Below are 288,358 nucleotides of genomic sequence, written 5' to 3'. Positions count from 1 at the left end.
AAAGCCACCAGTGAAGGAGCTTCTACAACCTCTCTAGACAGTCTGTTCCATTGTTTTACAGTTAGGAAGTTTTTCCTGAGATTTAATCTAAATCTGCTATGCTGAAGTTTGAACTCATTACCTCTTGTCCTTCCCTCTGTGACAAGAGAGAACAACTTTTCTCCATCTTTATGGCAGCTGTTTAAATATTTGAAGACCACTATCATGTTCCCCCTTAACCTCCTCTTTTCCAAATTAAAGAGACCATGTTCCTTCAGCCCTTGCTCATAATAGTTTGCATTTCATCCTTTTTATCATCTTTGTTGCTCACCTCTGGATCCTTTCCAGTTTCATTACATCCTCTCTGTACATTGGTGACCAAAACTGGACACAGTATTCCAGCTGAGGCCTAACTAGGGCCAAGTAGAGAAGCACTATCACCTTCCATGATTTAGATGCTATGCCTGTGTTAATGCAATTTAAAATTTCATTTCTTTTTTGCAGCTGCATCACATTGCTGGCTCATGTTGAGGTTGTGAGCCACCACAACTCTCAGATCCTTCTCAGCAGTACTTTGGCCAAGCCAGTTTCCCCCCATTCTGTATTTGTACATTTGGTTTTTCTTCCCTAAGTGTAGCATCTTACATTTGTCTTTGGTGAATTTCTTTTTGTTGTCTATAGCCCAGTTCTCCAATTTATCAAGATCCCTTTGAATTTGATCTCTCTCCTCCCAAGTGTTTGCAACCTTCCCCGGAGCTTTGTCTCATCTGCAAATTTGATCAGTATGCTCTCTCTTCTTACATCTGGGTCGTTAATAAAGCTGTTAAACACCAGACTGAAAAGAGATTCCTGTGAAACCCCACTTGAGACCTCCCTCCAATCTGACATCATTCCATAAATAGGTACTCTGTTTGTAGTTGTTTGCCCAATTATGTATCCACTTTATGGTAGTTCTACCAAGCCTGAATTTCTCCAGCTTACTTATGAAATAGGGGAAAGTGTTTTATGTTAAAAAAATAAATAACCAAAACTTAGTTTCAAAGAGTAATCCCATAGACTGTGATGCTGTTTCCTAGTAGGACACCTCTAAGCAGATTTTATTTTTGTGTTTGTTTATATTAAATATTTTATAAACATCAGTAATCAGAATCTGGAACACTAATAAAAAATGTAAAACAGATAGGCTAAGGTCCATCTATTTGGCCTAACAATTGGTAGGATGTTAGTCAACTGAATGCCTGATTAGAAAAGTACATTATAGTAATCTATGACCTTCAGAAAAGATACTGACCATGGCTGCTAAGTAAATATCTGCTAAAGACTTGTTTTGTAATTTAAGGTCAATATCTAGATTGCATAAAATGAACTTAAATATGATACAGGTGTGTGTCTCCCCCTCCCTCACAAATGTAGGAACAAACAGAATCATAACATTTAAAGAGATGAGGGAAAATTAGGGCCCTCTGTATGCTGCACTGGATAACGCTAATATCATTCCTTTGACTAAATACCTGGAAAGTTTAGTCACTTGGGCACATATTCACAAAGATATTTAAGCACATAGCTCCCACTGAAGTCAATGGAGGTTAGACGCCTAAGTACGATAGCGGTCTAGGCCTTGTTCAAATACACAAGTGAAATGGTCATTTGATCCAATGACCGAAAGTTCTGGTCCTTGGCCTAGACAACTAATTTGGCAGAATTATTGTAACATGTCCTTTGAAAAGGACCACTCTCTTTCATTAGATTTAAGTGAGATTATACATTCAAAATAATTCTTCTGTAGCATCAGAGATGGATTGGCTATGTCTGAACATTACTAACGCTTAATTTAAGAGGACACCTCCTAGCCTGGAATTTTCATTTTTAATGTGGGGCACTGTTATGAATTACATCTCATCTCAAAAGCAGCAGTTTTTATTTCTTAAACTGTAACTGGTGAATGTGTATTTAAATTGTGTCTTGCACACAGCTGAGGTGGGATACCTTGAGAAGATGCAAATGCCTCTGACTACAGATGAATAGAATCGTGACTCATGCTTTCCATTTTTGTCTCCTGCAGCCCTTCATGCAAGGATGTATAATAAGGTATTTAAGGTAATGTTTGCTGGCCATTCTGTCAGCACTGAGAAAGTGGAGATTATTGGAGTATTTTAAAGTATTTCTACCCTGACATCTTTTCAGAGTCTGATATCTGAGCAGGGCATTATGAAATACACAGGCAACACTGGCTTTTTTTTCCAAGGCAGTTATATTTAACACTGTAGGAAATCCAGCCTGGAGATATTTTGCTTCTTGTATCTTTCAATTTTTTTTCCACTTTCCATGTAAATATGATAGCTGCCATTTTGCCCATCACCAGAAACTGAAGCAAGGACCTACAGGGCAGAAAACAAGGTTCTATAGCTTGAGCTACAGCTAAGCTCTCTAGCTGGAATGTAACAGTCTCTCATCCTATTTGGGTCAGTCACAGAAAGGAGCACAATTGAGCTCATTGCTGATTATTTTCTAATTAAATTGAGTCATCCACTCCCTTCAAGCACAGTATGTGTATCGAAGCTTGTCCTGCGGCTGAATAAAGGATCTGGGATAGAGCATTAATTCTCTCCTACCTTCCCTTAAGAAGAATACTTTACACATTTTCAGGCTTTGATTGATTGTTTGTTTTTTTGCAAGTGGTAGAATTTCAGACAGGAAAGCCAAGATCTTCACTATCACTGACCTGTTCCAGGATAGGTTTGGTAGGGATCACAACTAGTCCCTTCCATGCTCTGGTTTTCTGTCCTGTGCCCTCAGGAAGTTATGAGAAGAGTACAGATGGGTTTGCTCTGGCATCTGTACACCTCTAGTTTTCACGTTCTTCTAGGCAGTCTTTCCTCTCTAGACTCCGGGTTAAATCTCCATTCCCTCCTGGAGTTTCACAGCATACACAGAGAAGTGAAATAAAAATATAAAATACTCTTGCTGAAGGTTGCCATGTAACATTTAATTTCTTTGAATTCAGAACGATACTACACAGGAACTCAAGAACAGGGAGGTACAACTCACCCCACCCAATTTGAGGATGTCTGCTGGCTGGCAGATGAAAGGAGATTCACCCCATTGTACACACCAGAGTTACCACACCATGGAAAAAAATTACAAGAATTTTTGTTTTTAATTTCAAACCAGACAGAATACCAAGAATTTAGCCGCTGTGTGCCATGCGTTCGGCATCACCAGACTGTTTAGATATAAGTCTGACCAATACTGTGGTTAATATTTAACTTCCTTTCCTCAAATAGAGGGACCAGGGTGACTGAGGTAGCACCTTTTATTGGACCAATTTCTGTTAGTGGGAGACAAGCTTTTGAGTCATGCAGAGCTCTTTCCCAGGTCCAATAAAAGCAATTACCTCACCTACCTTGTCTCTCTGAAGAGAGTGCAGTTGTAGCCATGTTGGTCCCAGGCTATCAAATAATCCTTCTGGGAGAAAAGAGACCTGGGAAGAGGAGAAAAGTAACAATCCTACCAAGTTATCAGTCTGGTAAAGTAATGGGAGGGCAGTTGTCACTGTCCCACCCTCCAACAATATTTCTTTTCATGACAGACAATTGATAAGCACAAAACTGGAATAATTCAAAGTCACGACACCAGTGAAGCAGGAAACATAACTATTCCAGTTGCTGTTGGAATCTGTAAGTGGAGCATCTAGACTCTTTTGATACCCAACATGCTAAGCTCTTTTGAAACTCTGACCCCAGTTATTGGTGCTGACCACTTCTGAAAATTCTGGCTATAGCACTTGTGCAAGTAGCTGCTCACCAATATGAATAAGGAGCTCCGTTTGGCCCTGAAATGATTTTATTGATATCAATGATGTGAATGCACTAGAGATTTTGGTGCTAATTGCTGATGGTGTACAGTTGCTGGTGCTAGTTTTCTTTACTATATACGTATAGTATTAGTAAATTCTCTTCATACCCTTTCTCCTTACTCCTGAATTCTGAGTTCTCCCCTCATCCCTTTTAAACAAACAGAAGTCATTCTCCATTGTTTGAGCAGAAGACACTCTGAAGAACTAAAACAACTAATTTATATCTTGGTGAACAGAGGCATTAAAGAGGAAGAAAGCTATTTAAGCATATGTCTAACTTTTAGCAGATGAGTCAATAAGCCTCTCACATGCTGAAACACAGACACTTGCTTATATACCTTGCTGAATCACGGCCAAGGAAAAGGTGATATTTTAATTTGGGGGTGTAACCGGGGCACAGACACAGCAGCAGCGCCTCCTGCTGGTCATCTCAGGGAATTAGCTCACTAGCCCCAAGAGCGCCCTCCTCAGGCTGGTGTCTTACCTTGCTGCTGGCTCCCATGTCCCTCCCAGGACCCCAGTGCCACTTTCCTCCAGGTGCTGCCCCCTGGCAGTACCCCACAGTTCTGGGTCTCCCCCTCCCAAGGGAACCCCCAACCCACTATCCCTACCTCACCTCAGTCATAGGCTCCTACCTGTCACCAGCTAGCCCCTGCACCCTGGGGCAGACTGCAGTATGAGCCACTCATCACAGGCAAGGTTGGGTTTGGACCTGCTACCTCTGTCTAACCTTGGGCTGTCCCCTGCAACCTCAGTACCTGTTGAGCCTAATGCTAGGCTGCAGCCTGGGACTTTCTTGGCTTCAGCTCCCCAGGCCCTTCCCCAGCCCTGCTCCAATCTAGGTACTCTGCTTAGGTCCCTGCAGCCAGGTCCTTCCCTCTCAGAAGCTTAAGAGAATCTCTCTCTAGATCGCTGGCTCACAGCCTTTAAAGAGCCGGGTGGGTCTGTTTGGGGCGTGGCCCCCAGCTGAGGCTGCTTCCCCAGTCAGCCCCGCTGCCTTCCTTCTACAGCAGCCCTCTCTCAGGGCTGTTCTAAACCCCTCTGGGCCCGAGCAGGTGTCTATCCTGCTACAGAGGGGTGGAAGAAATACAATAGGAAACAAATCCCAAGAGTCAGCAATCAGATAAAGGAACCAGGTATGGTGTGGTTTCCTTAAATGTGTACGTTTACAGTGGCAGGTGGAGTAGACACTGCACACCCGGCTACAGTGGATATAAAACCAGTGTAGATTGTAAGACACAGTTTAGGCGAGTAGAATGCCTACACACCTGAACCGCCAGGGTATTTACCCAACACAGCTCTTTACACACCCAAGCAGTACCTCCCATGTCTACACTGCTATTTTGAGCAGTGTAATGTCCCACTGATGGAGCCTTTTTTGGCTGTGGGGAAAGGCTCTGTTATCTCCCTGCTGCCTCCCCACTGTCAGAGCCTTTCACTCTGCTGAGTGGCTACACACCACAGTGACAAGTACGGACACAGTTTGCCTTTCGCTGTGGCATGTAATTACACATGCAGTGCTGTTATTCTAAATGTCAGAGAGCGAAATCTGTGAAAAGCAAGCCTGGTGGAAAGGACAACAGGTGTGTGACCCAAACCACTGGCCTGGAACTGAGAGGGTCTGTTTTGTGTAGACCTGTAATAACAGTGAGATACGAGTGATGGTAAAAACTTAATCTTTATATCCTGATCCCAATCACCTGTCTTTGGCCAGGGTTCCAAAATTTTATACGGCGGTGGTAGGTATCGGTTGACTCCAATTCTTACAAGAACCATCATGAGTCAAAAATGGGAGTGGCTAGATAAAATGCCTAGACATTTTTCCTCAGCACAGTGCTGACTGAGTTTATATGGTGAAAAAGAAAATCTCTTGTTGCTTTGCACTGAATACTGACAGGCAGGACATTTTATGTCTTTACATAAGACCCAAGTCACCAAAAATTAAGTCGCTTCTTGACAGAATCCACACCACTGAATGTAATTTCTGAAGGTACAACAAGTCTCCATAAACTTCATTTAAAAATGCTGAGACGTGATTGTGTGGACACTGCAGAGTGCTCAAGCTGCTGTAGATTAGACAAGTCACCTTCAGCATGTTTTGTATGCTGACCTCAGATGGAAGAAAGAGAGTAGATGATGAAGCACTGTAAATTTGCAAACACTTAGCCTGTATGCAATTAGCATATATAGTGCCTCTACCAGACCAACTGTGCCACTTTCCAATATTATGAAACGGCAGAACCATACTGGGGATCACCACAGGACTATCGTTTCCTTCAATGGGATTAAAATGTAGGATGCTGTGTAATTTTCCACCAACCCACTTAATCGTCTCTGTTGGAAAAGCCAGTGTTCCTCATTTCCTGAAGGAGCTAGGGGAGCACACAAGTAAAGAGAAGAAGCATTTCCTTTCCAGACAATATGTGCAAATATTCAGGGTTAGCAGGTGACACTGAATTGTCCTATGTTCTTCTATTTTTTTTTAACACAGACAGTATCAAAGGTCATTAAATGCAGAAGGAATATAGCTCCTATTGCTCACTAAGTTTACCAATAAATCAAGAACTAGAAAGGTTGAGAAAGCTGTAAAGATTAAACTTTTTATAAGTAAAAAGGGATTGTTTTAAGTAAGAACAAATGGATCAACTGAATGATATGAGTTCAGGGGTTTTAGACTGGGTTTAAGTTTAAAACACACCAGAAGAAATGGATGAAATAGCTTTTCCTAGTTTTACAGACAGTCTATGAGCTCCAAACTCCCAAATTTAAGCTACATGGGCATTTCGTCCCGTCCATCCCCCCGCTACAGACAGCCTGGCTTCTGTATAGCATTCTTCAGCATGTATACTAATGTGTACTGTGCACTTAATTATTTTATCAACTCAGGCTCTGCAAAATGTTCCTCATGAACCACAGAAGTATTGAAAATAAGCTTCTGTTTGAGTCTGATCTGTGTTTCTGAACCAGCACCACTTTTGTTAGAATTGTTTTTCCCATTTACTATCCTTTCAGTTTGCTACATACTTTTTTCTCTCTCCCTGAATATCTACGAACATTTTGAGATTACTAAAATAAGTACATTTTTTAGTTCATCTGAGAGAGATGTAACAAATTGCACTGTATTTCTTAATTGCCTCAGGCTACATCTTGTAAACAGGAAGAAGGGTCAGGTACCTCCATAGAAATATCTTCCTCTTCCCCACAGGCCCTGTGGAAGGCTCTGTGTTGGTTCAGAGATCTGCTACTAGAGCGGATGAAGGCAGTGAATAGGTCAGACAAGGATGGGGCTAGCAGGAGGTGGAGCTGAGAGGGCAAATAACATCCCAGTATAATACCCACTGGTCAATCCTGAGTAAAGCCACTTTGAGTGGTCTACAGACTTTATTTTTTCATATTTGCAGTTGTCAGTATTGTAACTTTCAGTAATATACAAGGCATGGCAAGAGACCATAACATTGTCATTTATGGCATGTGTGTTGTAACAATTCTCTAATAGAATTAACTCTGGGCTCAGGGGACTGTGGATAAACCACAATCTAATTATACTTTTTAGAGCCCTAACAATAATACTTGATAATTCCTAGCTTTTATATAGTGCTTTTCCTCACTAGATCTCCAAGAGCTTTTCAGAGTACTTTCAGAGAAAGTATTATTATTAGAGTATGTAGTGCTGCATGTTTCTTGATTATATTTTTTCTGAAGTTGAGTGGGGCAGAACTGTCAGAGTAAAAGCTTATCTGGCATCATCATTATTTCTGTTATGATTATTTAAGTGCCAAAAGATTCATTGCCTGCCTTAAGAAGCTTGCATTCTAAGGGCTATGGTAGGTCCACCCTGGCTGGTAAAGAAAGGTGTAAACAGTGAAGAAGGAGAATGGGGGAGGGCAAGGATAGGAGGACTACAATTGGTTGTTACTAGGAAGCAAATTAGGCAAATCAAACTGGCACCAATAAGTCAAGACCAAAGGCAAACTGTGAGTAGTGAATCAGAAACGGTTAATCTTGTTCTGCTTTCTCAAACCCTATTGCTAATAATAAAAACGTACCTAGAAGGTCTCCCTAAAATCATCTTTCCTCCAAGGAAGATAAGTGCAACCCCTTTAGTTTTTTCTCTTATCAAATAATCCTAACATTAAGAAAATCACCTTAGATGTTCTACTTTGTACCCAATACAGGAAAAAGTACTCTGAATGCTTATCTGTTCTAGGTAAGAGCTGGCTGTGCTTTGCAAAGTCATATCACTTCCTTCACTGCTATCCTCATCTTTTTGATGCAATCCAGTGTCTTTTTTGCTATTAGACATAAATATATACACACACGCACTATCTTTTCTGTACTCACTATGGGCTAGACTGTGGCTGGCCCCGGCATGGGACACAAAGGGGGAGAGGATTAAAGAATCTTTTCACTCTTGCCTGTTCATTCGATGGAGTGAGCTGTAGCTCACGAAAGCTTATGCTCAAATAAATTAGTTAGTCTCTAAGGTGCCACAAGTCCTCCTTTTCTTTTTGCGAATGCAGACTAACACGGCTGTTACCCTGAATCCTGTAGAGTTGATTGCCACAGCTGCTTGCACACTGTGATATAGGATAACGCCTAGGTAGCATTGCTAGTGTTAGCAGCAGCTCCAGAAAGAATGGTGAGGGAAGGAGGTGGCGCTGTAGTCCCTCCTCTACAACGGCTAGTAAAGCTTGCTAATTGAGGAAGGGAGTTTGACCCCTTAATTGGGGGCACTTCCCCTAAGCAGTGGTGTGCAGAAACAGGCATGGTGCCCGAAGGCACAATAGTTTATTTTAAAAAAACATTTCAGAATAATAATACTTAGAAAGCTTCTCCTCCACAAATTTCAAAGCACAGGTAAATGTCACTGTCCTCATTTTACAGATGTGGGGACTGAGGTTAGAGCCAAACCTTGCTGGTTACAGTTAGGCATTTTACTCCATATTTTGGCTCCTAAATAAATGGGGGGAGCTGAGCATCCACAACACAACATCCAGTATCTGTGTTAATAAAATACTTATTGTTCTCCTGCTGAATTTGACTCTCAGTGACTTGTCAAAAATTGATAGTGATTAAAATGACAAAGGACTAAGCCGATTTAGGGTATGGCTGTGTTCAGGAATCCTTCAATCTTATCTCCAGAATGAACTGGAGCAGGGGATATTCAGCCGCTCCTTTTAAAAAAAAAGCCATATAATTTGGTGCCCAAATATGGATTTAGCAGCCTAATTTTAGTAATTGTGACCATGCTCTGTGTGTGTGTGCACTGCTGTATATTTTACACACACACACACATTCATCTTTAACGTCTTAGCATTGATTTAATTGATGCAATGCCTGGCTTCATTAAGCAATCCTCTCTCAAGCAAGACACTAGGGCTCAGAAATGCTATTGTGGCCCTAGGGCATTCATGTTTCAGACAATTCCTTTTCATTATGGTGAAGCATTTTCTTGAGGTGTCCAGTGCAATTCTCAGAAGAGTAATGAGTAGATTTATTGACTGATGACTGCCGACATCATGAGTGGCCTCCTCTAAAGTTTGTAAAATCTGACACACATAACATGAATCTCCACTGCTCAGAAATGAAAACTAGTTGGTCTATGCACATGCACTTTGTATGTATGTACAGATTTTGGATATGCTCTTGTCATCTTTTCAAGCCAGAGAAAAGTAGATTACTATCAAGCTGGCAGTTCAGCATATATATATGTAGATTTTTGCATGTATATATTGTTTTTCTTTTGCAGTTTCCCATGAATATACTGGTTGATTGTAAAACTTCAGTAAATCACTAACAAACTTCTCTCAGAAGATGTTTGCCATTCTTACCAGAGCCATATATTTGCAAGTAAAATATGCCTCAAGGGAAAATTTCCATCTCACACTGCTTTAACAACATTGGTTCCACTGTCAGTGCTAATTAAACCAATGAAAAGAGATTGGGAGGTAAGACAATTTGGTTTTCAAGCATCGATTGGACACTATGTTGGCTGTAGAGTGATGAAAGAATGGGAGTACATAGCAAAATCTATAAGAAGTTTCTAATTTTGCATGATCCATGGATTTTAAGGCATCAGTGATTTTGATCACCTCTGCAGCAAGCTTTCAATTAAGTCTTTCAATTAAGATGGTGATTCTCAAACTGTTGCATTATGTGGTCACTTCTTAAAATACCACTTTTCATGGTCCATGAAAATCATCTTCCCATCTTCCCATCATCTGCCATCTTCCCAATCCCAATTCTGTGCCACACCCATTGCAATTATAGTGTTTGATTACATAAGCTGTCAATATTAGGACATTATTGAGGAGAGGAGATGAAAACAAAATTGTTTTCATGCAATGATTGCAGTTGATTGGTTACTTCCCTCCATTTTGTATGTGTGATGTTTATTTCCTCTCCCTGAGTGGAGGACTTTCTTTGAATAAAAGAAACAGGTCTGTTTATTGCTAAAGAGATTACAAAGGCAGTTATCCCTCTACCTCCTCCATCCAGGGTCTTTCTGGTGTTGCTGTTACTTTTCCTTCTCTTCAGAGGAAGGAGGCATAAACAGTCATAAAACTCCCCTCAGAAGTACTTCCAGAGCCATGAGTCCGTCCCATACGGAAAGAGCTACACCATTAGGGAACTGTGTATATGCATGCAATGGGACACTCACCCATCCAACTCAATAACTGTGTTAAACCTATTTCTCAAGCTGTGATGCTCTGAGGGCTGCATTTAGTATCTGGCCACTAACAATATTCTCCCTATTGCCTCTAGTTGCATGATCAAATGAACCCTTTGCACTCACAAATGGATTAAAATGTCAAATTGCTCCCATGGTAATTGGATGCACAGAGTAGGCAAGCAGGTAAACAGGCAGTAAACTCAGGCCTCAACTGTCTGAAAAACAGGTCCTACATTTCTAAATGACAGTTCTTGGAAGCAACCATTCCTTCCCCCGCCCTGAGCAATAGTATCACAAGGTTATTTTTTCAGTGGCATAAGAATAAAGCGGGTGCATACTTTCATGCTGGAGTGACTCATAATTGTGAGTGCCTGCCTCAGTGTAGACTATCAGAAAGAGGGCAGACACCCCAAACCGGTGCTATGTTCTATAATCACATTTGTTACTGGCTTCATGAAATTTAAACTCCTGGATCACTATGCTGGTCTTACCCCAGAGTCACAGACAGTCCCCTTAAACTCTCTACTGTATCTTGCTACCCCAACAAACTGGTCACTTAATAATGGTCACTTAAACAGAAAATCATATCACATCAGGTTTCTTCCAGTCCCAAAAGACCAGTCACTTGCCCCAGATCAATTGGTACCAGGGCTGGCTCTAGGTTTTTTGCCACCCCAAGCTCCGAGGACACAACTGCCCAAGAGAAAAAAAAAAAAAAAAAGGGAAGCCGGATGCCGCCCCAAGCATGTGCTTGCTTTGCTGGTGCCTAGAGCCGGTCCTGATTGGTACTCTGGATCTTACACCAAAGACAACACTGGCAACCAGTGCTATAGTTAACTAAAGGTTTATAGCTAAGAAAAGGAAATGAAAGTTACTGAGAGATTAAAGCAGGTAAAATACATACACAGGTGAGTCATAGTTGGTAACTCCAAATGGTGGCAGTGATGTAATAAACTGCCAGTTTCCCAAAAGTCTTTTCAGGGTTCCCAGATTGTCTCTGGGGATCTCTGCTTTGCATCTGGTACCTTTCCCTGTAAGAATTAAAACAGTTCAGAGCTGACAGATCTTTCGTTGAATCCATTCTAATATCTTCTTCTCACAGAAAACAAGCTGACCGTGTCTCTACTCACATGGTTTTTCCTTTGATAATGGAGAGTGAGGAATACATTTTGAGTCTGTGACCTTGGTCGTCACACACAGTGGCCATTTGCTTTGAAGTTAGCATCTTTTTTGATAAAGTCCTTCCACAGGCTTCTTTGATGTCTGAGGAGTTATTTAGTTACAGGGGTAGTAACAATGTTTGCTATTACATCGAGATAGGACATATATAAGTAAAAACAATACATGTACCATCCCATTAGTTTTATGAAGTTTTAATACCAACTATGCTCTAATACAGTTAACAATTACTTTGATCTTTACTAATACACAAGTGAATTGACCTGAAAACACTCTAGCATGACCTCGTCTACTAGCATCACACACAGTCTGCTTTTCCTTCTGTGGTTTAACTGACAAGATAATTATTTTCTTTTAAATAATCACTAGTTGATTTTCCTCTATATCCCATCTTTGTTGCACTCTCACATTGATAGCCCTTGGTGACAGAGAGCATCATTCTTTGTACTGAGTGCCTTCAGACAATTCCCAAATAGTAACACTCAGCACATCCCCAAAATCTGTCTAGTTCTAAAAGCCTTGGAGGTTGGGGAGGAGAGACATAGGTCAATATCAGATATAAAATGATTTCTGCAAGCATTAATCTAAAGCATGGTAGGAAAACTTTGAAACAGATAAATTAATAGCATCCAATTTCAATTTTCAAATGGAACCCAGTATTGATCTGTTTCTATTCCCATAGACTAGGAGTGGCCAAACTTACTGGCCCTCCAACCCGCATATGACAATATTCAGAAGTTCGAGAGCCGGGGCACACGTGCTGGGAGCCAGGGCTCGGGGCTTCAGCCCTGCTCGTTTTGAAGCCCTGAGATCCTCCTCCTTGCTGGACAGAAGCTGCTACCCCACGACCCCACTGCAAGGCAGAGGTCCCAAGCTCTCCCCCACCCCCCCACCGGCCCTGCAGTCTGGTAGGCAGAGAATGGGGAAATGTGGGGGGCTCACAAGCTGCACTTTAATGGTAAAAGAGCTGCATGTGGCTTACGAGCCAAAATTTGGCCAGCCCTGGCATAGATTGTGCATGCAAGGAAGAATACTTCATATAATTACACTGAATTACACCTGAAGCATTAAAGTAATATTTATTTATGTATGTAATGCAAATATAACAACTTGTACAATATGATTGATTAGAACTATAAAGCTGAGTGTGTGTGTGTGTTAAATGGGTGGCAGATATGCTAAACATGGAGGTGGGAACAATTATGTACATTTAACTTCTTTTTAAAGTGTCTTTAATGAATATTAGAGAAACTAAATCATGGAGGATTGTTAGGGTATGGTTGGTTGATATTCACTCAGCACAACATGTTCCCTATCACTGATCCTCAACTGGTTGTTGAGCTAATGAGCTGAACCATGGACAATCCAAAATGTGATAGCAAAGGTGATTATGAAATAAATTGATATTATTGTGTGTCAGGATCCTGACAAGGGCAGTCAGGACCAATGGTCAGAGCAGAGTCAAACCTGAGGCCCAGAGCAGCAGAGGCATTTGTAGTCAAGTTCCAGACTGGGGTGGATATCAAGGCTCAGCATCTGCGTCTGGTTTCAGAGACCAGGTCAGGAGGTGAGGTTCAAATCAAGCCAAAATCAAGAGTTCAAGTGCAGGAATAGTCATGGCACCTAAAGAAGATTCCCACTGTTGCCTGCACACTTCCTGGAATGCCCCTTGGGTTTATATAAGGCAAGGAGCCAATCACAAGCCATGGGGCTACTGCCTGTCAGACCACTTGAGGTGGGACTTCCCATGGTCTGTGTGCACAGCGGGTCATGGGTAGTGGAGCACAAATTGGCTACCACTACAGCTGGTTGGCCTGTGGAGGTGTTTGCTGCCTGGCAGCTCTCCAGGCCTCAGTTCAAGAACTGTTGGGCCTTACAGTGTGAGCTGACAACTTACTCTTTGGGAGCTATATATGAGTGATATGTCTGCACTAGTACTTTTTGTCTATTATGCATTAGATTGCCTACTTGACATACAATCACTGATAATAAATCATTCTCTCATGCTGCTGCAGTGTAACAAGGTGGTGGGACTGCAGATAACAAGTAAAAGGAATACTATAGGTAAAAATTCAAATAAAATTTAATTTAATTTAATTATTAAAATTCAGATTGAATAAGAGACAAGATATGGAGGAGAAGAAACTCTAAAGACTCAGGGCTGGTCTACACTGGGAATTTCATCGGCATAGCTATGAAATCACCCCTGAAAGATGTAGCTATGCCAACCTAGCCCCCGGTGTAGACAGTGCTATGTCAAGGGAAGAATTCTTCATTCGACCTAGCTACTGGCTCTTGGGGAGGTGGATTAGCTACACTGATAGGAGACCCCTTCCCATCAGCATAGGAAGTGTCTACACTGAAGCACAACAGCAGCACAGCTGCAGTGGTTTAAGTGTAGACATATCCTTAGGATTACAACTGTGCAAAACTTGTGATGAATGCAAAAGACTTTCCATTAAAAACCCCCAAATTGGGGCAAAGCTCACCAAACCCTGTGAAACTTTATGCAGGTGTGGGCTTGGTTTCAAACAAACTTGACCCTGATATACAGTTTCAGGTGTAAACCATCCAAAGCTGAGTGTGTGCATTTATTTCACAAATGCTACCTAATCACAATAGAACCTCCAAATAAGATCAGTTTGAGAATCTGTCCTTGCTTTATCTGAACTGGTTCAAGCCCATTTCCTGATAAAAACAAATGAGTCCAACCAACCAATGATGCACATGGGACATTTGCAAAAGGATTTTGGTAAACACGTCTGTTAATGTGTAATTGATTCATTATGTTTTTCTTGTTTGAGCTTTTGTCATGACAAATTTCCCTCTGCTTTGTCTCCGGTACCTCTGTTTTTTTCATTACATTTCTCATACTTGACATAAATCTTCCTCTGTACTGGTTTCTAGTGCTACACAGATAGCTCTTTTTTTTTTTAAATCACAGAAATTGTCTGCCTTTCTGGCTAAACAACCTTACAAAATCATTTGATTAAAAAGAAGAGTGCTTGTATTTTATGGCCTTCTTTTTCAGCACCCTATCGTTTGATTTTTATATTTCACTCTAGTTTTGTTTTCATTCTGCCTGTTTACTGCTTTGACAAAAAGCCTAATGAGTTACAATTGTAATTTGAGCTTCAAGGGCCATATTTTTCTCTCCATCTCACATGAATGAATTCACTAATTGACAGAGAGGGTGTAGAGCAGCAGGCTGTTACTTCACAAAAACATTGATATACTATGCTCAGACTTCTAAAAGGCATTTGACCTAGAATTACATGATTTGAAAAAATAGCAATATACAAAATTAATGTAGCCCATATTAAATCGATAAACTGGCTCAATGATAGATCTCAGAAAAAGTAACGGTAAATATGGAATTGTCCTCCAATAAGGGTGTTACTAGTCAGGTCCCACACGGATCCCCACTTGTCCCAGTACTATTAAATATCTTTATTCAATGATCTGGAAGAAAACATAAGTCACGGATGGTGAAGTTTGCAGATGACACAGAAATTGGTGGAGTGCTAGATAATGAAAAGGACCAGTCAGGTCTACAGAGTAACCTGGATCACTTGGTAAACTCTGCTTATTTGAACAACATTTGTTTTAATGCGACCAAATGCAAAGTCATACATGTAGGAACAAAGAGTATAGATCACCCTTACTGGATGGGGAGAGGGGCTGTATCTTGGAAGACGGGGACTCTGAAAAGGTTGTAGGGATTACCAACTGAACATGAGCTCTATTGTAATAATTGGGCCTACAAATTTACCCTAATTGGGAGCTCAGCTGTAAGACATAAGTGAAATTTCATAAAAAATATCACAATAGCTAATAACAGTTAAACAGAAATTAAAAGGTACAGTGCCAAAAGTGAAATCCCTGCAAGCTGCATGGAAATTTTTTAAAGACACAATAATAGAGGCTCAATTTAAATTTATACACCCAATTAAAAAACAGAGTAAGAGAACCAAAAACATGCCCACAAAAAGTAATAGCAAAAAAAAAATTTAAGTACATCAGAAGCAGGAAACCTGCTAAACAACCAATGGGGCTCGACCGATGGTTGAGATGCTAAAGGAGCACTCAAGGACAATAAGGCCATTGTAGAGAAACTAAAGCAATTCTTTGCATCTGTCTTCACAACTGAGGATGTGAAGGAGATTCCCAAACCTGAGCCATTTTTTTAGGTGACAAATCTGAAGAACTGTCCCAGATTGAAGTGTCATTAGAGGAGGTTTTGGAACAAATTGATAAATTAAACAGTAATAAGTCACCAGGACCAGAGGGTATTCACCCAAGAGTTATGAAGGAACTCAAATGTGAAATTGCAGAACTACTAACCGTGGTTTGTAACCTATTATTTAAACCAGCTTCTGTACCAAACGACTGGAGGATAGCTAATGTGGTGCCAATTTTTAAAAAGTGCTCCAGAACTGATCCTGGCAATTACAGGCCACTAAACCTGACTCTGGTACTGGGAAAACTGGTTGAAATTATAGTAAAGGACAGAATTGTCAGACACACAGATGAACATAATTTGTTGGGGAAGAGTCAACATGGTTTTTGTAAAGGAAAATCGTGCCTCACCAATCTGCTAGAATTGTTTGAGGGTGTCACGGTTCCTCCCCCACTCTGAACTCTAGGGTACAGATGTGGGGACCTGCATGAAAAACCTCTTAAGCTTATCTTTACCAGCTTAGGTCAAAACTTCCCCAAGGTACAAAATATTACACCTTGGACTGGCCGCTACCACCACCAAACTAATACTGGTTACTGGGGAAGAGCTGTTTGGACGCGTCCTTCCCCCCAAAATACTTCCCAAAACCTTGCACCCCACTTCCTGGACAAGGTTTGGTAAAAAGCCTCACCAATTTGCTTAGGTGACTACAGATCCAGACCCTTGGATCTTAAGAACACTGAACAATCCTCCCAACACTTGCACCCCCCTTTTCCTGGGAAATGTTGGATAAAAAGCCTCACCAATTTGCATAGGTGACCACAGACCCAAACCCTTGGATCTGAGAACAATGAAAAAGCATTCAGTGTTTTACAAGAAGACTTTTAATAAAAAATAGAAGTAAATAGAAATAAAGAAATCCCCCCTGTAAAATCAGGATGGTAGATATCTTACAGGGTAATTAGATTCAAAAACATAGAGAACCCCTCTAGGCAAAACCTTAAGTTACAAAAAAGATACACAGACAGAAATAGTTATTCTATTCAGCACAATTCTTTTCTCAGCCATTTAAAGAAATCATAATCTAACACATACCTAGCTAGATTACTTACTAAAAGTTCTAAGACTCCATTCCTGTTCTGTCCCTGGCCAAGACGACTACAGACAGACACAGACCCTTTGTTTCTCTCCCTCCTCCCAGCTTTTGAAAGTATCTTGTCTCCTCATTGGTCATTTTGGTCAGGTGCCAGCGAGGTTACCTTTAGCTTCTTAACCCTTTACAGGTGAGAGGAGCTTTCCCCTGGCCAGGAGGGATTTCAAAGGGGTTTACCCTTCCCTTTATATTTATGACACGCCCCCCAAATCTCAGCTAGGGTGAAACACTGGCTGGGATTTCTTCCTGGAGCTCTAGGAAAACAGAGTTAATAAGACACATGCATCTCTAAATATACTACCAAGTACATAAAGACTAACAATATTTTCCACATCTCAAGGACGATTTTAACCAGTTGATTCTGGGAAACTTTCACGGGAGAGTGCATCAGCCACTTTGTTAGAAGCTCCTGAGATGTGTTGGATGTCGAAATCAAAATCTTGGAGAGCTAAACTCCACCGAAGAAGTTTTTTGTTAGTTTCTTTGACGGTGTGAAGCCATTTTAGTGCAGCATGGTCGGTTTGCAGGTGGAAACGCCGTCCCCAAACATATGGGCGTAGCTTTTCCAGAGCGTAGACAATGGCATAACATTCTTTTTCAGTGACTGACCAGTTGCTTTCCCTCTCAGACAGTTTTTTGCTGAGAAACACTACAGGGTGGAATTCTTGATCAGGTCCTTTCTGCATTAAAACTGCTCCCACACCACGCTCGGATGCATCTGTGGTTACTAGGAACGGTTTGTCAAAGTCTGGGGCCCTTAGTACAGGGTCAGACATGAGTGTCGCTTTAAGCTTGTTAAAGGCCTTCTGACACTTTCCGGTCCACTGAACAGCATTTGGCTGTTTCTTTTTGGTTAGGTCTGTCAGTGGGGCAGCGATTTGGCTGTAGTGCGGTACAAATCGTCTGTAATAACCGGCCAAGCCTAAGAAGGATTGAACCTGTTTCTTTGACTTTGGGACAGGCCACTTTTGGATAGCATCCACTTTGGCCTGTAGGGGGCTGATAGTTCCTTGACCCACCTGGTGTCCAAGGTAAGTCACTCTGTTTAGGCCTATTTGACACTTCTTAGCCTTAACAGTTAGTCCTGCCTCCCTTATGCGCTCAAGGGCTTTGTGTAGATGTTCCAGGTGGTCTGCCCAGGAATCCGAAAATATGGCCACATCGTCAAGGTAGGCGACTGCATATTCTCCTAATCCCGCTAGGAGACCATCTACAAGTCTTTGGAAAGTGGCGGGTGCATTTCGCAGCCCGAAAGGGAGTACATTAAATTCATACAGCCCGAGATGTGTGATGAAGGCTGACCTTTCCTTGGCAGATTCATCTAGCGGTACCTGCCAGTACCCCTTGGTTAAGTCCAAGGTAGAGATGAACTGGGCCCGTCTCAGTTTCTCTAATAGTTCATCAGTGCGTGGCATGGGATAGTTGTCTGGGCGAGTTACAGCATTTAGCTTACGGTAGTCCACGCAAAAACGTATTTCCCCATCTGGTTTGGGAACTAGAACCACTGGAGATGCCCATGCACTTTCAGAGGGGCGGATTACACCCATCTGTAACATATCTTGGATCTCCCGTTCTATAGCAGTTTTAGCTTGAGGAGACACCCGGTAAGGGTGGACCCTAATTGGGTGAGCATTACCTGTGTCAATGGAGTGGTATGCCCGTTCAGTCAGTCCTGGGGTGGCTGAGAACGTTGGCGCGTAGCTAGTGCACAGCTCCTGGATCTGCTGTCGCTGCATACGCCCAAGGGTCATGGAGAGGTTCACCTCTTCCACACCACCAGCACATTTCCCTTCGTAATAGACACCTTCAGGCCACTCAGCGTCGTCTCCTCCCTGGGCTGTAAACTGACAAACCTTTAATTCTCTGGAATAAAAGGGCTTTAGAGAATTAATATGGTACACCTTAGGCTTTTGGTTGGAGGTGGGGAATGCTATGAGATAATTAACAGCTCCCAGGCGCTCCTGGACCACGAATGGCCCTTCCCACGATGCTCCCATTTTATGGGCCTGGAGCGCCTTTAAGACCATGACCTGGTCTCCTACTTTGAAGGAACGCTCTCTGGCATGTTTATCATACCAGGCTTTTTGCTCTTTTTGAGCATCCTGTAAGTTTTCTCTAGCAAGGGCTAAAGAGGTTCGGAGGGTGTTTTGTAGGTTGGTTACAAAGTCCAGAATGTTAGTTCCTGGAGAAGGTGTAAATCCCTCCCATTGCTGCTTCACCAACTGCAATGGCCCCTTAACCTCACGGCCATATACAAGTTCAAATGGGGAAAACCCTAAACTGGGATGTGGTACAGCTCTGTAGGCAAAGAGCAACTGCTGCAATACTAGGTCCCAATCATTGGAGTGCTCATTTACGAATTTACGTATCATGGCCCCCAAAGTTCCATTAAACTTCTCCACCATGCCATTTGTTTGATGATGGTAAGGAGTGGCAACCAAGTGATTTACCCCATGAGCTTCCCAAAGGTTTTTCATAGTTCCTGCCAGGAAATTAGTCCCTGCATCTGTGAGGATGTCAGAGGGCCAACCTACCCTGGCAAAAATGTCTGCTAGTGCCTGGCACACACTTTTAGCCCTGGTGTTGCTTAGAGCTACTGCTTCCGGCCATCGGGTGGCAAAATCATGAAAGTCAGTATGTACTGCTTTCCTCTGGGTGTCTTTTTCGGAAAAGGACCCAGAATATCCACAGCTACTCGCTGAAATGGAACTTCAATGATGGGGAGTGGCTGGAGAGGAGCTTTGACCTGGTCTTGGGGTTTTCCCACTCTTTGGCACACCTCACAAGACTGGACATAGGTAGAAACATCCTTGCCCATTCCCTCCCAGTGGAATGATCCCCCCAAACGGTCTTTGGTCCTGTTCACCCCAGCATGGCCACTAGGGTGATCATGGGCTAAGCTCAAGAGCTTGGCCCGGTATTTAGTTGGAACTACCAACTGTCTCTGAGGATGCCAGTCTTCCTGGTGTCCCCCAGAAAGAGTTTCCTTGTATAAAAGTCCTCTTTCTACAACAAACCTGGATCGATTAGAAGAGCTGAGAGGCGGTGGGTTGCTCCGTGCCGCCGTCCACGCTCTCTGGAGGCTTTCATTTGCTTCCTGTTCGGTCTGGAACTGTTCCCTTGATGCTGGAGACATCAGTTCCTCATTGGATTGGGGACATAGGCTTGGTCCCTCTGGAAGCGATATAGGGGATGGAGCTGTTTCTGTTGACTGTGAACCGCTCTCCGCTGGTGCACTATGTTGGGATTCAGGCTCCGGCTGAGCCTCTTGTGTAGGGTTATCGGCTGCTGCCAGTTCAGGTTCAGTGGGGCCCTCTGGTGTTGAGGTTGCAAGTACTGGATTCAGTGCTGGCACGGGGTCTGGTGTTGGTTGTTTGGCTGGTTCCGGTTCTGGGACTGGTTCTGTCTGGGTCTCTGGGACTGGATCCACTACTGCTGTTGCAGACATTGGCCTGGGGTCCGGGTCCATCACCTCTGACTGGGTCCTGATAGAAGTTTCCGGAACAGAGCTAGGCCTCACGGCTTGTTTAGCCTGGTTGCGGGTGACCATTCCCACCCTCTTGGCCTGCTTCACGTGATTGGCCAAGTCTTCCCCCAACAGCATGGGGATGGGATAATCATCATAGACTGCAAAAGTCCACATTCCTGACCAGCCCTTGTACTGGATAGGCAACTTGGCTGTAGGCAAATTGAAAGAGTTGGACTTGAAGGGTTGAATCGTCACTTGGATCTCTGGGTTGATTAAATTGGGGTCCACTAAGGAAGCATGGATAGCTGACACTTGTGCTCCGGTGTCCCTCCACGCGGTGACCTTCTTCCCGCCCACACTCACAGTTTCCCTCCGCTCCAAGGGTATCTGGGAGGTATCTGGGCCTGTGGACCTCTGGTGTGATTCCGGTGCAATGAACTGTAATCTGTTGGGGTTCTTGGGGCAGTTGGCCTTTACATGCCCCAGCTCGTTACATTTAAAACATCGTCCAGCTGACGGGTCACCGGGGCGAGGTGGGTTGCTGGAGAACGGGGTGGTGGGACGATAAGGGGTCTGGAGGGTTCTTTGGGAGGTAGGTGGGGCTTTGGGCGGCCCCCGGTAATAGGGTGTGGTCTGGGGTGGTCCCTTCTGGTCCCCGCTCCAACTGCGACCAGTTTTCTTCTTCTCTGCCACCTCCACCCATCTGGCTCCAATCTCTCCTGCCTCGATTACAGTTTTGGGTTTCCCATCTAGGATGTATCTTTCTATTTCCTCAGGAACACCCTCTAGGAATTGTTCCATTTGCATTAGGAAGGGCAAATTTACTGGAGATTCAACACTTGCTCCTGATATCCAGGCATCCCAATGTTTCACAATGTGGTAGGCATGTCGGGTAAATGACATGTCTGGTTTCCACCTTAGGGCTCGGAACCTCCGACGAGACTGCTCGGGTGTTATCCCCATTCTGACTCTCGCCTTGGATTTAAACAGTTCATACTTGTTCATATGTTCTTTAGGCATTTCAGCTGCCACCTCAGCTAAGGGTCCACTGAGCTGCGGCCTCAGCTCTACCATGTATTGGTCAGTAGAGATGTTGTACCCAAGGCAGGCCCTTTCGAAGTTTTCTAAGAAGGCCTCAGTATCATCACCTGCCTTGTAGGTGGGGAACTTTCTGGGATGGGAAGTGGTACCTGGAGAAGGATTGCTAGGGTTTGTTGGTATATTCTGCTGGGCCTTTATCCTCTCCATCTCCTCCACATGCTTCCTTGCCTCCATTTCCCTCTTGTGGGCAGCCTCCTGTACCTCCTCCTCCAGCCGCATGAGTTCTATTTGTCTTTCATGTTCCCTTTGTTTTTCCTCAGCCTGAAATTTGGCTAATTCCAGCTGTAGTCGAGCCGAGGATTTGGCCATTCTAACCTCTCTGTTTTTAACTAACTTTACACCCGAGGTTTAGAAATAAACAAACAAAACTTGGCTGTAAAATTTTGCTGTGCTGGAATAGAATACCTATTCTCTGATAGTGATTGTCAGCCTACAGAAAAAGACAATTCCCTTGTCTCTGCTCTGGGCCCAAATTAAAGCAAAAAACCTCCAACTACTTGGAAACCTGCTTACCCAGCCCAAAGAAAAAAAAATTTTTCTTTTCAAACCTGTGCTCCTTGTAAAACAAAAAAAAATCAAAATCCTAAAAAAAACCCTGCCACTTTTGTCTCCAGGCAAATGGGTAGAGCACACACCCCCTATTTACTTTTAGGAAGAAAAGGAAAAAAAAAAACTCTGGGTTGGAAGACTGTGAATTTCCCTGCAGGAGTTAAGTACCCTGCCTCCAGGCAAAGAAAACCTGCAATTCACAAGATAATCCCCTTTTGTCTCTGCTTGGCCACAAAGCAGAGAGAAACCAAGCTGCTTTCAGTTTCAAAGCTGCTTCCTGGACTTCCTAAAAATTCCTTTTTAAAATCTGTACTTCTAGTTCAAAAAATCTCAACTGGATCTCAAAATGATTTCAGGTTAATCCCACCACTGTGCCACCATGTCACGGTTCCTCCCCCACTCTGAACTCTAGGGTACAGATGTGGGGACCTGCATGAAAAACCTCTTAAGCTTATCTTTACCAGCTTAGGTCAAAACTTCCCCAAGGTACAAAATATTACACCTTGGACTGGCCACTACCACCACCAAACTAATACTGGTTACTGGGGAAGAGCTGTTTGGACGCGTCCTTCCCCCCAAAATACTTCCCAAAACCTTGCACCCCACTTCCTGGACAAGGTTTGGTAAAAAGCCTCACCAATTTGCTTAGGTGACTACAGATCCAGACCCTTGGATCTTAAGAACACTGAACAATCCTCCCAACACTTGCACCCCCCTTTTCCTGGGAAATGTTGGATAAAAAGCCTCACCAATTTGCATAGGTGACCACAGACCCAAACCCTTGGATCTGAGAACAATGAAAAAGCATTCAGTGTTTTACAAGAAGACTTTTAATAAAAAATAGAAGTAAATAGAAATAAAGAAATCCCCCCTGTAAAATCAGGATGGTAGATATCTTACAGGGTAATTAGATTCAAAAACATAGAGAACCCCTCTAGGCAAAACCTTAAGTTACAAAAAAGATACACAGACAGAAATAGTTATTCTATTCAGCACAATTCTTTTCTCAGCCATTTAAAGAAATCATAATCTAACACATACCTAGCTAGATTACTTACTAAAAGTTCTAAGACTCCATTCCTGTTCTGTCCCTGGCCAAGACGACTACAGACAGACACAGACCCTTTGTTTCTCTCCCTCCTCCCAGCTTTTGAAAGTATCTTGTCTCCTCATTGGTCATTTTGGTCAGGTGCCAGCGAGGTTACCTTTAGCTTCTTAACCCTTTACAGGTGAGAGGAGCTTTCCCCTGGCCAGGAGGGATTTCAAAGGGGTTTACCCTTCCCTTTATATTTATGACAGAGGGGTCCACAAGCATGTGGCCAAGGGGGAACCAGTGGATACAGTGTACTTAGATTTTCAGAAAGCCTTTGACAAGGTCGCTCACCAAAGGCTCTTAAGCAAACTAAGCTGTCATGGGAAAAGAGGGAAGTTTCTCTCATGGATCGGTAACTGGTTAAAAGATAGGAAAAAAGGGTAGGAATAAATGGTCAGTTTTCAGAATGGAGAGAGTGGTGTCCTCCAGGGTCTGTACTGGGACCAGTCCTATTCAACATATTCATAAATGATCTGGAAAAAGGAGTAAAATTTGCAGATGATACAAAACTGCACAAGATAGTTAAGTCCTAAGCAGACTGCGAAGAGCTCACAAAAAGGATCTCACAAAACTGGGTGACTGGGCAACAAAATGGAAGATGAAATTCAATGTTGATAAATGTAAAGTAATGCACATTGGAAAACATAATCCCAACTATACATATAAAATGATGGGGTCTAAATTAGCTATTACCACTCAAGAAAGAGCTGTTGGAGTCATTGTGGATAGTTCTCTGAAAACATCCATTCAATGTGAAGTGGCACTCAAAAAAGTGAACAGAATGTTGGAAACCATTAAGAAAGGCATAGACAATAAGACAGAAAATATCACATTGCCTCTTTATAAACCCATGGTACATCCACATCTTGAATACTGCATGGCAGATGTGGTTGCCTCATCTTAAAAAAGATGTATTGGAACTGGAAAAGGTTCAGAAAAGGGCAACAAAAATGATTAGGGGCATGGAACGGCATCCATATGAGGAGAGATTAATAAGACTGGGACTTTTCAGCTTGTAAAAGAGACAAATAAGGGGGAGGGATATGATAGAAGTCTATAAAGTCATGACTGGTGCGGAGAAAGTAAATAAGGAAGTGTTATTTACGCCTTCTCATAACACAAGAACTAGGGGCAACAAATGAACTTAATAGGCAACAGGTTTAAAACAAACAAAAGGAAGTATTTTTTCACACAGCACACAATCAACCTGTGGAACTCTTTGCCAGAGGATGTTGTGAAGGCCAAGACTATAACAAGGTTCAAAAAAGAACTAGATAAATTCATGGAGGATAGGTCCATCAATGGCTATTAGCCAGGATGAGCAGGGATGGTGTCCATAGCCTCTGTTTGCCAGAAGCTGGGTATGGGTGACAGGGAATGGATCACTTGATGATTACCTGTTCTGTTCATTCCATATGGAGCACCTGCCATTATTCGTAGAAATGTGTAACAGTGGAACTGTCCCCTTAAATGAAACCATGCCCAGTTCTCCTGCTCCAGTCCAGGTGCTTCCTAGTTTGGTGTAATGAGGAGGATAGGGCTTCCCTTGAGAGTTGTAAATGAGACAGCCTATAGGGAGAGAGAATTCAGAATTATGAGTCCACAGTCCTAAATGGGGAGAGACTGCTCAGAAGAAGCGCAGAGCTGGGCTGAGAGCTTCAGGGAGGGGATGACCCTGATGTGGGGAGCAGTGAGAGTGGAGCCAGACCAGGCTGCTGAAAGTGGAAGGCAGGTAATGGGAGGCCAGAGAGGACTGGAAAAGGCTGAAGGCTGAGAGTAACAGAGGCAGGTGCCTGCTGGCTCTCTGAGCCAGAGAGGGCTGAAGACTGGGATATGAAGGAGATGCAGGAACAGATTAATATAAAATAGCAAATAGGATCATCTGAAACACTTGCAATGTAGAGATTTAGAACAGATAGTTTGTGTTCAAAGTACACAAGATAAATAATTGATTAGCTGAAGCAATTCTGAAAACTAAGAAAAAGAATGTCATAGTTAGAAAAGAATTTTTCAGCTGGTCTGGATATACCATGGGTTGCCAAATTTCTACCAAGTTGTTTCCTGTTTCATTAGTTACGATTTTATTTTGTAGATCTGACTGTGGGAGTGCCTTGCAGAGGCATGCTTCCACCATTCAATCAACAGTTAATTTCACGCAATATCTGAGGCTAGCTCTTAGCATTGGGTTAATTTAAGATGCCACATTCTAGTTTTTATAAATAAATAAATACATAGTTCCTCATTGATTCCAAATCTGTTTTCAGTTACACTGGTGCAACCTCATTGATTTCATGACTGACCGAAGTTATTCACTGGCTTCAATGGGATGGATTTAGTATACAGTGAGAAGAGCATTAGACCCATACTGAAATCCTTAGAAATTTTCTTATCTGGTATTACAGCGAATATCTTACTATATGGGAATATCATTATTTGAAGTATGTTTATGTCTGACCTAAAGAAGGGAGTCTCACCAGTTTGTTCCTCATTGAAGTATCATGATGGCACAGGGCCATGGGAGAATGAGCCCTGGATAACATTTTCAAAAGCACCTATGTGACTTAGGAGTGTATATCACATTTTCAAAAGGCACTTAGGCATTTAGGAGCCTGTCTCATTGAAAGACAATGGGACTTAGGCTCCTGTGAGGGGGCTTACCAGCCCTGCACTGGACAAGAAGGGGATAACCCCATATTGTGGGCAGAGGAAGCTATGCTGGAGCTTCAGTATAAAAGGGAGCAGCCCAGCTCAGTTTGCCTTGACCTCCAAGGAAGGAGAACACACATTGAAGGCTCTCTCCCAGAAGCTGCCAGACCCCAGACCCCAAAAGCCATGTGCCAGAGCCCCAGATCCCAAAAGCCAGCTTTCCAGAGCCCCAGACCCCAAAGGCCAGAGGCCCAGGAGGCCTGTGGATGGCAGCACTGGAAAACAGGGTAGAAAATAGCCTAGGGGAACTAGACATTGATCCCTTTGTGGAACTGGGATCCCTTTGTGGATCCCTGCTGACCTAGTGGCAAATCCATTTGCCGCTATCAGGGCCTGGGATTGGGACCTGGTGGAGCAGTGAGGGTCTGGGTCCTCCTATCCCGGCTGCCACCCACCCCTGGGTGGAGGCCCACTTCCCCCTCTTGCCACTAGGTCCCACGGCCCCGCAAGGGATGGCCACCTTTTTGACTCCAGCCATTAGGCCATACTGCCCTGGCACTTAGGGTGGTCATTTGGACTTAGCCATTCGGCTATAACTCCCTTCCCCCCTCTCCTAAGAGTGATGGGGTCTACAAGCCCCACAACAGCTCCTAAGGGCCAGATTTTTAAAGATATTTAGGTGCCTATATATGTAGATAGGCACCTTGTGGGATCTTCCAATAGCATCTAGTTGCTAACTCTCATTGATTTGAATTATTTCAACTCCCATGGGAGTTAGACATTCAGTGGGATTTTCAGAAGCACCTAGGTGCCTATCTGCATCTTTAGATACCTAAATATTTTGAAAATCGTCCCTATATGCTCTAGCCTGGGTCTATACTAGGAACTTATATAGGTATAACTAACTTGCTCAGCAGCGTGGAAAATTCACACCCCGGAGCAAGGCAGTCTTACTCCCGGTCTAGACAATGCGTCAGATGATGTGAGACAGAGATAGGTTTCTCCCAGTGTGGTCACCTGTTGAGGAGATCAAACTATCTCAAAGGTTATGTAACCAGCCGAGTCTGTGGTAAAGACAAGACTCCAACGCAGCTGTGTACTAGCAACCTCTGGCCAAAGGGACACAGGGTGAGAGTCTGGCTATCAATTATTTGTATTAATATTTATATTAAAATGTTTTTAAAATAGCAAAGATGGATCATGATCAGTGGAACTGGAGTCCTAGAATATCAAGGTTGGAAGGGACCTCAGGAGGTCATCTAGTCCAACCCCCTGCTCAAAGTAGGACCAATCCCCAATTTCTGCCCCAGATCCCTAAATGGCCCCCTCAAGGATTGAACTCACAACCCTGGGTTTAGCAGGCCAATGCTCAAACCACTGAGCTATCCCTCCCCCCTAGTCAGATTGTCCATGTTCCCTGAAGGGACTGTTACACATGGATCACCAGTGGAACGGGCAACACAGCGAGTAAGGCTGGAAACAACTCAACCACATGGACAGAGCAGTGCCAAAGGTTTAATAAAGTTTGACCTGTTCAATTTAAACTTCATTAAGCTTCACACTTTATAAACAAAACACCCCTAAGGAACAGCAGGAGGGGCTGCCAGCAGGGAGAGTAGCGAGTCCAAAAATGCCCATAGAGTTGCAGTGACAGCAGCAGGAGGCCAGGAACCTCTCCTCACTGGCTTGCCCAAAGATATGGTGGTTGGGCAGTGAGGAGGCCGGCACACCCCACTCTGCCTGTAGAGAAGCAGACATGTGCCAAAGGTCTGAACCTTTTTTGCCCAGTCGGCCTAAAGGTCAGTAGCAGTGTGGTGAGGGAGAGGGTGTTTCACATCTCTCAGCTAAGTCAAATATGCAAAAGGTAACATTCAATCCTATCTTCTGGCTTTCTACCATTTCGTAAAGAGCTGAGAGATCCCAAGGAATGAATGACTCACAGTCAGTCATAGCTATACCATTTCATCTCTGTCAGACATTATCTTGCCCCAATACTTTTTTGTAATGTTTTTTTGCAGAAAAACTACGCATTTATTTTGGGCCAGCTCTCTGCAATTTCAAAAGACAATAACTATCCCTAACTGTGAATAATCTCAAACACTGCATGACATTTCATCTGGTACTATATTTTAAAACAGTCTTGCAAATGTACAAGTACTGGCACAAAATCTACTCATCTCCCCTTTATATTAATAACAATTATAATGAAGAAATTAAAAATATTCTGTTTGTCAATCAAAGGAAAAAAATAATTGCGAGGACAAGTGGGTGTGTAGAATTTTGAGAGACTGTTTCAAAGTGACATACCTCTGGCTGGATAGAATAGGTATCATTCTATTTTGTTTTAGAATAGTGGGGTTGGCCTCCAAATTGTTCTCCATCTTTCTGTTCTATGACGATCTCTGCAGGCTTTCTCTTGTGTTGTGTCTGCTGGTTCATAAGTGCTTCCTGTTTGTTTGGATCACTTGTCCCTCTTGCGTATTCTCTTTTTATGGCTATGCGTTCCTCCTGACTCCTGTAGACCTCTCCTTCTGGTGTCTGTCTAATGGCTGGATCCTCACAGGAGTGCTGTCTCCAGTGCTGGTAGGTCCTGGGCTGACCTGTTGTATTATAGTGCCTGTTATCTCTGATTGTTGGCTATTTTGTCAGCGGAGTCTCCAGCCTTCTGACTACAGCAGGTCTCCTCTCACTGTGTCCTTCATCCCATCCGTGGCTGTGCTGAACTGTTTTGGCACTCCTATGATGGGGTATTCCTGTGTGTCAAAAACACTAATAAGGGGTCTGAACCAGAAGAAGTAGCCATGTGTAACGGTCAGCAGGAGAGTGAGTTTGTGTGTGTATGGGGTGTGGGGGGGGGGGTGAGAAAACCTGGATTTGTGCTGGAAATGGCCCACTTTGATTATCATGCACATTGTAGGGAGAATGGTCACTTTGGATGAGCTATTACCAGCAGGATAGTGAGTTTGTGTGTGTGGTTTTTGGGAGGGGGGTGAGGGGGTGAGAGAACCTGGATTTGTGCAGGAAATGGCCCAACTTTATTATCATGCACATTGTGTAAAGAGTTGTCACTTTGGATGGGCTATCACCAGCAGGAGAGTGAATTTGTGTGGGGGGGTGGAGGGTGAGAAAACCTGGATTTCTGCTGGAAATGGCCCAACCTGATGATCACTTTAGATAAGCTATTACCAGCAGGACAGTGGGGTGGAGGAGGTATTGTTTCATATTCTCTCTGTGTGTATATAAAGTCTGCTGCAGTTTCCACAGTATGCATCCGATGAAGTGAGCTGTAGCTCACGAAAGCTCATGCTCAAATAAATTGGTTAGTCTCTAAGGTGCCACAAGTACTCCTTTTCTTTTTGCGAATACAGACTAACACGGCTGTTACTCTGAAACCGGTCTCTTACTGTTTTCACAGCTGATTCCACCTTACCGTTACTCTGTGGGTATGCTGGGGAGGAGGTGTGGTGGTCAAACTCCTGCTTGCGTGCAAATTCCTTCAATTCATCTGAGGCAAACTGGACTCTATTGTCAGTGAATAGTGTCTGGAATGCCGTACCTCACAAAGTGGACCTTCAATTTGCCAATCCATTACTTCCTTCTTGTATCAAGCAGGGCATTGATCTCCCACAAAATTGAATAGTAGTCCACATACTATTTTCCAGTCAAGTACTATTTCACTAAAGGTAAATAAGTCTGCTCCCCAACTTCTTCCCATGGATTGGTGTCCAGCTTATGCAGTAAGTCTCTTTCTGCTGGTGGTTAGCACATGCCTGTCAGATGTCTAATCCGTCTATCAAGGAAAGGAGCTATGTATTCATTCCCAGCTGACAAACATCCTCTCAAGCCTGTCTAAGACAGATGTCAATGCCCCAGTGTGAAACATATATTGTTTTTGCGTGACATCCTTATGTAATAAGGCAGGACAACAGCTCTCTGGTCTTGAAATCTGATTCCATCCTGCACATTCAGCTCATATTTAATTTGAAAATATGGTTCTGCTCCTATCGGTACTTGGCTTTTGTCTTCTGGCCACTCTGCTAGTATCACTCTCTTGACTGCCCCTACTTGGCTGTCATTTTTCATAGCCTATTTGGTTTCCGTCAGCTTTTCTGTTGAAACTCGGAGATCGAATCCATTAACATGCTGCACTATGTCCTGATCCCCTTCCCCCAACCTGTTGGTGTTGAGTATACAGCCCGGCACAGGGCGTCAACTAATTAGTACTTGTCCTGGACAATATCTGATCTTTGCTTAGTAGCACTGGAGGTGCATCAGCAAGCACTGCAATCTCTTTGAAGCCCTAAGAAGGGGCTTTGCTATCATTGTCTCTAAGTGTCTGTGGCCTGATTGCACTATACCAAGGTGGCCATATGTGTGCTGATGGAATTTGCTCCACTCCGAATACCAGATCCAGAAGCTCTTTTTTTCTATTTCGACATTCCCCTGTTCTGTCTCTGACAGGGCTCTGCTGGCATAAACAACAGGCTGCTCCTGAAAAAGAGCTACACCCAGTCCTTTCTACAATGCATCATACTGGAGTGTGAGCGTCTCTCTCGGCTGGTAGTGCTTCTGGACAGAGGCATCCGTTATCCTTTGTTTCAATATGTCAAATGCTTGTTGTTGGGGCCCTGCCCAGTCCCACTCAGCATCCTGCCATGTGAGCTGCAGTCTAGGTTCTGCTTTTCCAAGCAGGTATGGACAGAACTTGACAGAAAATTTATGATTCCTATGAAGTAATACACCCTTTTCACATCCACTGGAGCTGATGTGTCTCTGACTGCCTTGATCTTGTTGGGATCTGCTTTCAGTCCCTCTGCTGTGAGCAGATGTCCCAATGTACATCACCTATGCTGTTTGAGTCACATATTTTCTGGGTTGAGATTTGTGTTCCTGTCTGTCCATTGCTGTAGGAATCTTGTAGTTTTCTGTCATGGTCTCATTCGGCTTCGGTATCATGACTCCCTTCACCTACCATGAGGATATCATCTGCAATTATTTTAACCCCAGGCAGTCCTTCCAATGCTTGGGAGAATCTTCTCTAAACATCTTTGGTGCTGGGCTTATGCCCATTGGCATGTACAGCCATCTGTCGTGACCAAATAGTGTTGCAAAGGCCATCAGCATGCTGGACTCTTTATCCAGGCTTATGTTCCAAAACCCATTCCTCACATCAGAAATCATGAAGATTCTGGCCTTGGAAAGTGCTAGCAAGATGTCATAAATTATGGGTGGTGACTAGTGACATTTTTACAGTTGCTTTGGGTCTATGCAGATGTGTAATTTGCCTGATGGCTTCTTTACCACCACAGTGCTGCTTACCCAGGCTGTACTGGCCTCTACGGTTGATATCAAAGCCCTACTCTGCAGAATTTTGAGCTCCTTGCATTACATCATACCACTGGAATTTTCCTTTGTGGTAAGCACACAGATTCCACTGTCAGGTCTACTTCCAGTCACAGCTTTCCTTTGAGGCATCATTGCCTTTGAAACCAACCCCATACACCTTTAAAATTGTCTCCATTATCCATGGGACTCCCCCTTTTGCTTCTTGCATTACAGCTATGAAATTCTGAGGCTGCATCCTGACAAATCCATGGCTTGTATGGTTGTATTCCCCAACAGGGGTCTGTGGTGCTAACCATCCACTGCCACAAACTTCAGTTGGTACCATCTATTATTTTTTGGATTAGTTACTATGAGATCATATTTTGCTATGAACTGCATTATGCTCTCATTGTACATTATTAGATTGTGCCGGCTCTTTGTAATAGCTGTTTTCAAATTCAATTCACCCTAAGGAATCACATTACATGAGGCCCCATTATCTAGCTAAAATGACAGAGGGCATATTCCTGTTAACATTGTTGCATGCATGGAGGTTGATATTGTCCCTTGTTGCTTTCCTATCATAGAATCATAGAATATTAGGGTTGGAAGGGACCTCAGGAGGTCATCTAATCCAACCCCCTGCTCAAAACAGGACAAATCCCCAACTAAATTATCCCAGCCAGGGTTTTGTCAAGCCTGACCTTAAAAACCTCTAAGGAAGGAGATTCCACCATCTCCCTAAGTAACCCATTCCAGTGCTTCATCACCTTCCTAGTGGAAAAAGTTTTTCCTAATATCCAACCTAAACCTCCCCCACTGCAACTTGAGACCATTACTCCTTGTTCTGTCATCTGCTACCACTGAGAACAGCCTAGATCCATCCACTTTGGAACCCCCTTTCAGGTAGTTGAAAGCAGCTATCAAATCCCCCCTCATTCTTCTCTTCTGCAGACTAAATAATCCCAGTTCCCTCAGCCTCTCCTCATAAGTCATGTGCTCCAGCCCCCTAATCATTTTTGTTTCCCTCCGCTGGGCTCTTTCCAATTTTTCCACACCCTTCTTGTAGTGTGGGGTCCAAAACTGGACACAGTACTCCAGATGAGACCTCACCAGTCCTCCCGAATAGAGGGGAATGATCATGTCCCTCGATCTGCTGGCAATACTCCTACTTATACAGCCCAAAATGCCGTTAGTCTTCTTGGCAACAAGGGCACACTGTTGACTCATATCCAGCTTCTCATCCACTGTAACCCCTATTCTTTTTCTGCAGAACTGCTGCCTAGCCATTTGGTCCCTAGTCTGTAGCAGTGCAAGGGATTCTTCCGTCTCAAGTGCAGGACTCTGCACTTGTCGTTGTTGAACCTCATCAGATTTCTTTTGGCCCAATTCTCTAATTTGTCCAGGTCCCTCTGTATCCTATCCCTACCCTCCAACGTATCTACCATTCCTCCCAGTTTAGTGTCATCTGCAGACTTGCTGAGGGTGCAATCCACTCCATCTTCCAGATCATAATGAAGATTTTGAACAAAACCGGCCACAGGACCAACCCTTGGGGCACTCTGATACCGGCTGCCAACTAGACATGGAGCCATTGACCACTACCCGTTGAGCCCGACAATCTAGCCAGCTTTCTATCCACCTTATAGTCCATTCATCCAGCCCATACTTCTTTAACTTGCTGGCAAGAATACTTCAGGAGACCGTATCAGAAGCTTTGCTAAAGTCAAGAAATAACACATCCTGACTGCCTGAACATGACATGCTCTTGGAGAGAATCATCATGTCATCACTCTATTTGATGTGCTCTTCCTCTCTTGTATAAGTCTGACTGAATCTTTCTCGGACCTTCCTGTGCTCTTGCACACACTGCTAAAATGGTTCAACTTGCCACATTCCTTGCAATGTTGTCCTAGTGCAGGGCATTTCTCCTTTATCCATTCATGCTGTCTCCCACAGTAAATGCTTCTCATTACGGGTAGGGACTCCTGGTCACCTCTCTCCTTCGCTGTTGTCTCACCGCATATACTTCTGGGCATGCTGTGTATCGTAGTGCTTTCTTCCTTTCTCTTGAGGTTTCCATTGCACATCCCATGTCTGATGTGAGATTGCTTTCCACAAGCAGCTGCTCCGAATTGTTACAGCCTATCCCGCCATAATCAGGAAGTCCTGTCAAGTCCCCAAAATTGCCTGTAGCAGCCAGTGTCCATAAGGCAATAACACAGGAGGTTTATCCTCTCTAGTCAAAAATTTATCCTCTCTAGTCAAACGGCTCCACAGTTTTGTTCTGCTCTGGGGTGCAATAGGTCCCCAGGGCTCCTAGGACTGCTGTGAGGTTTGAAGTGCTGGTGAGCTTCAGAGTGCTGCAGGCCTCTCTGCCTTGTTTCCCAATAAGGTAAAGTAACAGTTTTACTTTCCTGCGGTTGTCGTCCTCCTGTATGGCCAGGTCTGTGTACAGCTCAAATGCCTTCTACCAGATCCATTGCTGAGCTGAGTTTGTGCTGCAAAATCCAGGGCACTGGAATGGCTTCAGACTGAGCTCCGTGGCTCACACTGCCAGCTACTGCATGGCAGAGAACTCACAGCTCAAAGTGTGAGGCCAAATGCAGGTTAAGTTGAACCAGTGAAACTTCATTAAACCCTGAGCTCATATGGCTGAGCTGCTTCCAGCCAGACTCCCCACATTCTCTGTTCCACTACTGTTCTGTTAATAATAGGCCCTCCAGGGAACATTGGCCCTCTGATTCCAGTTCCACCAATCATGGAGGAGGTACCCTCCATGCGTGCTCTCTTGAAGGCGACCTGACCCCAGAAAAGAGGGCTTTATGGGATTGTCAACCAAACTCAGTGGATGCCACTGCCCAACATCCTCCCCTGAAAGGGGCCCTGAGACATATTTGCCTAACAGCTGACTTTTGACATCAAATTGACTGCCCCATTTCTTTTTTGGACATTTCTCAAGCTCTCAGGGCTGCCACTAAAAATCTCAGGACTTTTAGTGGTACTTCAGCAACCAAGGAGGCCATAGGTTTCACACCCTTGGGTACTGCTGCTTTGATAGTGATAAAAAGAAGGACAGCAGGGAGTTCAGCCCAGGGAGGAGACCATTAATGTTGTCTTGAGCTTCACCATTGCCCATATTTTGTATTATTTCCTTACATTTTGTCTTGTAGATAATTTATTCCATCTTTTTCAGTGGAAGAATGAAGCTTAGAGTGAGGTAAGCTTATGAAGGGGTATATTCAGCCCAGAGGGAAGTTTCAGGCTTTTCTGTTTCTCGCTGTAGGTAGGTATACAACTGACGCTTCACCACGTCTATACATGTCTTCAGGAGGAGAGTGTCTTTTTAAAATAAATTCAGTGGAATGTAAATTAATTCCCCAGGCAGGCCATGAATCCTCCAGAAGGGTAGTAATACTTCTAAGTGATTCAGACAATTGAGCACAACAATTCACTAGAGTGTTCCATCGCACCGTGTCCCCTAGAGAGCTGCTTAGAGATGAAGAGCATGCAGCATGCAAATGAATTTTCCATCTCCTGTACCATTTCCATTTGCTTAGGTTAAAGGACAAAACTTAAGCCCTCAAGTATGATGGAAACAATTAATGAGACTTGGTGATAAGTAAATAGCATAGCACCATAAACAAACCGCCAAGTCCTCTGAATCCTCTGCTTGTTCCTAGTAGTGTTGCAAAGTGACTCTCAGCTCTGAGAATTACAGTATACTCAGTAGAGGGATCCAAATTGTAAAATGCCTATAAGCAGGATCCGGATTTCAAACTCGCCAAACTTTAGAGGTGCTTTGATCTGGATCTTTGGTTCAGCCATTCTCTGATCACAAATACTGCAAAGCTACTAATACTTCACAATAGCTGTGAGGAGGAAACAGAGAAATATTATCTTCCCTTTTAAATAGGGCTGTGTGTCTGACTGTAAACAGCCTTCACTCATTCGTATAAATCAGAACAGGTTATCACTGTGTTCATAAGTAAAGATGCAGAAGTATGCAGTTCAGGCAAAATACAAACCTCTTAATAACCCTCAATAAAGGGGATTTGACTTAGAATCTGTGCATCCTGTACCACAGAGAAGCAGCCCAATAGTTATTCAACACTAGCATTTCTGTGCACCAATAAGAAAAATGTAGATTCAAAGCATTCAGATTTACACTTGAAAACATGATGCCATTTAATGGCACAGTTATAAGCAGACAAAATCACGTCTGGGGACTGGCTGGCTCAGGAGCTTGGTAATGGACTACAAAGCCTCTAGGTCACTGGTTGGATCTGACTGGCACCCCTAATCATTTAGGCTTACATTTTCAGAAGTGACAAGGAATTTTGGGTGCCTAACTCAATATACCTTAAAGGGGCCTTGTTTTCAGAAAATGCTGTTTGCTTTCTGAAAATCAGGCCCCCTTTAAGGTGTCCCAAGCTGGGTACCCAAAAGTTGAGATGCACAAAATCAATATTAGTCACTTGTTGGCCCTAATAGCTGTTTGGTGAATGATGAGAAATACATTGGCAGTGTCAATCCATTTCCTTACAGAGAAGTGCCCATATCACAAAAAACACAGTCACAGTTGGTACCCCTTGTTAGTGGACTCAGAAAAGAAGTTAAGTATTGAATTAAAAGTCTAAGCTACCCTTGCGTGTTAGATCATCATTGGGGCACATTGGAAGGACAGGTTGGGGAGCATGCCTTGAGACAATCCATGTTTTATCTCTTCTGAAGAACAGTAGACTTCACTCTCCAGTAATCTCAGGCAAGGATCTGTTGCTAGTACTGAGCTAACATGGCATTATAACAGTTGTGTTTTGCCAAATGTATAAAATGGAAAAGTGTGTAAGCAGAAAAGGTTCATTTCACCACTCTGTCCTTCTCTTTTTTTAACTATTTTTAGAGTAAATAATGAAAAAGATTAAAAGACTATTCTGAATACATTGTTCAATGCAAAAGATGTAGATGATAATGCACAACCGATATGAATGTGTTTGTTTTTTTTTTAAAAAGAAGAAGCTAAAGTTGCTTTGCCTTTGGCCTTATGTCCTTCAACACAAGCAAGTTATACCCTAATCATGTCCTTTCAAGCCTGTTTGTTAAAGTGATACAGTATGTAGTTTCCTCATGAATAATTAAGTGCTTGACCACACTTTGGTTTGTTATGAAATATATTTAAGAGACCAAATAACCAATGTTAGTTAGGTTTTTACTACAACAAAAAGATTCCATATGCTACCAGTTTCCTGGAAGCCATCTTGTGCACTGTTCATACAGTTACTTCATGTGTGCTCCCAAAGTTATTTAGCCGTGTTGTTGTAGCTGTGTTGTCCCCAGGATATTAGCGAGACAAGGTGGGTGAGGTAATACCTTTTATTGGGCCAGCTTCTGCTGGTGTAAACAATAATGGAAGATGTATTAGTCAACACTCAGGACATCATTATGGGCAATTTGTGTTTTGTTGGGTTAATTTTCTTTAGTGTTCATTCATAGTTTTATCAGCCTTAAAGGACATGCCTGGTCCCCACCTTCACTATAGGGAAGGTTCCACCCACAATGGAACTGGTTCAATTCTGTTGTGCAGAAGCAATGAGTCGAACTTGGTGAGGCCACACACAAAGTGTTCAGTACAGAGCCCAGCCTCTGTGTAGGTGAGGGTGGGACTTGGGAAAAAGGGGGAAGAGGGGCGGGTTCTTTAATCTTTCTTCTCATATGTAGAGGGAGTGCGCTGAGGGCATTGCATCTGTCACACCTACTCTGAGGGGAAAAACAGCTGCAGAGAAGTTCCAGCAGATGGGGCAAGGAGGATAATTCTTCTGACTTGCTCATGCAGAGTTCCATCATATCTGGTCCAGTTGCTCAGACTGGGCACAAGGAAAGGATTTGGCCCTAAATCCTCTTTACCTGACTGCATGTTGATATAAATAATAACTCGTTTTGTCCATTATCCCTGTAACCTTTCATTTGTATGTTTCTGCTGACCAGGGCTACAGTATTAGCACAGCTATTGCAAATTACTGAATGCTGGATCAGAACATAAACTTATTTTCTTGTTGACCCCAAAATTATTCAAAACTGCTCTTTATTCCAATAGCTATAGTTTAAGGGTTTCCCCAGGCCAAGTTTATACACCTGTGAAATCACCCTCAGAATATTGTCCTTTCATCATCTTTTTCAGTGAGTTGGCTTTTGCCTCTCTTTACCTTAACTTGTTGAGGGTTGCTACTGCTCTGGTGATTTGGCATGGTCGCCATTTTGTTAACCTGGCTTTACAAAGGCTTTTGAAATCTGTAGGGCTCCTTTTTCTTTTCCCTAGCTTTTAGAATACTCCTGACTGGAAAAACCTAGCTGAATGGAGTGAAAGCAAGATGGGGTGAGACAAAGTAATGAAAGTAGGTACAACTTGTATTTGGCACATGGGGAAGGCTTCCATTAAGTTTTGTTGTGTTTTGTAAGCTTTTTCATTTTACAGCAGCTACTCAGAACTAACATAAGCAGCTGCCTAAGACATTACCTTTAAGGTTAGTAGTGTAATAGCAGAGTATGCTCTGTTCATCACGGGCCAGAAACCAGTATTTCTTCATCAAACTTTGGGACTGGGGATGCAGAGTGAAATCCTGGCCCTATTGAAGTTAATGAGAATTTTGCTTAAATGGGGCCGTAGTTTCACTCCTAAAGTGTAGGCCATTCTAAACTGGTAAAGAAAGTGGAGTCTCCAGAAGGAACTTTGCTGAGGGACCCCATTCATGTTGGGCATAAAATGACATTTTATACACAGATGTAAGATTCATTTATTGGTTTAGCTTACGTGTAAATGGCAAGTGTTATGATTTTATTTATGGGACCAAATCCAGCATCCTTCCTCAGTTTTCACTGATTCCTTACTCTGGCAAATCTCTAATTGGTTTAAGATCTTCAGGATTTCTCCCCATAATAATAACAAAGAAAAAAGCTATCAGGATTAACCTCCATTAGCCATATAATGAGATAGTTGTATTTATGACTTAGCCCTTCCCCAAAGACTACGAGGTAAAATGATATATTTTCCAAGAATTGCATTAACAAAAAGAAAACAATAAATGATCTTTTTCAGAACCATTCGTACAATGTTGTAGAACATTCTATAAAATATGAGTATTTATTATGTTTAAATCAAAGTAAATAAAACAATAATCCAGAAAAAAATGAGTTACTCACAACATCTATTTTTCAAGTATCTACTTACCCAGCAGTTAGTAAGATGCATTTTTTGTTGTCAGGCCTGACCACAATTCTTATTCATTCTTAGTCTAATTTCCTTGAGACACTGTCTGCAAACCAGACATGGAGCCGTTCTGTAAAAATGATAAATTAGCCTGTTAGAGTTTTGGAATATCTCTGTTCTTCATGTCTGTCTATAGCATTGCACTGCATGCTTTCCTGGAAGCATTAATAGTTGCATTTCATTTTACTATATAAATATTTAAGATTTGTAATTTCTTTGCTGTTCACACTGCCAGTACACATGCACATTCCATTATTTACTCCAGGTATAAACATGATCTTGTCAGACTTTGTTTCCAATAAATATAGCATGATATATTTTGAATATATGTATAGCTGAGCTCATTCATATTGCTTTCAGTCATGGCCTGGTTACAAATACATAGTGAAGAACTGCAGTTACATGGAACAATAACCTGCAAGCATTGTGCCAATATATTTTCATTAGTCAGTGACACCCAGCTGCAGAGAAGAATTAGGCTGCATCTTTTGGAAACAAACCATTTTTCTTCTAACAGCAGCACATCAGGACAAATTGCCTGTTGGAGCCACAACATTTTTCTGCAGTTTTACATGAATAATTCCAGTTTAGTATGCTCCCTTCAAACACTTCGTCAGTGATTTGTTAATTCTTCATTATCCTTAGTTTGAAAACTCCTTCTTTTAGCCTGAAGATCCATGAGACAAGAACAAACTATCCATTCATTCTGTTATTCTGGGAAATCTTGGAAAATGTGTTTATTAGGACTGGGAGACTCTTGATGTAAATTATTCTGGACCTTTCCAAATGTTTCCATGTGCTTCATGAAACACTGAGAATTTTGGGGGGAAAACATTTCATTTGATTAGACATTGCTGAGAAAGCAATTTTAATTATCATCAAAGGACATTTATGCCAGCAGAGACTTTAGCTCAAAATCTACTGAATTCAGGGGGGTTGCACTAGTTTATATCAGAAGGATATAAAGAAGAAGAAGGATAGTTCAGCAGTTAAGGGGACTTAAGTCCAATTCTCTGCTTTGCCACAAGTTTCCTGTGTGAGCTTGGGCAAGTTGCTTAGCTTCTTTGGGTATGTCTACACAGCAATATAAGCCTAGGGTTAGTAGGACTTGAATCACTGCATTGTAACAGTAGGTTAAGGATTTTCTCACCTGTGCTTGAACCTAATGTTCTGGTATCCACGCTGCAGTGCACAGACCCTAGTAACCCCAGCCCATCATGCGTAATGCCCCCCCACCCCACTCCAGTGTTGACACTCTAGCCCAACAAATGTTGTTGCACTGTGGGAAAACTCTATTGCCTTCCCTGTTTCCTAGTTCTGACCATGCTATTGATAGGTCTCAGGTGCCCCTAAGGAGCACATGAGCATATAAGCTGCATAGTTAGCTCCTGTCTGTCTCAGTAGAATGACTGCAGCTTGAGCAGGCTTTACACTGAACTACCATCTAATCTGATACTTGGGTTGTCCACCTCTAGGCTGAGTCACATTGGCAGGAAAATGCCTATGTGCACCTGTTCTGGGAATAATTAGCACATTAGTCTCCAGGGCTGTCAAACCATTAAAATGAAACTTTGCCATTCTTAATTTTTAAAACGGGATGTTCAGTGAAGGTGTTTTTGTTTGGCTGGGTTATTATTTATTTTTGTCTGTCTGTTGTGAAGTTTGACATGAAATATAGGTTTCAGAGGAAAAACACACACACACCCCAGCCCGGCTGCTGTTGGCTGTGGAGCAGTGAAGTGCATCCCCAGGGTTTGGGGGGCAGTGTGGTCCAGCACCCCACACAACCACCCTGGAGATCCCTCTCCCCTGCCCCTGCTACACCCTAGGAAGCAGGGATAAGGGATACCTGGGGAGTACTGGAGCACACTGCCCACTAAGCCCTGTGGGGGGGGCACTTCACTGAGAGGCAGGGATAAGGGATCCCCAGGAGGCTGTAAAGAAGTTTGGGGACTGGTTCCCACTCACCACCCTCACAGTGGACGTTGCCCAGGTGCTGCACATGCAACCCAGGGAGGGCCTGGGAGCAAGGGCCAGAGAGAAGAGCAGGGAACAAGCGGTTGTTCTGTAGGGAGGGAGAGTGGCAGGGCTCCCAGCTCAGCACAGTGGGGGGAAGGATGACCCCCAATAATCCAGCAGCCAGGAGCCTCCTCCCACCTTTCAGTTTTGCTCCCAGTTCTAGGCACAAGAGAGCAGGAGCAGGAACTGGGAGCATGCTTGCCCAGGCAGTAATGGTGCCTCTGGCCTCTGTGCTGGCTGGCTGAAGTGCTGCTCCTCTGAGAGCAGGAACTCTGGGATGGATACATCTGAAGGACTTCCAGGACCCAAGTCAAGGAGGGGCTGCTTGCACACAGGAAAGCAATAGAGCTCAGACCCTAGGTCCCAGCTTACCATGGGCTTGGACCCTGCAGGGTCCTGGGATAGTAGGTCCGAACCCTAGGTTAGCACAGTTGGTGTGTGGACACAAGGCTGGATAGGCTTGAGCTCAGGATCACATTGCTGTGTAGACATACCCTTTGTGACTAGTACTCCATGTGTAAAGAGGGATAATAGCATTTCCCTGCCTCACAGGGCTATTGTGAGGATACATTCTTATTTTAAACAAAATCTATTCATTTTTAGCCATGCTCAGAATTTTGAAGCCTGTCTCATGATTTATCAACATTTGGAATTTGGTTATACTGCTCATTGAACTAGACCCTCCTTCTTGAGACGGTCTTAGGCAGATGGGTTTTGTGGGGTCAAAAGGCTGTACCTACCTATGCCCATTTTTCACAGCCATGCCCAGCTTGGAGGGGTTGTCACAGGAGCTGTTAAGGATCCAAGAATCCCCTTATGCGGAGGTGAGCCTCTTATGACCAGCTAAACTCTCTTAATGCAGAGGAGAATCTGGGCCTATTTCCACAGAGTTTATGATGTTCAGAATCAGTCCATTATACAGAGAGCATATAGCTGCAAATTTGGGGCTGAACCTAGATTAGATCAAGAGCTTTGGTTTGGATCCATCTCTAATCTGCACAAGCCCCTGTGAATGGAAACCACTGAGTTTCACACAGCACTCATATAAATCTCTGTGTAAATCACCTGTTTTGCTATATCTTCAAATGTTATGGGTAGGCAGGCAAAAGGGTTCTGCTTTGATAATCACCTCAATAAAATATGAATTAACACCTTTGGTGAACGGTGTGTCCCAGAAAGTCCTTCTATCTAGAGTAAAATAACCTTGCTACCCATTAATAATGTATAGCTTGGAGCATCTGCAGCAGCTGCCTAGAACAAATCTGATCATCAGCGGAAACTGCTGGAGCAAGGACTAATAAATGTAATTAACATGGATATTTAAACTTTTTGTTTATAAAGTAATTGGCAGGGGGTGAAAAAAATGAGGGTCTGAGAAAATTAGCCAGCCATTCTATAACTCTTTTACTCTTGTCCCATTATTTGAAAGGTCCTTGTTGCCTTAGCTAAACACTGCACACGCACAGTGAAGCAAGCGTCCAGGAAGTATAGCCATGTGGGTTAGACTCTACCCAGTTTTTCATGGTAATGTTTTCTCCTTTTGAAAGTAAATGACTGAAATTACAAATGCTGCCTGAGAGAACGAACAAAATTACCCATTTATTCTCCCAGTTTTGAAACCAACATTTCCTCTTAAAACAACATGGTTTCTTCACTTAGCTTTTTAAGGCAGAATACAAAAATCCAGTTCAATTGCTTTAAAGTTCACGTCTGTTTTTTCTCAACAGTTCGAGAAACAAACTTACTTGATCTCAAATCTTTGTTTGAGAAATATAAAATTGAAAGAATTTTTCACAAAAAGTATTTAAACAGTGGTATCCTCATAATGTAATGGAAAGTAAGACAGTTTAATAGAAAATGGCTCATAATTAAACAACCCTCTGCAAGAATATAGAGACCATGAAAAGAATATAGAGTACCATGAAAAGCACTTTCAATATTATCATGGGTTTGTTGAAGAAGAAATGAGTGTGGGGGACCACTCTTTGCCACATTCATTGCAAGAACTTGAAAAAGTGCTGTCAGATGAAACCTAACGTTTAATGCTGAAGATTGCATTGTATTTTATCAGTGAAATGTGCAAGCCAATCATTGACCTAATGGCTACATTTGAAAGCCAGAGACAGTGCACTCTCTTTGCTTTTGAGAATATGGAAGACCTACTGTTTTTCCTTGAGACACATACTCAGTTTTCAGTGGAAACCACTCAAAGGTTTCTCAGGCAGAAGATGTCAATAATGTAACAACTGATCAAAATAGAAAGTTGGTGCACCTGTTTCATTCAGCTGTTGACAATTCAGCTGAAAAAGTACATCAATGATACTGAGAGTGGGCAGCCTGCAATTAAGTTCCTGAAATCCATAAGGATTTTTAACCCCAGAAGATTTCCTATGATGTCTTATGTCAAGAAGGATGACACTTCAATTCCTGTCTTCAGTGACATTTCAGCAGAGGAGTTTGCTTTGAATACCAGGAAGGTGGCACCCAACGTGATGCAAAGCATTCTACAGTCAGTTGAAATTGACTTTGCCATGTTTTGGTCATAAATAGCCGACCGTCTTCCAAATTTGAAAACGTCAGCTTTCATTACTCCTGGAGGAATTCTGCACCACTGCACAAGCACAGAATTAATATCCCTTGTGGATCCCCCCCCCACCCGACAAAATAATTGATTTTAATGCAGAAGGGAAGGGATGCTGCATTTACACCTTTCAGCCATGGGCCAGAGCAGCCAGCTGCAGAAAGGGAGGGGGCAGAGGCTGCCTTCCTCACAGCACCCTACCTGCAGGGCCAGGTGAGGAGGCACAGAATTGGGTTAGGGGAGAGACAGAGTGGGGCACAGGGCTGCTAGGGAGTCTCACAGATGGAAATTCAGAAAGACTAGTTGGGGGGGACAGACTAGGGCTAGGACACAGGAGCTAGTAGGGTGACAACATTCAGCCAGGGTTGAATGAGAGTGGGGGTGTAGGGCCACACGGGGACAGGGGAAGCTATGCCTGGCTGAATGGGGAGTTGGGGTGCAGGGCCACATGGAGATGGGGAGGGGATGCAGGGCCACATGGGGACAGGAGCAGTGTGGATGGCTGAGTGGGGCTGCAAGAACACATAAGAACAGGGCAGGTGTGCCTGACTCAGAAAGAGGCTAGGGGTTACCAACATCGGCATGGGGGAGGCTCTCTAACTCCCTAACAATCCCTTCCCTCCAAATAATCCTGTTCCATACTTCTCCCACCCACACCCTCCAGGTTCACTCCCAGGCCCCTTACCAGCAATTACTTCCCTCTCCCTCAGCTCCTCCATTACCCCTGACTCCCTCAAGCCTTTGCACTGCTTTTGAGGGGGGTCGGAAATACATTTCTGTATTGCAGTTTAAATGAATTATTACTCAAAGATCTGTATTAATATGCCTAGTAAGGAATCTTTGTCAAATAACATTTCCTGGGTCTTTTTTGACGTCTGTATTGTTGTAGACATACTTGCTGACAGGTATTTTGAAATAATTACCAAAATAACTGAAACTGATTATATTAGGGGTGATTATATTGTGTAATTTTGATAAATAAAAATGCAGAATTTTGAAATATTGTGGCAGAATTTTTAACGTTTTGGCACTGAATTCCCCCAGGACTAATAAATGATGTAACAAACACAGCTGATGCTGAGCACAGCAACTTGCCATATAATTTTGTTTTCTCCGGTCAGAGGCATTCTCTTTTGGAACACAAATTGAAAGAGCTGGTGTTCCTTTATTTCTATCTTGGAATTTAAAAAGACTTTATGTTAACAAAAAAAAAGTCCATTGGTTTAGGCTTATTGATGCTTTTCTTTTACTTACTGTGCTAGTATTTTGATAACCAGTATGAGAGAAGAACCCATTATAACTGCACAATAATTTTGGTACATTGCACAGTACTTGAGATATCACAAGGAGTCAGAGAATTCTTCATTGTCTTTGTTTTGCATTTGGACTTCTGCATCTAATTTACTGCAAAAACTAATCTCAATTTAACAAATCCTTATTTAACAACTTTATTTAGTTTTAAAAATCATACCTGCTAAGTCAGTTTTTGCTTGTTTGTTTTTATTTTTTGTTGGTTCAAGGAATGATAAACCACTACAGTAGATTTGGTGATAAAATGTGCTAAATAAATACAAAATACCTGCATTTCTAAAGAAGGTTCAAATACTGTTATATTTCATTTAATTTGTGGTTAAAAAATATTTTAATTTTGATTTTTCCTTGCAGAATTTTGATTTTTTTCTGTGCATAATTCCCTATGGTGTAAGATGTTAGCAAAGTCCAGCTTGAAAGAACTAATGTAGGGATGGCTTATCTAGCTATTGAGCAATACATTGTCATGTGGTTGTTATCCTATCTTAGCATTATCACAAAATATCTCAGCTGGTTCTTTTAACATTGCTAATCAAATACAATTCATGTACTTTTCATTATAGGCCTAGTCAGCACAAATAAAGTGTAGTAATTTCCTGAGCAACATTAATAGATCTTCTGTGTGATCTTTTCCAGCGTAGACGTTTTTAACTACTGGGCCAGATCCATAACCCACTGAAGTCAGTGGGAGTCTTTCCTTAACTTTGGTGAGATTTTGATCAGGCCCACTATGAATTATTGTTTAACATTCCTCATGAACAGGATTAGCATTACTAGTTAAAGCCCAGCTAAGGTGACCAGATGTCCCAATATTATTGGGATTGTCCTGAAATTAGGGGCTTTGTCTTATATCCCCCCTTCCACTCCCCCCCCCAAAAAGTGTCCTGATTTTTCGCCCTTGCTATCTGGTCACCCTAAGCCTAGCACTGTACAGAAAGGCACAGGACAACTTGTCCAGTATAAAATTCTTTATTTAATATATATAGCTTCCATACTTCCTCTCCAAACTACTTGTAATCTGACCAAATTCATGCCTCTCAAAATTATCTCGGTCCCATTTTCATGGCATTATAATAAGGATGAAGTGTACTAGAGAATGTCTGGGATTGATAGAGTTACAGTTTGCCCCCTATTTGTAGATCATCACAGTAATAACTTCTATTGAATACATTGATGTGAGTGGCTAAGACTATGCATAAAAACATGAAAACAGAATCTGTGTCCAAACCCCAGAAGATCTCATTAGGCAATAAGTTATGTCTGACCTAATTAATGGCTCGGTAAAAATGAGGCAGAAGGTTTCTAATGTTTGTTCCTCCGTAGAGTTAATAAAATTAATGTAAACAATATGACAGCTAAACCTTTCTAAAAGCTTATGACTGTGGGACTCTTATTGTCTACTAACTATCTCTCCAGAGGCATTAGAATCATATAGGAGGACTAAGAGTCCATAGCTCACAGTTGATGCTGTCAACAGTAAGAGTGACCACGTTTTGCTAAAAGGCTTTGGAAGACAAAACTAGGGCCAGCCTTTATATCTTCTCTTGGCAAAGTCTCATATCAGTATTTGAATAGGAGAAGGGTACAGAGTATGTGTGTTTTCCCATGTTATGGATCTCTGCATTGGCATGCCCCAATGTTGTCCACCAAACTAGTAATGGGATTTTCAGCAGCAGATTCATCACTTACAAAGAGTTGGTGCTTAAAGTGCTCTTATCCTCTGAAAAGTTGTGCAAATGGTAATCTGAGGGTTTGTGTGTATTGTGTCTCAGTAGTTATTCTACATCAAATTGGCTCAGTTTACATGTGAAAACATTTTGGTTTTCTAACTGCTGCCCTACAAGGTCGGCCTAAGATATGAAAGGCAAGCTGGGTTCTTTTCTTTTTTGTGCATCATCAATAATAATGGTTCTGCAGTGAACCTTAGTTAACAGATCCCTTGATGCTGCATGACTCAGCATGACCCACTAGCTCTGTTGGCTGTACAAGTCTTAAAGCAGTAAAAAATAGCAAACATTACTTTTGTTTATGAGCAGATGTAACTGAATACACACACAGCAGATTCAGTGAGCAAGAAGGGGCCACTTTTATAGCCCTTTGTAGTTACTTTTCTGACTAAAACTGGGGTCCTGTGCATATTACAGCACATATGGAATTTGCCACAAAATTCACTGCTAGCTGCAGGTTATGATCTGGTATCTAAGCTTTCACTAAAAAACAAAAAACCGTGGGCCTGATCCTCAACTGGCATAAAATGACTGAGCGCTATTGACACCAGCTAAAGATCTGGCCCTATATTTTTAGCTTTCTTGGTTGTGAATAAAACCTTGGGAAGCCCTCCAGGGACCCTGGGTATGCACTCTGGTAGCTAGCCTATGCTAAAGCCCATGCCACCATGCCTACCCTGTTATTGTTACCCATGGTAGCTAGATTAAAGCTAGCATAGGTGTGTCTACCCATGCTGCAATCACACCTTTCACTATGCCATGTAGACATGTCCTTAGAGTGTATTATCAAAATAAACAGCACAGGAGCTGTTATGATGATCGTATTAGCCTACTACCCATTTTTCAGTATAAACACCTCCACTTTTCAATGTAGACTAAGCTGGAGTAGAACTTCCAGTCTGTCCCACCAGAATGCTGCAGAAAAATGACCCTTGCTATGGAACTGAGATCCAGCTTGATGTGGAAACGTGGGACTTTGAGGCTGCTCACAGCGCATGAAGTTAAGCATGTTTCTACGCTTCTGCAGCACCAGCGTCTATACTGCAATTTAGCCTGGGGATTTACAGTAGTTTGTCACTTGCCTTTTTTTTTTTTCAAAGTGAATAACCATTCGCCGAAGAAGATTTTTATTTTAAAAGTGCAGTGGTACCTCCAGGGCTATATACTGACAGCTGTATCCAGAGAGAGGATCCACCACAGAGATGGAGACATCATCCCTTTTCAAATGATATCAGGTGTGGTCAGCACATCAGACTTTCCTTCATTATCTCTCAGAAACAAAGATTTATTCCAGACTTTGTCTTTTCATATGAAAATGAGCTGTCTACTGCTGTCAACATATTTATGGCAGGATTAAAGTTTTAAGCTTCTTTCCACTGCTCATTGGCTTGTGCTCTGTGCATTTGACTTCAACTAAGGATTTGGCCGAGTATCTTGAAACAAAATGTTTCATGTTTGCTAAAAATAAATTAGTTAAGTTGAAAGCTATAATAGTGCTTCCTTAATCAAAAATGGTACAAAGAGGTAAATCTTGGTCTGAATGAAATTTGTTTTATGCTTACACTGTAAGTTCTTTGGGGCAGGGATTGTCTTTTTGTCCTGTGTTTGTACAGCACCTAGCACAGGGATCGGCAACCTTTGGCATGCAGCCCCTCAGGGTAAGCCCTTGGTGGGCCGGGCTGGTTTGTTTACCAGCAGAATCCACAGGTTCGGCCTATCGCAGCTCCCACTGGCCACGGTTCGCTGCTCCAGGCCAATGGGGGCTGCGGGAAGCAGTGTGGGCCAAGAGATGTGCTGGCTGCCACTCCCGCAGCCCCCACTGGCCTGGAGCAGTGAACCCCAGCCAGTGGGAGCTGCGATTGGCCGGACTTTGTGGACTCTGCAGGTAAACAAACCGGCCAGGTCTGCCAGCGGTTTTCCTTGATGGGCCACGTGCCAAAGGTTGCCGATCTCTGACCTAGCACAATGGTCACTGACTGAGGGTGTCTACGTGCTACAGTGATACAAATAAGAAATAATAATGAAATATAACCTAACAAAGAAATGAAAGTATATAATGTATTTGATATTTTAATACAAAAATGTTGATACTAAACAGGGAAAATCAGTGTTTTCCTGAGTGCTCTCATTTAAAATTAATGGTGAAATCAATGTGTATGATCACTCATGGAATTTAATTATAGTATTTAGAAACCCATATTCTGGAATATTTCTGCAATGTCCTGGTGCTATGATAGAAATAGCTAGGTGTCCTGGAATTATGTGATGATGTGCCTGACTCATAAAAGGGTGATGTTTTTTATGTTTTGAGTTCCAGTAAATAAATGGCAACCCCATCTGTTAAAAGTCAACAGCAGAAAAACAGCAATTGACTTGAGTGCACCTGACTACAAATGAATGAATCACTTTGGAGGAAAGTACAAACTGACCCAGACTCTCATCCTAAACCAAACCAAGCCCTTTTCTGATTCACAAAAGTTCAAACAACAGCATCTTCGATCAGCTTTAGTTGTTGCAGGCCTCAGCACCTTTACGTCAGGAAGTACTGGGGATTTCGCAAGCAAACCTGTTCTTTTGAGCTGTCTGGCACTCTCAAGAAGTTTGGATAGTTCACATAACTTTTCCAATCTAAACTGAACCTCCAGCTTGTGTAAATCAGCAAGGGCCACTGACATTAAAAGAGCTCTGCCAGTTTACACTAGCTGAGGTGTGTGCTTCATACTTACCTGATGTCTAGCCTTCCCTGCTAATGAATGAATTTCAAATTAATAGAAAATCAGCACTGATAAATATCAAAATGTGCTCTGATCCACATAGACACAAGATTTCCTTTGTAATATTTAATTTGCTAAATACCTCAGACAAAAAAGCAGTAGTTCATATTTGGGGTATGAGAGTCACAGCTGGCATATGTTTATAGTGAGCAATGCTGACTTCAGTGGAGCTATGGTGACTTACACCAGCTGAGAATCTGGCCTACACACAAAAGTGCTAATTGGGGAAATCCTGCAGTTCTTAGCCCAAATGCAGAAAAACTGAAGTCTCATAATTCCAGACCACTACATTCATAGAATATCAGGGTTGGAAGGGACCTCAGGAGGTCATCTAGTCCACCCCCTGCTCAAAGCAGGACCAATCCCCAATTTTTGCCCCAGATCCCTAAATGGCCCCCTCAAGGACTGAGTTCACAACACTGGGTTTAGCAGGCCAATGCTCAAACCACTGAGCTATCGCTCCCCCCTACCCAGGTTCTTTCTGTAATAGTCTGAAGACAGGGTAGGAATTATAGGGACTGGCTCCTCAGGGTTTGTCTACACAGGGACACACCACAGTGGTGTGGCTGCAGCTGGCCCAAGTCAGCTGACTTGGGCTCCTAGGTTTCATGTTGTGAAGCTAAAAATTGCAGTGTAGACATTCAGGCTGTGACTGGACCCCGAGCTCTGGAGCCCTCCACCCTCGCAGGGTCCCAGAGCTCCAGCTCAGACCCAAGCCTGAACATCTGCACGGGAGTTTTTCAGCTCAGGAGCTGAAACCCCACAAGCCTGAGTCAGCTGACCCAGGCCAGTTGAGGGGTTTTTATTCACCTGTAGGCATACCCTTAATCGGTTACATTTCAGTAGTAAGGAATATGGCTCAATATGACTTTGCTGTTTGTAAGAATAGTCTAAACATGAGTAGTCCACTTTTTACATAAGCGATAATTCTTCATCCTTCAGGAAAGACACAACTGATAAATTTCAGAGTAACAGCCGTGTTAGTCTGTATTCGCAAAAAGAAAAGGAGTACTTGTGGCACCTTAGAGACTAACCAATTTATTTGAGCATGAGCTTTCGTGAGCTACAGCTCACTTCATCGGGTGCATACCGTGGAAACTGCAGAAGACATTATATACACACAGAGACCATGAAACAATACCTCCTCCCGCCCCACTGCCCTGCTGGTAATAGCTTATCTAAAGCTATCATCAAGTTGGGCCATTTCCAGCACAAATCCAGGTTTTCTCACCCTCCGCGTCCCCCCCCACCCTCCACACACACAAACTAACTCTTCTGCTGGTAATAGCCCATCCAAAGTGACCACTCTCTTCACAATGTGTATGATAATCAAGGTGGGCCATTTCCTGTACAAATCCAGGTTCTCTCACTTCCTCACCCCCCTCCAAAAACCACACACACAAACTACAACCGCATTTGCTCCAACCCCTCAGACAGAGACAAACACCTACAAGATCTCTGTCAAGCTTTCTTACAACTACAATACCCACCTGCAGAAGTGAAGAAACAGATTGATAGAGCCAGAAGAGTTCCCAGAAGTCACCTACTACAGGACAGGCCTAACAAAGAAAATAACAGAACGCCACTAGCCATCACCTTCAGCCCCCAACTAAAACCCCTCCAACGCATTATTAAGGATCTACAACCTATCCTGAAGGATGACCCAACACTCTCACAAATGTTGGGAGACAGGCCAGTCCTTGCCTACAGACAGCCCCCCAACCTGAAGCAAATACTCACCAGCAACCACATACCACACAACAGAACCACTAACCCAGGAACCTATCCTTGCAACAAAGTCCGTTGCCAGCTGTGCCCACATATCTATTCAGGGGACACCATCACAGGGCCTAATAACATCAGCCACGCTATCAGAGGCTCGTTCATCTGCACATCCACCAATGTGATATATGCCATCATGTGCCAGCAATGCCCCTCTGCCATTTACATTGGTCAAACTGGACAGTCTCTACGTAAAAGAATAAAAGGACACAAATCAGATGTCAAGAATTATAACATTCATAAACCAGTCGGAGAACATTTCAATCTCTCTGGTCACGCAATCACAGACATGAAGGTCGCTATCTTACAACAATAAAACTTCAAATCCAGACTCCAGCGAGAACTGCTGAATTGGAATTCATTTGCAAATTGAATACTATTAATTTAGGCTTAAATAGAGACTGGGAGTGGCTAAGTCATTATGCAAGGTAGCCTATTTCCCCTTGTTTTTTCCTACCCCCCCCCCGCAGACATTCTGATTAAACTTGGATTTAAACTTGGAGCGTGGTCAGTTTGGATGAGCTATTGCCAGCAGAAGAGTGAGTTTGTGTGTGTGTGTGTCCCCGGGGGCGGGGGGGTGAGAAAGCCTGGATTTGTGCTGGAAATGGCCCACCTTGATTACCATGCACGTTGTAGGGAGAGTGGTCAGTTTGGATGAGCTATTACCAGCAGGAGAGTGAGTTTGTGTGTGTATGGGGGTGGGGGTGGGGGGTGAGAAAACCTGGATTTGTGCTGGAATTGGCCCACCTTGATTATCATGCACATTGTAGGGAGAGTGGTCACTTTGGATAAGCTATTACCAGCAGGAGAGTGAGTTTGTGTGTGTGGTTTTTGGAGGGGGGTGAGGGAGTGAGAGAACCTGGATTTGTGCAGGAAATGGCCCACCTTGATTATCATACACATTGTGAAGAGAGTGGTCACTTTGGATGGGCTATTACCAGCAGAAGAGTTAGTTTGTGGGGGGGGGGCACGGAGGGTGAGAAAACCTGGATTTGTGCTGGAATTGGCCCACCTTGATTATCATGCACATTGTAGGGAGAGTGGTCACTTTGGATAAGCTATTACCAGCAGGAGAGTGAGTTTGTGTGTGTGGTTTTTGGAGGGGGGTGAGGGAGTGAGAGAACCTGGATTTGTGCAGGAAATGGCCCACCTTGATTATCATACACATTGTGAAGAGAGTGGTCACTTTGGATGGACTATTACCAGCAGGAGAGTGAGTTTGTGTGTGGGGGGGGTGGGAGCGGAGGGTGAGAAAACCTGGATTTGTGCTGGAAATGGCCCAACTTGATTATCATACACATTGTGAAGAGAGTGGTCACTTTGGATGGACTATTACCAGCAGGAGAGTGAGTTTGTGTGTGGGGGGGGTGGGAGCGGAGGGTGAGAAAACCTGGATTTGTGCTGGAAATGGCCCAACTTGATGATAGCTTTAGATAAGCTATTACCAGCAGGACAGTGGGGCGGGAGGAGGTATTGTTTCATGGTCTCTGTGTGTATATAATGTCTTCTGCAGTTTCCACGGTATGCATCCAATGAAGTGAGCTGTAGCTCACGAAAGCTCATGCTCAAATAAATTGGTTAGTCTCTAAGGTGCCACAAGTACTCCTTTTCTTTTTACAACTGATAAAGGGAATTTTTAATAATTGAGCACTTTGAACATCCTGGATGTGCTGTAGGAATTAGAACAACTTTTTTTAACAGTTATCTGTGTTTCATGTCAATAACCACACAAGTTGCACTTAAAAAGTTCATTCTGTTTTTGATATATTGCCCCTGTGTCAACTGTAGGAAGCATTGTTCAATCCAGAGGAATCTTTCAAAAAGAATGAACTTTTAAAGTGAGACAACTATTTGGCAACCAGCATTGGAGACAGAGATGTAAGATGAACAGAAGAGCCACAGCAATCCTTAGGCAGCCAGAGATGTTACAGGAAGATTAGATGACATGATAAAAGCTGGTATGCACTTGGATTTACAGCCTTTTGCTGGCAAATATTACTCTCATGTGGTCTGCTGTGCTGTCCCATCCGATATGTCACACAGGAAGACAAAAGAGTCACATCCTCAGCTGCTATAAACAAATGTGTCTCCATTTACTTCACTGGAGCTATTGTTTGCACTGTCTGAGGAGCGGCCCAGAACTGTCATCTAAAAGCCCTTTGAACTGCCCACTAGGGCTAATGTTGCAAAGACTGAGTGTGAAGGCGAAAGAATTAGTCACTGAGGCTATGCTTACAATGCGATGTAAGCCCAGACTCAGGCTTGAGCCCGGTGCCCCTTTCTGTGTACACACAAATCTCTCAGACTTGGGCTCGGACCTGGGGTACTAGGACCTAGCAGGGCTGGAGGGTCCGAGCCTGAGTCAAGCCATGAACAGGGCTTCAAGCCCTATTGCTTTGCGGTATAGACGCAGCCTCCACGACTTGTGTCCTGAGAGGCTGCGAAAAGTATTCCTCAATCCCACTGGCCAACTTCCTTTGTCCTCTCTATCCCAACAATCTCCAATTTACTCCAGAGAAAATGAAAATAACCTCCCCTCCCCTTTGGTTTACTGCAACAGCTCAGTGAGTCAGCATTCACCTCATTGTCTTCTGACCATCGAGCTGCAAACCCACCATCAGAGAGCCATCTGTGTCTGCAATGGAGTCTGAACAGAACAAGCCTTTTGCAAAGCACGCTGCTTCATAGTCGCAGGAGCCCAGCCAGATTTTGGTGAATCTCTGGTGCAAGGCCAGCAAAACTGTGGACTTTAGTAAGAGTGCCAGGAATGATCCTCTATATCAGCAAAGAAGCTGGCAGCTTTGCAAATGTATTGGACTGGTGACCAGTGCAGGGAGTGGATTAACCAGCTCTAGAGGCAAGTACCAGAAGTTCAGGGACCAGAACCACACTTCAGGCAACTCGCTGACATTATGCCCATTTTATGAGGAGTTTGTCCAGGTGCTGAGCACAGAGTCAACGGTGATGCATGGTACCCTGTTCAGCCAGAATGGTTCCCTGCTGGCCTCACAATCTAGCATGGGGACTGATGGGAGCCAGTGGCAGACACCCAGGGAGGACAATAAAGTCACTCTGTTGCTGAAGCCGGTTCCAGAGGAGGCTTTGGAGGAGAAGGAGCAGCAGCATGTTCTGGGCCAATACTCAGAGGAGCTGTTTGATTGTCTCCGTCCCATGAAGAACAGCCTGCTGTGGCAGACAGGGAAGGGACAGAAGCCGCCCCTGATCCCTGTACATTTCTGACTCTGTTTGAATGTTTATTAATACGGTAATGGTAGGGATTTCTGCTCCATGAACCAATGCAAAAGTTATGAGAAGCACCAGCTAGCAGCATGTATCTGCTAATGGCAGCCTGTATGCTACCAATGGCTTGACTTCCTCTCCACCACCACGTGCAGTTCCAAATGGCGACCAGGTAATATAAACAGCAAAGAACATCCTTACAGTGTATTTTTACTGGAAAGGCACAGATTTTTGCTCAGACCATTCCTGTTTCTTAAAAATAATAACTTTACATTGCCATGCCTGTAAGTATGCTGCATAACCACTCAATAGTCTGTCAGGCCATCTGGAAACAGCGGAGGGTCATGGAGGTGGAGATATGTTCCATTTACAAATCTAGTCCATTTCAGTTAAAGGTAATCCATGCAGTCCATCGATGACAAAATCATTTGCCCAAATACAACTGGGGTTTGAAATTTTATCCAAAAATGTGCCAGAGGGGAGAAAATGGGTGTGGAGTTCTGTGTGTTTGCATGCAGCCATAACAGGCTAAGCTGTGTGGACGCTAATGCAGCAGCCTGTTGATTCCCTCATGAATTCTGACCCAATCCTAGGTGCTTATAGGTGCAAACTTTTCCTGAAACAGGACCTCCCTATAGGTAGTCACATTTCGGGGAAGGGTGTATTTTTCCAGGCCCACCATGGGAGCTGACCAGCCTATTTCATTTACAGCTGTGCTGTTCAGTCACTATGAATTTGAATACTTCATATGCACCAGCAACTTGTAACCTCTACTGGCTGCCGTACTCCACAGCATGCCCACGATGCAGCAGAAGGCTGGGCCAGCGAACCTTCCCAGACCATTCCAAGAGGACGCATTTCTATGATGAACTTATGGTTGAAGTTGTGGACAGGGCCAACAAGCAGGTCCAGTACCAAAGTCAGAAGGACAGGGTTTCAGTGTAGGAGAAGGCACTTGCTTTGCGGTTCCTGGAACAGAAATGACAGCTAAGGGAGGAAGACCGAGCTCAGCAGAAAATTGTCTGAGTGGCTCATCTCATTAATGACTGCAAGAGTAGCAGCTCCTGCCGTATCAGCCCCCCCCCTCGTGCGCTCGCACGCATGTGCACACGCACACACCCCCACCCCGAGTCCCCTGTGCGGTACTCTGTGAAGCAGCTTGGAAGACTCCATAGCTGGGTGACACATGCAATTGGGTGCATGAGCAGGTGTCCAAGGCAACCTTGCCCAATGCAGCCCTCCATACTGACCCTTTCCCATGTGGATGCCTCCCCTCTCTTCCCACAGTGCCAAGTACATGGCAAATGGAGAAAGAAGGGAAAGGAGAATGGGGGGACCAGGTGACATGCCATCATAGGGGGTTTCGGTCTTGTACATGGTTTCACTGTTTCCACCTGTTCCTGCACTTTGTTGTTGTTTTTCTCTAAGTTCTAGTGTTACTTGTATGTTGGTGTGGTAATGGCAGCTGGCCTGGCTAGGAATGGGTGAATGTTGTATTTTCTAAAACATGTTTACGAATAAAGCTTTTCTATTTTATCAAGAAAATTTATTGCTATCACTGCTTCACATCATAGGGTGTGTATTCAAAATAATAAAGGTAAACACACAGTCAGGGACACTGTATTCCTCAATGCAATGATCTACAGCACTTTATACTTCAATCTCTCGAATACCTGCCCCCCAGTTCATAAGTGGTCATGTCATTCATAAGTACAGTGCCTGACTCCTCCTCCTAAACTCCTCCCCCCCAGCACTGAAACCCCCCACAATAACTGAGTCCCCTCACCACCCCCAGCCCCATAAGCACATTCCTAAAGGTACAATTCTCCCTGTTCCATTGGGCCATCCAAGTCCACAATGCTGGAGCACAAAGCATCCCTGACTTATGTTGCCCGGGTGCATCCAGCAACACTGGGGTGGATATACTTTCTGGCAGAGTGTGCCGATAGAGCGGCCCCTCTGTCTGGGGGAAATGGTTCACATCTGGCTTCACAAAAATTGTGAACAGCACCATGAGCCACAGTAGTGCTGGCAGCATTGATGACTCCCAACAGGTCTTTAGACATCACCAATGGGATTTGGCTATTAGCCAGGATGGGCAGGGATGGTGTCCCTAGCCTCTGTTTGCCAGAGGCTGGGAATGGGCAACAGGGGATGGCTCACTTGATGATTACCTGTTCTATCCCCTCTGGGGATTGGACACTATTGGCAGACAGGATACTGGGCTAGATGGGCCTTTGGTTTGACCCTGTATGGCCATTCTTATGTTCAATCTGCCAAAAGCATATTCAACAGCCATTGTATGCCTGCTGAGAGGGTAATTAAACCATCTTTTGCCAGGGCCTCTGAAATCAGAGTACAGTTTCATAAGCCAAGGCAAAAGGGGATATGCAGGGTCCCACAGAATAATGGTGGGGACAGGAACTCCATTTATGACAATGTCATTTGGTGGGAGCAGTGCCCCAGCTGGTCCATGAATATGATTGGCAAAACCCCCTGGTATCATGAACTTTCCCCATGCACCCCACATTGCCATTCATAAATTGCCCTCTGCGGTCCATGAGGGCCTGCATAACAATGGATTAGCACCATTATGTCCTCATGTACTCCTTGAGGAGGCCAAACTATAGGCACGTGAGTCCCATCAATGGCTCCAGCATACTTTGGAAACCCCATTCTCTCAAAGCCAGCAATTACCTCAGGAATGTCTTTTAAGGGCGGGAACTGGGAGTGCTTTGTTCCAGGTGATCCTTAAGTGGGCCTGACTGTATAAAAAGCCAGTCAGCTGTGAACCAGCTGAGCAGCTAACAGAAGGAGTTTGCCTGGGAGTTCACCTGGGCCCACTGAGGCTTACATCTTGCCGGATTCTCTGAGTAATTACTACAACTCCTGAGGAAGCTTGTAGAAGGAAGGTAATATGGATGGGGGGTGTTCAGCTGTTGTGACCTGCACTGGATGTGCTATGTTTGTCTTTCTTCCACAGGACAGAAGTGACTTTGTCTGTACAAAGTGCAAGCTAGTCTCCATATTGGAAGAGAAGGTTCAAGGTCTGTAGCAACAGGTATGACCCTGTGTTGCATAAGAGAAACTGAAGATTTCCTGGACAGACGTCAGGATATGCTTCTACGGGCACAAGGTTCTGAAGATTCAGAGCAGGCTGCACATTGGGGACAGGAGGATGGTGAAGAAATTTGGCATCATGTGACCTCCAGAAGAAAAAGGGGAATGTCCATGTACCAGCAACGCAGATACAGGTAAGTAATCATTTTCATGTTCTCTCCACAGGTACTAATGCGGAGAGTGGACCAGATGATACGTCTGAGGGAAGGGAGCAGAAGGAGACTCTGCTGATTGGAAGGCATGAGATGCACTGTGCTAGGGTTGGGGGTTCCACGACCACCGCTCCCAAGAGAAGGAGGTGGGTGGTGGTGGTCAGGGACTCTCTCCTCAGGGGGACTGAGTCATCTATCTGCCGCCCCAACCGGGAAAACCAAGAAGCCTGCTGCTTGCCAGGAGCTAAGATTCGCGATGTGACGTAGAGACTGCCGATACTCATCAAGCCCTCAGATCGCTACCCCTTCCTGCTTCTCCACGTGGGCACCAATGATACTGCCAAGAATTACCTTGAGCGGATCACTGCAGACTACGTGGCTCTGGGAAGAAGGATAAAGGAGTTTGAGGCGCAAGTGGTGTTCTCGTCCATCCTACCTGTGGAAGGAAAAGGCCCGGGTAGGGACCGTCGAATAGTGGAAGTCAACGAATGGCTACGCAGGTGGTGTCAGAGAGAAGGCTTTGGATTCTTTGACCATGGGATGGTGTTCCAAGAAGGAGGAGTGCTAGGCAGAGACGGGCTCCACCTAACAAAGAGAGGGAAGAGCATCTTCGCAAGCAGGCTGGCTAACCTAGTGAGGAAGGCTTTAAACTAGGGTCACTGGGGGAAGGAGACCAAAGCCCTGAGGTAAGTGGGGAAGTGGGATACCAGGAGGAAGCATGAGCAGGAGCGCATGAGAGGGGAGGGCTCCTGCCTGATACTGAGAAAGAGGGGCGATCAGCAGGTTATCTCAAGTGCCTATACACAAATGCACAAAGCCTGGGAAACAAGCAGGGAGAACTGGAAGTCCTGGCACAGTCAAGGAATTTTGATGTGATTGGAATAACAGAGACTTGGTGGGATAACTCACATGACTGGAGTACTGTCATGGATGGATATAAGCTGTTCAGGAAGGACAGGCAGGGCAGAAAAGGCAGGGGAGTTGCACTGTATGTAAGAGATCGGTATGACTGCTCAGAGCTCAAGTATGAAACTGCAGAAAAACCTGAGAGTCTCTGGATTAAGTTTAGAAGTGTGAGCAACAAGGGTGATGTCGTGGTGGGAGTCTACTATAGACCACCAGACCACGGGGATGAGGTGGACGAGGCTTTCTTCCAGCAACTCGCAGAAGTTACTAGATTGCATGCCCTGGTTCTCACGAGAGACTTCAATCACCCTGATATCTGCTGGGAGAGCAATACAGTGGTGCACAGACAATCCAGGAAGTTTTTGGAAAATGTAGGGGACAATTTCCTGGTGCAAGTGCTGGAGGAACCAACTAGGGGCAGAGCTCTTCTTGACCTGCTGCTCACAAACCAGGAAGAATTAGTAGGGGAAGCTAAAGTGGATGGGAACCTGGGAGGCAGTGACCATGAGATGGTCGAGTTCAGGATCCTGACACAAGGAAGAAAGGAAAGCAGCAGAATACGGACCCTGGACTTCAGAAAAGCAGACTTTGACTCCCTCAGGGAACTGATGGGCAAGATCCCCTGGGAGAATAACATGAGGGGGAAAGGAGTCCAGGAGAGCTGGCTGTATTTTAAAGAATCCTTATTGAGATTACAGGGACAAGCCATCCCGATGTGTAGAAAGAATAGTAAATATGGCAGGCGACCAGCTTGGCTTAACAGTGAAATCCTTGTTGATCTTAAATACAAAAAAGAAGCTTACAAGAAGTGGACGATTGGACAAATGACCAGGGATGAGTATAAAAATATTGCTCGGGCATGCAGGAGTGAAATCAGGAAGGCCAAATCACACCTGGAGTTGCAGCTAGCAAGAGATGTTAAGAGTAACAAGAAGGGTTTCTTCAGGTATGTTAGCAACAAGAAGAAAGTAAAGGAAAGTGTGGGCCCCTTACTGAATGAGGGAGGCAACCTAGTGACAGAGGATGTGGAAAAAGCTAATGTACTCAATGCTTTTTTTGCCTCTGTCTTCACGAACAAGGTCAGCTCCCAGACTACTGCCCTGGGCAGCACAGCATGGGGAGGAGGTGACCAGCCCTCTGTGGAGAAAGAAGTGGTTCAGGACTATTTAGAAAAGCTGGACGTGCACAAGTCCATGGAGCCGGATGCGTTGCATCCGAGAGTGCTAAAGGAGTTGGCGGATGTGATTGCAGAGCCATTGGCCATTATCTTTGAAAACTCATGGCGATTGGGGGAAGTCCCGGACGACTGGAAAAAGGCTAATGTAGTGCCCATCTTTAAAAAAGGGAAGAAGGAGGATCCTGGGAACTAGTGGCCTGTCAGCCTCACCTCAGTCCCTGGAAAAATCATGGAGCAGGTCCTCAAGGAATCAATTCTGAAGCACTTAGAGGAGAGGAAAGTGATCAGGAACAGTCAGCATGGATTCACCAAGGGCAAGTCATGCCTGACTAATCTAATTGCCTTCTATGACAAGATAACTGGTTCTGTGGATGAAGGAAAAGCTGTGGACATGTTGTTCCTTGACTTTAGCAAAGCTTTTGACACTGTCTTCCACAGTATTCTTGACAGCAAGTTAAAGTATGGGCTGGATGAATGGACTATAAGGTGGATAGAAAGCTGGCTAGATTGTTGGGCTCAACGGGTAGTGATCAATGGCTCCATGTCTAGTTGGCAGCTGGTATCAAGTGGAGTGCCCCAAGGGTCGGTCCTGGTGCCGGTTTTGTTCAATATCTTCATAAATGATCTGGAGAATGGTGTGGATTGCACGCTCAGCAAGTTTGCAGATGACACTAAACTGGGAGAAGAGGTAGATACGCTGGAGGGTAGGGATAGGATACAGAGGGACCTAGACAAATTGGAGGATTGGGCCAAAAGAAATCTGATGAGGTTCAACAAGGACAAGTGCAGAGTCCTGCACTTAGGACGGAAGAATCCAATGCACCGCTACAGACTAGGGACCGAATGGCTCGGCAGCAGTTCTGCAGAAAAGGACCTAGGGGTTACAGTGGATGAGAAGCTGGATATGAGTCAACAGTATGTCCTTGTTGTCAAGAAGGCCAATGGCATTTTGGGATGTATAAGTAGGGGCATTGCCAGCAGATCAACGGATGTGATTGTTCCCCTCTATTCGACATTGGTGAGGCCTCATCTGGAGTACTGTGTCCAGTTTTGGGCCCCACACTACAAGAAGGATGTGGATAAATTGGAAAGTGTCCAGCGGAGGGCAACAAAAATGATTAGGGGACTGGAACACATGACTTATGAGGAGAGGGTGAGGGAACTGGGGATGTTTAGTCTTCAGAAGAGAAGAATGAGGGGGGATTTGACAGCTGCTTTCAACTACCTGAAAGGGGGTTCCAAAGAAGATGGCTCTAGACTGTTCTCAAGGTAGCAGATGACAGAACAAGGAGTAATGGTCTCAAGTTGCAGTGGGGGAGATTTAGTTTGGATATTAGGAAAAACTTTTTCACTAGGAGGGTGGTGAAACACTAGAATGCATTACCTAGGGAGGTGCTGGAATCTCCTTCCTTAGAAGTTTTTAAGGTCAGGCTTGACAAAGCCCTGGCTGGGAAGATTTAATTGGGGATCGGTCCTGCTTTGAGCAGGGGGTTGGACTAGATGACCTCCTGAGGTCCTTCCAACCCTGATATTCTATTATTCTATGCCTGCCATCTTGGGGTAGACCACAAGCCTGATTGCTTCAGAAATCTCGGCCACCACTTTATCCACTGTTGACTTTCCAACACCAGACTGGTTGGCAATAGACCTGTAGCAGCCAGGGGTAGCCATCTTCCATCAGCCAGGATGCCCTCATTGGTGGGTCTTTATGCTGGTGGGTCAGGGCAAGCTGCTCAAGAGCAGCATAAATGGAGCTTTCTTTATGCAAAATTTCTGGACCTAATGCTGGTGATCCCAGAGCCACATGACATTGTGATTCCCACCAGTCTGTGCTTATAGCCCTGCACCAGAAGTGGCGGTCTATGTAGGGGGCATCAGTGTAATAAGCAGCATCAGCCAGTGAGGGTCTGCCATGTCTGTGTCCTGCTCCTCCATCATAAGCTCTGTCAGATGACTTTGGTGGGTTTGAAACCGCTGCCTAACTATCCACCAGCACCTCATGGAAGCCATGGCGCATTTCCTGACACAGGAGTTGAAGTGCAAGCAAGAGAATTTCTTGAAAAGGGGCCCACTCCACATCACTCAGCAGGATGTGTTGGGAGGCCATGCATACTGCCTGTAATGTTCAGCATGAGCAGTAAAATTTTCTTGTTTTGCACAATGGTCAATGGGTTAGCGTGGTCACATTTCAGGAGGGCACTAAAGGAGTCTGGTATATGGCTGGTTTGACTCGTGTCTGCATGCTACAGTGTGGACACCAGAGTCCCAGGTTCAAACTTGGGTTAGGAAATTCTTAACGGAAGGTTAAGACTCAGTGTAGATGCTTAAGCCCCAGGTTCTCCAACATGGGTCAGCTGTCTTGAGTCCCACTAACCCTGGGATTAGATTGCAATGTAGCCACACCCACATAGACTTTAAAGCCAGAGGGGACCATGGTGATCATCTAATCCAGTGGTTCTCAAATTTATTTGATTGCGCCCTCCCCCCTCCACCTTCTTTGTGTCTGTAGCAGTTTACACCTGCTCCTCCTCCCCTCACCCTGCCACGCAAGTACATACACCCATTAAAAAAAATCAACAGGCAACTCTGACTCAATATTAAAAACAGTAAGACATTGATTCAAACAGAGTCAACAATGCATTGTAATAAGAGCAAAAGCAAAACTGTGAGTGTGGTCGATGTTTACAATTAAATGTGCACATTGTAGCATAGCAAATGGATTAACATACAGATGGCAGTGACTTTGTACAATGCTATGCAAGTTTAACAGAAATCTGTCAAAAAGCACAGCGCCAGAGTCAAATGCACAGCACCATCCAAGGACCTGATATGTCTGGAGGCTCTTCTAGGTATTCATTGCTGTGGGTAAAATGTGCACAGTAAGGTTTTTCCCCCCTAAAGCTTCTCTCTCACACACACACACACACCCCAGAATATATTCTGCACTGCCTCTCGGGGGGTTGTTCCCCAGTTTGAGAACCTCTGCTCTAGTCTGACCTCCTGCACATCACAGGCCACAGAATCTCACTCACCCACTTCTGTACTACATCCATAACCTCTGGCTGAGTTACTGAAGTCCTCAAATCATGATTTAAAGACTGTGCAAGTTACAGAGAATCCACCATTTACTCCAGTTCAAGTCAGCAAGAGACTTGTGTCCCGTGCTACAGCGGAAGGCAAGAAACTGCCAGGGTCTCCACCAATCTGACCTGGGGGAAAATTCCTTCACGACTCCAAAGATGGTGACCAGTTAGACCCTGAGCATGTCAGCAAAACCCACTAGCCAAACACCTGGGAAAGAGTTTGCTGTAGTAACTGAGAGTCCTCCCCATCTAGTGTCGCTTCTCTGGCCATTGGAGATATTTGCTACTAGCAACTGCAGATGGACCACATGTAATGATAGGCAAACTCATCAAACCACACTCTCCATAAACTTATCTAGCTAAGTCCAGAGACCAGTTAGGGGTTGGGGTTTTTTCCCCCACTGTTCCCCTTGGGAGGCTGTTCCAGAGCATCACTCCTCCGATGGTTAGAAACCTATGTCTAATTTCAAGCCTAAACTTCTTAATGGCCAGTTTAGATCCATTTGTTCTTGTGCCAGCACTGGCATTTAATTTAAATAACTTCTATCCTTCCCTGGTATGTATTTCTCTGCTGCATTTATAGAGAGCAATTATATCTCCTCTCAGCCTTCATTTGGTTAGGCTAAACAAGACAAACTCCTTCAGTCTCCTCTTATAAGATAGGTTCTTCACTCCTCTGATCATCCTAATAGCCCTTCTCTGCACCTGTTGTAGTCTGAATTCATCTTTCTTCAACACAAGGGATCAGAACTGCACAAAGATGAAGTATTCCAGATGAAGTCTCATCAGTGTCTTTTATAGTGGTAATAACATTTGCCTGTCTCTACTGGAAATACCTTGCCTGATGCATCCTAGGACTGCATTAGCCTTTTTCATGGCCACATTATATCATAGTAATCTTGTGATTGAACAGTACACCCAGGTGTTTCTCCTCCTCTGTCGCTTCCAATTTATATGTCCCCATCTTATAGCAAATATTCTTTTTGTTAGTCCCTAAGTGTATAACCTTGCAATATTAAAATCCCATTTTTATTACACCAGTTTTCAAGGTCAATCTATTCCTGTCCTCCTCTGTTTTGGCAATACCTCCCATCTTTGTGTCATCCCTCAATTTTTATTAGCACACTCCCACTTTTTGTCCCAAGTTCATTAATAAAAATGTTAAATGAGATTAGTCCCCAAACCAGTCCCTGAGGAACTCCACTAGTGATCTCCCTCCAGCCTGACAGTTCACCTTTCAATATGACCCTTTGTAGTTTCCCCTTTAAACAGCTCCTTACCCACCTTTCAATTCTCATGTTAATCCCCATCTTCTCCAGTTTAAGTCATGATTTCTCATTTGAAACTTTATCAAATGCCTTACTGAAATCCAGGTTTGCTCTAAGGGCAGGCTAAGGGCTTGTCTACACCACGCAGCTTTTAGTGACAAGGCTGTGTCGACAGAGCCTTGTCGCTAAAAGTCAGCACGTGTAAACGCTCTTTGTCGGCACTTTTGCTGACAAAATACTTCCAGCCCCGCGAGCGGTGTTAGCTTTTTCCACAGCGCTCCTGAGTTGAGTCCCACTAACGCTGGCCTTACATTGTAATGTAGGCATATCCTGAGAGAGCTAGCTCTAACTTTGCACTTTTTAACCTCAACCTGGATGATGTGTTTGGTTTGCATCACTGTTTCTGGCACACTGCATTGTTAACACATTTTCCCCTCCAAATTATGCTGGGGTCAGGAAGACAAATTTGTTTATGATTTATTTTCACTCTCCATCTTGGAGCAACCTCACAACTGTTGCCAAATGGTGACAACTGGACATGTAATTTTACCTACAGAAAGAAATTATAATTGATCTTCAAAGAGCTGGGAAACTACGCAGACAATTTCAAATGCATTGCTTGGTCTTTTGCTGTATTTTAATGGACAATATAAAATTATTAGCATGGTTGTAGCCTGTTCCTGATATCCCAAAGGCTATCAAATTCCCAGACTGCATTGCCTGTGGATTTCCTTTTGTATCCTCTGTCATGAATGTGCAACACCTGTCTTATCTTCACGTCTGAAGATAAGGTAGGTCCAGAGATGACCAGAAAAGGATTAATATGAACAGAACCAGTAAATATATTACAAATAAAACATAGGGCTGAAGGGTATTCATTTGATTAGCATTTATGTTAGCCAAAAGGGCAGCAACATATGTTCCAAGCAGAGGGTATCACACATTTGACACTATTCAAGGCTGGGTGGATGCTTGGCTGTGTATCATGCTGAACTCAGACATGACTGATGCTAGTGGGCAGAAGGAAGAATTTTGAAAAACTCTTCTCTCCTTTAACAACCACGTCCATCACAGGTGTCTGACCTCACAGATTGTTAAATCAACCCATAGTTTTGGGGTCCTCTTGGACTCCCCACTGCACGGGAATACTCAAATAGCCATGGGAGGGGCGGGGGCGAGAACGGGGAGAGGGAAGCAAGCCTGTGTCCATCTGTGGCAGACCAGAAGATTGTACCTGATCCTATCAGACTCAGATCTGGCTGCAGTGAATCCACGTTTTTGTAACGTCAAATTCTAATATTGCATTTGTAATTCAGCATGGATAGTATGGCTTGACTGTTGCAGGCCCTATATTTAGAAAAGACATCAATGCCCTAATAAAGTTTCAGCTGACTCAGAACACGGTAACCCCACTCAGATGACTGGGAACATATTACCTCCATCTGCTGCTCCCTGCAAAAGCCTCACATTGAATACAGACTGTAGTTCAAGAGCTCTGTCCTGATATTCAAATTCCTTCATTGGATTGTCCCTAGCTACTTCAGACACCGTCTCCCTCTGTGGCCACTCACAATGACTGCATTCCAAATGAAACTGCCAAGCAATAGGGAAGGCTCATGTCTGCAAGAGACAGAACTTTCACAGGAGCTGGACCATGACTATGGAACTTCACTGCCATGACCACTAGCCTCACTGCATTGATAGCCAAATGCAAAATTTACCTCTCTGCCTGAACATCCCTAAATAGAACCTCAAGCTTTTATTTTCATTCACACACACACACACATCACCACCACTAAGAGAGAAACCCAGGCTACCTCTTACCATCAGCAAAGGAAGAGCAAGATACCACAGTTGTCTGTGAGCTCTTGGGAGGTGCTCAGATACTGTAATGATGGGACTCTGGAGGGAAAGATAGATAAATTTATTCCAAAATTATTTGAGTTGCTGTCACTTTCCTTCCAGTAAAGCAATATGGTGCCTGGTATCACATGCATGTGCACACGTACACGTCTTTTTTTTTTCCCCCCCTTTGAAATGCTGCAGTCAGTAATTAAATCTTTCCCGGGAGTTTTGTTTTTGTGGAAGACTTTTTTTCTAAAAGTTTTTTTTTTAATAATGAAAACAGTTTGGGTGTGGTTTTTTTTGTTTGTTTGTTTGTTTTTTGCCAGGTAGCATTTATCAAGTTCTCATTAAAGTACAAAAGGTAGTTTCTCTCTTCCTTGTAGACATGAGTTGGGAGCCTTCCAAACTGCTTTTCTTTGTGGGTGGGTTTTGGTTTTTTAATCATAGCTTTTGTAACTTTAGAATGATGTTTTTTCCAGTTGCTGTTCTGTTTCCTCTGAAGCTTTGCAATAGCTCCTCCAGTCCTCCTTCTCTGCCCCCCACCGCAGTAGCAGAGTGGTGCTGAAACCATTGGCCAAAACTGTAAACCCTGTGTATGATGCAAACCACTTCAAACGGGGAGGGGGGTGCACCAGCACCCTAGATCCAGGCCAGCACCCTTGTGACTCCAAAGTGACTTAATCGTTGAAAGGAATTTGATTGTGTCAAGAGGTTTTGTGGATAGGTGCCTGTGGATTGTGTCCCCAAATATTTTACACTGAAGCATTTTCTGAATGTTTTCTCAGAGACACAAACTAAAATGGCTTTACTAAATATGTGGCTATAACAGGTTAATGTTTCCTAGGCAACATAGCTGAGCAAAAGCAATCTGATGTCCATTCTCGCCTATGCTCAACTGAGCAATTATTATTATTATTATTATTTTATCTGTTTATTAAGCACCCAAGAGTGTGACAGCCACTTTGCAGCCATACACTAAGCCAAGTCACTGCCTTGCATTTAAAAGCAGCTAGTCACAGAATGCATTTTGCCTGACAACTCTGAAAAGCCAGAAGCAGTCAGAGTTTCAAAATACACTCCAGCCTCATTATCACACTATCCACAGGAAGCTAATGCCTGGGTATTCTAACAGTGAATGTTCAAATCAAGTAGCCTATAAATATCCCTCTCATTGGATTTCTTTTAAACCTGTAACTAAATCCATTTCACCATCCGTAAATGGCCACGATGAGAATCACCTATCTACCTCACACGGGTGTTGTGAAGATTAATGAGTTAATAGGAAAGCACTTTGAACATGTACTGTGCTATATAAATGCAAAAGTACTATTATTTAATAACTTCTCTATTGTACCATAGCCTTCCCCACGGTACTATGTAATCTTGTATTTGCTGAAACTAATTAAGGCTTACTTCATTGATGGGCATAGATTTAAACCTAAAATGGGCGAAATACTTCAGGAAGCGTCATGTTTCAGTGTAGTGAGGTATATTAAAAGACAGAGAAGCAAAAAAAAACTTTAACAGCAGTTGAACCTAAATGAATGGTAAAGAGACAGCTAGTCAATATGCTAGTCATGTGTCTACTGGGCTGTCTTTATCCTCTTAGATTCTTAACTTGATGGACTGTTGATTGCCTGCTCTTTCTCAAGAGACAATACTAAAACCTGTCACTGGAACTTGCAGCATCTATTCTTAGAGGCCACATCTATTGCAAAAGAGTAGAAGTAGGGTTCTTCTGTTATATGAAACAACGGATCCAGCTTCCTGCAGGCTGATAAAAGCACAGCCTTCAATTTCCATTTATTTCTGAGGTTCATATATAGAGCTGGGCTACTTCAGATCATTGTCACTTGGCAATTTTGCTTATGTCGGTGCAGCTGATTTCAGAAGTGCAGCGGGGAGGAAGTGGGTGGAGGGAAAGCCAGTGGTAATTTCTTTTTAGATCACTTCCAAAATAGGAAAAAAGACCTATCATCTCTGAATCACAGCAAGCTTGTGACAGAGCCACAAAGAGAAATATTGTCTTAGTCTCAGAGTGATTAGAAATACATAAGGGACTAAATTATGATTGCTTTTGTGTGTCTATGTAACAGTGGGGAGAGGTGGTAGGGAGCCCTTCTCTAGCGTGTGCTTACAGAGCACTGTTCAAATCTGAGCTGCAGAGTACTGGCTAGTGCTGCCAGCTGCTTTAGCGTCCCAAGTGTGTAGGGGGGAGCGGGGGGGGGGGGGGAGGGAGGAGGGGTGGATTTGGGGCTTGGTGCTCCTAGTCCTGTTCCCATAAGCTACAGGATGGCAGCACAAAATAAAGTGATTCCTCTGCCTGGGCAGTTGCAGCAAGGGGCACTCTGGCAGAATAGGCACATGTAAGCCAGAAGAATTGAGAAAGCAGCTCCATCCACTTGTATAAAAAGGGATCTTGTTAGGCCTAGTGGGGTATGAGTAATAAAAGGGCCTAACTGACTTGTGCTTTGTATGGGTTTGGCTTGCAGGTATCGGTCTTTCCAACCCAAAGCATTCAAAAATCATGAGTCAGATCCTGAAAAATCGCACTTGGCTTAAACATAATGAAACTTTAACAAAAATAATAAATGTAGAGGGGTCTTTTTATTTGGCATTTGAGGCTGTAGCATGCACATGGGTCCTATTTTTAAGCTTTTCTCCATCACAGGGAGGGCTAGAAATTTCTTTTGTTTTCAGTAATACCTGGGATTCTCATATGATCATAAGAAAAACACCATGAGTGCTAAAATTATGAGAGTTGGTAACACTTAGGTCACTTTAGGTGCTCACTGTAGAGTCATTCCCCAGAGAGGTAGTTGTTGCAGAGGTTTTGTCTTTAGATCTAGGCAGAGAAGGATTGGGGCTTTTATAAAATGCCTCTAAGTAGTTTTAAAGTCATTGGATACATTCTATTATTGGTTGGCTGGCTTCTTGGGGTTTTTTCCCCCCATGTATAAATGTTTCTGCATGGAATAATCTTGGGACCGCCTAATGTGCCCCCCACATCACAGGCACTGCCCTCCCCTAGTTCTTTCCCCCAGGTCTGATTCTCCTCTGAATGGTGTGTGGTCATCCCCCAGAATGGGGACATTGTAGATCCACTTTGCACAGGTGTGACTGACTACCCAAGATGCAAACTAGTGGCGATTCAAGTCCTTTTCAGAGGGATACATCCACTGGGCCCTTGAGCTTTAAATGCTATAATTGATTCCAAGAGGGTTTAGATCAAAGGAGAGAGGATGAGAATGATTCCTAATGGCTCTTGGTATGAATTATTACAAGTTGAGCTAGTTTGCCCAAAAAGCTCGCTAAGGACACTAAGTCATAAGGAGCTAGAATTCCTTCCAATCTCCCAGGAGCTGGGGACAGAGACAGAGGCAGTCCTTATTCCCCTTCAACATGCAGCAAACTAAGAAAAGGAGATATTGTGCTTGATCCAACCAAGCAAACTGGTGCTGGAAATTGTGAATTACATCTCATTGTGCCACATAATCCATGTGTACCCTTGGCAGGAGCCAGCGCAGTATCACCTTCTGGTGTATTTCTGCCAGCGTAGGAGTTTTAGGCCTGGATTCTGCATTGTGTAACGTGCTGGAGAACTGCTGCACCCCCACAGAGTTCCACTGACTTCAGGGAAGTGCTGCAAAGGTGCAGCAGTCCATCCATATGATTCACTGTGCAGGACTAGGGCTTCAGTTTTTGCCTGGGCTTTATAGGAGCCGAGCCAATGGAAGATGTACAGACATCTGATGAATCAGCAGATAATCCAAGGATCTGGGGAGCTCATCTCTCTGCTTTTTCCATTGAGGATCTTGGGACAAAAGAACATGGAGGAAGCACCACAGAGTTTCTCTCTCTCCTTGACGCCCTGCTATATGCTATGCATGGGAGCGAGCAACTGGGCCAAAGTCAGCATATTGCTTTAGAATTCCATTGTGACACCAACAAAGCAGACTTTTGCCTCTGCAAGGCTGTGTAGCATTGATCTGCACTGTAACGATATTATCTTGCTACTTTTCAAATTACGTTTAAATTTAGAACTGGAAGGGAGTCCAGTGCATTGAGTGAGTCCTGGACTATCAAAGCATCCCCCATATAATCCCATTCATAAATTTATCAATTTCCATCTTAAAACAAGTTAGGTTATTTGCCCCCACAATTCCTATTGGGAGGAAGTTCCAGGACCTCACTTCTGATGGTTAGAAACCTTCTCTTAGTTTCCAGCCTAAATTTATTAATGGCCATTTGTTCTTGTGCCAACATTATCTTTTAGCTTAAATAGTTCTTCACCCTCCCTGCTGTTTATTGCCCTGACATATTTATAGAGAGCAAGCGTGCAGCCTTCATTTTGCTAGACAAAACAAGCTGAGCTTTTTTAGTCTCCTGTCTTAAGGTAGGTTCTCCATTCCTCTGATCATTCTAGCCACTCTTCTCTGCACCTGTTCCAGTTTGAATTCATCATGCTTGAACATGGTTGACCAGAACTGTACACAGTGTTCCAAATGAGGCCTTACTAGTACCTTGTACAATGGTATTAATACTACCCTATCTCTTCTGGAATTACCTCACCTGATACCTCCTAGGATCACATTTGCCTTTTTCATGGCACCATCACATTGGTGGCTCATAGTCACCTTGTAATTGAAACATAGACCCACATCTTTCTGGTCCTCTGTTGTTTCTAACCAATGAATCCCCAGCACATGGCAGAAATTCTTGTTACTAGTCCTTATGTGCATGACCTTGCACATATGGAGACTTTGTACTATTTGCACTTTGGACTCCCTCCTGAGGGGAATGGAGGCCTCCATCTGCCAACCTGATGTGATGCGCAGCCTGCCTGGAGCCCACATCCATCCTTCTGATCACTCCCCATGCTGCTCATCCAGGTGGGCACTAATGATACTGCCGGTTATGATTGTGAACAGATCAGCAGTGACTATAGGGCTCTGGGATCTAGGGTGCAGGGGTCAGGGACACAGGTTGTGTTCTCGTCCATCCTCCTGATTGAGGGTAAGGGCCCAGAAAGGACATGTGCATCCCTGGAGATGAATACAAGTCTGGATGGAAGGGGTTTGACTTCCTTCACCATGGGATGCTGTTCCAGGAAGAAGGTCTGCTGGGATGTGATGGGGTCCACCTGACCAAGAAGGCGAAGAGCATCTAGCTGCACTGTCTCACCAACCTAGTAAGGAGGGCTTTATATTAGGTTCAAAGGGGGTAGATGACAAAAGACCACAGGTAAGTATAAAGACGGCAACCTTATCTGAGGGTTAAAAGTGTTGGAGTGGAAAATTACAACAGGGTCATATAAACAACATTAAGGAAATCAGGGAAACTGCTCAGCAGCTTATATGTCTATACACAAATGTATAAATAGGAAGAACTGGAAGTATTTGTACATAATCTAAATTATAACTTAACTGGCATCACAGAGAATTGGTGGGATAAATCTCATGACTGGAATATTGGTATAGAGGGGTAAATCTTGTTCAGGAAGGACAGGCGAGGTAAAAAGGGAGGACATGTGGCATTAGACATTCAGAATACATAGAATTATTCTGAGGTCCAGAAGGAGGTGGGAGGCAGACCAGTTCAGAGTCTCTGGGTAAAGAAAAAAAAGGGTAAAAAATAGGGAAGACATCATGATAAGGATCTACTTTAAACAATCAAATGAGACATTTCTAGAACAAATAACAGAAATACCCAAAGCACAAGACCCTGGTAGTAATGGGGGACTTTAACTACCCAGACACCTGTTACCTGTTGGTAAAGTAAAGGGAGGAATTGGAGTGAATGTGAAGGTGGATGGCAGTCTGGGTGAAAGTGAACATGAAATGATTGATTTCATGATTCTAAGGAAAGGAAGGAGAAAGAGCAGCAGAAAAAGGCCAATGGACTTCAAAAAAGCAGCCTTTAACAAACTCAGAGAACTCGTAGGTAAGATCACCTGGGAAGAAAATCTAAAGGGAAAAGAAGTTCAGGAGAGCTGGCAGTTTCTCAAGGAGATAATATTAAAGGCATAACTTCAAACTATTCTGATGCAAAGGAAAGATAGGAAGAATAGTAGGAGTCAATATGGCTTTATCAGGAGCTCTTTTATGACCTGAAAAATAAAAAAACGGAAACACAGACAAATTGCTAAGAGGAGTAGAAAAGAACAGCACAAGCATGTTGGAACAAAATCAGAAAAGCTAAGGCACAAAATGAATTACACCTAGCAAGGTGTAACTCAATAAAAGGCAATAAGAAGAGGTTCTTTAAATACATTAGAAGCAAAAGAAAGATGAAGGAAAGTGTAGGTCCTCTACTTAGCAGGGAAGGAGAGCTAATAACAGATGACATCAAGAAAGCTGAGGTGTTCATTTCCTATTTTGCTTCAGTCTTCACTGAAAAGATTAATGGTGACCAGCTACTCAACACAATTAATATTAATAACAAGAGGGAGGGAATGCAAGCCAGAATAGGGAAAGAGCAGGTTAAAGAATATTTAGATAAGATGCCTTTTCCAGTCCAGAGGAAAAGGGCAATATAGTACCTATCTGTAAAAAGGGTAATAAGAACAATCAGGGGAATTACAGACCAGTCAGCTTAACTTTGGTACTCAGAAAGATAATAGAGCAAATAATCAGAGAATCAATTTATAAGCTCCTAGAAGATAATAAGGTGATAGGTAACAGTCAACATGGATTTGTCAAGAAATAAACCATTTCAAACCAACTTAGTATCCTTCTTTGACGGATAACAAGCCTTGTGGATAGGGGGAAGTAGTAGATGTGATATATCTAGATTTTGGTAAGGTTTTTGATACTGTCTCACAGGTCATTCTCATAAACAAATTAGGGAAATATAGCCTAGACAAACCTACACCATAAGTGGCTGGAAAACCATACTCAGAGAGTACTTATCAATGGTTCACTGTCAAGCTAAAAGGGCATACTGAATGAGGTCCTCCAGGGATCTGTCTTGGGTCCAGTTATATTCAATATCTTCATAAATGATTTGGATAAAGGCATAGAGAGTACACTTATACAGTTTGTGGATGTTATCAGGCTTGGAGGGGTTGCAAGCTCTTTGGGGGACAAGATTAGAATTCACAACAACCTTTGCAAATTGGAGAATTGGTCTGAATTCAACAAGATAAAAATCAATAAAGACAAGTGCAAAGTACAGTAAAAGCGGAGCTCTCTGGCACTTTACCAACTAGAAAGCTCTATAAACTGGCATTTCTGATCTTTATTGAAAGTCCGGTTTATAGTCTGATTGGCACAGGGCTGGCAGGCTCCCTACCTGGCTCTGCGTGGCTCCCTGGAAGCAGCGACATGATGTCCCTGCTGCTCCTAGGTGGAGGAAAAGCCACAGGGGATCTGTGCGCTTCTGCCTATGAGCAGCAGGGACATCATGTTGCCACTTCTGGAGAGCTGCCCAAGGTGAACGCCCCCGGATCCGGCACCCAGAAACCCCTCCCATGCCCAAACCCCCTGCCCCAAGCCCACTCCCGCACCCAAACTCCCTCCCAGAGCCCGAACCCTGCATCCCCTCCTGCATTCCAAACCCCTGGGCCCCAGCCTGGATCCCCCTCCTGCAACCCAAACCCCCCCATCCCAGAGCCCATACCCCCTCCCACACCCCAACCCCCTGCCTCAGCCTGGAGCCCCCTCCCACCCCCCATCCCAGAGCCCCCTCCTGCAACCCAAACCCACATCCCTGGCCTCATCCCAGAGCCTGCATCCCCAGCCAAAGCCCTCACCCCTCCCACACCCCAATCCCTTGTCCCAGGCCAGTCAGTTTATCAAGAAAGATAACAACTTAATCTGGCATGGTGCATTTTAGTTCCATGTCTTTAATTATACATCCCTTCAAAATTTGTTCTAAAGCCTTGAATACTCTTGAGGCCAGACTAACAGTTCTGTAGTTGCCTGGATCGCTTTCCCCCTCCCCCATTTCTTAAGCAGGGGTATAATGTTCGCTATTCCCCAGTCATCTGGTACCACCCCTGATTTGACATATTTATTAAAAATCCCTGCTACTGGATTTTCAAGTCCTGTGCCAGTTCATTCAGTATTCTGGAATGGAGTTACCTGATTTTCTTATCTCCTGAGTACAAGGGTCACTGTTTTTGGATTAGTTCCTCAGTGAAAAAGGGGACCATAAATAAATACAAATGCCACCCAACCTGAAGGAAGCCAGTCTTCTTAGTGTATGGGCGATGTAAGAAGCATTTCTTTAGGGTGCTATTTTATTCTATTTTAACACCACCTCATAAAAGATGCAGTCAGAGGAAGCTTTGTTTCCATGCTCTGATATCACAGACATTGGCAATGACTACTTACGCGTAAAAAAACCCCAAAACCATGAGAAGAAAACAAAATGTGATAAGTGTGCATTTCCTCTTCAGTTTAAACAAGCAACCCACCAACTGGAAATCGTGAACATTTACTCTATGTAGCCTTAGTAGGAACAGAGTGGCTTTTCTCAGTTTTAAGGATTTTTCTGCATATCTGGTATGTTATATGCTTTCACATGCAGTGAAACCAAATTGCTTTAACTGAAAAGAAATACATCTGTTTAAAGGCCAGGTTTTATTTTCCTTGAAGTAATGCAAATCTTTTATGCACAGTGGGGTTCTGAAATAAAAATCCACTGACCACGGGTGGGGCAGGTGAAAGCTCTCAAATTAACTAAAAACTGTGTGCTATGTAGCATTAAAATATCAGATTAAACTCAGCCTCAAAATTTTTATAGTAATTAACATCTACTAATTACTCCCAATGTTCCTCCCAGATCAAGCACTTTTTGATACCTCAGTAAGAATGAGCAGTGGCTATTTTACTACTGCCATATCTTTTAAATGAGAATATTGTTTATGCATTTAAGGGAAATCTTGTAGAGCTGCAGTGAGATGATATTATGGGGAGAGAGAGAAAAAATGTTCAAGTCTGCCTTTGACAGTATAAGTAAACAAACTGATAAAGTGCATACAGTGCATCATTGAAATGAATTATGAGCAAGGCAGGCCGAATAAAATGAACAAAGGGGAATCTGAAAAGAAAGAGAACAATTAGTCGGGGAGGGTGAAATCCTGCCTCATTTAAGTCAATGGGAATTTTGCCTTTGACTTTACTGGGGCCAGGATTTCACTCAAAGTCTTACAATGCTTATTTTTATTGTGTCTTAATTAGTTAGTTATCATCATTCTGGGCAAATCTGACCTGGAGAGCAGGTCTTCCTCACACACACTCACTTCAATTGTACTTTGATCAGTAGAATTAAAGCATGTAGCAAAAACATTCTTAAGTGTCCAGATTCACAGAATACATGCTGAAGACACATCATGGCAATGAAAATTGCCAAACCAATTCAAGATGGTATCCATAGAATTGGATCACATATGGCTAAAATATGTTTGACACTGGTTAGAACTAGTGTGCTGTGACTACTGCTTATCACAGAACTCAAAACTCGTCACTAGTACTCGTGCTCCTCACCATCCCTGACCTCCTGGGGTTTGTTGCATCTACTTCTTATCTCTTGCCTCTAGATTCGCTCTTTGGAAGAGAGACTCTGTGTGTGTACAGCTACAGTGCCTTGCACTATAGGCCCCCGTCCTTAATTGGTGACCTCTAGGCACCACCACAATATAATAATAAGCAATTCTAATATGCAATAAAACACAACTCTGTGCAATAAAACAACACAAATAAAGACAATGCATATTACTGTGCAAAGTATTTTGCATATTGTTTTATAAATTTCAAAGTGCTTTTTAATCTCAGAACTGTACTTCATGATTTTAGAAGAGCTGTACTGAGGTCAGTTTTTTTTTTCTACTTTATAAGCATCCAGTTATTTTCCAATGTGGTGTATAGCTAGGTAACTGAAAGGAAGTGTCATTCTGTTTTCTGAGTACTGCTCCTTTAAATATAAAGAAATTCCCCCATCTCTGCCCCAGAGGCAATGGGCATTTTGTGTTTCATTGCACATGCAGAATATTGCATGTTTTCTCTCTCTCTCTCTCATGTAGACTTTACATTAGTACTTTCTAACTTGTGTTGTTTTTCTTAATCTAAAATAAGTAATCTAGACAAAAGATACATGCTTTTCTATTTGTGTATAGAAAAACATAATACTCAGGACAAATGTGTTTATGAACTTCTTGTGAATGGGGCTCAAGGATCAGATTTAGATTTTATAGAGAAACCAAAGAACTGTAGCCTGGTCTATTTCTTGTTTTGATCCACTCCATCTATCTTTTACATCTTTGGCTAGCAGCAGACGGTGCAGAAGGACTGCAAGCCATCCACATCTCATGGCTGCTTGGCAGAAGATGGTGCAGTAGGACTGCTAGCCATCCTCATCTCTTGCCTGCCTGGCAGAAGATGGTACAGTAGGACTGCTAGCAATCCGTATCGCCTGCCTGCTCACCATAAGACGGTTCAATAGGACTGACTGCAGGACTAAAGAGAATTACCTGGTTAAGTCACTCCAAATTTAGTCCCTGCGCCCATGTCTGCCCAGGTGCTCCTGGCCGATGTGGCCAGGAGCACCTCGGACATGACGATGACAGCTACCAGTCCTATTGTACCGTCTGCTGCCACAAGGCAAGGGGTTGCTGCTGTTGTGTAGCAATGCAGTACCATGTCTGCCAGCACCCAGGAGACATACGGTGACGGTTACCTGAGCGGGCTCCATGCTTGCCGTGGTATGGCGTCTGCACAGGTAACTCAAGAAAAAAGGCGCAAAACGATTGCTGCTGCTTTCACGGAGGGAGGGAGGGAACGGGGGCCTGACAATATGTACCCAGAATCACCCGAGACAATGTTTTAGCCCCATCAGGCATTGGGATCTCAACCCAGAAATCCAATGGGCAGCGGAGACTGCGGGAACTGTGGGATAGCTACCCACAGTGCAACGCTCCGGAAGTCGACGCTTGCCTCGGTACTGTGGAAGCACTCCGCCGAGTTAATTCACTTAATGCACTTAGAGCATTTTCTGTGGGGACACACACACTCGAATATATAAAACCGATTTCTAAAAAACTGACTTCTATAAATTCGACCTAATTTCGTAGTGTAGACATACCCTAAGGTAAGGGTGAAGAAGAGAGAAGCAGGAGAGCTGTGGGGAAGTGGCCCAGGGAAATGTAGCAACTCTGGCAGTGAAAGGTTGGCTGCTAACAGCTACTGCCATTAGGGTCCCTGAGCCAGAATCTGGGGTACAGGGTGGGCCTGGATTCCCCCCAACCTGCCACTACAGAAACACCTCCTGGGAGGGGAAGACAGGCCCCTGTCAGGACAGGAGGCAAAACTGTTCTGAAATAAGCCGTAGGGACAATAGAGACTGTGGGAGTTCTCTTACCAACCTCTTTGCTGGCTTATGATAAGGGCTCAGTAGACTATAACCCTGGCCCTAGAGAGAGAAGGGCTATGTGGAGGGTCGCAGTGAGCCACTGAGGCTAGCATAAACTGCCTAGAAGCTTGGGACCCACAAAGACAAGGTTGGAGCTCTTGCAGAAAATTGCACAAGATACTTGCAGAAAATTATCTGCACAAGATACTTGCAGAAAATTAAATATCACTAGACTAACAGAATCTGTAGGGTAGATAGTTTATATATTTCATTATATCACTTTTTTTAATAAACACTGACAAATTAACACACAAGGATCGCATATGCATTCTGAATGCATAGTTGGCCATTTGAATGTTAAAAGCATTGTCTAGACTCTCCTTTGTGTTTGTAGTGAGTGCCTCCGCATAAGAAGAGTGCTCTCTGGTTATCACATATTGACATTCAGCAGCTTTTCTGATGTTTAGATAATGTCATTGTTGACCAGTGGCAGGCAGCATCCGGGCCAGCCTTCCCTGTGGTGAGGAAAGATAAGCATCTTTAGCTGTCAAAAACCTTTTCTTCCCTCCTGTATGCAAAACTCACATTCTATATGGGGAGGCTGAGAATGCAAGATATGTCCTTGGTTTAACGTGCTTTGCAGTTAATCCTCTCCAAAGTGCATTCTAAAGCCAACTGCAGTAGCTCAGTGTATTAAGGGATTTGATCAGTGAACATGTTTTAATGGCCATCAGAATGATGGTGCAGATATTTTTACTGTTATCCCCTGACACTGTGCATTTTTTGCATATGCAAAGACAAGGGGATGCACTAATGAATCCAGAGGCTTTAGAAAAGTGCACCACTGGCCAGAAACGAAGTATTTTGGATTGTTAGCTCACTTTATAGCAAAGGTAAGATGCGGTAATCATGACTACCATTATTTTAATAACTTGTTACTTTAAATTGGAGATGATGCTCTAAGAGTTAATGGTTTTTAGTCTCTCTGAATGTTAATGCCCATGCCTGTCATAGTTTTGTACTTCAGTGAAATCTGTCTACATACTACACGGTAACTTAGGCCCCAGTTGCTGAGAGAGAGTGCAGATAAGGTGACCAGATTTTTCACACTTGCTGTCAGTGTCTGGTCACCCAAGTGCAGAAGAGAGAATTTCCCCTAGATCTGACCTCTCCCCCATTGTCATTTCCCATAGATCACACAGGAACCCATCCTAGATTTGGGAATGCATGTACACCTGGGAACAGGACTGGAGGGGGCTGTGCATTGACCCCCACCAATGCAGCATGGACTCCACATAAGAATTAAAACTAAGTTACTATTAACTTCTGGGTATACCACCTCCGACTCCGAGCTGGTCCGCTCAAAGCAGGCGGAGAGAGTCCCTAGAAGCATGACTCCACTACATCCAAACTTCCAGGAGGTTAGAAAGAGGGTTGGGAGGACCCCAGAGACAGTGTGGGAATACAGGGCTCAATTGTGCCACTTGCCAGAGCGCTCTCAGGTATAGGGGAAGGTAGGGGCTGTCTGAGATCTTATTTCAGCTCCCTGATCCTGTGACACCTGGCCCAAGTATTCGTTAAAGCAGCTGAGAAGCCACTATAACTTTCACCAGTGGTATAAGGCCCATAAAGGACTGGGTACCAAGGACCTGATTCTGTTCCTATTGAAGTCAGTAGCATCAGTCTGCAGGACCTCAACGGCTAATAATCTTCTTGAGCAGATGCGCTGCCAAAAGGGGATTTTACTTGAATTTCCTTCTGTCACAAAATACCACAACCAAATTGTCATGAGACTTACTAGAAACAAACCACAGCTCACCTTCTATCTCCAGTGCATTCATACACCCATTTATTTGCTCAGTCTAACAGCAAGTCGGATTTCTTCAGTTATTTTTCCACCAGCAGCAAAAATCAGTCTGAAAAAAGTAGGTGGAAAAGCACCAGAAGATGGGCCCTTCAGGAGCTAGGTGTTATTAATCTAGGTACAGGGCATTTGACTATAACTGTCCACCCACAGATTTGACAAAAATGTAGATCTTGTTTTGCGGGAGGTTGTTTTAACCATTCAAGAGATAGGATTCTTAGGCTGTTTTGTCTGAACACAAGTTTATTTCAAATGTGCTTATGCTGCAGATGGCATAAACATAAATAACAGCAGGTAAACAAAATTGCAAATGTCATTGGGTGTCCAGGGACTGCGAGGTGGAGGAGCACATGGAGAGAATCAATAATCCCACTTCTGTCAGCCTGTTAACGGATAAGATGACAGGACACGGCTCTCCAGATATAATGGAGATCTAAAAATAACTGCATCGTTCTATAACTCAGCAGCAGTCTCATTCTGTTTCTAAATATAGGCTGTGCAACAAAGGCCAGTCTGGTGATGGGTTGCCGGCTGATGCCAATTAATGGAATGACTCACACTGCTCAGCTAATAAAAATGAACTGTGTGTTTTGAAGGTACAAAACCGGACTGGCTATATTTATAGGAAACCTTTGAAAAAGACCCAAAATGAGACTGGCTGTTATAAGCAACGGGGGAGAAATTGAAATCCAGATTTCATAATGCAGGATAATATCACATTACATTCCTCTAGTCAGAAAAGTTAGAGATGCGAAGCTGCCATTTGTGAATGGTTAATGTCCTGTTCAAAGAGTTCTGTTGGAATTTGGTTATTGTACACGAGTAATTGAGCTAGAGTAGCAGCCGTGTTAGTCTGTATTCACAAGAAGAACAGGAGTACTTGTGGCACCTTAGAGACTAACCAATTTATTTGAGCATGAGCTTTCGTGAGCTACAGCTCACTTCTGTAGCTCACAAAAGCTTATGCTCAAATAAATTGGTTAGTCTCTAAGGTGCCACAAGTACTTCTTTTCTTTGAGCTAGAGTTGGTGGTTACTAATTATTTATTAGTAATAACAAAGATCAATCTTACATTTCAGAGAATATCCTGAAACACTTAACAAATTCTGGGGTCAAAGATGGGTTGAATTCTTCTGTTAGCTACATATGCAAAACTCACACTTACATCAATGGGAGTTGCATATATGCCAGATAAATGTATACAGTGTTTACATACACAAATGCATAAATAGTTGTGATATTGATGAAACTACATTTATCATTCACTATTCACTTCTCCATCTGCCCACTAATTCATGACTGCCAACATATGAAATGGGGAAACGAGTAGATATGAATTAACACATTTTTGCATGTGCATGAACATGCATCAAATTCCATGAATTTGCATGGATGCATTGTCTGTTCAATACTTCTGTTTCACAACCCATGAATGATTATACACCCACTTGCATTCCACTCCCAGTCTTTCCACACAGAAACATGCTCATTTTCCCCAAACTCAACTCACTCCACACCTATCCCAACCCGTTCTGTGCATACGTGTTCATTCTGTGCACACCCATTCATTCTGTGCACGTGTGTGTGCACACATTTTGAATACATAAAACCACTCATTCCGCAGACCCCTTCCCATATCCCAGGTCCATCCATTTCACAGACATCTACACCATCTCCTGATTTGCTGCCCGTATGAATTTCTGCCATAGAGTACAGTACCATTCCAAATGAGTAAAGGTCCCACTGTGATGAAAAATTGTTCCCCCAAATTCCAGGGGGAATTGAAGTAATTATTGTCAGGCTTTAACTTAGCTAAAATACAGGAATTAATGGCCTTTGTAAACTCCCATGAGATTGTCTAATGCCCACATGGCATGTTTTATCTCACCTGAATTACAGTGGGACATCATGTTTTACACAGTGATATGACATTGTTTCATTCACGGAGTGAAGATGATTGTGGGTTAAATGGAACAAATTGAACTTTAGTAAACCCTGTGCACCATTCTGTCAATGTGGCTGAGTTGCTTCCTGCCTAACTCCCCCGTTCCCTACTTTTCTGGTGTCCCTCAGTAAAAATGCCTCTAGGGAACCTGGGCCCTATGACTCCAGTTCCACTGATCATGATACATCTTCCCTATTTTACAAACATTTTAATATAAATCTTAAAACAAATAATTGATAGCCAGACCTCCACCCCATGTCCCTTCAGCCAGAGTTTGCTAGCATATAGCTAAGTTAGTATCTCATCTTTTCAACAGATTCAGCTGGTTACATGGTCTTTGAGTTAGCTGGTCTCCTCAACAGGTGAACACACCAGGAGAGTTCTATCTGTGTCTCCCTGTTACCTGTATCTGAGTCTAGCAAACTATATCTAAAGAAGTCTGTTCCCTCTCTGTGGGATTGGCCTCCAGATGGTTCTTTCTCCTTGTCCTTTAATGATCTCTGTGATAGTCTGCAGCCTTATATTCATCCTTTTTACAAGACTATGACAAATTTTGTATAAAGTATGCCTTGTGAGGTGGAATTTGAAAACTCATAATCTGCTAACCATCATTGTCCTGGTAAAATGTGTGGAAACATTGCATGTATCCGTAAGAGGACTGTTGTCCCCTTACTGACATTCAGTGGGGCTGTTTTGGTTGGCTAGCTCCCAGTACTAAAAGTAGGGTGACCAGATGAAATAGACAAAATATTGGGACACATGGGGGAAGCGAAAAAAAAAAAAGGCAGCTGGAGCGGCCAAAGCCTCAATATCAGGACAAATGGTGTCCCGACCATACATCGGTAGGGACGCGGGACAAAACTAAAAATTAGGAGAGTCCAGATTTTATCGGGATGTCTGGTCACCCTAACTAAAAGGGGAAGGGTCGATGGGGAATCAGGACCCTGAGACTGACAGCCCCTTAGAACAATGGGGAGAAGCCAACTCTCCAGGTCAGCCTGATTGACAGGTCGGGGAGGCTAATCAGACAGTCAGGAGGCCAGGGTGGGTCCCATCCTCCGTGTGAGCTGGAATTGCCTGGATCAGACAGAGTGGGGCCAAGCTAAGGAGAAAGTAGAGGCCCAAGCTGAGCTGGGGAGCAGAGCAGTGCCAGATCCAGAGGGTCCAGAAAAGCAAACCAGGGAGCAGATTCTGTGCTGGGAGCAGGGGCTGCAACCAGAGCCAGAGGAGCCAGAGAAGCAGTGCAGGGGGCTGGAGGCAGAGTGGAGCTGGAGCTGGGGCCAGGTGCGGTGAGCAACTGGGGCCAGCCAAAGGGGCACCCTGGGCAAAGGGCCCAGTGCATAAAGACACCCTCAGCCAAGGGTCCTTGCAGGCCAGACTGGGAGGGGGATTGTAACCCGACAGGGAGGTGATGCTGAGAAGAAGGGTCCCACCACCCAAAGCCTGGAGATGTGTGGGCACCACCAGAGCAAGTGTCCAACCCGCACCAGCTCTGCAGCACAGCCAGGGCCTGAGAAGGCGGCCTGGGACCTACAAGGAACAGACTGTGAACTGCCCTGACATTCCAAAGACACTGTTCGTAATGTTCCGTGCCACAGAACAGGGTGATGGGTTTTCCTTTAACCTTTCCCATTTTGCCTTATTCTTTTTTAAATTAATTGTTGATTAAATAACTTGTATTTGCTTTAAATTGTATGTAATGATCAGTGGGTCAGAGAAGTGCCCAGTGCAGAGAGAGTACCCTGGAGTGGGGACACCCTAGCCCCTGTCCTAGGTGACCACAGCAGGGTTGGGGGTCGAGCCCCCCAGGAATCCTGGGCCCAGCCTTGTCAGGGTTACGAGGACTTTGCCAGACAGGAGAGTGGAAGGGGAGCCCTCAAGGGCAGGGAGGCCTCTGGGTAAAGGAAGTGGGAGCGAGGATTCAGATCCTTTCACTAGCCCACTTCACCGGGATAGTGCAGAAGCCAGGAAAGTTCCCCGCTTACATAACGTTATAAAATTCTACTGTATAAGACATGTTCCAAGGCTATTGAAACAGCTTCAGACTAGTTCCCCGGAGACAAAAAGCTAGCCAGCACCTCCACCAGGTGTTAGCATAATCAAAGGGACTATCCACCTGTTTAAGCAACCATTCTTTGGCAGGAAGAAGGGTGTGATCAAGAAATTTACATCTTGGCAATGGAACAGCTGGAAGTTCCCATGAAACAGACTTGCTGTTGGGGGGAAAAAAAGATATAAAAACGAGGAACATGGCTCTCAAATCACTTCTCTCCTCATGACATCCACAATGCCTGAAAAGCAAGGAAAGGAGCATTGAACTCGGGGGAGAGGTCCTGGCTGAAAGACTGCTGTAAGCATGTGGTGAGAGAGCTTTTTTCTTTAAATTCACTAAGCTTGTTAAATTAGATATTAATCTGTGTTTTACCTTTTGTTTCTTTGTAACCAATTCTGACTTATGCCTTATTACTTGTAATCATTTAATCTATCTTTCCACAGTTAATAAACTTGTTTCATTGTTTAATTTAAACCAGTGTGTTTGGATTGAAGCATTTGGGAAACTCCATTTGGGATAACAGGATCTGTGCATATCATTTTCTATTAATAAAATGACAGACTTTCTATGAGCTTGCATTGTCCAGGAGGATGCTGGGTAGCACAAGATGCACATTTCTGGGGACAAGTCCGGGACTGGCAATTTGCTGGTGTTACTCTGCAATATAATTCAGGAGTGCCTGGCATGAAGCACACTCATAACTCAGCTGGGAGTAATCTACATATTAGAGGCTGTCTGAGCAGGCCAGGAGTGGTTGTTCTCACAGGGAAGCAGAATAAAAGGTATCCATGGTTGGAGAATTGAGGAGACACAACTGTTCAGTCCAGATTGTACCCTGGGGAATGTCACAATCTCAGTAGGCGCACACACTCTCTCTCGCTAGTGGATTGTAAGTGCTTCCTGTTCTTTTGGATCACTTGTGCCTCTTGCATAGTCAAACTGTAAGACCAGCAGACTACTAGACCCATCATTAGTTCACTCTTTCTGGTATCCTGTCAATAACAGTCCCTCCAGAGAACATGACTTCAGTTCCACTGATCATGCGGCAGAAATCACATCATTGAAACAAACTGAGTTAAAAGAGGGAGGAAAAAACCCTCAGTGAATATTTAATTTCCAAGGGAGGAAGAATTTGTGGTTCAGGCATGTAACTGGGACTCTGGATACCTAAATTCTATTCCCAACTCTACCTAACACTTCCTATGAGACCTTACGCAAGTCACTGTGACAGTTTCCTATCAGAGGAAATGAGATTGTACTTCCCTACCTCACAGGGATGGTCAAGAATAAGTTCATTAATGTTTGTGAGGTTCCCAGATACTGCAGCTATGGTGGCCATATAAACACCTAGATGGAAATGTAAAAGAATATAAAGACAAACTCTGAAACATAAGCATTGACTTATTTATTAGTGTATTTTTTAATTTATCCTTCTTTGTTTAAATAAAGATTGTTCAAATGTATTCTAAGCAGAGGAACTCAAAATGATATGTACCAGTAATTCAGGAATAAAAAATTAATCTCCTTTCCTATCAAAATACCATGGGAAAGTCTTAACAGGTTATCAAGCACCATGTAAGAGATGTTTTTGTTCTGACCCCTTTTGAACAACCTATCTTACTGCTTGCAATCTTTTCTGCTTGACACAGCCTGCAGTTCATTTTGCACCTCCAGCAGTCTGCAGGTTTAGTAAATCCTAATCTAAACAATTCAGATTTCCTGGCCAAAAAACCCACTTCTCTCTTTTTTCCCCTTGAGGAACAGAACTCTGATTCAGCTGTTTTCCTTTGCCAGATTTAAAGTTTTATAAAAAATTTATTTCTGCTTTTAAACACAAATCCTTTGCAACAGATTGGACGTGAAGGGATCACCTTCACAGCCAGGAGTAGCGTGTTTATCAGCAGAACTGCAAGGCAATATTCAGCCTGGGCAGAAAACCAGAAGTTTGATCTTTGTTGTATGGGTAAGCTTAAAACTTTTAAACCAAGGCAACTCAAGGAGAAGCTTGAAATATGCTCCAGTATGGAAACATGTCAAGATTATCTGATGATAATGGTTCAGTACCCATGCATCATGTATTGAGCCACCTACTACCACAGGCCTCTCATTGTCCTTGTTGCTTCTGTTCTGTCTGCAATGATCAGATTAGATCATGGAGCTGTTGCCTAATGATGCAGTTTATATGATAGCTACATCCAGCTTCCAGTCTGCTAAATGTCTTGCAAGATCATGGAAATCCCACAACTTTGATTCTCCAAGCTTCTAAAACTGTGTGAACAGCAGGAATCCAATGTCTATCTGGTATGTATAATACTACTCACTGCTTTGCTATAGCAGAGTGCATGTTTAAAGCTGGGCAAATGATCCATAATAGTAGTAATTGTGCAACCATTTGTTCCAATGAAAATGACACATTTTTCTCAAGTGCATGCATGGCACTTCTTGTTCATGTCCAACTGACAATTGGATGAGATTTTCTATTTTATTTGCAAAACTGTTCAGAACATAAATGTCTAATGGACTGCAAATGTGTTTGCATGAAACTTCATGCTCAGAGTGCTCACACAGTTATTTTGAAAACTCTTTGACTACTCAGCTTCCTGTTTATAAAAATTTTAAACACCCAATCAAGGAGTCATCCTGTTCCTTATGTAGCTCCCAATGGAATGCACTTTGCTCTACCAAAGCTTTAAATATATTACACAATCTAATCCAAAGCTGTGCAGGTTTGAATAATGAACAAATCAATAAAACAGTCTGTTTGTAGGTAATTTGCAAACAGAAAAAAGGATCAATACATTATTTGCTGAAAATAGTTTCCCCCGTTACTATAATGCCATCGTGTTGATTACTTAGATCAGCTTATGTAAAAGGCATCCAGTGTGAAACGTGACTCCCTATACCATATTGTGAATGTATCATAGCTATTACAGAAGAGCTGTTGGAGTAGAAGAAGAAAAAAGGCAATAACAGTGTCCTAAAATAACATACTCCTGCTTCTGTGGGTTCAGAAGGTTTTGTTTGATCGACTGAAAGGAAAGATAGTCTTGTGGTCTGCTAATGGGGGTTGTGGATTCTTAGGTGATGTGGTGCAGGTTTAAAAGGAGTGAATGGTGGGGGAACAGATATGATACAGATTCCTCTTGTTCTTGTATCATCAAACTTTGAATTTGCACTCCAGCTTTCTTCTTGGATGTTTTGATTTTGAAAACCAACTCTCTTCTCTCAGTTCTCCACCCAGCATACCCCCTAAAAAGTCACATTCTCTTTTTGTTTGTTTGCTACTGACATGACCTCCTTTGCTCATCCCTGATCTCAATATGACAGGGAGCATTGCTGAACTCATGGGTGAGATTCAGTTCACTACTCAGTGATGCAGTGAACTAGCTTTGAACTTTGCATCTTCCTCCTGGCTGTGACTCACTATTTTTGGTAAGGGGAGGGGAGAAGTAGATTGCATCATCACAAACTACAAATATGCTTTCTGTAACCAAAATGCATACAGTATAGATAGGCTTGGAAGGACAAGATTTTTACTGATAAATGTCAATTTCATGATGCACAGATACTGACCAAAAAAATCATCGAAAACAAAGGAAAAATGTTGCCTAAGAACTTTAGAATTTGCCTTGAGGATATTTACTCTGTATATTTTGACATGTGACGTTGACAATTTGTATTTTTACTGGTTCGAAAGCTTTAACTTTTTGAATTTCAATATCTACTGTCATTAAATAATTGTCTTATCAGCCCCCATAATTCCCCTCAACAGTGAAAATTTAAGTCAATAAATATAAAAAAGCTTAAAATAAACATCTATATTTGTTTTTTTTTAAATTAACTTCTGCTAAGTCTAAGTATAGACTGGATTTTAAAATACTTTAACCAGCCCATCAAACCATTTGAAAGGCAAAAAAGGATAATTTTGCTTTACACATGAAGTTGGTAACCCAGATCCTGGTAACGTGACCATTCTGAATGTTGGGAACATTGAGTACCATTGATGATGATCTGAAAATGTACCTGTCATTTTATATTTAAGAAGGTGGGGGTTTGACTAAAAGCCATATTCTGACCTCAGACCCATTTACATCTAAAATAAAATGATTGATTAATTATTATTTATTTGTAATAAGGTAGTGCCTCGAAGCACCAGTTGTGACTGAGATTCCAATGTGCTAGACACTGTACAAATGCATAGTAAGATGGTACCTGCCCTGAAGATGTTCCAAACTAAGTAGACAAGGGGTGAGATAAAATAATTATCTGTATTTTATGGAGGAGGAACAGAAGCACAAAGCGATTAACTGACTTGCCCAAAGTCACACAAGAAGTCTATGGCAGAACCAGGCATGTAATTTGGAGCTCCCAGTCTAGTGCCCTTACCACAATACATTAATCACTGAAGTTAATGGCTGATTTCAAAGTCAGATTTTGCTATCTTGACTTATGTCTTGACTTTAGTAAGGCTTTTGATACTCTCTCATATGATCTTCTCATAAACAAACTAGGGAAATGCAACCTAGATGGAACTACTATAAGGAGGGTGCATAACTGGTTGGAAAACCATTTCCAGAGAGTACTTATTAGTGGTTCATGGTCAAGCTGGAAGGGCATATCAAGTATGGTCCCACAGGGATTGGTCCTGGGTCCGGTTCTGTTCAATATCTTAATCAATGATTCAGATAATGGCACAAAGAGTACACTTTTAAAGTTTGCAGATGATACCAAGCTGGGAGGGGTGGCAAGTGCTTTGGAGGGTAGGGTTAAAATTCAAAATGATCCGGACAAACTGGGGAAATGGTCTGAAGTAGAAAGGATGAAATTGAATAAGGACAAATGCAAAGTACTCCACATAGGAATGAACGTTCAATTGCACACATACAAAATGGGAAACGACTGCCTAGGAAGGCGTATGCAGAAAGGGATCTGGAGGTCATAGTGGATCAAAACCTGAATGAGTCAACAGTGAAGAATTTGCCAAAAAAAAAAAAAAGCAAACATCATTCTGGAATATATTATGTTAAGGAAAAGTTAGCACATGTGACTCCATTTTGGTTTGGGGCCCACCATTGTTTAAATGCCAGCACATCATACTCCAGGAGGAGTAATCCTTACATATTGAATCCCTGTGAAAATCCTCCTCCTTGTCTCCAGCCTGCCTTGACTCCCAGTATCTGGTTTTTGTCAGTCTCTAACTCCCTGTCTCTTGGCCTTGATGTAAGGCCTCCCATCCTGATAATAAAAGTTACTGATGCATAGCTTTAGGACCATGCTGTGTAATTAACATACTGGTATAGCACGAGGAATGCACCAAGCAGGGATAGGTGGTAGATAAGACAAGGGTTTGTTTATTGGCTAAGGTTTCCGATGCACGAGGGCAACATGCTTTGCTAAAAGGTATATAACCTTTGTATAATCTGCATTCAGGGTCCCCTCCTGGCTAGCAGGGGGGCACCACGCTCGAGCGTAATAAACTTAGTGTCTTTTGAGAACTCTGCAGTTGTGGACTTTGTTTCTGTGCCTCAGCCTAGATTCGCAGCACTGGTGTGCGTGTCCTATCAGGTATAATTCGCAGCATTTGTGTGCGTGTCCTACCAGGTGTAATTCGTAGCACTTATGTGCGTGTCCTACCAGGTGTAATTCGTAGCACTTATGTGCGTGTCCTACCAGGTGTAATTCGTAGCACTTGTGTGCGTGTCCTACCAGGTGTAATTCGTAACAATTAGCAGGAGTACTGTAAGCAAGACATAAGTAATTCTTCTGCTCTACTCTGCGCTGATTAGGCCTCAACTGGAGTATTCTGTCCAGTTCTGGGCGCCACATTTCAGGAAAAATGTGGACAAATTGGAGAAAGTCCAAAGGAGAGCAACAAAAATTATAAAAGGTCTAGAAAACATGACCTATGAGGGAAGATTGGAAGAATTGGGTTTGTTTAGTCTGGAGCAGAGAAGACTGAAAGGGGACATAAAAGTTTTCAAGTACATAAAAAGCTATTAGAAGGAGGAGTGAGAAAAGTTGCTCTCGTTAACCTCTGAGGACAAGACAAGAAGCAATGAGCTTAAATTGCAGCAAGGAAGGTTTAGGTTGGACATTAAGAAAAACTTCCTAACTGTCAGGGGGCATTAAGCACTGGAATAAATTGCCTAGGGAGGTTGTGGAATCTCCATCTTTGGAGGTTTTTAAGAGCAGGTTAGACAAACACCTGTCAGGGATGGTCTAGATAATACTTAATTCTGCCATGAGTGCAAGGGACTGGATTAGAAGACTTTTCAAGATCCCTTCCAGTCCTATAATTATGTGACTCTATTGCCAGATTCAGTAACCAAATATCTGAATTCTGGTAGGCCGAGTAAAACACCATAAATAATCAGCTTTTATCTGCCACAGAAAAGTACTACAGGTAGCTGTGATTCAGACTCTTCTATCATTATAATACTGGAAACACATTGCTGCTATCATCTCTAAAAATTAATAAGGCTCCAGAGCCTGACATGAACATCGGAGAAAGTTGTTCTTATTGCCTGCATGTCCTGATGGCAGCAGGTATATGGATTAGTGTAATACATCAATTTCAAATACATCTTCATGAGTTATTGTATATATATTACATCCCAGGCTGCTCTGTCTCAAAATCCATATTAAGCTCAGGTGCCTATAATAAGTAATGGCAAGGAAATCGTTACATGCAGTGTTTGCTCTTGGTCACTTACCTTTTTAGAGAATTTTATTTTTCCTTCACAGTTGCGGCCAGAGCTCTGAGTGAGTGTTCAATGTCATTGAGCAAAAGCCCTGTCATATCAGACTTTGCAGCAATACGTTTCCCTCCGTACCATTTTCTTTGTTTACGCAGCCTTCTGTTTCAGCCGCTCTCTAACATTTTGTAACATACATGTTTATAAAATATACTCTGTCAGGAATTTAAACAGGTAACATAACACCTTAAACTATTATAAATAGGCAGCTAGCAACTTCAATTATAATTTTAATCTAATTTCCATCAAGAGTTCTTGATAATTAATCCAAGAGAGGAGGGAGGAAAATGTGAAACACTATGAGCAATATCCGAAGAGCACTGGTGCCAGCTAGTAGTGAGCCATAAGCACCCTTGAGGTGGAAGGCATGATGGCTGGCCTGGGGAATTCCCATTCTCGTATCTCTGAAAGTTGTAGACACCACATACCAGCCTGGGAGGGTCTCCTCCTCTCTCCCCGAAGATCATGCCCTCTTGGAGCCATTGTAGACAGGCCTATATGGTAGCTGAAGCCCCCTGCTATTGTTCTCTTGAGACTAGGGGCTAAAATGCTGGCTCCATTGAAGTTAATGTCAGAATTCCCACTGACTTTATTAGGGTGAGGCTTTTGCCCTACGTTTGGAATTCTGATGCCCTACAGGGTGAGGAAGTCACGCCCTGTAACAGCTTGGTACTAGTGCACCCACACTGCCAAAATAAGGGCTTTGTTCCCTGGGTCACTATGATACTGGAACGACCTCACCTGTGCACTTGACTCATTTTTACACAATCCCTAGTTACAAACATTTTCTGGCTAGAGATAAGTGTTTTATGCATTAAAAACACTGGCCCAGCAACAATCTAGTCTATTCAAGGTCTCATACTGTGTCTATTAGTGTGATGCCTTTGCACCTGAGATGGGACAAACACTTAATCAAGGCACTGGGCTTCACACAAAGCAGGGATTAGATACTTCTTGTGATCAGAAGCTGATTTATTGTTGCTTTGTTACTTGTATTACAGGAGTCGTAGAGACCTCTTGCAAATAGAAAGACAGTGCCTTACCCCCAGAGAGCTTACATTTATGGTTTCTGTGACAGTACACAAGAAGTGTATAAGTCTTTCCTCTGCTTCTTTTTGTATGCGGGAGTTCTGGAGTTGTGCTGTGAGTCAACTCAAAATTCTCAGGTATGTTGCAGGGCTCAAAAGTCCTGGACTCCAAGGAGCCAATGCTCTTGGTAGGCACATATTGGACCTGGGAGGGGAACGGCCTCTGGGACAAGTGCCACATGGCTAAGGTAGAGAGGAGTTGCTGCTGATCCCAGTAGCCAATATTGTCCATGGGCTGAAGGACATGGCTGGATCCTGTCTTACAGGATTGCAGGGCTTGCTCGCCCAGCAGGAGCACGTTTTGGAGGAAAGCATTATGCATCCATATAGTGTCCATGAGTTGCCTCTGCATCTCCTCCTCTTTCTCCATGCTCGCCATGGCCACGAGAAGGTTTTCCTTGAACATGGCAACGACTTCCTTGGCCACTGCCACAATCTCCTCAGAGAGCTGCATTTCTTCCTCCCTCTGGGCCATCATGTACTGCCTCCACGGCAGTCAGCGTGATCCTCTGCGGGGACTCTGCCACGATTTTTACAAACATCCCCCACCAAGCCTTTCTTTTTTGCCTCCTCAGGTTTGTTGGTCTCTCAGCAGTAGATAGGGGCCCCATTTTTGGCATGATGTCTGTGGGAATAGGGGGAGAAAAAAACAGTTGCTTGCTGTTCCAGACAGGCCATGATAGCGTGTTTTTTTTTTTAGTGCGGATGACTTTTCCTCCCTCAGACTCTTCCCCCCAGTCTTAGGGAAATCTCAGAAGTGGTAAGTGGCCTGCATGTGAGGAGTGCTGGCTGCACTGGGATTTCTGTCTGCTGTAGCGGCGACTTGCTGCTGAGCCTTAGTAGGTTGGGGGTGGGGCTGGAATTATGCTCCCGTTCTGGTTCTGCAGTTTTGCTTGTTTGCTGAAGGCACTTCTTCAGTGTAAGAGAAGTTAAAGGGAGCATTGGATGCAAGTTCGATTGTAATCCCCTTTGCAGCCTCTTTAGGCTGCCCTGCATTTTGACGATGATACACTGAGGCAGGTGACTCTGAGGCAGAGAATGATCTTTTTCAAAAAGGCAAAGGACAGACCAGCGAGATATTCCAAAGTTATTCACCAGGATGCCCTCCCCTCGCCCCAGGAATGCTGTAGGTGTTGAAAGAGCTTGCAAATTATACCAGGGGAAACAGGTGTGTGTCTGTTCCCTATATGTGAAAACAAAAATTGCTCAATTCCTGAGTCTTAAATTCTGCTTTATCTTCACTGCAGACATAAGGAAAGTGCATAGAAAAATAGAAATGGTGCTCCAATGACCCCACTTACTTGGTACTACACAACATTTTGATTTAAAGAAAAACAACAACAACCTAGAACAATATAAAATTAGTATGGCCACACATTAAATGGATTAAAAACTGGCTAATTGACGGGACTCAAAATGTAACTGTAAATTGGGAATTTATAAAGTGGGTGTGTTTCCAGCGGTGTCCGGCAGGGATTAGTTCTTGGCCTTACGCTATTTAACATCTTTATCAATGACGTGGAAGCCAATATAAAATTATCACTGAAAGTTTGCAGATGACAGACAAATTGAGGGAGTGGTAAATAATGTGGAGGACAGGTCACTGATTGAGAATGATCTGGATTGCTTAGTAAACTGGTTGCAGGCAAACAATAGTTTCCAGTGTGGGAAGCAGGTGGACCTTTAATAGTTAAGCACTGTGCCTAGGGAGGTTGTGGAATGTCTGTCATTTTCTAACCTGCTTTTAAATATCTCCAAACACCTGTCAGGGATGGTATACATAATACTTAGTCCTGCCATGAATGCAGGGCACTGGACTAGGAGACCTCTCCAGGTCTCTTCTAGTTCTAGGATTCAAGGATTATGCATTTTAATATGGCTAAATGGAATAGTTATACATCTAGGAACAAAGACTGTAAGCCATACTTACAGGATGGGGGATTCTATCCTGTGAAGCAGTAAGTCTGAAAAAGATTTCAGATTCATGATGGATAATCAGCTGAACATGAGCTCCCAGTGTGATACTGTGGCCAAAAGAGCTAATGCAATCCTGTGATGCATAAACTAGGGAATCTCAAGCAGAAATAGAGAGGTTATTCAACTTCTATATTTGGCACTGGTGCTACCACTGCTGGAATACTGTGTCCAATTTGGTGCCAATAATTCAAGAAGGATATTGATAAATTGGAGAGAGGTCAGAGAAGAGCCACGAGAATACGAACATAAAAACAGCCATACTGGGTCAGAACAAATTACCATCTAGCCCAGTATCCCTTCTTCTGACAGTGGCCAATGCCAGGTGCCCCGGAGGGAATGAACAGAACAGGTAATCATCAAGTGATCAATTCCCTGACACCCATTCCCAGCTTCTTGCAAACAGAGGCTAGGGACACCATCCCTGCCAATCTAATAGCCACTGATGGACCCATCCTCCATGAACTTACCTAGTTCTTCTTTGAACCCTGTTACAGTCTTGGCCTTCACAATATCCTCTGGCAAAGAGTTCCACAGGTTGACTGTGCATTGTGTAAAGAAATACTTCCTTTAGTTTGTTTTAAACCTGAATGATTAAAGGATTAGAAAATCTGCTTTGTAGTGATAGACTCAAGAAGCTCAATATATTTAGTTTAACAAAGAAGATTAAGGGGTGACTTGATTAGTCTATAAATTCTGACATGGGGAACAAATATTTAATAATGAGCTCTTCAATCTAGCAGAGAAAGATGTTACACAATTCAATGGCAGGAAGTTGAAGCTAGACAAATTAAACTGGAAATACGATGTAAAATTTTAACAGTGAGTGTAATTAACCATTGGAACAATTTCCCAAAGTCCATGGTGGATAATCCATTGCTGACAATATTAAACAAATATTGGATGTTTTTCTAAAAGACATGCTCTAGGAATAATTTTGGGGAAGTGCTATGGCTGTGTTGTACAGGAGGTCAGGCTAGGTGATCACAATGGTCCCTTCTGGCCTTGGAATCTAGGAATGAATCTGTGACTGACAGCTAGATTACATAGGGAATGTTCTCAGGGAACAGTACTGTTTGTGCCTTTACCAGGCATGTAGTGTCGAAGTCTACTTCATGTAGACTATGAACACTAACCAAACTTTTCTCTGTAACCACTGTCTTAATAAACAGTTGCATTTTGCACAAATGAATCTGTTCATTATTCAAATGTGCCGTGGAGGGGAGAGGGTGTGCCTTGCTATCAGCTACTATTTTGGTCTGTTGTAGGAGGGAGGGTTTGCCAGGCAGAATAGACAAGGGAAGGCAAAAGGGAAAATAGACAGATGGGCAAATGCCATCCATGCTGCTGTCCTGAAAACTGTCAATAGTTATGGCTTTACCGTGAGACAGGCCCATTGCCCAGAGGGAGCAGCTGCCATTTTGGAACCATGTATAGAGGGGCTGAAAGGGCATCATGGGCCAATGGAGGGTGGCGGATAGATGTGAGCTAGGAGCCCTTCTGGGTATCTATCTAAAATAGCTGTGGCTCTGGGGTACCTAGAAGAGAAGGCAGAAAGGCAGTGTGGCATAATAATAATACTTAAGTTAAGGATAGGTACTTACGTGCTGAAGTTCCTTCTGGGGGATCTGCCTCTTTGGTCCCATGTTGAGTTCTTGGCTGGGACTTGAGCTTGGCCAATATAGGGCAGGAATTGTGGTCTGTTGCAGTAGGGCAGGACTGGGGCTGGCTTTGCAGCTGGCCAGCATTAGGGACTTGAGTGCCACAAAGATCTTGGTTCTCATAGAAAATCTCCTTGCCAGCATCTGCCTGCTTAACCTCTGATGGGTGTTGCCAGTCATCCTCAGTGGGGATGGGAGGAAAGAGCGTGGCCAGCAGGCTGCACCCCATGTCTGGGAATGGTTGCACTATAATTGTATAGGAGTTCGTTTGGGTCATCATAAAAATGGACAGCTTACATATCCCCTGCTGGATTGCCTCCTTTTGCCCCTCAATTCAATATTCTTTCCCTAGATTTGCTTGTTACAGCACTGGCTGGCATCCCAACGGATATCTGCTTTGACATGTTCACAAAAAGGTCTTTATTCTGGTGGCTGGCCAAAAGAGCTTCCCGCACTGAATCTTCTCCCCAGATGGCAGTGAGATCCAGGGTCTCAGCATGGCTCCAGGCAGCTGCATGAGGCATTATGTGGGGCTTCTGAAGTGCTATCATGCTTGAATTGCAAGAATGCTTATACACTTGGATCCAGGAGCAAATGGGTAAATTCTGGCTCTCTGCCAGCTTTCAAAGGACAGCTGGAGGGATAACATCCTGGGAACTTGATTCCAGAGCAGGGGAGGGAACACAGGTGAATGAACAGGTCACTAAGATTGACCTGCAAAGTACTGTCATGGAAACCCAGCCAGAATGTTGTATAAACATTATCAGAGGAACTTGCTAGTGTAGCAAGACTGCTTACTTATAACTGAAAGTTCTGAGGAGCACTTTACATTGTGACTCAAAAGGGGAGGAGAAGAAAGAGGTCCGAGTTCTTGAACTTAATTGACGTAGTCCGAAGCTTGTGCTGTACGGTAGCTAGCTTTACAGTGCCCAAACATTCCCATCTTAAACTCCACGAGAACAGTGCAATGATTAACTTACTATACATACTGCTGTACAATAAATGACCGTCACGTTCCAAACGTCAGGAGGGCAACTAAGGCAACGTAAATAATGAGACATTTTCTATCCTGTCCATGTCAAGGCTGATAGTCTTCTTTTGTTTTTATTTTTTAACAAGGACAAAAATTTATTTTCAGTGTTTTGAAACCAAGACCACATTGATGCATTTTCTTTGTAGTAATAACAAACAGTCTGTTCCCAATGATCTGCGGACACTTTTCTACTGTTTTGAAGGGAAAATTGTTTGTTTATTTATACAATAAACAACATTTCTGAGGGCGATTGGGTAGGTTGAGGAAAATGTAAAATTGTAACATTTCTCCCAGTGGAGTAAAAGATGAGCAATTAGATTAAAAGACAAAATGTAAAGCCTTGGACAATTAAAATCATCTAGTCTGAGACCACAATCTCACTTCTTAGATGACAGTAAAGAAGAATGAGGAAGCATAAATAAAATAACCTAGAGTTGTTTTTAGATTCACCATAGCATCTGAATGCCACCTTTGCTATTCTGTCAGATGTTCTATGGCATTTGGACGAAGGGGGAGTTGTCTGGATCCATATCAGTTTTAGGTTGGGCTTCAAAACCAAGTTGGGGTTCCACAGTACCAAAATTTTTCATTCTGTTCTCACAAGATTTCTGCCACGTTAGGTATTCTCATGATATTCCAGTCTATGTACGCTTTTGACCACTGTGAAACTAGGTAACTGTCGGGTTGCAGTTTTGATCTGATGGGCACTGTAGGTGTGGGTTTGGATCTATGGATTCCAGTCAGTCTTTTCTGAAATATTAGAGTTCAGACTCAGGGTTCTGATTTTGATTGATCTCTTTTAAATCATTTCCTCTGCAGCAGACAAGGTTCTATAAAGTTCTTAAGTATTCCAGCTTTACAGAATAGCTTTGAAAAAAACAGGCCATGCATAAAAGAGAAACACATAATTAATAATTATTGCTGCCTGTTGTTGCATGGCAGCAAGTCCCAAAATATAGCGGTAGGGATATACTACCAACCACCTGACCAGGATGGTGATAGTGATGATGAAATGCTCAGGGCGATTAGAGAGGCTATAAAAATAAAACTCAATAAAATAATAATAATAATTAATAATAATAATGGGGGATTTCAACTATCCCCATATTGATTGGGTACATGTCACCTCAGGACGGGATGCAGAGATAAAGTTTCTTGTCACCTTAAATGACTGCTTCTTGGAGCAGCTAGTCCTGGATCCCACAAGATTTAGTCCTAAGTGGAGCACAGGATCTGGGCCAAGAGATGAACATAGATGAACTGCTTGGTAGTAGTGACCATAACATAATAAAATTTAACTTCCCTGTTGGGAGGACGACTTCTCAGGTTGGAAAAGAGATGACTAAGGCGGGATATGATAGAGGTCTATAAAATCATTATGGGTGTGGAGAAAGCAAATAAGGAAGTGTTATTTACTCCTTCTCATAACACAAGAACTAGAGGTCACCAAATGAAATTAATAGGTAGCAGGTTTAAAACAAACAAAAGGAAGCATTTCTTCACACAATGCACAGTCAACCTGTGGAATTCTTTGCCAGAGGATGTTGGTGAAGGCCCAGACTCTAACAGGTTTAAAAAAAAAAAAAGAACGAGGTAAGTTCATGGGGGATAAATCCGTCAATGGCTATTAGCCAGGATGGGCAGGGATGGTGTCCCTAGCCCCTGTTTTCCAGAAGCTGGGAATTGGCGACAGGGGATGGATCACTTGATTTTCTGTTCATTCCCTTTGAAGCACCTGGTATTGGCCACTGTTGGAAGACAGGATATTGGGCTAGATGGACCTTTGGTCGACCCAAAATGGCTGTTGTTATGTTCAGAAATTTAAAAAGCCAATGATGTCAAGCTTTGACAAGGGTAGTTAAAATATCCAGGGTTGTTTAAAATAATGCCTCTTTCCTACAAAATAAACACATTCCGCACAATCCTTTGTTGCATTGTGTTCCACAACAACACGTATGACGACTACCCAAATCACAGCATCTAGGTGTCCTCCTCCAGTTGTGCTTGTCTGGTATCCCTACCCCAAAACTCCTTCATCCTCCAACAAAATTATTAATTGCAACTGACTTATGACCGATGTATAGAGTGCTAGGCAAAAACTGCAAAAGGAAAGGGATTGTGATGAATAACCTCTGAGTTAGCAGGCCAATCAGATCCTAAGCATCTCAGGATTTATTGCATTGGAGTTTTCCTGATTCACCTAGGAAACCGAAAAAATTACTGGTGGAACAAAATAAATTTAGAGAATGTGGATTCGCACATTTCTAAACCACTTGGTTGAAATCACTGTTCCCTCTAAGCTGTATGCGTGTGCACACAGATCCTAAACCCCACGCACACAGCTATACACTATGTGCACAAATGGGAATGGGTGGAACAACAAGTTCTTAAAATAATAGTTCTTGGAAAGCTTCAGAGTTCATAGTATGGAGGGCAAAACTTCTGGGCTTTGTACTGTGCCCTCATCAGATGTCACGTTGGTCCTAACTGAATAGCTTCTTCCCCCGATAGCACGTTCTGTAGTTAGCCAACAGAACAAGGGCATCTAGTCCCTTCTCCTAGTGTAACAATAAGCTAATGATAGTTTCTTAAAGTTGTGGTTTTTATGTAAAGCTATTTTAAATTGAAATAGCTAACTTCCACTATTAAAAAATCAGATCTTAAGAGAAATTGTTCCATAAAGAAAATGTGAGACTGTGTCCTGCTATCTGTCACTAAACCAGAAGTTTATCCAAGAAGTCAAGTTTGTTTGTCTCCTCTCTGACTAGAATGCAGCTGTTTAAGTAGTTTCCAAAGCAATATCTCTATCAGTGGCAGACATCTGTGCTAGAAAAGCAGTGTGCAGACAATAGTCTGTTTACAGAAGATGATCATTTCCACCCCCAATACTATGCAGAGATTTCAAGAAAAACTGCTACAGCATTAAATTAGGTTGGAGTGATGTGCACCCATCAGTCTTGGTCAACAATAGGTAGGGAAAGCACCAATGTGATCGTTTCTTTTATGTAACAATTTTTTTTAAATGCCAACTTTAGATTTTCCCCCCTAAACTTGGAAATAAACAGATTATTTTAAAAATAGAAAGAGCAGAAAAATATTACGTAGTAGAAAGAGCCTAGTTTTTATGATAGCACCTGTGGGTAGCTCCTCGAAAGAACTTGTGAGCTGTAGATGACTCAGTAGTAGGCAGCATTTGTCTAAGCACAGCACCCTAGAGGACTGGGGCCATTTTGGGTCAGATTTCATATTTAGGTGCGTAAAGAATGCAGATAGGCATCTAGTGGGATTTTATGAGATGCCTATCTGCATTCTTTAGGCACCTAAATACATCTAGAAATCTGGCCTCAGTCCCTACAAAATTAATGCCCCAGCATGAGATTAGTGGTACAGCTTTTCCAGGAAGGACCATCTTCTGGTTATGATAGAAAGTCAAGACTTTGGCCTCTTGCGCTCATTAAGGGTCCCATAGCACCTTTTGAAAGTCTGAGGCTAGGACACAGCAGTTAATTTTAACTTGATGTGGATAAATTTTAGAGTTGGTAGAAATTTCAAACTAAAATTTTCAAAGCTAAATATGGCCTTTATTTAAAACACTTGTGGCAAAATTAATTTTTGGCCAAAAGGGAAGGGGAAGGAGGAGAAAAATAATCATTTCTTTCTAATCGACTCGTGAAAAATAGTAAATTTTTTGACCACCTCTACTAATTAGTTTGCTTAGCTAAATTTCTGCTACATTTTCACCTGAATGTAGTATGGTCCTTCCATTCCTGACTTAAGTTGCTGTGAGCTTTTCACACTGTTATTTTCCATCTCTGAAGTAGCTGGATTTCACTGTCAAGTGAACCCTGAGCATGGAAAAATTGTAAAGTGCTTTGGGAATCTGTGGGATGAAACACACACTCTATAATTATGCTAATATAAAGTTAAATAATTCTGAACGTATCTTTTTTAAAAGTTGAGGGATTGACATTCAGTACTGGTGATATAGTACATTTATTATTCACTTATGAAAAAAATGAAGTTACTTTATCGGCTAATGGAACAATCACGAATACATAAAGCTGTCTCATCTCATGTTCTTTCTATTTTTTTCCTTCATAGGAAAGTCAGCCCCAAATTTGGGAGTACTGTAGGTATTCATCTTCTGTTTAGAAATCAATGCACATTACTCTCTTATACATAGACAAGAACTAATGTAAAAACCTTCTAGTTCTGTACAATCTTAGAAATGTCACAGCTTAGAATCATAGAATATCAGGGTTGGAAGGGACCTCAGGAGGTCATCTAGTCCAACCCCCTGCTGAAAGCAGGACCAATCCCCGACTAAATCATCCCAGCCAGGGCTTTGTCAAGCCTGACCTTAAAAACTTCTAGGGAAGGAGATTCCACCACCTCCCTAGGTAACGCATTCCAGTGTTTCACCACCCTCCTAGTGAAAAAGTTTTTCCTAATATCCAACCTAAATCTCCCCCACTGCAACTTGAGACCATTACTCCTTGTTCTGTCATCTGCTACCACTGAGAACAGTCTAGAGCCATCTTCTTTGGAACCCCCTTTCAGGTAGTTGAAAGCAGCTGTCAAATCCCCCCTCATTCTTCTCTTCTGAAGACTAAACATCTCCAGTTCCCTCACCCTCTCCTCATAAGTCATGTGTTCCAGTCCCCTAATCATTTTTGTTGCACTCCGCTGGACTCTTTCCAATTTATCCACATCCTTCTTGTAGTGTGGGGCCCAAAACTGGACACAGTACTCCAGATGAAGCCTCACCAATGTTGAATAGAGGGGAATGATCACGTCCCTCAATCTGCTGGCAATGCCCCTACTTATACATCCCAAAATGCCATTGGCCTTCTTGGCAACAAGAGCACACTGTTAACTCATATCCAACTTCTCCTCCACTGTAACCCCTAGGTCTTTTTCTGCAGAACTGCTGCCTAGCCATTCGGTCCCTAGTCTGTAGCAGTGCATTGGATTCTTCCGTCCTAAGTGCAGGACTCTGCACTTGTCCTTGTTGAACCTCATCAGATTTTTTTTGGCCCAATCCTCCAATTTGTCTAGGTCCCTCTGTATTCTATCCCTACCGTCCAGCGTATCTACCTCTCCTCCCAGTTTAGTGTCATCTGCAAACTTGCTGAGCGTGCAATCCACACTATCCTCCAGATCATTTGTGAAGATATTGAACAAAACCGGCACCAGGACCGACCCTTGGGGCACTCCACTTGATACCGGCTGCCAGCTAGACATGGAGCCATTAATCACTACCCATTGAGCCCGACAATCTAGCCAGCTTTCTATCCACCTTATAGTCCATGCATCCAGCCCATACTTCTTTAACTTGCTGGCAAGAATACTGTGGGAGACCGTGTCAAAAGCTTTGCTAAAATCAAGGAACAACAAGTCCACTGCTTTCCCTTCATCCACAGAGCCAGTTATCTCATCATAGAAGGCAATTAGATTAGTCAGGCATGACTTGCCCTTGGTGAATCCATGCTGACTGTTCCTGATCACTTTCCTCTCCTCTAAGTGCTTCAGAATTGATTCCTTGAGGACCTGCTCCATGATTTTTCCAGGGACTGAGGTGAGGCTGATGGGCCTGTATTTCCCAGGATCCTCCTTCTTCCCTTTTTTAAAGATGGGCACTACATTAGCCTTTTTCCAGTCATCTGGGACCTCCCCCGATCGCCATGAGTTTTCAAAGATAATGGCCAATGGCTCTGCAATCACATCCGCCAACTCCTTTAGCACTCTCGGATGCAATGCATCCGGCCCTATGGACTTGTGCTCGTCCAGCTTTTCTAAATAGTCCCGAACCACTTCTTCCTCCACAGAGGGCTGGTCACCTCCTCACCATGCTGTGCTCCCCAGTGCAGTAGTCTGGGAGTCTTGTTCGTGAAGACAGAGGCAAAAAAAGCATTGAGTACATAAGCTTTTTCCACATCCTCTGTCACTAGGTTGCCTCCCTCATTCAGTAAGGGGCCCACACTTTCCTTGACTTTCTTCTTGTTGCTAATATACCTGAAGAAACCCTTCTTGTTACTCTTAACATCTCTTGCTAGCTGCAACTCTGGGTGTGATTTGGCCTTCCTGATTTCACTCCTGCAAGCCCGAGCAATATTTTTATACTCATCCCTGGTCATTTGTCTTAATATCAATGAGCTTACTGTGCATGCCACAGTGAAATAAAACTAATGTTACCACTGTGCATACTTTATCAGTACATTTACAAACCATTCTTATCAGATGTCTTGCTTTGTTTGAACTATTAATTCCCAATTGATGGCCCTCATCCCTTCACAGACATAGGTGAATATTTGGACCCTGGCAAAGCCCTACTGAAATCAGTGGGTTGCCACATAGGTGCAGATATCTCCTTGACTTCATGTATTCAATTGCAGGATTTGGGTCTATATTAGCAGCTACCTTCTAGCCAGAAAATTCATTCACGAATGTGTTACTGATGTCTGTCACATGCACATTTTGCGGTAATAGTGACAATCTCCAGTGGGCAAATTTCTAGAGGGAAAGGAAAAAATCTGTAAAACTCAAGAGCCAAACACATCCATTACTAATTGTCTCCTGTAAAAGTTCTCGCTTCAGCTTATCAGTATGAAAACATTGAGTATATTCATAATTTTAAAGGTGTACATAATTGTGACATAGGGCATCCCTGTATTCACACCCTACACACTCCTGCAATGTGTAGTATAACTGTACAAAATATGCCATGTGAGGTATCTTATGAGGGCTAATAACATACTGGTTATTAATATCATGGGAAAATGCATGTGTTAACATCACATGTGAAGTTATGAATTCCCTCTGTATGAGGTTTATAGAACATGTTTAAGACCAGACAGACTAGCCTACGTAAAGGTAATTAAAAATGGCTGTCCTAGATAAAGGAATATGGGTTTACCTCAATTTATGTATTAGAAATAAACAAAGCTATGGAGCTAAACCAAAGGGGGTTATCCTGATCCTGAACTCGAGAGACAGAGAATTAATATGGCTCCTGCAGCGCAGAGAGGCACAGGAGGCTGTAGCTGCAGGAGGCCTTTCTGACATGTAAGACAGACAATCCCTTTGGGTACATAAAGCACACAGAGTGCCTTCAAATTTATCCTTCACCTTAGGAGACAAAGGATCCAAGTGATTTGATCTCTGTGATGGGGCCTGGCCAGGCCAATCAATAAATTCTGGAAAGGAGACTTTGGGTGAGCGAAACCATCTTGAACAAAGATTATCTTCCTAGATTGTTTTAAACTTTTAGATGTGTGGGTTTTTTCACTTTTATTTGCTTGTAACCATCTCTACCTTGATCTTTTTTCACTTGGTATTGCTTAATCCATGCTCTTTCATTAGTAAACTCATTTTACTTTTACTAATAAACCAATTTAGTGCTGTGTTTGAAGGGAAAGCTGTATTTACCCCCAATTAAATTAATAAGCTGTGATGTACTGATTCTTTAACAGAGCGGTGAACTTAATATCTTCTATGACTGCTCAGTGGAAGGGCATGTGCAGTTCAGAGAAACATCTCTGAGGAACTTGTGGGATGACATTTGGTGAGGTTTGGGCTTTGAGAAGTTTGCAGGTGAGGATGACAGATTAGTGTAGCAGGTAGCCTACAGTCTAATCTCCAGCAAAACACTCTCTTGCTGAGGCAAAGAGGTAACACAGTGGCTCACAGGTCTAGGGACCGCCTGCAGTGTGTTACAATAATATAACCTACTAGCTGAAATAAGGATATATAACCCAGACTCAGCTGAAGAGCTTTCTGTATTGCTGAGCTAGGTATGCCATTGCGTTTTCCTTACCTTATGTAAAGCACATCAATACTTAGAAACAGCATTTCGGAGTCAGAGTGGTAGCCGTGTTGGTCTGTATCAGCAAAAGCAACGAGGCCATTTCAGAGGTTAAAGCTCAGGTGAAAGGTGGTGGATTTCATTATCTTTTCAATTATCTGTATTAAAAAAGTAGTGCTATAGCAAACTATCCGGACAGGTCTGCTTGTTCATGTTACATCTTTGTATTTCTCATGGGAACAATCAGCATTCCCTATCCACATCCCATTACTACTTTTCCCTGTTCAAGAAACAGCCTAACTACCTTTGTCTTTCTAATTCCACCTAGACCTTACTTAGACTGAAAAAAATTATTATTTTCTTCATCCTCAAAGGTCTTTCTTTTTCATAGTTAAAGAGTAATGGAGCTTGTGAGACCTCTTGGATTTTATGTAGGCTTAGTGATTGTCATGGTTTAAACACCACTTTTAAAAATCTAGATGGTCCTAAAAGTGACACTTTGATACCCGTAGAAGATGGATCTGACTGTGCACAATTTAATATTATTAGAAAGGGAAATATCAATTTTAACTATAGATACTCTGCCTTAAAAGCAGTAATTCCAACAATGACACCATTAAGTCATCTAGAACAAAATCTTGATCTCCCCTTGCCAAAATATTACACTTCCATTTCAAGACAAAATTTGTCATTCTTCCAGCTATCATGATATTCACACAATCATCAGATCACCGACACAAATTTAGAAATAGCCCAATGCATTAGAGGAAGCAAGGACTTGAGTCAGAAATATTTTTTGTCCAACTCCAAGCTTAATTCAGGTTAGCTCAGGAAGTACATAAAAAACACACTCTATATAGGACACTGACTTCTGATATTCTTCTTACACAATCACAGCATGCATAGGAAACTGGAGTTGCAGATAGCTTTCTTGTACATGGGCTGAACATCTTTCTATCTAAGGTACTCATGTGGCCCCCTGTCACCATAGTATCGGAGCACCGCACAATCTTTAATGTCATTATCCTCACAATAACCCTCTGAGGCAGGGAAGTGCAATTACCTGCCTCTCTGTATCTTGTTGTAGCTTTTTTCCAGGACTCAGGAAGGGGAGGGTTCCTGTGCCCATATGAGACCCAAGTCTGAAATTCCATGTCTTCATTCAACCGAAACTCTCACTGAGTAAGAACTTCAGGACTGGGCCCAACGATAGTACTGGGATGTGGAAAATACACCCACACATTTCCGAGACCTCTCAGTGTAAGCAGAGTCTACTGAAATCTTCCCTGACAGCTAGCTGGGAAGGGGAGAGCAATCTGCATTTACATGAACACACCTACTCTGCTTAGATATTCAACAGATAAAGCAGTGTGCTGCTCAAAGTGATCAACTTTGGCTAGTGTTTGGTTACAAATCACCTTAGTATTGAATGCAGTACCAGGGCAATGCTGTTACCAATGTTGGAATTATTGTGAATAATGGGGAGCAGAACTGTGCTTAACTGGTCCCAAATGAGGGGGGTCACTCTCAGCTGAAAAGACCTCATTAAGTCAGGGGCTCGAATGCCAGAGCCCTGTGAAAGGTAAGAGGGGTGGGGATAGATGTTACAGCCAGGAGGTTGTGACCCCTCCTCAAGGGTTCTCACTAGAGTGGTTTAACCTGTTCCTCCCCACTGCTCAAAGAAAGAGCTAAATAGGCTCCAACAGGAACTTATTTTGTTATTTTAAATGCTCAGTCACTGAGAACTGAAATCACTTGTGGTAGGGCCATGTTTCTGCCCAGCCTGCAAAAGCCTGAAAACCCCTAAGAGATTGATGTGCAGAGATCACAGCAGAGAGGCAGGTGACTGACAGTCAGCTGGTGAATGAGCGGCCAGCAGGACAGCTGGTGGAGAGGTGCAGCTAGCGGCCAGCAGGGTGGCAGGCGAGTGCCCAAGCAGCAGCATGCATAAGGTGCCTCCTTACCTCCACCCAGGATGGGAGGTGAACTCTGCAGATGCACCTCTGAACTCTGGGTCTGCACTGATCAAGGACAGCAACTGTGAGTGGGGAGCAGAGAAGGGACGGGCATGTTAAAGGGACTTTGGGGTTGCCGGACTTAAGAACCTGAGGGGAAAAGGACACTGCCCAACTTACTTGGGAGCGGGTCTTTTGCTTATAGTTTGTTTATGAGCCCTGTTTGTGATTTTTTCCCCAAATTAATGCTGAATTACTTCCCTCCTTTTATTAAAAGTTTCTTTTCTACACTCGGAAGAAGTGGGTAAGTATTGCCTCTCAGAGGTGCCCTTGGGGTGGTGTGTAATTTTCCCAGGTTACTGGGTGGGGGCTCAAGATGATTCTGTGTTGTGTTGATGGAAAGGAACCCCTAGATATTGAACCCGACCCTGGTTGCTGCTGGCTCCGCCTGGCAGGAGGATTACAGCAGCTCTTGCTGAACTCATTGGAACCCAGCACTTTGGTGCTCCCACACCATCTTGCAAAAGAAGCAAAGCTTACCGCCACCGCTTTATCCTCCCACTTATGATAGTTACTTTAGCTGCTACAGAATGTCTGTCTCTAACTCTTTGCATGACAAAAGGAGCTTATTCACTTATTTTTAAATGACTTACATGAAAATAAGATCCTTATTAAAGTTCATCCATTGCTGCTCCTATTACCCACCCAAAAGTCCACTTCCTATGTTTGTGCCATAACATCCACAGCGACTAATTGTGATATCACACACACAGGCTGTGATTTCAGATGGGAAATAATCCAGAGGAACAGGTTAACGCCTCAGAAACAACAATCCAGTTGTCATGCATGTGGATTGGTGTGTGTTTTGGGGTGGGGGGGGTGAAGCAAAAGAGGATGAGAGTGAAAAATCAGTTCAGAAAATGTTGAGTGGGATTTTTCTTAGGTAGACTGTTCATCAAATTTACCTTAAGGCACCAGTAGGTCTGTAGGTCTCACCCATTAGAATATTGGGCTATTTACCCAAATGACACAATGTGGCCTGTTTTATTTCTGTTTCAGAAAGGCAAATGACACAACCGCATTTGTGTTCGAATCAGAGCAAAGACTGATTGATGGAGCTTTGAGGATGATCCCTATTTTTAACTCAGGCCAAGGATACTCTTGCTTTTATGAGCACTGAATTCTCTCTCAATTGACCAAATACCCATCACACTAGAAAGTTGTTGTTGGTAAGGGTTTTTCAGTAATGCTACTCCCCTGATCTCCCTCCAGTGGTGTGGAAAACAGCTCGGCTGCTATTTTTGATTATCTGACACATATATTGTAATTGCCACTTAAGGTCAACCACATCAGGGTCCCATTGTGTGAGGTTCGGTACAAACATAGGAAATGACAGAGTGTGTGGGGGGGAGGATTCATCACTGTTACAGAAAGTGTGATAGAGGCAACAGCCCAATCGATAGAGCCTAAATGCTTTTGTGGATCTGGGCTGATGTTCCACCAGGTGCGTGCTATTCCTCGTTTAACCACATTGAAGACAGTTCTGTCCCATCAGCATTAGCAGTCATAATGCATTCAACAATCAACACCAATTGAGGAAGGTTCAGGAGGAATCTATTGCTAAGAATTGGCAAGTAATGGGTTGTCATACAAGTGTGAGAATTTAATGGTTATAAACATGAGCATATCGGTGACTAGAGATGGTAGTAATGCTCACTGCAGAGCTGGGCAATTCACTTTAGTTAGGATTTGAATACCTTTTACTTCTACTGCCTAAAACCTCAATTTCCACAGAGAGAAAAACCTATTTTCTAACCAGCTATTGTCTGGTTTTTGTAATATGGAAAAAAATATCCACTAGGGACAAGGATGAGACCAAACTCATTTTCATATCTCCCCCTCCACCCCCCTCCAAACTTCTAACTTTATTGAAACTGTTCAACCATCCTCAGTGCCAGTGTCTCTCATTATAAGATATACATGAAGAATGCAAGGCTATCAGGGTGGAGATCACTAGAAAACTGGGCAAGGGATGTTCTCTAAATTCATAGTCTCCCAAATAAGTAAATCTTGCTGTGGGGGAGTTCAAAGTTTAGAAAGAGGTTATGATTTTTTACGTTTGAGAGGTAGTAGTACCTTGCTGTGCCCTGCAGCAGTCAGTGACTCTGCCCTGAGTCTTTGTCACACTGAAAATAAAGAACGTTGTTTAAACGGAGTTGGTTGGCTGCCTGTGAACATCTTTTTGCTCTGCAGCAGGCTGGGAAAACACTGCACTACTTCTGAAGATTACCACACTTGGTCAAAATGAAGGACAAAAGGCTAGCTTATTCTCTTTCCTTGTGGGGCTACACTTCTTTCTTTTCTATTATTAGGCCCCGGGTGTAGTTGAAAACCTGACTAACGCTCAAAAGGCAAATAAACTACTTCTGTTGTCTTTTGTAAAGATGGTATCAGTATAATTATTTTATTCTGCCATTTAAATAACTGTTCAGCTGATCTTTGTTAGATACTGCACATTCCTTCTACCTATAAAAACACATCTGAAATCACAGTGGACTTCTTCAAATCATGTCATTATTATTTGTAACTGTTAAAGATTTAAAAATGGAATGGCTACATCACCTGACTAGGACAATGAAACAACATCTCTTAGATTGAAACAAATCTATTTACTCCAATAAGTAGCCAACAAAAATGATGCTTATAGAAAGCAGAGCTGAGAGAATATTCAGATACATTAGTGACTATTAAACAGAATGAACTTCAATTTGTGATTAAACAGAACGCACTGTGGGAGAAGCAGCTATGGTAACTAGATAATCAAACCAGGAAACATAAACAATGACATGTGACCCAGGTAACCATTCAGATTGGCCATCCCATTCTCAATATTTAATACTCAAAGATATAGGAAAAAATAGTCAATTGCTAACAGCAATCATATTTTTCAAAAGTCGGTTTGCGGACAGTTCTAGAGAACTAGTTTCACTGAATAAATTGTTCTTTAAAAGTTATTCACCTGCCTCTATTCAAGATGGGCAGTGCCTAGAATCACATGTGCATGACTGAAACTGTTACCTGGGGTTTCTTCTAGATATGGTCCCAGTTGCCATGTTTGGCCCTGGATCTGAACTTCTGCAAAGTTCACGGGTGATCAGATTCAGCCTACCATGGAGATATATACATAGCAGCCCTGAAGTTCAGATCTAAGAAAATATAATTTGTCTAATCACCCCTATCCCTATATGGAATTAGCAAAAGTTAAATGTTAAAGTATCCTGTGTACAAGTGCTAATACAGTTAGTCAGTATGTGTATAAACCATTCATGCCATTTTTTCCTCTTTCTTCCCCTACATCTCTCTTGTTTTGTTGATAGGCTGACCCCAATTTGTTGTCTATATTTACAGCTAAACTGTGGTCAGTACAGGTGCAACTAAACTGACTGACAACAAAGGGGTGCTGAAGAAGTTCTCGCCTCGGATGGACAAGGCCTCACTTTCACATGAGCAGACACACTATTCTGGTTATTCCATTTTATCTTATGTCCCAAAACATTAGTTAAATCAATCACATCATGAGTTTGTGGGATGAAGAGAGAGAACTGACTGGAGCAATTCACAGAGGAAAATCAGCCAACTGTGTAACTATTTCAGGACTTGGAAATGAAGTTAAGATGGAAAGGCTTAGGTTCCAGCTGTTGTCCCTCTGTGGACCATTTCAAATCCCAGAAGAAAACAGCTTTATGAAAATTCATCTTTTGGAAGAAGTTGTAGAGAGAGAAATACTATATTCTGTATAATAAATTATAAAAGGTGTGGAGATAACATAACATAAGACCCTGGGGTCACCCAATGATATTCATAGGTAGCAGATTTAAAACAAACGAAAGGAAGTACTACTTCACACAATGCACAGTCAACCTGTGAAATGGGACTTTGTGAAGGCCAAAAGTATAACTGGGTTCAAAAAGAATTAGAGAAATTCATGTAGGATAGTTCCATCGGTGGCTATTAGCCAAGATGGTCAGGAATGCAATCCCATATTCTGGGTGTCCCTACGTCTCTGACTGCCAGATGCTGGAACTGGGCAACAGAGGATGGATCATTTGATGGTTGCTCTATTCTGTTCATTCCCTTTGAAGCAGGGATGCCTAACCTATGGCCTGCGGACTATACACCCACCAGAGCATTTCATAAGGCCCGATGCCTCCTTCAACACAATAAACTAACAGCCCATTCATTTGTGTTTTGTCATCATGTTTATATCATTGTAGCTTACACTGTGTAAATAGACAATATTGTTCATAGTTTGTTTCTATCTAAATATATACAAAACAAGCTGAACTTAAAATATAAATCATTAGAGGTGACTTTAAATCATATTAAAATATGTAGAATCTGTTTCTCCCACACAAGTTTGTTCTTTGGTACATGTGGCCCTCCTATGTAATAAGGGTAAGCATCACTACTTTGAAGCATCTGGCACTGGCCACTGTCGGAAGACAGGATACTGGACTAGATGGACCATTGGTCTGACCCAGTATGGCCATTCTTATGTTCTGCTACTGTGCATCTAAAATTCTTTTTCAAACTCTGCCTATTGTTCTCTATTTTTCATCACATGATGCACATTAATTATCAGTAAATGAAATGAATGGCTACTGTACTTTAGCATTCCACCTGCGCACTATTTTCATTTGGATAACTTATTTTCTGGGTTATTAAGATAAGCACATCAAGGTTCCTTCCCCACTCTGAACTCTAGGGTACAGATGTGGGGACCTGCATGAAAACCCCCCTAAGCTTATTTTTACCAGCTTAGGTTAAAACTTCCCCAAGGTACAAACTATTTTACCTTTTGTCCCTGGACATTTTTGCTGCCACCACCAAGCATCTAACAAATATAACAGGGAAAGAGCCCACTTGGAAATGTCTTTCCCCACAAAATCACCCCCAAGCCCTACACCCCCTTTCCTGGGGAAGGCTTGATAAAAATCCTCACCAATTTGCATAGATGAACACAGACCCAAACCCTTGGATCTTAAGAACAATGAAAAAGCAATCAGGTTCTTAAAAGAAGAATTTTAATTAAAGAAAAAGTAAAAGAATCACCTCTGTAAAATCAGGGTGGTAAATACCTTACAGGGTAATCAGATTCAAAACATAGAGAATCCCTCTAGGCAAAACCTTAAGTTACAAATAGACACAAAAAACCGGAATATACATTCCATACAACTTATTTTATCAGCCATTTAAACAAAACAGAATCTAACACATATCTAACTAGATTGCTTACGGACTTTTTACAGGAGTTCTGACCTGCCTTCCTGCTCTGGTCCTGGCAAAAAAAACCACAGAGACAGAGAGAACCCTTTGTTTCCCCACCCTCCAGCTTTGAAAGTATCTTGTCTCCTCATTGGTCATTTTGGTCAGGTGCCAGCAAGGTTGTCTTAGCTTCTTAACCCTTTACAGGTGAAAGGGTTTTTCCTCTGGCCAGGAGGGATTTAAAGGTGTTTACCCTTCCCTTTATATTTATGACAGCACATAATTAATAAAGCTGCCCAGAATGGGCTGAGTTGAATTCAGATGATGGAAAGCACTGCCATTTCTATCAAGTATGAAGCATTCAAGCTTTGAAAGATGAAAGACAGTCTGAAAAATCCAAGTTTGAGTTCAAATCTAGGGGTTGGAGCACTGATGTTCTCCAGAAAACTACTCCCCAAGTCTACATAGAAGACTAGGTGCCAAGAGAAATTAGGGGGAAACAAGGCTTATACCTCTACCTGATTTCAGAACAATGAAAGATTAAGAACTTTCCAAACACATTTTTGAATAACAAAACTAGTACTATTATAAAGCAAAAAACTGCAGATATATATGATTTAGCTTTTTTAAAAAAAATCTAAACCACTTCCACATCTATTTATATTTTAGCTGTTAGAGGTCTTGACCACAAGTACTTAATGCTGGGCAAACACATAAGAGCCCCAAAGAGTTTTCAGTCTAAATACAAAAGGTGAAAGGAAATATTCTCCTCCTTATAGAGGGAGAAACCGAGGCACATATTCAAAGACTTGCCCGAAGTCATGTTGAAAGTCTGTGGCACAGTCAGGATCTGAACCCACCTAAATCCCATTAAGTGCCTTCATCATCCCTCCTCTCACATAGTAAGAAATACAGTAAAATATTTAATTAGGAAAAATAAAAATGTCACCTTTGATTGAAAGTCTCTTTTATTTGAAATGGTGTATTTTAAAATGAAAAGAATTTGGGAACTTTCATTCCCTCTTGCTAGACACATCACCTTCCCTCTTTGGCACTAGCTTCCATTCATAGCCTGTGAATCCTGAGTTTGAAGTTTACATCACATTGCAAAGCCTTTCCTCTTCATGCAGGTCAAACATTGTTTTGTTTCTGGTTCATTGGTAGTTGCCTTTTAATATAAGGTGGGACAGTTTGTGGGCTCTGTATGTTTAATAAATATGATCTATTGACTACAACAGTAAGTTGCCATTGGATAAGACAGTAAGTAAAGGTACAATGTATTAAACAAATCATGACAATCTGAATCAGTTCTCCTATCTTCTGAACAATGTAGCACTGAGTCTTAGACTGGGTGAAATTTAGTCTGCATGAGGCCTATTCACCTGTTAAATTCCACCTACCCAGAGGGCTTCACATGGCCTTAAGTAGGGTGTAGGCTTTGCCCATGTCCTCTGAACAGAAGTAAACTTCAGGCACTGCTGCAAGTAAATTCTGTGTGACCTTTTTTTAAAATTTATGTCACTCCATTTAAAATGGTATTGACAAGAAAGTAAAAAAGTGGAGGGAAGTGCCCAAATCTCATTGGCTTTAAAGGGGACTTAAACACCTAATTCATTCAGGTGATTTTGAAAAGTTTATCCTGTATACAAAGTAATGTGCTTTTTTTTCAGGTGCTTACAATTTTATAACTGAAATTATTCTACAGAAGGAACAAGAGAGAGAGCAATAGGAACTACTGTTATGATCTGAGCCTGAGTCCATTCTGGCCTTATCAAGCCTGTTCTCCTGGATAACACAGGCAAAAGAATTTCACACAGTAATTCCTGAATCAAGATGACATCTTGTAGTTGAACCAAAGAATAGTTTTTAGACAGACATCAAATTAGATCCGTTACCAGCACTGCTTCTTCCTGTCATCCCCTGGAGCCATTTTAAAAATAAAGCGAATGTGGTTTAAAATCTTTTAAGCATTTTCAGTTTCCCTTTGCACTTGGACCTTTTAGTGCAAAAGGAAGAGAGCGCAAGTGTTCACACTCAAAAAGTAGAAAAGAGTTTGTTACTACTGAACAGCAGAAGTGTTCATTTCCAGTTTAATTTGCAATAATGTAGAGGTGCTTGAGGTAAATAAAATAATTCTCAGGAGACTGACCACCCATGTGCTTAACAGAGTTCATCTTGTTGTAAGATGGAGCAAAATTTTACATGGTATCATAACTGGTAGGACTTTGCGACAATTCACACACAGCTATTTTCTGAATGAGAAAGAGTCCTCATTCTCCCTTGCTTTGCACCTTGTGTAGCAGCCACTTACCTCAACTCAGAACATCAGTGTAAAATGCTATAAGTGTGCAAGGCATGGAGAATAAGGCCCTGAAAGTTTAAGGACAAGTATCTGCAGCAGAGCTGCTAATCCCCCTTGAAAGGATAGGCTCATGTCCAATTACAGTTTTTTCAAGGCAGCTGGGAAAGCCATTATATCCAAGGGCAATCAGAATGGTGCAGCAGTGATAATCCTGAAAGCATTAGGAAATCTTTGTTTAAATGATATATTGGGCAAAGAATAAAATTGCTTCTCTATCTAGAAGGCTGCTTGGTTGGTTTTTAATTAAAATGAATTAATATGGTGTTCTCATTTGTAAAATCAAAATGAAAGGGGAAAAAAATAAAGCAAAGGCATTTAAGTCAGGAAAACACCCATTGATTTTTTTTCTCTTTTGCCTGATTGTTGCTGCTCTGTTATAAAATCCCTTTGTTTCCTAGTGTAATCGGGTTGATTAAAATCCTGTAAAGAATTAAACTGCTGCACAGACTTCCAAACCTACACTGGAATGTCTCTTCTCCAATGTGTGCACATCGTCTTTTCAACTGCTTTGTTTTAAATTATTCTTTTCCCTTCGTTGCCTCTGAAATCCCATTACTAGATTTATTAAACCAAAGCCGAATAAGTGCATGGATAAAGACACACCGATTGCCTCAACACATGTTGTTCTTGCAAAGATGACTGTGCTTGCATTTCTAAACTGCTGGCTGCTGCTGAACTGCAAACAAAACCAGTAATAAAATAAAGCCTTGCTGAACTAAAAGAAAATGCCATATTTTCCCTCTGTGAAACGCTGAATAGTTATTATGGTCCAGACCAGCTAGTCCAGACTAAGGGACAAAGTGTTACAGCATGACTCTAGAGCTACCCAGGAGGCTTCCCAGTGCTCCAGGGGGGGAACTGAACCGTGCTGAGTCTATACCTGTTGCCTTGTATATGCTGCCATGCACTGGAGAAAGAAGGTGGGTGGGGTAATATCTTTTATTGGCCCAACTTCTGTTGGTGAGAGAGACACGCCGCATGGTGCTCAAAAGCTGTTCTCTTGCCAGCAGAAGTTGGGCCAATAAAAGACATTGCCTCACTCACCTTGTCTGTCTAATATCCTGGGACCAACATGGCCGCAGCAATGCACTAGCACAGCTGAACCACTGCATGAGTTGGTGGGGGGGTGGACACAAGTCCACTTCCATAGATACTAAGGTCAGAAGGGACCATTATGATCGTCTAGTCCGACCTCCTGCACAACGCAGGCCACAGAATCTCACCCACCCACTCCTGCGATAAACCTCTCACCCATGTCTGAGCTATTGAAGTCCTCAAATCGTGGTTTAAAGACTTCAAGGAGCAGAGAATCCTCCAGCAAGTGACCCGTGCCCCATGCTACAGAGGAAGGCAAAAAACCTCCAGGGCCTCTTCCACTTCCCCTCCACTCTCTACTGCCCCTTGTCGTAATCTGTGTGGGGGAGGAGGTGGAGAGAACACAGCAGTTCTATGGATCCCGCTACACCTTGCCTGCTGGAAGTTATTGTACGGCGCACCTAACTCCCTTGCCAATGTACAGGAGAGGCTATAAATTAGGCTCTAAAATAGCATTAAAGCATTTTGACCATTTTCTTTATCCCTGAGCTTTAGGCAATCTTTCAGCTATGCTGGGCTCAAGCCATTGAGTTTCTCAAAGGTGAAGACCTTTAACTTGACTCAGTATTTTATGGGAAGCTAGTGCAGAGAGGGGAGGATAGGATGATGTTCTTGCAGTAGCCAGTGTTGCTGAGGAGACGTCCTGCATCATTCTGGATCAGTTGGAATATCCTAAAGTTGGAATATCCCTGATCGATTCATGCCCAAGCATTTGTAAGGGAATGCCTATGGTGGCTAACTTTGCTATCCTCAAAGAGTGATAACCTCCCACTTAATTCTGTGGGAGTAAAGCTAGGTCAGTGCTGAGCCCTTTTGAAAATCCCATCCATACTGTAGAGATAGGATAGGATTTTCACAAGCATCTAAGAGAGTGGGGTACCCTGAATCCAATTACAAGTAGAAGTTGAGCACCTAACTCCACTAACTACCTTTAAAATTTCCAGCCATAGTCTAAGCAACTCATTCTGATCTCAGTCATGTGTGCACCAGCTTGCGGTATGTAGCCATTGTTATGGTAGTAACGTCCAATGGTAATCAAGGGTGTAAGATTGTTTCTGTCACACATCAATGGGTATCTCTTGTATTCTAACTGAATATTGCCTACACGCTCTAGTAATGTATGACTCCATCATGTGCTAATTTTACTAAACTGTAGTTGTATCATGCTCCCATATTAATACCCATACCAAATTCTAAATGTTCAGATGGGAGTGCTTCTCAGCTTTGGAGGAATTCTTCACCCAGTAACTTTGTGCGCTCAAATATTCAGTTCCAAAAACCTAAAGTCAAGCAAAATAGACAATACTACAGTCATCAACAATACAAACCTTTTTCATAAGGAGCACGGGTTTCAATTATGTCATCATAAATAAGTTCTGCTAGGACATGCCTGAGAGAAGTGAAGGGATTAATTTAAATTATATAGTTTCCAATATTGCCTCTGATGCTATTTAGTTTAAATTTACCAGACTCCCTAGCAGCAGACTATGTACATTACAAGTCTTACTGAGTGCCCCAGTTGGGTTAATTTTTGTGCAGCAATCTGGAATGTGGGCAATAAACTGTCTATTACTCTTATGTCTTTGGTTTTGATGTGGGAAATTAATTACAGTATTTTTATGCGGGAATCTTTTAATGGCTATCATGAACAACAAACCTGGTTAAAGTTGATAGGTATTTTAAGCACCCTTCATTCAGGCAACATGGAAGGCACAATTAGTGCCCTTTTGCGGGATGATAGATGAAAAAATAGAAGCCACCATCCATAGCCTGGACAGCATGTCAGGGTCTGAGACGGTAAGCCATGTGGACAGAGGGACTTCCATGGGGACTGACTGCCAAGGCAAGGGGGATTGCTTGCTTGCATGCATGTCCCTGTATTTGTAAGAGAGCACAACCAGAGAACCAGCATACAGTGAGAGAAGTGGTGGAGAGCATGGCCATGTGGGGGAGCAGAGAAAGAAGACACTGGAGCACAGGATTTGCTGGAAATGCAGACTTGGAAATTGTAAACAAGGAACCTACTTCCTGTTTGTTCTTACTGTGTTCATGGAAACAAGACTTTGTGCATTCCTTGTAAACAAACAGGATTGCACCAAAGAAATACCTGACTTGGTTCTCCTCCTAACCTGACCAGGTGCCATTATTGGCTAACCACGTAGGCTAAAAAATGGCAACATTATAGTCTAACGAACATTTTTTTAAAAAATCTCTTGTATAAATTGATTTGTCTTCCACGGTTAAGAAAAAAATATTTTATTCAACACTTTGAGCACTTTTAGAGCTTCCAAGTGACAGGATATATTATATGCTTCTACATTTAAACCTCTGCTGCTTACTGGACAAACTAGCATCATAGACCACCCAATATTAACCATCACTGTCATTTCACATAGGACCTGGTTACTAATCTAAAATTTGGGGTAAAAAATTACTAAAATCTACTTTTGAAACTTTTCCTTTGTTATTTATACAAGGCTGGACTTTTTCCTCTCTGCCCGTCCAAAAGATCAGTTCAAAAAGCAGCTAGGGACCTGATGAATTTCCACATCACATTTTCTGAAGCCGGTCTTCATTCACCTCAAACCAATTGCTATATAAAAATATATATTCTAATAAAAAAAATCCAAATAATGGTCTTCCTGCTGGGACTGCTTATGGATGATTAATACCATACCATAACTGTTTCTGTGATCAGATTACTGTAACACATTGCCTAGATTCTTTTCAACTACTAGCTTTGATACAGTTAATAAAATATGGTGCTGTGTTGGCAGAATTGCTTGGGAATCTCTCATTTTCGTTTTTTAAAAAATAAATCTCAAATTTAAAACTTGATAAAATTATCGGCTTCCTGAGGCAGGCTCCTACCATGCCAGATAAGCGGTGGATTGCTCAAGGCATTTTTAATCATCATTTTGCATGGAGAGGGATGTTCCTGCCTCTTGGAAGCTCAGCAAATCAGGTAGTTTGTCAACTGTAAGGGCCCTAATCCTGTATCAATATCTGGTGGTGCGCATCCTGGTGTGCGTGCAAGGATCCATTGAAAGGTGTCTTGCTCACCAAAGGCTCACAGACTATCCCCAGCAATCTGTTTCCAAACATACGTTATATTTTTATTGTAATTTAACTATTCTCTTTTGACTGCAAAGTAGACTTATATGGGATCTAGATCAAACAATAGAAAAGGGAAAAATCTGAGTATGGGTCACAACTGATCATATTAAAAACATTTTGGAAACATGCTATCGAAGTGGGGAAGGACACAGTGAATTAGTCTAAGTCACTTTTTTTTAAATCCTGAGTTCATAGAATCATAGAATATTAGTGTTGGAAGGGACCTCAGGAGTTTTGCCCCAGATCCCTAAATGGACCCCTCAAGGATTGAACTCACAAGCCTGGGTTTAGCAGGCCAATGCTCAAACCACTGTTGTTGCACCTTGTTTTAAATTAGGCCCTGATCCTGTAAATATTCATGCTATGAACTTGGTAGCACGACACAGGCATAGAAAGCTGTATGGCAGTGCACGTGTGTGTCTGCAGGGACTGGAACCCTAGACTAAGATTCAGGCAGACTAAGATTCACACTACCATGTGAGTTAGCACCGAGCACAATGGGGGGCTGATCCTGATTGGAGCCTCTGGGCACTACCATAAAAAAACTAATAGTAGCCTTGAAATCCTGGTACCACATAGCCATGGAGCCACGCATGCTCCTTATTACATTTTGCAAATCTTAGATATTACAAATAGGACATTTTATCATTGAAAATAGTCAGATCCCAAACACCTTTGACTGTAAAGCACACAGGAAAATTCTTAATCAATATGGCTTTTTTATTCATTGATTGCACTTAAAACAGGGAATACAATAGACTGACCAGCAAAATGAAAAAACATAATCAGAAAAGGCTTTTTAAGTCAGAGGCTCTGCCTCTTGAGTCATCGGATTTCAATATTTCTTTTGAGATAATTATATATTTCACAGTAATTTAATATATAATATACCTTTGATATGCGTGACCAGTTGAACAATACTTCATGAAAAATTATACATAACTTTCTAAATATTTTATAAATCAGATATTTAGCAAATACATTTTATTCCTAATTTTAGAATGTAAAAGTTCACCCACGCAAGGTGAAAGATGGATTTTTTATATGTGTTGGGTTTAAACTAACCAACCATTCTCTACTCCAGCTCCAAGTGCAATCATTTATACACCAGAGTAACTTTACATGGGTGATTAGTACAATTGTGTCTTCACTGGGACTACTCATGTGTGATGCTACTCGTGCACATAACACCCTGCTCCTGCAAAGGCTAATGCACATGCATCACTTTGCACACTGAGTAATCCCAGAGAGATCAATAGAACTTCTCAGTGTATGTAAAATTTAAGGTGTGCACAAGTCTTTGCAAGATCAGGGACTAATTCTTTTCAAAGATCACAGCCCAAATGTGCACTTGCAAAAAAAGTTTGTTTTTGTTTTTCATGGAACAAAAGAAAATCTCTTCAAATTCACACATTACAAAACATTCTGCATGTGCATTGTACATGGCAATTTCTTCCACTTATCCTGACCTGGAGCCTAACGTTTGAACATTGGACGAACAAACATATTAAGAATGATATTCATTTAAAGTAAAAAGAACACTAATAGGACCTCTTCCATCCTTCCCAGCACTGGAAAGTATAGTAACATCTGTCGGTGAGAGAAATGCACCGATTTTTCAATATTCTGCAAAAACTTACCCAAAAGTGCAATTTAGAAGCTGCAGGAGCGAAATATGTTTGATAAAGTCATTTGGCAGGATAGACACAGTTGGTGGACTGACAATATTACACTTGTTATAGCAAGACACCGGTGATACACAGGCACAATAGGAAAGCAGATCAGAGCTATAAAAGGGACTACTGAGATAGTGGTAGTGAGAAGAGACTTCATGAGGCATTATTATGATTTGAATTATCTTTGGTTAACATATGTCTAAGAATGCATTTAATTATTTTGTTCTGCTTTCCTGAGAGCATTAGGCAAACAAAAGAAATTTACCAGACTCCCCAGCAGCAAAGAAAACCGACTGTTGCAAAACTGGTTTTGCATACTCGAGAGATAAGCCTCTGGGGTGAAATCCTGGCCCCATTTATGTAAGTGTCAAAACTCCTACTGACTTCAATGGGGCCAAGATTTCACCCCTGAACTTTAAGCTGCTTATTCAAAGTGAACCTGAATAATGTCAATATTCGTGTCCTGAGCATGAATGTGTTCGATAGTCAATTTACTAAAACCAGTAACTTAACAGCAACTCTATCATGCATGTAGTTCCATGTAATTCAATAGGACTTACTCAAACAAGGAGTTCTGCAATTAAAGGCCCTATAAGAAATACTGGCCATCTTAATGACATCTTTGGCAAATAACTTCAGGAAAAAAAATTACTACTGTGCACTTCAGTGGCATGGAACTCAGAGGTAGTTGGCAACTGGTTTTTTCTTCCTGAAGAAAATTGACTTTTTAGTGAAATATTTTGTCCCCAAAAATTATTTTGATTCAGAAATACTGTTGCAGTGCCGCATGGGAGATATAGTTCTGGTCCCTCATGCCCCCATTTTTCTCCACAGACTGGGCTTCATGGGCAGACTACATTTCCCCGGTGTATCACCTCCTTTCATAAGAGGCACAAGAAAACAAGACAACTGTAATGAAAAATTGTATTCAATAAAAAATTGGATTTTTGACTAAAGCCGTTTTTGCTGGAAAAATTTAAATGAACCTTACTCAGTAACCTCTACCCCCTGTTTTTAAACTGATAATATTCTTTTAAAAGCCAAACCATTTAAAGGGGAAGATTTTTTTAAAACTACTACAGTAAAACTTCTGTCAGTGTGAAATTATTCTTCTGTGTAAAAATCAGTTAAGCGCTGTACAGTATACCTAAAACCCACTTCTATATATTTCCTTGGGCAAGAGATTATTTTTGTTTGCTTTTCTTTCCTAACTACTACATAATAAAGCTTACCACAATAGAAAACATGCTTTTATGAACATTATCAATGGAAATCAGATGAAGGACTTAATTGCCTGATTACATACCACATCTGGAAAGTTGTCTGCATCTGAATATCTCTTGTGAGGCAAACAGGCCAAACATTGTAGATGCTAAGTTCTTGAGTCACTTCTCCCCCTTTCCTAATGGATACAGGTGGATTTCACCTCTGTGTACAGGGCCAGTACATGCAGAAGTGGTGATAGCCCATTCACAGAATATCACTGTCAGAAGGGACCTCAGGAGGTTATCTAGTCCAAGCCCCTGCTCAAAGCAGGACCAATCCCCAATTTTTGTCTCAGATCCCTAAATGTCCCCCTCAAGGATTGAATTCACAACCCTGGGTTTAGCAGGCCAGTGCTCAAACCACTGAGCTATCCCTCCCCCAAAACAACTGTCACACAGAATGGCCCCCTCAAGGATTGAACTCAAAACCCTGGGTTTAGCAGGCCAATGCTCAACCCACTAAGTTATCCCTCCCTCTGGTTGGGGACCCTAAGCAGGAACATTCCCTACCCCCGCCCCCCAACACACATACCGCATACTACTAAAGTGAATAAGGGGCCCTCTTGAGCTGCTCGAGGCCCTGATCAATTGGTTAGTCCGCTAATGCCTAGCGCTGGCACGGAGTACGACTTACATCTCATTAAACCCTAGCTCATAACGCTCAAGTGGGACTTAGGTAGTGTGTGGCGCTGTCATGAGGTGTGAATTGTGCCGCTTCCTTGTTCAGGCCCTGTATACAAGGGTGAAAGACACCCCGTGTGTGTAAATGTATGCCTGTTAGGAACAGGAATCAAGACTACACATAATAATGCAATTATTCTAGTGTTTCCCAGTGACAGGGATTCCCTGCTCTAGCCCCATTTCCACTAGTAGATTTTTGCCATATGCTGCTATTAAGGCACTCATGAAGAATACCCAGGATTTGACAAGTAATCTTTGCGTTTAGTCAGTGCAGGTGGAAACAATGAGGAGCTATTCCAATCTCAGGCATTGATCTGACTTCTTAAATTGAATTGATATAAAATCTAGTGTCTTAACATCATGCAAAATCATTTATGGCATGCTATGCAATAACACCGTATGTTATCAAAATGCTGTATTGCACAGGAGATCAGCGCTGGCTACGTAGCAGTTCTCGTGAACTAAACAAATCTGGAAGGACTGAATTTTGTATGGGAACATTTTGCTCAGCCCTCCTGCAAAGCAATAGATTACAATTGGATTCTACCATTTTCCTCTTGCTAAACTATAAATCAGGAAGTGGAATGAGTAACGGCAGCAATCCATCAACAGCAATCCAATCATGGAGTGTCAATTTTTTTCCTGAATCCTCTCCTTTCTCTTGTCCAATGTTTAAGGCTTCCAAACCATAAACAGACAATGATTAGATCTGTGCAGGTCACCCACCCAGATGATGAAGATGCATTAAAAATATAAAACCTCTCTATATTGCTTAATGTTGCTCTGAAGCTGTAGCAGTGGGTTAAAGTTCAGAAACAGCAGTTTATATATATATATATATATATAAAAAACCTCTTGGCACTGGATTTGAAAAGACCATCTACCATAACCGACAGGATTCTGAACCTCTATTCATGGTTGAATTTACTGGGCAATTGAAAGCTTTACGGAACTCCTCGAAGTTGCTCATTGCACCAATAACTCTAAAGAAAGAAACAAAACACAACATCTAAGTTATTTGAAATGAAACATCACAGATCCTGCAGAGTTCTGCTGAACTTTAAAGTTTCAGATTTTTTTCTATTTGTGGAAGTTACATTTTCTGTTCTCTTTATTCTCAGGCATTGGAAAAGTTTTGTATTTCAGGGAAAGTTTTCCTCTAAATTAACATCGGGCCAACATTGTTTTACCCAAAGTATTGAGAAGGACCTGCGAGAAACTCCAGTGAAGTCAGTGGGATTTTGTAGAATAAAATGCTATTTTACAGAGTAAGGGTGTCCAAATCTAGATCGTAGCATTCAGGAAAGGTGCCAGCTTAAAAGGCTAATGGAATGGAATTTGTCTTTTGTCACTCAACAAACAAGGGCAGCACAGAAAACAGGAGTATAGACTCCCTTACACTGTCCTGGCAATGTCTACATGCCAACCTGAAGAGACCACCTCCAGTTGGGACAATAGTTCCCTCTCTGTGCACATAGTTCTTGACTTCTCTTTCCTGCCCTCCCTTATTTCATGTCAGCTAGGATTATTTTACCATTGCTAAAATTACATTTTGTTGACTCCTAGTAGTTTTTAGTCTCTTAATACTTACTAATGTGAAGTTTGAAATGGTACTAAAATAAGTGAAAGTCTGGGCTAATGGCAGACATGTATCTACTAAGCAATTAATCATGTATCTCTTTCACCTTGGCTCTGCAGTGAAGTAGCACTTTTTCTCCGCTGCATACAATCAGCCTTTCAGTGTAGCTCAGCATGGTGGAAAAGAAATTCCCATCACACTGATTGGACTTTCTGCTAGTAGGGATACTTGCAGTGCAAAAAATGCCTAAAGGTCAGTTTTGTGGGGAGAACTACAATATACTATTAGGCTGCAAATAAAATATCAGGAAACATTAAGCTTTCAGATACATATTCAGGGCCTGCATTTAGAAACTTTGAAGTCAGTGCAAGTCCTGCTTGCCGTGTCAGCCACTTAATTGAGACACACCTATTGCAAATTAATAGCCACTACTAATTACTGAAAATATAGTTACAGTTAATAAATATCACTAATGGCAAAGAGTACATAGTGAGGAAAGACTATTCAAGGATGAAATCATGTATCCCTAGGGTTTTATATTGCCATCCCTCATCATAGTATCTGAGACCTTGCATGTAAAATTGATAGCAATAACAAAGTCCCTGGAATCTCTGGGACTTCTCCCTTCTTGAGGTAAAACCGCTGCTTGAGGTAGGGGGGTTGGTTTTGATTTGTCAGATGTTATTAATTTCACAGGAATATCACTGTTGAGTCCCAGTCTTATGGTAAAAAGATGCCTTTTGAAAGAGGAAGGTTTTTCAGCATTTGCTAAAGATGGTCAGATTCTGGATTCACCTAATCTTCTCTAGAAGTTTGTTCCATAACCTGATAACATCAGCTGAGAATGCTTTTGTCCAAAATCACTGTGGTCCTCAGGGACATGGAAACCTGAGATTCACAGAGACCAGAGGCAAACAAGCTGTTTTAGATTCTAGGCCTGGACTATGGAACACCCCCAGAGGAGATCAGAACAAGATCTAGTCTGACCATTTTCCAAGACTTGTGCAGAACCCACATTTTTGCAGAAGCCTATCCCCAATGATGGAAGTGGAGATAATAAAAATATTCAAGTACAAATAACTAAATGCTAGAACAATAAGAGCAGCACCCACTTTTGCATTGATTCCTTTACCTCTTTCAGTGTCCTATATTTCTGCAGTTAGACACTGTATTGTCTCTGTAGGTACCTTAGCAGAGCCGTAACTACGCATTTTAGCGCCAGGGCAAACAATCATATTTGCACCAGTGGTGCTGCCCTGGCTTGAAGTAGTAATAACAAACACCAAATACATGGTTTCCATACTTTCCATCAGCAGTATCCCCACTATAAAAATTGTTCCAGCACCCCTGATTTGCGCCCCCTAAAGGTGATGGGGGAGGAGGTTGCACACAGGCTTATGTGTCTCCCCAGATTTCTGCCTCCCATTTAGCACAGAGGTTTTCACACTGTGGGATGCACCTCCCTAGGGCAATGTGCCCTACAGTTTGAAAACCATTGCCTCCTGCCAGGAGCCGACATTGGCCTGCTTGGGCCCCTGGCTCTCCGTGCTGTGGTAGCAGGTGCTCTGGTCAGCTGCCTGGCAGCCCTCTCTGCCCTGCTCCCTGAGCCAGCTGCCTCTGGTGGCCAAGCTCACAGTCATACAGCCTGAGCTCTGAGCTCAACCATGCAAGCCCGGTGCCCACTCCAAGCACTGGGGGACAGCTGCTCCCGCCAGCTCCAGAAACCAAGCCTGTGAGAATGCAGCGACCCCTAGGGTTACCATATTTCAAGATCCCAAATAAAGGACACTGCCTGGGGGAGGAGGAGCTGGAGAGGGTATTTGGGGGGTGTTGGAGGGGGTACCTGTGGCAAGGGTACCCACTGGAGGTAGGCTGCCAATGCTGGGGAGAGATGGTCTGGCTTAACAGGGGAGCCCCAGCTGCTGCCAAGGGGATGTTGGGTTGGGTTCTCGCTTCCCACCCCACAGTCCCCTATCCCCTTCTCTTCCCCATCCCATCCCCCTCCCACCACTCCCACATCCCCCTCCGCCTGCCCCATTCCTCTCTCTTCCCCATCCCCACTGTCCCCTGCCCTATCCCATCCCCCTTCCTTCCCCACTGCATCTTTCCCTGACCTCATCCCCTTTCCCCAATATGCCCCCTGTGGGCATTTACCATTGTACAGAAAACAAGATGGTGACCATATAGGGCACCCACCAAACATAGAAGGGGAAGACAACTGGCACTAGGACCCAAGAGGCGGTGTCCAGCTGCGGAGGCACGAGAGCTTAGCAGGAGAAGCAGCTCCATACCACCTCCTCCCCGCTTCCAGCCTGGGCCTCTGTTTGGGGGAGCAATGCCCCTGGCGCCCGAAACTATGCCCACGGACTCCGGCCAACGCTGCTGGGCTCAATCCTGCGGGGTGGAGGGCTATCTCAGCTGGGCCTGATCTTGCGCTGCCCCATTTCTGCACCCTGGGCAGTTGCCCCTCTTGCCCCACCCTAGTTACAGCTGTGTACTTTAGACAGATATATTATTTACTGAAAGAAAAGGAGTACTTGCGGCACCTTAGAGACTAACACATTTATTTGAGCATAAGCTTTCGTGAGCTACAGCTCACTTCATCGGCTGCATACTGTGGAAAATACAGTAGGGGATTTTATATACACAGAGAACATGAAACAATGGGTGTTACCATACACTCTGTAAGGAGAGAGATTAGGTAAGGTGAGCTATTACCAGCAGGAGAGAAAAAAAACCTTTTGTAGTGATAATCAAAGTGGGCCATTTCCAACAGCTGACAAGAACGTGTGAGGAACAGTATGGGGGGAAAATAAACATGGGGAAATAGTTTTACTTTGTGTAATGACACATCTACTCCCAGTCTTTATTCAGGCCTAAGTTAATGGTGTCCAGTTTGCAAATTAATTCCAATTCAGCAATCTCTCTTTGGAGTCTGTTTTTGAAGTTTTTTTGTTGAAGAATTGTGACTTTTAGGTCTGTAATCAAGTGACCCAGAGAGATTGAAGTGTTCTCTGACTGGTTTTTGAATGTTATAATTCTTGACGTCTGATTTGTGTCCATTTATTCTTTTATGAAGAGCCTGTCCGGTTTGGCCAAACCTTGATTATCACTCCTGCTGGTAATAGCTCACCTTACCTGATCACGCTCATTACAGTGTGTATGGTAATGCCCGTTGTTTCATGTTCTCTGTGTATATAAAATCTCCCCACTGTATTTTCCACTGCATGCATCCGATGAAGTGAGCTGTAGCTCACGAAAGCTTATGCTCAAATAAATTTGTTAGTCTCTATGGTGCCACAAGTACTCCTTTTCTTTTTGCAGATACAGATTAACATGGCTGCTACTCTGAAACCTGTCATATTATTTACTCTACCTGAATTGAGGAGGGCTGTGAACTCCAGTATGGATTTGCTCTCTTGCAGACTCTGGTCTGAAGGAGTTGCATCTCACCTAACGAAGAAAAGACAAACATGTATATTATTTGGGGGACACAGTTTTCAAAATGTAGCTGATCCGTCTACATGTATTACTGTAATATATATGAGATGAGCAGGAACAATACCACACCCATTTTCCTTCACCTCCACTGGCTTCCTAGTCATCTCTGTATCTAATTTAAAGCAATTCTGATTTTCAAACACTCTCCAGGGATCCAAGTCTCTAACCACTGCTGTTCCCCATCTGCTCACTTAGCTCATCTAATGCTAGCTTCCTTGATTGTCTTTTCCCTTGAGAGTCATTGTAATTGAGGGTCGCCTCTTGTCTTGTGCTGCACCATCTGGAACTCTCTTTCCCCTCCCTTTTAACCACTACGAATCTTCCTGGTTTTAAACCTCTAAAGCAGGGGTCTCAAACACATGGCCCGCCGAGTTCTTTGCTGCGGCCCGCCAAGCTCCCTGAGCCCCACACCACCGAGCTATTTCCTATGGCTGCCAAGTTCCCCTTACCCACCGCCAACCCTCCCTCCCAGCACGCTGCATCCCCGCTCCTCTGCCTACCTCCAGGTGCTTCCTGCCACCAAACAACTGTTTGGTGGCACTTAGTGCTTTCCAGGAGGGGGAAGAGCGGGGAGCCATGCACTCAGAGGAGGAGGCTGAGAAGAGGTGGGGCAGGGATTTGTGGAATGGGTTGGAAGAGAAGCAGGGAGGGGGTGGAGTTGGGGTGGGGACTTTGGGGAAGGGGTTGGAATGGTGGTGGGGAAGGGGTGGGAAGACACAGGACAGGGGCAGGGCCTCATGGAAGGGGTGGAGTGGGGCAGGGCTGGGAGTAGGGGGGGGGTGTCAGTGATATGGCCCTCGGATCAATGTACTAGTCCTCATGTGGCCCTCGTGATCATTTGAGTTTGAGATCCCTGCTCTAAAGTGTATATTAAAGACATAATGATGTTTCTTGTCCCTGTCAACCATAGACATTACTTAACACATTACTTCATTATTTTCAATACTGATTCCTAATGTATTTTCCAAGTTTCCTTTAATGCCCCTTAATTTTCAGCTCCTAAGGTCATATCTGACCCAATTATGAGTGACCACAAAGGCGGCTATGGACAATATATGCAAATACTGAATTATCCTCTTGTCTGCTATACCCAGTACACCCTAACAGACCTTGTGAGTTGGTCAAGCACCTAATCCTTTGTATGAAATAAGATGAATTCAAGGATATTTAATGTCCATACCGGTGTCTCTTTTCTAAAAGTGTGCTGAATATACAAAGAGCACCAGAAGGCAATCTTAATGTACAGCAGACAAAGTGAACAAACTTTCCAAGATTACTCTCTCCTCCATTGCTTGGTTTCACTGAACAACATGCCCAATACATCAGACTTAAGACCCATTGCTCTCAAACCTCTGAAACCCTACAAAGGCCTATATAGGTGAGAAACCGAAGGGGAAGTGATTGAAAAATTGGCAGGGACAGGATGAAGGCTATTGAGATGAAGAGGTTTACAAGAGAGAGGGATATGGCTGTCATGACAACTATGTTCAAGAGCTGGAATAATTTCAGTGGGAGAAGTAGAGGAGCCAGTAAGTTGCAAAGAAAAAGGGGGTACAAAAGTTTGGGGATGAGACGAAAGATGAGTGAGGTCCTTGAGAGGACACAGAGGGAGAAGGAGAAGAAAAATTAGTAAGTTCAGAAAAAGGAGTCTTTATTAACCCTTTAAAATCTCTTCTTTTGGAGAAAAGGTTGGGGAGGAGGGGTTGTTTTTAAACCAAGATTGTAGAGCAACGTAGTGGATACATCAACCTGAAAATCCGTTTTCTAGTACTCACATGAGCGTAACTGAGAAAGAAGAGCTGATTGTGGGTGAATTCAATGCCTGGTAACAAAGCCTCCTCTGCTCCTTGTCTCTTTTCTTCAATCCATTTCCTATAGGCCTGATTGGAGAGGTACAGTGGGTATAGTTCAGTAGATACAGAGCTCAACAGCAGTTTTTACAATACTGTGTTTCAATTTTTTTCCCCTCAAGCACAAAGAAATAAAACAGCTGCCTACTGTGACATTGGCAGGCCAGGTGCCAGCTTCTGCCAAAGACCCCGTGTCTCAACTGGACACTTACAGATACATAGCTGGAATTTGTCTGGATCACTTGTGGATTAATATTGATAAAATAGGTGTTTGAATTATAAGAGTGTTTAGTCTCTCACAAATGCTTGTGAATTGCTGAACGCATTAATCTTACTTGTAATATCTGTGTTCCATATTGTAATGTAATATGTGAGTGGTTGCATTGTGAGCCTCTAGGATTGTATGAATTGCCATACACGAGAGGGACATTAGTTTGAAGACCTGCTCTTCTGCAGAAATGGTTATGCCCGTCCAGAAAGAGGAGGCCCACTGATACTAGATTGGGTGGATTTTACAACTGGAAACTCCCCACATCTGGATTGCCAACAAAAGGACTAAAGATTCTTATTCTTATTCTGCTTCTGCTCTCCTCCCTGAGAAGATGAGTCATGCAAATGGACTCCTCCCATCAGCTGAGTTTTTCAGCTCAGAGCACATGGCAGGAGGGGAATTTAAAAAAAAACAAACCAAAGGGACTATGTTGCTTGGACTTGTGGTTAGGGGGTGGAAGTATTTCTACGCATAAGCAAAAGATCCTCAGCTGCTTAACCAGGGTTACCCCTAAAGGTCAAATAGAGCTTGCTGATTATAGCAGCCTATATTACCTTTTGAAATCTAAGACTGTAATAATTCATGTGTCTATGTTGCTTGTTTTAACCATGTAAATAATTCCCTATTTTCCCTTTCCCTATTTAATTAATCTTCAGATAGTTTACTATAGGATTGGCTATAAGCATTGTCTTGGTGTGAAACCCAAAGTGCAATTGACCTGGGGTAAGTGACTGGCTCTTTGGGATTGGGATTAACCTGAATAGCGCTGTGATTCTTGGTGTAAGAGGCCATCTGTCACAGCGATATGCTTACCTGGCCAGTGAGACAGAGCAGAGTATCCAAGGGGACGGTCTGTGACTCCATGTTAAGGCTGTTAAAGTGCCTGAGAAGCTTGCACTTGGTGCAGTTGATTGGTGAGATCCAAGTTTATAACTCTCAAGCAATTAGGGGATTGTGCCCTGATTTTTAACAGTCTGCTCTCTGAGATTGGTGCGCATGCTCTTACATCACCACTGGGAATCTTACACCTACCCTGAAAGCCTCTCGCAAACCTCCATTGTCTGCAATGTTTTCTGCCAAAGTCCTCTTCCCTTTTACCTAGCAGAAAGGAAGAACATAATTCATTTGATCTGTTTCTAAACTGCATTTCAAGGACAACCTATATATACAGACAGGAAAAAAATCAAACAGAGGTTATAGGCCAGATCCTCAGCTACTGTAAATGAATAGCTCTGATGAAGAAAATTGCTTTCCAATGTGAAAAATCAAACCTATACTCATACCATTTCTGTATTCTCCTGTGGCCAGTTACTCTAGCTCTAGGGTTAGATCCCAAAGGCAAAGTGGCATGAAGCAGAAACAATGCATCTGAGAATCTGGTCTGTGAAATTTGAATGGGTATCAATATTTTTTTCCATCCATGTTTTAGCTCCTCTAGTTAGATCTGGGAATTTGCAAAGTTTTTTACTTATTTGACAAACTACATTTATTTCTCCACATAACTCTTTATCTACTACTGGAGTGACGGTAATTATCAAAGTATAACATAAAACAGTAGAATTAAAAGTAGATGTCATGGAGAGAATTGAAATGGGTAGTGTACAAAATGCTTTTTACAAATCTAGAAAGAAGGTTCAAGTTCTTTTTTCTAATATTGCTTCCAGCAACCATAAAAAAATCATGTTACAAAAATTGGTGTCATCTAAATGCTGATAAACCCAATATCCTGATATTACAATATTTAATATAATCTGAAAGAACCTCTCATTTTCTGTGGAGTAGAGCACTGTCTATTATCACCAGACCTATAAGGGTTCTTGAGTTATCAGATTGTATTGGTAATTCATTAGTTTTTTCCTCCAACATTTTATACAAAAAACAACCACAGGATCAAGTTTAGAATCAAATTAATTAAAATATGATTCCAATGCAACAGCTGATAAAATGGTATGAAGCAACAGTTTGAAATTTAGGACTGGACAAATTATCAGTGGCACAATGGTCTAGTCAAAGGCCTTTGGAGTGAATGGGAATCTTTCCATTGACTTCAATGGACTCTGGATCAGATCACTAAAACGGCTGTGGCTAAAAGGGATCATGATAGTGATGGGAGAACAAGAGAATTTCTTAACCCCACAGCTCTTTGGTATTGGCAAAATCTGAAACTATATCTATTTTCATATCTACTTTTTTCATTAAGCACCTTTTTGGAGACCTTTGCATTTCAAATTGAAAGAGGAGTTGAAAGAGGATGGTCCTGCTTGCATGCTTGGGGATTCTGTAGGGAAGTGTGTAATCTGGGAGCAGCAGTTAGTCAGGAAAAAGCCAGTCTAGAACAAAGTTAGCAAAGTTGTGCCTATGCCTTAGGGAGCAGCCTGCTTTGTCTCTCTCTGTGTGCGATTTTGTGTATCATTCTGAATTCTAAGAAATAAAGTAGTTTTACATTCCAGTGTTCCAAAAGGGGTATTTTATATTTTTATCTATGTGTGCGCATACCCTGAAACATAACAAAAATGACCCTATCATAAAGTGCAATATGATGCTTCACAGAAAAGAAGAACTAAATATCTTCACCTCAGTGAAGTCCTGTAGATGATATGACTGTGCACTAGCAGCAGTTCCTACAACTTCACAGATGAGGGAGGGTCCAAATCCTCCTAACCACAGTCAGGACCTCCAGAAAGCAAGAGACTAATGGATGGGCCAATAGCAACAGCATGGAACGAATGGGTGAGTTCCAGCAGCTCCTCCACAACATTTTCTGTGTCTTAAGTGATACCTCTTTTGTGGTGATGATGGTGGCAGCAGAGATGCTTAACAAACAGTGGGGGGTATTTTATTTGTAAATTGGCTGATATCCAGCACTGCAAACTTGAGTCATTGGATTGCTGATTGGTCAGCGGCACATCATCATTATCACTCAGCTGATGAACATACCTTTAACAACTTATTGTGCGGAGGTGCAAGAGCAGGTGAGTTAATTATGCTTTTAAAATGTCAAGACAGGAGGTAGAAATTGGGTTTAAAGGATATGGATTTAACTGTAAAAATGAGGTTAAAATCCTGGCCCCACAGAAGTCAATGGGAGTTCTGCAAATGATATCAGTGGGGCTAGAATTCCATACCCAGGGTCCCTATTTATGCTCCATTCAAGAAACGTACTGTTTAAACCTGCATATATTCAGGAGGAGCCCATGCTTCCGATAGCTAATACACAAATTTCATTTCTATTTCCTTTTTCAACTCTGCAGTTGCTGTGAATGATTGTTTAGTATTTGATTCATTTGATCAGCAACATGTCCACAAATAGCAAGAGTTGAATGGGAAATAAGCTGTAGCTTGTGTCTCCACACTATAATGTTAATTTATTTTCTGATGTATTGGGTGGGATTGCTAAACACACTATTAGTTCCCTCTTTTAAAGAAAATGGTAGCTGCCACTACACGGCTCCAATCACTGTTCTATGCTGACACTGCCATTAGAGGGCATTTAACACATACATCCCCATTGGACTACTCCTGCTGCTTGGCTTCACCCACTCACATAGCCTCCACTGTTGACCTCACTATGAGAAGCAGTTTAACCCTCTCAACAAAGAGTCTGTTCTTGTAATTTGTTTTGACTAATAATTTGACAAACAAGTTTAATTAAATAAATGTGCTCACTTCATGTATAGTACATGAACAGAAAAACAGCTACATTCATCTCAAAGCATTTGTTATGAATAGCCCATTCACTTGTAGCATTCCAACGTATTGGTAATCATGAAAAAATAAGTAAACTATCAGGGACTTCAGCCACTGGCATGTTACATACATTTAAGCCAGCTCTCTTCCAGTAATAGTTATTGTACTGGTTAATCATGCATTTTGTCTTCTCCTTGAATTTTTCTTCAGAGTCAGTGGACCACCAGGGATCTAAATTTCCATTTTTGTCATACTTACGACCTAAAAACCAGAAGACATTTTTGAGAAAAATATACTTTTTGCAGTATTTGTAGCATAGCATGGACACAAATACAAGAAGTTAGAGTAGTAAAACAGATGTATGACTTCACATCAGTTTGTCCACACTTGCTTATTCTGCTTAATTCACTTAGATTTTCTGATTTTTGTCCCTCAGCTAAAGGTAGTACTACAGAAACCCAACTCCTGTGGGTCATGCCATCCAGCGAATGCCACTCAGTCAGTGAATTCACAGTCAGATTCACAGTCAGTGAATCTCAAAAAGATGCAACATTAGGCATATCATTCACTTAATAGGGAAAAGGAAGATTCAACCCAAGAGGGTATGGAGTTATAGTCTTTGTAGTTTGCCTAACGGTGTGGCTGTGTACTTTGTTTTATTATTATATTATGGCATTATTTTACAGTGCTAACACCTGTACATCACTCCGCAGCAGCCATCTTAGCCAATGGGGTTGCACATATGTGACTGAGAATATAGTCTAGAGATTCTTTTTTGGATGTTGATGCACAAGCTGGAAATAACACAGCTTGACTCTCAGATCCCAGGATGAATTTATATAGCTGGAAATTGGAAAATAAGGGATTTCACAAGAGTAACTGAGGGCAGAATTTAACACTGCAGTTAGACCATAGTAGACAATTCATGTAATGACCTGTGAGCCAGAATGGAATCCAGCACGTACTCCCAAAACTATCTTGACTGTGCAGTGTGAATAAGAGTAAAATCAGAAAAACTTAAGTTTGTAACTAAAGTAATCAAATATGACTCTGAATATACACAAGGATATGACTTGCTGAGGAAGATTGTGTTATTTTACATAGCCATTTTTCAGAGAAAAATTACTTTCACACACATAAAATCATAATTGTTCTGAGTTATTCTTCATGAGGATTATTGAACTCAGAAGGATCAAAACAATTGACATTAAGATGTTTAGAGCCAAAAAGGGTGACATGATTAATCATCAGTTTTTGACTAATGGCTTTATTTATTTATTTATTTATTTTTGGCCACATCGATATTTTTATTTTATATTTTTGTTTAAAATGGACTTAGCCACTGGGTGAAATCCTGCCCCCACTGACATCAATGGCAAAGCTCCCATTTTTATCAGTAGGGCCTCTACTTCATCCAGTGTCTCCGTTCCCATTTTTATAACAACTTTTATCCCATGAGTGATGTCAACGACATAGCTCGGAGTTGTACAATATTACAGAAATAGGAACTTTCCGGTAAAATCTAATTGTGGTTATTTTTCATCCTCAGCCCATATAATTGTGATTCTGAAAACAGGCACATTGTTGCTATATTATAAAATTGATACTACACTTCTATGCTTCCTGCTTCCCAGTTTGCTTGTCTAAAGCCTCATGACATATGCTATGTCTACACTGCAATTAGACACCTGTGGCTGACCCGTGCCAGCTGACTTGGGCTCTGGCTAAGGGGCTGCTTAACCGTGGAGTGGATGTTCAGGTTTAGGTTGCAGCCTGAGCTCTGGGACCCTCCCACCTTGCAAAGTCCCAGAGCCTGGGCTCCAGCCTGTGCCCAAATGTCTACACAGCAATTAAACAGCTCCTTAGCCTGAGAGCCCTGTGAGCCACAGTCAGCTGGCACTGACCAGCCACTGTGTTTTAATTGCAGTGTAGACATGCCCAGAGAGAAATCAGCCAGTCGGCCACAGACCAGTCAGATCAATACCTTACAATACACTGCCATAAACTGTGTGTTATACGTTGCCATAATTTTCTACAGACTTCTACTTCTCATAATCAATATGACAATGAGAAGACAAAGACATAAGTCTATTAATTTTTATATCTATTGCAGCAGTGGAAGGAACTAGAGCTGGTCAGAAATTTTCTGATTGGCATTTTCTGATGGAAAATGGTTCTATTTCACAAAAGCAAAACACTGTGCAGAAGCATGTCAATTTAAAGGAAAATGCGTTCCAAAAGAAAAAATGGAAAGATGTTGATAAACATTCTGAATGGAACATTTTGATTTTCCATTTTGAAAATTATTTTTGCTTTTTAAGATTTTGTATTATGTAAATTAATTTTGTAAAGCAAAAATCAGAATGAAAAGGTTTTGATTTTGTCAAAATAAAACGTTTCCGTTAGCCCAAAATATCTTTTTTTCAGAATTTCATTTTATTGGATAGTTTCTATCATTTTTCTTTTTGTTCTGCTTCAGACCGGGGGAAAATACTCATTCATAAAAAATCCCTCTTGGCCCAACTTCAGAAGGAATCCATACAAAACTAAACCATTCTTTTTACAATCTTATGGTCCTCTTCACACATCTTATCATTGTTGAAAATATGTACACATAAAGCTGCTTCAACGCATCTTTTTTTTCTATTCAACAAATCCAAAAAGAAGAACAATATAAATGTGGACAATTACTCACCGTTATTATCAAATCCATGGGTAAACTCATGCCCAACAATTACTCCAATGGCACCATAACTTAAAGACCTATAACACAAAAGAGCAGTTTCACCTTACAATATATGCATGCATATGAACATCAAAGCAGATGAGATAGAAGATAGAACAGGTTTCCATTTCAGAAAAGATTTTTTGTGTCTAAAGCCTAAATCCACAAAGTTCCTCTCAAAGCTTCTGATAGTGAAAGGTGGAACATGAAAAACCTTGTTTATTAAAGAAGGGTGAAAATAAAACCTTAAAGGCATTGTTGTCATCTCTGAAGTGGCTAGATTTTCTATACAAATATCTTATGTCATCATCAGGACTCAAAATAAAAAGGGGGCTTCCAACTGATTGCAGCATTTATTTTCTAACTGGGAACTGGGTAGTGTTAAGAGTAAAATTATTCTGTTATTGTAGTTAAAGAAAAGCACAGATCAAAGATTAAAAGCACAGATCAAAGATTAAAAGATTAAAAATCTAATCACTCTGCTCTGAGTATGTGATAGACAAGCTTGCAAATGCATGGCATTTAATGTCTGAAACATTAAACAGATTCCCGTTGTTTTCAAAAGAGGTATTATCCTATTTCCCTTCACCTGTGCAGAAATAAGAGATTATCTACAATCAGATCTAATGCACTGAAGAGACAGAAAGGAGACAATCATTTCATGTTCCTGGCAGATAATAATTGACATCTGCCTGGTTTGTTTGTACAGTGTATTTTTGTTTTCAATTTTCGGATGTTCTTCTATGGTGAGAGGAAAAGACGTGTGTGAAATTTTCATTCAGAAGACGTATTCATGAAACACATCTTGTATTTGCTAAGTTATTCTTCTGGAACTTTACATACGTCACATGTTACAGAAATGCCATACAACAAAGTAGTGTATATTAGTGTATTAATAACACATTGTATAGTAACAGGAAAAGGCAAAGGGTTTGAAGTAACATTTTATTACTGGGCATAATGATCCATCACATACTAATTGTTCATTTCAGTCATGCCCAAAAAAGTGTTTATGATTTAATCCCCCCAAAATATGACAATTCTTTTTTTCTGATTCCAGCACTCATGTATGGTCTCTATTATATGGACCGACAAAAGATCCAGAATAAGCCAAGCTGTTTGATATAGAGCAGATTCATTTGTTTACTAAATGTCATTCTGATGAGTAAAGGAGTGAAAATGCCTTGTGTCATAAATATAGAAGGAAGGGTAAACACCTTTCAATCCCTCCTGGCCAGAGGAAAAACCCTTTCACCTGTAAAGGGTTAAGAAACTAAGACAACCTTGCTGGAACCTGACCAAAATGACCAATGAGGAGACAAGATTCATTCAAAGCTGGGGGGTAGGGAGAACAAAGGTTCTCTCTGTCTGTGTGATGCTTTTGCCGGGAACAGAAAAGGAATGGAGTCTTAGAACTTAGTAAGTAATCTAGCTAGATATGTTTAAATGGCTGTTTTGTTTAAATGGCTGATAAAATAAGCTGTGCTGAATGGAATGTATATTCCTGTTTTTGTGTCTTTTTGTAACTTAAAGTTTTGCTGAGAGGGATTCTCTATGTTTTGGATTTGATTACCCTGTAAGGTATTTACCATCCTGATTTTACAGAGGTGATTCTTTTACTTTTTCTTCAATTAAAGTTCTTCTTTTAAGAACCTGATTGCTATTTCATTGTTCTTAAGATCCAAGGGTTTGGGTCTGTGTTCACCTATGCAAATTGGTGAGGATTTTTATCAAGCCTTCCCCAGGAAAGGGGGTGTAGGGTTTGGGGAGGATTTGGGGGGGAAAGATGTTTCCAAGTGGGCTCTTTCCCTGTTATATATTTGTTAGACGTTTGGTGGTGGCAGCAGTAAAGTCCAAGGGCAAAAGGTAAAATAGTTTGTACCTTGGGGAAGTTTTAACCTAAGATGGTAAAAATAAGCTTAGGGGGTTTTCATGCAGATCCCCACATCTGTACCCTAGAGTTCAGAGTGTGGAAGAAACCTTGACAACTTGTATAAGTTAGAGTAACAAAGAAGAGAAATATGTGAGGCATAATTGTTTAAAAGAACCACAATTTCAGCTCTTTGACAGGAGATCAGGGTACCAAGAAATCAGCTCAGAGAACAAAACTGGAATTGACTACACTGAAATAAGCACTGTAGAAAAGGAGTTAACTGGACAGCACCTCCCTTTATTCCTACTTACTGCACCACAAGAAAGTCACTTGGCTCATAAGAAATAATCTTGAACATGAATTTATTTCTTCCTAAGTTGAATACATATCTCTATATTTACTGCCAAAATTTCTATTTAGAGGAGCACTTGTCCCAATTGAAATATAATAAATACAACATATGTTTAAAGGTAAACAATGGAATTTATTAAGGACACCTGTCAGTAGTAATTGGTCTCATTTGATAGCAAGATAGCTTTCTGAAACTGTGATCAGGGTCTTTTTATTCTCTTGTCCCTCCCCAAGTATGAAAACATTGAATTGCATGGAAGTAGGGACTTTTCACTAAGCATGATTAAAGGTGACCTGAAATCATTTCCCCCTATAACAGCACATGTTAACCATGGCCCCAGTGGAACTGGTCATCTGCTTAAAGGCAAGCATGTGCTAAAGTGCTTTGCTGGATTAAAGCTCATGATCCTGAGAGATATTTATTGCCTTGATGAGACCCTAAGAGGGACATCAAGCACTTTGGCCCAGGTCCACAAAAGTACTTAGGCGCCTAAGATGTCTGATTCCAGGAGAGGAGTTCCCAGCTATAGAGCAGAAGCAGAGCAAATCCTGCAGCCCAGACTTAGGCACCTAACTCCAGGACTCCTAACTCCCTTCTCACCAGCATCTCCTATTGGCTAGTTTATGGGGGCTCCCCACCTAACATGCTGGCTTTTGTGGATCCCATTCCTAGGCACCTATCTCTCCCCATTAATTGTATAGGGAGCCTAGGGGCCTAATTCAGACTCTGTGAATTGCAGTGTGTTCCTGTGATTTTCTAGGCACAAGTTAGGCCTTGAAGTACTGAGCCTCAAAACCCCTATGTTCCTTTTGTGGATCCAAGCCTTTTGGACCTAATCCAAAACCCACTGAAGTCAATGGAAATGCTGCCATTCACTTCAGGAGGCTTTGGAGCAGGTCCGATATTAGTTTAAAATTATAGTAAGAAAATAGTGAAATTTTAATGGAGGAATACACTAAATGCCCCTCTTAGCTGGGGTGGGCCAGCATTCAGTGCAGATGAAAGTTTTTGTTTCCATTATTTACAGTTCTTTTCTAATAGACTTCATGCACACGTTGCTCTCTTCTGCTCACTACAGAATCAAAACACCCAAATCAGACACAATTATTTACGAATTCCTCAAAGCAATCAATCCTCAGTTTAAAATAACACAGAGACATCCGGTTTCCCAAGGTAAAAACAGGTATATCACAAGGCAGCAGCTTTTCAGATCAACCTGGTTTTTCAATAGAAAAAGCAGCCTGCAGCAGAAGGACACATCCCAAAGGGCTCTCCTGTTGCCAGTTTCTTCATGCCATGATTATACATTTCTACTGTACACATTGTTTTGGGCTGCTGTATCAATACACTCTTTCACTTCATGCTCCCTTTCATTTCACACAAGAACGTACCTTTGCAACTCTTTTACTCCTCATTGCCTACTTACTATAGTTTTCCTTTCTTACTTACCTAGGATATTCTGTCCCCCAAAAGAAAGGCTTTTGGAGTTCTCCTGCTGGGAATCCTGTAATAGTTAAAATACAAAAGTTAGAAGCAAATTCAATCCAGCTGAATGATGAAGCCATGAGGGGGATTTTAAGAGGGTTCTGCAAAACAACTTCAAAACAGTGTGCTGATAATTAGCTTATGGGTCTTCAAACAGATCACAGATCCTCCTTGTTCCCAGTGCAGTGGCAACAGGATGTTGCACTTTGACCTGGGACAGTTAGACATGTTAGACATCTAGACAAGCAGAACTTTCCTTGTGCTTTCTCTCTGGGTTTTGGGCTACATACATTGCTGGCTGCACTGCTCTTCCCATGCAAAGGGACGGAGCCACTTCTCTGGCCTCCAAGCTCTTGACAATACATACAAAAGGGCAGGAGTAACAGACAAAATGGAAAAAAAATAAGAACTTGCTCCCCAGGCTCCTGGAGCCCTAATTCTGCAAGGTACTTAAGCATGTTCCTATTTTTAACCATATGAATAGTCCCATTAAAATCAGTGAGTTGTTTAAAGTAACCCATATGCTTAACCAACTTGTTGAATCAGGATCACAGTATGAATAGATTATCAAGGCTTGATAGGAACATCCAACCATATCCAATAAGTGCATCAGTTGGAAGTTACTGGTAAAATAATCTGCACTTGAAAGGTTATCAGTGCTGACACTCCAGTGAGTGATTTACCCAAGATCACATAGAGACAGCAATAGTAGCTAGAACTCACAAATCCCTGGTTCGTTTCTAACCACTAAACTACATTTCATTACACATACAGAAGTCAATTCCCTGCTCTGAAGTTCTGCCTTATCTGGGGTTAAATATAGCAACTGGTTAACAGCCACTACACAAGATTGAGACTCTCTGGCCATCTTTTTCAAAATGGGGTGAAAATCAAGCCACTTGGGTGCTTAGATATAGAGTTAGGTGTATAGCTTTAGGAGCCCCCTTTTGAAAAGTGTTGGCCTATATCTCCATTTCTCTTTTTTAGAGTATCTTAAGCATATATAAAGTGGCTACGACAATGATGTTTCTCAGACTGGTTCACTGCAATTTCTAACTTTTCCACCATACTCTGATTGCCAAAGAATGTTACTGTCTCAAAACATAAAAAAACACATGAACATTAAAATCAAAACAAAAAAGACACTTAATAAAATTTTAGGTCTTTTATTTATAAACAGAGCATGGAATTTTGCCCAGCTAAAGTAAATGTGAGGCAAGATTTCATTGTTATCCTCCCAGGGTCTTTTAAAAGAACATACTGAGTGTAATTCATGTCAAGTGATGCAGCAAGTGGTATGACCTCCTGGCCTGCCCATCTGCTGCCTGCCCGCTCTTTCTCCCTTGCTGCCATAGCCACCTGTTAGCAATTGATTTATGAAAAAATAACTTTTTGTAAAACTTATTATCTGGGTTTTTATAGTTCCCTGGATGCTCTTTTGTTGTTCAGACCATGTTTGGCCTCTTTATTTTTGTGCTGTAAAAATATAAATTACACTAGTTACCAAGGCTTTCCTGATCTTGCATCACAACTAGAAGAGTAAGCATTCATATTCACCATGTGTATTGTCAAACATCTCATATTAATGGCACTCTCAAGTATCCTGATGAGATCTTTACTCTTAGTGGACAGATCACTGGACTGGGACTCAAGAGATGTGGGCTGTATTCCTGGTTCTGCCACTAGCCTACTGGGTGGACTTCAGCAAGTCCCTTCACTTCCTGTGACTCACTTTTCCCATCTGTAAAATGATACTGACCTCTTTTGTAAGGCATTTTGAGATCTAAAGATGAAAAACCCTATGTAAGTGTTAAAAGAACAGGAGTACTTGTGGCACCTTGGAGACTAACAAATTTTGGTATCGTCATTAGAATAGGTCCCACTTACAAAGCTTCTTCATAAATGAGTTTAGGCAGTGACAAATCACACATTCTGTTAGGATCTGATTCAAACCTTTTGAAGTCAATAGAAAACTCTCTAGACTGGATTGTGGAATATTGCAATCTGGTCTCCTCCATGTTGTGGCATGCAGGTAGCCCACGCAGGGCTCCAAATCGTCCCTTTACTGTCTTGTATAGGTGCATTCATTGGCACATGAGCCCTCAGTGTCCAAGGGCCAAATTCTATAAATATTAATGTGGTGTGAGTAATGTTGCTCATATGAGTAGTTCCATTGATTTAATAAGTCTATTTGTGTGAGTAAAGTAACTCACCGTGACTAAGTAAGATATGCATGTATCAAACTGTGAACTTGATTTTGTTTGTGACTTCCATTTTTATATTCTGTGATCCATTTTAATGTGCTAACTGCCATTTTGTGTTGGAAAGCCAGCCTGACCCTATCACGGCCAGTCCAGACACTACCCCTCCAGGATAGGGTGTGGCACATCTCAGAGAGGACTACAGTGGGAGAGCCTTCAAGGGTCACCAACTCGGAATGATTCCCTGTGACAATACAGGGGACAATGCTTTTCTTCATGGGGACTTCCATGACTTGGGGTTAGAATTTCCCAGTCTGGTCACAAGGCAAAACAGAATCAGAGACTATATGTAAGGGGTGGGCTGCTTTCAGAAGAAGAGAGCTGTCCACCATCACATGCCAGAAAACCAGGCTGGAGAGAGAGTGGAAGAGGGTAGGAGAGATACTGCCTCATGTGAAATGCTGACCAGCCCTCAGACTCACAGGAAGGATGAGATCAGTCATGGAGAGGGTGTGTCTCAGGACTGTTAGTTCTTCTGTGAAGAACTGTAAATCTCTAGTACTTACTTAATTGTAAAAGTGGCTGTGGTTCATTCCTTTGATAAGCCTGTGTTCCTTGCTTGCCTGCTACGTTGTCCTTGAAAAGGTTAAGTGAGTTCAGAGCACCCACACAGTGAGGTGGAATTCTGAAGGAACACGTTGTGACAGGGTCACGCCAGATGGCTACAGGAAAGTGACCCTATAGAGATCCGCCCACTGCTAAAGGATCCCCCCCAGCCTAAGAGGGGGATCCACAGGACCTGGAAGGTAGATATATTAGCCCCAGATTAAGGAGGTCCCTTTTCCCTGAGTAAGATAATGGGCTGTTCCAGAACAATCAGGAAGTTGCTGGAACCAATGAAGGCAGGCTAATTAGGACACCTGGAGCCAATTAAGAAGCTACCAGAATCAATGAGGACAGGCAGGCTAATCAGGGCACCTGGTTTTTAAAAGGACCTCACTTCAGTTAGTGAGATACGTGCGAGGAACTGGGAGTGAGAAGGCGTACTACTGGAAGACTGAGAAGTACAAGCATTATCAGCCATCAGGAGGAAAGTCCTGTGGTGAGAATAAAGAAGGTGTTGGGAAGAGGCCATGGGGAAGTAGCCCAGGGAATTGTAGCTGTCATGCAGCTGTTACAGGAGCCACTGGAGACAGCTGCAATCCACAGGGCCCTGGGCTGGAACCTCATCCCATTCCCCACAACTCCCTATTTGTTACAAGAGGTGGTGACTTGGACAGTGGGTCCCACCAGACAGGAAGGTCCCTGACCTATCCCCCGACCCACTAGGTGGGTCAGCAGAGACTGCGGGGATTGTTCTCCTCCCTTTCCCCATGCTGGCCAGTGATGAGGTTAGCTGAGTGAACGGCAGGTTTGAGCCACTAGCAAAAGTGGCCAAACCGAAGGCTGCTGTGAATCTCTGAGCAAATCCGCCAATAAGCGCAGGACCCACCAAGGCAGAGGAGGAACTTTGTCACAATGTATAAGCAACAGAAGGGCTCGGGAGAGTTGAGGCACTGATTAGGTCTAAGGCAGCTTAGCTGCGAAGCCCCACATCTCAAAGATAGTGCGCAGAGACTGGGGCCTGTACCTGGGAATGTGCTTAGAGTCCCAGATCTACAAACAACAATGCAGCTCTGCCTGACCTATTTGGCTTAGGAGCACATGGCATCCAGAGGTTGGGTCCATTCACAACAGATGGATGTCTGTCCAGACAGGGAGACTGGGCCAGGCTTTGACACTCATATGCGTAAATGTTTACAGGATTGAGCCTGAATTTTGCAGTTTTTCCTCTCGTGTCATTGTCTTAATTTAGAAATAAAAATACCACTTATTTGGACAAGGTATTTTCCTTTTCCTGGTTGTGGAAAATGTGGTGGTGGTGGTGGTTGTGAAGGGGGGAGAAGGGGGTTTCTTTCAAAATGTTTGTGAGTGAAGGTGCCCTACAACTCCACCTTTAAAAATATTTGCTATTGCTGCTGCTACTGCCCTTCCATTATTTATCTGCTGAACCCTCCACTTGTTTAGAATATACTCCCAAAATGCAACATCTTTTTTTACAGTTTTGCAGGCAATTGATTGTACCTATCCTGCTTTTTAAATGTTTAGCTTTGAATTTATTCTGAGTTTAAAACTCTAATTGACATCCTTGACCTGCACAGGACTACTTTTAACTTCACTGAAGGAAACTTGACTCTCATATCAACGCTCAATCTGCATCCCTAACAAGGGGATGTGTAGTTTGTTGGTGTATATTTCAAGTTTTAAAATACAGCATTTTCCACCTTTACAGTGGAACTTCTCTCTCGGAGTGCTTTACATGTTTGTATAAACTAAGTTATCAGCATTATTAATTAACATATTTGTAAGGTTGGTAAGTATTATTCACATTTCACAGATAGACAAACTGAGGCACAGGGAGACAAAGTTATTTGCCCAAATAAGTACAAGTAATTAGATTTGCTCATTTTACACTAGAGGGCTGTGACAGGAAATAGCTTGACACCACCTGGCTTCATACAAACATTTTCTTCCAATTCTACCATGTTGGTTTACTCCATTGAATTTTGATTTGAACAAAGTCAAAATCCCAGTCACATACTTAAGAGGAAACACAAGGAAACAGAGTTTACCCACTTCCCATTTGGGGAATGTGGAATTTAGTTTAGATTAGTTTACCCACTTTTTTTTTTTAATCACTACACCACTGCAAAATCCCCACAATTAAAGCAACACTTCAATTTCCAGGTTTCCCCTGCTAGTGCACTGAAACTATGCAATAAACTACACATTTTACATTATTCTAACCGGTGATGAGTCTGAACCATAACACCAAATAAGACCCACAGAAGCATTCATTCCATGGGGAATTTTAGATTCAGCTCCAACTCTGGTTTCAAATGCCCTAAGATTTATCTTGTAAAATATTTGATTGGGTAGCACTGGGTCTTCTAAATTGTGTTAGCAAAACCACTTTCCAAATCACATCCGTGTATCCACACTTACCACTAACTGCACTGGCATGTTTAAAACAGATTCTGACTTGATAGTGATCCTAGCACACAGATACTAGTGATAGGTGATAAATAGCAAGATGATCCCTAAGATGTATACTTTGTTCAGAATTGTGTTCAGCAGGTCCCAGACATGTGTTTCGTTTACGTGTGTAAAGTCTGTAACATGGTTTTCAAATTTTCATAGGGTGGATCCAAATTATGAGGTTTAGAATTGGTAATAGATGAACAGAAGATTGAGTGATGGCCAAAAGTCAAAGGGTTTCAAACTAACACAAGGAGTTGAACAAGAAGAGTGGTCATTCACCCCATACACCCTGTGAATTCTCAGAACAAACAGAATCAGCTCTGGAAGGCAGACTAACTGGGCCATACTGTGCATAAGTGCAAACCTTAATTTAAAAAGTAGGTACATTGGATCAAATTCAGCTCACAGGTAAAGAGGAAAAAGGATATTATGGCAAAGGCATCGGACTCAATAGACTTTCAGTTCCCAGCTCTGACAAAGATTTCCCATTTGATTTTGAGAAAGAAGCTTAATCTCTCACCCCACCTATAAAACAGGAATACTGTTACTTCCCTCTCTCATAGAGGTGTTGTGAAAATGGGGATAATACTACTTTCCTCTCTCATGGGGGTTTTGTGAGGGTAAGTGCATTAATGTTTATGAGGGCTCAGATAGCACGGTGAGGTGGGCCACTTAAGGACCTAGAGAAAAGAATATTTTTACAAAAAATATTTACATATTTTTCTTAAGGAAAGGGAATATCTAGGATTCCCCAGAAACAAAAACTGTATGAGGAAAAATTTCTTCTATTTTGGGCATTTGTAGATAAGAACGTCAGGAAAGAGACGGGGGGGAAGAGACTTGCTCATTGTCTTGCCTGTGAATGTAGTTTAAAATGAAAGTGACCGCTGGGTCATTAGGAAAATGGGAACAACTTGAATCTCTTCATTAAGAACACTGCTCAGAAATGTTGATTCCAAAACTGCTCTGCCCATTAGCCTTCAGGAAGCCAATGGACTATTTTGAAACTGCTCCTTTGTCAGTAAACTTCTGATTAACCCAGACCTTCAGGAAAAGAAAAGAGCTCCTGAGGAAACTGCAGTTGCTTCTCTGAGACCATGAATACTGGAGACTGTATTTGTTGCATTTCCTTAGCCACCAGATACCAGAGAGCTTTCCTCAGCTGCACACCATCAAGCACGTACATCTTGCAAGATGCTTAGCAGGAGATATAAGGTCTCATCTGGCATTTTCCGTAATTTTTGAAAGGGTACTTTCTCTAAAATGTAATGAGGCAGCTCTCTGTAGACTAGAGGCATCTTGACTGACACCATACATCAGGGGAACTGACATATCACAATAAGTGAATAAAAAATACACTTGTATCTATAGATGTTCATACCTATCCAGTGGGGCTCAATATATGTTCTTATCTAATGAGCATATGATTCAGTTTATGCCTAAATTCAGTTCCATCCCATGCAAATCTACTGTCTATAATCATAATTAGCTGATCAAAAGTGCTAAAGTTTTCACACATAATAGAAAATGTTATATATTTATACACGTTAAGGAAATTAACCCTGCCAAATTTCAAGCTTCCTGTTCTCTTCTTTGTTGTAGCATTCCATTTTTTGTCTTTTAAAGGCCAGAGAGTTATACTGCATTTTGAGTGTTATAATGATGCTAAACTCTTTCCTCAATAGAAATACAGTAGTAGACACTTGCCATAAGTCTTTCAGTTATGACTTTTTTTTTTTTAACATTTATTGATTTACTTAGGTACCTAATTCAGTAAGAACCTGATTTAAAGCCTACTGAAGTCAACAGCAGTCTTTCCAGTAACTTCAATAGATTTTGGATCAGGCCCTAAAAGCCCATTATGGAAAAAGATAAGCCAGTCAATGCACTGTACCAAAGGTTGCAATTAAAACCACGGCATTTGCAGTATTCTACATACAGAGAGTACTCAGATACCATGATACATGGATCTGTTTATAAAGGCAATGGCTTACAACTGCTTCCTTGAGTAAAAACTGCCCAAAATCGGTGGGTTACATTGCTCAGTAAATACTCAAAAATATGAGGTGAAATGTTAAGAAATTAATGGGCTGCATTCAAAAATAAATGGGCTGCATTGGTTAATCTAATACACCTCAATTAAATTAACAAATGAATTATTTAAGGAAAGAGGAACCAAGCAGAATGAACAGATACAAAAATTCTTTGATGTAACTGTAATAACAGTATGTATACTGCCTATAACGGACAACCGGTATACCCTAACACTGTTGCATTCCTTTACCTGGTATATCTGATTACCTCTCTTTTGAGAAAACAACTTGCACTGTCAACAGGTCTGCTTTATCTAAAAGAAAGAATTAGAAACTAGAAAAATGGGTTCTGGATTCTATATACTGTATATTAGTGAAATATAGACAATGAGCAGGGCAATAGGAATCTGCTTTACATGAGCTCAACCAAGCCGATAGCATTTTCATCTTCATGCAAATTTTGCTGTATTCTCCCCAATCTATTCATTAACTTTTTTAATCTTCACGTTTCTGCTTTCTACTAAGAAAGATCTCGTGAGTCAGTACATGGCATTCTTCCTTATGAGTCAGTACTCAATACAGCAGGCATAATAGTCAAGATGAAATTAAAAACACTCAACTTGCCTTTTTGGAGCTTGCAGTGCTTCCTTGAACATACAGTGGTAGTTAATGAAAAGTGTTTATATCAGTGAAATATATTGCAGCCACAGAAGCCATGCAGGCACATGGGGCTGTAAGGGATAGACAATATGAGAAACGGACTTGCTAAAGGCCCTGGATGGGATAGCTGGCCACCAGTATTCCACTCACTAATGCAGAGCTGGGCATGAAGGATTGCTAGAGTGAGATGGGCATAAGAAAGGGGACATATTGCAGTAGTTGTCAGTAGTCACCAAAAGACTACGCTTACTTCTTTCTATGAATTTATGAATTGTCCATAAAACATTTAGGCTTATTTAGAATGTATTCACTATTCAAAATTCATTGTTCAAAACAAAATAGTCCTTTGTCTATATATTGTTTGCAAGCAGCTTGCTGTGAGTATTTGAAATTCAAGTTTTACTGGTTATTTTGATTAGTTCCCATTAGCTTTCAGAATTAGGTTTCTGCTGTAAATCCTATCACTTACTAATATAAAACTTGCTTTTCATAAACAATCCCCCTCATTCACTTAAAATTCACCATTTCTATGAATATTCCTGTCACACACTAAAAGAAAACACTAAACCTAGCAGAATCTAGTTTGCTTAAAGAGGTGACTCCATATCCACAGTCTGTGTAGTATTTTCCCCAGCTCTTAGGATATTCAACATGAATGGTTACTAAAAACGTGAGATGTAGCTCTCATGAGTGAAGTTTTCTGAGAGAATGAGTACAGCCCTCTTGAATTAATTTATTTTCTATACTTCTAGGAATTCCATCCCAGATAATGGTGGAGCTCTTTCCTGGAATTATCAGCTTTTAAAGGAGGTTTGATAGTGAGTGGCATTGAGAGCCAGCCTCCAGAGTTCAGCAAATCCCTCTGACTTTCAACAAGAGCTAGTTCATTTTCAATTTCCTATCTTAAAAAATGGTGAGCCACCAGTTATACTGTACCTCTTTGTATCCCTCTCTCTAGCTCACATAGTTTATAATGAAAGGTTCCACTTATGACCCTTCCCATGCAGAGGTAAATACCATACCAGGCTCTCTCTGAACCAGATCAGCTCAGACCATGTACATTCTTTTGCACCTAAGAACAGCCTTAAAGATAGTGAGCAGCACTATCTAAAACCCAAGGTCAAATGCAAGTAGTACAAGGTCAGCAGTCATGATATAAAATACAATTGCTTCTACACCCATGACTGACTGGTTACATTTGACAGCTCTCTGCTTCGTGATACCATTAGACACAGGGAGTGTGAAATTCAGCATCAGTAACTCCAGCCGCTCATTATAGCTTTCTTTAATGTGCTATGTCAGAGCAGCTGTGAGAGCTGAATGATGTGGTAAATTTGAAAGGATTCAATAATAAAGTATATGTAACAGTAGCAGATTTTATTCTGTGCTTGCTAACTTCAACCTTAGCTATACTCTAAATCTGAAAACCTGGGAAGTTTGTTCTTTCTTTAACAGGAAAAGGCAGTTATTTTTCATATGTACTTTAGATAACTATCTTAAATGATCACTCAAAAATCAGTTGCTTAATACAGGTGACCTTTCAGTAAAAGTGGAGCAGAATATACCTAGGGCTATTTTTAGGATAAGTGCCTAATTATCGCACCCATTTTACAAATGAGTACATTAAGCCACAGAGAAGTTAAGTGACTTGTGCAGGGGCACAAGTTAGTTACAGGAATAGCTGAGCATATAATCCAGGCGACATAAGTGCTAATTCCCTACTTTAATCACTAGGCAGGACTTCCTGTCTACCTTCAGTCTGGCATATTCATTCCATTAGTTTCAGGAATTACTTCATAGTGTGATAAAAAGAGATTTAAGAAAATGGTGGGGGAGCCAACCAAAGAACTCTGACAAGCCTGTGGTAAGGGACCTCCAAGCATAGAGGTTATGCCAGAGAGCTATGCAGAGCCTGAAACCACAGAAAAAGAAAGGATACTGCTGCCAGTAACTCTCTCAGCTGGGAGGTGGAAGAGAAGTATCAAGGTAAAGATAACACTACCATCCCTCCAGCCTTAGAAATATAGTCTGAGATTTTCAAACATCACTTAAGAAATTTGGATGCAAAATTCCCATTAAAACAAATTGGAATTGGGCATCCAGATCCTCTAAACAGCTTTGAAAATCTCAGCCATATTATTTCAGGAACCCTGGAACCAAAGTGTGATGAAGCTAAACTAGCTGGCCAGAATATTATTAAAAAAAGGGAACCAGTAATCCAAGATTAGGTTAAAAGGTGTTGTGCTGTAATTACAAGATAAATTCAGACAAACCAGACAAGAATTTAAGGCCAAATGCAGCATTCTATAATACCCATTCATGCCCATAGACTTCAATGGACTTGCACAAATATGACAGAGATCAGGATTGAGCCCTTACTATCTGGACCACTTACCTCTGTACACATTCACTGGTAAACAAATGCTGTATTATTGCATGATTGTGGAAGGAATTTAGGTTTGCATTTTCAGTGGTGTACACTAACTTAAAATGTTTAAATTTTGGGGTGGCTGATGTGACTCACCTCTGGGCCTGATTTTCAGGTCCCAAACACCTGTAGCTCCTCCTGGTATCAGGTGAAAAGGTATGCCTTCATACATATCCTTTTCCAAACAAATAATTAAAGAAGAAAAAAAAGTCAGGTACTCACTGATCTGGTTGGTCGATGCACTATAGAAAGCATTGACAGTGGTTGGACTAGTAAACCACCTGTAAAAATAGCAATAAACAGCAACAAAATATTGGTTGTCAGTGTGTTGGGCTTGTGAATGGAATAATCAAAGATAAAAGGCTAATTCAGTTAAATTAAACCAAGATATTAAAAGCCATTAGATACATTGCAAATGTAATTATTTCTGCAGTTTTGTCAACTGCAATCTGTGATTTTTGGATCATTTAAATCTATCTACTGACATTATTTTAAATGACTATAATCAAATAGTGCTTAACAGAGCAGTGACTGGAGGGTACAACTTGCTAACACTTATTTTATTTTTGTGTTCCTTTTAACGTGATTTTAGTGCTTATGAAAGATGCCAAATGGACAGCCTTGGACAATGAAGTCCTCTATTTAAAATGAACAGCTGCCACATAGACAGCAGCAATGCAAAGTCCTTTGCACTGTCTCAGCAATGTACTTCAACCCACTCAATGCAGAAACTACCTATAGAAATTAGAGGACTGAATTTAGAAATGAGTAGTCAAGGCTTTTCAGTCAGTGGCCTCTTTCCTGCAACCCCTGACAAAGTGACTACCCATGACTATTAGGATGATTTCAATTATATGGAGGTATCTCTAATAAGAACAAAGGAAAGAAAAATGATTTCCATAGGCCACTCAGCAACTACTGCTAATTATTTAATCATTAGTAAAGATTGCAATAGCTTTCAGCAACTATTAACCAATGGCCTAGAAGTGAAATATTCTGTACTGTAGGCTAGGTGACAATGCAAAGGACGAGGTTACAGGAACTCCTGAAATTCAAACCCAGCTTTTCCACTGATTCATTGAATGGTCTGGACTAGCAATTTAATCTTCCAGTTTCCCCACCTGTAAAATGAGTAATATATTTATTTACCTACTGTAGAGTCTGATCCAACCAACATGCACATGAGTAACATTACTCAAATAGTTAGTCCTATTGCTTCCAATGGGAATACTCACTTGAGTAAAGTTACTTGTGTGTCAGTGTGAGCAGGATTGGGCCTTTAAACAGGTAGGTTAGTTAATGCTGGAAGATGTAATATGCTAAGCATTATCTCCTACTGCCCCACCAACTCAGTGATCTTCTCACCCTCTAATGTCATTTATTAACAAAAGAGTTAGTTATTAACAAAAGTGAGGTTCATTGTGGTTACAAATATTGCACTGGTCTGCAAACAATGCACAAAAGAATTATCTTCAATTAGTCATGTGTTTTCCTTGCTGCTCTTTGTGTTCCAAGCCATAAATGCATAGCTTGCAATGGAGAAACCAGAATATTGGAGCTTTTCCACTAATATTGTAACAGAACCTGTGCCGGCAAGATTTGAAGGATTTAATATTAACCCTGCCTGAACTTGTACTGCAATAAGATATGGATTAACACTTCACCTATTGAAGTTAATAGCAAAAGTCACATAGACTTTACTGGGACTAGAGTCAGACCCTCCCTGCAGGTGAAATTCTGCTTCTACTGAGGCCAATGAGAATTTTGCCATTGACTTCAATGGGGCCAGGATTTCACCTTAGGTTTTTATAATGAAAAAATTAAAATAAAATTAAGCATAAAAATAATGAGAATGGGTAATTTGTGATAAATTAGGCCCAGGTGTAATAAATGTCTGTATGGAAAAATTCTTGAGTTATCACATGAGATGCTAGAATTTTTTCAGAATGTAAGATCAAAACTTTAGAAAGTTAAAGCAACAACTTCAGAAAGTCTCACTGAAAGTCAATAAGACTCAGGCTTCTTAAGTGCCTAATTCACTTTTGAAAATGAGGCTTTTCCATCTAAGTTACTTAAGCCTTGCAATTCTGAACAGAGTGATGCCTAAATACCTTTTAAAAATCTAGGCCTTACCATCTCTGTGCCTCACTGCCCCTATCTGTACAATGGCAATAATAGCACTTTCCAACTTCATGAGGATGTATGAGGGTAACACTATCTTTAATAGGGAGGTGCTTATATGGTAATGGAGACATAAAATGATGGAGAGATTAAAATCCCAGGTAACAGGATACATGCACAATAGAGATTAAAATATTAAAATGATTTTAAATGGGGGGACAAACTGGTATAGAAAACCAGTTAGTTCTGATTTTACTTACCTGCAAAAAGAAGAGTTCAGGGTTTCTCTTACTACAATTAATGACTTCACTATTATAGAAAACAGTATAAGGAATGTTATTTTCAAAGCATTAGTGATGCCATTCAAAGCAGCTATAAAAACGTTCAACTCTGAATTTAGGTTTTAGTAGGCAAAAACCTTCCCAAGTTAAAAACAACAAATATTGAAAGATAAATGTTGAGGAATCCCTTCTGAATTACTCTGCTTTAAAATATTTTCATTCCCCTTTAGAAAGGTGAAATCTGAAAGTGAAATTTAGGAAGATTGATCAGGGTGCAGCATGTACACGTGACCCTGAAGTCCTTACTTGGGTAAAACTCTCACTGAAGTTAGGATTTGCACCAATGTGACTACTGATGGAGGGTACCCTGACAAAAAGTTCAGAGGTTCCCTTTTGCTTGAATGCTCTTCCACACCTTAGCCATACAGTAAGTTCCTCGGTGCTTTTAAAACCAAGCTACGCAGCCTCAGAGACCACCTCCTTAATTTCCAACAGTCTGGTCCCTTCCCTGAGACCACCAAACACAACCCTTTCCCAGCACCCCACAGCCTTCCTAACCTATGTTTCATCACGAGCAAGTGAGACACTTGTGAGCTCACAAATACAATACATTCCAGCTAAAAGAGATGATCTAAAGCCGTGGTTTTCAACCTTTTCAGACTCAGGACCTATTTGTAAATGTTGATGGCCTAGTGTGATCCAATATATAGGCTGGGGGAAGGGTGTTGGGGCCTGTCCTTGAGTGGGTTATGGCCTGTCACAACCCAGTAAATAGCTGGGGTGGGGGAGGGATCAGGTCCTGCCCCAAGGGTGAGTAGGACGTCATGGGAGAGGGGTTCAGGTTCTGCCACCAAAGAGGAGTGGGAGGGGAAGGCCTGTGGCAGACCCCACCCCCCACTCACCACACAGCGGTTACTCCTGTGGCTCCTGAGCACTGGCTGGGCTTGGCTCCTCACTCCAGGCATTGCAAGCTCATAGCACTACTCAGGTGTGGCCCTGCTGTCCTGACAGGGTCCAGCTGGGCCAAATTTTTGCAAGTGGCATTGCCACCTGCTGCTAAGGTTACCACCGTTGAAATGCAAAATAAAAAAGCACCCACCGCCAAAGAAGGCAAGCCACACCCTCAACCCCAAGCCAACTCTGCAACTCCCCCTCCTTCAACAGCCATGTCATAAATATAAAGGGAAGGGTAAACCCCTTTAAAATCCCTCCTGGCCAGGGGAAGGCTCCTCTCACCTGTAAAGGGTTAAGAAGCTAAAGGTAACCTCGCTGGCACCTGACCAAAATGACCAATGAGGAGACAAGATACTTTCAAAAGCTGGGAGAAGGGAGAGAAACAAAGGGTCTGTGGCTCTGTCTATATGTTGTTTCTGCCGGGGATAGACCAGGAATGGAGTCTTAGAACTTTTAGTAAGTAATCTAGCTAGGTATATGTTAGATTATGATTTCTTTAAATGGCTGAGAAAAGAATTGTGCTGAATAGAATAACTATTTCTGTCTGTGTATCTTTTTTGTAACTTAAGGTTTTGCCTAGAGGGGTTCTCTATGTTTTGAATCTAATTATTCTATAAGGTATCTACCATCCTGATTTTACAGGGGAGATTTCTTTATTTCTATTTACTTCTATTTCTATTAAAAGTCTTCTTGTAAGAAAACTGAATGCTTTTTCATTGTTCTCAGATCCAAGGGTTTGGGTCTGTGATCACCTATGCAAATTGGTGAGGCTTTTTATCCAACATTTCCCTGGAAAGGGGGGCGTGCAAGTGTTGGGAGGATTGTTCATTGTTCTTAAGATCCAAGGGTCTGGGTCTGTAGTCACCTAGGCAAATTGGTGAGGCTTTTTACCAAACCTTGTCCAGAAAGTGGGGTGCAAGGTTTTGGGAAGTATTTTGGGGGGAAAGACGTGTCCAAACAGCTCTTCCCCAGTAACCAGTATTTGTTTGGTGGTGGTAGCGGCCAATCCAAGGACAAAGGGTGGAATATTTTGTACCTTGGGGAAGTTTTGACCTAAGCTGGTAAACATAAGCTTAGGAGGTTTTTCATGCAGGTCCCCACATCTGTACCCTAGCGTTCAGAGTGGGGAAGGAACCTTGACAAGCCACTTATAGGATGTAGAGAGAGAACACATATAGGTAAGATTAATAACTTTTTCTTACTTCCACTACTGAAGTGGGACCACTGCAACATCTTTAGCTGGACACAGAAACTTTTAACATTAGATATCAAAGTGTATTGTGATAATAATGCATATCTTTAGACCCATGTAAAAAAAACCCGGCAGATTAAATTAGTTTTTTGCCAACTGGCAAATCCATAAAAAACCCCAGCCAGGCTGGTCAAATACCAGGCAGAAACGCTCGTCTAAAGTACTGAGACACTGGAAGCAAGCAGCCACTTCTGGTCCAGCAGAGACTCTGGCAAAGCTACTTAGCTGCATACATTTTCAAATATAAGGGGATAGGGCAAGAAGAGGCTGCAGGACTGGGTTGGGATCAAAGAAACATCTGCACTGGAAGTGGAGTCAAGTGACTGGACTGAGTGGGAGCAACAGAACAAAGGCACGTGGGGAGGAAGTAGGATGGAAAGAAGAAGGTAGAAGGCGAGATAATCAGAGCCTGGAAAATGTATGCTTTCAGTGACATTACTGTAAAACAAGCAACGGAATTAGTTATCTGTGGAGTTATAGTCTTAATGTGCTTTTGTTGGCAATTGCAATTCTTAGTTAAATTGTGCAATAAAGAATAGAATCTTAAAATGGCAGTGTACATTCCTTAATCAATACATTAATCAGCCTCCCTCTCTCATTTTATTTTCAGCGTTGTGCTGCCTCTTTTACAATGCAGGAACCAGAGAATTAATCTATTGAAACATCAAAGACTGATGTCATAGGCATGTCTTAAATATCCATCATTTTATGGACTCTGATTACTAAGGGTAATCCTCCCTGCAGAGTTTTATTTAAGAGAAAGGCTTTTTCCAGAAAAAAAAAATCTCGGTAATAAAGTGATGAAATGGTGAAAATATTTCAGTAAAACAGTGAAAGTCAGAAGTCGACAGGTGCTTCGGGGCGGGAGGGAAGAGTCAAGAAATAAAAACATTTATTTATATGGTATTTGAATTTCACATCCATTCACATCAACAGTCAGAGCAACGATTTGTGAATGATGCAGACACTTGGAAAGTGGGGCTCACCCACAAGACAAACTGCATGACTTTGCAATGGTCTGCAGAACTAATCACCAATTTAGATTTCGTCAGTCTGAGGATGGAACCTCAAGGGCCATATCTGAAATACTGAACATTTATTTTTGAATTTCAAAGTATCTTGGAATATAGGCAAGTATCCATCAGAATTTCAGCCTCAACCCAGGTGTTTGTCCCCCTTCTCCCACAACGGCCTTTGCACTTCTTTCTACCCCACCACTTACACATGGAAAGTCCTCCCTGACCTTATCTAAAGGCCATTATGCTCTTCTTCTCCAAGTCCCTCTCAAGATTGACCCAAGGACTACATTGCCACCTAGTTCTAGGACCTTCTGAGGATAATTGATACTTAAAATATATATATATTGTATGTTTTATCCCTCTCCCCACACCCTTTTATTGTTGCATGGCTTCTTATCTTTAGGGCCAAATTGGACTCATCACTATTACAAGACACAAAGATAATATCAATGGCAAGAAATGCCTTTGGCTAGCCTGAGGAGTCTGCACCTACTCTTCTTGGATGAGGACCTAACCATTACAATAAATGTATTTGTCACTTCGAAGTTGGATTACTGTACTTCACTCTGCCTGGGTTGATGGTAAAGGTTGGTGGGAGTGTCAGTTTATACAACACTCAGCAGCCCATCATGAAAGGCCAAGAGAGTATATCATATCACTATTCTACCTGCCTCCATTGGCTGGATCCACTTCACAGTCCTTGAACTTATCTTTAAGACTTGGCACAGGGTCTGTCTTGTAGACCACTTCCCTCTCCGTAACCACCAAGACGGTTGTATTCAATGAGAACAAAGCATTCTTGATGGAGGACCCTCGGCTGTGAAACCCCATGACATCAGAATGAGACAAATATCATGCTTACACAGCATGATGCAAAACCCATTTTTTGTAAAAGCTCCCCTTAAATGAGGGCTGAAGAATGTCCCTGCATAATTTCTCAGGGATACATTTTTAAATAGACAGGAACAAAAGATTAAGGAAAACTGGTTGTATTAAGGAGACAGGGAGAATACAATATTTTACTGACAAAGTGCAATTCTTAATTTGGCACTGAGATACCATGGAGATAGGCACATTATAAATTAATAGACAGACGCAGTGAAATTCAGGAGTTCTGTGGTGCACCTTAAGCCATGCTCAAAATGCATCAGGCAGCATATTTCATGAGAGGCAGTAGAGTGAATCCACTGAAATTGCATCACTTCAGACTAAATACAACTTCAGTCAGAATCTGCCATGCCCCTTCAATGAGATAAAGCAAATTAAGATATCAAAATCTGTAAGTTAATGTTAGGTTACATTTGTGTGTTAAATTTAAAAATTAAGTAAATTCATAAATTGCTCTGCCTGTCCATCCTGAACTCAGGCTGTTTTGACTTATACTCTAGGTTCTGCAAAAAATTTAGAACTGTTTTTGATCTTCTATACCAGGGGTTCTCAAACTGTGGGTTGGGACCCCAAAGTGGGTCATGACCGTGTTTTAATGGGGTCACCAGTACTGGCATTAGACTTGCTGGGGCCCAGGGCCAAAGGTGAAGCCCAAGGGCTTTGTCCTGAGTGATAGGACTCAGGCTTCGGCTTCAGCCCTGGGTGGCAGGGTTCGGTTTACAGTCCCCCTCCCCCTGAGGCTGAAGCCCTTGGACTTCAGCTTTGGCCCCCTTGCCTGGGTCAGAGGTGGGCTCAGGCTTCGGTCCCCCCTTCTGAGGTTGTGTAGTAATTTTTTTTGTCAAAAGGGGGTCGCGGCACAATGAAGTTTGAGAACTGCTGTTCTATACTACCCATGCCACAAAACCTAGCCATAAGGGTAGATGAAAGAGCAGTGTCAAAATATCTAAGAGTTACCAGCTGCTCTGTTACCAGTTAAATTATAAATCTAAGCCTCTTTTCACCTATTATTGGCATGTCTGAGACAAAAAAAAGACATAGAAGAAAGAGTCTGCCTCTGCTTTGTGTCTGTGCATCCTAATATTCTCTCATCTCACCTGTTATTCTGGTTAAATGCACTTTCTTTTGCAAATAGGTGGCTAGGCACTAAGCACACACACAACAGGCTGCTTTCTCTCTCCCCAAGGCAGGGGCAGCAGTGATGCAGCAAGGGCATCCTGTGACAGCTGGCCATGCTGGGCCCATCTTTACTGCCATATCACCACTTTAAGTGATGCCCAAAGAGTGGGTAAAAGTCACAGGTGGCTCTTTTTAAGCCTTCTCTTCAGCAGAGCAGCCTCCCCCCCACCTCCACAGGTTTACTGATCCAATAGCTGAACGTGTCTCAAGCAGCCATCAACCTCTTCACCGCTTTTTTGTCTCCTGAGGTAGCTGAATTCAGCAGACCTGCCCATCCATATGAAGCACATGCTGGTGTGACCTTCCTTAACCACAGCCATCCAAGCAGCGCAGTTGGAGCCCTTTTTCCCCAGTAACCTCTCTGGGTAAGAGTATGGGGTAAAAGAATGTTCCAGAAACCGAATTAAAATTAGAAGAAGTTCAAGGAATTATACCAACCAATTTAAATTTCTGCTTAGTACTTAGTACTTTTTTTAACTTACACATTGTAGTCCCCACTCTCCCAACAATATTGCCATCAGCTGCATATGACTCCAGTCTCTACATCCTAGTGAGCCTGATGAAAGATTTTCCCAGACTGTAAAGTCTTAAGGGTAGTGTCTGGACTTTAAAGGAGGAGGATTAGTATTAGAGAAGTACCAAACACAGAGGTATACTCATATTCATCATAGTATCATGCTGCATCCTATGCAATAAAAAACAAAGTTCTCTGGGAGGCAGTGTTTATTCATTTGCTGATAGGGCTATGAAGGCTCTATACAGACACTGAGATTAGCCATGTGATTGTTCTCTGGATATTCAAAACAAGTCTAAAAGTGTGCACATATATGCCCATGGACAGACAACAAATACTGCTAAAACACTGGTCTCCAACCTCATTATCTTTTACCTGGACTGTCATAACCTTCTCTATACTTGTCTCCTTGCCTTTTGCCGCTCTCTGCTCTAATCCACTCAACATACTCCATTTAGCATCTTCCTTGTTTGTCTGGTGTTCCATTGAACCCCCTGCTTGAGTCTCTCCACTGATACCTGAACTTCACGCAAGGGATAAGTGTATCTCTACAGCTCTATTAATTTCTCCAATTAAAAGTAAGAGGGGAGTTGGTGGTTGTCAAAATTTTGATTTAAAATATTGTCAAAATGATAGATTTCCACTTTTCTTCTTATCAGTTCCAATTCCAACCAGCCCCTACCTCCATATACACAAAATCCAGGCATTTCCACTTGCCCTCCAAAATCCTTTGTCTCTTCCTACTTGTGACTCTCATCCATTCTCACAATTCTCCCTCTGGCCCTTTGATAATTAAAAGAACAATCACTGTGATTTTCCTTTTAGCTTGCTATGCTGAGGCAAATTAGCGCAATTTGTAATATAACTATCTAGAAACTTGTTGCATTTGGTAAATCAATACAGCATTGTTACTTTTCTGGTTATATTACCTATGTTGGTTTAATATCATTATTCTGACAGACCCATTACCATAGCCAGGAAAATCCATACTTAATAGTTATTGATCCCGCTCTGAGCCAGTTCATGATTAGAGCCCTGCACAGATACAATATTTGTAGCCGCATCCAATCCGCAAAAATAGTGCGCAGATATAGAGCGGATACCCTTGGATTTGCAGGGCTCTATTCATGATGTCCGTATAGGTTTGCATATCAAAACATTTTGTAAAAGGTTATTGTACATGGACAGAAGCCAAATAATGAGTGTGTTATAATTATTTTTATTATACATGCACAGTACCAAACCACAACAGTAATTAATGACCTGCACAATTCCATGAGAAACAGAAAAGCATTTAGTTCTACTGTAAAAACATCAGAGAAGTATAATCATGTCTCTTTGACTCTTTGCTTAAATGTGGCAAAACTGATCTTTTTTAAGACCACATCTCACATGTTAGCCTGGTGTGAATTATACTGTTGAATTATAACCACCTTAAGATAAAGTAGAAGTTTATAACGGAAGCACTAGTGGTTCTTAATGCTTTAGCTACCTGTGTGCATGGCAAGTATATATAGTTCAAACTGTGCTACCATCCATTATGTATCACTTCAAAGACTTACAGGCAGAATAATAACCAAACATACTGATTACCATGGGCAAATTGTGGGGTTGCTATGAGCTCTGAGGAAGGGGTAGCGCGTAGTTCTGCTGCCCAAGGAACAGACTGGTAATTAAAGTGTGACTCTCAGACTCAAAACTTGGTCCCTGGTTCCGCATTTTGCTTCATGGGGGAAGTAATTTGCATCAGCATTTCACCTGGCAGGTTTCACTTCCCACTTTTCATCAGTTCAGCTAGGTGGCCTGGAGCAACTGTTGTGGAGGTGAATGAAGTCAAGGCTCTGCACACTCCCCACCACTTTGCACAGGAGGTGGAATAGTGACCCTACAGACACTGCTCTCCCCCACCATTCTGTAATCCACAATATGGGTAGCACACTCAGGAGAGTAAGGGGACACTTTACACCTCCTTTCTCCACTTGACACAGGCATAGGGTGACCCACAGTCTCACCCTGTGTGGACATTAGATCTGTTAATCTTTTTTTTTAATTAGCTAAAGGGCAAAGAAAGACCAAATCTGATCTACCATGCTACGATGAGAGTAAAAATGCCTTCAAGTTCTCCTTCAAGGAAGAGAAACAGGATAAGAGGGAGCAGTTATATTCTACCTCTCGGTGACCAGGGGAGTAAATCCCTTATTTTTTAAGCATATCAGTGATGTAGAAATTCTCAGAGTACGGCCCTAAAGGTGTATATTTCAGGGATTACCTGCCAAATAATTTTCTGGAAGATGACATTTCCCTTCATACTAAGAACCTATTCAGTACACATTAATGTAGCTAAAAAATTCCTTTTGCGAGACTGAAGGATAGACAGTGTTTATCTCCTTTTCTATAAAGGAGAAAATGTTATTGCACTGCTCTCTGGAAACTCATGATGGGCTAAAGTGAATATATTATCATGATCTAACTGTGGCATACACGACTATAGGAGAGTGTTCAAAATCATGCATTCAGAATCAACCCTTCTGCTTTCAGAGTAATTTGTTCATGAGATGTTAGCAATGACACTCACTGTTGAAGTTAAGCTGCTAAAACCAAGGACTATGCCTCAAAATATAGGGCCAAATTCTGATACCCTTACTAACAGGGAATAGTACAGTACATCACCCTTTGAGTAGTCTCATTGAGTCAAGGGGACCACTCGTGGTGTAAGGTGAAACCCAACATGAGTAAGCATAACATAATCTGATTTATAAGGATTAATAATATACTGGAGACAACTATCATATTTAGTTGTAATGTGGAAACTGACCTTTAAACCTAAAGATGACAACACCTATATGAAATATGACCAGCGTAGCTGTGCATCAGTGCTGACTTTAAAGGTTTTATACAGAAAAGGTCATTTTTGAATACTGCAATTACACTAATTGACTTCTATATATGTTTTAATTAGAATTTTAAGGATTTGATTACCCATCAGTAAGAAAAAAGATTTGATTATTCATGTGTGCTAGACTATTGTATACAATACATCTTATTATTGTAATTTTAAAAGTAAATTTAAAATGTTAAAATTAAATTAATTATCTCTTATTCCACATCACTGCTATCAACAGCAGGTAACTAACAATGCTGGCTGCTATTAATAATAACAATATTATCTCTTAATATTCTATTAATGGAAAATGTATTGAATAAAATCCCTGCTGTGCCATTCTAAATTCTTACTGGGTTCAAGAGAAATAATCCAATTTTAACTGAGATTCAATTACTCTTTCTTTTCATTAAATTAAACATTTAAGCTCCATGAATATGAAAAGTGTGATGCTGGACTGGAACAGGACTGCCCAGAACTTTTAAGAAGTTTGTTAAGATACAAATATTTACAAGCATTTCTGAGTAACTATAGATTTTTTCTGTACTATTATTCCTTCACAATGAGGCACTGTGTGTAATTTTAATCAATGTACATGTTTGCCTACTCACTCTGTTTTTGGAACTTCTTTTCTAAGCCAGTAGAAGTCAGACTGGGCCAGGTATTTGCGGGTCTGCAGTACGTTGCCAAAATAGTCATTTTCTGAAAACTTCATCTGTGTAAATAAATCATACCCATTAAACATGACCAACAGACACAAAGATGACATGAAAAGAATCAGAACTTCGACAGTAACGAGATAATAATAATAATGACTAAAAATGATTTGGTTAAGTTAATGACATTATTCATATTACAACAGTTAGGATAAAATCCACCGCATTGCAGAAGGCTTCCCAAGGACCTCCACCCTGTGGAATTTCTAGGATCGCCCTACATAAATGAAGGGTCATGAGCAGAGTAGGTATACAGGAGGATCTCAACACTTTGTCCATCACCTTGGGTGGCGGGATGGTCATATGGTAAAGACAATGAAGTAGGTCTCACGATGTCTGGGTTCAAGTCCCTGTTCTAACACCAAATATTCTGGGTAAAATTATTTCATTAATAGTTTTGGTTCAAAATATTTTCTGTGCCATCAGCTAACTGGTTTTAGATCCCTTATTTATATAGGTGTCAGTAAGAAATCTTTTTCTAAATAAACCCAATACTCATACCATTTTTAAAACGAGGGGGTTTTAAACATTTTTATTATTTTCTTCTATCAGTTATTGCCATAATCAAATGTTATACCCAGATATCTACTATACCAGGAGAGGCTTAAGTGTTTTTCAGTATCTAGCCATACAAATTTGGGTATAAGATAATATTAAAAATTACAGGGACAAAGGTGAATTACATTTAATCCAGGTCTAGGGCACACACAAAGAGTTAATGAGCCTGACAACTGATGAGTACAAGCTAAGCCTGAGCATGCATTTAAACATGAGAAGTTTATGAGCAAAAATTGATCTTCCCTGGGAGTTTTAATAATTGACATCAACTATTTATTTTTTTCAAATGAAACCCTAAGGACTAATAAATGTTTTATCACAACAGTGGAGACAGGTATATCCATGATTGTTTACATTGGACAGCTCAGAGGACTGATAATTGGATACAACCACCTGTGGGTCGCTAGTTCAAATCCAGGCTGTGCTGTCAGTGACTGTAGGTCATTATGATCTGATTGCTATTTAGTGTCTTATGTGAAATCAATCAGTTGCTCAGAACACTTTCTAGAGCACAAATATCTACTTCCTATAAATCACCATAATAGGTCAATCAGTAAGGGGTCCTCTATATTAGTGCTTAAAATGAAAAACACCCATATTTTCTGTTTTATGTGAGTCATTTAATTCTGAATTAGAGAGGTGATAAGTCAGCACTAGAATCAAACTAGAGCTGTGTGAAATTAAATGTGTCAGAAGATTTCTAGGGAAATATTTGCCATATTGGTTAGTGCAATTTGCACTCCATAAAATTTCACTTTGAGAAAAAATGTTGATGATATGCAATGTACATGTTGAAAACATGTATTCCTACAGGTGGTATTATGTAAAGCCATTTTCACATGAAAACATTGCTTTAAAAAGTATGCCACAAAATTGTTCAAAGAGAAGTGCTGTTTGTGTAATTTTGCATTTCATTGCAAATATTTTGCACAACTCCCCCTCAAAGGAATCTAGCAGTGCTGCTCTACCGTCACTCATGTTAGCAGCATTTACAAATATGAGGGGTCACATTGCCAGAATCTATTACCAAATGTCTCAAATATGATTAGCCATGCAAGAAAAAAGGCTGTTAATATTACATAAAACCTGCTCATATTCCAATCATCCTTTCAAAAAATTCTCAAGCTTGGGACAAAGTTACACTTCAGTACCAATCTACTGTGTTGCATTTTCAGGGCCCAGACTTACAAACATACTGCTTATGTCAGCAAGTGAGTCCATCACCTGAATGGCTTCTCCTCTATCCCATTAACACAGATGATAAAGGTTCACAATATCTCCTCTCTACACGGTTTCCCTCGGCAGAGACCAGACTTGCTGAGTTTTTCCTTCTTAGAGTTCTGAGTGAACTATGCCATATTTAACAATGCCTTGTTTGGTTGGTTTTTGTCTGTGTTCTATGGCCAGTTATACTGGAGCAATTTTTTGCAACGGTACCATTGCAAAAGAGAGTCTGTGAATGTCAGGTTTCAGAGTAGCAGCCGGGTTAGTCTGTATTCACAAAAAGAAAAGGAGGACTTGTGGCACCTTAGAGACTATGCTCAAATAAATTTGTTTTATGAATGTTAGATCATTTTAAGCCTCAGAATGTTTATCTTTTTCATGCCAGTATGTCAAGTAGCTTGGTTTGTCCATGCAAACAACTTGGTGATAAAGTAAATATTTCTCCCTTGGCTGAGAAGCAATATCTTCTGTTATTTGATCTCAATGTAGATGTAAGTCCTGTTTGTGGCTATTCCAGGTTTTCCTATAGCTGGAAACAACATGTTCTCCAGGAAGGATGGTCTTGTAGTTAAAGCCTTAGACTGAGACTTAGAAGCTGTGGGTTTAATTTGTGGCTCTACTACAGCTTTCCTGTGTGACCTTGGCCAAGTCACTTCACTCACACTGTGGAACAGTTCCTCATCTGTAAAATGGGGATAAAAATACTTCCTTTCTCCCACCCTTTGTCAGTCTTGTCTACTGACGTCTGGTCTATACTGGGGGGTGGGGATGGGGGAATCGATCTAAGTTATACAACTTCAGCTATGTGAATAATGCAGCTGAAGTCGACATACCTAGATCTACTCACCGCAGTGTCTTCAACGCAGTGAGTTGACTGCTGCCGCTCCCCTGTCAACTCTGCCTGTGCCTCTCATTCTGGTGGACTACCGGAGTCGACAGGAGAGCACTCGGTGGTCAATTTATCATGTCTAGAATAGACGCTATAAATCAACCCCTGCTGGATCGATCGCTGCCCGTCGATCCAGCAGGTAATGTAGACAAGCCTTGAGATTTAGAAGTCTTTGGAGTAGGAATTATCTTTTACTATGTGTTTGAACAATGCCTAGCACAATGGGTCGGTAATGCTGTATCTTATCTGGAGCGTCTAGGCACAGTTATCAATATTCATAGTATTAGGGAAAACAGTCCAAGCTTGTAATAATAATTTGTAACATTTGGGTAGAAAACGTATTACTGTAGTTTGTTGCAGAAGTTTATTTTGAGCAGAATGTTCGGGGGTTATTTTGTTTTATTATTAAATACAAAATTTGTATTGGCATATTTTTATCTTGAAAAGAATACTCTGGGTGTATTAAAACTGCCCAGACATATTTTACAGTTAATAGGCCTGGTCCGTCCTCTCACAGACAGAGGTGGAAACAAGGAGTATCTCTGTTGAAAATCTGTAAAGCTACCCTGGCATAAATCTGGTGCAAGTTAGAGGAGAATCAAACCCAATATTCATGGTGTCATAAATTCAGATCTTGCAGTCCTCACGATGGCATGACTCCTATTTAAATCAATGTGGATTCTTCTTGTATGAAGACTGCTGCACTGGACACATATAAATTAGATTTGGAAAAGATCTATTAGATTACTTAGTCCATCCCCCTGCCACGGCAGGATTGTTTCCAAAGATGTATTTTCTATTGCTTTATCTTGTTTGCTTTTAAATCTCTTACCAAGAGGTTTAATAGCATCAGCTTGATACAATGTAAATACATTAATGAAAGAAGTGCCTTATTTTCATTTTTCAGCTATTTTAACTCCTCACAGGCAGGACAGTCCCTCAGTGATGACAAAGCCAGTATTTTACACGGGAACTTTATTTCAATGCAATGTTTGGCACTTAACTGCTACAAGCTCTAGCAACCATCAATGTATTCTAATGATAATTCTGGAAAAATGATTGATGATGGCTATGGTTGGCCACACCCAACATTAAATCACCCCCTTGTGTCTGTGCATAATGTAGCTAGTCTTCTGTTTCTACTGTATCAGGTTTCCCTCCCACAGGAACCGACTGTGCTCCCTGGGGGGTTCTCCCTGTAGGAGAATCCCGCCTCCTCTACAGTCTCTCTCTTTTCCAGGGCTAAATTCTTCCTCAGCCTGCCTAACCTAAGCCCTTCCTGCGTGGGGGAGGGAAACTTCCCTATCTCCTCTCTTCTGGGTCTTTGCTCTTTAACTGAGCTCTCTCAGCTCCTTGTAAGGGCAAGCTCTACCTCCTCTGGGCAGAAAGTAGTTAGTTAATCACCCTCTCTCCCTGGAGCATGACTTGTTAGGGTTCTTTCTCTTGCCTTGCAGATGATGGGGATTAAGCAGCATCACAATAATCAATCTGTTGTATTGGCCAAGTTATTCATAATACACAATGTTATTGTAAAACAAATATTCCAATGGGCATGTTGTAAAAAGAGTCTCCCTAGCTTGGTTGAGGCCCCCTGCGACACCCGGTTACCATCACAGGCTCAGCTGAATCCAGCCTCCAACCTTGTAGTCCTTGCAGTGGGCCTCACCACTGTGGGCCTGCTTACTTTGTTTAGGGCAATGGGAAAGGCAGAAGTTCAGACTCAGAGAACAAGCCCCACCTGGGGTCAGCAAAAAGGTCAGTGGTACTACTTTACTTCAGGAGTGCCTGGGTAGCAGCTTTACTGGAGTCATTACGGCCAGGCAGGCAGCCAAGTCAGTCTCTCCCTACTGGGCTTGCCACTGGGGTTCACGGGATCCTTGCAGAGCTGGGAGATTCCTCCTACTGCTTTAGCAGCCATTCCCTTCTCATGGCTTCCCCCGTGCTGACTGCAGCTTCCTCTTTTTATAGCCCTCCTCCCCTACCATGCATGAATGTCAGGGCCAGAGAAGCAGGGCTATCTTAGCGCGCGCAGCCTCCCCAGATCCTTCCCTGTCAGCATGGGGTTCATCTACCCCATCACAATGCTCAATTCTTTCTTTTGTGGTTAAGCTAAGTTAGCACCAGAGCTGTGCATTTAACTTTATTGTTCTTTTAAGATTTCGGTCTTGTGAGACGGGTGTGGTCAATTCAGAATCATAAGGGAATGGGGCAAGTCAAGCAGAAGGCCACAAGCAAAGTGTGTCATGCAAGGGAAAAAATGTGAGTGTTTTCTGGCACCACCATCTTTATTTAAAAATGATGTAACTGCTTTGATTTTGGATGGCTGAAAGGAAAAGACAAAAAAATAGTTGTGACATACCGTAAAGGAAGAAAACATTTTACACTTACTGTTTTGATGTCTTCATTAATATACGTGTCATTCATTATAAACTCAGGGTAACCCACTTTTGCCAAAACCGCTTTTGCCTTTGAAAGAAAAAAAACTGGATTGTTTAAGCATTTAAAAGTGCATTTCTTCCCTCATTGAAAGGACCGCACAGTACTATACCTCCCAAATGGCACCCGGGTTTCACCTCAAACAGCTTGCTTATGTGCAACAAATCTGTTTCAGTTTTTAACACTGAGGGGATAACATTGAGCTGCCAGTTTACACAGTATCTCCACCGGCTCCTGTAGAGTTACTACAGAATTACAGGTATGCTTGAGCACATAATCTGGTCCTAAGAGTTGAACCTCACCAAGGATTGCAAGCAAAATTAATCTAATGGTCGCAACTTGTATCTTTTTAGTGTTTTAACAACCTGTGACCTGTATAACTACCATAGGGCAGCTGAAACAAGCCCAGTTATTCAGATGTATGTCGGACATGGATATGAATAGGTCAGAACCTCAGCTGGGATAAACACAGCATAGTTCCACTGACGTCAAATAGATCTCACCAGACAAGGATGTGGCTACGGTTTTCTGACGGAGAATGTGGTTTCTACAGTTCATGCTGTTGAACTGTGTTTTGCTCATCTACCTGAGCCATCTAATTAAAGGCTTTCCACTCCACCTCTGTTTTAACAGACTCCATTTCTTAAAATACTTGTTCCCAATAATAGCACAGAATCCTCTGTATTCCTATGCTCAATATAAAGGCAATAGGAACATTAAAATAATTCAGTTTACATTTTTACATTAACTTGGATTTATTCTGTTTCACATTTGTGAGAATTTGCCGTAGTGTTTATATACAGTACATCATACATATTATATATATACACACACACACATAAAAAAAACATATTTATGTATGCACACTGTGACAAAGTTCCTGCTCTACCTTGGTGGGCCTTGAGCTTATTGGCAAATTTGCTCAGCTTGGAGCTTCTTAGCAGCCCTCAGCTTGGCCATTTTTCTGAACGCACTGTCCAGGTCGATGACTCCTGTGTCTGACTAGGAGTTGGGAGGATTTGGGGGGGAACCCGGGCCCGCCCTCTACTCCGGGTTCCAGCCCAGGGCCCTGTGGAATGCAGCTGTCTAGAGTGCCTCCTGGAACAGCTGTGCAACAGCTACACCTCCCTGGGCTACTTCCCCAGGGCCTCCTCCCAACACCTTCTTTTATCCTCACTATAGAACCTTGCTCCTGGTGTCTGATAATGCTTGTACTCCTCAGTCCTCCAACAGCCCGCGTTCTCACTCTCAGCTCCTAGTGCCTCTTGCTCCCAGCTCCTCACACACATACCACAAACTGAAGTGAGCTCCTTTTTAAAACCCAGGTGCCCTGATTAGCCTGCCTTAATTGATTCTAGCAGCTTCTTGATTGGCTGCAAGTGTTCTAATCAGCCTGTCTTAATTGTCTCCAGAAAGTTCCTGATTGTTCTGGAACCTTCCCTGTTACCTTACCCAGGGAAAAGGGACCTACTTAGCCTGGGGCTAATATATCTGCCTTCTATTACTCTCCTATAGCCATCTGGCCTGACCCTGTCAAAACACACACACACACGTGTGTATATATACACATACATACATACATGTATACCAGGGTAACTGTCATGCCTGCACTTACATTTCATAAAATCATGATACAAATTGGAAACAATTATGTAACCTAACTTTATAATACATTTGTGTATGGCACTAAACTTGTCCCACCCCAAGGGCATCCATCCATAGTTACTATGGAAACAATTTATTTCCAAGAGCAAAAGAGGGGAGAGAGAGAGAGAGAGAGAGTCTAAAAGATGGGGGTGGGGGGAAACCAAAAAAATAAGACACATGCATGATATAAGCTAAACATGTGACAGAGTGGGATGGTATAAAATGTATATTTCCATGTTGTTTAGGAAGACAGATATCAATTTACCTTTTAGGACTACGGGACTTTTCCTTAAAACTTTCCTCTAGTAATGTGATCCTTTCAACACAAAAATCTGAAACCATGTGAAGGCTGAAAGAGGAGAACCCTAATGAACAACATTGCCCTTTTAAAATAAACCAACTTCAGCATATAGGCTCCAATCCTGCATGCTGATCTGTGTGAGAGAACCCCTACCCCCATATGGAGCCCCTTGACTGTAGTGTTTGCCTAGATTGATTTATTTATTTTTCCTTCCTCTGCAGCATGGGTCATGGGTCACTTGCAGGTTTAAACTAGTGTAAACGGTGGGTTCTCTGTAACTTTAAATCTTTAAATCATGATTTGAGGACTTCAGTAACTCAGCCAGAGGTTAGGAGTCTATTAGGGGGGGTGGGGAGGTTCTGTGGCCTGCAATGTGCAGGAGGTCAGACTAGATTATCATGATGGTCTCTTATGGCCTTAAAATCTATGAGTCTATGAGCCTCTGAGAAGCAGCTTACAGGATCAGGGCCTTACATACCAAGGTGATAGGAAATTTAGAAATAATCTAGACAAAACTCATCTGATACCCTTGAGTCATTTCATATTAGTGGCCAGGGCATATAGTAATATTAAGAACAGGAGTACTTGTGGCACCCTAGAGACTAACAAATTTATTTGAGCATAAGCTTTGGTGGGCTACAGCCCGCTTCATTGGATGCATAGAATGGAACATATCATAAGAAGATAGATAGATAGATAGATAGATAGATAGATAGATAGATAGATAGATAGATAGATAGATAGATAGATAGATAGATAGATAGAACGAACATGAAAAAGTGGAGTACATGCTAATTACTCTTACTCCACTTTTTCATGTTCTCTGTATGTGTATATATATATCTTCTTAGTATATGTTCCATTCTAAGCATCTGATGAAGTGGGCTGTAGCCCACCAAAGCTTATGCTCAAATAAATTTGTTAGTCTCTAAGGTGCCACAAGTACTCCTGTACTTTTTGCAGATACAGACTAACACGGCTGCTACTCTGAAACCTATTAATATTAACTAAAGAACCTATGGCATCTCATGAAAATCCTTAGGAAAACATACACATTAGAAACAATTCAGATTCATCTCTGTGATCACAATCGGTCCAGCCCAAAGACCCAAAGGGATATGCTTACTTGTTTCTTGTGGCAATAAGAATTATTGCAAGGCCACAAAATGACCAGAAGTAAATAATATCTAGGCTGTTTCCCTTCCCACCCCAGCTACCACCAGGGCTTCCTACAAAGGCTGAGGAGACCACAGTCAGAACAGCCAGCTCTGCAATTTCTTGCCATCCCTTTGCACCAGCTATGCTAGTGTAATGGGGAGAAGCAATGCTACAACGTTTTCCCCCAAAATCCTTCTTTTACCTTCCCTCATTTTCAAGAAAACAGGATCTTTGCCTCTTGAGAGTTAATCTATTCCTAGGGCTTATTTCCCAGTTGAAGTTATTGTCCTCTACTAGTGACATCATAATTAATTGTTGCAGAGATAATTAAGATGTCACAATCAGAAGATTACGACTTCAGGTTAGAAATTAACAGCAGGAACAGATGAACTCTTCAGCAAGAAGGATCCCATTGTCATACAAATATCCCCAGTGATAGAAAAACAATAAAAGACAAATGCTCTACAGGAAATATGAAATGAGCCAAATTACCTCTAAAATAGAATGTTTTCTTAGTTTTTCATGAGGCACAGTAGGTACTGAAGATTTTTTTTAAAAAATGCTTGAGAAAACAGGAAAGAACTAGAATTCAGCTGTAGACAGCATCTATTTTTTGCCCTGCTTATGCTTTCTTGCCGAGTTGACTGAACTTTTGTGATGGTTTCAGTACATTACTTTAGGGTTTTCAATGCTATTTATTACTATATCAGTCTCAAGGAAGCAAGTAGGAAAACTCATCAGTTTTAATTTCCACTAAGTTGGCTGCTTAAATGAGTTAGGTTAGTCTCAAATGTCTTGCATGTATTCCAAAGTAATCATTTTAATCACTTAATTAAGCAGTCTTTGTGTTGCATCTGCATAATTGAGCCCTTAACATTTTTGATTAAACTAACAAAAGAAACAAAATCATTTATAATAGCTGATGCACAATTGCCCTTTTTAAAACAATTCAAAGAATCAGTGTGGATTAACTGCACCAATATTGCGTTGACATGGAGAGCTACAATCAGTACAAAATGTGGATCAAAAACACTGTTAAATATATTTAGGCAAATAACAAAAATCACTTTGAATTATATTATCCCTTAAAAACACTGGCATTTTCCAGACTGCCTTCCAGATCCTTAGCAGCTGTAAACCTCACAGAATTCTGACACCATCTTAGGCCCAGCAATCTCAGTGAGCAGGTCAATCAAGCATAGCTGTCACGCTGAGAGGAGCAAAGGTGGACTCTGGCTTCAAACCAGAGGTGTTAATGGTCTGATCTGAACGAGAGCATACTGCTCTTCTCCCTGTCCCACTCAGAGATTTTGATTTCACCTTGAAGAGTCCATCTGCATAGACATTAAAATCTTTCAGAACCATAAAACTTTTCTGACCTAGAACTCTGTCCGTTCAGCCAAGGAAGCTGAGGTACAGGATGACAACCTGTACAACCCTGTTATTCTCATTTTAAACCTATGCCATTACTCACACACAAGGTGGACTCTCAAACGCATCCATTTCTGGAGCGAGAAACATCCTACATTTAAGGGTAGATAGAACCAGTTCAGCCATGCCACCTCCCCATGGCTGAGGCTGAACAAAATGCCCTTCATGATACATCTTGACTATGGGTTTCAGAGTAGTAGCCATGTTAGTCTGTATGAGCAAAAACAATGAGGAGTCCTTGTGGCACCTTAGAGACTAACAAAAGGACTCCTCATTGTTTTATCTTGGCTACGGAGTCCTTTGCTCCAACGTCCTTTCCCAAAGAAACCACAAGCAGCTTGTGGCCCAATGGCCACTTTCAACTCATTCTCTTCCATGCCAGACCATTTGGGATTTGAGGCTGCTAGCTTAATTTATATGCTGGTCAAGTGTGGCTGGAAAAAACACCAACTAGTGCTGAATGGCAGCCTGGAACTTTGTGGGAGAAAAAAGGACAGTTTAGAGTTATCACTTTTTCCCTTTAAGCCTGACCCACTCCATCCCAAAGACGCCTTATTATCACCTCTTTATACTTCCCTCTTTTTATATGTGTTTCAATGGTGAGATGTCAGTTGTGCACCATTGATAGATATTTGGTTCATGTCTGTGATACTATCAAAATGGCCAATCCAGAATGAGGCTTTGGACAATCTGCTTCCTAATAGCAAGTTTAACAACTAATTTAAATATCACTGACAGCCAACTGTTATTTACCATTCATTTCATATTGCAGTATATGTATTGTGTACGTGCACGTGGGAGGGAGAGAGACAGAAGGACAGGGAAAGAGAAAAAAAAAATCCTGGCCCCATTGATATCAGTGTAAGTTTTGCTATTGACTTCACCCGTAATTTTTCCCCCCATTTCTATTCATTACAAGTGTATCGCAAACCAGATGGCTGCAAATGCAAAATGAAATTTAAAAAAAATTAACTTGCCATGGCTTGCCAGCCTAAGTCAAATGTTTGTGTTTCAGAGCTACAGAACATCATTCAGATTCTTCTACCATGCCTTGGTATCTGAGCATTACCAGAGACCCTCTCACTGATCATTTTAACTGCTGGGCCTGATTTTCATTTACACTAAGACCCCTTTAAGCCACCCTGGCAATGTAAAGGGTCGTTAAAGTGGAAGTAAGTTACAGTTACCTTAAATGTATAGTTTTACTAGAGTATATTCATAGCTTAAACAAACTCCAACGAAAAACTATCATGACTGTCAATGTGTTACATTATATCTTATTTTTATCATGATATAAAAGTACTTGGCTTTAAGCACTAACCTACCCCTGTACATTGAAATAACACTGTATCTACTGTAAAATATTTTTGAAATACCTGCAAAAATTAAAATTCATGAGTATGAAAAAGCTTTTTTGTACCGACTTTAAGAAGATTATTTTTATTTTGGAACGTCGAAAAAATTAAAAATTAATACAATTATAGTTCACTGAAAAATTAGCATGAAATCTAGTTTGAAAGCTAGAATCGTTCATGGCAAAGTAATGTTCCATTTAATTACAAAGATTAATTCAGCCTTTATGTACATGTCTGGTCTTTTCATTTTTCATTGAAAATATATAATTCGAGTGCCATCTGGTAAAATTGCTGCACGCATATCGCTGGCAGATATTTTAGTTGTACACACAGAAAAGAGGAAAAAAAATAGGGTGATGGAAATTTGTAAAACATAGTGAGGTACAATATGGGGCTTGAACCAACTCCCAGTGACATCAGTAGAAAGGCTCTTATTGACTTCACTGGAAGCTGGATTGGGCCCATCACGGTGATGTATTTTATTTCCTCAACTGGTGCAATGTGAAACAATTTGTGAATAGTAAACTTTGCAATCAAAAGTGAAGTGGACACTCTAACCCAAACCCTTTTATTGCTTGGTCTAAAGTGCTAAATGAAGTTATCAAGAGTGCTTGATCTGTGCAGAGCATACTACAGAACACAGCAAGTCATCAAACTGCTGTGTATGTGGCTGTTTTTAAACATTGGCTTTAACTGTTGGTCTTTTTATACTTGTAATGATTAAAAATGAGTACAATTAACTTAACTATGACACTTAATTTATCAAGATTCCAGGGAACTGGAGGGTTGTTTAATAACTAATTTGCACGCCACATCCAACTGGCCAACAGTAAGCTAAGCTATTATTTTCCTATTTCAGTAGTTGTTTTATATGTTCTAACTTAATGTGGTTATTAATGCTTCCTTCTTGCTACATCCTGAGTTCAACAACATAAAAATAGCAGGTGACATGTGACTAATCACAACTCAGCAACACAGCACAAATATAAAATATCTGGTGTATGATAGTCACACCGACCTGTTTTCAATCAACTCAGAGAGTAGAGAAAACTCTGTATTTGGTGTATTTGGCAAATGCCAGTCTGCTCATGGACATTCCAGGAGCAGGGGAAAAAAGACAGGAGGGGAATTTGCCAAATAAATTGTTTGTTGGCAATTATTCACTAAGTGCTAATACAATAGGGGTGATATTAACAATATTATTTCACCTTTATTATATTGCCACTTCAATCAGTTGAAACTTCAGTAGGACCTCACAGCATGGAGATGTCAGCACATCAGTTTGCATGACTGAGACACTTTTTTCTGTCATAAATCCCTGCTAATGCTTTCTGGTCTTGTATGCTTTGAAGACAAAAATCTTCACAGCTGGTTCAAGCAAACTAGGCCATTCCTCAAGTGCATGATTCACCTCTGGGGCTGCAAGGCCCAAGATTCAGGGCAAAATGCTGACCCCATTAAAGTCAAAGACAAAGTTCACATTGATTTCATAGAACCAGAATTTCACCCTCTTTTTGTGTGTAACATTAACCTAACCTCCCACCCACTTCTGTTCCAAACTCCTATGACATGCGAGAGAGGAGACCCAGGCCCTTCCTGGCTTGTGAAAGAGTCATGAACAACTGGTACCTGAAACACTCAACACTTCATTCAGAGAAGGAATCTTCACTTTCTCCTTTCCTACACACAGCAATCCAACAAACACTAAAGAAAACCACCCTGGACACTTCCATCCTAGCCAACCACCAATGAGCCGTGATGGGAAATGGCACCTCCATCACTAGACCCCTCACTTGTGGAGTTCCACAAAAATCAGTTCTCTCTTCAGTGCTTTTCAACATCTACATGCAACTACTAGGTGAACTGGGCAAACAACATGAACTTAAGTTCCAGCAGTATGCAGATGATACACAGTTCTACCTATCCTTCACCATAAACAATCACATCGCTATTACAAAGGTGGCCTACTGCTTGGATGGGTTCAGCTCTTGGATGAAGTCGAACCCAAGCAAGACAGAAGTGATGCTGCAGCCATGGTGCAGTCTCCATTGGTTGCAATACACACCCACAATTAGTGAATTCAGTCCGTAGTCTATGAGTACTCTTGGATTCCTCACTGATGCTGAGCTTTCACATAGAAAGCATTACCCAAGGATGCTGCTATCATCTCCACCTAGCTAGGAACCTCTGTTCTTTCCTGGCAGAAGGAGACCTGACCTCAGTTATTCAAGGTTGCATCACCTCTCAGCTGGGTTACAGATTCCTAAGCCATAGGAAACTCCAGCACATCTCTTCATCAACACAGGCTACTATGCACATATCAAATCTGTCATCCACTCTCTACACTGGTTTCCCATAGAATTTTGAATCAAGGTCAAGGTCTCAGTCCTTATCGTGAAAGCACTTCATGACCTGGGTCCAGGATATCTAAAAGATCATCTAAAGCTCCAGGACAAAGCCCATGATCAACAACGCTACTCCTCTGGCACAATGGAACTATCAACAATAAGACCAAAGCTCATCTGTGCTAGAGACAGAACTGTCTCTGGGCATGATCCAAGAGTGTAGAATGAACTCCCGCAAGAACTATGGACCACCACTAACCTCACCACCGTCCACACGAAGTGCAAGGTGCATTTCCTTGACCTTGCCTTCTCTTACATAAACACATAACAGGTAAATTAAAAAAAAAATACAGACAAAGATACCACACTGCACATGCTTCTCCCTCTGAGGAGAAGATGAGAAAGCAAATAAAACTTGGCAGATGTGTAGTCATGTTGCTTCATGCACTACTGGAAAGTGTTCAAATACTATGATGATGAGCCCAGTACAACAACAACGTGAATAGAATAGAATGTTCAGTTCTATAGATGTCAGGCAGCACTGCACCAGAACTATCATGTGAGTTTGTGAGCAATTAAACTGAAGGAGGAACCTGGGATATGTCCTAGCCACAACAGCAGTTAAGGAAGAGAAATTCCAGTTCTTAGGAAGTTTAAGCTATCACCATCACATAACTCTCAATCAGCAGCACTGCACACAGGGCCATCCCTAGGGGAGTGCAGGGTCTGGGGAGGAAGTGACAGATTAGTGTCTTCCGGGACCAAACATGTCAGCCATTTGTACCAGCCCGTAGGACCCTTTAAAGTGCGGGGATCCAGGGTGGAAGTGACAGATTCATCTCTTCCGGGATCAACCATGCCGGTCAATTGCACCGGCCTTCAGGGTCCCCCAAAGCCCGGGACCCGGAGTGGTCGCCCCAATTTGCCCTACCCAAGGGACGGCTCTGACTGCACAGCACTGAAGCACAACCAGCAAACACTACTGTGTATCTTCCTGGAGTGGGTCCCCCATAATCTGGGAGTCCCATGTAACTAAAGGTTTGACATTATTGGGTGAACTAGCCTGGAAAATACTGATCCCATTAAAGACATTGCGAGTTTTACCATTGTCTTGATTGGGAAAACGATTTTAAGTTTAAGACCACTGAGCACTACAAATTCCTTTTATTCTTAGAGGAGATTATTTTAGCATAAGCATTGGACACAACAGCATGAGTCATATTAACATAAAAGCCAAACCAATTTCTTAGCTCAGTGTATCAGTATAATTACTAGACCAGCTAATATTTGTTCTTATCAGAGATAATCCTGTTCTAAACTCATTCTTCTACCAGCTAAACCAGGGGAGGGCAAACTATGGCCTGTGGGCTGAATCCGGCCCATCAGGGCTTTCAATCCAGCCCACAGGCTTGCCAGCCCTGTGGCACAGCAGGGCTAAGGCAGGCTCCCTGCGTGCCCTGGCCCTGCGCTGCTCCCAGAAGCGGCTGGCACCACATTCCTGCGGCTCCTGGGGAGGGGGCAGAGGGCTCTGTGCGCTGCCCTCACCAGCAGGCACTGCCCCCTCAGCTCCCATTGCCCGAGAACGGGGAACCGCGGCCAATGGGAGCTTCGGGGTGGTACCCGCAGGCAAGGGCAGTACACAGCAGAGCCGTCTGCCCCACCCCACTCCTAGGAGCCACTGCCAGACATGCTGGTCACTTCCAGAAGCAGCGAGGGGCCAGGGCAGGCAGGAAGCCTGCCTTAGCCCTGCTGCGCACCACTGCTACCCCAGAGTTGCTGGAGGTAAGCGGTGCCAGGCCGGAGCCCACACCTCGACCCCCTGCCCTGAGCCCCCAACCCCCTGCCCTGAGCCTGCCCTAGCCCTGCTGCGCACCGCTGCTACCCCGGAGCTGCTCGAGGTAAGCGGTGCCAGGCCAGAGCCCACACCCCGAACCCCTCCTGCACCCCGAGAACCCCCTCCTACATCCCGAGCACCCTCTCCTGCACCCCAGCCCCAAGCCCCCACCACACCCCACATCCCCTCTTGCACCCCTTGCCCTGAGCCTCTTCCTGAGCACCGCACCCCTTCCTGCACTCCCTCCCATACCCCAACCCCTTGCCCCAGCCCTACATTCATGGCCCTGCATATAATTTCCCCACCCAGATGTGGCCCTCAGGCCAAAAAGCTTGCCCACCACTGAGCTAAACTGCAGTTATATCAGAAGAGACATACACCTGTGTATTTTACTCTAACTCCATTTCCCATTTTTACCTTTGCTTGTGATGCTACATCATGAGATTCAGTTATTTTATGTACAGACTTGTGGGTAGGGGGAGAGATGACAGATTGCAAGACTACACAGTGTACATACCTCACCACAGATCTGGACTGTCAAATGTGAATATTCATGGCACTCAGAAGATATTCCTGATAACCCTTCATCTATGATCACACAATATATATGGTTGGATCTATGCTTACTATATCCCTTGTAATTTTGAACTAATGCAATATGTTGATTCCAATGAACCAACTGCATTTCGGTATTTCATGCTCCATATCAACTCTGAGTGAATCAAATCCAACAGTCCAAAGCTATCTATAAATGTATTAAGAAAGAACACAGTGAAACTAGTCATAAAGCCAATGAAATGATCCAAGCCTTAAATCAGTTTATTCTTGGCCCAAATGCCAACTGACAGACATATTAAAAAGATTTAAAATACTGAATGGGAAGGAGCTCAAGTGTTTGTTTTGGAAACCAATGCAATAGACAAGCCATACTCGATGAGAATTTAAATAAAGCCAAGTCCACGGAAAGAGAGTCTCCTTGCTGAAATAAAGCTGCAACCATTCAGACTAAATCCACTGGCAGACTACAGTTTACCAATCTGAAGTATTATATTGGAAGGCAATAGTTGTTTCAGCTTTTCATTGGAGAGGTCTAAAAAGATTCTTCAATCCCCAGTTAATGCTGAACAGTATAAAACCCAATACCAAGCACAAAGCAATAAAAACATACGGATCGGATATTAAGCAACTTTGTCCTATTTCTAGTCCCATTGATGCCAACAGTAAAACTCCCATTTACTTTGATGGGAGCAAACTGATAATGCTCAATGCTTCGAAAAATCTTACCCTATGCCTGTATGCTAAATCCTTTGTTTTATAACATAGTTCTTATTAACCTCAGGGCTACAATAATTTTTCCAATTTTCCAGCTACATAAATGTGATTGGACTAAACCTATAGTTGCAGCTGTTACTGTTTCTTTTTAGTGAATGTATTGATATTTTTAAAGTGCCAGACTGATAGCCCTATTTTATCCACAAGCACCTTGGCTTTTGCAAGATAAATTAAGAGAAGGATGCATTAAGGTCCCAGTGAATGAGTAATGATGTTCCCTTTAATCCAGGCAAAAAAACCCTCCATAAATAAATTCTTTTCTTTTGGGGGGGGGGGCATCCTAATGAACTTAAAATAAAATTTAAGCACTGAGCAAATTACCATGCTATTTTTCACATTTTACAGTTCATAAGTAAGGGCACCCCAATCCACAAATAAAATCAAATGATTGATTGAGGTGGGATTGAAACATGTAGCAACAACTGCTCATTGGGGGCAATAGGGAAGGGTGTAGTGCTCTGCGGAAACTCTGGAAGACATTGTGTCTGACACAGGCAAAATGCTGCAAGAACTCAGGGAATCCCATATGGAGCACAGATACCACGCTACCCTTGGAAAGGGTGCAATGTCTGCTTCTGGCCAGTGAGAGGTAGATGGGGACATGGCCCTTCCTCCTCTCTGCCCCCACTGAAGATGGAGTAATTAGTTCCAGTAGCAACACTAGGCCTGAGAAATCCTTGCATGGAAATGGCCCAAGAACAGGCCAGCCCAAGGACATGGTGCCCCTCCCTATGTTGGAAATTCAAGGGAGGAGAAGCTCCTTAGGCCCTCCCTTGCAAACCCACACTGTGGTCCAACATGATCTAGGACTCTGGGTACAGTTTTCTCAAGTGCCTAAGTGACTTAGGCTCTTAAGTCACTTAGGTACTTGAGAAAATTATACCGTCTCTCGAACTCCAGATGATGTTATGCTTTCTCCAGAACCTAACGTTTCATTTTAACAAACAACCTTGTTATCCCTCCCTTCGAAGTCATGCTAGATTTTCTTCCCAGGTGTGTTTCATTTCAGAACCCAGGAGGGTTGCTATTTACAAAATAAATACATACAAACATTAATTGCACTTTCATCTGTTAGCACATTGCTCTAATTATCCATTAAACTCTTCTTAGAAAGCTACTCCGTGCCTCACCCCCACCTGGAGAAATCCTGAGCAATTGACCTCTACTGCAAATGGTTGCCATGCCACCCATTGCTGGAAACATGAACAACTCTGAGCAAAACCTTTTTGGGTGTTTTTTTGTTTAAGCTCTGGCATGTCAGGAGATTTAACAAAGAGCACTGCATCGATTGACGTGGTTAAAAACCCCCAAGGGCTTAAGAAAGTCAACGTGCTAAAGGAAAGTTTAGGTTCTGAATAACATAGCATCATCTGCACATAGATATAAAGGGAGCAAAAGGGAGGGAGAGAGGGCAAGGAGGCTCTCTCCTGCTGCAGGGCCCAGCACTGTGGGATCTGTGGTCCCCAAAGGGTCTGTCTTGGTAGCTGTGATAGGGATTGTGAATAACCCGCTGTTGATAGTGACAGCCTTCCAACCCACGCCTTCTGTTTGCATTGGTTGACATTTGTTTAAAATTTCCAGTGCTACCTTCATCTGGGAAAGGGATATTTTTTACTAAAAAAATCTAAGAATTTTCTTTATATTTCTAGTTTCCTGTAAACGAGTGGGAGTCTGTGACCCCATCAGTCTGCGTGGCCCTATGCTTTGCAGGGTCTAAAATCCAGATCCAGCCAGGAAGTGTGTGGACAGGGTGTGGCTTTACCATTTCCCAGAAACTTAGTAGCCATCATGGACTTAAATTCAAGCAAAGAAGACTGTATTTACACCTCCCTTTCTCTGACCTCCAAGAATAGATTTATCTGTATGGTGGTAAATTGTTCACTCTGGATCTGAGCAACCGTATCTCCAAAATACCTAGAAAATGCCTTACAGCCTGAACATTCAACCGTATTGAATGCTACCAATGCAACATACTCAGTCTGTTCCCCACTTGAAACAGTTCTTACAATCAGGGCTTTGCAGTTGTTGTCTCACTCTGTGGAGAGGAACGCTGTCCACTTGAGCCAAGCCCCTTCTGTGCAGACTTGCAATGAGCACACCAATATTACTCCCTTCATCATTCCCACCCCTCCCTTCTATCCTATATTGCAGACAAGAAAACAGACATGCGCAGACATGCAAAGCAGGCAAGACGGCACAGAACAAACAAACAGAAGAGACATCCTGTTTTCTACCTAGGAAAGGGTCTCTCTTTCTAGTAGATATTACTTGTGAAAAATCCCATTCTTGAGCTTAGATTACTTCTAAACTTTAAAAAAGTTACTTTTCAAAATTATCAAGGAAGAAGCAGACAGTCATCACTTATTTAAAAAATGTAGGCACATTAGTGTTTGCCTAATAAATGTGAGCAGCTGACAAAGCATCTTTTCCGCTGAGTACTGCATGCTGCTTGGTGAATAGCCAATAAGGGAGCAGCCTCCTCCTGCATCTGATGATCCCCGTTAAAAAAATACCTCTGTAAACTCTACCACCACCAGAGTCTGGAGCATTTCAATGGGACATTTAACATTTCTCTTCATTATTTGTTTCAGACATCACTGGCTAATGAAATGCTTGAACAATTTAATCTCTGCTGACGTTATTACAAAGTTTCCCCCAACGACATCACCATTTCTGCTGTCTAATACTCAGGGTATTAAAAATATGCATTAGCAAATAGAGATGCACCAGTGCAGTTACTCCTGGTTTCACCAGCGTAAGGGAGAGGATTATGGCCACACAAGCCAGCTAGCCTGCCAGGACCATCTGTACACAAAGTGCAGTCAAAAGCACATGTAGATTACAGAATCTGGCCCTACACTGTCCTTTATATCTGCTCTCAAGTTAAGCAAAGCACATCCTCAAATATCAAAACAGCTGACCAAATGTAGGTGAAGATTTTTGAAGACAAACGGTAGCTAGGCATCTGCCTTGCACCGGAAGTCTGCCATTAGTGGCTTTGAAAAAATTTGTCTGAAACATGTATTTTTAAATAAATGGAACATGAGTGATCAGCTTCCACCAGCTGATCAAGCCAAGTCCTAGACTTGTTTTACTACAACTGGGTTTGGAACCTGGCTTTTAAAACACAGCTGTTTGGGCAGCAAAGATAGTGCCCAAAGGAACCTCCCCGCTGTGGGTGACTGGCCTGGCAAATCAGAAACCATATTGAAGAATCTATCCTGTTACGGTAGAAGGTGCTAGTGGTTGGCACATTAGGGGTGGTTGACATAAGCACCCCGGATTAAACTCTCCATAAAAGAATTAAAGATGCCATGTGATAACTGCACCCACAGAGTCAGTAAGGGACCTGGGTATCATGTGGGTAAAAGTACTCTCCTTTCTCATGGGACCTTTCTCAGCTCCTTTCTCAGAGCTGCTGAGTAACAGGAGGGTCCATGGCCAGGTCACCTTTTCCAGACCATGCAGTCTGAGGCAACACTTGAATTAGGGGTTTTCCAGGGTAAGGTTCAGGGGCTAAGGGAGGAAAAGAAACAGTGCCTTGTTAAGCAATTGGATTTGTCTGACTTTGAGAAGAGTCCTGGAGAAAGACACAGGCCCAAGGAAGCTGCTCCTTGGGGCTGGGAAGGCAGAGGCCTTACTTGGGGTTCCTGCCTGAATGCAGCCTGTTACAACCTCTGCTCAAGGAAACAGGACATGTGTTCATTTTGTAAATACACAAATTACACTAAGAATGTACTTTTTTCTGCTTCACTGATTCCAGCTCCAAACAGGAAAATGGCCTACAAGGCCTCAGAGGGAGGGCTCTGAGTTACTCCAGTGAATTTTCTCCCAGGTGTCTGGCTGATGGGTATCACTGACATGCTCAAGGTCTAATTAATCATCATATTTGGGGTCAGCGAGGAATTTTCCCCAAGGCCAGATTGGCAGAGACCCTGAGGGGGTTTTGCCTTCCTCAGCAGCATGGGGCACGTGTTACTGGCAGGTTTAAACCAGTGTAAATGGTGGGTTCTCTGTAACTTGAAGTCTTTAAATCATGACTTGAGGACTTCGGGAACTCAGCCAGAGTTTATCAGTCTATTACAGGAGTGAGTGGGTGAGGTTCTGTGGCCAGCAATATGAAGGAGGTCAGACTAGATGATCATGATGGTCCCTTCTCACCTTAAAGTCTATGAGTCTATGAGAATCCATTACTGTTCAGCAAAGGGGCAATAATCCTTTTTAAAATGTACCTTTATAAAAGGGTTTTGGTTTTGCTGGAGAAACAGCAAAAACAATGACAGTTAAAGCTAAAACAACATCAAGTTTGTAAAAATGAGAGCAACTTTCTTGCACTTCAGAAGAATTCATGTTAAGCTGGTGTATATCACTGCTTTGACACAGCATTTCCACTCCAAAAGCTCCAGATTCATGCCCAATTTTACTTGTGTATGTGTCCCTCCAACTTTTTCTCTGTCTCCCTTCCTCTGTTTCAAGCCTGAGATTTGTCACAAGTGTTTTAATATCATGCACCCACTCTGGCCTTATGGAGTTGTGCTAGGGTCTGAAAAATGACAGCGAGAGATCAGGGTTAAATGCAATTTCCTTTCCCTTCACCCATTTTCCACTATCTGTCTGCGTGGTGCTCAGGTTATTAATGGAACTGACATCACTGTACAACTGACTGAGCAGTAGCAGCAGCCAGATAACAAGGGAGAAGCTGACAGCAGCAGATCTAGCCTCACAGATAAGATATAAGCAAACATGCCATGGCTATTAGCTTCAGCTCGGGTCAAAGATGAACATTTCATATGGTTATTGAGCAGAAAACCCCAGTCTTCCTGAGGAGATTAACTGAGTTTGGGTTCTGAAAGATATTATTCTCTGGGGCCAAAGTAAAAGTTTATTGGAGGAAGAAGTGTTGGACTTGTAACTATGTATTGTCAATCCAACCGCAAGTGAAGATTTCTTTTTAGTCCCGGAAAAAAGTGTAGAATACTTTCAAACTGAAAAGAAAGTCTCTCCCACTAGTTTTATCTGCCAGTCGAATGTCATCCTTAACACTGTCATTTTCCAGATGAACACAGAAGGGTGTTAACTTCAGCGTCCTGGCAGAATTCCAGTCTGGGTTACTAAAGTGACCTTTCCAGATTCCCTTCCTCATTTCCAATGAATACTGTACTCTTCACTTCCCTCCTTTAACCCATCATGTAGTGCTCTTCTCTGCACACATTCATGAGCATAGTAGGAAAAGGATAAACCACTTTGTAAAGACAAGTCTGAGTTGAATGGCGGTATGTTTATTGTCCTCTAAAGCGGTAGGACAGTTCAGGAACACAGTTAAAACATGGTTCAGCCCCACTACATATTCCAGATCATATTTTAACTGTATCAGTAGACTAACCTTTTGCAGCCAGGTCCCCCAACGGACAATATAGATTGGCATCTTAGTCTTTAATGTCTACATCAGAGCACTGCCACAACCCAAGACTACGGAAATTTTAAAGTATTCCACTGAAGCAAAATCATCACTGAGGCTCAGTTTGCACTAAAGACAGGATAGATGGTTTTGTGATTAAAAGCACAAATCTGGAAGGGAAAAGACTGGGTTCAAAGGTTTCTAAAGGCACAAATAGGAGTTAGGCACCTAACTCCTAGTGAGTTCCATCTCTACCTTTGAGCATTTCCCCCTCAGTTCCCAGGTCTTTCTGAAGTAAGGTGTCACTGAACAAGAGTAACCTGGCAGAGTCCATTAATGTTTCTAAAGTAGATTTAAGGTTTGTGAAGTGCTTTTAGATCTTTGGATTGAAGGTGCTATATAAACATAAAGGAAGGGGTGGGGTCTTTAGTTTTGGGACTCACTCCTATATATGGTCCGTCAAAGCCTGGTTTTGTTAACTTTTCAGACACCCTGAAATGTCTATCTTTTCCTTCTCTTTTCTCAAGGGTGCACTGAGGCTTGGGACTGGTTAATCTGCCAAAGTACTTTTGCATTATTTGGTTTATAACCTAAGGGATAAACACAAACAATTGGCTGGCGCTTATCGACATTTTTATTTCTAAAAGACAGACAGAAATGGAAAGCATTATTATTTAAATCATATTAGGCAAACAAGCTATAAACTAGTGCTAGGCAGGAAATGGTTTGCCTGTCTTGTGAAAATTTTCAAGATTTTTACATTTATTCCCATCCTGAATAAGGACAAAGTGTCAAAATCTCAAAAATATTCAGCAGCAGAAAACTCCCCCAAAAAAGTTTTGGTTCAGATCAATCAAAATGTTGTCTGATCATTTCAAAGCATTTAATCTCAATTTTGACCATTTTCTAACAATTTTAAAAGATATAATTAGCTTACATTTCTATCTGAAAAGTCATTTTGGAATTAGAAAACCGGAACTTTTCATTTTGAAAATGTCAAAACAAATTTTGCTTTGACAATTTCAGGGGCGGGAGAGGGTTCCAAAAAAAATTTGAGTTAAAAAATTTGTCAAAGCCACCCTTTTCCCCATAAACAGTTCTGGTTTTGACAAATGGACATTTTTTGACAAAAGGGTTTTGGTGAAAACTTTGTGACCAGCTCTACTTTAAACATAGTTTAGAACAGTTATGGTTCCTGTCCAGTGACCAGGAATACCATATTTAAAGCATTTAAAACTGGTTCAGCTAAAATGGTTATGACTCTTATTCAGTAAAGTGCCAAAGTAGTCCAACTGACTTCAATGGGGTTGACTTCAATGAGAATACACAAGTGCTTAAGGCACATGCTTAAGTACATTTTTGAACTGGGGCCTTTGTTCCTATTATAGATTGTCCTAAATTACTCCAGGCACTGGTTTGTAAAGGCCATTGACCTGATCTGCACCACAGAGGTCAATGGGAATTTTGCGTCAGCTTATATTGCTTGATTCTGTTCCCAGTGAAGTCAATCAGACTTTTGCCATTGACTTCACTGGGAACAGAATCAAGCAATATAAGCTGAGACTAAACTAAGAAAAATAGCAGAGAATTATGCGTATGTTTTTCTGTGACTCTGCCCTATCAGTCTTCAGACTGGGAGAGATAGGATTGGAAATAAATGTTGTAAATAGGATTTCCTTAGAGAAAAGTAAAACCAGCCAACAGTCAAATTCGGTAGGCAACAACATGACTTCAGAGTGACCTAGGGATTTGTGCTCTGTAACCTAGAAAGGTTAATTGTGTTACAGAAAGGTCTTATTACAGAAGCACAAGATTTTTGGGCTTGTTATTTGTACTTAAAATTTAAAAAGTAGTCTTCATCTAGACAAATAAAATAACTTCATAAGAAGCAGTTAATTTTCATACTTTTAGAAAATATGTTTGTGTATATAGGTCTTGAATCTTACTGTCAAGCCCCAGATTAAACTCAAGTACAAGGGGCATTTTAGGGGAGGAAAACAAAGGAGTGAGCAAAAAATTAATTAATCCTGCCAGTGCCCAAGAAACATTATTATAGTTTACTTCTCACAATGATCATCTGCCAGTGAATTATCATTTTTGAAGAAGCAGCAATAAATTACGATTTTAAAAATTAGGTTCATCATTAACACGATTACAAAAGTCATGTTGATGTAGTTTCAATTTTGGATGCTCTTTTTTCTCTGCAGGTCTATCCTTAGGAAATGCAGCTGTCAGTATCATTAGGCTGATATAGTAGCCCGCTATCAACACTTTCATTGTCAGAAAAAGAAAAGGTCCTTTTTGCACATTTGTTAGCTTTCCCAACAGGCTGCAAGGTGACTCAGAGCTGGCCCAGCACAAGAGCTATTGAAGAGGTATCTCTCCGCATGACTAACATAATGCATACAGCACATGCCAAAGACACCCATTGAGCTGCACTCCTCTGAATAATTTAGCTATACTTAAAAAATGAAGGGAAAATGTAATGACCCTCAAAAAATAGGGAGTTTAAAAAGTGAGAGCAGGAAGTAAAATGGGTTTTAAAAAGAGAAAAATCAGAGGCCTCCATCTAAGACTCAGAGGATTGACAGGAACAGTATAAACAAATCCTTGATTACAGCCAAATAGAGTACAATAAAACAAGACTAACAGAAGAAAAAGGAAACAGAATATGAAAGCATGGTGCCAGATACTAGACTCTGACTTAACTATGGTTTTTAGAAATACCATGAGCTCCATCCAGAGAATTAAGTGAGAATTGCATGTTAAAAAAAACAACACCCAAGCGTGTTAGGATCCATTTCTTTGGGTATTTCGTTTATTATTTTGGGGGGGGGAGGTGGGGAGGAGGGAAAGGTAGGCTGCTTTCAGTAGAACTGGTTTCAATTCACACTTACAGCATAGGGGTTTAAAATGATTAGAAGACATGATTTTGATTATGTGGTCTTATTCCAGAGAGAAAGAAACACACTTAAAACTCCAGAGTATTCCAGGAGGAAAGGTGAGATTCCTTGAGATACAGAGCACAAGGATGCTGAAGAAGTTTTCAGAAGGCCACATAAGCTAATACTTGCTAAAAAGGCCAATTTTCAAAACTTAGACTGAGCTGGCTGCTCTCCCAAAGCCAAACTACGGCACTGGTTCTATCATAGGGATCCACTCCAAAGCCTGCCTAAATCAATGGGAGTCTTTCCATTGACTTCAGTGAGGTTTGGTTCAGGCTTATAGAAGGTTGTTGTTCAGCTGACCCCTGGCACTATCAGCAATAAATATGTGGAAGCTACTATTGAGGCTATCCCTATCACAAGCAGGATCTGCAGTATCCTCTTTGAGGTGATCAATAAGCGTATCAAGCCATTTGCAATACAGTGGAGTCACCTAAATATAAAGACATATGAGCCCATCAAGATCATGTTAGAAGAAGAGAATTTTTTCAAGAACATTTTCAATGCACAAAACCAAAACATACAAACAAAAGGTCTTTTACCTCTTGCACAATAAAGTAATAAACCTGCTACAAACTCAACTGCCCATGGACTAAAAAGGGACTAAATACCAGGGAAACTGACCTACTGCAGTAGAACTGATAAACAGGAAAACAACAACCATTAACTCCTTTCATTCCAACGTGGTTTGCTGACTCAAAAAAACCCCAGCTAAACAAACTATGTCTAGACAAAATGGGCTTTATGAAATACAGCCATTTCTGGGTAAAATGCTGGTGCTGTTTAACTACACACAGCAACTCTACACTATACGTCATCAGGAGATAATACGGCCAAGTGGATAGAACAGTGGATTTGAACTCATGAGAGTTTCCCAAGGTCAGATTGTAATCACACATAGTTGGATTTGTCCTCAAGTTAACAATCTTATTCTTATAAAAATGTCATGAGACACTTAATTACCACAAGCAGCCAGAGCAGTTATTTTACATGTCATTGGCACAATGCAGGCATAACTGGGTGACATTCTATGGGCTGTGTTATACGGAAGTAGGGTGACCAGATGTCCCGATTTTATAGGGACAGTCCCGATTTTTGGGTCTTTTTCTGATATAGGATCCTATTACCCCCCACCCCCGTCCCGATTTTTCACATTTGCTGTCTAGTCACCCTATACAGAAGGTCAGACTAGATGATCTAGTTGTTCCTTCTGGCCTTTCATCTGAAACATGGTGTCTCCAGCAACACAGAACTCTCTGTTATAATGCTGGGCTTTGGCTCAGTACTGATCCGGAAGTCAGAGGGCTACCTAGGTATCCACAGCAATATACTTTATGCAGTTGTTCCTCATCTCAAGTACTGACCCAAACAACCTCTCAACTTGTGAGCTCTGACAGGATAACAGCAGCATTATGGACACAGGCAATGACAGATTGTGGACACATTTAGACAGATGCACTTTCTGTGTAACAAACCAGTAAATAAATACTGGTAAAGCCACCAAATTTTCTGTTTTATAAGTAAAAAGAGAAAAAAATGGTGAGCCCATCCTCTCCTCCTGTGAATTCACGCATTTTTAGGGTATGTCAACACTGTAAAAAAAAAAAAGAGAGAGAGAGAGAGAGAGAGAAAGAGATACCGACCCCTTGGCAGTGATTCTCAGAGTCTGGTTCAATTGACTTAGGCTCAGTGGGCTCATGCTATAGGTCTAAAAATAGCATTATAGACGTTCAGGCTCGGGCTGGAGCCCAGGCTCTGAGAGCCCCCCTTGCTGGATTTCAAAGCCCAAGCTTCAGCCCAAGCCTAAACGTCCACATGCTATTTTTAGCCCCAGAGTGTGAGCCCAAGTCAGTTGACCCAAGCTCTGACACTTGCGGTCGTTTTTTGCAATGTAGACAAATCCAGATTGTTGCTCTGTGTGCTGCTCCCTGTTTTCTGAGATCACTTTCCATGTCTCATATAGTGTAAGTGAGAGATGGAGGGACCTGGTTCAGGAAGCTTTCGGTACCTTCTAAAATCCAATTTACCCTCTGCACTATAATGTCACATAATGTTTAAGTTATCATGAAGGGAAGTGCCAGCCTTGAGAATGATGTGATATCATTGCATTTGGGGACTGCTGATTCACTGATTGCTCGACATCACCCTTGGAAGTACTGTTTTCAGGGGGTAGACTTCCAACAGTGACATCAGAGAAGATGCCAGACATAACATCTTCATATTCACATTGCTAAATTGGAGCCTCTTCCTTCCAGGTACTGGACATCCTAAACAATCTAAACTTAAAAATATTTTATAGTAGTATTATTCATTTGTAGTAAGGTAGAACCTAGAAAGCCCATTCAAGGATCAAGGATCATTGTGGCAGGCACTGTATTGACAAATAATGAGGAAGACAGCTCCTTCCCCAGAGAGCTCTCAATCTCCATGTCAGTCAGGTGTAAGAAGTGGACAAAACAAACAGGGTGAACATGGGAGGAAATGAGGTAACAAAATTAACCGTGCAGTAGAAAAGTATAAGTTCAAGTTTCTCAGCATTAGAACATAAGAACGGCCATACTGGGTCAGACCAAAGGTCCATCTAGCCCCGTATCCTATAAGTTTGGACAAACAGATTGCCAATGTGCATTTCTAAAATAGTAAACAATTAAATGGAACTTTAAACACAGCATTAAAACTAATGGCAAAGCTTCCATTGACTTCAACACAGCAGGATTTCACCCAGCATTTTAATTTTCCCACATCAACAGTTACCTTTTCATTAGCTTTCCTTTTTGTTCTTGCATCCATCCAGTCATTTTCCTTTTCCAAAATGTCGATAAAGGCCCAGCGAATCCCTTCAGTCAACTCCGCCATCTGCAAAACAAATTCTCCCCAATAAAGAGAGTCATGAGAAACTGACTGTGAGACTAACTGGGTATATGAATGACTTGTGGGATAAGACTACATCTCTCTCTCTGTTTATATGACACCCAAGTCTCCTTCCTTCCCCACATACCTTCCTCCCTCTCTCCCGCAACCCTGGGTTTTCTAGTCACACAGTGCTTGCCTTCATTTTCATCTCTACCAGCTACACTACACAAGTTTCTGACTACTGTTCCCTCCACAACACAATAATGAACAGTCATCATGAGAATGCCTTTCTTGTGCTCATGATGGACGTGCTGAGAGAACAGCAGAAGTCTTGTGAAATTCCTGGCCATTTGTTTCCCAATCACATGCGTATAGTGCCCAGTATTCCTTCTGATTGACATTCATCCAAAAGAACCATATTTGGGCTGTTTGCATCCTTACCCAAACACACAGCAGAGCTCTATTATTTATCCAACTAGCTTCATTTGTGGACTTTTACCGTAATTTAAATAAGTACGGTTTATATGGCTGGTGGCAGCAGCTTGAACACCCAGCTGGGCCCAGTTTTCCTTGGTTTTGCACCTTGGATAGTAATTTATATTGGCACCACAATTCTGGTCTGGTAGCATGTTTCATCCACTTGGCACAGGTATAAAATGACTACACAAGGTGTCACGGAATTTCAAAAACAGGAATAGCAACACTTAGATACTAGGGGGAGAGACATTAGAGAATAGCCTAAAATGATACACCTCAAGCAACCCCATGGCATCTGATCCCGAGTGAAAGATTATTCTGCTGGTCTAAAGAGTGGAAATGTTATCCGTCTTATGTATTTGGCTGGGGGAGTTGAACAACAGAGGTGCTTGTAGTCAATTGCTTCTACTTGCATTGACAGGTGAGGCTGAAGACATAGGCAATTACTAAAGACACAACCATGGCAATAAAAAAGGGCTGAAGTTATTGGAGCTGGATTAGGCCTAAAAGTTGGAATAGCAAAAGACATTTAAAACTAATCTAAGGATTCAACCATATCACTATATAAAGTTTATCACCTGTGTTAAATTTAAAAATAAACAGAAATGTCAATTAACATGGACATGCAACATGTTAATCAGTAGAGATGGTATCTTTAAAATGTCCTTTTGGGAGTAGAGGGACCCTGAAAAACATTGTTCTCAGCTGAACAGCCATGAATGCATCAGACTCTCATTTTGAGCTTGTTGTGTGTCTCTCTAAAATGAAAGGAAAGCACTTGCCCTCTTTCTTATTCAGTTTCCTCCCCTCTTTTTTTAATATCTCATTACTTTAGAGACAATATAGGACAACCAGAACAAAACATTAAATATGACCAAATCATCTCAGTAAACGACATCAAGGGACTAAAGTAACTTAAAGAATATTGATGGCAGAGCACTGACTCAATTAACTTAGTGCACTAATGAGGTGAACTCCTTGTGTTTGGAGGTTGCAAGTTCAAACTCAAGCTCTGCAATTGGACCCTGGTGTATATTTAGGTTTTATGCACCAGCTGTAGCAGTTGGGGGTGGGAGAAGAAACCTATTCATATTATCAGAGTTATTACTGAAATTGCTCAGGCATAGCTGTAAGAAACACTGCAGAGACTGTAGGTCAAAAACAATACTATATTTAGACACAGATAATATTTTTTTTCATAAAAGGAGGAGAGAGAAGGCATGCATGGCATGAGACATCATCAGTGACTAAAACCTGAAAACACCATACGATCCATAACTCCTGATTTTCTTATCATGGATAGCTACCTACTCTCCTTTAGCTAAGGAAAAAATGTTCTCGAAATCAGAATGGCTTTCCTAGTTTAAGAAAGGGGAAATGAATGGAAAAAGAGGAAGAGAAAAAATGATTAAGAATAGACTTGAAGAGCCACAGTTTTCAAGGTTTCAACCAGATTCAACATGACCTCCAATTTTGTTTCTGTGCTCACACTCAGGGCAGCTCTACTCTGGAAGCGCTACATCAGTGCAGCTGCACCACTGTACATCTGCTAAAAACTCTGTATGCCGGCTGGAGAGTGCTCTCCCATCGACATAATTACGCCACCTTCAGAAGAGGTGGAAGCTATGTCAGCGGGAAAGCGTCTCCCACCATCATAGCACCAGTGTGGACAGTGCTTAGGTCGCTGTAACTTGTGTCACTCGGAGGGCAGGGGGTGTGCCTTTTTCACACCCCTGAGCAACGTAGGTTAGATCAACTTAAGCAGTAGTATAGCCCTGCCCTCAGATAAACCTTTCTGGAGGTCATTACACTAGGTTTGTGAAACCCCTTGTTTTTTTTCCCTAACAAACTGTAATATAAACACCACTTTAGGAATTCAGTGAACGATCAAGGAGCTGAAAAAGTTGGATGTTGGAGTGGAAATTCTAGTTCAAAGACAAAGGCTTACAACAGTGACAAAGGGAATCAGACCATTATTGAAAATATAAGGAACAAAGACTTTGCCAAACCAAATCAAACCATTGGTCAATTTGGGCTACTGCCTTTGACAGCAGCCAACACCTGGTCCTATAGATGAAGCTGAAGAAACTTGTGATCGACTCAAGCCAATAAATTTAGATCAGGAGACTGGGCCTGATTCACAAATCACAAATCCTGAGTTTCGATCTTTAGATATGAGCTTCCCCAAAATTTGGGACAGAGATCAGTTATGGATTCCCTATGCTTGCTCAAACTTCTGGGTAGGATATTCAGAATGCATATAGTCAACTGTGCAATGCTGCACTTGCAGAGAGGAGATCCTTCTTGACCCTCACAGCTGAGAAGTCTTGGATCAGATCCTCAAGGTGTTCTACAGTTCCAATGATGATGGCAGTTGGCACCTGCTGATGAACCTTATATCCTGCACTACAAGAATTATCCTTATCTTAGTAGTCATAACTACAAGTGTTATTCATGGTGAAAAAAATTATCTGGATACATTTTTAAATCCAACTACATATTTGTCTCAAAGGCCTGAACTGGCAATGAATGCACCAACTGAATTTAGCTGGAGGGAAAGGAGGGATTTCCTTTTCTTTGTTCTGTTTTTTCCCTCCCATCCATTTCACTGAATAAGTGAAATTTTTAAAATCATTGCATGTGGAAAGTCTCTCTTTAAAGCTAATTTCAACTTCAAAATTATTCTGCTGGGAGAAAGAAACTAATTAAAAGTTTTCAGATAGAGACTGAGGAGGACTTACCATTTCTCTCTTGTCTTCTTGAAAATGGACATCCACAAACATCCTGCCAAGGACATAAGGGAGTGCTCCTTCTATAAAGTTTACACATTTATCCCACTGAGGCAGTAAAGATGTAGTTCCCTGGATTACCTGTTGGCATTGCACAATAAACCATCAGAACATGCCATTTGAGAAAAACCATGGAAATAACTCAGTATCCTCATGGTAAATTCTGAAAAGTAACAGGCACACATAACCTAACATATATAACAGCAGAATCATTTTACTATTTATGTCTGCATTTTCGTTGTCTTCAAAAAGGATTTACACGAGCTGAGGATCTGCCTCCTTAATGTCTAATTATCCATTTAATGAGCAGGATGCAGCATTCTGCACCAACTTCAAAATCATCCAACTCCTTTGATCAATCCCATTCCTCTGAACCAGACCTGCCAGTAGGATTGCAAAGGATTGGGGTAGGAACTACTGTAGGTGGAAGGTCATCAGTCTGAATGCCTTCATGGGCATTCCTGGGAGGGCAGTAATATCAGTGTGAGAAAGAGCGCCGGCACGAGTGGAGGCGATCAATGAGTATGTGAATGAAGTAGAAAAGTGAGAGTGTAGCAAGGCACCGCTGAGTGAGGGGAGTGGGGCAAATGTGCGTGACAGTATAGAGGGGCATGAATGTGGGAGGTAGGATAGGGCACTGGAACCTTTGTAGAAATGGGGAGGCCAAGGCCAAAGTGGCTGCTCTTTCTCCCTCCATGGCTGGCTGCTCCAGCAATGGACCTCCAGCAATGGTCCCCCAGCAATTCCCAGTGGGCAAAGGTGTAATTGCAGCACCTCCCTGGCAGAATCTATTATTCTGCGGGTGGTGGGGGGGTGGGGAATCTGCAGGGACATGAATTCTCTGCTTGTTTCTTTTGTTAAAAAGTGGGGGGCGTGGCCCCTTGTTCCCTCAGTTCTGGCACCAGTGGCCCTAGTGCCTGAGAGAGAGCAGGAGGTGCCGTGTGCAATTGTGAGAGAGACATGCATAGTTGGATGTAGAGTGAAAGTCCAGGGTAAGAAAGAGGGAATGAAAGACAACAGACACAGTAGCAAGACAAGAATATACAGAATGAGTAGAAGGAAGAGGCTAGATGCAAAAAGCATCAGAAAAATAAGAGTGAGGCGAAACGTACTGAAAAAATAGAGGAAAAGTGATAATATATATAATAGAAGGAAAGAAAGATTGGAGTAAAAGAACAAAAAAAAAGAAGAAAAAAGCCATGGAGATAAAGTTAACCTTTCATTGAATAATTTGTAATGGCAAAAAGTTTAAATATTGCAGAGTCAATGTTTGACATATGCATATCTTTTGACTAGCCATTTTATTATACCACAACTCCCTTCAATGTACCAAACACGATTTTGTTTGTGGATTGGGCATTAGGCTATAGGAGGAGGAAAAACTTTGAGGATGAGGAGAGTTAGCAGGCGGTCAGATCCCAGTGGGACAAAAAATTTCACGGGTGGTGTTGCGGGAGGAGGTATCTTGGCTGAGAGAAAGTGTCAGCATGTAGGCTAGTTAAAATCTATTGATTGCCTCCACCACTTTGTACCCGCCAGCCTTGCTCTGCTCCCATGGGCAGTGGATCTCATAGGCAGGGGTGGGGGGGGTGACTGAGCCTGCATGCTGTCCACCCGGCATGGCCCTGCCCGCATGCTGTCCACCCGGCACTCCAGGGCTCGGGCTGGGGGCTCTGGGGCCGCTTGAGCTGGCCGGTGGCTATGGTGGGAGTGCTCTGGGCTCCGGCAGGGGAGTGAGGTGTATGGAGAGGGAGAGGGGTGGGCCTTGGGCAGAAGGGGAGGAGCCGAGTGCTAGCCTCCCCCAAGGCCTGCTCCCCAATTTGTTATCGGGAAAGGAAGAAATGCCTGTAGTCACTCAGGGCTGGTCTACACTGAAGGTGTAAAGTCGACCTAAGTTACACTACTTCAGTTATGTAAATTACGTAAATGAAGTCGACGTAGCTTAGGTTGACTTACCGCTATGCCTACACCATGCTGTATTGATGGGATATGCTCTCCCACCAACTTACCTTACTCTTCTCTGGGAGGTGGAGCACAGAAGTCGACGGGAGAGCACTCTGCTATCAACACTGCATCGATCACAGCAGTACTGATTTAGCCATAAGTATAGGCAAGCCCTTAATGGAGCCCCTTTCCAGTCAATTAAACAGCAATGTTGATGGACTCTGAAGGGATTTGTGTTCATCTTTTATCAGCCCAAAACATACTGGCATGTGAAAATGGCCATCAAGGAAGGAGGAAGGTGCAAAATGGAGGAAAACAGGGATCCTCAAGATTTTAATGGTTTCGAACACACGTTCAGGGATTTTTTTTTTTTGGCAAATGAAATCTTTGTTTCCTCTGATGCCTTGTCTCATCATGTAAACGTCACTTGATAATTCCCCCAATGAAATGGAAAGAATATGTAAAGTTTAAACTTACTATAAAGTAACCACACATCCAGAGAGTCTGTGGCTTACAGGGCTAGTTATGGGACACGGGGTTCTCCAGCTTTAAGTCACTGGTTTGAATCTAGCTTTGGTAGGTAATACGGTGTAGCTGAGGCCAAGCCTGGCCTGCTATGAGTCCTACTAGCATTACAATGGCTAGTGTAGAAAAATGGCTGATACTATAAACAAAGCAATTTCTCAGCAGTGATGTCTGGTTTTACAGCCTATGAAAATGACCTTCCACTTTTAATTAATTGTGTGATTTTCCCTCCCCTTCCTTTGCAAAGTACAAACCATTTTCATTTTAAACCTCTTGATGCCAAGATTCATATTCTTCAGGGCTGAAACCCATTGCCAGGCAGGGGCATGCTGCCCACTCAGGGGCCTGTCTGTACTGAGGGTTCCATTTGGGATCTTAATATCCTGCCAGACTGGTTATAGGTCAGCACTCTATTGTACTTGGCCATCAAGAAGTGCCTCATAAAAAGATGTACTAATAAACATGTAGCTGGGATTGGACAGCCAGTTGCTCACATTTTTTCAGAAAGAAAATGCTTTTCTAACACCACCTGTTTGAATGTGATGTAACATTAGTCTGCAGCTTTTGCCTTTTTCACAAAACAATGCATTTGATGGTGCTTTTTTTTTTTGGCCAACTCTAAGAATGTTCAAATGTTACTTATCAAATGGGAAACTCTTAGGTCACTCCATGTGCCCATGCAGGAAGTTTAGAGCAGAGCTGAGCATATAATGGCTTTTTCGGTGTAGGGGCCAAACAAAACAACATGGTAATAATTCTGGTTTGAGTAGATTCCAAACCATAAGGGACAACTGTGATCATCTAGTCTGACTTTCTGTATAGCACAGGCCATAAAACTCTCCCCCCCCACCCCCAATTTCCTACAGTGTATCTTTGTTGGTTCAACTCAAACCAGAATTATTACCATGTTTTTTGTAATATCGTTTTTGTAATGTAGTTTTAATGTAACTGTTTGATATTATTAAAATCCATTCACATTTGTTTTATATGAATGGAAATATTAGTCAACAATTTATTCACCAAGGGGGTTTTCTGGTGTGAGTAAAGCTGATCAAATTACAATTCTGTATAAACCATGCAATGAAACCGGATCAGGGCGCACTACTTTTTTGCAACTGCTTTTAATGCAAGTGATGTGCATTCTATTTATTATGTTGTGTTGTAGGGGGGGAGTCTCTGTACAGTAGGGCACTACAGATTTCAGTAGGGGCTTTTTCACTGATTTACTGGGCTTTGGATCAAGCACCAGGTGACTATGATAATACAATGCACAGTATGTCATCCTCTGGATTTTTACACAATCTCCAATTGCTCACAAACTTAATAAATTGATGAACTTACTTTGTTCTATTTCTGAGGAATCTCAGGGCATTGAATTTTAAGCAGACCCCAAACATTCACACAACATAACTGAAGAAGATATAGGGGAAATTATGCATATCTCTCACTTGATTTTTTTTCTTCTATACTTAGTTACCAAAGTCCTGCACTTAATTAAACATGTATTGGATGGAGTCCAAAGATGTGTCATCAGACTCATGCTCTGTTACTTAATATCTTACTTCCAGAAAGGAGAGTATACAACTACATAGATATGGACCTTTGAAAGAAAAGAAGGGAGGACTGGAAGTAAATGAACAGAACACACATATCCTGGAATCAGAGATATGGTATTAATCTTTTACTCTGAGCTCTAGCATTTTCTCTCACTACTGCAGTGATATGCATTTTTTACTGGATCTGGTAAGAATTACATGTGTTTGTACATGCACAAGAGATTTGTATGATTTTTGACCTATTACACACACAAAAACTACATTAGAAGAACATTAAAATGCTCCAGAGTCAAGCATTTAAAAGTTAAGAAATGCCAGAATGAAGGTTGCCTGTGAAACAGTAGTAGGCTGTCATCCTCTACACTCCTGAGTCCTCACATGAATTCTTATTCCCATTCTCCTTGTGCATCCAATCTCCCTCCCTGATCTCAGTGTTTCTCCCCAGCCAAATGGCTCCCAGTTCTTCCCATTTTCCTGACTGGCTCCTAATCCCAGCCTCTACCTCAGCTACCAGTCCCAGGCTCCTGTCCTCACCATGGCTTCCAGGCTCCTTGCCAACCCAGCAGGGGGATCATTGATGAGCACAGTGCTGTCAGTTCCTGTGCCCAGACCCACCATGGTCTGGAGCAGTAATTACAGGGCAAGTCCTTCTGAACACCTATGCTGAAGCATGCTCAGTTGTTCTGTGGGGATGCACCTGAGCAGTCTGATCACACATAGGAGCTATGTGAAGAGGGATCATGCTCAGTTGCTTTGTGGGGATGGTGCATGTGCAGTCCGGTCAGCACTAGAAGCTGAGAGAGGCTTGACCATGCTCAGTGAAGGTAGAATCTTTAGAGATTTTAGCTGGTCAAAGTCTACTCAGCACATACCTATAACTTGATCGGATTTGGACATACAGTATGTTTATGGGGATGGCAAAAGACATATCCCTGACACAAAGACCACCTCTGTTGCCAAATTTTGAGTCCCTGCTCCAAAGCGTGAGAGAGAACTAGAGCTGTTTAAAAAATTGCCGGAAGTTTTTTAATATGGGATAAGCAGCCCATTGGGATAAGCAATATGGGATAAGCAACTCAATGCACAGTGGAAGTCAAAAAAGTGAACAGAATGTTAGGAATCATCAAGAAAGGAATAGATAATAAGACAGAAAGTATCATATTGCCACTATATAAATCCATGGTACGCCCACATCTTGAATACTGCGTGCAGATGTGGTCGCCCCATCTCAAAAAAGATATATTGGAATTGGAAAAGGTTCAGAAAAAATGATTAGGGGTATAGAATGGCTTCCTTATGCGGAGAGATTAGTAAGCCTGGGACTTTTCAGCTTGGAAAAGAGGCGACTGGGGGGGATATGATAGAGGTCTATAAAATCATGAGTGGTATAGAGAGAGTAAATAAGGAAGTGTTATTTACTCCTCCTCATAATACAAGAACAAGGGGCCACCAAATGAAATTAATAGATAGCAGGTTTAAAACAAACACAAGAAAGTATTTTTTCACACAACGCACTGTCAACCTCTGGAACTCCTTGCCAGAGGGTGTTGTGAAGGCCAATACTATAACGGGGTTTGAAAGGGAGCTAGATAGATACATGGAAGATAGGTCCATCAATGGCTATTAGCCAAGATGGGCAGGAATGGTGTCCTTAACCTCTGCTTGCAGAAGCTGGGATTGGGTGACAGGGCATGGATCACTTGATGATAACCTGTCTGTTCATTCCCTTTGGGACACCTGCTATTCGCCACTGTCAGAGGACAGGATACTGGGCTTGATGGATGTTTGGTCTGACCCAGTATGGCCATTCTTATGTTCTCATTTCCCCCCTAGCCTCTCTCTTACAGATGACTGAAATATTTTGGAAGAAATTCAGCCTAAGATAGACACCCAGAATGTAAAATTCATTCCAAACTATTTGGGGAAGGTTATAAGCAACTGAAAACAGGGTCTTTTAATTGGAAGCATCAGGCAACAAAGATAATAGATGTCTATGATCGTCTATACTATTATGTTCACCACTTTTACAAGACTATGATAAATTTTGCACAAATTATGCCTTGTGAGGTATCATTTGAAATGTCATAATCTGCTGAACATTATTGTCCTGATAAGATATGTGTATCAATATTGTATGTGAAGTTATAAGATTCTACCATGTATTATTGCTGTAACATGCTCCAAGTTTAAGAAAACCAGGCCCAAATCAGTTTCTCAGAAGCAAAGGACAGACCAACACCCAAACCAGGAGTTAAAAGTCTATTGAATGTGTAAGCAGCCATTCTCCAGCAACTGTAAGGTGTAAACAAGAAATTTGCATTTAATCACAATGGGCTGTGTATCACCATGACTCAGCAAGGATGTTTATAGCACAAAAAACTGAATTATAAAAAGGGAGGGAAAATGCCTGACTTCACTCCTCCTCCAATCTCTCTGCTCATGACATCAGTGAATACCTGAAGGAGACTGAACTAAGGGGAGGGGCCCCAGGCTGGAAGGAGACCTAGCTGGTGAAATTTACTGCAACGTATGGTGAGAAAAACCTTCATTTTGAATTTTGTTCATTTGTTAAATTAGCTATTAGTTTGCATTTTACTCTTTTGTAACCAATCCGTGTTCTTATGCATCATTATTTGTAATCACTGAAAATCTCTCTTTTGTAGTTAATACTCTTATCTTATTGTTTTATCTTAACCTGTGTGTTAGGTTAAAGTGTGTGGGGAAACTCCATTTGGTATAACAGGGCTGGTGCATTATCATTTTCCTTTGATGAAATGATGGACTTTCTATGAGCTTGTACTGTTCAGAAGGATATTGAGCAGTTCAAGTCGCAAATTTCTGGAAGACAAGGCTAGGACTAGGAATTTGTGGGTGTGTACCTGTATGTAATTCAGGAGTGACTGGTCAGAGCACTCATGTATTTAGTTGGGAGTGAATTTTCATGCTGAAGTCTACGTGAACAGGTCAGGAGTGGATGTTCTGAGAGCAAAGCAGTGTAAAAGGCACCCCAGGCTAAAGAGTTAAGGAGACACCACCTTTAAACAGTTCAGATTGTACCCTGGAGAATGCCACAATGTCACTATCAGTCTCACCTATCATAAAAATTGAAAAATTTTAAACTTACCCGAGAAAATTCCAGCCACCTATACTGAAAACGTCGGCTGAGGTTAAATATTCTTGAATAAACCATCCTCCATACCAGATAGTTGGCAATAGTTCTGTTAAATCAGACATACATATTTATCAAACATTTAATTCCCTGTGATGTACAACAAAGCACTTGTGGAATCAATATTTGAATGGCTTTCTGAAAGAGCAGTTTGAACGGAATGAGAGAAATTTCACCTTTAAAATTAATGATGAGCTATGACCAAATTGATAAAGTCCTATTACACAGAAGAAATTGCATGAAAACTGCCATTTACTGCCTGATTTCATGATAGGAACCATCTTCTGGAGAATGCTTATAACACATTAGTAACCTGATGTATACAGTTCATAGTTGTACTCTTTTACAATGCAATTTTCATTTAGGTACTCTTTACACAAATCATAAGTGCTATGCAGTGACAGTAATTACTTTACTGCTCTGTACAGAAACTACACGGTATCTCATAATTTTTGACTTGTAAATCAAAGTGCAGGTTCTCTCTCTTTACTAGTAAGACCTACAAATAATGATCATGAAACTAAAATAATGGATAATTAGCTACCATATATAGTCATTACATGGTATTAACTAGGGTGACCAGACGTCCTGATATTAGGGGCTTTGTCTTATATAGGAAAATATGCTGCGCCCCCCAACCCCAACCCCTCACCCCCGGAAAAAAAAGTGTCCTAATTTTTCGCATTTGCTGTCTGGTCACCCTTGTATTAGCACCTTTCATCTGAAAATATCAATGTGCTTTACAAGCATTTCTTCATTAGCACACTGAGAATTACTGTAGGCAAATATTAATATCCCCACTTTGCATACGGATAAACTGAAACACAGAGAGGTTAAGCTCCCAGATACTAGAGGGACTGAAAAATAGATAGGAGCGAGTTGTCCAATCCTCCCAGGAGACCCAACTCCTGTTCCCCTTCTCTAAACATTAAACAACACACTCTCAAGTCCACTGTGTGTGGTTACTGTGATAGGGGTAACTAGCACCTTCTGTATGAGACATATGTGCACTGTAAAACACAAGGTAAGAAATTTAGATTTCACCTTCTCAAAAATACTAAAGTATTCTACAGTAATGGCCTAAACACTCTGGTACAGTCATACACAGGTGTGAATCATAGTAACTCTCTTATTCACTAAAGATTTTGCCCCTGATCACATACACTTGGAGTGTATTTAGCAAACATCATGATTAAGAAAAGGGGAACAGGATAATTTGGGAAGCATTTATGACTGAAGATAAAGTAACGAGCTCTATTATATGATCAGACAGATTGCACCACTTCTATATTGAAAACTGAAGGAGGTAGGTTGGAATAAGGAAAACTCTAAAGGTTCCCTTGTGAATATTTCCCCATAGCATCCTATGAGGCATAGGAAAGATTTGCCTTCCTGGGGCAAGGGCTGTGGAGCCCACTCAAACCTCAAACCACTCAAACCTCAAACCCAGGAGACCTGAAAGAGGCCAAAGCCGTCCACAAGGAATCCCTTTACCTCAGCACTGACACTGGATGCCCTGTAGCCATGAGGTTCCCCAACAGTGGCTATCCTCACATACAAGCTTCCTCTTCCAGGAAAGATCCATATGGTCAGAGCAGGGATAATAAGAACTTGCCCTGACTTCACTCTCAGCCTGACCACTACTTTCTCCCAAGCTTCCCCTTTTCCCATCTTCTCTCACTGTGGAAAGACCTTCAAGGGCCTGAAGGGAGAGGGACAGTGCCATGGCAACATCCAAGTCTCCTGCCACATGGGGGGAGCAGGGGGTGATATCCCATGCATGGAGGTAACCCTTCACTAGGATCTAGGTGGCAATCATCTGTCCTCCTGTACGTAAATATCCATGTAATCATATAACATATTGTGTCTGTTGGATGTTTTTTCAGTGATTAGAAATATACATGTCTAATACATAGTGTTATCAAGAAGATTAGCTTGCATGAGCTCAGGTTACAAGACTTGGAAGAGTTCTTTTTGTCGTGATTCAATTAATTGAATCAGAGACATTAAAAATACAGGATCAATAATGATGCCAGAAAGTAGCAGGTGTTTCCCAAAAAATGTTTGGTCAATGTAGGGTTTCCTTAAGCAATGACAAACTGAAGTATGCTGTAAGTGCCTACTCAGTAAAATTTCTGCCAGTGAGCTAATTTCCACAAGCCTCACATCTATCAGTTTCAAAGCGCTTCACGGGGCTGCGTCCATGCTCCTGCAATAACTATTAAGGCCCTGCATCTTATTAGAATCTAGAAAAGTATTTACAGGATTCCTGTGGATTAAAATGATAAAAGGCTTAATTTTTGTTGAAATTCTTATAAGGAGAAAACCCCATTTAGAAAGACCCCTACCATAAGGCAATTACCTTTTACAATTTAACACTTAAAAGCCACAGAAATTTAATTCTCCTTTGTGTGCAGTTCTTGCTCCACCTTGGGTGGTGTTTATCCTTGATTATGGGTTAGGAAATCTGTTCTGAGCTAAAAAAAAAAAAAAAGGGTGGGGAATGTAATTAGTGATGGATGAACTTCATAAATGGGCCTGATCCAAAGCCCATTGATATCAATGGAAGTAGTTCCATTTATTTCAGTGGCTTTTTTATCAAGTCAGCAATATGGAGGTGAGACTCAGTTTAGATAAATACACAAAGATTATCCAAATCTTATTTGAAACTGGATCTGCAAAATTGGGCTGGACACCTTTCAAGAATGGGTTATTTGATGAGATCTCTGGTGCTTCCTTTTTGAACTAGTATTTGAATCCCCTGCCACGCAAAAATATAAAGCAATTAAAAAGGTTTCATTTCAAACTCTGGATGAGGATTGGTTATTCTGTTTTCAAGAGCGTGGGAAAGAGCAGGGTTCATATTTTATCTGAACCTGTTTACCAATCCTTGGCTTCTATTCTTTGTTTCTTCGGCCAAGTACACAAAGTACAAAAAGAATAAAGATAGAAGGGGCTAATTTCACCACTTTGGTTTAAAACAATAGTACTTTTCACTTATGTGTTGCCATTCACCTAAGGCTCTCAGAATGCTTTACAAATTATTTAATCTGCACAATGCCAGTGTGAAGGAGGCAACTGTTATGCCAAGTTTAACAATGGTGAAACTGAGGCACAGAAAATGTGAGCTATTTGCCTTGCTTCCCATACTGAGATGTAGTGCTGGAATTGAACACACAAGTCCCAGACCCAAGTTCTATGTAACTAAAGTTCTTGTTATTGTAATCCTGGGGAAGATTACATTTTGCCCTATTTTGACTGCCAAATGATTGCTACAGATGGAAAGTTTAGGATGATTATTTCTTAACAAAGTGGTCTGTTAGTTTGTGGTATAGTCTCCCAAAGGAAGTGGTAGAAACCTCGTTTCTTGGGACATTTAGAACTAGACCAAGCATTTGTGATAACACTGTAAGGAACAATAATGCCTTGGCAGTGAATAAAGTGAATAAAGACCTACATAAAATGCTAGAATTTTGTGACATCATGCTAGCATTTTTATCAATATTTATTGGTAGACAGATTTAATTTAAGATATAATTTTAGATTTAATATGAGCTCAACAAATATATCCACGTTTTCCAACTAATGGACTTCCTTGAGAGGCATACGCGGTGCATGCATTTTTGCATTCCTAATTGAATTGTGGAACCAAATTCTGAGCACTCCTAAACCTCTCTCTACCATCCTCCAACAGGGGCATATCCACAATTAATTTTGCAGGAGCATCCTGAAGTTCAAAGAGAATACTAGTCTTCAAGTTTTCTAAAAGTTTATTCAATTATATTCTATGGAGAAGTGAGTGTTAGTTATTTGTCTTTTGCCAGACCAGTAGGACAAGCAACAGGAAAGTAGTTCTTCAGTTTGAGTTCTGTTAGGGTTATAATCATTGTTACTGTAACAGTTAAAGATTTGTATTTGGGATACAAATCCTTTTATTGCTCTCAGGTTATACATGGGACTGTTCTTCTCTCAATGTACACAAATTCTCCTTAACAAAAGTGAAACGGGCCTTGAGAAAAGAACAGATTCCTTATATAACAGATGTAAGTTAATATCTAAGATTCCTAGGACATATCATACAATATCTTGATTAAATTCGCTGGAGTTACTGTGAATTGATTAGAGCTGCGTGAATAATGGCCTGTGAAAAACTCATGCAGTGAATTTAGCTCCTATTCAGGTTTGTGTGTTGTCTTCAATCAGTCTGCAATTTTAATGAATTTGTTCACTATTCAAAAGGGTCCAGTGAATGCTCTGAGGAAACAGTTTTCAATTGCTTACAAAAAATTCTCTGTGAATACTTCATTGAATAATCCATACCTGGGGTTCAATATTCAACTTGAGTGATTTGTCACTTAATTCGCATGATATTGTTTCTGTTCTCAGAATGGATGACCTAACCTTTAAGCTGCTTCTTCCTCTATCTGAAACAAATTTCATTTACTTAGACTGTTTTCAGAGTAGGAGCCGTGTTAGTCTGTATTCGCAAAAAGAAAAGGAGTACTTGTGGCACCTTAGAGACTAACAAATTTATTTGAGCATAGGCTTTCGTGAGCTACAGCTCACTTCATCGGATGCATTCAGTGGCATTGCGAATGCATCCGATGAAGTGAGCTGTAGCTCACGAAAGCTTATGCTCAAATAAATTTGTTAGTCTCTAAGGTGCCACAAGTACTCCTTTTCTTTTTACTTAGACTGTATGACTCTTTGGAGCTGGGGCAATCTTTTTTTTTTTTTTTCTGTGTTTGTACATAACTTTCTACTATAGTCCTGGTCTATTACTGGAGTTCCTATGGCTACCACAATACTAATAAATAATAACAATTTTGTGCCTGAAAAGGGATGGAACTCAGTCCAAGTGAAAATCCTATTTAGATGCCATTGAAATATCCACAAATAATTTTTCTTGCTATTCACCTAGCTCCACTAATGATACTATATCTCCTGAAGTGATTCAGAAATTAATTTATGTTATAACCACTGAAATATGACTGGGACTTAAGCAGGAATCAAGGGGAATATATTAACACAGAAATATTAACACAGAAATATTTACTGTGACAATCTAAAATCAAGTCCATGTTGTTTGCATTAATTTTGCTGTTTAAACTCCTTTCTGACATTCACATGCTATATAAAATATGACATTTAAGCATTTATCCTTGAACTTATTCACCATTTAGGCAGATATAAGGCTCTGTGTATTGCTCTACACTTATTGGAGTGGTGGGAGAGGAGAAGTATTCTTTCCTGTTATTATTTTTTCCAAACTAGATAATAAAGTGACTTTCAGAGCCAATTGTGACATCCTAAAGAGCCCTCAAAAAGTTTTTTTGTTACTATGTAGTGAATCTTTGAATGGATTTTATGTATTAATGTATTTGTATCTTTGACAAACACATGAGTAACAATGGCCATATTAAAGTAACTGAATAAATTTATTTATGTTTAAGTTATCATGCTATAATTTACCATTTCAAACAACGTATGAATCGATTTTCTTAGGACTAGATGGCACAATATAGGCATAGCCTGTACTGAGGACTCTCACAAACTGCTGCCCTCCTTAAGGGATGAAGCTCAGTACATGGGGTGTGGGGAAATAGAGTCATGGCTTTGCCTACTCCCACACTTTTCGTTTTCTTTGGGTCACCATGTGCCCAAGGGCAATAGTTAGGGAGCAGTTCTTGCACTCCAGTAAACACAGGGCCTGAACCTGTGCCCAGCTTATATGCCAGCCTCACAAGAGAGGGGAGGTTCTTTACTCCCTCTGCTGTGCCCCTGCGTAAAGGCGAGGCAACATCTAGCTCTTAATTAAGATGCAGGACGCAATCCTCCCAGCACCTTACAGGATGGGACACTGAAGTAAATAAAATGAGCCTCTTTGCTGTATAGCAATATACGACAAGACATACACATAAAAGGACCAATTCTCCTTTGCCTTGCTACATGTGCAGCTGGTGTAAAATGATACCAAATAAGCATTTTATACTCATTTTGCACGAATGAAACTGACTTTCCAAGGCGCAGGGCAATGGAGAATCAAGGCCACACAATGTGTATTGTTCAGTCATTTGAAGGAGAAGTTCTGTGGTCATGTCTGTTTGAATTGTTTAAAGTAGGTTATGATAGCTGATTGTTTGGAGGTGGAACACACACTACTTTTTATTTCTAGTATTGCCTGATCTGCCTGATATTTTACAAGTATTCTGAATTTATGTAAAGATGTTGTTATTAAGAGAAGAAATACAGTGCAATAATATCAGAATAAAGTTTCTGCCTTGGTCTAGTATTTTTTAGTTCTTATAGAGAGGACTTTAGTTTGACATGTTGTGACCAAGTAATATTATTGCATGGTTAGCAATAAACTGGTTTTGGAAAGACATTCAACCAAAAATAAAAAGATGGTAAGAGGCAATCATTACCTTACCCAAGGAGCTCCACAGGGTAATTCATAAGCTGTGAGGTAGTTTCAGTAATAAAGGAGTATTGCAAAGTCAGACAATTTAAATATATACATTTCTCTCTATACTAAGGGACTGTTCTTCCATGCCTTGCATCCCTGAGCAAAGTGGGTGCAAAATGCTACCATTCTGATCTAGTAGCATTTTACACATCCATCTCACAGGGGTAAATGACTACACAAGATGCAAGGCCATGGAGAATCAAGCCTTAAACGTCCGTTAGAATGGTGAGCTGGATGCACCTGTAATTGCAAACCTTACTGCAGGATCTTTTTTGTTTCACTTTTTTTTTTATTTGAGTCAGAAATTGAATTAACACCTACAAGGCTTGTATCCTTCAGCCTTTATTCAAGCAAAACCGAATGGGAGGTTTGCCTGAGTAAAGACTTGAGCCAAAAGAGTGCTGAGCATCTGAGATTCTCATTGAAATGCCCTGGATTTGGCCCACCCTTTTGAGTGTAGTTGAATGAACAGGATAATACAGCAGACAAAGGTATAACACAGTCCAATGGCTGGAAGTTAAAGCTAGACATAGACATATTCAGACTGGAAACAAAGTACACATTTTTAACAGTGAAGGTAATTAACCATTTGAACAATTTACCAAGAACTGTGGTAGAGTCTCTATCACTGGCATTTTTTAAATGCAAAATTGAGTGCTTTAAAGAAAAAAAAAGGGGGGGGGGAGGATACACTCCAGGAATTATTTTGGGGGAGGTTTATGGCCTGTGTTATACAGGAGGTCAGAGTAGATGATCATAATAGTCCCTTCTGGCCTTGGAATCTACAAAACATAATAATCATCCTTACTTTTTCCTTTCTTTTTCTAGTATCCTGAACAAATCTTTGAAGTATTGGGGTGCACGGACAATCACGTTTTCTGAAGGACCTATATCGTTAAGGTGAGGGTAGAGTTTAGTGTCAATCACCTTCTTGATGTATCCCAGCCAGTCAAACTGAAAGGACAAAGAAAAGCTCAGTTAATACAGTTGACAAACAGAGAAGATCAGACATAATTAATTGGCAGGGTTCAGTTTAATGACATGAAGGTTTTTGCTTATTTAAAAGTTAGAATATATTTAATTTCATCATGACAAATAGTTTGGAACTTACAGATGCAGCTGTATTTAAAACAACAATTATAGTAGAGAATACCTGTTTGTACTAATGTTCATTTAAAATGCTGTCCTTTGCACATTTGAAGCACCTTCAGTTGTAAATGGTTAGTTACATAGGCCAGAGATTAGAGCAATTTTCCAGTTAACTTCCACCAACCTGAGGGATCATGGTGCTAAGTTCAGATAAGTTCATTTTATTGTACATAGTCTCACTGGTTCGATTCTCCTGTGGAATCATTATCTAGAGAATATAAATGAAAATAAATATATGTTTAAACATCCTTCTCTTACTTTGTTAATACCCATCATATTGTTTGTGAGAACTACCTCAGTCTAGCTGCAAAAAAAAAAAAGTTCATAGCAACAAATTGCCTCCCGATCCTCAAAGGAAAGTTAGCTATCCTAAACCACAAAGCTAACTAATGTTATTTTAACTTATTACTCTTCAGTATGTTATCCAGTATTTTTTCTTTTCAAACTTTTGGCCAAATTTTGCTCCAATTACACCACATTATATTACTAGTCACTCCATTCACATTTTAGCAGCATAAGTGGGAGCCAGATTTAGTCCATTAATACTTCTTCACTCCGTCACCTCAACTAGAAGTCCATTCCACCTCCTCAAAAGCATCTGGTCAAAAAGAAATACTACAGAGAAAACTAGGCCCATTCATAAATTATGAGGATTATCCAGATTCCAAGGTTTCAGTTTGTCCATAATAAAAAAAATAGTCCAAGCACAAAGTTCAGATCCAGTTCAAAATGTCCTCAAAGTTCAAAGGTGTTAGGATTTCAGAGGCTGGTTCCAGCCTAATTCTAAGGTAATTTCTATACAATCAACTCCATTTAAACTGAACATGACACAGATGGCAAGACTCCAGATCAACCAAACTAATGGCAGTTTTCTGACCCAAATTCCCACACCAAGTTTCTCTGGCTTTTGCTTAAGCCATACAGAAAATATGACGTCCCTCAGATATTTTAATTCCCGTCCCCCACTGCCCCTCACATATGTCATCTTTTTCTTCCCCCACTTCCCACAGGCTCTACTCCCTGAAATCTTCCCACTTTTTCCTGCTTAAACTTCCATTTTTCTCCATGCCTACAGGTACCACTCCTCTCCCCCGGCCATCTGACAAATATTTAAACTCATCCTTTATGCTCTACTTTCTTTCCCCCCACAAAATTCTCCTACCTGTGTGTAGTTCACAGTCACTCACACCTACCTGAAATCTTAGCTTTTCTCCTCCACACAAGTCCTGCTTCCAACATTCCCTCAAACTCTCTCTATACACTCCATCTCCTTTCTAATCACAGGATCTGTTCTCGGAAATATTTTCCCTCCATTCTTGCTACTTCTCTCCCTGAACAAGTCCTCCCCAGGTAAGTTCACTTAAAATGAATATAGGGCACACAGTATATATATATAAACACAAGAGATAAAAAGAGTTAATGTCTGTCTTGTAGTTACACAGGGATGTTTATACAACCAATTACATTCACCAGGGACTTGTTAATCAAAACCATTGGATTCAGGTCTTTATTCATATCTATATTTTAGGGCATTTTTTTTTCTTGAACAGCAATAATTATCACTCTCAGTGTATTATGTTTCTCAGTGACTATTATTGACCCTGACGGCCCTTAGGGTCCATTTCCTCTATGTGGCAGCTTCACATGTGCACTAAATTAACGAATTAAAAGTCTGTCCGGCTTTATCGAAGGAATTTTACCGCAGCCACAAGTGACGGCAAAGTCTGGAAAAAGTGCACCTATTTGCAGTGTCACTGAAGAGCTGAACAAACACGTATTGCTTTTCCAATCTAATGAGAGACAGTGAAGAATATGCTCATTGCAATGAAGCAAGTTCTGTACGGCGCTGTCTTGAATAAAATAAAGCCGAATGCTTGATTTGATATGCTGCTGCCATCTTGGATCACCCCAAATTCTGCAAAAAAGAAAATCTTTCTACTTTCTACTCTGTGAAAAGCAGCACCAGAAATCAGCACATCAAGACAAATAATGTTTGTGTGTGAAAGGAGAGAGGGCTGGCTTTATGGCAGGCTACTCACTATCCTTCCCCAACAAGTTTCTCCAATAGATTTCAGGTTCCACATGTTAGGAGGTGATGAGATGGATGGATGGCTGCTCTCCATGGCATTGTCCAGGAACCATGAACTCCATGTACATTAATGCTGATGGGGCAGCCCTAATTTATAACAGTTCGTCACCACTGAATGAAACCCTTCCTGCTCAAAGGAGTTCACAGGAACCCTGACCAAAGGAGTTCACAGGAATGCAAGCAGGATGTGCAACGCCTGGGAGCAAAGTCCCTGCAGGAGCCACGCTGGCTTGTGGGTCCGGGGGCAAGAAGCACAGGGCCACCACAAATGTTGCCTTTGTCTCCAAAAGGTTCCCAGAGTTCTAGGAGTTTTATGGGTAAACAGCAAGTATAAATTCTATAGGAGTGAGGAGGGATCCATTTTGTTCCCATGGCCTCATTTTTCATGCAGATACAAATCGAATATTGATTGACTAAACCCATCATTCTGTAATTGAACAAACAAGAGTCCACACAATTCAGGTGGCCATAATGTTCTAAAAGACAACAAAATATTTCAACAGGAAAGCTAGATGTAAAACTAGGAGTACTTGTGGCACCTTAGAGACTGACCTGGGATATTCTATCTACTACCCAAGATCCATAAACCTGGAAATCCTGGGCGCCCCATCATCTCAGGCATTGGCACCCTGACAGCAGGATTGTCTGGCTATGTAGACTCCCTCCTCAGGCCCTACGCTACCAGCACTCCCAGCTACCTTCGAGACACCACTGACTTCCTGAGGAAACTACAATCCATCGGTGATCTTCCTCATAACACCATCCTGGCCACTATGGATGTAGAAGCCCTCTACACCAACATTCCACACAAAGATGGACTACAAGCCGTCAAGAACACTATCCCCGATAATGTCACGGCTAACCTGGTGGCTGAACTTTGTGACTTTGTCCTTACCCATAACTATTTTACATTTGGGGACAATGTATACCTTCAGATCAGCGGCACTGCTATGGGTACCCGCATGGCCCCACAGTATGCCAACATTTTTATGGCTGATTTAGAACAACGCTTCCTCAACTCTCGTCCCCTAACGCCCCTACTCTACTTGCGCAATATTGATGACATCTTCATCATCTGGACCCATGGAAAAGAAGCCCTTGAGGAATTCCACTATGATTTCAACAATTTCCATCCCACCATCAACCTCAGCCTGGTCCAGTCCACACAAGAGATCCACTTCCTGGACACTACAGTACTAATAAACAATGGTCACATAAACACCACCCTATACCGGAAACCTACTGACCGCTATTCCTATCTACATGCCTCGAGCTTTCACCCTGACCACACCACACGATCCATCGTCTACAGCCAAGCTCTGTGATACAACCGCATTTGCTGCAACCCCTCGGACAGAGACAAACACCTACAAGATCTCTATCAAGCATTCTTACAACTACAATACCCACCTGCGGAAGTGAAGAAACAGATTGATAGAGCCAGAAGAGTTCCCAGAAGTCACCTGCTATAGGACAGGCCTAACAAAGAAAATAACGGAACGCCACTAGCCGTCTCCTTCAGCCCCCAACTAAAACCCCTCCAACACATTATTAAGGATCTACAACCTATCCTGAAGGATGACCCAACACTCTCACAAATCTTGGGAGACAGGCCAGTCCTTGCCTACAGACAGCCCCCCAACCTGAAGCAAATACTCACCAGCAACCACATACCACACAACAGAACCACTAACCCAGGAACCTATCCTTGCAACAAAGCCCGTTGCCAACTGTGCCCACATATCTATTCAGGGGACACCATCACAGGGCCTAATAACATCAGCCACACTATCAGAGGCTCGTTCACCTGCACATCCACCAATGTGATATATGCCATCATGTGCCAGCAATGCCCCTCTGCCATGTACATTGGTCAAACTGGACAGTCTCTATGTAAAAGAATAAATGGACACAAATCAGATGTCAAGAATTATAACATTCATAAACCAGTCGGAGAACACTTCAATCTCTCTGGTCACGCAATTACAGACATGAAGGTCGCTATCTTACAACAAAAAACTTCAAATCCAGACTCCAGCGAGAAACTGCTGAATTGGAATTCATTTGCAAATTGGATACTATTAATTTAGGCTTAAATAGAGACTGGGAGTGGCTAAGTCATTATGCAAGGTAGCCTATTTCCCCTTGTTTTTTCCTAACACCCCCCCCCCCCGCAGACGTTCTGGTTAAACTTGGATTTATGCTGGAAATGGCCCACCTTGATTATCATGCACATTGTAAGGAGAAAAAAGAAAAGGAGTACTTGTGGCACCTTAGAGACTAACCAATTTATTTGAGCATGAGCTTTCGTGAGCTACAGCTCACTTCATCGGATGCATACCGTGGAAACTGCAGCAGACTTTATATATACACAGAGAATATGAAACAATACCTCCTCCCACCCCACTGTCCTGCTGGTAATAGCTTATCTAAAGTGATGATCTAAAGTGATGATCACTTTAGATAAGCTATTACCAGCAGGACAGTGGGGTGGGAGGAGGTATTGTTTCATATTCTCTGTGTATATATAAAGTCTGCTGCAGTTTCCACGGTATGCATCCGATGAAGTGAGCTATAGCTCACGAAAGCTCATGCTCAAATAAATTGGTTAGTCTCTAAGGTGCCACAAGTACTCCTTTTCTTTTTGCGAATACAGACTAACATGGCTGTTACTCTGAAACCTGTCATTGTAAGGAGAGTGGTCACTTTGGATAAGCTATTACCAGCAGGAGAGTGAGTTTGTGTGTGTGTGTTTTTGGGGTGGGGGGGGGTGAGAAAACCTGGATTTGTGCTGGAAATGGCCCACCTTGATTTTCATACACATTGTAAGGAGAGTGATCACTTTAGATAAGCTATTACCAGCAGGAGAGTGGGGTGGGAGGAGGTATTGTTTCATGGTCTCTGTGTCTTATATATAATGTCTTCTGCAGTTTCCACAGCATGCATCCAATGAAGTGAGCTGTAGCTCACGAAAGCTTATGCTCAAATAAATTGGTTAGTCTCTAAGGTGCCACAAGTACTCCTTTTCTTTTTGCGAATACAGACTAACACGGCTGTTACTCTGAAACCTGTCATAGATGTAAAACTGTTTGTGATAATACTTAATGGTATTACTTCAACAATTACTTCAACTTTCCTCACAAGCATACGTTAATGTTAATACATTGCCCAGCTGATTGCACAATGGGGGACACCTCTAACTAAAACAGCCTACATCAAAACTCAAACGAATAATTATTTTGCAGATTTAAAGGATGGACTATACTCCTATGGTTGGTTATTTCAGAACAGGTTTCCAAGTTAACAGTTAACTAATGCAGAAGGTTTGCTTTGGGCTTTTCTTTTTCATATTTTCACTACTGTTTCTACCCCTCCACTTCACCTTTCAAGAAATGTTACAAAGTATGTTAATATAAAATAATTGCACAAAGGAAAACCACTAATATAGTATTGCTTCAATTCATGCATCATTTTAGCAGTTAGTTACAATTACACATGAGAAAATTACTAACCTCAGCTATTTTAATTTCCAGTTTCAGAACTAACTTCATATCAGACTCTGCCCGCGAGGCATTAGCACCCAAAAGCACTGCAGTATCAATCATGAACTGCAAAAAGGCTTCTCTGTACTGAAGAGAAAGAAGAATGAAATGAGCATTGCAGTTACGTCTAAGGGTGGCTGTAGCAGTAAAAAGAAAAGTATTCTGCATTTTTAAGTCATTGTTTCAAGTGGAAGATAAGCATTTTGTGAGACTGGTTTGATTCCACCACAGGAGAACCAGGGAAATAACACCATAACAGTACTGTGCTGACAGGATCTCTCTTGTGGTTCACTGAATATAGCTTTCAAAACATACCAAATGGTGTTGGATTGAGACTTACCTACACATGTTAGAGCTCAGAGAGTTAGTATACACCAAGCCAAGCTGTAAATCTACAGCACACTAGCATGCCATGCACTAGTGGCCATGTAGACTAGAAGTTCACTATGGTGCTTTGACGTACTACTGTATCAAACAGCGTGCCGTAGCTGGGTCTACGTGGCCAGTTCATGGTAAGCTAGTGTGCTGTAGATTTACACCCCAGCTTGCCGTGCACTAAGTCTGTGTACAGACAAGCCTTTACAAAGGAATGGGATATGTATATTTGTATAGAAAATACATTCCTAGAACGATCTCTCTGCAACAACTCACTCTCCTCCTCCAGTCTTGCACTGACCTTTTGGGTGCCCTAGATCCTCTGATGTCTTAGAGGGCATCAGGTAGAATCCTATTGGCCAGCATTCAAGACAGGAATAAAATTATACTCCAATTAAGTAAATATTTCACCTTCTGGTAGATGTAATTCACTGGAGAGACACCACCTGGCCAGAGGGATGCCATTGGAAAACTCACTAGCTCACCTGAGAGCTGGGAGGGGGAAGGAAAAGGGTCAGAACTTGGATGAGGGCAATTGCTACAGCCCCATGAAGATTGTGGGGATATATTTATTGAGTCTGGGGTTACAAGTGCTGGACATTGCATAATTTTCCATTATACTTAGGGGAAAAGGTGTTGCAAGTACTAAATAATCATTGAACACTTTTGGACCTTGCAATCCCTACTCAACTATGAGCATGAAGAGGTTTGGAAGGGGCCATAGGAAGAAAAGAAACTGAAGATCTTGGAACCTGTTGAGGGCCTCCTCATTCTGGGATTAAATACATCTAAATGTATTTGACAATAATGATCTAAAATACCAGAACTTAATACAGTGTTGGTGCTTAGAGACATTAGACCATTTTACATGGTTTAATTGAACCAAGCCAAAACTTACTATAAGGTTCAGGTTTGGTTCAGAGGAAAAGCAGAGCTGAATTATTTTTTATATTTTTTTCTAAAATGAAGAATACTCTGGATGAGAACAAGAGACGTGCAATTAACTGTAGTATAAACAAGCATAAATAGCAGACCACAGAGCCCAATCTCAATTTGGAGCTCAGCTAAAAAGAAAAAATTCTTAGTGTGAAAATGATTTATCAAAACTCAAATTACTAATACTTACAGATTTAGCTTCTGTGGTATTATCAAGGTAATCTTCCCGTGCTGTTAGAGACAGGGTTGCTTGGTCCAGCTGTTAAAATAAACAGGAAAAGTATATAATACTCCTTATATAGTCTGTATTACATACATACACACAATTAACAGCCACCAATAGGAGTGGTATTTTTCTGGTGGTTAGAATAGGTGATATAGAGGCTAGTGGATCTGATCACCAGTTTGGGATAAACAACTGGCCATGCCCAAGAGTCCAGCTCTTCAGGACTCTAACACAAAAAAACTGTAACGCGTTCTTCAGCTAAGATTGTGGGGCTTTCTGGCCTGCAAGAGCTTAAGGCACTGACCTTAGCCCAGTGTAGGGGGGTCCGTAGGACTTTCCTGCTCTCTTGCAGCCATCTATTGCAGCCAGAGTGTGCATTCCGAGCCTTCTCCTGGTCCCAACCAGACTCATGAGACTGGGGCCCTCAATAATATCCCCTGACTGGGATCCATTAGCACCAATCACTAAATGTTGTCTAGCTGGGACAGATGATTCCCAGCTCCTGCCTGCTGGGCTCCTCTTCAGAACAGGACAGGCTGCTCCCCGGCTCCCCTGACCTTTAAAGGGGCACGCTGCCCTGTTACGCTGTCCTATAACACTAACGTACAATCAGTTGTGCAACACTGTGACAGATCCCACAGGAACTCTCACAGGCAGAAAACTTTAAAGTGCACTGCATGGCATTAACCACACTCAGACTGACCTCAACTCCATCATACTCAATGAAGCTTTAGAAGCCCCAAGAAACAAACAAACCACCACCTGCAATATAAATGAGATTGTCCTACTGTTGAAAAGATGGTTCTGAAACCTTTTTCAGAGAATCGTTATAGGGCACGTTTAGGGTTCACACTGATTTATATTTGCTCTGCAGGATGAAATAATCATGCCAGGATATTTGCATATTGCTGCAAGTCCTTCATCAGGCAAACTCCCTCTGAAGTCAATTTTTTTTTAAATTACTTCTGGAAACTCTCATTTTTCCCAAAGCACTCTTTTGGCTCATGTTAGACTGAGGTACAGACGCCCATTCTGAAGGCACAATCAACTTCAAAACACTGAATAATATATTGATGAGGCCACCAACAGCAGTGTGGTTGCTGCAAGATTCTACTCTGGAGAATTTTGTTTTTTAAAAATATGATGTGCTGCCCAATGAACAAACATTAGATGTACGTATATAGTTTTACACAGGCACATTTTTAGAAACAGAAAGAAATAAATAATATCAATATATCATATTTATATTTATTAAATTTGGTGGGAGGTTTAAATAGGTGAATTTTTTTTAGAATTTGAAATAAATAAAAAGAACTGGAGTGTCATTTCTATATCACCGGCTATTTGAAAGCTTTTGTAACATATCTTATACAGAATAATACAAATTATTCATAGAAATCACTGCCTCAGGTGGAACTTAGGAAGACTCCTCTAGTTGTTCAAAAGCACACAGCAATGATACTCGACAGCTTTATGATTTCTGAGAAACAATATCACTGTACTATTTCTCAACATGTCCAAGTGAAAAGAAAGTATCTACAACATCAACAGTGGACCTTGGATGATTTTGTTTGTTTTAAGTAATCATCCAATGATTTAAATGCTTATCTGAACTTAGCCAAACTTTTTTGGTCTAGAAATCAGGCTTGAAGTCTTGGAAGAACAGAGTTTCTTCCAAATTTTTTTATACTTGGCTGCACTAGGGCTGGAAATATATTCTAGTTGAAACCAAGAAGTGCAAAGATGTGAGAAACACCAAAAGCAAAGGGAAGCTAACCAACTCCTTTAGCCCTCAGAAAAAGGTTCAGGTTGGATATTGAGTAGTTTTTTTTTTTTTTCATCTGAACCACATTGCTCATGAACCTGTCATACTGAAAGAGAAAGGCTAAGAACGTTAAAAATCTCTCTCTTCTGGTAAATAGATTTAAATACTTCATTACACATCTACCCTCCTGGGAATTAATTAAAACATTTAGTTACTAAGCAGAATATTGGCAGAGGCACTCTGCAAATCGAGCTTCTAATCAAATTAGCAATGAGCAGTCATTCAGAATGTGCAGTTGTTCAGTTACTTATGTACTTAAATACTACTACGCAGATTCAGTGGACACACTAGTAGGTATAATCCGTCACTAGGAGACTAGCAAAAGGATCTGTCCCAACCAACAATTTACGTGGGTGAGTTGGGTTACCTAAATAGCTTCTTGGAAAATACTTCCCATACTGATTCTAGTCTTTTACCCATTAGAAAAAGACCTTTGGCCAAAATATTCCTGCCAGGATCTGATCATCATTCAAGTAGTCTGTACATGGGAATCCACTAATGAAAACAAGGAAGTGGCTCGTTAACTTGATTTACTATTGACTCAAGGAGCAGTGGAAAGAATCTCTTTAAGGGAATGTTAGAAATATAAAAATGTATGTCAGTTGCATATCCCTGACCTGTTTTTGGAAACTGTGACCCAAAATCAATAACAAATCTAGTGTCAGAAAAGTTAAGTTTCCACAGTATCCCTATGCAATCTATGTAGTGCCCAGAAGGCAACTTTTATATAAGGATCACCCATTTTATTTCACTGTTGTGACCGGTCACTTTCCACTTTGCCTTTAACTCTCTCTAGCACAGACATACAATCTCATTGCTGGTAACTGGTGGGCTGGGTTATACGGTTTAAAAAGCAACAAAAATTTGGACCAAGTCTCACATGTTAACCCAGGTGACAACCTGCCTACCTAAATTCTACCTGTCCTAGTGACAACTACCTCCCTAAATTCCCTCTGGAGTTTCAATAGGATACAGCTAGGTAACATATTTTAAATCATTTGCTGCCCTAAATTGTTGTGTAGTGTTAGCATGCATTGCTAACCTGCAGCCATGTTATGCTGCAGAAGTGACTGCATTTCACTGAAAGGTTAAGTGACTCCTGTATTTAAAGCATGAATGAGTTTGGGGATCATATGAAATGAATGATGACATATCAATATATGACAATATATTAGTTCCACCAATTAAGTGTCTAAAAAGGTGGAAAATCCCAAATTTGTAATACTTGCAAATGATACACCATCTTTTATCTTCACAGAAAAAAAATTCCTCATCATACAACTGATGCTTCACATATAGGACACAAAAACCAGCAAGAATCAGATTCTGACCTCATTTGGATACCCACATTGATCTTGGATATTGATTCATCAGGAATGTATTTTACTCACAATTCTGCCCTATTAAGGAATAAAATATCCTAGCTACATAAGTTTTTCACCCATGATAGTGTAGCATTTGGTATCTAGTGGCTTCTAAATTCCCATATATGGGTGATCATGTATATGTGCAAGCCACTGGGTACTAATGGCTACAGCTGAACTTAAATTAGCACAGTATTGAACTCACTTTCTTAAATGGATCACATAGCTATGACAAGTAGCATATTAGAAATGTTATACTGTACCTTTAAGATGTGATTATTGGAGGTTTTGTCATCAGGAGCCACGTACAAACGGATGAAGACCGAGTTACTATACTGGCCACGAAAAGTTGCAAGGGTCTGGAGCATGCTGAACTTCCTTTCTGACCATTGTCCTTCAGGTCCGATGTTAGATTCCAGCACAGGCCAACGGAACAGCGAATTCTTCAGTATATTTAATAGTGGCTTTGCATCCACTTTTTCAATTTTATCTTAAATGGCAAGATGTACCAACAGTTAAGTTCCAGACAATTCAAATCCAGTAGTGGGTATAAAGTCATGCCAATGAGATAGAAATGTTTATAGACTGATCAATTTCTAGGCAAGACTAAACAGAATAGCTCAAACTTAATGCCTTGGCTGGTCTTTTGCTGAAAAGACGCCTCTGAAAATAAGAGTATATGACTCCTTTATCATAGTTTATCCAAATCAAGCATGGATAACCTGGGCAAGGAGAAACTTGCATTGCATTCAGCTGCTCTGTGCCTGTCCTTGGAATGTAAACCTCTCTATACTCTAATTCTACAGTATGTTCATCACAGCCAATGGAAGAAATGTTTCAGATCAATAATACATAGTGATGATCTAGGTCAGATTTAAAATATAAAGTAAGAATCGGCTTAGGTACTACAGTGACGAACTCTGTGGAAAACCCAAAGACTGATAGAAATGTCATTTGTTATTTAAGAAAATGGGATGAAAAACTACACTTGCCTTTTAAATAATGGTTGTGGTCTAACAGGGAATGAAATAACATGCAGTGACAAAATCCTGCTGGAGACTGCTCAACAACTGGCATAGGAGTTTGATTGGGTCAGAAGAATACTTGCTATTTGCAAACAAAATTGAGAGGGAATGGGAGTGGCCAGAGAGAGAATACAATGGAGTGTGCAACAGAAAAATCATTTAGTCAGTCAGCTTCACAGCATGTTGGAGCATCAAAAAAGAAATACTCCATAAGACGGGGTGGGGGGAACAACTTCTAAAAAAAATTCTGAGAAAACGACAGAGGAACACGTTGAGGAACCAAGTCTACCAGGTTTGATCCCCCACCCCCAAAAGGAACTGACTCAAGAGATTCCAGAAACTTTAAAGATAAATTGCTAACTGCATTTGACCCAGAAGAGACAAAAGTAAAACACATGTCACAGTACCAGCCCCTTGTGAAGACATTAGGGCATCATGAGATTTTTGGGAGGTGGAGGTTCTAGAGACATGCACAATCAGATGTGACTGGTGAAGAGACTGTGAGAGTTGAAAATGGAGATGGAGTTACAAGAAACCACAACCTAGTCTAGGGCTAGCTGAAGACACAACAGCTGCACTCATGAGAGGAGAGAGCAAGGAATACTGCAGACCATCCCAGAGATACTTTGAGGGGGTTCTGCTGTCCGGGCCCACTTGAAGAGCTGGCTTGTGGGCCCTACCATTTCGATGCCCCCGATATAGGGGAAATAGGAATGCAAAGAAGAATTTCAATTTTCATTAGAAAAAATGAAAAAGTTTCTAGCTTGTTTATGAAAACAACTTGATGGAAATCGTTCGCTAAGGTCAAAGAGAACAAGCAGGGGAGGCCCAGCAAAAGACTGAGGGGCCTAAAGATCCTGATCTCATTCACTCTGCCACCCACCCTTTCAGTGTCAAATGACTCCACTGAGTTTGGGGTGTGTCCCAAAGTATCACCTCACTGACCCTCTCCAAAATCCTCAGGCCATAACTGTACACACTAGTATGATAATAGAGGAGACACTTTGGTTAGTGTTGAGGAGCAGGGGTGACAAATATTTATTGTAGAGGCTGAAAACTGGCTATGTGATATAGACTCAGGGGTTCAGAGTGAGAAGCCTGAGGGCACAAGCCTCGATGGTAAAGTTTGGAGCCATCTGGTCCTTAGTTGCCAGCTGAACAATTCCATCAGAGGATTCTATAAAACAATTTACTCATTTAACCTGCCAGTCAATGCTCCCACATCGCTTTGAGAGTCCCTTAAAGCATAATCACTTTTCAAAGGAGAACTACATAAATATAGTATCTTGTGCCTTTGTATATTCAGAGGCACATTGCCTGACTTCACTGACAAAATAAGACACTGAACTTGTAACTAGATCGCTGTGAGTGGATCTTTGCATTTGCTTGGAGCCTCACTTAGTTCAGTGAGTACAAATGTCAGCCTGCATAGGTACAACTGCAGGGACTAGGCCTAAGCTTTCACTGCTTTCTTCTGTTAGCACGTCAGAGCCTAATACAGGTAATATACAGCCCTCCCATGCCCCCAAACAAAATCAAGTTACTTACTCTCATTCATACACGATGAGTAAAGGATTTTGGCTTTCTGTACAGCTTCACTGTCCCGTCTCTTGCTGATAGGTTTCTGTAGCAGTGCTGTGAACATACACAGTAAAATAAGTTTCTCCCAGGCCTTGGAAAATGCAGAGTTTGGTTTGTTTTTTAAATCATGCCACTGGTTGGAAAATGTATCATTGTGGGATGACTTCATGGTCTAAATACCACTCATCTCCTCAAACCAACAGTTTTAAATCCTGGCTGGGTTGTCTCAAACCTTACCCCTTCCAGGGTACTTAAACTGAGTTACTCTAAAGAGTTGGGAGGAGAGAGAGCCAATAAGGAGGAGACTTTCAAATGACTTTAAAACCCAAGCTTTAAGGTACAATTTTTTAAAAACTGCATTATGAAGTGAAAATCATTGCACAATATAGCTCATCCTTTGTCTTTTAAGGCCGGGTCGGGGAGGATAGAGCTTGCAAGCAGCTGAACAAGTCTTTTCATTCCAGGGCCAATGCTGTTCTATACCACTATTTACCAGGGGCACCTTTTCATTTTTTGGCCACTGCCTTTTCCAATAATTTACCATACCACTGTCCCCACTGTTGTCTCATATAGGAAGGGCACAAGAGTGAAGCTTGGTGATGACAGTCAATTCCATGCTGGAGGAATGGGGTAGCTTTCTCTCTACCAGGTACAATACTAGAGACTATGAGGATGAGTGCCCATAATGGCCACTGTCTTCAGTAAGTGCTTAAGGAACTAAGCATTTCTCAGGAGGCACTCAGAAGCTTGAAGGATCTGCCATAAAGAATATTACAAATACAACTCACATCCACCCATTTGAGGAGCAAAAATCTACACACAGAAAAAAATTGCAGAAGACAACAAAAATTCTCCTGCCAGCTACACTAACGCATGATGTAGCGCAGAACTGCAGGTGAAGTTCTGTATTAATACCTTGACAACAGTGTGGCTGTCATCAGTTTTGAGTGGTTAAAATTGTCTTATTATGACAGAATAAATAACAACAACAAAAGTGGTTGGTTGGTTTTTAAAGACATTTTTAACATGATAATGCTATTTTAGTTTCAGATATGAATCTCCCCCAGTCTACTGCAGGGCACAATTCTTGATAGATTTTATTTCAAATCTCAATCTTATCAATATTTCTGAGCTCCATAAACACAACATCATAGCTGTCACCAACATATCTCTACCAGAAGGCTCATGAGCAAAGTTCTCAATGGAAGTAGCTCAAGCCCTTTATTTTTTAAACAGGATTATCAGATCTGTCCAAGCTTTAAATATGAAATTTTAAAGGGAACTGTGATTCAGATCTCAATAAATCTAAAAATGAAAAATAGCCTCCTACTAAAGCCAATGCTATCATTTCTGTTTCTTGCCAGGGAGTTGCAACAGTCATGAAAATTGGAAGCTAACAACATTGGATAGCTAAAGCCTAGCTAAAGCCCAGAAGAGGGGAAGACCATAAGCTAAAATAAAATAAAACCAACTCTAGAACTACACTAACATAAAATACTATTAAAATCAGACCCGGTGCTTTCCACTGAATAACTTTTTTTTTTTCTTACTTGCTACAAGAAGCAGCTGTAACACTCATTACATTACAGCAAAGAATGACAGAGAGCAAGACACTTCCAATTTGCTTAGAAAAAATTAAAAATTTTGCAAAGAATATTCTGACTGTGAAACACAAGAAGCTCAGTTTTCAAACATAGGAATCTTAACAAGATGGTTAAATCCTGCATTTTGATCCTCAAGTTAGGTCTTTGGGGGTATAAACGCTCTTTAAAGCAGACATGTGACCTAGCCTCAAAGTTCAGATTTGGATCCAAACTGCCCCTTAGTTTAAGAGGATTCCAATCTGGTGTTCTGGTTCAGGCCTCTCCCTCTCTGCTTTTTGTATCCTGAGGTGCTAATGCGAATATTCAAATGCACAATTTGGACATCCTTCTATTTAAACTGCCATGTGTGAAAACTTTCAAGTACTAAAATTCTCTTTGCTACCACGTACTTGAGGAAGAGTGAGGAAAGAGGAGGAGGACCGGGTCTCTTTGTATCTATATCTACATACACACATATTATAGGAAGAGCTGGTAGCAACCTCTATATTTAGCCGTGCGAAGGATTCTTGCAACCACTCTTGTGAGAAACTCTCACACCATTGTTTGCAGGAGGCCTTTGATATTGGGCAGCTGGAACGTGCTTGGGCTAGAGAAGTGCTTTTTCATTGTCTCAAGAAATTCTGTTCATTTTTTGCTGAGGTATAAACTGTTAAAAATTCCCATTTCTCTTCTCTTGCTTGTGTTCCTCAGGAAAAGTGTTGGCAGATTGCCAGAATAATAACTGTACACAAAAATTCTAAGGCCAGGCTCATGTCAGCACTAAAGTAGCAGCAACAGGAATATCTGGGAGCTGCCGGAGCAGCTGTAGTGGGCTAGGCAAGGGTCCCCCCATCCCCAGACCAGCCACATGGGCCCAGTGGCCTCTGCCCTCTTCTGAGAGTTCCAACATGGAGCAAGGTTTCATCACACCACACTGCAATCTCCCCACTTAGGCTGAACACCTGTTCCCTAGCAGCCATCCCCCTGTCCCTCTGAGGAGATGGAGTTGCAGCTCCTCTAACTCCCAAAGGTAGGGAATAGGAAGCAAAACAGAGAAACTGCACACAAGATCAACCACCGTCCGAACCCACCACATAGTCCATCCCACCCTCTGTGGGCACCAAGTGGGGCAGGAACTATGCCAATTCCTAGTGGGGGGCTAGAGAAAGAGGGAAGAGAGCCAGGCCAGGCTGGGATCCCCCTTCACAACCTAGCACTTGCACCCAATGGTCCACCTTCTGGGATAACAGCATTCTGCTGCTTACAGCCCATGTAGTTAGTCCTGAAGATCCAGTGGTTGCAATTTGTACTGCGGTGTTAACGGTTCAGAGTCAAAACTATGATGATGATGATGGGGGGATGGTTACAGTCACACGATAGAACCTTTTTCCTTTTAAAACACCCTAGAAAATTACATTTAAAGCTATATTAAAAGAAACTTAATTAGTTTTCAGACTCAAGCACTCAAAAGTTAGAAAGTGTTAGATTTGCACTTACTTGTGCAACCTTAATTCCAGCGCCGTTGTACATACGTGTTATGATACAGTCTTTAATTACATAGTCCTCTATTACTTTTCCCACAAGATGCTTGCTTCATTCAGTGCACAGGATGTACAAGGGGGCAGAATTAAGGCTGCACAGGCAACTGTAAGCCTGGCATCTCCTACCTTTCAAGTGCTTGGCTTTGCAACCTAAATAATGTTCTTTTAATACAGATTTTTTAATATCACTCATGTGCGTGTTTTATCTTCTTATTTCAGTTTGTGAAAACATAGTTTCCTTTTAACCCTAAAGAGAGTGTTAGCCCTCCAAGGATCCCTTTCAAAAAATAAAGCATAACAAAATTACTGTATGAAAACACAACTAATTTCAAAACTTTCAGACTCTGCACTGTCCATCTTATCAAAGAATGTGCCATCTGAAGCTGTGGAGATGCACAATACCATTCCGTATTGTCTCCTATTCTCTAACATGGGCATGCTTCCTCTTCTCTTGGTTACTTGCCAATATAACCTAACCCACTGGTGCCTGGTCTACGTGTCACTATTAGAGTTCATGTGTAATCCAGCCTGCTGCTAGCCACTACTGATAATTTGATTCCCAAGGCTGTTGAAAGTGACAAGAAAAGGGGGTCTGAGACATGGAGGAAGTGAGGGGGTAAAACTGATAAGAGAAGTAGAGACCTAAGAGGAGGGTTGGAAAGGTTAAAATTAACAAAAAGGAGAAATGACACTGATATTACTATGGGATGGAGGGTTCTGAAATACAGGGGAAGTGTGTGAAACTAATAAAGGAAGCCGGAATAGTGAGACACTGATATGTGCAATAAACGAAGGCAAGCACCACAAAAAGAGAAGGGAATGTAGGGTCTGTCAGCGTTACACAGATTTTGACAGTCATTTTGTTCTATGAATTGCTGCAGCCTGCTACAGAGGAAACACATGCTGTGCTAGAGACTTTACATTTCCTCTTTCTTCTACTTGTATCCCATAAACTAAAATAAAAATCATTCAGAGTACATTGTTGCTCTTTGAGTCTTATTAGTCTTAAAGCTTTTTATTATTAATTATTATTACTATTATGGTGTAAGAAAAACAGAGTGGGGTGGGAGACCCAAGTAGTAGAGAAACAGACACATATAGGCCAAATTTTCAAGGGAGACCAGGGTCCAATTTTCAAGTGCACTAAATGGCCAACTCAATGGGCTTTGCTTGGTATGGGAAAGGAGGGCTCTGCTGTTATGCAGGTTGCAGAAGCTGAAAGAGTATGGCTTACCATGGCCGTCTGCAAGCCGAATTCTGTTGCCTGGCACTGCGTGTGTGATCTCTAACACCAAAGCTGCAGGCACTCAATATAAGATGCAAAAGGCGACCTTGTACCAAAATCACATGTGCTATGTAATGTGAATAGTGTTGTTCACCGTGAAAGAGTATAGCCATTGTTCTGTAAAATGTATCTTTTAAAATACTTCACTCCCTTTTTTTCCTCCAGCAGCTGCAAATGTTTCAAACCTCCCTCCTCCGTCCCAAAGGCTATCTCAGATAAGGCAGTGAAAAAAACACACACGCGATGAAATGTTCTTTGAGCTCATGCAGTTGTCTGGCACTGACAGAGCTCATCAGAATGTGTGGAGGGACACAATAGCAGAGTACAGGACAGTGGCTGATGAACGTGAGGAGAGGTGGCAGCAGGAAGACCACAGGAGGCATGAGGCAACGCTGGGGCTACTGCGGGATCAAACGGACATGCTCCGGTGTCTGCTGGAGGTTCGTGAATGGCAGCAGGATCACAGACTGCCGCTGCAGCCCCTGCTTAACCACCCTCCCTCCTCCCCAAGTTCCATAGCCTCCTCACCCAGACACCCAAGAACACCGGGGTGGAGCTCCGGGCACCAAACCACTCCACCCCAGTGGACAGCCCAAGCAACAGAAGGCTGTCATTCAACAAGTTTTAAAGTGGCCTTTTCCTTCCCTCCTACTCTCCTCCCACACCCCACCCAGGCTACCTTGTGAGTTATCTCCCTATTTTTATAATCAATTTTAATAAAGAATACATATTTTTAAATGATAGTGACTTTATTTCCTTTGCAAGCAAGCTGTGATCAAAGGTGGGAAAGCGGGTGGCTTACAGGGAATTTAGAGGCAACCAAAGGGGTGGGTTTTCATCAAGGAGAAACAAACAGAAGTGTCACACAGTACCCTGGCCAGTCATGAAACTGGTTTTCAAAGTTTCTCTGATGCGCAGCACTTCCTGTTGTGCTCTTCTAACCGCCCTAGTGTCTGGCTGTGTGTATTCCATGTCCAGGTGATTTGCATCAACATCCCACCCCACCATAAACGTCTCCCCCTTACTCTCACAGAGATTGTGGAGCACACAGGAAGCAGCAATAACAAAGAGAATACTGGTTTTGCTGAGGTCTAACCGAGTCAGTAAACTGAGCCAGCAACCCTTTAAATGTCCAAATGCACATTCTACCACCATTCTGCACTTGCTCAGCCTATAGTTGAACAGCTCCTTACTACTGTCCAGGGTGCCTGTGTATGGCTTCATGAGCCAGGGCATTAAGGGGTAGGCTGGGTCCCCAAGGATAACTATAGGCATTTCAACATCCCCAACAGTTATTTTCTGGTCTGGGAAGTAAATCCCTTCCTGCAGCCGTCTAAACAGACCAGAGTTCCTGAAGACACGAGCGTCATGAACCTTTCCTGGCCATCCCATCTTGAAGTTGGTGAAACGTCTCTTGTGATCCACCAGTGCTTGCAGCACCATTGAAAAGTACCCCTTGTGGTTTACGTACTAGCTGCCCTGGTGGTCCAGTCCCAAGATAGGGATATGCCCCACCATAGTTAGGGAATCCCTTTGCAGCAAAGCCATCTAGTATGACCTGCACATTTCCCAGAGTCACTACCTTTGGTAGAAGCAGTTCAATGATTGCATTGGCTACTTGCATCACAGCAGCCCCCACAGTAGATTTGCCCACTCCAAATTGATTACCAACTGACCGGTAGCAGTCTGGCGTTACAAGCTTCCACAGGGGTATTGCCACTCGCTTGTGAACTGTGAGGGCTGCTCTCATCTTGGTATTCTTGCCCTTCAGGGCAAGGGAAAGCAAGTCACAAAGTTCCATAAAAGTGCCCTTATGCATGCGAAAGTTTCGGAGCCACTGGGAATCATCCCAGACCTGCAACACTATGTGGTCCCACCACTCTGTGCTTGTTTCCCGGGCCCAGAATCGGCGTTTCATGGCATGAGCCTGCCCCATTAACACCATGATCTCCAAATTGTGAGGGAACATGGTTTTAGAGAAAAGTGTGTTCATGTCCTCATCACCGCACTTCTGTCGCCTCCTCGCCTGGTTTTTCAGGTGCTGGTTCTGCATAAACTGCATGATAATGCACGAGATGTTTACAATGGTCATAACTGCTGTGGTGAGCTGAACGGGCTCCATTCTTGATGTGCTATGGCGTCTGGTCCTGCTCAGGCAATCCAGGGAAAAGGGTGCGAAATGACTGTTTGCCATTGCTCTGATGGAGGGAGGGGTGATTGACAACATGGCTTACAGGGTTGGCTTACAGGGAATTAAAATCAACAAAGAGGGTGGCTTTGCGAGAAACAGAATGGCCCCCTCAAGGATAGAACTCAAAACCTCAAGGATAGAACTCAAAACTGGGTTTAGCAGGCCGTTGATTTCACAGGGGGAGCGAGGGAGGAGAAAATGAATACAAAACAAATCTTGTCTATTTCTTGTTTTGATCCACTTCATCTATCTTTATACATCTTGCTGGCTGCAGATGGTGCAGTACAACCACTAGCCATCGTCATCTCCTGGGTGCTCGGCAGAAGACAGTGCAGTATGACTGCTGGCTATCGTCATCTCCTGGCTGCTCATTAAAAGACGGTGCAGTAGGACTGCCAGTCGGACTGAATCATCATGAGACAAAACTTAAAAGGGAAATGACCTGGCTGAGTCACTCCCATGTTTGCCCAGGTGCCCCTGACCTCATGAGGTCGGTTAAAAGAGCGCCCTGGACTACGTCGAGGACGGCTACCGGTCATACTGCACTGTCTGCTGCCAAAAGGCAATAAACTGCTGCTGTGTAGCAATGCAGTACCGCATCTGCCAGCACCCAGGAAGCATACGATTACGGTTAGCTGAGTGGGCTCCATGTTTGCCGTGGTATGGCATCTGCACAGGTAACCCAGGAAAAAAGGCGCAAAACGATTGTCTGCCCTTGCTTTCACGGAGGGAGGGAAGAAGGGAAGGGGGACCTGACGATATGTACGTAGAACCACCCACGACAATGTTTCGGGCATTGGGATTTCTACCCAGAACTCAAATGGGTGGCGGAGACTGCGGGAACTGTGGCATAGCTACCCACAGTGCAATGCTCCGAAGTCAATGGTCACCTCGGTACTGTGGACACACTCCGCCGACTACATGCACTTAGAGCATTTGTGTGGGGACACACACAATTGACTGTATGAAAATGCTTTCTACAAAACGCACTTCTAGAAATTCGACCTAATTTCATAGTGTAGACAAGGCCTCAGTGTCTGACACGGTGCTTCAGACATCAATGAAAGGTTCCACACAAAATGAGTTTGACATCCCTTATGCTTACTGAGACCCAGGTATATTTGGCTCTCTCCACAGACACTGCCTTCATATTGCCATGCTGCATCAATATTAATGCAGTATCTAAGGCTTTGTGTGTCCCCAAACTAATTAATACTTAACCCTAATAAAACCAGTGTTCTTCTTATTGGCAGAGAGAACCATTATCAACCACTTCCCCTCCTGCCTTCACATCTAACTTTTTTATCAGGGAACTTTCAAGCTGAACAGACCCTTCCAAGTTTGTCTTGAAACGAGTTTACAAAATTTGGGTATTAGCAGCAGTCAGCAATATTTGAGTCAGCGATTGGAGTCAGGAAAATTTCCCCTTGGAAAATTTGTGAAGAATTAGGCATCAGATAATATGGCTAAATAACAACATTGTTGGGTTCCACTAACCGATTAAATTAACAATAACAGCATGCTAGTCCAGACCTCTGCCTGGCAGAGCCAAACAGACAAAGGAAAAAAATTTTAAAAAGTTCTTTATCTTACTCACACATCCTGCAGCTGAACAACTAAGTGAAATGCCAGTTGTGATCACATATGGTACACGCAGAACACCTAAATGCAGAAGAAATACCATGTGACCTTCCCCAGCAAAGAATTAAACTTGAGTAACACCCTCAAAATGAGATAACTAGTTAGAGCTGAACAATTTGTACCCAGCTTTGATGAAAAGTTCACGAAGAAGTACAAAAATTGAGCACACCATGCTCGATCACAGATACAGGTTAAAACTCGAACCATGGCTGATTTTAATATTGTGATTAACAGGATCAAAGCTCCATTGTGTTAGGCAGTGTACAAATACATAGCAATAGACAGTCCTTGCCAGGGGCACCGGTACGGAGGGCCAGGAGGGCTATGCCCCCCCTTTCTTTACTGGCTGTAAGGATGAGTGACAAGAGAAGGGGGTGGAGAGAAGTGAGTGGGGCAGGGTCTTAGGAGGAAAAGGCTGTGTGGACCCGGGGCCTCAGGGAAGGGATGGTGCTGGGGTGGAGGTTTGGGGGGAAGAGGTGGGGCTGGACCTCAGGGGGGCAGGTCACTGTTCAGGTGCCTGTGGCACCCCCACTTTTAGGGCACTTCCGCCACTCCTGGTCCTCACTCCAAGGAGTGTGTCATCTAAGAAGAGAAGTGACTTGCAAGGGTGAAGAGTACATCTGGGATGGGAGTTTTCAAGAGCACTCAGCATTGGTTTAATTCTGGTCCCACTGAAGTCAATAGTAAAGCCCCATTGGTGTCAAGGGAAACAGATTTTGACCAACACTGACCATTTCTCAAAATCCAACTGATGCTATATAGCACTTATGCATTTGCAATTTTTTTCTTATTATATGTTGACAATGATGCCAAATGCCACTAAACCAAGACAAAATAATTGGCTGATTTTTTTTTTATAGGAAACATGATGTAGCTAGGACAAAAGGAAGGATTTGAAGGAGGAGGGCCTAGTGGCCTTCAGGATGAATTCTGGAAGACTCTGATGCATGAGGGGCAAAACAGGAAAAAGCACAGGGATGTTTATGTGACAAACAGCAAAAGAGTTGGCATCCTTGGTAGAGTGGCAGAGACAGGGTGGCAGCATGATATGACAAAAGGGTGGCTAAGTAGGGAGGTGCAGAATTAAGAAGATTCCTGAAGGTGAACACAATAAATAACCATTTAAGAAGGGAGGCAGTCATGTGGTCAAAATGATGGGCAAGGAAGATAATCTTGGCAACTGCATAGTGTACTGACTAGAGAGGAGATGATATGGATATTGGGGAGGCTGGCAAGGAGGAAGTTAGAGTGTTCAGTATAGGAGATGGTGAGTTTGGGCTGCTTGAAGAGAAAGAAAAGTGTGGATATTAGAAATTTGGAGAAATTAATGAAGAAGCAGCAACATTTGAACAGGACAAGAGAGAGGGAGGAGTTGAAGATGACTCCCGATCAGTGTCTCTAATGATCTCTTTGTCATTAGCTTAGAACATCTCTGTAATCTGTACATCTCTGAAACATGTGATCAGTGTAACTCTCAAACATAGCTGGTGACAATCGGCCACCAAGAGCACAGGGTTTCTCTACCCGAGAATCTCTAAAGCACAAGGCACAGTGTCCATCTCCTGACCATACAGTACCAGAACCATGTGCCAGAGACAGCAGGTTCTTTCATGATATCTTTCAGACCCAGAGTCCTGAAGCAAGCCACTTGTGTAAACATTCCATTATGCTCTACAGCAAAGGAACGTTTTTCATCCTCCACTTTCCAAGATGGAAGGGACCCAATGTATATGCAAAGAGGAGATGCACAGTAGATATCAACAGTGATAGATATCAACACTGAAAACCAGGCCTCATTGAAGGCAATGGCAAGACTACCATCAACTTCAAGAGTGTTTGGATTCTACCTCAGCTCCCTAACTGAAGTAAAAGGATAGATGTTCCTAAATTACAGCACGAAAAGGTGCCAAATAACTAAGGGCCTACGCCTGAAAGGTATTAAGGACCCACAACTCCTGCTGACACCTCTAGTTGTTTCAAGAGGTCAGCACCTCTGAGGCCATTTTGATGTAAACTCTTCGGGACAGAGACTGTGTCTTCTATGTCTGTAAGGCTCAATTAAAAAATCAGTAAGAATAGTTCATGGTTCTTCAGATTCCAGAATCCATTAGTACACTTTGTCTTAGACACCATGACTTAGACACCATGGTCATGTGCATAGAATAGGACTCTAGATAGGTAGTGAGGTAGATTAGAATGAAGGAAATCTAACTTGATTCACAACCTCTCTGTGGATAAAGTACTAGTTCCAGTGTCCATTATAACTAGATTATGCCTTCTCTTTAGTCACTGCTTTAATTTCCTTCAAAATTCCAAATTAACTTCAAAATTCTTCTCCAAGGGACTTCACTGGATTTGACATTCACTATCATTCTCATCATCTGGGTTCTACGCTTCAGTATTGTGCCAGGTGGCTTGGGCACAGGATGTATTTTATATGTGAAGATGGATATAAATAGGGCAAGTGCCCATATCTTTTGATAACTGTGCTCCAAAGCTCTGGAATGCTGTAACTTGCCTCATTTAGTGAGTGACATCTGTGTGCTCTGAAGTATGTTCAAGGTGTTCATGGTCTCTTAAACCTTCTGATCTTTCCAAATTGTTTAACTGGTTTGGGGTCATTTCCTTTTGTCAAGAGAGTTAAAGGCTGAAAGACTCCGGTTGCAAATGTCTATTTTTACCTGCCTCGGTGTTAAGAATCAGATCAAATCACTTTATATAGCTCTTACTAGATCGTGCCAAAAGCACTGAGGAGATAACTGTAATATAAAGTAATATACAATTAGGAACAGTGCTCAACCCTATGAATTCTAGGTGCTCAGATTTCAGTGTGATGGGCACAGTACAAAATCTTATTAGATGGGCAAACAGAATCAGTAGCTGCAGTGTCTTTCCCTTGGGAAAAGGTATTCTTACTAAACCCATTCAGAATGCGCTCTTTTAGGATATGATAGACTAAAAAGGCAAACTTTCTGAGGTTTACTACCCATACAGTAAATAGCAATCATCTACTGTTAAAAGTAAGTATAATTCACTTTACAAACTAAGCTTTGCTTTTTTTAAAAAAAAAAACTATTCTAAAGCTGCCTAAGAATAGTCTTGTGGTTAAATTGGTACCTTTAATCTTACTTGCTATTTCTAGCTCTTGTTGATTTTCCAGCCTACAGTCTGACACATGTGATTTGGTTTTCAGACTCCTTGTTTTATTTACTGCAATGAAAAATCTCCCCCCCCCCCCCCCAATTTGGACTGCATGAAAAAGAATCTGGGAGCAAGATTTGGGAAAAGATGGATCAGTTTGCATTTCATTTTTACTCAAAATAAAAATATAGATTCAAATTACCAAAGTCATGGTCCATCTATAGACTGTATACATTCTATGCTATTTTTGATTATTTAGCACATCAATATATCTCTCAGAAACACATATCAACCAAGCATGTGATTAACTAGGTATATTTGATGCACTAGAAAAACAATACGAGAAGAATGTATTTTTCACAGTTCTGAAGACCTTCCTGGTTACAACTGGGGAGAGATTATTATCCCAAGAAAGACAATTACATTTTTGTTTTGTATTCATCCCCCCACCTCTGCGTTTACAAACATTTGCAGTAAGAAGAAATAGCAAATTTATATATTTGGAAAGATAGATTTGACAATGAGTTGAAATGTATTACAATGCTTTTCACCATTCACCAAGGAATGCTCTCATGTGTGAGCATGCCGGTTGGAAGGCATTCAGATACCATAATGATGGGTGCAGTAGAAAAACCTAATAGAACCATGCCGTATCCTAGAAAGCAGTGACTCCAAAAAAACATGTCTCCCAATGCAATGCAGTGGCACAAGAGAGCCAATGTGATTCTTGGGCGTATGAAAAGGGAAGTAGTGAGGAGGAATAGGAAGGCAATTTTAACGCTGTATACAGTATTGGTGAAGCTGATACTCAGGCGATCTGTGCCTGACAATAGTGGAGGGGCAGGGTGAGGGCAGCTGGCTTCAGCAGTGTTAATGAGCATGCTCAGTATAAGCCAAGCAGCAAATCTCGGGGCAGGGGTGCACATGACCCCACGTACCCTGCCCCCCCGCCACGTTGCCTCTACTGGTACTTGAATTCTGCATCCAGTTCTGGTGTCCACACTTTGAAAAGGAAATTGCAAAGTGGGAGAGGGTGCAGAAAAGAGCCACAAACATGAGTTAAGGGCTGGAGAAAAAGGCCTTAGAATGAGAGACTTAAAGAGCTCAATAAGTTTCAGTTCTCAAAAAGAAGATTGAGAGGTGACTTGATTACAGTGTGTCAGTGTACCTGCACTGGGAGAAAATGCTGGTTATGAAAGGGCTCTTTAATGTAGCGGAGAAAGGCATAACAAGAACCAATAGCTAGAAGCCAGACAAATTCAGATTAGAAATGAGGCAAAATATTTCCACAGTGAGGGTGATTAACCACTAGAACAAACCAAGGGTGATAGATTGATAGATTCTTTAGCTTTTGATGTCTTCAGATCAACACTGGATGCCTTTATGGAAGATACGTTTTAGCCAAACACAGGTTATTGGGCTCAATGCAGGAGGTCAGACTAGATGGTCTAATGGTCATTTCTGGCCTTAAACTCTATAAACCTATGAGAAGGATCTCAAAGCACTTTATAGACATTAAGCATGAAATAGGTACAACTTTATCAACATTTATAGATAAGGAAAATGAGCCAGAGAAGTCCAATTTCTGCTTATCTTACTCATGTGAGTAGTCATATTGATTTCAATGGTCCTTTGTGAGAGTAAAGGCAAGCAGCGTTTGACCCAGAGAAAGTAAGGGCTTGATCTTGAAGGTATTGAATGCCTTTGGCTCCCACTGAAGTCAGCAGGAGTCGAAATTGCCCAGCATGTTATGGGAGATGCTCAATATCTTGCAGAATCAGACCTTAAATGGCTCGCACTAAGTCCCACAGCAAGTCAGTGCCAGAGCTGGAAATGTCTACTCTAAAGATGCAGCCTGAACCCCTACAAGTTTACAGGTGCAAGGTTAGCTCCGCCACAATGTGCATGTGACTATGGGCTTTAATAGTATGATCACATGCCATGATTTTCTCAAACTCTCTACGTTGAACATATAGAGAGCCAAACTTGTCAACATTTGTGGAAGATTCTTCCAGCAGTGGGCTGGCCAGGGTAACAGACACCATGATAAAAAACAATAAACGAAAGCCATAGCTTTTGTTACGGAAGTCATGTCTTGACAAACACAGCCTTAATTATAGTGCTGCAGATTTACATGAACACATTCCAAGAAGTATTATTTCAGAATGGTTTGGGGTCAGCTGACATTCATTTAGAATATCTGATTTCTACTCCCATTTTTCAGGAAGTTCCCACAGCTTGGATATAAGAGAGAGAGGGCTGACATCTGGGAGTTTTACGAAAGAAGAAACACTAAGTATATAATGTTCTATCTCAAAATAAAAATACCAGCCACAAACATCTAAAATTAGGCACAATGTTGTTCCTCCAACTTGACCAGTGGTCTCTTCTCCTGAATTGTATGTGCATTAATTGAGTTCAGTAGGCTGCATACCACAGCTCCCCTAATATAGAAATCCAGGTAAATCTGGGCGGTTCTGAATAAGATTTAACCAATAAGCCCTGGTCTACACTAGGAGTTGAGGTCGAATTTAGCAGCATTAAATTGATTTAACCCTGCACCTGTCCACACGATGAAGCCCTTTTTTTCTACTTAAAGGGCTCTTAAAATCGATTTCCTTACTCCACCCCCGACAAGTTTTGAATTTTTGTGTATTAATTGGGAACAGGAGTAACCAGTCCTGTGATGCCTCAGAATGAGCTGTTCTGAGAACACAATGCTCGTGGTATATTATTATTTTAAAAAATATATTGTTATGTTGATATTGTGAAACATTTTATTCAAACCACATCTCACTATGACATTCAAGTCTGGATAACTGAAATTACCCACTATCACTCTTTTAGTATATTTTTTTGCTTCCTTAAACTCTCGTGCAATAAATATTCTGGATCAGGTTAACCACTACTCTACATGGAATCATTTCCACTGAAATCAATGTGGTTGCATCTTCTTACATCACTGGTGGATTTGGCCATCTGACTTAACTTCATTGTGTTGATCTGGACATTGGTTGTATATCTACCAGCAATGATATGGCCTCGATTCTGCAAATAGAACCACATGGACCTTCGTGCACATACACCCAAATGGTTCTCTTTGCAGGTTTAGGTCTTATACTTGTACTCTTGTAGCCTGGTATTCCATAAAGATTCTACCAGTCATGGTCCTCTTCCTGACCAGAAGTTAGTTCAGTAGAGTCTATGGAATCCTATGTACAGCACTGTTCCAATACCAATAAAACCCAACCTAGCTTCCACAGTATAGTTATTATAGTATTTGATTACATTGTTTCATTCCACTGTGTTTTAGAAAAGCCAATCATGTTGAGACCTCCTCCAATGTCAAACATTCTAGCCTACCCATTTTTCCTGTTAAAAGTTGGTATTTAGTAAAATATTACTTTCCTGGAATCTCATTGAGATGAGAACTACACTTACTTTTTTTCCCCCCATCACAAGCCACCATCTCTGTTAGTCACTCACCTTTATTCACCTGCTGGGCTCTAGTTCAGATGTCTAACTTGCTCAGTCTATACCTCCCACTCACACCACACTCCTTTTTAAAGGTAATCTGCAAAAGATTGTTCTTTTAATACAAGCTTGCTTCTAAAATTCCAAAAAACTAAATTTGAAATCCCTTATAACTCAAAAATGGTTCATGCAATTTAGTTAAACCTTTTAAAAAAATCAGCTCTGTATTGAGATTAAGCATAAGAAATTTTCTTCTTAAAAAAAGGAATGTTTTGAGAAGGTGAAAATACCAGTATAGGATGGAGTGCGTCTTTCATTCTATGTTTGTGGTGGTTACAATATTGCTAATATTAGCTGCTCTGGTAGAGAAACAATTGGAGTAGTGGCCCTTACAAGTTGTTTAAAACAAATTTTGCAAGCGCTATTTTCAATTTGCTTTCAGTTAACACATGAAGCTGATACTTTGATCTTTGTTAAAAGTTCAGGAAATGACCAAGTGAGCAGAAAAAATGTGCAGAAATGTGATTTCATATGCAAAAATTATCTTTGTCCAAACAAAGTTTTGCATTTTTAAGTCACAATGTTGAGGTCTTTAATTAAAAAAAATAATCAAAAAACAAGCTATAGTCTACTGTATTACCCAGATAAAAATAACACCTAGTGTTGCTGGTTATTGTCTGAAACTGGATGATTATTTTATGAATTCAAAATGAAAAGTAGAAAATTTTAAAATTCAAATTTCAACTTTTTTCTGAATAGTTCACATAGCTCTACAAGAATATCTTAACCGCTAACTCTTCAGGATCCAAGGAGTCAATGTTTGTCTCAAATTTGGTTAAAATACAGATAGACCAATAATTACATTTATAAACAAAAGCTACACACGTTTCCTCTTCAACAATTTATTTTTCATCAAACCCTTAACACAGACTCAGGTTATTATTGTCCCATTCTGTTGTCAATCTGCCACTATCTTTGCTTCTTTCTATACTTTCTCTAGCACATGCTCTCAGCTCCTCCATTACATGGTGAAGGCTTCTGTGGGATTCAGGAGGACCAATAAAGGGGCAGAAGTGAATGTGAGTTTTAGCATTGAAAGGACTGTTGAGCCTCAGAGACCTGGTGGAATGGGATGCTTTTGTGGAGCAGGGAGGTGAGGAGGGTGACTCATTCTGGGAACCTCAGCAAGAACCTATGATAGAAGTTAGCAAATCCCTGGAAATGCTGCAGGTCTCAAACATTCCAAGGTGTCACCCAAACCAGGACTGCCTTCACTGTGCATGGGTGCATCTTGACACCCTCTGGGAACTGGAGAAACCTCAGAAAGTCTATGGAGGACTGGTGAACTACAGACCTTTCCAGCTTAGTGAAGAGGCCATGCTGGCGTAGCCTTTTGACAGTTGTACAGATATGCATGGTGTGTTGCTCTATGTCAGAGAAAATCAATTTGTCATCCAGAAATACCACCACATTCTGGTCCAGCACGTCCGAAAACACATCATCGATGGCATGCTGGAATATGGTGGGTGTGTTGTCAAATCAACTGTCATTACAAGATATTCAAAGTGACCATACCTGGTTCAAGAAGCAGTTTTCCACTCATCCCTCACTATAGTACATAACAGGTTGTATGCCCCTTGGCGGTCCAGCATGGTATATACCGGGGTGGCCAAACTGTGGCTTGTGAGCTGCATGCAGCTCTTTTACAATTAAAGTACGGCTCGCGGCTCCCCCCATGAGTCCCCCATTCTCAATCTACCAGACTTGGGGGAAGGGAGCTTGAGATATCTGCCTTTCAGCGGGGTGGTGGGGTAGGGGCATCTGCGCAGCAGGGATGGGGATCTCAGGGCTTCAGCTGGAGCAGGGCTGAATCCCCGAACTCCGGCAGGTACCTGCCACGGGTCTGAAATCCCGAGCCCTGGCAGGCTTTCCCCAGCTCCCGAACTTCTGAAGATTGTTGTATGTGGCTTGGAGAATCAGTAAGTTTGGCCACCCCTGGTGTATACCCAGACAGCCTCCACATGGTCTAATAATCACTTGCATGAGTGATGGTGGATAGCAATTCCTGATTATGAGTTGGTTCAGAGCCTGGTAACCACACACCCAATTGGAGGCTTCCATTCTTCCTCTTCATGAAAAGTACTGGCACCCCAGGGGACAGGTGGATTTGCAAATAAACCCTTTGGACAGGTTTTCTTGAAGGTAAGGCTGTGGGGCAGATAGCTCAGGCTTGGACATGGCATAAATGCACCCAAACAGAATCTTTCTTCACCCCTGGTTACTATTCTATGGGGCAGTCATACTCCCACGGTGGTGGTAGGGAGTCTGTGATGGAGGAGGGGGTTCAAATATATCTGCATAATCATTTTACTGGGAGGAATTGGTGTTCAAGATCTGTGGCTGAACCAGCCAGGCCAAGTGCTCCGCTTGTTGTCCTTAGAAAACTATTGCACACTTACCACCCGCTGTGGGCTGGCAGGGCTGATGGCACAACTCTGAGGGGAAGCTGACCTGTTCCCGTTCTTATGGCAGACTGACCAGGAGATAACCAGAATCAGAGGAAAGTGCAGGGAACAGATGACATTGAATTTCAGTACCTCGGGATGTCCTTTGATGGTAGCCTCCAAGGGCACAGTTTCCATGGCCACTCGCCCAAAGGACAAGAGGGATCCATCAATTGTCTCTACTAGGTCTGGGATGGATTTCAGTTGTAGGAGAATCTGGAGGGTTCAGGCTACATTCACATCAATGAGTGGCCACTGTGGAAGAATTTATTGGGTATGTCCAGGTACACCTTACTCAGCTAGAACTTGTAGGTGTGGTATTCCTAACCGGGAGCTGGCACGCATTCCAGTCAGGACCATGGTTCAGACTTGTGGGTACACTTTGTCAAGGCACTCCCCTTTTCTCCATTCCCACAATTGATTGTCCATCTAGACGGTGAAATCAATAAAAGCATCTGGGTCTGCTAGGTTCTCAATCAGGGCCAGCTCATCCTTGATTGCTTCTCACAGGCCACACCCAGAACCATTGTAGTTGGGCCACCTCATCTCAGGCTGACATGAGCCAGCAGAAATGCACTACATAGGAGGGAGCTGTATCTTGCCACTGTCAGAGCTTATGCCGGGTGACTTCTATGGTGCAGGTGCAATTGGGATCACCAAAAATGGTTGATATCACTTGCTGGAAGGTGCCCCAGTTAGACAATCTCAAGTAAAGGTCAGGCCCAACCCAATGCTTCTCCAGTCAGGAAGCTGACTAGGAGGCCTACTCTGGCTGCGTTGGAGGAGTACATCTGTGGGTGAAGCAGGAATTGGAGGCAGCACTGATTCATGAAACTTCAAAATCTTTGGCCATCCCTGTCAAAGCGCTCCAGAGGGGGAATGATGGGTGCTGACTCAGGTCCAAAGCACAGTGCTCTCAGCAAGAAGCTGGAGCAGTTGGTCCTGCAACCTTGGTTTTCAGCAGCCAGCTGCATAGCCTGTGCCTGGCATCACTTGGCTGTCTGTGGGCTACCTGCTCATAAGATGTCATTGTTCCTTGGGGTGGGATGGGCTCTGCTGGATCCATGTCTGGAACGTTATGCTCTGTCAAGGGGTTAGTGGTCCAAGCAAGCTGTCAGGACTGGGACATGGGCAGTCTGACCTAGAGGTCGGAACCGGAGTCCAACCCAGGGATCAAGCAAGAGTCAGGTCCAGTGCAGCTGTCAGGAAGTCTCCCCATTGCTCAGACAACTTCCTGTGCCTCCTTCTGGCTTAAATTGTATGGTCCAGCCAATCAGCGTGGCTGGTTATTGTCCTTAGTCAGGATCCTCGTGGGGAGTGCCTCTTGGAGAAGTCAGAGTTCTGCTAGCCTCTCACTTCCAATAGTTCTGGGTGAGTTACCCAGTGGCAGCTGAAGTGAGAGAACTGTGTGGGAACCTAGGTTCGAGACCCATGTGCACTCTCACTCATTTCTAGATTTACTCTAGCGCCAGAGTGTGGTAAGACCTGCTTGCTGAAAGGTGCCCCAATTCAAGCGAAAAAGAGCGAAGAAGCCATTTTCCCCATTGTGATTTTCTACATGGGCCAGGTACAACCTCAGCTCTTGCGCACCAACAATAGTGGAAGGAATCCTAGTAAAGCAGGCAAAGGATGGGGACATGATCCCATCACACCCCATGCTAGCCAGTGGAGAGGAGCTGGCATATGCTAATGAAGTGCAACCTACTAAATCATACTAAGCTGTTACTGCTGTGTATGCTCTCCCAGGGCTCCACCACAGGCAGAGGTTTAAAGCTACACTCTTGTTCTGTGTGTTCTTTTAATTAGGAATAAGAAAATATTCCTTTCCTGCCAGGCCAAGTAGAAGCAATCCAGGGCACTGGACACAACCCACATAGAGCCCTCTCATGTTGTATCCTACCCTTTCTTGGGTGGCAGCAGGTTTTAGAGTTCTGATGAACAGGGCTGCTTATTCTTGGAGCTACTGACTCAGGCTCTGTAGAGGCTCAGGCAGGCACCACTTCACTTTGTTTCACCTTTTGAAGCTTTTATTTGTATCCATGAGGGCTACAAATATAATCTAGGGGGAACTGAGCTCTTGTCAGCTGATTCCAGGCCCCAGGGGTGGGCTATCACGGCCTATGCCTTAATCCAGGCCTGCTCTGTTTTAATCAGCTTCCTCCTCTATTTATTTTAAAGTACATCTAATGATATAAACATCAACACCAATTAGACCGTCTCGACAAATGTGTTTCAGTTTTTGACACAGTAAATATCCACCAGCCTCCCTCATGAGGGTAGTGTATTTCTGACCACAAATAGTCTAATGACACTTGAAAATAATTGGCCCATCATGATTCCTTTGGCATTTATGGTAATGCTCTTAAATCATTGCTAATTAATGTGGCATTAATGAGGATGTAATTAATATGCATTTCCATCAGAATTCTATGATGATTTAGTAATTAATCAGTCAACAGTGATACTGTATCTCAAGAAGAAATAAATAAGTTGAACAAATCTTTCAAGACAAACAATTTCATAAAAAGTGCACTTGAACAAATCTGATTCAAATAATACCATTTTAGTTTTGCTTTTTTCCTAAGAAGCCATTTTGCCAGCCAATATCAATTTCAGCAACATGGAGGTTTACGTGAAAATGCCAGTTATACAGCTGTGCTAATATAATTACTTCCTAATGCTGTTCAGTGGTGCCTGAAGGCCATACTATGCAGCATGTAGCCCAAATGACAGTGCTTTGAAAGTCTATTGCTACACTTTCAATGTTTTGTAAGGGCTATGTATAAGAATTTTATAAAAAAAAACCTATCTGAGCTTGTGTGTGAAAAGATAGACACCTCACTTGAGTTCAGATAAAACTGAATGAACATAACTACGCACAAACTAAAACAACATTCGTTGATAAACTTTTGGAGAGAGGAGGGTCTGTTTTCACAAACCTAATTTTAACATTATTTTCATAAAAGCTTTGGAGGTATACTTTCGTGGCAGCATGCTACAGGAGGTTATACACACGTAGCCATAAGAGAGTAGAACCATTAATTTACAACAGTGGCAGAAGAGTAATAGGCAAAATTGTTACGATAGAACGGCAGTGTAATGTTTAGCAGCAACATTATGCTTTACTTCATGTTATTCATAGTTTTACCATGCATTTTCAATAACTGGTTTTCATCAGGGAATATGGAAAATTAGATGACACAGAGATTATCATGGTTTTAAGGTAATAAATGTTTCTTTTTCTAGAATTGAAGGCACAAAGAAAACAATGATAGTTTTAGAATTTTTTCATCTTTGGATACAAATCTATCATTTTGATATACACAACAGCTTCAGTAGATAAGCTTGGTACAAAACTACTATAAATACTGCCTCAAAAATAGAATGAAAGGGTGATAGAAAGTCAGCTCTCAGTATCAATGTAGTGATCTCTCACAAGACTCAAAAGCAAGAAGGTGGTGTTCTGCTCTTCTGACCAGAAAGGCTCTGCGGGAATCCTGTGGCTCAGCTGCTGTGGAGCCTTAAACCTCATTCAAGAACCAAAATGATCTCCTTTCTTCACCCATGGTTTCCCAAACACACATTACACATACAGCTTTTCTTTCTAGATGCCACAAGAGCCTGCAAAACTTCCTGGCTGTTCTACTTCCTGTTCAGGTTGTTACTTTAACAAAAAATAAGTTGTACTGTACTGAGTTGGCAGACTTTCATATCTTGTTTTACCTTTCTGGCAAAGTCTCACATTTTGAGTAATGCTTGAATCTCAAATTTTATGCAGAGCTATAAATACCTCTGTATTTATTGTACCATTATCTGTGGAATTGGAGTCAGAAGGCCCATGTTCCCTGGAGGAACTGTTATTGACCGGACTCTGGCAAAAAAGGGAATGTGGGGAGTTAGACTGGAAGTAATTCAGCCACATGGGGAGAGCAGTGTAAAAGGTTAGCATCACTCTTTGTAAATGAAACACTTACATAAAATATTTTATAGTCCAATAATTTGTACTCATTAGCTAATTAAATGCTTCCAATAGGTCTACAATGCAGGTATTATACATTTTTACAAATTGGGAAAACTGAAGCACCAGCATGTATTAAGATTAAAAGAAAACATTGGAGCCAGAGAATTCAGGAGTTCTTGAATTCAAGTTCTGCGTTTGGATTACTGGAGCACACTTCTCAATTCTGTTCCACCATTTGGCATCACCAAATGAGCAAACTGCTCAGAGAGTGAGAAAACTGCTCAGAGATGAGGGGATGAGCAAACTGCTCAGAGAGTGAGAAAATATCTGAACTCTTACTAATAACTGGGACTTGGGAACTGTCTGGCAGTAAAGTAAAAATCTCAATTAAAAACACCGAAAGCTTCACCAAGTACCTTCTGAAAAAACTTTTTTTCATATTATGCTGTTAGATAGAAACTTCTACCCACCCCTAATAGTATTGGAAAGAATTCTCAAAAAACTCAATCACTGATATACGGAATGTGGGGGAAGAAGCTGGTGATATCACTTCTGAATGTGATCCTGAATGAGAGACAAGAAGTAGGAATAACAATAGCAATGAATGCCACACTAATGATAACAATGCAAACAAAACAGATTATACTGAATGCAACACACCCAAGAGAGTCTTCGACATGCAGTGTATGCAGTGTAGTTGTAGCCATGTCGGTCCCAGGATACTAGAGAGACACGTTGGGTGACCAACTTCCGTTGGTGAGACAAACAAGCCACACAGAGCTCAAAAGCTTGTCTCTCTCACCAACAGAAGTTGCTCCAATAAAAGATGTTACCTCACCCACACAGCCCCTCATGACATTATCATCATAAGCAAACTAGGGAAATGTGGTCTAGATGAAATTATTGTAAGGGGGGTATACAACTATTATAAGATCATACTCAGAGAATAGTTATCAGTGATTTCCTGTTAAACTGGGAGCATGTATCTAGTGGGGTCCCACAAAGATCTGTCTTGGGTCTGGCACAATTTATTTTAATTTATTTAATAACATGGACAATAGAGTTGAGAGTAGGTTTATAAGATTTGTGGATGACACCAACCTGGGAGGGGTTGCTAGCAGGATTAGAATTCAAAATGATATTGACAGGTAGGAGAATTGGTCTGAAATCAACAAGATGAAGCCCAATAAAGTCAGGTGCAAAGTACTATACTCAGGAAGAAAAAATGAAATGTACAAATACAAAATGGCTAGGCAGTGGTACTGCTGAAAAGGAGGGGTCAATAGTGGATCACAAATTGAACATGAGTCAACAGTGTGACTATAAAATGTGATCGTAAAAAGGCCAATAAAATTATTGGCTGTATTAACAGGAGTGTTGTAAGACATGGAAGGTATCTGTCCCACTCTAGTCAGTTCTGGTGAATCCTCAGCTGAAGTACTGTGTCTTTGGTGCTGCTCTTAGAAAGATATGCACAAATTGGAGAGAGTCCAGAGGAGAGCAACAAAGATGATGAAATGTTTCGAAAACCTGATTTATGAGGAAAGGTTAAAAAAGCTGGCCATGTTTAGTCTTGAGGAAAGAAGCCTGAGGGGAGGCCTGATTACAGTCTTCAAATATGTTGAGGACTATTATAAAGGGGATGGTGATCAATTTTTCTCCATGTCCACTGAAGGCAGGACAGGAAATAATCCACTTAATCTGAAACAAGGCAGATTTAGGTTAGATATTAGGAAAAACTTTCTAACTATAAGGGCAGTTAAGTACTGGAATAGGCTTCCAAGGGAGGTGGTGGATCCCTGTCATTGGAGGCTTTTCAAAACAGGTTTAACAAACACCTGTCAGGGATGATTTAAGTAATCTTGGTCCTACTTCAGTGCTGGGGGCTGGAGGATCTCTTGAGGTGCCTTCCAGCCCTACCTTTCTGACAAAGTCAGACCTGACAGCTATAAAAGAATCCTGGAAGGCAGATATATCAGTCCTAGAATGGCAAAGGCCTTTTTTCCTATGAACTGAGAAGAGGTTACCTCAGATTAATTAGACCTGGGTCCAATTAAGGGCCTTTTAAAAAACCCTCTGGTGAAAGAGAGAGAGGATGGATGAGAAACAAACTGCAGCAAGGTTAGAGACACCTACGTATCTGGTTTTCGACCTGAACACCCAGTCGAAAAGGGACCCTGGCGGCTCCAGTCAGTACCACTGATTGGGCCATTAAAAGTCCAGTTGGCAGGGCTCCATGCGGCTCCCCAGAGTTGGGGACATGTCCCTTGGCTCCTATGCAGAGGGATGGCCAGGGGGACTCTGCACACAACCCCTGTCCCGTGCTTCAGCGCCACAGCTCCCACTGGCCAGAAACATAGCCAAAGGGAGCTGGGGGAGGGGGGCAGCGCCTGTGGGCGGAAGCAGTGCACAGAGCCAGCTGGCCATGCCTCTGCCTAGGAGCCGGCAGAACATGCCGGCAGCTTCCCGGAAGCCACCTGAGGTAAGCACTGCCTGGAGGCTACACCCTGAACTCCCTCCCACACCCCAACCCCCTACCCCATCCATGAGCCTCCACCTGCACCCAAATTTCCTTCTGGAGCCTGCACCCCAAATCCCCTCCCATGCCCCAATCCCCTCCCCCAGCTCAGAACTCCCTCCCACACTCCAAACCCCTCAGCCCCAGCCCGGAGACCCCTCCTGTATCCCAAACTCCTAATCCCCAGCCCCACCCCAGAGCCCACACCCCCAGTCAGAGCCCTCACACAACACACCCTGAACCCCAACACCCTGCCCCCCACACCCTCAACCCCTTATTTCTAGCCCCACCCAAGAGCCTGCACCCCCATCCCAGAGCCTGTACCCCTTCCCACATCCTAACCCCCACCTCAACCCAGAGCCCCCTCCCACACTCCAAAACCCTCATCCCCTTCCCCCTGCCCAGAGCCCCCTCCTGAACCCCAAACCTCTCATCCCTGGCCCCACCCCAGAGCCTGCACCCCCAGACACAGTCCTCACCCCCTTCGCACCCCAACCCTCTGCCCCAGCTCAGAGCCCCCTCCCGCACTGGGAACCCCTCATTTCTGGCCCCTGGAATCCCCACCCCTTCCCACACTCCAACCCTCACCCCAGCCCAGTGAAAATGAGTGTGAGTGAGTGAGTGAGGGTGGAGGAGAGTGAGCAACAGAGGGAGGGGAGATAGAGTGAGCAGGGACAGCGCCCCAGAGATGGGGCAGGGGCGGGGCAAGGGTGTTCGGTTTTGTGAGATTAGAAAATTGGCAACCCTAGAGGCAGCAGGGAGAAAAGGCTTTTCCTAGGTGGAGCTACTTGCCTCCCTTTAGGGGAAACACTGAGTTTACTTCTATTTGGGGAAGGGCTGACAACCAGAAACCAGCATAATGAGTCAATGGTCCAGTGAGGGGCAAGGAAATGTATTTCTTTTGTATTGTGGGGTTTGTTTGTTTTTATTAAAAGAACTACTTGGGCCTACCATGAGGCCCACTGTAAATAGGCCAAAGTTAAGAATTAAAAACCTCCAGCATAGGACTGATTTACTCCAGCCCTTCTGGCCAAAGTGAGAAAAGCTGAAGCTGATGTGGCAAAAGAGGTGCCTTGCCACACTTTTTGTGAAATATTGTGTAAAAATTTTTAGGTCCTATATAATTAAGAGGGCTGTGGTATATTGCAGTCACCTGGAGATTTGTTTAGTAAGGTAAGACTGAGACCCTGAGGTGTTAACATGAATAATAATTATTTTTATTCATAAACATTGAACATTTATTCAAAACTCTGCACACACACACGCAAAACATTTTTTAAAATCCATACAATTTGATCCAATGTTTATAATCTATAAACTTTCTATCTCCCTTTTTATCATAATGAGACTTTCCTACCGCATCTTGCGAACCCATTAGAGAAGAGATGAGTTTTGCAGTGTGCCCTAAAGGTCACTGTATCTTTGGTGAACCAAGGAAATGCATTCAGGAGTCAAGCCTCCCTCAACCAAGAACATCTTCCTATTATTTAAATCAGGGGACCGATGCTTTTTCTAGAATTAGAGCTATTTGATTTTCTTCCCCTTTTGGAATGAAAACAGACAAATTTCAAAATTGCCTATGAACGAAAATGGAGCCATGGCCTCAAGGCAGTCTTTATGGCTCGACTGCCTGAAGCCATGGACTCTTGGAGCTTGGGACCCCAGGACTTCCAGGCAGTTTGCATAGCTGGGCTGTCCCAAAGCCATGGACCCTTGAAGCCCTGATGTCCCCAACAGGGTAGGCTAGCTGGTAGGAAACTGGACAGGCTTCTGACATTCCACTGGATCCCTGCCTGAAATTGAACCATCTCCACAAAATGTTTCAATTCTGACAAATCAGCAAAATTCTCAGAAGAAGGTGTTTTGTCTGAATTTTTCCAACCAGCTCTACCTAGAATAGCTATTGAGGGGTTCTATAAATCAACACCAACACCCTAAACTTCACCCAGAATCAATTGGCTGCCAGCACAGATCACAGAGCACAGGAGGTCGTTAGGGGCTTCTTATGGGAAGTACAGCTTCATTGACAGGTAGATGCATGTTAACAGTACCTGCAATGTCTGAAAAGTTTCATGCAGAGCCCTTGTAGAGTACAACACAGTAACCCATTCATGAGGTGACAGAGGCGTGGGACATTGCAGCAAGGTCCCCACAAAAAAGGAAGGCTAAACAAAAGGGATAAAAAACATAATTGGTGTCTGCTTCTACCTGCACATCTTGGACCAGCAAGCTATCCAACAACACTTCAGCGAGCTATTGGCGGTAAACTTCTCCACTCTTTCTGGTTGCTTTCCCTATCCTATTAATATCATATCTGTCTCATCATGAATATGTGTTAAGCTAGCTAGCTCTTAGCCATGCCCCAAGTTCATAGACTCTGGGGTAGCCATTCATCTTCTGCAGCAGTGGCTGGATGAGGTTAAAGTCTATAGCTGAGTGTCAATTGTATACAATACCACAGCCCAAACTCTACCCATCCAAATGGTCCCATATGTCAGTCAAAGGGGAGGGATGATAGAATGGAACCCTATTGAAACCAGCATTGCAGATCCCTTAGAGCAGAAGAGCAATTACTCACGGCTGCCTTCTAGCATCTGCTAGAAAGAAAGGAATCCATGATCACAACTGTCCTAAAGCCCCTAAATCTCAGCATTCAAGGGATATTTTTACCTTCCTGAAGTCATGTAAATGAAAAAGTTGTCTTTACAGACAATTCTTGCAAATGATCTTGTGAAAGACTGACTACACTGCAAAGTTGTTTTCTTTGTTGTCCATCTCCTGTTCTTTGAATTACCATATTGAATATCTCCCAAAGAGGCTTCTGTTTCTCTACATTAGCCCTAGTGGGAATGCCTCATTTTATTTAAAAGGATTTTCATCTGAACATAGCAATGATAAAAAGCTTAGATCAACAAATTAGACTGAAATAGGTGCCAGGATCAATATGGGATAAAATCTGCAGAATGGTTTCCACAGTTATAAATTAAATGTGAAGGCCTGAAAGACACCTTTACATACTATTCATATAATTCTAAATAGCCTCCTATGCAATGCTGCAATTTAGGAATGTTTGCACAATTTTGTAATTTATTGCTTCCTGCCTGGCCACATAAACAGCTGCACATTGTTGTTCTGCAGACTTCAGGTGGGGGAAAAGAAATAGTATAGTGCTGATTAAATTGTATTGCAGGTGATGAGTCCTGATTTACTCACCCCAGGATTCCAGTTTTGCATAATTTGCAAAGTATCATCCGCATTTAAATACTAAGATTATACAGTGCTCCGAAATGCTAAACAAACGTCAATGATCAACATGGAAATTTAGTTGGAACTGAAATAACTCAGCAGGAAATGTCATGGTAAACGAAACCCATTTACAGAGAGAGAGAGTGCAAACTCCACTTTATTTCACCTTGAACAGCAGTAGTGTGTAAGATCTTCTCTTTAAACAACTTGGGCCCCACCTAAAATGTTTCTTCCATTTTGACAGATTCTACTGCTATGAGAGCTATTTGCTATACTTAAAGATTGGGAACTCTACTGGAACTGACAACCTCCATCAAACTGATGGAAACTTTTGAAGTGCACCTAATATAACTGCAAATCAAATGTGGTCTTATATTAGACATCATACAGCCTATGCAGTATTGTTGTAGCTGTGTTGGTCCCAAGAGATGAGAGACACAAGGTGGCTGAGGTAATATCTTTTATTGGACCAACTTCTTTTGGTGAGACACAAACTTCAGAGCTTTGTGTTGCTTGAAAGCTGGTCTCTCTCACCAACAGAGGTTGGTCAAATAAAAGATATTACCTCACGAACCTTGTCTCTCATCATGCAGTCAGCTAGCAACGGTTAAATACTAGAGGATACACAAAAGACAAACCAAAACTCCATATAATTCCAAAAATATCAACCAGGAAGTTTCATGTTAGATTTGTAGCACCTGAATCTAGGTCAAAACCAAAATTACACAGCCCTATTTTTCAATTCATGACCTATCTGAATTTTGGCAAGTTGGAGGCTGGTTTACGGTATGCTGCCAGACAGTGGGTGAAATCTTGGTCCTATTGAAGTCTATGGAAGTCTTATAATGGACTTTAATAGGTTTAGGATTTCACCTATTACATATTGTTAAAATGTTGTGGATGGGGTTTGCATAGGGGTTTTGGTCTGTTTGTTTAAAAAATAATAATTCTCAGTCCTATGAGCATGGAAAAAATATTTAAAGGGGAAAATAACATTATTTATTTTAGTATGAATTTGTTATAAGTGAGTAAGGCAAAACATTAAAAGCATCTACTATTTCATATTCCTGTGGACTGTGAACCCGAACCCAAACCCAAACCCTACACCAAAATACAAAAAAAAAAAAGTGTTGGTTTTACGTTTGCAAAACTAAAACATAACCTACCCAGCTAAACAAAAAACACAGATTTCTTGTCCCTTCTCTGCATGTAACCAGTGGAGAAGAGGGCAAACTGAGTACATGCCAATTGCTGTAGACACAGAAGCAAAATGAGGATAGACATATGCATGGATATAAGAGGAAGGCCAGAACTTTTCTTAAACTTTAACACAAGAAAGGGGTGCTATCCGCCCATCATCCATGCTCTCCTATAACCAGATATTTAATTGGTTCCAGTGCCTTCTGGAACGGAGCTAAATGAGGGTCCACATGGCCCCTGCGCTGGGCTAAGTCCTGGCATCTGGGGAAAGGTAACCAATCAGCACCCCTCTACCCCAGCTGGCCAATGGGTGCCAGAGACTCCCGGGCCAGGGGGAAGCTTCCTATTATCCATTGGCGAGGGTCTCCTTCCCTTGCCACTGAAACTGTCCCACTTTCAACACTGGTGCCTCAAGTTACCCTGCCCATTGATGCAGGTGGGTGGCATTGACTGCTCATGGGGTATCCCCTAATTTCATTGCCACTCTCAGCCATTCCTTTCGTTGTTATGCACCATCAAGGCCATGAATCTTTCACAGACAGGCTGCTTGAATACTCCTGCCACTCCTGAAGCTGACATCTGCCTTGTCCTTTACCTCATTCTGGGCTCTTATTTATCAGCATCCTGAAAGAACTAACTGTGGACTCATCTCTGGCTTCTGATATGTCCAATTCTAGTCCTTCTACTACTGTCTACGAAGGTTTGGGAATCTCCCTCTATTTCCAGTTGTCCATGAATCCAAAACCAAGACACACTCTGTTTTGATTAGGTCCTTGAAAAACCAGAATCCAATCACTAAGCTTTCCAAAAACCACTACCTAAGCCTCCCTCCGATTACTTATTTTCTTCTTAAAATGGAGAAGTATTCAGAGATTAGTAAATAGACCAGAAAATATTTCATTTTAAGTGAGAACATTCCATAAAAAATTGCCTTCCATCTATATCATATCATCAAAGAATATAAATACTAAAAACATGACTTTCTGTCCCAACTATGAGAGAGGCAAGGTCGATGAGGTAATATCAAGTTGGCCCAATAAAAGATATTCTATCACCCACCTGTCTCTCTAATATCCTGGGACTGACACAGCTACAACAAAACATGCCCAAACTATGTTATCAGAGTAAGATTAATAGTTTTCTTTCATGTGGTAAATATTTCATAACCTGGAACTTAAGTAGTAAATAGTCCTTTAAAGATTTTTTTCCTAGTCTACAACTAGATGTTCAACAGGGACAACTACAATAGAACGCAAGGCGCCACTGACAGTAGTTAGAAGACCAAGGCCAAATTTTTCAATGTGGGTGCCGAAAGTTAGGTTTTTAAGTCCATATTTAGGCCCATAAATAAATGGCCTGATTTCCAAAGGTGCTGAGCACTCATCAACTCCCATTGAAAGGGGCAGAAGCAGCCAAAGCAGGGACTGCTGCACTGGTGGGAGGTTGTAAAATGGAGTTGAGTAGGGGGGCTGGGAACTGTACAGTGGAGAACAACACACACAATATAGAGGCACTAGGACCTAGGCAATGCTTCCCCTCCACACCACTATGTCATCCTGGGGGGAACTGCAGAGAGAACCCCGTCAGAGTCTCCCACCGGTTGGAGCAGAAGCAGGGTGCACTCTCAGATAATTTCCTACACTTTTGACTGGACTTTCTCTACCCAGTGGTTCTCAACCTGCGGCCCGTTTGCAGCCCAATCAGCACAGAGCTACAGCCCATGTGACATCCTCAGGGCCATAGAGGTAGTATTGGATGCAGCCCATAACTGTAAATAGGTTGAGAACCACTGCTTTACCCTGTGCTGATTGGCTGTTTGCTCCAACCCTTCCCCTCCCTGCCAAATCTCTTCACCTCAGCTTCACTCCACACCTGCCCCTCTTATTCTCTTCTGCCCTGCCCTGTCCCCCTCATTCCCCTTCCCTTTTCTTTCCATCTTGCTGATCCCTGCTTCACTAAACCCACCTCCCAAAAATGTTTCAGTATGAGGTTTAGTATGGTATCCTTCACTAGTGTTATCTGTTAAAAGGGCTAAGATCCCCCAAAACAAGGGCGAGAGGTGGGGCTGAGTGACTAATTTATTTTTCAGTTTGGCCAGCAAACCAAAACTTCAGGAAAAAAAGTTGGTTCTGAAACTGTGGCAATGGAGGAATTACACCCCTTAGCGTAGTATTTAGGGCACTTGCCTGGGATGACCATCTTATCTCCGCATTATTGATTCAGAGGAGGGATTTGAATCCACATCTCCTACCCTCCCAGGTGAGTGCCTGCATCTCTAGGCTATAGAGTCATTTTCTGTCTCTCTCTCTGGCCCAGTAAATTTTACGTACTGTAGAACCTCAGAGTTACTAACACCAGAGTTACGAACTGACCAGTCAACCACACACCTCGTTTGGAACTGGAAGTACACAATCAGGCAGCAGCAGAGACGAAAAATAGGCAAATACAATACAGTGCTGTGTTAAGCATAAACTATTAAAAAACTAAAGGGAAAGTTTAAAAAAGATTTGACAAGGGAAGGAAACTGCTTCTGTGCTTGTTTCATCTAAATTAAGATGGTTAAAAGCAGCATTTTTCTTCTGCATAGTAAAGTTTCAAAGTTGCATTAAGTCAATCTTCAGCTGTAAACTTTTGAAAGAACCACCGTAACATTTTGTTCAGAGTTACGAACAACCTCCATTCCCTAGGTGTTCGTAACTCTGAGATTCTACTGTAATTATACAAAGTGGAGCTGCTTCAACAGGAAAGACTGAGAGCAGAACAGAATAGCCAATTGGCTAATGGTTAGGGCACTCCCTTAGCAGGGGCCAGACCAGAAGTCAAGTCCTTGCTCCAATGAATATTTAAGCATTTATACAAAGTGGAGCAGCTTCAGCAGGAGAGATTGAGACCAGCCTACCCTAGAATAGCCTGTAGCCTGGTGGTTAGGGCACTCACCTGGGTGGGGGAACATCAGAGTTCAAGTCTGTTCCAGAATGGGCATTCTAACCTGAGTCCCCCATGTTCCAGACAAGTGTGCTGCCCACTGGTCTAAAAGTGACAAGGGGGAACAAACACACACAGTCTCTTCTCTCGATCTGGGCCTGGAAAACTTTTGATCAAACTTTCAAAAAGTTTTGGGTTGAGCAATATAGCATTTTTCGGCAAATACACCAAACAATTTTGCCCAGCTCTAGTGAGAGGTGACCTATATTGTAGTTTATAGTAACGGTCCACAGTGGCTGAATAAACCTTGCTACAATGCTAATTAAATCAGGCTTATGAAAGGTTGCAGTCGGTGCACGACATGAAGCTACTTTTGGCAGCAGTAATATTAGGAAAGCAAAACTTAAACCAGACTTCAGCAATAGTTTTACTGGTTCAGAGACATCCTCAAGAAAGATCTAACACAGCAATTATTGGAGCATTTGTAACTGAGCACAGCTGTAAAAACAGTTAATGGTATCTAGAGTGAACGTACACGGTATGCTGACCTTACTGAAGAAAGTTAGTTGGAGAAGGCCCATAAGATGCACCAAAAAAATCCCTGAAGTCAATAAATCCAATGAGTTTATTTTAGTGCAACACAAAAGTGCTGATCACTCTCCACCCTGCTGCGCTCAGAGCAGGTGGTTGTTATTTCAGCAACACGTTTTCACTGTACTATGTTAAGGCACTTTAAAGAGAATATTAAATCTTGCACAACAGTCTCCTTTCCATTACATGACTCACAGTTTCAGTCAAGATTATAAAAATCTGACACTTTTTCCTACCTAACAATCAACATCATCCTTCTTCCTTGTAGAACTTCCTGCTGAGGTGGCACAGCTATGGAGTCCAGCACGAAGTCTGGTCATGTTCAGATAAAAATATCTACCTCCCTACACAGCTCCACTTCAGGATATTTTTTTCTTCAGAGGCACATTCTCATACACAGTTTTCTGTTTTTCTGATGACAGTTCAGGTATTTCAATGGGAGCCACACACCTAGATGGCTTATTTACCAGCTGTCAAAGGAATTTAAATGAAGCAGAATACTAAGATCTGATCTGCCATTCTACGTCAACAAATTAAGTAAACATGCTCAGAACATTGCAAACCATAGTTCTTCAAACAGTCTGTGGGCACAGCTACACCACCGCCTCAGGTAAAATGAGCTTTGGCTTAAAATATCAGTGATCAAATAAACACAGAAAGCAGAGAAAAGATCATGAACAACATTGAGTGAAGGTAACTACACAATATTGCTCTAAAAGAATATGTTGGCGAGGAAAATATGAGGTCATGTGACAATCACATGTAACAGAGAAGTCACATTTGTAGCATGTGGGCAGCTCTCTGTTCACTTTCTGGGACAATCAGGCTAATGCATTTCCCTAAGTCTTTGTCTATTCTGAGGGAATTTAAAAATTGCATGAGTTCTAACACTGCTTCAAACTGTTAAAACCAGTGATATCCCCAGTGTAGAAAAAGCTTGGACAGACAGACTCATTTTTACTACCATTTCATTAAGAAGCGCTTTTTAAAAACAGTAGCAAAAATGGATCCCAGAGATCCCATTAATTTTAGTTCCCTTTCAACTGAACCGGTGAGGAAAAGTTTTGAAAATTTCCCCGCTGTAAACGTGGCCTAAGAAGTATCTGATCAAATCCTGCAGTCTTTCCCTTCAATATAATTCTCTGCTGGACACACAATGCGTTACTGGATTCATGTTTCATTGGGTTGCCAGCAGAAACATTCTCTCCCCGGCCCCCAATACACAGTGTGTTTTTCTCATGTTGTTTTCTGTTAACGTAACTCTTATCAAAAGCATCAACAAAAATGCAATGAAAAGAGAATGTGATGTTGTTCTGTTGGATGTTATTCAACATAAATCTAAATGAAGGAAGGGCATGGAATCAATATTTATTCTCTATAAAGCCAGCTAACAAGCTGCAGTGAAAAGAGCTCTTATTGCTTTCAGAAAGAACATATTTACCTTTCAACTTGAGGTCCACATTGTGCCTCAGCCAAGGATAAACTCCATAGTTTGATGAGTCTTCAGGAACGGGATTATTAGATGTCCAGCCATCACAGGCAAACCGAAAAAAATTCTCACAGGGATCCACAGACTGGTTTATTTTACTTAAGATGGAGGCAGCTGTAAAGTATCACATGGATTTATCAACTGTTTCAGCAAAATTTAAAATTCTGACAGATTATATCCCAAAATGATAGTTAACATACATCAGTTATCCCAGCAAGGTTTTTCACCCTCATCTGAAGGATAAAGATCATTCCCTGGCTTGTGATGGTCTTGCTGTTTCCAGAATCTAACTTTGCCCATTCATAAGTCAAATAACAGCCAAAATATTTGTGCATTCATTGTGATAACTAATTTGGACAAACCTGCCATTGATTGTTATGAGATGATCTCTGCAGCCAGATCTACAAAAAAATCAAATTTATAGAACCTGAATAGAAATGGAATCTCCATCTTGCAAGGACAGAGTGAAGTCTATCTAGCCATTTAATATCAGAGCATGTCAAACAGGCTGTAATTAGAACACCTCAAAATTATACATTCTTTACTGGCAGCAGCGTAGCACTCAAGGAAAATGTGTAAAATTCTTTACTACCTTGGAAGAGAGGAAAGAAAATACTTCCTGTTTAAGCTTTCTGACTGAATGCCCACTGATTATTATTAGAGAGGAGACTCTTCTGATAAAGGCATCGAGTCTAATAGTCAGTGGCTTTTAGAAAGTTTTTTTGAGCCATATACCAAACAATCTCTCTCCTGGTTATCAGTAAAAATCAAATTCCATAATTTTTCATAGATATTTAGGTCAGAAGGGACCATTATGATCATCTAGTCTGACCTCCTGCACAATGCAGGCCACAGAATTTCACCCACCACTCCTAAAAAAGACCTCACACCTATATCTGTGCTATTGAAGTCCTCAAATTGTAGTTTGAAGACCTCAAGGAGCAGAGAATCCTCCAGCAAGTGACCCGTGCCCCATGCTACAGAGGAAGGCGAAAAACCTCCAGGGCCTTCCAATCTGCCCTGGAGGAAAATTCCTTCCCGACCCCAAATATGGCGATCAGCTAAACCCTGAGCATATGGGCAAGATTCATCAGCCAGATACTACAGAAAATTCTTTCCCGGGTAACTTGGATCTTACCCCATCTAAAAACCCACCACAGGCCATTGGGCCTATTTACCATGAATATTTAATTACCAAAACCATGTTATCCCATCATACCATCTCCTCCATAAACTTATCGAGTTTAATCTTAAAGCAAGATAGATCTTTTGCCCCCACTACTTCCCTCGGAAGGCTATTCCAAAACTTCACTCCTCTGATGGTTAGAAACCTTCATCTAATTTCTAATCTAAATTTCCTAGTGGCCAGTTTATATCCATTTGTTCTTGTGTCCACATTGGTACTGAGTTTAAATAATTCCTCTCCCTCTCTGGTATTTATCCCTCTGATATATTTATAGAGAGCAATCATATCTCCCCTCAACCTTCTTTTAGTTAGGCTAAACAAGCCAAGCTCCCTGAGTCTCCTTTCATAAGACAAGTTTTCCATTCCTCGGATCATCCTAGTAGCCCTTCTCTGTACCTGTTCCAGTTTGAATTCATCCTTCTTAAACATGGGAGACCAGAACTGCACACAGTATTCCAGGTGAGGTCTCACCAGTGCCTTATATAAGGTACTAAAACCTCCTTATCCCTACTGGAAATACCTCTCCTGATGCATCCCAAGACAACATTAGCTTTTTTCACAGCCATATCACATTGGCAGCTCATAGTCATCCTATGATCAACCAATACTCCAAGGTCCTTTTCCTCCTCCGTTACTTCTAGTTGATGCGTCCCTAGCTTATAACTAAAATTCTTGTTATTAATCCCTAAATGCATGACCTTACACTTCTCACTATTAAATTTCATCCTATTCCTATTACTCCAGTTTACAAGGTCATCCAGATCCTCCTGTAGGGTATCCCTGTCCTTCTCTAAATTAGCAATACCTCCCAGCTTTGTATCATCTGCAAACTTTATTAGCACACTCCCACTTTTTGTGCCCAGGTCAGTAATAAAAAGATTAAATAAGATTGGTCCCAAAACTGATCCTTGAGGAACTCCACTGGTAACCTCCCTCCAACTTGACAGTTCACCTTTCAGTAGGACCCGTTGTAGTCTCCCCTTTAACCAATTCCCTATCCACCTTTCAATTTTCCACAATAATAAATAATAATAAATGGTTATGGCATAAATATGCATGTGATCGCTAGATTATCTGATTTGGATGGTGTGCATGGAACAGGTTACTGAGCAGTTTTCTTGTCCCCACTTCACTATCAATCAGAATAGATTTGAAATGTAAAAAACATTGCTTCTCTCAGGCACAGCAGAAGCCACCTGCACCTACGGTGGATATAACTGCAAAGATTCAGAAGTTCAGCTCAGTTTGGCTAAACATCCATACGTTTTGAATTTTATCCAAACAGTTTTGCTCTGAAAGTTGGACTGGAAGTCTGTGGTAATATTTCCAGTACCTGCTAGTTTTATTTAGGTTGGAATTGTCATTACAATAACTTTGCCGGTGTGGAATTTTTAAATGATCATTGGATAGCTACAAAGAGAGAAAGTTCAGGATTGGTTTGGTTGGAGTTTTGATGAAGGTTGGTTTGGTTCTTATCTAAATCAGAACTGTCCCTATTTTCACCCTAAATAACATTACATTGTTTCTTCTTTTATAGTGTCCAGCAAGCACACACAGGTTTGTAAAGAAATCAATAAAACATACTCTATATTAGCCCAAAGATAGTCTTTGTCCTTTGTAACACACGCAACCACCTCCTTTTACCTTCCCATACATTCTGAACTCCACTTGTGATGTCTCAAATATTAGAGACAAACTTGAACTAAAACTGAAGCTCTGAACTCCCTTGAAAGTGAAGATCCTAATCCACATCAGTACTGTATAGCTTGGGCCCATCTTTACTGGATGCTTTGCCCTTAGGCAATTATTGTACAGCTTTTGAATAGTTGTAAGACAAGCTGTGACCTAGACCTTAAGAATACACTGAAGAGATTCACTACTCATTGCTTTTTGAAGTAAGACAGTTGAGTCAAGTAGCTCTCCAGTTCTGACTCTAAACTCTGTGCAGAGTGACAATTTTTGTTGATCCAGCAAAAAATATTATGGTCAGCCATACATTAGCACAACTAACAAACATAAGAAACAGGAAAAACAGTTCAGATAAAATATGGGCCCCCGTTTTTTCCAAATCTCAAAATAAACCCCATATTTCTTTGTGGTTCTTAAACATTTAGTCAATTTATTCCACCCTATTGCTTCCTATTTTCTCTCTCTCTCTCATCTTTCAGGGTTCAGCTGCAGGTAGAAGTGCCCAAATACCCCCAAAAAATTGTTGTTGCAAAAGGCAAAGTAGAAATAGTAACTGTAGAAAATCTCATGAAAAAGTTTATTCTAATGAGATTACAAACCAATTCTGTAGTCTCAAGAAGTTCAGCTAAACAATCAAGTGCAATCCAAACTCCATACATTATGGGGCCTGAAAAAATACCCCAAAAGATGCCATATTGTCAACTTTGTTTGACTTTGACAGTCAGATTTTCAAATGTACTAAGCATTGGTCTAATTTTGCTCTCATTAAAGTCAATTGGACAACCTCCAGTGTTTTCAATGGGAGCAGGATTAAGCCAAAGCTGAGCAGTTTAGAAAATGTCACCCTGGCTTTATAATGCCCTTTGCCTGCAAACATTTACTGCCACCATATCCTAAAAAAATGACCACATGGTTCTCTAAATGGGCACAGCAGTCTGCCTGCACACAACAAGCTGTGGCATCAGGGCCATTGTCACCACACGTGGTATTAAGGATTTGCTAGATCAGGCCCTACAGCGTCTATGTGATTATTAACATTTTGCTGATAAGTTACTTTGCTGGCTACTGAAAAGGAAATTTCATTAATATGAGCATTCCTAAAAGTGACTTTATCCAACACTAGACCTACAGTAAAAAAAAAAAGACAGGATACAGTACAACATGCTAGCACTACAAAAACAAAAGCAAAATAGAACTACAGTAAATTGCTGCTGCATTGGTTTTTAAATTATCTTGACATGTATTCACTGTTACCAAGCCTTCTTAAGTTAAAAGGAGTCATGGAACCATAGAATACTATCAATATTTCATATTTCTCTCAACTAAAGTATTGTAATTATGATACAAAACAAGACTGAAAAGTGTTGCTTACCAGCTTCAACGCATTCTGAAGTCAAGCAATACTGTTGCTTAGGATGAAGGTTGATAAGACCTTGGCTAACTGCAAAATGGAAAAACAAATTGGGATAATTTGTACTGCAATGAATTAATTGTTAGCATTTTGAGTCAAACATCATGAACTCTGTAGCTTGAACACCCTGCCATATACATACTACAGAATGTAATTTTTGTACTCTGTCTGAATGCCTCTTGTCTCAATAAATTGCTAAGTAGGTGCTGGGTGGTGTTTAATGGCCTGTTTATGTACAGAAGATCAGACTAGATGATCTGGTGGTCCTTTATGGCCTTAAATTCTATGACTCTATGAAACACGTGCTGCCATTTTATTTTTCATAAGTCTAAAAATAGCAGCATGAAAAAGCAGGCACCTCACCTTCAGACAACATTAAATGGCTAACACTAGGGCATCACTGGTAGAAGGCCAGTGTACCAGAGATGCTAGTTCTTGGGCTGACATCAACACATTGTTTATTTACCAGCTTGGAAGATCTCACACCCATTGGTCATTGCAACCTTGTGTAGATTCTCTTGCATCACAACACTGCATTTTTTTTAAAACAAGACCAGTGCGGTAATTTAAAAAATTAACAAAATGGCTTTACAGTGTCCCTAGTAATTTTCAGCTTTTCAGAGGCTTCAGACAGCTGCTGTGCTTTAGCTTCTTTACTTGTTTTCAGACCTTTCCAAGTCTAATATTTCAAAAGGTTATCCACAAAATATATGTGCAGTTCCTCTGGGAGCTAAAGTAATAAATCCTTTGAGTGTTGCTGTCTTGTAGATCTGGTATAACAATGAGGGGGGGAAATGAAAAAAAAATGTTGAAATGTACCAGTTGGTTCTGTTTCTTGTGGTTTGAAAGGGAATCGCTTTTTGTTTCTTCAAAATTTTCTCTAAATATTTTTTAAAACCGTGCAAATTGTTGTTTTTCCTCCTTTCTCTCCTATTCCCTGAGTGCATTACAATGAATAACACCCCCACAAAGTTGCTGGGGGGGCAGGTTGCATGTTTAGGAGGAATTCATTTTTTTTCCTTTTTCTAGTTTATAACATTTCAAAACTTCTCCAACTTTTGAAAAGATACCGAGAATTTAAAGGGACAACGTTATAAAGTGAAAAAAGAAGCCTAGCCCTTATCCGTTCTGTTGCGCTCAGTGTTAAAAAGGGAAAAGAAGAGGAAGAAGGGGGCTGGGGGAAATCTGATATTTATGAAATCTGAAAACTGTTGGTTTTCAAAAAACAAAACAAAATTTCAATACAAAAACAAAACATTTTGATTTGTTTAGAAATTTCCTGTCAAAAAAAAATTAAAATTTTGAAAAACACATTTTTGTTTTTGATTAAACCCTATTTTTTTGAGGGAAATTATTTCAGTTGAAAAGTTTTGACCAGCTCAATTGTCTTGCCATCTGATGTTACCAGAACCGATTATTACATGTAATCACGATTGTATTACCTGTTACACCTATTCTGCATCTACTTCTTAAGGTTATTTCCAGACTTCTAAGAAAATAAGTGGTATAAATACCTCAATGTGAGAAGACTTTAAAAGCCACAGAAATACTCTCACTAGCTTTACAGTTTGTGAAGTCCAAAGCTACCAGTGAAGCAGGGGCAAAGGGTATTGAAATCAAACCTTAAATCGCCTTATTCTCTGATCTTGCTGCCAGAGAAGGAATGGGCAGAGTGATCTTTCCTTCCCCTCTGCTCCTACCACCAGAGCAGGAGATTAGGCTGGGCCATAAGTTACTAATTTATATGGGATATGAGGCTCCTGAAGATGTTTAATGACAAACTGATGGCTGGGTTCTCAAAGTGCCCTGGGCCAAGCTGACTAGGGAAGGACGTGTCCATGGAGCCTGGCTGAAATCAGTGTATTTCCATTCTGGAATCTGTTGGCACATTTTATACAGAATCAGAGCCAGAATTTTAAGCTACCCTCCCCTCACAGAGTCCCCAATGGAAAGTGACAGTGCGGAGGTAACTAGTTGGATGGGATGTTCAGGGCTATGCCAACATTCCTATATATGTCAGATATTCCTGGAAGAGGACTCTATTGGAAGTTTACTGATATACTCTGGTAGCTGTTTCGAGTCTTGCTACAGAACTTGTTTTTTTGTGCAGAAAATACAAACAAGAAACCCCACTAGTCAGAAAGAGACAATTTTTCCAGCTTCTTATTGATTATCAGAGATGCTGAGCCCCCAAAACTCCCAGCAAGGTGAAGGGGAGCTGAGGGTGCTGGTGGTCTTGATCCTGCTCCCAAAGAAGTCAGTGGGAGTATGGACCACTAGGTGCAGGGTGGCCCCTATTATCCTTATATAATTGTCTTTTTAGCATTACATATTTTTGCCTGCATTTTCATGTCTAAACATTGGATAAAGAACTTGCATCTTCAGTGAACTTTAGTGACTTAGGTTATATATTATCTTCAAGTAATAAATACAAAGAAGAAGAAAATAAGCCCTCTTTTTATGATTATTCCTAGCTGTGTGATACTCTATTTTGCACTCAAACTGTGGACCTGATTCTGCCAGAAGTTATGGATGTATGAAGTTTCACACTCATTAAGAGTCCAACTGAATTCCCTGAGACTCCTTGTTTTATATGTGTAGTTACTCATGTGTAAGTGTTTGCAGGTTCAGGACCAACATACTGTAGCCTGTTGCTTTAAGTTTTTCATATAGATGTTTTTAGCTGACATACAGGAGATTTTAAATAGTGGTTCTCAGTATAGAGTCTAGGGCTAGTATACCTTTCAAACAAGACTATAAAAGAGCTGAGAGAAATAAAATGCATTAACATCCTTAGAGGCCAGATTCACAACTGGTGTAAAGCAGCATAGCTCTGTCAAATTCAAACAAATTACACTGATTTACTCCACATGAGGATCTGACCCTATTGAGCTTTTATGAAATACTGCTTTCCCAGATGGTTTTCATTTAGTAGTAGGCATCTTTGGCACAACCAAATATATTCCACATAATTTTATAGATCCGTGAATGTACTTTAAGCAATATCCCTACAAAATTCGTTCACAATAAACTCCAGATCCTGGAGAGGAAAATATTCCTTCTCCACTCTGTTCAACTGTAGCTAATAAATCTGATGCAAATAGTTTAATTTCAACCACCATGCATTTGATTACCATCTTTCCAAAGAAGATTCCATGATTCATCACAGAAAAACATTAACTGGTATAAAGAAACGTGCAGAACATTTAGTCAAATCCTGATGGTGAGCAAATGAAATGAATAACCACAGGGATTCCATAACACTCACACTTGAGAGCTCAGGTTTCTGCAAACAGAAACTATTAACCCATATCAGTCAGAATCTTTCAGTAAATCAGCATTATTGATACACATAATTTTACCAGTCTCTCCCTAAACTATAAAAGACCACAATTCTTAATAGAGTACTTTCTACTGAACAGTCACATTCAAATAAAGTATTCAAAGCTGTGGTTGCTGGTGTGGCAGCTCCCAACTATAACAGTTTGTTTTACAAATGGCTTTATTGAAATATTTTCATTTCCATTTAAAATAAAACAGCAGAGGGAGAAAGGATGGTGAATATAGCCAAAACTATGCATAGGTAAGCCATATAGGTAAGCATAGGTAAGCATCCCAGCAAGAAGCAGAAAACCTTGAGAGAGTTTCAATTTTGCTAATGTATAACTTTTAACTTACCTAGAAAAAGTGCAATGCCAAGCACTATAATACCACTTATGAGTACGCCAAGGGCTATCCGAATGGCTTTGCTGGCAGTCCTCTTTGCGACTGGCGCCGAATTCCCCATTGCCTCTCCTTCCATTAGAATGATTTTAGAAAGCACTCTAGAAGAAATCTTGTTTTCTTTTTACTGCTGGTTTGCCAGCATTTCAGCTAGTCACAAACCCTCTTTATAAGCTCTGTCTTTTCTGTCACTTTCTTATTTACAACTTAAAGTTCCTGTCATGAAACATTTCCTAGCCCACACTCTATCTCAAAACGAAAAAAACACACACAAGAAACACTGACTGTCTTAAATTTTCCTCTGACCAGGACTTGGGATGACAAACAGTGACTACTTTATTTACAGCTCTTGCTGTCTGCAAAGTCTGTATGAACCAATCACTTCATAATCTCTTTTATCTGTTCAGAACATGAATATTTCACAATAGTGCTGAACAGATATTTTAGCTACTCAAACATATAGCGATAAAACCCTTTACTATCAAAACTAAACTTCTAGCAAACGTTTTCTAACACTAAAATTGGTGGAGTGGTTTTTCTTGCACCTATTTAAAGAACCTAATTATCTGCTGAACAGAATTCCTTTTTCTTTAATCATCCTTGCTGCATCATTTGTCTTCATCAGAAAAGACATCCTCTCAAGTGTACAAATCCCTTTATAAAGTTTCCTAGGGGGTTTTGGGATATCCTGTAGTATTTTATTTTGGGAACTTTGTATATGATACTATGTGCCAAAAATCATAGTCATGCTCAGTTGCAGTGCAAAGCAGTAATTAAGACAACCTACAGAAGAGTTCTCTCTCTTTTTTTAAATTTCAGACAAGCCATATTCTAGGTCCTGTGGTGCTGCTGTGTATGTTAGTAAAAGACACCGTGATTCTGAACGAAACATTTCTGCTACTATGAGTGGGATAGCAGAGAATATATCCATTTGGGGCAATTGTGGATGGGGGAAGGTTTAGCTACAGGGATTTCCAGTTCCAAGGTTTAAATTTGGACAAAAGTTACTTTTGATGGTTTCAGAGTAACAGCCGTGTTAGTCTGTATTCGCAAAAAGAAAAGGAGTACTTGTGGCACCTTAGAGACTAACCAATTTATTAGAGCATAAGCTTTCCTGAGCTACAGCTCACTTCCTCAGATGCATCTGAGGAAGTGAGCTGTAGCTCACGAAAGCTTATGCTCTAATAAATTGGTTAGTCTCTAAGGTGCCACAAGTACTCCTTTGCTTTTGATGGTGAGAGTTTTCCAGCTAAATCCCTGTGACATTTATCGTTTCAAGTTGATTTTTTTCCCTCTGATCTGAGGCAACAAGGGAGGGGCCAGAATTTCTTGCCAAACTGTAGAACTGATCCCACCATCCGTACAATTGTAATAATCATTGTACAAAATATTCCTTTTGAGATATGATTTGAAAACTAGTAATTCAGTGATCATTAATATTCTTGCATGATGTATGTATACAATGGATATTAAGAGTTATAGATATATGTTAGAATAATGACTAACGTGTGTTTAAACCAGGCATGTCACGTGGAGTTGGTAAACAGGTCTGCCTTAGAAAGGAATTTGTATTTCATTCTCGGACTAGCCCAATCTTCAGGCAAAGACAATGGCGGTCCATTTTAACATATTAGGTAAACGAAGTTATTAAGCTAACAGTTGGGAGAAGAAAGAGCATGGAACCTCCTTCACCACCTGACTCCATGTTGCCTTGCTTACAGCTTGAATGAACTTTTCTTTGAGGTTCACTCACACTCACAAGAATCCATTTCAAAGGTTCACTGATCTATAAAGACAGGGAGTTAGAACCTCAAGTGATAAACAGTTGAATCAACGGATTCCATACAAAATTATTGAATTAGCAAAGTGTACAGAGGAAGGTCTTTTCTGAAAACTAATGACACACTGGTGATTAATATCATTGTGAAATATATGTATTAACACTATGAGGAAATATGGATACTTAATGATATTATGTTTTAAAATCTGTGGCCAAACAGGGAGAAACAAGTTCCCTCCCAGACAGGAATGAAGGCAACTATCTACCTGTCTCTAATGAAATCAAGCAAGGTGTGACCAAAAACAATAGATGCCCCATTTACATAGAAATCAGCAGGGGGATGGGAAGCCCTCAGGAAGAGAAGAACAGCAGGAGGTCACCCTGCCTCTTGAAGCAAGGTCATGGAACTTTGGAAGATATAAGCAAGGACAGAAGACATCTTTGGCATCCATCACTGGGCAGACACACGGGACCAGAGCTCCTGCAAGCTGACAAAGATGAGCCCTTCAACCAATGAGGGTCAGAGGGTGAAGTCTCTGGAAACTGAATGTAGATGAGAAACCTGCTTAGGCACAGATCATTCACTGAGGAAGACAAGGGAAGCCAGCACCTTGTACTTCTGTGGAAGGTCCTGACAGAGGGAAAGTGACCCATGGCTGAGAAGGACGATTGGCATGAGAAACCAGTTTGAATACAGCCTGTACCCTGCTAGATTAAGTTTTAGACTTTTAGATGTGCGTTTTCACTTGTATTTGCTTGTAACACTTGCTAACTTTATTCCTTTTACTTGGCATCACTAAACCTATGGCCTATTGTTAATAAATTTGGTTTATTTTACTATAAACCAACTCAGTGCAGTGTTTAAAGGAAATTTACCCCAGTTAAGTTAATAAGCCTTTGTCTCTTTACAAGAACAAACTTTATTTTTTCTCTGAACTGTCCAGGAGAGGACTGGACATTACAGAGCACATGGTTTTGTGAAAACTCAGGACTGGGTGTGGGCTGGGGTCACCTTGCTGGTTGTAACCAAGGCTGCTGGAAGCCAGAGTGGGGCCACAGGGCGGTAGACCAGCTGCTGAGCTCAGAGGGGCTGAACCAGCACTGTCTAGCATACAGACACTTCCGGGTGTGATCTGCATGCTTGTAGGCTGGTTATGAGTGACCCAGGCTGGGAACTACAGCAGCAAACCATTATAAGGCACCCAGGGTTTGAGGGCAAGAAGTGAAAACCCTTCACTAGTCTGGATTGCCCCCTGGCCCCTGTAAAGATGGTGAGTTTTCCAACTATATCCGTGATTAAGTTTATCACTGCAAATTTAATTACTTTTTCTCTTCAGGTCTGCGACAACAAGGGGTGGGCCTGAATTTCTGGCCCAACTGTAGAATTGACAGTCATTTTCAAAAATCTTCCACTCCCAGACTACCTCTCTGCAAGTAAAAAGCTACATGTAAAGTTGCCATGTTCATGCTCTCAACAGCAATATATATATGTTTTACTCTTCAGTTAACTTCCTGGGCCCTGTTCGTCCCCCTTTCCTGGTAAGACCTGTAGGAGGGAACTTAAAAGAAGGAAATCTCAATGAAAGTCTCCCCAGTCATCTTTTTTGAGGCAGGATTTACTGCCTCTCTCTCCTCCCTGGCATGGACTAAGCTAAGAGGGCCAGCCTTAAATAACTGCTTTTTGGAGCAGCTAGTCCTGGACCCACAAGAGGAGATCCTAGAGCACAGGATCTGGTCCACTGGTGAATATAGTGGTAATAGTGACCAAATATAATTAACTTTAACATCCCTGTGGTGGGGGAAACACCACAGCAGTCCAACACTGCAGCATTTAATTTCAGAAAGGGGGACTACATAAAAAATGAGGAAGTTAGTTAAACAGAAATCAAAAGGTGCAGTGCCAAAAGTGAAATCCCTGCAACTTTTTAAAGACACCATAATAGAGGCTCAACTTAAATGTATAACCCAAATTAAAAAACATAGTAAGAGAACCAAAAAGTGCCACCGTGGCTAAACAACAAAGTAAAAGAAGCAGTGAGAGACAAACGGCCATCCCTTAAAAAGTGAAAGTTAAATCCTAGTGAGGAAAATAGAAAGGAGCATAAACTTTAGCAAGTGAAGTGTAAAAATATAATTAGGAAGGCCAAAAAAGAATGAGAAGAACACCTGGCCAAAGACTCAAAAAGTAAAAGCAAATTTTTTTTAAAGTACACCAGAAGCAGGAAGCCTGCTAAACAACCAGTAGAGCCACTGGACAATCAAGATGCTAAAGGAGCACTCAGGGACAATAAGGCCATTGTGGATAAACTAAATTAATTATTTGCATTGGTCTTCACAGCTGAGGATGTGAAGGAGATTCCCAAACCTGAGCCATTCTTTTTAGGTGACTAACCTGAGGAACTGTCCCAGATTGAGGTGTCATTAAAGGACGTTTTGGAACAAATTGATAAACTAAACAGTAATAAGACACCAAGACAGATGGTATTCACCCAAGAGTTCTGAAGGAACTCAAATGTGAAATTGCAGAACTAGTAACCTTAGTTTGTAAACTATCATTTAAATAATTTTCTGTACCAGATGACTGGAGGATAGCTAAAGTGATGACAATTTTAAAAAGGGGCTCCAGAGGTGATCCAGCAATTACAGGCCAATAAGCCTGACTTCAGTACAGGGCAAATTGGTTGAAACTATAGTAAAGAACAAAACTGTCAGACACATAGATGAACATAATTTGTTGGGGAAGAGTCAACATGGTTTTTGTAAAGGGAAATCATGCCTCACCAATCTACTAGAATTCTTTAACAAGCATGTGGACAAGGGGGATCTAGTGGATATAGTGTACTTAGCTTTTCAGCAAGCCTTTGACAAGGATCCTCACCAAAGGCTTTTAAAGAAAGTAAGCTGTCATGGGATAAAAGGGAAGGTCCTTACATGGATTGGTAACTGGTTAAAAGATAAGAAACAAAGGGAGTAAGCTGTCATGGGATAAAAGGGAAGGTCCTTACATGGATTGGTAACTGGTTAAAAGATAAGAAACAAAGGGTAGGGATAAATGGTCAGTTTTCAGAATGGAGAAAGGTAAATAGTGCTGTCCCCAGGGGTCTGTACTGGCACTAGTCCTATTCAACATATTCATAAATGATCTGGAAAAAAAGGGTAAACAGTGAGGTGGCAAAATTTGCAGATGATACAAAAGTACTCAAGATAGTTAAGTCCCAAGCAGACCATGAAGAGCTACAAAAGGATCTCACAAAACTGGGTAACTTGGCAACAAAATGGCAGATGAAATTCAATGTTGATAAATGTAAAGTAATGCACTGCACATTGGAAAACATAATTCCAACCATACATATAAAATGATGGGGTCTAAATTAGCTGTTACCACTCAAGAAAGAGATCTTGGAGTCATTGTGAATAGTTCTCTGAAAACATACTTGAATACTACATGCAGATGTGGTTGCCCCATCTCAAACAAGATAGATTGGAACTGGAAAAGGTTCAGAAAAAGGGCAACAAAAATTATTAGGGGTATGGAATGGCTGTGGTATGAGGAGATATTAATAAGACTGGGACTTTTCAGCTTGGAAAAGAGACAAATAAGGAGGAATATGATAGAGGTCTATAAAATCATGACGGATGTGGAGAAAGTAAATTAGGAAGTGTTATTTACTCCTTCTCATAACACAAGAACTGGGGTCACCAAATAAAATTAATAGGCAGCAGGTTTAAAACAAACAAACTGAAGTATTTTTTCACACAATGCACAGTCAACCTGTGGAACTCCTTGCCAAAGGATGTTATGAAGGCCAAAACTATAACAGGGTTCAAAAAATAACTAGATAAGTTCATGGAGGTTAGGTCCATCAATGACTATTAGCCAGGATGGGCAGGGATGGTGTTCCTGGCCTCTGTTTGCCAAAAACTGGGAATGGGCAACAGGGGATGGATCACTTGATGATTACCTGCTCTGTTCATTCCCTCTGGGGCACCTGGCATTGGCCACCATTGGAAGACAGAATACTGGGCTAGATGGACCTTTGGTCTGACCCAATATGGCCGTTCTAATGTTGTCGGATAGAAGTTGCATGTGATGGGATCATATGTGGGGGAGAAATGCCCGACAGGCAAGATGGGCAGTTCTCAATTCCAGGATGTTGCTGTGCATCCTGGCCTCTTTTGGTGTCCGGAGGCCTTGGCCTGTGTGATCATCCAGGTGGACACCCCAACCAGTAAGGGAGGCATCTGTGGTGAGATTAGTGTGAAGTAGTGGGAGGTGCAAATTGGGTACCAACCAGGACCTTGGGTAAGTTGGTTCAGCACATGAGGGACTCAAGGATGATCCAGGGGAGTAGGATGGGCTTGTCTAAGCAGTCTGTTTGTGGTTTGAAGATCAATTTGAGCCATAGTTGGAGGCAGCACATGGGGCATTACAGAGGTGTCACCATGTCGCCAAAGAGGGAAAGACATCAGCAGACGCAGGTGCATGGTCTGTGGCGTAAAGCTGTAATGAGAGAAGAGAATGTGGTACACTGTGAGGAAAGCACAGGCTGCAAGAGAATCCATGTGCATCCCAATAAAGGTGATCCATAGGGTAGGTACAAGGACTGATTTCTTCTCATTGATACAAATGCCCAGATCAGAGAGGAGATCGAAAAGGGTCTGGATAGCTGAGAGGAGGTGTTTGCATGATGTCAAAATGAGGAGCCAGTCATCCAGGTAGGGAAACACGGAGTGGCCAATGCATCGCATGTGATCTGTGAAGACTTTTGTGGATGGTGGTGGCAATACCAAAGGGCACGGAACTGATCATGAAAGTGACCAACCGTAAAATGGAGAAATTTCCAGTGAGCCAGGCCAATGTCAATGTGGAAATATTCACCTTTCATATTGAGAGCCATGAACCAAGCTCCCTTGGAAAGTGAGGGAATAAGGATAAGGGAGTGACCATCCGGAACTTCAATTTTTGTATGAAGCTGCTGAGTAAACTGGTGGTCCAGAATGGGGCAGCGGCCACCTCCCTTTTTTTGAATAAGGAAATATGGAGAATAAAAGGCACAATCCTGGTAATGCAGGGGGACTTGCTCTGTGGCACCCTTCTGGAGAAGGGAGTCTGCTTCCTCTTAGCTAGGATGATAGGAGGGATCTCCATGGCCAACCTGGGGTGAGCAACGATGGGAGAATGAGAGAAGTTCTACAGAGTATTCCTGGTGAATGATGTCCAGCACCTAGTAGTCTGTGGTGATCTTGCACCAATTGTGGGAGAATAGGACAAGACAAGTCCCAGAATATGACCTGGGGCACCATGGAAGGGATAGACTGTTTGCTATTCTCAGTGGAGGAGTCAAAATTGCTGCTTAGCTTGACACTGCAGCAGGGTCGATGGAGTGGAGGTGGTAGCAGCAGAGTATCAGGACCACCAAGTACACTGATGACGTCGGGACAGCTCCTGTTGTCTTTGAATAGGGGTATAGGGAGTCGGGGCAGGGGCAAAAGGATGACTTCTGCTGCCTCCAGGTCAGAGCCAGGGTGCAAATGCCAAACGACCGTAGAGTGGCATGAGAATCCTTGAGTGAATGGAGGGATTCATCCATTTTGTCACTGAAAAGTTTTTGGTTATCAAAGGGAAGGTCTTCAAGAGCAATCTGGACCTCCTTAGGGAACCCAGATGATTGGAGCCAGGAGTCTCACTGGAGTATAAAGCCGATCACCAGTGAGCATGATTAAGAGTCAGCCACATCTACTGCTGCCTGGAGGCTCACCTTGGTGAACAGTTTGCCTCCAGCAGCATCTGAAAGACTTGTCGCTTGTCTGGCAGTAGAAGAGCCTGAAACTCCAAGAGCTTAGAGCAGGTGAGAAAGTTGTATTTTGCCAACAGAACCTGGTAGCTGGCAATACAGAACTGGATTCCCACAGAAAAGTAGAGTTTTCTACCCAAAAGGTCCAACTGTTTTTGCTGCCCTGTCTGGAAGAATGGACTTGAGGTGGTGTTGGCGAGAGTGTTTGGTCACCGAATGGATGACCAGCAAGTTGGATGGTGGGTGCGTGAAAAGGAAGACTGTGCCCTTAGATGGGACAAAGTATCGACTCTCTGTGCACTTAGGAGTAGGGGCACAGGAGGCTGGTGTATGCCAGACTGATTGCGCTGGTTGCAGGATGGCCTTATGGATGGGGAGAGCAGTCTGGGAGGATCCTGGCACATGCAGAATATCCAGGAGCTGGTTTTGTGGATCCTGGACCTCTTCCACCATGAGGCTGAAGTCCGTGGCCACTCGCTGAAGCAGATCATGGTATTATTTGGTTGTCAGGAAGGGAGAGGGAGGGTGGAGTCAGTGCCTCATCCAGGACAATGAGGCTCCAGTAGGGACTGATGGTATGAACTGCACTAACAGAGCAGGGCATGGTGCAGGCAAGGGATGGTTGGTAAGATGCCACTGGCAGAACCCCATAGTCCAAGTAAGGCCAATAGAGCCAAGCATATGAGTCGCCAGGCATCGGCAGACCCCGGGAATATCTGAAACACTGCTTGGTGGCAGGATTGTATGTCGTAGGATAAGGTGGTTGGCACTTGGGATCCAGGCTGTGAGATTGGGCAAGTGAAAAGGAGGAATCCAGGTCTGAGAAGCACTCGGACTTAGAGGGTGGTCCAGGATGGGTGGAGCTAATAGTGCAAGGTGGGCAGAAGAAGTGCGCTGCTCCGAGTGGAGCAGGGGAAATTAGTCTGCCAAAGAAGGCAGGACCCACGTGTCCAGGGGACTAGAGAGCTGTAGAGAACCTGAGTGTAGGAGCAACAGCTCCTCAGTAGGCATCAGTGGTTCCAGGCATCCAGGGAGTCACACGTGGTAGTCTGGAGAGGCCTGGTGGCATCGATGGTGCTGGTGGTGACAATAGTGCCAGACCGGGAACTATGGCTTAAGGAGGCACCAGTGCTTAGCATTGGTGCTTCACCTTGTGCTCTGTCCAGGGTTTCTTGGGAGCCAGAGCAGTCAGGTCAATGCACAACTTCACACCCAATCTGGCTCGACTCAGGGAGGCAACGCTGCATTTCGGGGTGGTCCACTGTAGGTAGCGACCCTTATGCCCATATCCGTGCTTCTTATGCTCACAGTGGGGCTTCACAGGCTGCAGCAGTCCTATATACAACTATAAACAACTATATACAAAATGGACAATCAGCTCTCTTACTAAGCTAAAAGCACAGAGGTACAGTGGTTCCAACTCTGGCCATGTGGCAGTTAAGAGGGAACTGGAGCGGTGTCTCATAGCTTCGGATGCAAATTCGCGGACGATGTCATGACGCATGTGAGGGTCAATGAACGCTACTGCAAAACTGTTCCAGTTCTGGCGCACGGCACACATGTGCACCACAGTTAGAGTCCATATGGGGACCATCACTTGCAGAAGAACCGTGAATACAAAGAAGTTGCACTATACATTTTTTAAAATAATACATCCAGATGATCTTTGTTAGCATTAAAAAAATGTTATTACGCAATCATACAGCTGTGCAAACTGAGCTGACCATGTGCTCCAGGAACACAGTTTTTCTCTCCGTAGTTTAATGTCCTTTTATCTCTCTCCCCCTCACCCTTCCATATGCTGCTGATATGGTAAAAAAATAAAGAATAAGGGGGAAAAGGTAATTTAAAACTATCTCCTTCCTTGTTGAGCCGTGATAATGCCATTTTTGTGGAGGGTGGGGGAGCTGACTGGGTGGAGGGTGAAAGAAAAATAAGCACCATAATGGGGATGTCCGGCAGGACACAGCAAGATTACATGAAGTTTTGTGTATTCATATTACTATAAAAAGGAATGGAGAGTTTGTACAGTTTTCAGCGTGGCCTTTGCATTGAGCACTGGAGGGGATGGGGATGGGGTAGTTTGAAAGTCCAGGAGGAGGAGGAGGAGAAAGTGAGACTGACATGGGGGGTGTCCTTTCAGTTCCTGGGCCTGCTCTCCCTGGCAAAAAAAAAAAAACAGTGGAGGGCAAGCCGCAGAAAAATTGCCTCTCCACCCTTAGGTGAGCCTTGCTGGTACACAGGGGGAATCAAGTGGCATAGGCATGCACAATATACACCTTCTTCTGGGAGCTCAGGCAAACTTGGCCCATAATCTGTGAAACATCTTGGGAACTTTTAGGACAGAAAGTGAGAGAGACAAAGTTATGAATAAAATATGAGCAGCCTCAACCCACAGCTGCAAAAGGTGATTTCTGGCAGTTTTTGAAATGTTACATGGAGCATGTGTGAGTCAGCATCTCCAAGTACCTCTGAGCACCAAGAGAAGGTTAATGTTGCAATCAAAGCAATTTCGTATAAGTGTGCTGTGATGTGACCCATTAGCAGGTCATGTCCCCACAAATTCCATATCCATGCACACTACTAGAGCTGCAAACACCTCCCTTGACTATTCTTATCCAAGGAGAAGTTGCACATGGGCCCAGTTATATGTTTGCAAAACAGTGAACAATCTCAGGGAGAAAATTGTCATTTAAATGGAACATTCATTGACTTATTCGTTCAATCAGAATTACCCCAGCTGAGATTCCTAACAATAGGATCATTATTGTAACAATGCCAGAACTAATGTTGTTAGCATTTCCATTAGAATTCTATTTACAAGAACTGGTAGATAAACTGTAAACTATTTTAAGCCAAAGCAATGTGAAAAATAACCCAGAAATGTTGGGTGTGTGTTTTTAAGACACACACACAAACTGCAGATCTGGTTGTTTTTAAGGTGGGAGAACAAACTCAATGCTGGTGTAAGTGGATACAACTCCCATAGAAATCAACTGAGTTGTGTCTGCTTATGCAGTGGTCAGTTGACCTAAAGAGCTCAGGGATTGTCGACAGTGCCCCGCAGTTCAGACCACGGGGAATGAACAGCAGTGCACACCAAGGGGCTGCCCTGTAACTCCCTTGGTGGATGCTGCAGGCACAAACTAAAAAGTTCCTTGTTGGCCTTAACATAGTCCTCTTCAAACAGGATTACATTCTTCAATTGGCAATTCTTCAACAACAAAAAACTTCAAAAACAGACTCCAATGAGAAACTGCAGAACTGGAATTAATTTGCAAACTGGACTCCATCAAATTAGGCCTGAATAAAGTCTGGGAATGGCTGGGTCACTACAAAAACTAATTTCCCCGTGCTGATACTCACACTTTCTTGTCAACTGTTTGAAATGGGCCACCTTGACTACACTGGCCCCATTAGCACTACAAAAGTGATTTCTACCCCTTCTTGTCAACTGTTGAGAATAGCCCACTTCTGCCTTAATTGAATTGGCTCATTAGCACTGACCCCCACTTGGTAAAGCAACTCCCATCTTTTCATATGATGTGTATTTATACCTCCCTACTGTATTTTCCACTTCATGCATCTGATGAAGTGGGTTTTAGCCCATGAAAACTTATGCCCCGATCAATGTGTTAGTCTCAAAGGTGCCACAAGGACTCCTCGTTGTTTTTGCAGATACAGACTAACATGGCTACCACTCTGAAACCTGATTACGTTAATGTGAACCTCTGAGATCACAGCTGTATAGGCCCCCCAGGGCAGTTCGATTGTTGACAACTCGTGATTTTGTCACAAGTCTCACTCTTAATTCAGTTAACGTGTACAATGACTGTATAACCATTTAGACAAAGGCCTGATATAAAACAATACTTTGATTAAGAAATGTTAATTCTAAATTATCTGAAATTAAAAATGAATAAGTGTTTAAAGTAGAGTAAATATAGATAGATAACACAATATGGCTGTGTAATTACAAAATAATTTGTCCACAGTTGCTTCACAGGAGTTCCAGTGCCTTCAATACCACAAAGCCCACACATTTTGCCTATTTTCAACTGGAAATTATTCAAAACCACAGGGATGTGCAGTTTGTACCCTAAGGCATCTGGAATTATAAAGCAGCACAAACTTGTTCCAAACTCTGCCTCAGTTTGTGGAAAGTTTTGAGAATAGCTGTGCAGAAGTATTTTCCTGCTTGTATAGTTCAAAATTACTGGATTTTTTTTTTTTAAAAGTAACTGGCAAAAAAGAAAACGACTCATTTTTCACGAAAAAATTAAACAATGCATTTAAAATACATTGCTAGTTCCTTAGGGGGTTATGTTATTTATCCTCAGTCTTTTTTGCAAAATTTCTTAAGCGTTTGTTCCTCCCTGTGTCCTTTTAGCATTATTTCTAGCTCTAGCATGAGAGGAAATGGGGCATTGGGAGCAGAAGCACAGCCACTATTCCACTCACTTCTCTTGGCCAGCTGAACCGGAGGTTAGGCCATTTATCCCTTGTGTCCTCACCCTGAGTGTTGCTACGAAAAAAACACCAATATTTATTGACAGGTTGTCTTATAGAAACCGGTCTAAGCTTGACCTGATCAGTTCAGAGAACAACTTCCTGCTGCAATAAAAGCAGTTTGATTTCCCTGGGGAGTGTTTTTAACTTGTTGTAAGAGGAAGAAAGCTGCTGCTTTAGCTTCCAAAATTGTTGGGAGAAAATAGTCTCTGTAGGGTTCAGTGAGCAGCTGTAGAATATCACTCTACAGAAAAGGGTGGAGTGTCTGGTGCTAGGAGCTAGTGTAATGTGTGTGGGTGGGAGGTAGGGCGGTACAGAATGTGAGTCAGTCTTGAAAGAGAGCTGAATGCTGTTGGAGAGAAATCTAAAAGGCTGATATGCAGCCAAAGTCACTTCCGGGAACAGAGAAGTACAGAACCTAAGGATTGTGTTTCCTGGATATGCAGGTCTCAAACTGAGGGAGAATTCTGAGCTAACGCTGATGAATTTGGTTAATATACTGTATATGAGAAAAGGAAGCGAGAGAAAGAAAGTTCCCTTTTTGTTTAAATGTATCTTGTTTAGGGACTGATCAGGCCAGTGAGCTTTGGATCAGGGCTTTAAACCCTATGATTATGCACCTGTTCCAGACAGAATAGTTGTATGCAGTGTAGTTGTAGCTGGGTTGGTCCCAGAATATCAGAGAGACAAGGTGGGTGAGATAATATCTTTTATTGGACCAACTTCTGTTGGCGAGAGAGACAAGCTTTCAAGCCACACAGTGCTCTTCTTCAAAGGCTGTGTTTCCCAGGCCTGAAGAAGAGCTCTGTGTGGCTCGAAAGCTTGTCTCTCTTGCCAACAGAAGTTGGTCCAATATAAGATACTACCTCATCTACCTTGTCTCCAATAGAATAGGTCAGTTATGTTTTAAGGACGTGCAACATGGACAAACACAAACACACTCTGAACATCTGTCACTAGATTGCTGAATCATGTGGGCCGTACCCTGAATCTCTCAGCTATTTAAAAACTTTCCGTTATAGCTGGGCAGCTGCCAGGTTCTTGGCGCAAACATCCTTTTTCTTCATATGTCAGGAAGTCAGAGCGCTCTACGTGCCTTGCCAATGTGGACGGGGAGTGAGTTGGAGGGCTCTGGGCGGCTTTATTGCAGTACAACATGCAAGTGCAGCTAAGGCCTTTGTTACCTTCTATTGATATAGCAACATCACAGAAAACATTAGCACAGCTGTGGGAGTATGGGTAGTTAACTAACAGCCACCACAGAGCAAGCAGAAGAGGACTTCAGAACCCCAAACTTCGCTTGTGCCTACATCTTTCACCAACAGTCTCTTCCTTAATGCTGGAGTGGTAGATTTTACATAGAGGCAGAGAATATGGAAAGTATGCCCTGCTAGACTGAAACTAACTCCAAACTGGGGCCTAACCTAAAGGCGTTAATCCAAGAAAAGTGTGTGTGTGTGTTGCAGGAATACTTACAAGACCAGCATCTTCTTTTCAAATAAAGTTTGTATCTAACCCAAGGAGCAACTCTGAAAGCCAACATCTCGAGTGATTAAAGTTAGAACTGTTCTAAGGACCACTCCAATTCAATCATAATATGTGTGTGTTTATCAACTAGCTCAGAATGGTTCTGAGAGGAGTTGTTTTAGGCCTTTGTGTAATTTTCTTTAAGAAACAGAGTGGATTAAGGCTAAACTCAATAGAGCCTAACTGTCTTAAAGGCCCTGTTTGCACTAAGATTTGAACAACTGATAGCAAAAGAAAATGCTTATAAATGGCCACCAGCTGTGCAGCAATAATCATCTATCACCCTCTAGCACAAATCTAGGATGGAGTCCTTATGCAGTGTGTACAGACATGACTTCTGAGAAGTGTTATAAGAAAAATCCTAATGCTACTCATTGGCCCCATCAATGCGAAAAGAAGGTTTGAACATGTGTGGGACACCTGGGCCCTGTCTACACTAGTCTGATTTGGGGAATCTCCCACTGTTTCACTAGCACCAGTGCAGCTCCCCCATTGGTAGCAACAGTCGGTGAGCTAATTGAGATAGGACACTAGTGTTCACTGGTTTCCTTAAGCAATGTGTCATCTAGAGCAGTTGTTCTCAAAGCCGGTCCGCCGCTTGTTCAGGGAAAGCCCCTGGTGGGCCAGGCCGGTTTGTTTACCTGCCGCGTCCGCGTGTTCGGCCGATTGCGGCTCCCACTGGCCGCAGTTCGCCGCTCCAGGCCCATGGGGGCTGCGGGAAGGGTGGCCAGTATGTCCCTTGACCCGTGCCACTTCCCGCAGCCCCCATTGGCCTGGAGCGGCAAACTGCAGCCAGTGGGAACTGCGATTGGCCAAACCTGTGGATGCGGCAGGTAAACAAACCGGTCCGGCCCGCCAGGGGCTTTCCCTGAACAAGCGGCAGACCAGCTTTGAGAACCACTGATCTAGACCAGCTCTGAGCATCAAGAGCCTGAATCATCTGCTCTGTTCAAACCAGTTGTATCATCACATCTGCCACCGCAACAGGAGTCACTCTGCTCTCTCAGGTATCATTACAACAAGTTTTGGATCTTTGTAAATGCGATTTACAGTTGTCATGTCTTTCCCTCAAGCAGAACCCTTTCCCTCTTCCTGTACTCAAAAAGAAGAGGATTAGAATTAAGTTGTGGTATTCATATTGCTAAAAGCCAGAAAATTCAAAAATTTAGATTATATCCTTAACACTTACGCCACGGCAGCAAGAGACTAAGGTTATGTCTACACTATGGATTGAACCACTGCAGCTGCACCACTATAAGGACTCCCATGTAGCTGCTCTGTGCTGGCAGGAGAGAGCTCTCCTGTCAGCACAATTAAAACCACCCCCAACAAGTGCTGTTGGCTATAGCAGCAGGAGAGTGTCTCCCACTGACAGTGCTGTCCACGCTGTCACTTTTGTCGGTGAAACTTATGTCCGTCAGGGGTGTTTTTTCACACCTATGCCCGACAAAAGTGCTAGCGTAGACAAAGCCTCAGTGAGACTCAGCAAGAGACTTTGGCTTAGAGCGTTCTAACTGTTGACTATGTGTGTCACATCTTTAATGCTACTTAAATGATTGTGTGAGCATAACAACTACAAACAGCAGCAACTTGGAAGGATTTAAATGGCATTTAATTGCTGAAGTTCTCATGATGGGAGCGGGGGACCCGAAACCACCATACAAAGCCCCATTGAATGGAATAATGGAGACCAAATGTTTGCTTTCCTTAAAGCACAAAAGACCCGCAGAACCAAACATTAAAGAACTAAATATAATTATCTTGGTAAACCAAATTGCAATGTCTGGCAGCTGTTCCTTGAGGTTTCCTTTATAATTAACATTTATATCTGAAATAAAATGTTTTTAAAAAACAACAACAACAAGACCAGAGGAAAGCATACAGCTAGGTCTCCTTCATATTTTTATTTGTATTTATATTCAAGCTCTATGAAGAACCTTTGAGCAAAATACATGGAGCTCACACAGATTATACGCCATGTTCATAAATGCCAGGTTTCAGAGCAGCAGCCATGTTAGTCTGTATTCGCAAAAAGAAAAGGAGGACTTGTGGCACCTTAGAGACTAACCAATTTATTTGAGCATAAGCTTTCGTGAGCTCACTTCATCGGATGCATAAAGTGGAAAATACAGCATTCATAAATGTATCTCGAGTTAGTGACTTAGGTCTTCATTTTCTTTAAAATGTGTCGTGATTCATCAGGGGGTGTAAAAAGCCGGGCGGCGGAGTTATTATATGGGAAGGAAGGAGGGAAAAGTTAGCCCTGTTTTCGTTTTATCAGGTTTTGCTGGTTTTCATTTCTTTCCAACTTCTGTGCCCCTTTGAAGAATTTACATTAACAAAAAATTCGTCTGAAAGCTTTTGGATACTAGAAATATTAAGCTCGATTTTCACTGTGGATGAGAATGTTTAGCTATTCTAAGTTAAAATGGAGGGCGAGCTAGGTTCTTTTTAGGCTTCTAAAAGAGATCAAACTTACAGAATTGTCTATAAACATGAAGGGGAATGGGAAGGAGTCATTGGTGACTGGAAAGAGGGGACTGGCTCATGAGCAGAATAGTCTCATTATATTTACATTCAGGTTTCACCCATTAGTGGCCTACAGTCAATGCAATGACACTGATGCAAACCTGAAGTATAGATAAGAAAGCTGTGGTTTTCAAACCTGAGCTAGCCACAGGTTTAAATTGGGGTAAAATCAACAAGTTGTAGTTTTCTTTATCTACATTTTGGGCAAAATCCTGGCTCCACTGAAACCCCAGGTAAAAATTCCAGTGGGGCCAGTCTATTACCCTTGAAATTTGCAACATCTGGCCGGTGGGCAGAACATCTAATAAAGTAGCTGAACATAAAGCTGGCTAGATATTAATTTTTATTCTTCATATTGTTAAACTCCCTTGTCATAAATATAAAGGGAAGGGTAACCACCTTTAAATCCCTCCTGGCCAGAGGAAAAATCCTTTCACCTGTAAAGGGTTAAGAAGCTAAATATAACCTCGCTGGCACCTGACCAAAATGACCAATGAGGAGACAAGATACTTTCAAAGTTGGAGCGGGGGGAAACAAAGGTTCTCTCTGTCTATGCTGTTTTTGCCGGGACCAGAGCAGGAATGCAGATCAGAACTCCTGTAAAGAGTTAATAAGAAATCTAGTTAGATATGCATTAGATTCTGTTTTGTTTAAATGGCTGAGAAAATAAGCTGTGCTGAATGGAATGTATATTACTGTTTTTGTGTCTTTTTGTAACTTAAGGTTTTGCCGAGAGGGATTCTCTATGTTTTGAATCTGATTACTCTGTAAGGTATTTACCATCCTGATTTTACAGAGGTGATTCTTTTACTTTTTTCTTCAATTAAAATTCTTCCTTTAAGAACCTGATTGCTTTTTCATTGTTCTTAAGATCCAAGGGTTTAGGTCTGTGTTCACCTATGCAAATTGGTGAGGATTCGTAGCAAGCCTTCACCAGGAAAGGGCGTGTAGGACTTGTGGGGATTTTGGGGGGAAGACGTTTCCAAGTGGGCTCTTTCCCTGTTATTTTTGTTAGACACTTGGTGGTGGCAGCAATAAGGTCCAGGGACAAAAGGTAAAATAGTTTGTACCTTGGGGAAGTTTTAACCTAAGCTGGTAAAAATAAGCTTAGGGGGTTTTTCATGCAGGTCCCCACATCTCTACCCTAGAGTTCAGAGTGGGGAAGGAACCTTGACTCACTGAATGGTTGTTCAAACATAACATTAAGGCTACTGATCAATACTGAAAATAGGTGATTAAACATCCATGTATGAGTTTCTCTAAATAAAATGTGAATATTTTCAAGGTTCATTAAGTAGCAAGAGAGAAAGTATTCATGCTCCTTTAATAAACACAGAAAAATAAATGCAGAAAATCAATTTCTTCAGCTTCAAATGTGCCGTGAAGGAAAGAAAGTCTATTGAAGCAGAGATTGATGATCTCACAAGTAAAATATATTTGTTGCCATCATAGTCAAAGCATAGCTGTTTAAGGCTCTTTGAAATGTCTGTAAACACCATCAGTCTCTTGGCTGATTCGATTGGTTGATTAAAATGGCGGATTAATGACCAAGCTTCCCAATGACACTTGGTCGAACTCTCAAGAAGATCATGCCTGTACATTTTGATCCAACCAGTATCAGTATTTTGAAATTTGTATGAAGGATGACTTTGGTCAAAACTTACTAGAAGTCCATATTTTATATAACAGAAACTCAACAGACAGGTACCAGAACTTCCAAAAACAACTGGAAGAAGTTTCAGAAGAACTGGACAGGTTTACAGAGGGATGGATGACACTGTAGTTGCAGTTGATAAAGTGTATTTGTATTTAAGGGTAGAAAGAAAAATGTTAGGCCAAAATAGGCAGCAGAATAGAATTATGATGTTTTACTTACAGAATTGCAGGCTTTGTATTTGTACATGGGAAACGTGGCAATATGCTCATGAAGTGAATCTCATAATATATGTTTTGAGTTTCACTTGAAAAAACTTTTTGTAGGTTTCTGGATCCATTCCCCCAACCTAGTTTCTCTCTCACAGACACACTCTATACTTAAGTTTGGGGAACCACCACCACCCTGGTTAAATTGACTGTAATATTGAGAAATAATTGCTATTAATCTTAAGCATTTATAAAATGTCTCATTGCACGCATCAAGGCATGTAACAGAAAATTTAAAATTAAAGCCATTTTGATGTGTATGGGGTGTATTTTGCCACAATACATGTACATGACTCAAGGGACAGGAACTACTAACCCTGGTTTACAACTGAATAGTATAGACTACTGAATTTAGATTATTATAGAGCAGTACACTTCATATTCTATCAAATTTACTGTTCTGTTACCAATAAAATGCAAGCTTATGCCTTCACTCTTACATCTTGTGTCCTCAGATGCAGCAGGTTTCCTTCCCTAACCTTTCCAACACCAAAGGAAGATATTTATATTCGTGGACTGCTGAACTGAAATCAGTACTCATTCAGTCATACTGGGATTTGCAATGAGTGTTCCTAAGAAGTTGGTTCACATTCACAACTCAAAATAATCTGAAGATTTTCCAGTATCAAGCACGTTATACAATGACATAACAGTGACTGCTTCTGTTAAGCGAAGGAAACAGTCTCAGACTGCTTCAAAACAACCCACTGAGAACATTTTTGCAGCTATCGCTAAGGAAGCAAGTACAATGGCCCTCTTACCCTTAACAAAAAGCATCAGGTCATTTCATACCCCGTGACATTCTTTTTTTTTCCTACAAGCAGCTCAACTACTGGATGTAAAACACATTGCTAATTTTGCAAACAATTGAAATAAAGGGAGGGGCTGAACTTTATATTTTGAGAAAGCATGAGCGTGCGTGCACACTGTTGTAGCTATATGGCTCAATTGCCAGGAAGCTTTGAATGCATAACACAAAAATAAACTGTCTGTAAACCTGAAGCTTGATCATGTCGTCCTTAAATCTTAAACACGTAAAGAATGTACATTATTCAAAATACATTTATCTAAAATGAACTGGGATGGGAGAGCATATGTTGCTAATTAATAGAGATGGAGGTTCCTTGACAATCCAGGAGGTAAGCCTTGCAATAAACAACTGAAAAGAAAATACACCAGTTCGTGGATACAGTTATAGACCAAACTCTCTTAACTACCTCCCAGTTAGCCCAAGTGTCATTGTAGCTTCTAGTCGACTGTCCTAAATTCATCCCAAACCCAAATTACCTGAAAGTTTTGGATAAATGGGTTAACATGGGAATCAAAACAACAACAAAACAATCAAGCCTTAACTCCATTTCAAACGATCACTTCTCTCTTTCCAAAGGTGATTTGAACCAAGAGACTGATATTTCAACCATATACTAGGAGGGATGGGCAAACTGGTTTGAATAGAGTAAAAATCAACCACAATGTTCAAACAAACTAACCTGAAATATTTTTGAACTTTGAAAAGCTGAAGTTAATTAAATGTTCATGCACCTCTGCATTTTCTGTTATCAACTGGAACCAGAAATAAAGGTACCAAAATACCAAGAGAAAAGGTGTTTTTGCTGAATTTTGCAGTCACACTAAGCCAAAAAATGCTGTAAATGAGTCAGCTCTTGTGATATTTCTAGTACAACCTACAAAATAAAGATAAATTTGGAAACGTTTTGCACAATCATCCAAACCTCTTGATGCTCCTCTGAATCAAACCTCTTACAATTACTATTGCTCAGGGGCTTTCCACGGTCAACATTTCCAAAAGTGACTTATATTCTTGGGTGCCCAACCTAACAGTGGTTAGGTCTCTTTCATCTCTAATTTGACTAAATCTGCTCTTCCATCTGCCAATGCAGATGTTCCTTGAAGTACGTCAACCAGCTTCTATAATCACTCTCCCACCTTGTTTATCCTCTTCACATACTCACATTTACCATGTCCTTGTCCAGTCCTGTGAACATATTTCCCATCTCAACTTGTGAACTAAATTTAGTTTTCTGGAGAGAGCTAGATGTTGAGTGACTGGATCAGGTTCTATATGTAAGCACACATTCTATGTAAGCACAGTTCTATATGTAAGCACACATGATTAGCCCTGAACATCCCATTTCTTATTTTTAAATGGAAGAACTGCTATCATTCTCTATTACAGTAAATCCTCACTTAACGTCCTCCTAGTTAACATTGTTTTATTGTTACACCGCTGATCAATTAGAGAACATGCTCATTTAAAGTTGCGCAATGCTCCCTTATAACGTCGTTTGGCCTCCTGCTTTGTCCACTGCTTGGAGGATTCTCTGGAAGAGCAGCCCGTACTTGCGGGGGGTTTGGAAACCAGGATGGGATGGCAGCTCCCCACCACCACCCGCAGTGCCTCCCGCCTGCCAGTGGGCCCCATGGATCAGTGCTTCCACACTAGGGTAACCAGATGTCCCGATTTTATAGGGACAGTCCGGATATTTGGGGCTTTGACTTATATAGGCTTCTATTACCTCCCACCCCCATCCCGATTTTTCACACTTGCTGTTTGGTCACCCTCTTCCGCACTCCCTCCCTGAGCCTCCTGCCCACTGCAATCAGCTGTTTCACGGCATTCAGGAGGCTGGCGGGGGAGGGGGAGGAGTAAAGCTGTGGCGGGCTCGGCGGAGGAGCAGGGGCGGGAAGAGGCGGAAGGCCTTGGCGGGACAGTGGTGGAGGGGGGGGCTTGCGCAGAGCCAGGGGTTGAGCACCCCCCAGCACTTTAAATCAGCGCCTGTGCTTGTACCCGAGTCACAATGGGGGACTCCGCCGCTGCCACTGGTCAAGGTGCTTTCTAGCCTAATGTGGCACCTTCGTCTGCAGGGGGCTGTGCCTGTGTGGGGTAAGGCGGGGCACTTCCCAACTAGGTTTGTAAACACACTCCTCATGCACACTACCCTGCAGCGATTCACCATCCCTTTATAGCCCAGCTGCTGCCCTCTTCCCTGCAAAGCAGCTGTGGGGGGTGCACAGCGGTGGCCCCGCCTTGCTGTCTTGCGCCTGCTGACACAACATTCCACCTGCTCCCCCCCGTTCACAAGCCGGGGGTAAGGACACAGGGGGCAGCAGCCCACACAAAGCAATTTAATAGCTTTCCAGGCCTGCCTCGCTCTAGCAATGGGGAGAAGCAGTGTAGGGATGCACAGAACCTGGCCCTGCTCCCACGAAAGTCTACAAAATCCACAGGAGCTTTGCCATTCACTTCAATGCCAGTTGCATCTCTCTGCCCCTGCATGCACACAGCAGGGAGGGGCGCAGGTCTGCAGCAACCATTATTTTCCTCCTCTTACAATAGTCACAGCTTCATTGGCTGCAATGCTTCCCCAATGTCGAGTGAATGGTTTCTATGGGAGGTACAGCAGGGCCAGTTTTTCCAGGGCACCCTGGAAGACAGGCCTTTGGTCTTCCAGCAGGGCTCCTGTGAAAGTAGGAACCTGCAAGTGAAACTGACTCCATAACTAGTCCTAGCCTAAACCCACACGGCTTCCAGTAGGGGAGCAGATTACCATGGAGAATGACGTGGGTTTTCCAAATTCTTTCCCTTTCAATAGTTGATTGATGCTGCACGACCCCAACCACTCCAGGCTGAAGGGAGTGAAGAGTAACACGTGCATGCACCGTCCAGAGGTGTGCTCCTGAAGGCTGGAACAGTGTGGGTTCATCACCACCTTAGGGAAGTGTTTGCAGCCACTACCATGCATCTATTGTGTCTCCTCCCTCCTGCCTCAGTCAGTGCTGCCTTGTAGAGTGGGAGGCTACATTAACAACAACGAGCAGGTCCCCAGACAATCTTCTGATTAGTGACTGCAGGGAGATTTGGGGAAAGGGGAGCTGCTGCTAACATGCATGAGCAAGAAACAGAAGGGGCTTAAGGAGCTGACATAGGATATTGTTCCAGTGGCCCGGTGCGAATCTGTTTTAAATGTAATGATGGAAGGCTCGTTGGGATTGTACTGTACAGTATCACCCAGCATCAGGAGTCAAAAATGCCCAGCAAGTGATAGTGGAGTGCCTTGCAGTAGCAGTACCACTAACAGTAAGAAAACAAGGAAAACCATTAGTTTGAGTACTAAATTAGACGTTTTAAGGCATTTTGATGCAGGCAAGCGTGCGGTAGACATTGGCATCACTCTAGGTCTTACTCTGTCCACTGTGAGAACAATTTGGAGTAATGCCGACAAGACCAGGGCTAGGGCTCGGCATGTAACACTGTTTAGTGCTACTAAAATAAGTCGATCAAGAAGTAGTTTGATGGAAAACATGGAGCGTCTTCTCTCAGTGTGGATAGAGGACCAAAAGCAGCAGAACATACCTCTAAAGTTTGCTAGTGATACAAGCTAAGGCAAAAGGTTTGTATGATAATTTGAAGAGAGACCACGGTGAAGAATCACAGAGACATTCACAGTAAGGCAGGGATGGTTTGATCGGTTCAAGAGGTGGCTTCCACCTGTATAACATCAAGATGTCCACTGAGGCAACTAGTGCTGATAATGCAGCAGCTAAAAATTTCCCCATCTCAAGAAAATAGTTGAGGAAGGCAGCTATTCACCTAAGCAAGTCTTCACTGTCGATGAAACGGGCGTCCACTGGAAGAGGATGCCCGAACGGACTTACATTGCCTGAAAGAAGACAGCACCCAGATTTAAAGCAGCTAAAGTCCACCTAACCTTGCTTCTAGATAGTAATGCTGCCGGAGACATGAAGATGAAACCGCTGACAGCGTACCAATCCAAAACACCACAAGCTCTCAAGGGATTTTTAAAGCAACACCTTCCAGTCATTTGAGATCCAAAAAGAAGGCATGGATAACTGGACCTATTTTTTCCGAATGGCTGATTCTCTATCCCATCCCTGCATGGAAGGAATACTGTGCCAAGGAAAATCTTGATTTCAAGAATTTATTACTTATTGATAATGCACCTGCTCATCCAATCAACTGGGACAACCTGTGTGGAAACATCAAAGTTGTCTTTCTGCCACCTAACACCACATCACTCATCCAACCCATGGACCAAGGAGCCATTGCTGCATTTAAGGCATATTATTTACTCCGTACTTTCGACCAGCTCATCAGAGGCACCAATGGGGAACACAAGCCTACAATTCAGCAATTTTGGCGTGACAACAACATCAATAACACTGGTGAGCCCTGGGCTGAAGTTACTCAGGAATGCATGAATGGTGTGTGGGGGAAGTTGTGGCCTGAATGTGTCAATGACTTAAAAGGATTTAAAGATATTGTCCCTGCTATGAAGAAAGATATCCTCGGCTTGGCCAAGAAAGTGGGTTTTGATGAGGTGGAAGAAGCCGACATTACACAACTTCTGCAATCACACAGAGAAGAGCTAACCAATGAAGATCTGATGCAACTAGAGGTGATGAGACCAATGGAAGAAGAGGGCCAAGAAGTAAAAAGAACCAACCCATCAAAATTTGACCGCCAAATGTTTTTCTGAAGCTTTCAAAATGATTGAAGCTGGCTTGCAAATCCTTTGCGATGATGATCCTGACAGGGAATGCAGCTCCAAAGTGATTAGGGGAGTTGGTCATGTAATTAATTGCTATAAAGAAACTTACCAAGAAAAATAAAAGGAAAGCAAAACAATCTCTAGATGTGTTTTTTCAAGTTGGGAAAAGTTCAGCAAGAGAAACAGCCAGATGATCCACCCTCTTCCACCCTAACTCCACCACCTCAACCAAGCTTCACAATCATCATTTCTGACTACAGTATTAAATTGTTTGTTTACATTGTTTAAAACTTATACTGTATATGTATATAACATCTTTTGTCTGGCGAAAAAAAAGTTTCCCTGGAGCCTAATTCCCCACCCATTTACATTAATGCTTATGGGGAAATTGGATTCTCTTAACATCATTTTGCTTAAAGTCACATTTTTCAAGAACATAACTACGATGTTAAGTGAGAAGTTACTGTATTTAGGATAGTTTGAGGAATTGGCAACTTCAAATCCACCAGAGATTCTTTTTCTATTAAATAGGAACATCAGAAATGATACACCCAATATAGAGCTTAAAAAGCAAAAAAGCCTTTTACTGTACAACAGGTCTTTGCAGGAAGCCCCCTCCCTTTCTGTCCAGTGGAGTGATAGTACTGATACAACGAAGATTACTTTCAATACCAAATGTAAAACTGAATTTGCACTTAGTAAATATCTGGGCTTCTTTGCTCAGGTGAACTACACAAACAGTTTTACAACAGGATTCTACATGGTTTTTTACATGGACAGATTACTGGCTAGCTTTGAAGTTTGTTTATTAGTACGTAATATGTCACAGTTACTCAGTGAGCTGTGCCTTAGACCCCCATTTAGCCTCTCCCTAGTGCATCCCTCAGGTGACAGGCCTGGCTCCCAGCGCCTTACTTTGGGTAGAACCTACCACTCTTCACTTGGATCTCTGAGCTTCAGTCCTCCCCTCCCAGTTCCCAACCTTGTTACCCCAACAGACCCAATGGAGTTCAGCACTTGTGAGTCTTTTCCTCCAGCAGCCTATGACAGTGGCTGACTAGTGACTCAAAAACAGCTTCTTCAGAACAAAGCATTTTTTTATTTTCATCCAAAAGTACATAGCACACAAAGGGTTAACACGAAGTCTCCTATATGCACATTCATTTCCCCTTTCCTACACCTTAATCTTTCCTTACAAACATTTGAGTTGCTCTGCCCAGCTAACCCCTCTCAGGCTGGGGGAAGCAGACTGTCTTGCTCACGGCATGCTTTCTCTGTCTCTGCATCTTCTGGCGTACCTGTTCCCTCTCCCGGACGTGTCCTGGGTAGCCCCCTCCTTCCCAAGGCCATCATCAGGAAGGTTGAGGATCCTCTTTGATCCTTGGCTTAGCCTTGGGAAGATGGAGCCAGGTTGAGGATATTCCCCAATTAACAGCTTCTCTATTGATTTACCTCTGGCAGGCAGACAGGCAGGTTAAAACAGATAACCTGAGGGGCATATGATATTTATAAAAAAAAATAGTGCTGTACAACTCCCTCAGCCTCCATAATGCAACAGCAATTATTAAATGAATAGTATTACGTAAATGTCTGGAATCACCACTACGGATGGCAGAAAGAGACCAACAGATTGCTCCTTGGATTACAGGTGTAATGCTTTTTCTCCTTTTCCATTCTCCTCTTCTGTGCATGGAGAAGGTCTGATTCTGATCCACTTACATGGGGGAAATCAAGTGGAATCATTCAAGGAAGGGGAGGGTTTGAAGAAAACCATGCTGAACTTGAGCTGAAGCAGAACATCTGGGAGGAAATGAGTGTGACGTATGAGAGACCTGGGAAGCTTCAATGGGCTATTTATTATATTGAGATGGGCCAAATGCTGTGAGTGCCAGGGATTAGTCAAACTTAGGCATCTATTAATGTTTTATATGCCATTGTGAGCCACGGAATTTATATTAGCTCCAGGGAGGAGGGTTACAGAACTTTCTGCAGGAGCTGAAATCAATGGGGAGTAATTACTGAAAATCCTGAGACAGGTAAACAACACCAGAGAAGAGACATCCCTGGGGGAATTACATATACTGGCTCAGACTGGGTTCAAGAGGCCCAGCAGACAAAGATTTTGGGCTTGAAGGACCAGTCTGGGCTGGCCGAGGATCTCTCATTTATATCCAAAAACTGATATAAGATCGTAACCAAGAGGGCAACCCCCCCCCCCCACCCCGCCCCGCAAAGGTTGAAGGATTGAAGTGTGCCACGGTCTCCATGTGGAAAATGGGTGACGCCCAGCAAGCTTAGCATGTGTGATCATTGTTCTATACATTTTCTCTGTAATGCTTTTGTGCTAAAATAAATGTACTGTGCTTTGCAAAAGCTGGCTTGTTGTTAATAACCTATCATTGTCCCTGAGATAGTGAGAGGGCAAAAAGCAGGTGCTGGACTAAGGTCAGACCTGCTGGGATAAGCACAGGGAATTGCAAAGGGACAGTAAACCTAAATCCCTGGTCTAAAGGGAAAGGGACATAGGCCCCTGCCCAGAGAGGTGATGACTGGAGACCTCACACCTAAAGGCAACATCCCTTGAGCAGACCAGAGGGGGAAAGAGGTGCAGTTAACCTCAAACTGAGACATGGTATCTTGAGAAGCAGTTGGAGATGCAACTCAAGAGGTTGGTTGGTGTGTGGCTCTCCCTTCCTCTGAGTGTTTTAGTTACTTACAAGTTAAAGCTTCTGACCCTGGAGGTGGAAAAGCTTTTACAAAAAAACCTAGGTGTTTTGAAAATTTTATCCTCAGTGACTTAAGGGTCTAAGTCTTTTTTGAAAATTGAACTTCAGCTCTGAAACTCAATTAGATGCTTTTCAAAATTTTACCCATTGCCATAAGACCTGTTGCCTGGAAACTCAGGTTAGTTTCCCAGAAAAAAATGCATTAAGTGGTTATAAAATAGCATTCAAAGTACACAAGAATCATAAGTAAAGCCAACAGTTGATACACACTTTCCCAAGACGTTCCAAAGTAAGGTTTTAGAGCAATATTTAGACAAGGCATGAGAAAAAAGGAAGCAAAAATATTAGTTTTGATATGGCACTAAAGGAAAGCAAATAGCAAATTAATATACATTAGACGCTGCCCGAAAACTAAAAATATTTGACAATAGCGAAGTGCTAGATCTGCATACACTGGTTATGTTATTGCTGGTCAACTCAGGGCACTGTTTTGAAATGCCATCACTGTTTGCCTTGTATATACAAAGATCACTCAGATACTGCTTTATTAGTGAAGAATAAAGCAGAACAAACTTTAAATAGCCCAAGACCCAAATAATTAATATTGCCCTTTCAAGAACTTCCCTCTTCCCACACCTTTGTGCTGCATAATATTAAACTCTGTTCTTACCCTCCATGTCACGGTCAACCAATCCATCTGCAAGATCTCTTCCAGGGTCCTTCTCTCTGATTCCCAAAACAAGCTCTCTTCCTCTCCAGTTAGTCTCCCACCCTTCAACTTTCATATTGATAGCCCAGCCAGCCACTTCACCTCCTACCTCTTCATTTGACCTTAGTTAACTCAACTCACCAACGTACCCAACAAGGCTATTTCCTGGACTTTATCTCCACTAAGGAATGCTCATTCTGATCTCTTAATAAAGTTCCCCCTCTGACCATCAACTCATCTCCTTTAGCATTGCCTACTCCCCTCTTGCTCACCAGTCCATCTTTACCAGGATATCAGCTCCATTATATCCCTTACTAATCTGCTCTCAGAACATTACTTCACAGCTGACTCCCTCAAATTCGCTCGCCAACAATGGATGAGTCATTTACTCCTCTCTCTAGTGCACTACTCACTCCAAATCTCAGACACTTAGCATGCTCCTAATTTAATGTCATGGTTTTTCCGCTTGCCTTCTCTCCATTTCCAATCTCTCCAATGGTTTCATTTACCCCAATTCCCGCCCAGTTTCTCAAGACCCTTGACCCTATGCTCCCTCCCATAACCACTATTTTCCCCTCACCAAAGCACCATGCTTTCTCCTCCCTCCACTCCTAATTTTTAAACACTACCGACTCCAGCCAACAATCGTATTTCCCAATTCTTCCCTGTACCTGTAAAGCTCACTGAACATGCTGTTTACAATCACTATCTCAACTTCCTTACCTAACGCTCACTCCTGATCTAATCCAGCTTCCACTTTTTCCATTCCACAGAAGATATCGTCACAAAGGCCACTAAGAACCTCTTCCTATTAAGTCTCAAGTCCATTTTCCTAACCTTTCCACTGATAGTATTAATTCCTCTTTCCCTCACATCCTCATCTCCTGGGTTTCTTTCTCTCTGGCTGCTTTTTCAGCCTCTCCTTTGGTGGCTGATCCTCCTCTCCACTGCCTTTCTCCATGGGAGATTGTGTGGTGCTGTCACTTATTTTTGGGCAACCTCATCCAGTCACACAGTTCCCCATTACCTAGGCTATTATCTACACTGAGAAATCAAATCTTCTGCTCATCTGGTTTCCCCCCTCTCTTCTCTCTCAGATATTGCATACAAGGCAGTTTGTCAACAACTGAAGCTCAACATAGACAAAACTAAGGTGCTTTTTTTCCCTCTTGTATCTTCTCCACCATTCTCCATTATTATCAACACAAGTAGTTTCTCCATTGCGAAAGTCTGCAACCTAGAATGACCTTCAATTCCTCTCCCCATACACAGTTGCAAACAGATCTTGCCTTCTTCCCCAAAGTATCTAGAACCTGCTCTCTTCTTTTCTGCACCAATGCCATAATCACCCACCATGATAT

The 288,358-nt window shown here is 41.9% G+C and overlaps 2 protein-coding genes across 4 annotated transcripts; both read right to left on the bottom strand.

The window, feature by feature from the left end:
- Positions 1–90,392: 90,392 nt before the first annotated feature.
- On the bottom strand, positions 90,393–94,670 carry LOC311515479 (uncharacterized protein). 3 transcript variants are annotated; one of them, XR_014710156.1, is made up of 3 exons: positions 94,088–94,670; positions 92,954–93,069; positions 90,393–91,134 (listed from the first exon to the last, which is right to left on the bottom strand). XR_014710156.1 is itself a non-coding variant. In XM_084618564.1 (3 exons), the coding sequence occupies exons 1-3, from the start codon at positions 94,422–94,424 to the stop codon at positions 90,950–90,952; spliced, it is 594 nt and encodes a 197-aa protein (XP_084474690.1). In that variant the 5' UTR covers positions 94,425–94,670; the 3' UTR covers positions 90,393–90,949. The 3 variants fall into 3 exon arrangements, 1 of the variants encoding a protein (XP_084474690.1); XM_084618564.1 differs by having other exon boundaries at positions 92,954–93,025; XR_014710157.1 differs by lacking the exon at positions 90,393–91,134 and adding an exon at positions 91,575–91,692.
- Positions 94,671–117,494: 22,824 nt separating this feature from the next.
- PHEX (phosphate regulating endopeptidase X-linked) lies at positions 117,495–260,372 on the bottom strand. Its single transcript, XM_084637535.1, has 22 exons — positions 259,924–260,372; positions 256,207–256,275; positions 251,912–252,073; positions 218,637–218,723; positions 216,327–216,553; positions 212,839–212,907; positions 211,308–211,424; positions 205,831–205,914; positions 205,366–205,511; positions 198,047–198,140; positions 190,850–190,978; positions 187,533–187,634; positions 164,985–165,062; positions 159,821–159,924; positions 148,346–148,404; positions 137,685–137,739; positions 133,981–134,048; positions 131,416–131,546; positions 128,631–128,696; positions 127,253–127,357; positions 125,353–125,429; positions 117,495–121,380 (listed from the first exon to the last, which is right to left on the bottom strand). The coding sequence occupies exons 1-22, from the start codon at positions 260,045–260,047 to the stop codon at positions 121,278–121,280; spliced, it is 2,256 nt and encodes a 751-aa protein (XP_084493661.1). The 5' UTR covers positions 260,048–260,372; the 3' UTR covers positions 117,495–121,277.
- Between the last annotated feature and the right edge of the window lie 27,986 nt (positions 260,373–288,358).

This window comes from Lepidochelys olivacea (genome assembly GCF_965140295.1).
Source record: "Lepidochelys olivacea isolate rLepOli2 genome assembly, chromosome: 1".
NCBI classification, from domain to species: Eukaryota; Metazoa; Chordata; order Testudines; family Cheloniidae; genus Lepidochelys; species Lepidochelys olivacea.
Note: the sequence above shows the minus strand (reverse complement) of the source record. Positions and strands in the feature narration are given on the sequence as shown.

What these genes read in the sequence shown, in the direction of transcription:
- LOC311515479 (XM_084618564.1), bottom strand. Translation starts at nt 94,424, where the DNA reads ATGATGACCCAAACGAACTCCTATACAATTATAGTGCAACCATTCCCA. An exon ending in CCCAGAAGGAACTTCAGCAC is followed by an intron (nt 93,026 to 94,087) that starts GTAAGTACCTAT and finishes CACAATGCACAG; the next exon opens with TCAACCTGTGGAACTCTTTG. An exon ending in AGGGTTCAAAGAAGAACTAG is followed by an intron (nt 91,135 to 92,953) that starts GTAAGTTCATGG and finishes CTATTCCCACAG; the next exon opens with ACATCATGCCAAAAATGGGG.
- PHEX (XM_084637535.1), bottom strand. Translation starts at nt 260,047, where the DNA reads ATGGAAGGAGAGGCAATGGGGAATTCGGCGCCAGTCGCAAAGAGGACT. An exon ending in CCAATAATCACATCTTAAAG is followed by an intron (nt 212,908 to 216,326) that starts GTACAGTATAAC and finishes TTATTTTAACAG; the next exon opens with CTGGACCAAGCAACCCTGTC. An exon ending in AAAGGAAAGCTAATGAAAAG is followed by an intron (nt 165,063 to 187,532) that starts GTAACTGTTGAT and finishes TTTCTTTCAAAG; the next exon opens with GCAAAAGCGGTTTTGGCAAA.